The 234,633-nt window shown below is 39.3% G+C and overlaps 4 protein-coding genes and 1 long non-coding RNA gene across 6 annotated transcripts; 1 reads left to right on the top strand and 4 right to left on the bottom strand.

The window, feature by feature from the left end:
• The first annotated feature begins 28,555 nt into the window (after positions 1-28,555).
• Positions 28,556-216,881, top strand: LOC134794307 (chymotrypsin A-like). 2 transcript variants are annotated; one of them, XM_063766071.1, is made up of 4 exons: positions 28,556-28,729; positions 123,245-123,364; positions 125,691-125,816; positions 216,458-216,881. In XM_063766071.1, the coding sequence occupies exons 1-4, from the start codon at positions 28,670-28,672 to the stop codon at positions 216,560-216,562; spliced, it is 411 nt and encodes a 136-aa protein (XP_063622141.1). In that variant the 5' UTR covers positions 28,556-28,669; the 3' UTR covers positions 216,563-216,881. The 2 variants fall into 2 exon arrangements, 1 of the variants encoding a protein (XP_063622141.1); XR_010144656.1 differs by lacking the exons at positions 28,556-28,729; positions 123,245-123,364; positions 125,691-125,816 and adding an exon at positions 202,975-203,350.
• On the bottom strand, positions 37,672-41,042 carry LOC134794288 (glucose dehydrogenase [FAD, quinone]-like). The gene is made up of 3 exons (XM_063766046.1): positions 40,804-41,042; positions 40,079-40,209; positions 37,672-39,276 (listed from the first exon to the last, which is right to left on the bottom strand). The coding sequence occupies exons 1-3, from the start codon at positions 40,967-40,969 to the stop codon at positions 37,705-37,707; spliced, it is 1,869 nt and encodes a 622-aa protein (XP_063622116.1). The 5' UTR covers positions 40,970-41,042; the 3' UTR covers positions 37,672-37,704.
• On the bottom strand, positions 53,287-56,328 carry LOC134794274 (uncharacterized). Its single transcript, XR_010144654.1, has 2 exons — positions 55,540-56,328; positions 53,287-55,490 (listed from the first exon to the last, which is right to left on the bottom strand). It is a non-coding gene; the product is annotated as an uncharacterized LOC134794274 (long non-coding RNA).
• On the bottom strand, positions 88,876-90,604 carry LOC134794512 (acyl-CoA Delta(11) desaturase-like). The gene is made up of 3 exons (XM_063766324.1): positions 90,403-90,604; positions 89,962-90,298; positions 88,876-89,401 (listed from the first exon to the last, which is right to left on the bottom strand). Exons 1-3 carry the CDS (start codon positions 90,602-90,604, stop codon positions 88,876-88,878), a joined length of 1,065 nt encoding a protein of 354 aa, XP_063622394.1.
• Positions 210,049-213,322, bottom strand: LOC134794287 (glucose dehydrogenase [FAD, quinone]-like). Its single transcript, XM_063766044.1, has 3 exons — positions 213,138-213,322; positions 212,544-212,674; positions 210,049-211,776 (listed from the first exon to the last, which is right to left on the bottom strand). Exons 1-3 carry the CDS (start codon positions 213,301-213,303, stop codon positions 210,205-210,207), a joined length of 1,869 nt encoding a protein of 622 aa, XP_063622114.1. The 5' UTR covers positions 213,304-213,322; the 3' UTR covers positions 210,049-210,204.
• Positions 216,882-234,633: the final 17,752 nt, after the last annotated feature.

Raw genomic sequence — 234,633 nt, forward strand, 5'->3', positions numbered from 1 at the left:
CTCTTCTCAGCAATGAGACTAGCAATGAGATTTAGACTTTCGATGGCACTGCCGAAGATGGAAGATGCCGCCGAGGGCATAATAGTAAATGGACACGCTGTCAACAACATTAGGTATGCTGACGATACTATTATTTCTGCTGGCGGCAACCTTTGTAGACCTACAGAACTTGCTCGAACGGATGGATGTAGTAAGTGCGAAGTATGGCCTAACGATAAACATCAAAAAGACCAAAGTAATGACCTTAGATAGAATACAAAGGTCATTACCTTACTTGAAAGTCCGAAATGAAATTGTACAAAGGGTCCGCTCGTATAAATACCTAGGCTGTATTGTCAATGACCAGGGTGATCACAGCGTTGAGATCAAGTGCCGAATAGAGCAAGCTCGTAACACTTTCCTAAAAATAAATCATCTTCTCTGCAATCGGTCCCTCCGAATCTCTACCAGGGTGCGATTGGCACGGTGCTATGTATTTTCGGTTCTACTGTATGGTGCTGAGTCATGGACACTCACTAAAGCTATAAGTAAACGTCTAGAGGCGTTTGAGATGTGGGTGTACAGCAGAATACTGAAAATCTCATGGACGGATAGAGTAACTAATGACAGCGTGCTGCAGAGAGTGCAAAAGAAAAGAGAAATTTTGGATACTGTAAAGATTAGGAAACTGCAGTACTTTGGTCATATATTACGAAATGACAAATACCAGGTGGTATTACAGCTGATAATACAGGGGAAAATCCAGGGTAAACGAAAATGTGGAAGAAGACGAACCTCGTGGCTCAAAAACCTCAGGTGCTGGTTCAAGATGAGCACCAGATCGCTGTTTCGAGCTGCAGCGTCAAAAGTGAAAATAGCCCTAATGATAGCCAACCTCCGGCAGGAGACGGCACCATAAGAAGAAGAAGATGGCACTGCAACTCGGAGCGGTCTGTGTTGCCCCGCACATATGTCACCGAGGTTCCAACTTAGAAAAGTGTGTTTTTTTATCTTGAGTCAGACCAAAGTCAGACCAAGACGAGTCTGCAACGATTTTAATAGCACACGCAGTGCATGTGTTATTTAATAAGTCATAATTTCATAGAACTTTGTATTTTAAAATAACAGTTGCACTGCGTGTGCTATGAAAATCGTTGCAGACTTTTCTTGGTCTAACTCTAACTTAAACATTTAAACCAAAGACATCACATCTAGAATGCAAAATCTTCGTACCGTCCCCCGACGCGTCTTCATGACAGAATGTCATTATATCATTGATAGGTTACTTTCATACAATTAAGCCGTTTTGTTTGTGATTTATTTATAATAAAATGTTTAAATTATGTCCAGAGTGTTTGCTATACTCAGCTTAGTGAATATATTCATGCCGCTGGCAGTGTCAAAAGATATAAATGAGAATGATCCAAAAACGTCTACAAGTAAAAATGAAGATATCGTGTTTCGTATTGTTAACGGAGTACCTGCAAAATTAGGCGAGGTCCCTTACCAGGTAGACTTTAAAAACAACATTTACTATGATAATATACTCATTTATTACTTATATTTTCGTATACTGGATACATTTATTTGAACAATTTAAATCTTTCAGAAGTATCTTATAAAATAAATGAACTAAAACTAAACCTAACAAAAAAATAAATATCCCTAAAACCTACCTTCTAAGCCTAGGCCCCTCGGCAAGGTGCCCATCGCGCAGGCAGCATTCCCGCGATGTATAGCGATGGCAATCCTTTGCGCGAGAAAGCTGCCTGCGCGAGAGTCCCCTGTTGCCTCCCTTAACCGCTTACCAAGCTCCTTAAGGAGCCCACGCGCTCCTCTACCCCACGGTCCGAGTGTCTTGACGCCACAAGCTACGAACTCGTAGTTGGCGCCGAGACAGCTGTATTTATTAGGCCTTAGCTCGCTCTCGGGCGTCCGCCGCTGCACGCTGCCCCGGCATTTCTGCTGGTTGCTTGAATGTAGGACGCTGCCAACGTGTCGGCGCAGGTAGCGTCCCACACCAGCGCGCGGCCCATTCTCTATGGGATTAACGACATCCCGTCCGGGCGCTTGCCATCGTCTTGCGCGATCCGGGGCTCCAGAGCTGCGGGGACGCCGGCACTGACAGGAGCCCTTCTAAGGATGTCGTTGAGGGCAGCGTGGCGAGACAGGCGGCCGGCGCCCGTATACTTATATTTACATATTGCGGTTTTATAAAATAATACTAACTGTATTATGTCTCAAATACTCTGTATTTTAATACTTATAATATTATAACACCTAATTTTAAAAGAGTTTTCTGTCTCTTTTCTTTACGAAAAATATAATTTATCTGACCGTGGAGGCCAGATGTCCTACGGTGAACCACGTTCGACGTGTTGCCTCTCTGTCGCACTTGTAAATTCATACGTAAGTGTGACAGGGAGGCAACACGTCGAACAGTCAACATCAAATAGATAGTGAATTAGTGACGGCCAAAGTGGCTATAGTATTTTATACAATCGTGATATAATAGAGAGTTTTTCAGTCGAGTACCGTGTTTAGGCAACGAAGCTTGCTGAGTTGCCTAAGTAAGGTACGAGATTGAAAAGCTTGATTATATCACTATTGTATACAATACTTTTTCTACTAGTCAACAAAAATAATACTTTAAACTAGTAGAATCATGCAAACAAACCAAACCAAAAGTATACAGCTAAGATTCGCGAGCAGCCGTGATACCTTCATACTGGTACGCGACCCGGCCGCCGCGCCCCGCGCCCTACGGCGGCGGGCTGGTCAACGACACCTTCTCGTAACTCATGGGGCCCTGGTACTTGATCCGCGGTAAATCCAATTTTTAGACAGTTGTTTTCTCGATTTTGGCCACCGTAGCCTATGGAGACTAACAAGCAACACTAAGTGGTTTTCGTAGTCTTTGGATGTTGCTATATTAAGGGTGTCACATGCGCGTTTCTGACTTATGAACCAATTGTTTCTACTATACAACCTAAAATAATTAATTTGAGCTATGGTTTTGTTTCGTCCTCTTGATCGTGGCGAGCTGTGATTGGTCAATTTCATTATAGTTGACTAAACTGTATCCATATGAATTTTATAGTTGAGTTGGGAGCCCATACATTAAAAATACCCAATTGCAGTTTGGTGTAAGAAATCTTAATTCATGAATTACAGTCGACTAGTAGAAAAAATATATTTTAACACACCTTTAATACCATAAAAAAATATGTATCCCGAGCGGAAAGAGCGAGCGAAGTGTCTCCGTTTCTTATTCATTTATTCGGTTTTATGCTTCCGTAAAATGTGTTCATACATCCAAAGCTGGTAGAGTTAGACCAAGATAAGTCTCCAACGATTTTGATAGCATTCGCAGTGCAAGTGTTATTTAAGTACGTCATAATTTCATAGAAGTTTGACGTTTAAAGTAAAACTTGCACTGCGTGTGCTATCAGTTCTATCACTATCAAATTCGTTGAAGACTTGGACTAACTCTGTTTTAATGTGTTCTCAGAGATATAGTCAACTATTGTATATTAACAATATTTTGAGCACTTCCCTGTTTTTAGGGTTCCGTACCCAAAGGGTAAAACCCTATTACTAGGACTCCACTGTCCGTCTGTCTGTCCGTCTGTCCGTCTGTCTGTCACCAGGCTGTATCTCATGAACGGTGATAGCTAGACAGTTCAATAGTTAAATTTTCACAGATGAATCAGATGATGTATTTTCTGTTGCCGCTATAATAACAAATACTAAAAAGTACGGAACCCTCGGTGGGCGATCCGACTCGCACTTGTCCGGTTTTTTTTTTCAAGTTTTTAAACGTAGGTACCTTTATTTTGACGTACCCACTATGCTCCACATTTTGGGGTGACTGCTACACGAGTATAGTTATATAATACCTTCCATGAAAGTCTCTTAAATGTTGACAATGACGTAAGCCCAAAGACCGCCGAAAGAAATGGTCGTGAAATTTGCTCGGTAGGTACCTGAACGCCTTGAATTCAACTAAACAACTATTTAATTAACATAAGTGCCGATACTACTACTGACAATGACGGCTGTATTTTGAAGGTATCGCTGAAAGCACCCACCAGAAATAAGTATTACACGAGCTTTTGCGGCGGTTCTGTGATCGCGGAGAACAAGGTTATGTCAGCAGCACACTGTGTAACAAGTGATGGAAACGCTTGCGAAAGAATGCTTAAGAAGTAAGTTGATATAAGTATGCAGTATACCAAAAAGCTCGCCACTAGACCAGCACCACCTCAATTAGTAGGAGATACGTTATAAGGAATATCTACCCTTGTATGTAATTTATTTGTGATAAGAAACAAATGGTATATAATATTCACATTGACACATTGCAAATAGGTAGGATGCGTCCTATATAGGATAGGACGAGTCCCGGCGAAGAATTACTAGGAGAGCCGACCTCAAATGATGGGATTAAGGCTAGGAAGGAGAAAAAGATTTATTTTTATTTCTTATCACAAATAAAAAACAGGTGAGGGTAGATATTCCTTATAACGTATCTTAGACATAATCTTATTCTTTTTAGGAAATTTCATACTATTACACTATCTTACCGGATTCGGAACAGCATTGCCTCGCCTCGGTACAAGCTAAGCGGTGCACTTACCGCGCGGTTGTAGTGGAAGCAGTTATGAAGTTGACCCAAAAAAAATTATTAAGCTATGAGCTTCATCACATATGATCTTTGAGTAATTCTAAGCATTTCTAGCCTGGGAGGCAATAAGAAGCGTGCGTCTAGTCGGGGGGAGCGGGGTACAAAGATGGCCGCCACCCGACATCTTTAAAAAAAATCTATTCTGGTCCTGGTGGCTACTAGGGCAAGTTTGGTATCATTTTCGTATAAACCGAAGACGTAGAATTTATTCCTGATATTTGTTTTTTTCAGTTTCATAGTAATTTTACAAGAAAAACGTAAAAAGGTGAAAATATTGATTGGAGATTTTTGCTTTGAGAGCTAATAAGTTTTGTATAGTGACCAAAAATATCAAACAAAAAATACTATAATAAAGCGCAATTCATGCAGATTCTAAATATATACACGTTTAATAATATCCTACTGCAACAAGATGGTGAAAAAAATATTAAATGACCGCAGCGCGGGTAGTTGGGACTCTCGCTAGGCGGAGTTTATCTTACAAAATGGTCGAGTACGAGGTACGAGTACCTGCTTATGCTTACTTTATTAAATTTTACGATGCCGAATACTTTCTGTATATTTAATGTCCGCAGTTTCCGGTACACAGACATCATTCTGTGCACTTTAATTTTCTTTTTATGCAGTTGCAACGATTATTGAAACCTGTCTTGCACCTGCAACGAGTGAGCTCCAGGCACACACTTGCTACATCGGGTAAATCTGACCAAACAGGAGTCCATTCACTGTCTTCCATTCTCCAACCTCAAGAAGAAGGACTCTGAAGTTTTTGGAGAGGCACTAATGCTTGTTCCCAGACATGGACTCCTTGATATACGAGGGTCAAACTGAAAATTCTTAGAAAATCAAAAACTGAGCACACTTAGCAACTTATTCGTTTTATTATATCTTTTCAAAATAGTGTCCATCCACGTCAATACATCTCTGCATCCGATGGAACCACTGAGAAAAGCACTTTACCCACTCGTCTTTAGGGGTCTCTTCGACGGCCTTTTGATACGCAGCCACTGCTTCCTGGGCGTCAATAAAACGTTTCCCTCAAAGATTTTCTTTTATTTTAGGAAATAAATAAAAATCGCAAGGTGCGAGGTCGGGGCTATATGGCGGGTGACCTAGTAATTCCACGTCTGACGTCTCTAAATAGTCGATCGTTCGCCTGGCGGTGTGCGACGAGGAGTTGTCGTGGTGAAGGAGGATCCTACTGCGAGGTCGTTTCTCCCGAACTTTTTCCAAGACAAGTGGCAAACAATTGTTAGTATACCACTCTGCAGTAACTGTTTTTCGATCCTCTAAAACAATTGTCGCGTAGTGACCGGTCCTCCCGAAGAACGAGGCCGCCATCTTTTTTCCCACGCTTCGACCTCTCTTCACTTTAGTTGGTAACTCCTCGGAAGGAAACACCCACTGAGCAGATTGTCTTTTGGTTTCGGGATCATAATAGTAAATCCAGCTTTCGTCACCCGTAAGTATGTCGAACACAGCATTTGAGTCACCTCCGTTAAATCTTTGAATCATTTCAAGGCACCAATCAACACGACGGATTTTTTGGGCCTGGGTCAAATCATGAGGTATCCACCGGGCACAGAGCTTCCTGACCGCTAAATGTTCATGGAGGATTTTGTGCACTTGACTCATACTGATGCCTAAACTTGCCCAAATCTGCTGATAGATCACTCTTTTGTCAGTCTCTATGATACGCCGCACAACACTGATATTATCTTCAGTCGTCGCCGTAGAAGGCCGGCCCTCACGCAGATCATCGGTGAGATTAGTGCGACCACGTTTAAACTCATTAAACCCGTTGTAAATAGTGGCACGAGATGGGGCTTCATCGTGAAAAGCCAATCGAAGTCCATTATAACTTTCTTGTTGACTTAAATGACATCGAAAGTCATAAAAAATCATTGCACGAAAATTTTCTCGCGTTAAATTCATGCTTACGTGACACAGACAATTTCCAATTTGCCGCCAAATCGTAAAACAAATGACAGATGAATAAAATACATACTCAATAATATTGGCAAAGAGTTCCATTTTCAAAATTTAAACTTATTTTTTTATTATATTGTTTACAAGTGGCCAGTTCTAAACACTTTCAGTGTCGCCTACGTATTGCCCGAAGTGTGTGCTGGCGAAGAGCGGCTTCCGTTGGAGGGATATTTTCTAGCTGTCTGTCCCTCTTCGTAAATAAATATTTTCTGCACTCGTTGACTGTCTGCAAGGGCTTGAGCTGAAAAATAAAATCATGGAGTCATTCTTACGTCATTCGCTACAAAATAGATTGTAACTATTTCATATAAAATAGGTACACTGAATTCGTATCAAACTAGTTTATACTTACCGGTCGTACATTGTTATAATAAATTTCTGAATAAAAGTGTCCGTTTCTCCTAATTTTGCGTCCAACAATGCCTTGAATCCGCAAGTTGCATCAGGATAGGCATTCCAGGCATCAAATGCACTCACTAACGTCAACACAGCCACACAGTGGCTGTGTTGACGTTAAGCATATCCCAAATCCCAAATCCATATACCTACCTTAACCCCAATCAAAGCCTACGTATCAACATCTACACATTGCGATTGAAGAGTATTACGAGATTATGAGCCTCTAAATAAACCTACTGATGAAAAGCATGAAACATGGACCATTGTCCTTGGTGAAGTCAGATCAAGCACACATACATAGTTGGAGCACTCAAAGTCGCTGGTCCTGGACTTCCCCTGGCGGAATATCACACACGGAATTGACTACTTATATAATAATTTTTTCATCTGAAAAAACTATAAACAGTAGTATTAACTTTATTAAAATAGCTTTAAACTTTGTTGTCATTCAAGACACATTGAGACATTTTCTACTGTAACAGAACAATAGTTTTATCGGTAAGTATGTAATAGGTACCTAGTGATAATAAATTATTATTATCACACACAACACAAACACAAAACACATATTAATTATAATATGTGTTTTGTGTCACCTTGTCAGAAATAAAATTGGAACATAACAGACATCACAAAAATAACTTGCTATTTTTGATTAATGAAAAAGTATCACACAACACATAAATAGTATTGTATTATAATTAATAAATATGGGAATCTTACACACACCAACCTAGTTCCACAGTTAGATCAATAGGGCTCGTAATGTGGCTATATCTATCGAATTATAAATAGTCGTCTAGTAGGTACCCATAATACAACTCTATTATGAACCTTATAGAAAAAATACAACACAGTGACATTAAACAACGAATGACATTCTTAACCACACCGTTATAAGCGTTCTGTACCAGCTGTAGTGGCTTTAAGCTTAAAACGACATTTTTCACTTAAGCACGCCAAGTGTCGCTATGGTAAACTAAGCTAGCAAATTGACACTACACAGATAATGACGATCGACCTGCTAAAACTTCTGTCAGCTTCTTAAAATCACAATGTCACTTAAAGTAAAATAACAGTACGTTTTTATTTTTAGTCAGCGTTATGGCTTTGAGTTTTAAGCAAAACCGTCATTATAGGTATAATGTCACTTTACTTATTTGAAAACGTCAAAAAATTCACAGATTTCGTGCCTCACACGACTATCGAGCACATTGGAAATGAATCTACGGAATTCGAAAAAATATTGTCGCTGGGCAACGAGAAAGTCTGGATAAGGAAAAAGTTACAAAATAAAACTACAACGTTGAATGATAATTATTTTATTCTTAGACTAACACAAGTATCCTGGACATAACGCATGTGAACAAACAAATTGCAAAATTTCCACACGCGTATCCAAGTTTGAATAATTGTCGCCGTGGCGCATAAGTATAGGTACATATTTCATTTTTCGATTAATAAGCAGGATATATTAATGTTCAAAGTACAAGAAAATTATTACACGGCAAATCCGTAGTCAACTCGAGAAGTGGTGATCGGCAGCGGCCCATTTGCTGCAAGCTATGAAATTTTCTTGACAGCAGTTTGACGCGACGAGAGATGACCATAACAGCGTTTGTCTATGTTGCACCAAACCTGAGTTCCTACCTAATAGGTACTACCAGGGTTCAGCATCAGCTATCTTGGGTAATGCTCTACCATGTGCTCATCATGACGAATCGGGTGTCCAAAACAGCGTGTGCCTATGTTACACCAAACCTGAGTTCCGCTAGGTACAACCAGGGTTCAGCATCAGCTCTGTCTTGGGTACTACTGTCCTAAGTGCTCATCAAGACGAGTCGGATGACCAAAACAGCGTGTGCCTATGTTGCAACAAACCTGAGTTCCTTTAGGTACAGCCAGGGTTCAGCATCAGCTCTATCTTGGGTACTACTCTCCTAAGTGCTCATCGAGACGAGTCCGATGACCAAAACAGCGTGTGCTTATGTTGTATTAAATCCGAGCTCCACTAGGTACTGCCAGGGTTCAGCATCAGCTATCTGCTAGCAGCCGCCAGCAACATGCTGAGGTGAGACCATTTCGTGGCACTTTTTCTTTTTTATGTTTCTCTGTATAAGTTTTATTTTGTGTTTCTCCCTCTCCCTCTCCCCTCTCCCTCTCCCTCTCCCTCTCCCTCTCCCTCTCCCTCTCCCTCTCCCTCTCCCTCTCCTCTCCCTCTCCCTCTCCTCTCCCCTCTCCCTCTCCCTCTCCCTCTCCCTCTCCCTCTCCCTCTCCCTCTCCCTCTCCCTCTCCCTCTCCCTCTCCCTCTCCCTCTCCCTCCCTCTCCCTCTCCCTCTCCCTCTCCCTCTCCCTCTCCCTCTCCCTCTCCCTCTCCCTCTCCCTCTCCCTCTCCCTCTCCCTCTCCCTCTCCCTCTCCCTCTCCCTCTCCCTCTCCCTCTCCCTCTCCCTCTCCCTCTCCCTCTCCCTCTCCCTCTCCCTCTCCCTCTCCCTCTCCCTCTCCCCTCTCCCTCTCCCTCTCCCTCTCCCTCTCTCTCCCTCTCCCTCTCCCTCTCCCTCTCCCTCTCCCTCTCCCTCTCCCTCTCCCTCTCCCTCTCCCTCTCCCTCTCCCTCTCCCTCTCCCTCTCCCTCTCCCTCTCCCTCTCCCTCTCCCTCTCCCTCTCCCTCTCCCTCTCCCTCTCCCTCTACCTCTGCCTCTATCTATATTTCTATTTCCACCACCACAAGAATGCATAGATTGTCGAATAGTGCGTTATCTACGCCCGTCTCAAACAGGATAGATAGATTTAGACCAAGAAAAATCTGCAGCGATTTTGAAAGCCCACGCAGTGCAAGTGTTATTCTGCCGTCATAATCCCGATAATTCACAACAAACACCGATAACGAACTGTGCGAAACATGAAGTCATAAATGTCCTGTGAAAAATGTCGTTCTGACTTTTTAGTTTAAGGTTAGGCTACAGGGCAAACCCTTAACCCGATCGTCTTTGTTTTAGGCTCAAATTGTAGCTGACTAAATTGTCCAGAGCCGTTTTTCTCAAATTTTTGATATCATTCTTCGTTTCCAAATTATCGAGCACCAAAATCAAAAATTCGGAAAGAATTGAATTTTATTTTCACTATTTCGACCATAACTTTTTTTGTTTTTTACTTTCTCGAATAATTATTTTTGCACCTTACAGCTCTCGTGATTATGCGTCTTTTGAGCCTATTTTTTAATATCATATCTTCACAACTTTCCGAGATATAAGGGGATCGCACTTTTTCGTGAAATCGGACCGTATACTGGAGCGAACGAAAAGACATTTCCAATGTCAACATTTCCAATGTCAAAATCAAAAGTACAAGTGTCCTTAAAGGGAAAAGTACGATATTGCTTTAAATTGAGTTTTGATTTTGATACCATATTATAAGTTCAAAGTGACATAGTACGTATAGATACACAATTTCTTATGTAAATTGACGTATTTACCATTGAATCTCATAGAAAACTGTCACTAAGCAAAAAAATACAATTTACTTGCCTTTAATGACATTGTTCCTATGAGACAGGCACCTATTCCCTCTATTCGACATAACGACATTAGCACCCTCTGGCGGTTCTAATAGAGCTAGGGCGATAGGTGTCTTCGTATTGCGTGCGTTACGATCATACGAGCTAGATGGCGTTAGTAACTCAAAAACCCCTTTTTTTGGATAATGACGTTATGTTTCTCAAGGAGCGATATACAAACTATATATCACTGAATTCAGCATAAAATGGGTTATTTGACTGTATACCAATGAATTCTATTCTATTTATGTGAATTTTGCTAGACTTGTTCTAATCATATTACCAATTTTTTTCTACTTTCATGTAAAAATACGTATAATTAGGAAATAAAACAATTTATTGTAGAAAAAGCAGTCTTTATGACAAAACAATACATTTAACACGATTCACACAGGTTTTTTCGCTTTTTATCAGTGCGTATTCCGTTTGAATGTTCGCGGCTCGACGACGGTCGGCGCGTAATGGGCGAGGTGGGGCAGGAACATCACGTCATTTCTAACAAACTTTGTTTTACGCGGGATTCGACCGTTAGGGAATACCATCCTTGTTTATTGACGAATGCATCTTGCAAGAGTGAGCAAGCAAGGCATAGTTTTAACGGTTTTATTTTAGGCGCGAAATGCAGCGTCGCACAGATGCCGCGAGACGGTCTCTGCCAATTACGGGCTTGTTATGACCGAACCTTCTCGCGGCCTCTGCCACGCCGAGGCATATTTAAAAAAATGGCCGCGCCATTTGTCCTACCGTTCAACCGGAGGTGCTGCCACCCGAAGGGTTATGGTTTTTGCCTGTACCCATGTGGATCCACAACTCATCTAATTCCGGCAGCTTTTGAATACACGAGACTGCTACGACCATCATATGTACATCATCATATGTAGTACAAATCATAACTTTTGTTGTATGTCCTCGGACAGCGTCAGCATCATGATTCTAGTATCGGCCTCTTCGTGGTTAAATGGCTCAATCATTCTTCTGTCTCGACTGAATTTACTCAAAACTGAATCTACTCAAAACCAGTCTTATATTCCCTGCCACTCTAATTGCCAATACACTCGGTATGTGTTTGTCATGCCCTTAGTAATGAAAACGTGTAAATTTCCGCAGTAAATGTATACTAACATTCTAACATATTACAGGACCAAAAAGAGCTGAAGTACTGCCAATTTTCCATGCCTTAACAGGATGCGACACGGTGTCTTCTTTTAATGGGAGAGGTAAAAAAGAGTGCCTTTGATGCATGTAATGCCTCCCCTGAAGCAACTTGCGGATTCAAGGCATTGTTTAACGGAAAATTGGCAGAAGTGGACACTTTTATTCAGAATTTTATTAATAACAATGTACGACCGGTACGTATAAACTAGTTTGATACAATTCAGCGTACCTATTTTAATATAACATAGTTACAATTTATTTTGTAGCGAATGACATAAGAATGACTCCAAGATTTTATTTTTTTGCTCAAGCCCTTGTACAACAGTCAACGAATGCAGAAAATATCAAATTACTAAGATAGACGTCACACACAGTTAGAAAATATCCCTCCAACGGAAGCCGCTCTTCGCCAACACACACTTCGGGCAATATATCAAGGAGTCCATATCTGGGAACAAGCATTAGTGCCTCTCCAAAAGCTTCCGAGTCCTTCTTCTTAAGGCTGGAGAATGGAAGACACCTGTTTGGTCAGATTTACCCGATGCCGCAAGTGTGCCTGGAACTCACTCGTTGCAGGTGCAAAAATCGTTGTAACTGCATTAAAACAAAATTAAAGTGCACAGAGTTATGTCCGTGTACCGGAAACTGCGGACATTAAATTGTTTTATAAAAATATATGGAAAGAATTTTATTTTGGCATCATAAATTTTAACACTTTAAACTCTCGCGTTTTGTACACATATTTAATTATACAAACAGCTGAAGCGTCGGAATTTAAGGTAAAAACAATAAAATTATATCGTGGTAGACCCGTTCGTGTAATTAAATATCATAAAATTTAACAATGTAAGCATAAGCACATAGGTAGGTACTCGTACTCGACCATTTTTTATAATATAAACGCCGTCTGGCGCGCGTCCAGCTACCCGCGCTGTGGTTATTTAATATATTTTTTCACCATCTTTTTGTATTAGAACATTATTAAAAGTGTTAAGAAGTGCATTATATTTTTAGAATTTGCATGGATGGCGCTTTATTATAGTATTTTTTGTATGATATTTGTGGTCACTGTATAAAAGTTATTAGCTCTCAAAGCAAAAATCCCCAACCAAAATTTTCATTTTTTACGTTTTTCTTGTAAAATTACTATGAAACTGAAAAAAACAAATATCAGCAATGAATTCTACGTCTTCGATTTATACGAAAATTATACCAAACTTGCCCTAGTAGCCACCAGGACCAGAATAGTTTTTTTTTTAAGATGTCGGGTGGCGGCCATCTTTATACCCCGCTCTCCCCGACTAGACGCACGCTTCTTATTGCCTCCCAGGCTAGAAATGCTTAGAATTACTCAAAGATCATATGTGATGAAGCTCATAGCTTAATAAAAAAATTTTGGGTCATGTATGGGAGCGATGCATAACTGCTTCCACTAGACGCCGTCAGCGGCGATGCGGGAACGGCAATTTAGCGCGCTGTCGATGTCGGTCGCGCAGCCGCAGCTAGGGTTGACAACTTTTTTTTGGTGGAATAAAATATTTTCCAGAATAAGGCATCAAAAATATAGTACATTTCAAAAAAATATAGTACTTTTAGATAAAATACTAAACATGAGTGTAATATACGTTTAATCGGAAATATAGTATTTTAGCGTACTATATATTTTTCCAAAAGTAGGTATATAGTACAAAGAGCCAAAATATAGTACAATACTATATAATATAGTACGGTTGGCAACCCTAGCCGCAGCCCGCAAGCATGATGACAATTAGCTCTAGCCTACGGGCGTTTCATGCCACTGCGCCGCACCTGCGAGTAAAAAGACGGACAAGTGCACAAGCCAATCATCCGTTTTTTTCATGCCATATCGGACCATGAAAACTCGGACTGCCGGACAGTAAAATTCATTGTAGTGCACAATCGCCCTACGTCTGGCAAGGCGTTTTTAAGTCAGTTCTGTTACTTGCTTACAATGTGGTTGACGTCTAAGTGACTAGTCTGCTGCGAACTTTTTGGTACCCATGCTCCAACCTATAAAGTACCTATCTGATCTCTGAAGCATTGATGGCATCTTTACTTGACGCGGCGTAGTGTAAAGTTCAAATTCAAAGTTTTATTCTATACTTACTCAAAACTGAAAAGTTCATACATATTTTAAAATTTATTAATGTTTCCAAATGTAAAATATTATTTACAAGCTTGATCCAGTTATATTATTACTAGCTTTTGCCGGCGACTTTGTCTGCGTGGAATTAGTGACAGCAGCTAAAGTAGGTATAACGCCTGGATAATGCTAATAGCAATCATTCAATTCGCGCATTGCTTACTTCAATTATTAGGCAATTCATTAACTCTTTTTCAATTCATTCAACACTTTTGCCTTTATAATATTAGTATGGATTATGTATACTAGAACCGTAACCAACTAAACAATAACAGCATGCATCACTTTAAAGAAAAAACCATCAGATTTGTGAGTCGATCACAAACATAATCCCAAGACATATTAAATTTTCTAATTAATTTTAATACTTACCTACACTGTAAACTCCAACGTCACTCGATATTCGATATAATGATTCACTCCCTATAACGTCGACATTAGTTTGCTAGCTGCTTTACTTTATATTAATTTCTCTCTAAACTCTCTATAGCGTCAAAAAACGCCCGGTCCCTTGAGTGTAGCTATAGGGCTTAGACTGTATATAATTTATCGGTACAGGTATAAAATGAAAAGCTTAATGAAGTTGTATGTCGTGGCGGGGACCCTACGGAACAAAGCACAATACCAAGCTGACAAGGATGGTACTGAGCAGTGGAGAAGAATGACAAGCGCCCATGTACCCCGTGGTTACTGGTTTCCTAAGAACGACATAACCATGATAGTAAGTGGCTAAATTATGATGATAAAATAACTATGATTAAATTATCATAATTCTTTTATCATCTTAAAATAAGTTTGATCATTTGATCAAAACAAAATGTCCATTCTATTTTGTAGTAAATGTCATCAATCATCTTTCGCTAGCCCTTGTCCGATTTATTTCCAAGCCTCTCTGCCACCCGGTTCGCATTCTTTTGTGAATGTATATTGTTTGAATGAGAGTAAATTGTTGAAGAGACTAGATATTTCTAGTCTTCTAGTCTCTTATGTGTGTTATGTATGAAAGCACAATAGATGGACTTGTGTTTTCGAACTAACTCTCCCATCTATTTGTTATTATTAGTAACAAATTGATGAACTAACTCTCCCATCTATTTGTTACTTAACAGTAGTTCGAAAACACAAGTCCATCTATTGTGCTTTCATTTGAAACATTAGTGTTTTTTATGACTTCTGCAAGGTAATTAATTGTATCTCTACCGTACACATTTAATAAGGTCAGGTACAAGCGAGTTGAAGGCTTTGCTACATGAAGCAGATTTTTGTTAATGTTAAATGAGTAAAGATGTAATACATGTACTAGTTATCAGTTACAAAACTCAGCTATCTTCTGCTACAAAATCACCGCGCTACTTTTGAGATACCTATCTAGGCCATTAGGCCTATAATACTATGGTATCATAGGTAACTCAAAGCAATATATTGCTTCGCGTTTATTCTGTAGGTGTATGTGGATATCCATGTTATTAAGCAATAGGTTATAGGTTATAAATATTTTTAAACAATTTAATTTTAGTAATCCACAAAAGTAGGCTAAGTTAATAAGTTATAAGAAAATTTAGTCATTGTAAACTTATTTACAGTTTTTTAATAATATTCAAATTCGTTTTTTGTACTAAGAGTTGAAGCGCTAAAAAGCAGCTTACGTGATGATTTATTTTCACAGACATGGAATTTCTGAATATTAGTAATATATAATTAAATGCACTAGCATTTTTTGGCATCGTCTTGGGTCGTCCCATTCGTTTTTTGCCAAGTTCTTAAATTAGTCCTATTCTGCTTTCGTCACTCATTCTACATTCGTCACTATCGTCGGTGGTCGTTCTCATCTTTGGTCATATTTGTTGTTTGCCTTTTTCTTATTCCGGCTTATTCCGGTGTTCGTCATTATCTTCTTAGGCCATATTCGATCTTAGTCTATCTCGTTTTTAGTCTCATTCATTATTAGTCAATTTTTTTTCGCCACGTTCGTTGTCGGTCCCATTTGGTTATTGACAAGTTCTTAATTTGTCTTATTCTGTATTCTATCATATTCTACATTAGTCACTTTCGCTGGTAGTCTTTGTCATCTTTGGCCATATTTGACGATTGTCTTTTTAATTTTTCATATTTTTATTGAAAAATTCCACATGTGTTTAATTAGTGCTTTAATAAGGTATACATGACATAGTATAAACATAACATAGTTCATAGTTCTTCAGGTTCTCAACCAGTACAGCCTTCACGGGCCAATTTTTTACAGTTTTACTTTTGACATTTTTACTTTGCGAGTTGACAAACTTACCAATAAGGTTGACAGCAGTTACCAAAGCTTTTATCAGTCTGAATCTATTTAAGTAGCCATACTGTCGTGCCCTGGTCTATGACCAGGCACGGCACGATGGAGTAAGCCCCGTGTCTCCGTTTTGGACTGATCTCCCCTACATGTGTATTGTGTAGGGTACTTTCAATTAATGTTTTAAGTAAAAAGATCATTGTTTATGGAAACAAAACAAAAAAACAAGACGAAGAGTGAATGGGACGAATATCGAATGGGACGAATATCGAACGGGACCAATATTGAACGGGACTAATAAAGAATGTGTCCAAATTTCAAAAGACCCTAAATAAGAAAAATACGAAATTAGGATAAGACCAATGACGATAGGATGAATAACGAATAAGACACAAAAATAAATTGACTAACATCGAACATGCCCAAAGAAGATGATGACAATACCGGAATAAGCCGAAATAAGAAAAAGGCAAACAACCAAATATAACCAAATATGAAAAAGACCACCGATGAACTTGACGAATGTAGAATGCGTGACGAAAGCAGAATAGGACTAATTTAAGAACTTGACAAAAAACGAATGGGACGACCCAAGACGATACCCATTTTTTCTTCTGAACCGGTCAAAGACAGTCAAAGTGTTGTGAACGTGGTGATTGGCCGATTGTCAACCAATCAGTCTGAAAAATATTGTTCGCCTGTTTTACCTACCTACTGGCCTTCTTATATTGCAATGAAAACTATTTTCAAAAATAAGAACTGAGTTGTTTTTAAAACCTTTTGAGTTTTTTTTTTAAACCGAAATAAACGTCATATTCTAAGAAAAAGTAACCAAGGCCTCCAGTGCCCAGGGCTTGAATCTAACCAGCGTCCTCTGTTGCGGCAGGTTCCTAAGCCCCTCAGCCACCCGGGTCATGGCGGCATGAGTCGAGGTTTTCTAAGTATACCTATGCAATTTCCTGAGGGCTTATGGCGCTCCCTAAGCACTCAGGAATTATAGGCAATTATATGAATATTATGCAACCGGAGCGCTGGACCAAACTAGCTACAGACTGGGTCCCACAGAATGGATCTCGGGGCAGAGGAAGACCAAAACGGAGATGGCGGGACGACCTTGACACATTTTGTAAAGAATGGCTGGAGTGTGCATCGGATAGGTCCAAATGGCCGAAAAGAGGGGAGGCCTTTGCCTAGCTGTGGGACACTCCTTTAGGCTAATAAAAAAATACATAGTATTCCTACTTGAAAAAAAAAAGTTAAAATGATTTCAGGAAATTACTTGAATTGGTTTTTTATAGTTTTTGTTTTTACAGTTTACAGCAACTCCGTTTGTATTTAACAAATATGTACAGCCTCTGCCCCTTGCCTCGCATGATATTGATTACGGATCTATGGAGTGCCTTGCATCAGGCTGGGGAAGAATAAATGATAGAGTAAGTTTAATGTTTAGCAATACCTAGTCATTTAATTCGATTAAAGTGATAAGGTAGAACGGCTCTGTCAATGATATCAAAAATGTGTATACGAAAATGTGATGGAAGTTCGAGTGTGGTTTTCAAAAAGCCATCTTTCTCATCATCACCTTTAAACGGTTTCACGTTTTTAAAATGACGACGCCATTTGTAAAATGCCGAAGGCAAGTTATAAACGGTCCGCATTTTGTAAAATTAACCTTATGACATTACTAGCGCCGTTTGTAATTTGCCTCGGCATTTTGGTCGAATGAGTTCTTTAATTTACCACGCGTGGCGCTGCACGTCAAAACTATGAAAAACGTTGGGATGTCCATCAAATTTGGAGTTCTTGGATAGTCCCACCGCACTGTTTCTTTTCAAAAAACATTTCCCTCACAACTTAACTAGACGGAGCCCTGCTTCGCGGGCTCCTATTTCTGGGCGATTTTCCCTTCGGGCATCTGAAGCTACCTAACGAACCTAACCTGCATATCTACCTATTGATTTAGTGTGAAGTCCGTGAAAACATTACACTTTAGGAAAAAAAACGTAGGTAGGTAGGTAAACTAAGTTCAGGTTCGTTCGGTAGTTTCAGCCCAACTAGCAAATTATGTCGTAAGAAAGGCAGCATTACGTTTCTCTTTCAGCTATGTGGTCGAGAGATAAATCTGTAAAAGGTCGAATGAAGGATCTGAGGACGTTCTCTCGACGCGTTTTGGGCGCAGTTCTTGCTGCTTTTTAGTTAAAAAAATATCGTAAGAGTGTCGTATGAATAGCCAAATAGTTGAAAGATGGTCATCAGAATTGCTTTCATTCGACTTATTTATAGCAGCGCGGTTGCAATCACTCTACTTATACAGAGTAATAAGAGCAAAAAAATCAAACTGGAGATTCCTTGGAGTACCCAAAGTTACCGCCAAGTGGTCCCGGTGTTTCAAAGTTCATAATTTAGGAGAAATTTTAATTTAAAGTCATGTTTAGCAAGCAATGGATTTTCACATTGCGTTACGGTCGCTAAACTGTCGTAAGATGTCATGGTAATGGGACGTCTTGGTACGCGCCTTTTATGTAGTACGATTTATTTTAAAAATGAATACAGAGTAAAGTAATTAAGACTTTGCCACAATAACTTCTATGTCTGATTATAAATTATGAACATGATATATTGTAACAATCAAAAGCCACATTCTACCATATGAGGTCAATTCAATTATGTAACTATTTTTCTTTACAGGAACCCTCAGAAATATTATTGTATGCTAAACTACGCCTGATACCTAGTTCCCATTGTTCACGTATACATAAAAAAAAAATGGGCAAGTTCATATGCACTGAGTCTGCTGTAACGAATGTTTTACAGGTAAGTACATTTCAATATATTTACCTAGGTGTCCTAGGTATAGACAGGTACATTTTCACAGTCAGCCAGCAGTCTTTGAAGAATCTTGTCTCCTTTTAGATAGCATAGTATTTGTTAAATTAGTAATTATGTAACACCTAAACATAAACACCGGCTCAGCAATGCCCTCGCAAACACAATATAAATATTAACTTCACTTCGACAACAGCAGTCGTACAACCCGCGGCCATCGTACCATAGACAGTGACAGTAATCCATATCATTTCTAGATCTATTATTTGACGTATCTTAAAGTTAGAATCGGGCCGTATGTACATTTTACAAAACAAAGGGACCCCTTGTTTGACATAAAGTTTTAAGTCATAATGTAGGGGAGGGGGGCCCAAAGCGAGCACCTTAAGAGGAACTGCGAAAAAAGTATGAAGAAAATATCAGTAACACTTAACTCTGAATGCTGTTTAAAGCTGAATTTATCGTAGTTTAATTATACATACTTCAATATACTGCAAAGTTTAGGAAAACTAATAAAAATAACGAATTACGAAAACTTTACTTTTGCTCGCTTTGCCCGAGGCGAATACAGGTTTTGGGCAAAGCGAGCACCAAGGGGGCAAAATGAGCACACTTAATTCATGCAATACCCATACAATATTTATTTGGAGATAAGGACAGAAACCACGTCGATCACATCAATAAAACTCTAATGATTTGATATAGACTTTAATCAGAGTCAAAACGTAAGAAATTTAACAATAAATGGTACGTCTTACCAAACATACAACATAGGTACTTTAAATTGTCACAGCGTCGACAAAAATTTTTCTTCTTCTTAAAAACATAAAATTTTCATCAAACAAACATTTATTTTATCTTATATCTCTTGACATGAGTCACAGTAAAATGATTCAATACCAATATAAGTTGTCCAGTTTTCAAGTGCCTACAAGCCCTACAACTTGCAGTATGTGGGCATATGCTCACTTTGCCCTGCCCGCTTTGCCTTTTCGATCAAATCCACATTGTACTCAAACCTAACGTTCAAATTAATATTTCGCGCACATTCATGAATATTTTACCTAAACAAAAAGCTAAATAACTGTCAATCCATACTACAATTAACGTTTTTCAACAACGATCTCACAAATCCACAAAACACTCGATACATACCTTGTATTTTTTAATATCTGAACTTATCAAATCGTAATTTTGGTCACTATGACGCGCACGGTCACTAACAGTGGCGGTGGCCAATTGTGGCAGACAGAGCATATGCTCGCTTTGGGCCTTCTCCCCTATTGTTTGTCAAATTATCATTAGTCATAATTCTGAAACCGTTTACTTTTCAGGATTTTCTTAAGGTTGTCCTATAAATAGATTACGTTAGGTTAGATTTGTTTTATGGCAATCCTGAACAATTACGCGTTTCTGAGAAAATCAAATGATGACTAACGAAAATGCGGACGTTATGACTTAGGGGAAGGTCGGGTAAAGCGAACACCCCAGGCAAAGCGAATTCGGACTCTCAATCCTAAACTATTCAACTTTGTCGCACCACGCGCCTATATGATGTTCAGGATCCTTCGCTCTATGAGCGGCAAGCGTCACAGGGAGCAGTCGCTGCGAGCGTCGTCGGTGACGAGTCAAAATGTGTTTTTAGTGCAAAATATTCGATTTTGAAAGATAAGTACATTGTATGTTAATTTGTCATAGTAATTATCTCGAATTGTAATTCAAGATGCTTCTATTGCTTAATAAAGTATTTTCCTTTTACAACGCATTTCTTTTAAAATAATCCAACGGTTATTTTTTTTAAATTCTTAATTTCATCAACTGACTGAATGGGCAAAGTGGATCGGGCAAAGCGGATAGCGTGTTCACTTTGAATTTATTAGGTAATTTTTTTTATGATAATATTTTGTTACAGATGGTATATAAATATCAAAAAAAGATCGATCATGGCGCCTGGCTAACAGACGTCATGGAAATGGCTATCAAAACGTGGATTCGCTGTTAAAATATCTTCAGAGATGCCGTGAAGACTTATGCTTATGAAATTAGTGAAAATATATTAAAAGTTACTTGTGACAGCTTTTTGTAATTAATATTATTATATTATTGAAATGATCTTATGTTGATTAATTTTCACTTAGTTATTAAGTTCACTAAGATTTTATGAGTGATATTTGCTTTGCCCGATGGCCTGTTTCACTTTGCCCGGCACCCTGGGCAAAGCGAATAAAATATATTTTTTTACGTTTTGTTCAAAATTGCAGCAATTATTAAACATTGGAGGCTAGTGTTGTTTTAAATTAAAAGTTTATTAAATAAAGACTTATTATTGACACTTTTTTCATTTCTTCCTTGTTAAATTTTTCTGTTATGTCAAGTCAAAGGTGTTCACTATACCCGGACTTCCCCTAAAACTTTTATGGGAAACAATAGAGATCCACTTTTTTCTCTATGGTTTAGTTGACCTTTCATTCTTAATCCAGGGTGATTCAGGAGGACCACTAGTATGCAGAGGTACGGGAGACCTAAACGACAAAGGCCAGGGAGTAATCGTCGGGGTGGTGAGCGGTGCCTCGAAGCGAAGGTTCCAGCATAATTACAACACATTCTTCACAAGGGTCTCCAGTCACAGGAGATTCATGAGTGGAAACGAAGCAACGTTAACCACGTCTGTGTTGTATATTGTTTTATTGTCGCAAATTATACCTATCGAACTTTAATTGACATTCTCCTTATTTGATTTTCCAATACCTAAAGTACCTATGTTACTATTCGAAGGCCGAAAAAATATGTGACACGCTCTCATGGCTCTACAAATAAGATAGTGTCAGATATTATTGCAGGTGACTGTACCTACAGTCAGACCAGAATATTAACAGTAGCTCAGACTAATAACGCATGCCTTATAAAACAAATCAAAATAATAATGCCTTATAAATCTATGAACAGTAGTACCTACGTGACCATTTACCATGACATAAATATGTGATAAATATACTCGGGATAAGTATATTGTCACTTATGTTATGTGCCACGATATTAATGTAGAAAAAAAGTTTTGCTGTAAGTACCTTCTACCAAGCACAAGTAAGTATTTGATTAAAAGTTCTTACATTCAACTTGGGAGCTTGGGATGGATCACATCTGTCAGCAAGTGACACGTCCGTGCATTTCCAAATTCTTAAGAGACCAAGAGCACACAAAGAGCGGTCTAAGGTCTGGGATGCTGCGTTCCGTATTCATAGTATGTAGTAGGAAACTATAACACAGTGAACACAGGTAACCATAGAAGGTAGCATCCTATAGAAGTGGTGTGCGCGTGCCTCCGTGAGGGACAAAACATACGCAATGCGACAATATTAAAAACACCTTTTAACATTCCTGACAATATACCAAAAACAATCGACGTAATTCGGTCGGGTTATTTGTTGCCCACCATAACCTTATAAGTCTTATAACCCATACTAAATTAATGGTGGGGAACAAACAAAAAGTGAGACTGTGACAAGGACAAGCAATAGTACCGCTCTCTCTGCTACTCCTACTGAAAGTTCTATAAGTGTATCTCGTTCGGTCATTTGGCCCCTCCCCCGTTTCATCTCTATATTATTGTACCTATATGCAGGTAACGCACACAGGAGGCACAGTATAATAAATAGTACTAGGAGGTGTTCACACCGCGGCGGCCAGGGAGAATGCCGGCGTGCTATAAATAAAATACTTAGAAAAGTGTGTTTTTTTTACCTACTAGTCAACCAAAGACATCACATCTTCTAGAATATAAAATCTTCATAGTGTCACCCGACGTGTCTTCATGTCAGAATGTCATGAGATCATTTGAGGTTATTTTCATACCATCACATGTTTTATTTTTAAACTATTTTATAAAAAAATGTTTAAATTATGTTCAGAGTGTTAACTACAATAAGCTTAGTTTGTATATTCATGCCGCTGGCAGTGTCAGAATACAAAAATAAACAAAATACAGAAACGTCTACAAGTAAAAATGAAGATATCGTGTTTCGTATTGTTAATGGAAAACCTGCGAAATTAGGCACGATCCCTTACCAGGTAATAGAGACTTTAGAAACAACATTCACTAATTGTAAGATATTCTGCCCTTATATATATAAGAATTATCCAATAGCATAGTGCTATTATACTATTGCGGTTTTATAGAACAATACTCAGAATGATCTCAGATGATTTTTTCGGCTCGGGTCCTAATCTGTTGAACAAAAGCCTTTCGGCGCGATTCGGGAAATGAATTAGAGATTCACTAGATATAAAATAGTAAAGATGTATACAAAACAGCTCGAATAGTCAATCGGAGCGGATGCAGGGGCGCGCTTGGACACGCAGCGTTTAGAGGGGCGCGCTCAGGCGCGCGACATTTGGAAGGGCGCGCTCAGGCGCGCGACGTTCGAAAGGGCGCGCGACGTCTGGAACGGCGTGCTCAGGCGCGCGACGTTTGGAAGGGTGCGCTCAGGCGCGCGACGTCTGGAAGGGCGCGCTCAGGCAGGTCAGGTATCTTTACTATTTCATATCTAGTGAATCTCTAATTCATTTCCTGAATCGCACCGTTTGTTTCTTATATACAGAACCGTCAGCTTCCGTCTTCACGGCACGTGTTAAAGCAAGAATGAAATGTCGTCAAAATAACCGGACAAGTGCGAGTCGGACTCGCCCACCGTAACCGAGGGTTCCGTACTTTTTTGTATTTTTTGTTATAGCGGCAACAGAAATAAATCAGGAGTGAAAATTTCAAAATTTCAACTGTCTAGCTATCACGGTTCATGAGATACAGCCTGATGACAGACTGACAGACGGACCGACAGACAGACGAACCGACAGATAGACGGACAGTGGAGTCTTAGTAATATTAGGGGTCCCGTTTTTACCCTTTGGGTACGGAACTCTAAAAAGCAACTATCGTGATAGTATTAAGGTTCAAATTTATGTAACAGCTCATTTGGGGGGCAATAACGGCAGGTTTTTTTTGGAAATAACAAAACGTATATACTCGTATAATCTGTGAGCTGGGGGCCTACCGCGAATGCCGAAGCTCGCAAATTGCGAGCATCTTTCTCTTTTACTCCAGTTAAGGCGTAATTAGAGTGACTGCGAAAGATGCCTGCAATTTGCGAACTCCTGTGTTCGCGATAGGCCCTCTGTTTCATGAATTGTAACAATATCACATCAGTAGGATGGCAAAAATTGTTTTTTAACGTGCTTGGTCCCGTTTAATTATGACGGGGTTGCTCGCAGTAGCCGGAGTAGTACTCACTACTGGTAATTTTTATTCACTACTGCAATTTTGTTCAACAGATTAAGGGCCACTTACACTGCATTATTAACTTGAGTTTCTATTATATTATATTTTTCATTTTTAGTTTTAAGTTATCATTATAGGTAGTATAATTTTAGTTAGTTCCATAGCTTTTGCCATCGACTTTGACCGCGTCTAATTATTTTTGTTCGTGATAAAAACTCTTTTAGACCTAACAATAATGTCTGTCAGCCCGATTCGAACAATGCTTATAAGATATCACACCGATATGATACCTACTTAATCTGTCATGTCAGTGTCAAAAGTGACGTTTTTAGGGTTCCGTGCCTCAAAAGGAAAAAACGGAACCCTTATAGGATCACTCGTGCGTCTGTCTGTCTGTCCGTCTGTCACAGCCTATTTCCTCGGAAACTATATACTGGACCAATTAAGTTGAAATTTGGTACACATATGTAAATTAGTGACCCAAAGATGGACATGTTTTTTTTATAATTTTAAAATACATAGATTCGAAGTTATTTAAGAAAATAGCCAAAAAATTACCATTCCCCCTCCCCCCTTTATCTCCGAAACTACTGGGTCTAAAATTTTGAAACAAAAATACACAAAATAGTTCTTTACCTATAGATGACAGGAAAACCTATTAGAAATGTGCAGTCAAGCGTGAGTCGGACTTATGTACGGAACCCTAGAAGCGCGAGTCCGACTCGCACTTGGCCGGTTTTTTGGTTGAAGAAATGTCAATTAGACACTGACAGATCAGTATCGTATCGGTGTGTCATCTTATAAGCATTGTTCGAATCAGGCCGTGCTTATAAGATGTCACATCGATATCTGTCAGTGTCAAAAGTGACGTTTTTGGTTGAAGACCACCACACCGCCACCGCCACCGCGGCCACCGCAAAACGCAAAGTGGACGCGTTCAGATTATTGCTAAGGCCGTGTTGTACGGTTTCGTTCGTGACCCACAAATGGTCTCGCCGGAAGACAAGCGCCGACTTTAGGGTTAGCATTATGCTGAGGCCAGACCATTTCGTGGTAAACTAACTTCATGTTTTAAATATACTTTTTTTGTAATAGGTTTGTATGAAATTTAGTTTTAGTTTGCCATAAATAAATGAAATTATTCTTATTCTGAGAAAAGGGTATTATACTGTATTTAAAATAAATTATTTAACACCATGCATGAAATAAAGCACCATATAATTATTATAAAAACACAGATAGGAGTTATTTTTAAGCACAAGTTCTATTTAATAAATCGGATTGAAATATAAAAAGTAGGCGAGTTGACCGTGACGTCACTATGTAATGTTTCATGATGATGATCCTTCCGGCCGATTTCGACCATGGCGACCACTTCGACTCCTAGTTAGCTCGGCGCTTGTGCGCCCGAATATGGCTGACATAGCCGAACTTGGAGGTGAACCTCCGCGCACATTGAGGGCACGTGAGAACACCAGCCACATAGTGGTAGTGAATGGAAGCAAGCTGGCGCGCTTTCAGGTCATCGCGTTGAGCGTCGAGGTCAACTTTACGTTGCTCCTCGAAACCGTGCACTTTGGCATGGACCAGCCTGCGCCACTCAGGACGTTGTGCTGCCAAACCTTCCCACTGAGAGGGCTCGATGTCGCATCTTTTCATGTGTCGTTTCTGAACATCTTTGTATCGGAGGAGTTGTCCGCCAAGTTTCCGCTTACCTTCCTCTACTTCAGAAAAAAAGATGCGCTTCGCTACTCTCTCCTCCGCCATACGCGATACGTGACCGCACCACCGAAGCTGTCGACGCATTAGGTAAGCCTCTATTCCACCGACCTTGGCTCGTCGCAGAACTTCGGTATTTCGCACTCGGTCAGACCATTTGATGTTCATGATCTTACGCAAGCATTTGAGGTGGAACCGGTCTAAGGTACGAATGTGATGACGGTACACGCACCACGTCTCGGAAGAGTATAAAAGGTTTGGCAGCACAATCGCCATGTACACAGAAATTTTGGTGGCCAGTTTTAGGTCATGCGAGCAGAAGACCTTGGAACACACTTTCCCAAACGCTGCAGCTGCATCGCCGATCCTGCTGTTGATCTCAGCGTCAAGGTCACACTTCGATGTTACAGTGCTCCCCAGATAACGGAATTTGTTGACCTGCTTCAGCACGTCCGTCTCCGTCTTTTTGACACTAATTTTGAGGCCGAACTTGCAGCAGGCTTGGTGAATGTTTCATATAAATTCCATATTAGCAAATCGTTTTGACAGTTCTAAAAAAGTAACTGATTTGACTAGTAGGAAAATACCCTAATGTCCTTTTTGACACTGACAGATTAGTATCAATAGACTAGGAATCCTCTAGACGGAGTTTAGAGCAATTATTTCATGAAACCGATGCTTCCAAAAATACGGGGGTGCGGGGGACGAGGTGAGCGAGGTCCCGTGCCGTGATTGGTCCGTTCAAAGACACGGACGTCACACAAAGACACTTTCGACTCGAAAATGGAGTAAAACTACCGTATGCGTGGCAGAGAGGGTAGAACTACTATGCTCAGTCTGGAGGATGTGTGACATCTTATAAGCATTGTTAATCAGGCCGTGTATTTTCAAGGTATCGCTGAAAATGCCCATCGGTAACGGCCAATACATCAACTTTTGCGGCGGTTCTGTGATAGCGGAAAACAAGGTTCTGACAGCGGCGCATTGTTTAACAACCAAAGGAAATATTTGCAAAAAACTTTGTAGGATGTAAGAATTTATATAACATTGGAACATACCAAAAAGCTCGACACCAGACTATCGCTGCCTCGATATGGAATATTACGCAAAACTCTGCGTAGAGGGCGTCACTAGGCCAATCACATGCCCTACCGTGAAACACGACAATCGAAAGTTCGGTTTCTGCCTCTATCACTCTTGCCTAGGTATTCGATCGATAGAGAGGCAGATAAAGAAATTTCGTTTCGCAGTAGGCCACCTGTAAACAAACCGCCTTGATGCATCAATGTCATAGTGAAAACTTATCAACTGCTTAAGGCCTAGTATGTTTAAGTTACTCTGTGGTTTACTAAACAAATTAGTGCTGCACTCTGGCGGCAGAATATTGCAATAATACTCCCTATTATATTCTTATTCTTTTTAGGAACTAAATATTATCTAAAGTTACTAATTAACGCTCATTTAACGCCTATCGGCATCGGAACATCGACTCGCCTCAGCACAAGCTTGAATGAAACGCCATCGTTTTACCGCCCGCGGTTTCCAAGTGGCGCTGCTGCTGTCACATAATGTCATGCTCTCTAGCAATCCCACATTGCATTTTGGCATTTCATTCCAATTTCTTTCCCTGAGGATTTACCACACAATTGGTAGCTAATTTGTACTTAATTGAAATATATATATACCTCTTTAGTTTGGAATTGCATATAAGCCAAATTTAATAAAGTTAGGGTTTCTGAGAGATTCCCTCTAGCAACCTCTACCAAATTCCAGCATAGGTATTTACTGTCCTGGCAAGTGAGAGGCTGGAAAAGTTAGTACTTGTGATATTATTCTTAAATATTGTCTAGTTATTATACCTGGCATTGCATTCGTTATCGCTCCGTAGCGGACGAAACGCAACTGTCACTGTCACACTAGTATCACTCTTCCCCACTAGTGAGAGAGATGACTACGATACGCTACGAAACGTTAACAATTGGCACGTTGGCTACGCGCCCTATAGTCTTACCGCGAATTTAACATTGACATATTCGCTAGCGTGTGCGTAACTTACTTTCTATGCATCTTGCTCCTACTGGCATATTAGTTAGCGGATATGTAAGTTTGACACTGATAAGGCAGTCGTGGTAAGGCTACTGATACCTACTTGACAGGAAACTTTCAAATCAACACTAAATCGGCACAAAATTAAATTGTGTTAGTTGTATTGTGGTACCAAACCAAACTAATATATACTTACTTAAAAGTAATATTTGGGAGACGGAGCTTTACTCGGAAAACATATAAAAACTCAAAAATGCGCGTTTTCCCAGAGATAATTATGTAAGACTTATCGCCTCCGAAAACCCCCATATAGCAAATTTCGTCGAAATCGTTAGAGCGGTTTCCGAGATCCCCGATATAAATATATAGGTACCTCTAAAAAACAAGAATTGCTCGTAGGTATAAAGGTATTAGAATATATTGATAAAAATACTCGTGAAAATAAATAAAATCATGAGCACAATAATCAGAATAACCGTAAAACACATTATTTATTGGTACAGATATGAAATAAAAAGCTTAGTGAATTTGTATGTCGTGGCTGGGACCCTACGGAACCTTGGAAGATACCAAAGAGACGAGGAAGGTACTGAGCAGTGGAGAAAAATGCCAAAAGTCAGCATACCCAGTCATTACTGGTTTCCTGAAAACGACATATGCGTAGCGGTAAGTCGCTAAATTATCATCAATGTCATTGCGATCGATTCACGAAAGCTGGTGCGAGATTTGACAGAATTTCAATGAAAATAGCTGTTACTCAGTAGAAATCTCGCGCCAGCTTTCGTGAATCGACCTGTACTTTTACGTAATATTGCTAAAAAGTATTACAACTAATTGCAACCAACAAAGTTGATTTTGTAATAAAAATAAAAACGAATATACTTACTGTTTTCTTTGATTCCCTGGCAGATTTATAACCATTTAACCACATTAGTTTAGTCAAATACCCGCCGTATTATAGTATCATATTCCTAGTAAGATATTACTATCTTACTAGGAATATGATAATAATACGTATTATACGGCATATAACTATATCCCTAGGGACATAATTATACCTCCGCCGCACCGCTGCACTCCTACCTACAATTATTTCACTAAACATAATCCAGTAATATAACTATATCACTAAACTTAATCCAGTAATATAACTATATCACTAAACCAAAGCCGTATTATAGTTATATACCTAGTAAGATAGTAATGAATCGCTTTCATATAACTATGTTACGTCATATAATTATATCCCTAGGGTTATAACTATATAACGGCTTTATCTATCTTACTGCGACATATATATTGCAGTCAAAAGTGTGAACTGGTCAAAAGAACTTTTAACCGACAAAAACAGGCAAAACTGCTTTTGACTGAGCATGTTGGTCAAAAGTAGTTTTACCTGAAAATCATACCTATTTCTGGCAGCAGTTTCGTTTTTAGGGCGTAGCAAAAAAAAATAACCCTAACCTACCTATCTCTGGGTACAGTTTCGTTTTTAGAATGTAGCAAAAACAAAATAACCCTAACCTACCTATCTTTGGTTACAGTTTCGTTTTTAGAACGTAGCAAAAAAAAATAACCCTAACCTACCTATTTCTGGGAGTACTTTTGACTGATAGTAACAGTCACAATTACTATTAACCAATGATTTTCAGGTGAAACTACTTTTGACCAACATGCTCAGTCAAAAGCAGTTTTGCCTGTTTTTGTCGGTTAAAAGTTCTTTTGACCAGTTCACACTTTTGACTGCGACATATATAAGGTGCTAACAAATTAGTCACGGATATTTTTACAGCTGATAGTACTCGGTTCTCGGAGTACATTTAAGTATGAAACATCATTGGTTTTGTTATGTTTTTTTGGAGAAAACTAGGAAACAAATTTGCTACGTTAAAACACCCTGTTAATTAGATAATTAAATGAGACCTCTTTAGACATTCTAAAACCTCTTTAAGCTAACATTTCCCACCGAATCATAACGACATTTAAGAAAAACAACTTTTGACGTGACATGACAGACAGTGTTAAACATCTTGACAGGTACATAACAGGGCTGATTATTTAAAAAAATAATTATAATTTTTTTATTTGTTCGGTAAATGAAAACAAAAAAATTATATACAAAGCTTCCTTAATTACAGTTAAAAGTTAATTGTTTTAATGTAATGTATCATCTCTTAAAATATCCGTGACTAATTTGTTAGCGCCTTATATACTTATGTATATATTATATTAGTATTGTTATGTATGCTAGTATGTACTGTATGTATTTTTAACTGACTTCCAAATCTCAAAGAAGGAGGTTATCAATTCGGTTGTATGTTTTTTTTTTACAAGCTTTTATTTAGTTTCACCTGACCGTTGTCTGTCGGTCTGTAATCAAATCTAGCAAGTTAAATTTGATCCAGTTCCCGGTTTCCGATTGAGCTGAAATTTTGTATACATACCTACGTAAGTCGGGTGACAATGCAATATTATGGTGTCATCGAGCTGATCTGATGATGGAGACCGGAGGTGGCCATAGGAACTCTGTGATAAAACAACGAAACATAATTGTGTTTGGGGTTTTTAGAATTGTCTCGATGAGTATTAGTTGCCTGTGGAAAGAAAAGTACAGTCGGCGATAAAAGCTTGTACCAAAAATGAAATTTTTGCCAAAATTATTATTTTATTTATTTTTTTATGTTTGTTACTCCATATCTCCGTCATTACTGGACCGATTTTGAAAATTATTTTTTTGATTGTATGTATATGCATACAGATTGGTCCCGTTTTTGTCAAAACCCAGTTCTGATGATGGGATCCGTGAGAAATCGAGGGAACTCCTCAAATCTTAAAGGCATACATATAGTGATTTTTGGGTTTATATCAACAAATCAAGCATATACATCCAAAAAAGTGACATTTGATGAAGTGGAACTGCTGATGATGATCAGAACGGAACTCTTCAACGACGCATAGTTCACGTTTGGCGATTTGTACTCTTCGTTATGTTTATTAAGCAAGTTAAGTTTTTAAGACACTATTTTGTCAAGCTCGAGTTCTGATGATGGGATCCATGAGGAATCGAGGAAACTCCTCAAATCTTAAAGGCATGCGTATAGAGATTTTTGTATTTACATCAGAAAATCAAGCATTTTCATTAAAAACTGTCGCATTTGATGAAGTGGAACTGCTGATGATGACCAGAACAGAACTCTTCAACGATGCATAGTACACGTTTGGTGGTTTCGAATTTCGATTTTGACTTGGACTGGGATCCGGACTCGGACCCGGAACGGGACTCATACCCGGACCCGGACCTGGACTCGGACCCGGATTCGGACCCAGACTCGGACCCGGACTCGGTCTCGGACTCGGACCCGGACTCGGGCCCGGACTTGGACTCGGACCCAGGCTCGGACCCGGACTCGGACCCGGATTCGGACCCGGACTCGGACCCGGACTGGACCCGGACTCGGACCCAGACTCGGACCCGGACCTTGACCCCGAAAACCACTATGATACCTTAACTAAATAAACCACTATGATTACCTACCATAAAATGTAGGTATAAAGTATGATGATGCCAATCTTACTAGCCCCTCCCACTCAAACCCCCGTACACCGCACCGCATGCGCCGTTAAGTGGGTTAGGTTAGGTTTGAACTGCGATCCTCACAGAACCGAACAAGGGTTAGGTTAGGTTAGAACTGCGAGCCTTACAGAAACGAAATGCTACTTGAAAAGTGGGTTTGATTACGTTCGAACTGCGATCCTCACAGAACCGAACTGCTATCAGAGAAGTGGGTTAGGTTAGGCTAGAACTACGACCCTTACAGAAGCGAAATGCTAGTAGACAAGTGAGTGGTTTTACCTTCTTTTCTACATAGTGCACAATCTACAATAATTTTTCACCCGCCCCCATAGAACACATGACGGCACTCCAAATTCGCGCCGTGGTCAGCCCGGCAACGTCGGAAATGGTATGGCAACGTCGCAAATGTATCTGTACACGACATTTGTGACACACACATACGTAAAATTGATGAAAAGTTAACTATGATTTTTGCATGATTTCTGTATGAAACATTGTTTTCCTATTAATTTCGCGCAAACGAATATTCGAAAGTAGATAAATGCGGAAATATTTATGTACTAATAGTGTGTAGTTACTTAATGAACACGGATTGAATTTTGTATGAAAATCGAACCACCTTAACCGACAGGATAGTTTTTATTCCTAAATTAACACACAAAAGCGATATAACCGCTATATAATTATATAGTTACGAGTATTAGTTGTGGTATCAGTGACATTAACCTGCCGCAAAATCTCATACACCTGGCAGTTTTAGCCAGGTGGACGATATGCAGGTGATGGGGAAAATGGCAGTTATATCGTGAATACACAAAATGTATTAGCTTGATGAACTCCATACTTAGGGATATAAAACTAAACTATTGATTACGTTACATATCTTAATAGTAATGCGATAGGTTACACAATTAGCAAGATATCGACGCCAGGATAAAGAGTACTTACCCATTACAAACTCCAATTTCCGATACTTTGTCGTTTGTGTTTTATTTGCGAAGCCCAATAACCACGTCTTCGTCCTACCAGGTGATAGCTGATGAGTGACGGCTTCGCCTCATGCGTAGTGAGACGGGATAGGTGCGGTGGGGGTTATACAATCATCGTGAACGTGACGCGCCAGGTGAATGTTAAGAATTGCGTTGGACAAACTTTGAAGCCGAATAACTTAAAATATAAGTATAATATTGTTATGCGATAGTAATACTTTAAAAGTAAAGGATATATGTTAATAAAATGCGGTAATGACGTTAAATTAAGTTAATAATTTGTGTGGTTTTCATAGCTCGGAACATCAGTACCTCGCGTTGGGACACGGCAGGTTAACGGATAAACGTAGTTACAATATTTTTTTTGTAATCAATTTTTATTAAATCTTTTTCAAAGTATTAGGCCTCTGTGTAAAAAGTCTCTCTAAATATGTGTTAAAATTTTATATATATAAATACATAATGAAAAAAAAGTTCTAACATAAACCTATTTACAGGTGGCGGTGCCAACTTTTTGAGAAATGACCTGTTAGAAATTGAGTCTTCTGTACCTAGTACTATTATTTATTCTGTGGTACTGCCAGGGTTCTGGGTCATTTTGGTGAACCGCACGCCGACGTTGTAATTGGCGTGCAGTCGGCGTGCAGTTTCCATACAAGTTGCAGTCGGGTTGTAGTCCGCCTAAATGCTTATCTTTATTTATAATTTTGGCAGTTCCAAGCAATAGTAACACTAAAACTGTTTCTCGAACTAAAAATACCCGATTTAAGTTTGCTAACACAACATGACTGATCAGTTCATCGGCGTCACAGAACAGAACATACGAGTAAATTGACCTCCGCAGTGAATATGCAGCAAGATTGACTGTTTTAAGATGGGTCAGAATCCAAATTTTAACCCTTTTTAGGGTTCCGTAGCCAAAAACGGAACCCTTATAGATTCGTCATGTCTGTCTGTCTGTCTGTCTGTCTGTCTGTCCGTCCGTATGTCACAGCCACTTTTTTCCGAAACTATAGGAACTATACTGTTGAAACTTGGTAAGTGGATGTATTCTGTGAACCGCATTAAGATTTTCACACACAAATAGAAAAAAGACAATAAATTTTGGGGGCTCCCCATACTTAGAACTGAAACTCAAATTTTTTTTTTTCATCAAACCCATGCGTGTCTATGGATAGGTCTTTAAAAATGATATTGAGGTTTCTAATATCATTTTTTTCTAAACTGAATAGTTTGCGTGAGAGACACTTCCAAAGTGGTAAAATGTGTCCCCCCCCCCCCCCCCCTGTAACTTCTAAAATAAGAGAATGATAAAACTTAAAAAAATATATGATGTACATTACTGTGCAAACTTCCACCGAAAATTGGTTTGAACGAGATCTAGTGAGTAGTTTTTTTAATACATCATAAATCCTAAACCGCAATTTTATTGTTTTTGCTGCTATGGAACCCTTCATGGGCGAGTCCGACTCGCACTTGGCCGCTTTTTGTATTCATCGTTGTTAACACATAGTACATTAGCACGAATTTTAATTCATAATTTTTCTAACAGATGGCGCTAGTAGTAATACAAAGTGTTATTCTTTTATTTTATTTTTTTAGGTTTATAAAATGATATTTTTATGTTTGATAACACATCTAGACATGAATTTAAATTACTATGTTAAATTTCAAACCTATCAGTGCGATAGTTTTTCCGTAAAGTGTACCACAAGAATGCATAGTTTGTCGAATAGTGATAGGGCTCGCTTCGCTCGCCCTAATTAAAGTAAACCTTACACCTTACAGATAGTCTGCATCATCTGCTTATAAATGTATTTACAGTTTACAGATGTACCATTTGTTTTTAACGATTATGTAAAGCCCCTGCCCCTTGCCTCGCGTAAGACGGATTATGGATCTATGGACTGTGTTGCATCAGGCTGGGGAAAGATAAATAGTCAAGTAAGTTTAATATTTGACAATTTAGTCAACTGCTAAGCTAAGATAAAACCTATCATAACATTACTTACTTGTAATTTGTGCACTGAAATGTGATCGAAGTTATAATTATCTTTATCTTATTTAGAGGAACTGGGTTGGGTTGGGTCGGGGTCACCACTTTAGAGGTTGGGTTGGGTGAGTAAAGACACCGTTGGCTGGCAATCTTAGACTAATTTATTCCATTATAACTAAGCGTTTTATACATCATTGTTATCTTGACATCACATCTCTAATCTGCGGCGATACATACATTATCTTAACTGGTTCAGCGCGTGCTCCAACCTATACTAAGTTATCGACACGCGCTGTTTATATTTTACTGACCGCCATATCTTATCTTATTAGTCTTTGATAATGAGGTCATAATGAGGTCTTGGGTTCTGTTTAATTTGTGAAATTTCTCAGCTGAAAGCAGGAACTACATAGATCAAATAGATAATAAATACAACTAGTTCCGCCCGCTACACTCAAGATACCTGAAAAAAGTCACTAGGATAGGCCAATTGAAAAGTAATATATTATGCATTAGAAAATTCGAATCTTATGTACAGTATAAAATTATGGGGAGCTACTTACAATGATTAAAACATTTTTAGAAAAAAAACTACTTCAAAAAGGATTAAATAAAATATTATCATAATTTAAGTATGTATTATATTATAATATGCGTTATCTTATCAACTGATACATTTCATGTATGGTATGTTTAGAGATGGTGCTAAGCCAAATAGTTACAATACTGGTCAATAATACTCCCAAGACCTAATGGACAGCTTTCTTTCTTTCTTATTGAACCTCATCTGGGTTGAATATCGGTACGATAGTGTTTTGACGCCTTTCATATTTGGCTTGGCACCGACCTCAAACGGGTCTCTATTGCTTCCCAAATAGTTTTAAGTCATAATGTATTGTTTGTCCGAATTTTCGTTAGTCATAATTGGTTTTTCTCAGAAACGCGTAACTTTTCAAGATTGTCATAAAACAAACCTAACCTAACCTAACCTATCTATAGAATAACCTTACGAAAATCCTGAAAAGTTAACGGTTTCAGTTTTATGACTAACGATGATATGACAAACATATTATAGATTTAAAACTTAATGGGAAACAAATGGATCCCACCTCAAACATTTAGTTGGTAGCGGATATAAACGGGATACTAATTTATTTTATTCTTTATGGAGTCCGGGTTCATTTGTTTAATTTTATTTCATTATTTTCTTGATATAATTCTTCTTCAAAATTCATGTTTATTTAATTCTGAAAATATTTACTGCCATGTATTTTATTTTACTAAGTAGGTACCTACACTTTTTTATTATTTTATAGTTAAGTTTTTTTATATATGTATGTGTCTAGATTAAAGTTAATTCAGACACAATGTAATATTGTTTTTGAAATAAATACCTAAATGAATGAACCCACAACCTTTTAACAGACAATGATAAATTGTGGATATGGTATCGTAACAATAAAAAGTCACATTCTGCCATATGAGATGAGGTCATATTCAAAATGTGAGTTGCTTAACTTCAAACTCGGGTAAATCCATCTGTCCGATTATGCGATTTTGGTATTAAGAAAAGGTAATAGGGTAGATATTTGCTGAGAGGGTCGAATGGATTTGCCCGAGTTTGAAGTTAAGCGACACATATGTTAAAGTATTTTTTTACAGGCTTATTCAGACATATTATTGTGGGCTTATCTACGGCTGATACCTAGTGCCCAGTGTTCACGCATACATAAATCAAGCATGGGCAAGTTCATATGCACTAAATCTGACGTAACGGAAACATTAGAGGTAAGAACATTTCAATACATACATGCACTATGCATTTTCAATAAAAAATATGGAATTTTCTATTATTACTGAGTTTCTTAATGTACACCACTCACATGATTGATATTTTTCAGTGAACTCTATTATTATGATAAAATAAGGGTGACAGCGTGCAACTACAGTTGCATTAAAGCATGTGAGTGGTTATTGATGCGATCCAGTAAAAAATTGTGAAATATACCTAACATTTTTTTAATTTAACGGAGAGGGCCAGAAAAATACATTTTATTATCTGACGAAATACTTATTTGCCAGGGCTATCCACGGCCTGGCCGGCAAGCGGCAAGGGATACGGCTTGAAAGTTCCTGCTTTGCGTAACATTACATAAATCGTCGTATTAAAACAATGAAAGGTAATAAAATAAACACACATTGGAACTCTGTTGTGAAAATTAAGTGTATTAAATTGAAAATGCACTGCTCGTAGTACGCGATTCAAGAACAAAATAAGGGCATTTTCAAGCATGATTGCTATAAGTACCTCGTTGTAAAATGTTAAATTAAAACAGAATGAAAATCCTGCTTTACATAAAAATCATGAAATACGAATCCGCTCGCCGCTCCCGGTGTGCGAGCGGGTTATCGACATGTACGCGTGCATAGCGCTATAGCACCCTTATCATATTACTTTTTGGTAACCGGGTTTTTTAACCTAATTAGACCCCGCTGAATCCGAATTTGTCGGTTGCTTGATCGAAATCTTGTCCAGAAGTGAGATATTTGACATTAAAAGTCCCTTTTTTTAGTTTTTCGTAAATAACTCTAACGGTGGCGCATAGCAAAAAATGTTCTATTATATAAGTAATCTGCATAACATTGCCTACAAGAAAGATTCAATACAATTTTTCGCTAGGATCAATATTCAAAGAGATACTATAGCAGGAAATTTAATTATAATCACTTCTAAGGTCCCTTTTTTAGGTTTTCGTAAATAACTCATAAACGGTGGCCAATATCAAACAATATTGTTAAACAATAATACTCTACACAAAATTTTGAACACATAAGATTCAGCACACTTTTCGCAGGGATCAATATTTAAGAAGATAATAAAGAGGGAAAGTTAATTATAATAAATTCTAAGTTTCCTTGTTTTTATTTATTCGTTAATAATTTGAAAAGTATGACTCATAGCAAAAAAAATCTTATACATAAATAATAAACATAAAATTTTCTACAAGAAACATGTAGAACACTTTTCGCACTGGCGTTGTTGACCTTTTAATATTTACCAAGGTACAGAGGTATGGGTAATTTACTTGAAATTCCAAAACTGCTTTATCATATCGGAACATTTTTCGCCAATCATGATTGTAGCAGCGTTTGTATTCGCTCTAACGATTCGCGGCATTATACTAGCATCCGCCACTCTGAGATTCTGAATTCCATGGACTCTTAACTCAGGACTGACGACTGATGTGGCGTCCTCATATGGGCCCATTTTCACTGTTCCAACGGGATGGTACAACGTTGTAGTCAAGTGCCGCGCGAGACAATCAAAGTATTTTGTACTCCTGAAGGCAAAATTTTTGCAACCGGGCAAAGGCACGTAAGCAAGGGATGCATTCAAAGCCTGCAATGTCGGTGTTTCTGCTATCTCTGATACAAATTTCATGCTTGTCACAATGGTTTGCATGTCATATGGGTCGTCGAAATAATTTGAGTATATTAATGGTTTATCATGAGGATCAGCACTTCGTAGTTTTAGCATACCGACTGAGTTTGGCTTTAGCAATACAGACCAAAACATAAGCACGGGATATTCTTCGTTTAATTTATTGATTATATTTAACGTGGACTCATCGAATTCATGAATTTTAAATATATCTAACACCTCATAATATTTAGGAGGAAGAACGAGGTGATGAAATTGGATATTGGGCAGCGTGTCATTTAAATCAAAAATATTTACATAAGAAATTACTTCCGTTGGTCCAAGATTGGAGAAGAAACCAGTTTGTTTGGTTAAGTACTCAGTCATCGAAATGCTGTAATCATCTTTGCCAACTTGAGGCATGTCTATTTTGAGGGTAATGAAGTTGGAGACAACTAAATGGTCCTGCAAATGAAATCCTACTGGCAAGTTTTGAACTGCTGGTATACCTAATTCCTCTAAATGTTCTTTCGGACCTATTCCAGATAACATTAACAACTGAGGTGTATTGATCGAACCAGCCGAAATTATAATTTCTCTTCGCGTAAAAATATTATATGTTTCTCCTTCTTGTTGGATTTCAATTCCTATAGCTTCGTTAGTATCTGCATTGAAAATTATTTTAGAGACCAATGTTTTCTTCATTACGTACAAATTACTTCTTTCTTTGGCTGGTGTCAGGAATGCCCGCGCTGTACTCTGACGACGTCCTTTATACGCAGTAGCTAATGTCTTCAAAGCCCCAACGGTATCCTTTCCAGACAGATCATACACAGTCGGTACTCCCATTTCATTATATGCGTTTAAAATAACATCACTAAAAGCATCTGATTCTGAATGTCTTGCTATGTTAAGAAGTCCATCTTCATTGTGAAATTTGTCTTTTTCTTCAAGTGATATATCGTCGTCGTGCAACGCCTCACTTTTTTTGAACAATGGCAATACATCTTCATAACTCCAGCCATCATTCCCCATGTCTCTCCATTCGTTGAAGTCTTCTCTGTGCCCACGGACATAAAACATGGCATTTATGCTGCTGCTTCCTCCCAAAGCCTTCCCTCTTGGCCAGTAACACTGGTTATTTTGGGAACTAAGGCAATAACTTTGTGATGGCTCTGTCCTATATTCCCAATCATTTTTCGAGTGAAATGTGTTAAAGAAGGCACTAATCAGCTAAAACATACAATAATTAAATGTTGAGAAGTTTCATTGTAAATATTTAATGTAAGTAATGTAACCTACGTCTATGTATATTATTTTTCACCACACCAACAGAACTGGTAAAGGATCTCTTGATTGTTCAAAAACTGATATCAAAGTTGTATTTTATTCACTTGTGAGGCAAAGAGGATATGTCTCGTCTTGGCACGGCCGTGCCCCCAGTTTATGTAAATAGTTTGTAAATAATGTATAGTTTATTATAGGTTAAAACAGAACATAATTTGCATGCCTAGATTATTGGCGAAATGTGCTGAACTCGCAAAATTGCATGTTAACACCAAATTTCTGTACCTACCACATTTCTAGCAAATAAATTTCTATTTCTATTTATTTCTATTTTTAAATTAATCAAATGCATATTTTGAGTTGTTTTCTTGTGTTCGCTATTTGAATTGACTTTTAAATCATGATTTTGAACGATAATTATTTACCTAATAACATTCATTTGGATTTGATTTGGTTTGTTTTTGTTTGATATCTTACAGGTAGGTAGGTAATATTTTCTTCGGGTTGGTGTGGTGAAAAATTTTGTGTTTCACTCGGGGGCAAATTTTGTTTAACCCTCGTGCTTTGAAACCCTCACAATACGCTCATGATTCCATTTTCCGAACCACTCGTTACGCTCGTGGTTCAATTTTGGAATCTTTCGCGTGCTCGGGTATCAATATTAGCACGAGCGGTTAAACAACAACTTGGCCCCCTTGTAAAACATATAACTATTAATAATATGCGGACAGTTTCTTTAATAAACTACCTCGGTATCTAAAGTGGGGTCATCGCCTGCTTCTACTAAAAGTATTCTCCAGTCTGGATTTTCGGATAGTCTACTGGCTATAACAGAACCTGCCGAACCAGCCCCAACTATAATAAAATCAAATGTTGGATCTGAAACAATCATATTATATTTATTATTAATTTTAGATCTATAAATATGTTGAAATGTATTTGTTTTTGTATTTCGTGGTTTTATATTTTAAATATATAAAATGGTTTTATGAAAAACTAAAATACAACTGTTATACATGCATAAACAAGATGAAGAACATTATTCAAATTCTATTAACGGCTAAGTGCACCGACATAGTTTGATTTACAAACTGGAAATATCAATCGTTCAAAATGTGTCACCAAATATTTTGCACTAAAATCACTCTTTCATAGCGCTACAGACGTTGTCTTTCAGTTAGTATTAAATGGTTCTTTTTATCACCGCGGTTATCCTATTACATATGTATATCATAAAATATACCTACTTATACTAAGTATTACAAATAAATATCCGAGTTTCCAAATTTACGTGTCCCTTATACTCGTACAAGTATAGGTACTTTCTTTTCAATAACAAAGTGAGCAGTTTTACACTTTAAACTCTCGCGTTTTGTACACATATTTAATTACCGCGGTCTACCGCGATATAATTTCATTGTTTATATCGCGGTAGACCCGTTTTTGCAATTAAATAAAATGAGCAGTTGTTACCTGGTAGTACTTCCTCGGATCGGTCAGGCGGCCATTGCTGAGGAGTTGTCAGAGCACAATGTGCAGCGATCACAGTGTTTACGACGGATACAAACGTAAAACCACTGCTTTGTACGACTTCTGAAGCGAGCGCTGGCAGAGTTTCATTGCAGGGCCACAAATCCATAACCACAGAAAAAAATCTATGATGCCCACTACAGTGCTCAACCGATCTTCAAATGATGATGCGTGCTTTATTAGCCGTTGTTAAATAAAGATGTCGTTAAATTGACCGTACCTAATGATATAATCTGGGCGCATTTCGTAGATAAGGGTGTATTATCTTATCTATTGTACTAACAATAATGAACACAATTTTTGAAAAAAACAAAGGATGATTTAATGCGACAAAAAATATCCTTACTATGACTACATATCGACTACGGCCGTCTATTCGTCCTCGTAGGACGAATAGACGGCCTCAACCTCAACATTATATGTATATTTTAGTAAAACATTGAATTTTTTTATAACGCTAAAATTAAATGAAAAAATGCCTTTCTAATAATTAAATTGTTAAATCTTTCAATGATTCAAAAACAATGACACCCTCGATCCCCGGCACGCACAGCCATCTCGCTCACACTTACGCTCACTGAAAGTGACAGAAGAACCTGAACCCACGGGGCCTTAAGTAATCATGTAATTGATTGTAACTAGCTTCATTAAAACCCATTCGCCGTGGAGTTCGCAAATTATCGACTAACATAATAAGGTAAATACCACGGTATTGTGAATGAGCACGCTCTAAGTTACATGATTTGATTTTTAGGGTCCTGTACTTACCTCAAAAGTAAAAAACGGAACCCTTATATGATCACTTTGTTGTCCGTCTGTCTGTCTGTCTGACAAGACCCTTTATCTCGGGAACGCGTTGAGGTATCGATACCTCGATACCTACATTCCCTTGAAGCTGTGAAAAAAAATGTAACTTTACGTAAAAAAAGATACGGCCGTTTATGCCACAAAAAAACGTACCTATATTTCGACACTTTCAAGGGAATCAAAATGTATAGGGTACTTTCTGTTGACCTAGAACTATGACATTTGGCAAGTAATATCGTCTTATGCTACAATAGAAGTACAGGGGAAAACTGAAAACTATACATGTGTAATTATAATTGTATAGGTACTTATTTTTTGAAAATATTACAATAAATTGCTTTTTAGGTAGATATTAAAATCAAGCTAGTGAAATACCTGAGGGCCTACCGGCGAACCACATCCGACGTGTTGCCTCGCTGTCACACTTACGTACGAATTTACAAGTGCGACAGACAGGACACACGTCCAACGAAATTCACAAATTGCGGGGATCTTTCTCTTTTACTACAATGAAGGCGTAATAAGAGTGACAGAAAAAGATGCCCGCAATTTGCGAACTTTGATTTTCGCGGTTATAGCCCAAACCTGTAATTCCACAATTGTAAAATGTTTCCACGAATAGAATTGTCATTATATCAGTTAAGTAGATAGATACCCAACTAAATACAAAGGGGTAGATAATACGTTTAGTTTAGTTGACCGTTTGATGCAGGGTGATTCTGGAGGACCACTGGTATGCAAAGATACCGGAGACCCAAACGACAGAGGCTACGGAGTAATTGTCGGGGTGGCGTGCGGGTACGCGACCCGACGTAACCGTCACGACAGCTTCTTCACGAGGGTCACCAGTTACTTGAAATTCCTCAGTGGAAACGAAGCAACGATAACCACGCCTGTGTTTTGTATTGTTTTATGGTCGCAAATTATATCGAACTTTAATTGACATTTTATTTTGATTTTCTAACTAAACAACTGCTAGATATATGCAATATGCATAGAGTACAGTGAAACGAGAATATTGTCACTACTCCATTTTCTATGACAAATATCTAATATATAATATATGTGATAATAAAAATAAAGCGAAAAGTAGGAAATTCACGATTGTTTTTAATCGACTCGAGTTTTGAACTAATCGCACTTGTATCGTCCGTGTAGGTATGGTTATTTAAATTTTCGGCATAGGCATAGATACGTAAAGAGCGGTGGTTGCTGAGTGGATATGACGCCCAACTTTCAATCCGGAGGTCGCGGGTTCAAATCCTGGCTCGTACCAATGAGTTTTTCGGAACTTATGTACGAAATATCATTTGATATTTACCACTAACTTTTCGGTGAAGGAAAAACATCGTGAGGAAACCTGCATACATCTGCGAAGAAATTCAAAGGTGTATGTGAAGTCCCCAATCCGCATTGGGCTTAGGGTTGCCAGATCGAAAGGCGCTATTATCGGGAAAAAATATAAATTTTTCGGGATTTTGTGACTTAAGTCGGGAAAAAAAAACATTCAAATTAAAGTAATTGTATTAAAAACACCGATATTTTAGATTATTGGCACTACGAACTGACAGCGGCCGGCGCCCAGTTCGGAACTTGAAATTGTTGTTTTATAACGTGAAGCTGTTTTTCGGGACACTTTTCGCTTTGTCGGGAATCGGGAATACATGCTAAAAATCGGGAGAATGCCGCCAAATCCCGACCATCCGACAACCCTAATTGGGCTAGTGTGGGGACTATAGCCCAAGCCCTCTCGCACATGAGAGGAGGCCTGTGCCCAGCCGTGGGACGTATAAAGGCTGAATTATTATATTATTATTATATATAAGTACGTAAAGTGCTAATTAAAGTGTAGAGTAAAATAAGATATACGAAACTTGTTACAGTAAGGAACAAATTGTTATTGAATAAATTTGTCTTTTATTTTATTTTACAGCTTAAATAAATAATTAAATAAGTGTTACATATATTTTTTTTGTGAAAATACAAGAACTAAACAATAACAATGTTAATCTATCTAATACCTTTAATCGTGCAATTCTTGTTTATTTATTTATATATATTTTCGGGGATCTCGGAAACGGCTCTAACGATTTCGATGAAATTTGGTATATGGGGGTTTTCGGGGGCGATAGATCGATCTAGCTAGGTGTTATCTCTGGGAAAACGCGCATTTTCGAGTTTTTATATGGTCTCCGAGCAAAGCTCGGTCTCCCAGATATTGATTACTTAATTTTTGTATGGAAAGCGAACCACCTTAATTACAGTCAATGACCTTTTATTAATAAAAGGCCATTGACTGTGATTAAGGGCAGTCAGTGATCTTTTATGAATAAAAGGTCATTGACTGTAATGAATCTTTTTATTTGTCACAAGTAGGTTATCTAATCGCACAGAAATACCTGGTGCCATGGATTAGAGTGACGATTTTGGATATCATTTTAATGATACCTACACCTAAGTGTTTTTAATGACGTGTTTTATGATGACCGGTCTGGCCTAGTGGGTAGTGACCCTGCCTGTGAAGCCGATGGTCCTGGGTTCCCAGTAAGGGCATTTATTTGTGTGATGACACAAATATTTGTTCCTGAGTCATGGTTGTTTTCTATGTATTTATATATATATCGTTGTCTGAATACCCACAGCACAAGCCTTCTTGAGCTTACTGTGGGACTTGGTCAATATGTGTAAGAATGTCCTTTAATATTTATTTATTTATTATTTATTCAAACAAAATTGGGAAACGTTGACCACTGGCATTTTATAAAAGTCTGTACAGCGATAAGTCCGCCTGTTGTTACCTACACCGTTAAACTCCAATGTATTTTCTGTATCTTTTGTTTTGTAGTGTGCAATAAAATATTTTATTATTATTATTAATGTATGTCTTTCCCATCACGGAACAATGGTGTTCCGGACCTTTGGGAGGCGTGCGCGGAGCCGTAGCCAACACGTAGAGGCCCTTTTGACACTTTAATGAAATGTAAGGGGTACACCGAGCGGATGCTGCCCTTACCCGTGTCATGGGACGCACGCAGAGGCAGCACCCGCCAGGGTGTAAGGGCTATTGAGAGTTGGTGGTATCTAAAATGAACTAGGTTATTGGGTGAAAGCGATGGACTAAGTACTGAGCTATGGGGTAAAAAACCGGACGCCTGCCTAATAAAACGGTATGCAATTTTATTTCCGGCAGACGGTGACTCGCCCTCACAAGATGGGCCCCCACAAAAAGCGACATCTAGGATGGCTCAAGGGCAACACCGGTGTGAGCGGCTCAGGGGTGTCGAGAGGTGTGCGCCGCTTTCTACCCAGTGGCTGTTAACAGCCACTGTGCCAACTCGCGTCTTATGCATATTTCACTTCCACCCCTGCAGCTTATAGCTGTAACGACTCCACTCTGGCCGGCCGGCTAAGGCAAGCCAGAGGCAGAGAATCCTGTCCCACCCACCCTCCTTGCGGGTAACAGAACTCCCCAGGAGCACTCGGGTACGTGAGGTCGCTAATCCCCAACAGCTCGCCACAAGCTGCCCTGCGTTGACTGATTGCACTGGTAAAACCAGCGGGCGATGGGGTCGTCACATCCCTACGCCTATTATCCCTTTTTATTATTATTATTATTCTCTTTATTTATTTCTCATCTTAAGTTAGGTTATTTTATAATATGAATATAAAAGTAAAATATAAAAACACTTACAAAACAATAAAAATGAATATAAACACATTATAAAAAACCTAACCTAGGGTGCCGCCAGCAGCGGGGCAAGGCCCAAGCTACCGGTGGTCAGGGCTGCAGAGAGAGGAACCGGCGGACTATCCGCGCCGTGTCCAAGATCACCGCCTTCTGCATCTGACCCTTGATCCAACCACCTAGCGAGAGTCTCTCAAGGTGTTGGTCGAGACTCTTCGCTATTAGACCGTTTACTGAAACGACTATCGGGACAATGATCGTCGAATCAACATCCCACATGGCGGTTATCTCGTGAGCCAAGTCTAGGTACTTACTGGACTTGTCCTTCTCGGCCTTCACGAGATTCTCATCATGGGGGATGGTGATGTCAACGAGCACGGCCCGACGTTGCGATCGATCTATTATCACAATATCAGGCTTAGGGATTCAGGATATATTTCCGATAGTTGTTCGTCATCATCACTTCGTCCGCAATTGCACAGGCAAAACCCTCAGTTTCTCCGAAGAGGTCCCCGAATCGTAACCAGTTCACATCGGGTCCCGTGAGGGCCTTGTAGAACCGCCCGTGTAGCACCTTACTCTCCCATGCCGCCTTGCGATCCGCAGTACTTAGTACCACAGGTTTGCGCCAGTTCTCGTTTGCCAAGGAAAGCGGCGTGAGGTTCCTATCTACTGCCACCACATCACGATGCATCCCACACTCGTTGTTAAGGAAATAATTCCTGAGATTGTACACCTTGCGGTTGTGGAGATCCTTGGCGTTTAGGAAGCCTAGGCCTCCACACTTCCGTGGGATGTACAATCTCATAACTGACGAGCGTGGGTGTAGCATGCGATGTGCGGTGAGCAGTGATCGGACCCTCCGATCCAGGGCGTCCAGCTCGGTCTGAGTCCACCTTAGTATGCCAAAGGAGTATGTGAGTAGGGGCATTACCCAGGTGTTGAAGGCGCGCACTTTGTTGCCTCCTGACAAAAGACTGTTAAGGACTTTTGTGAGCCGACTGAAAAAGCGCTCCTTCACCGACCGTCTAATACCCTCGTCCTCAATACCCAACGACTGTGACATACCAAGGTATTTATAGGTTTCTGATTCAGAGATAGATCTGAAAGACATTGTCTCAGAAAGTTGTAAATTTGTTGAATTTACAACCCTCCCCCACTGTACATGCATAACCGCACATTTATCAACACCAAACTCCATGTGGATGGCACTACTGAAGATTTCGGTGGTTTTCAGTAGCTCCAACAAGTCTTGGCTATTTGGTGCAAATAATTTGAGGTCATCCATGTACAGAAGGTGAGAAATGACTTCACCCTCTCTCCGAATCCGGCAACCTAGTCCCAAATCCTTCAGCAGGGTGCTGATTGGATTCAAAGCTAGGCAGAACCACAGGGGACTCAGACTGTCGCCCTGAAAGATTCCTCGCTCAATCCTTATAAAATCCTGCGGGCCAGAGCGGTCACCCCCGCCTCCTGGTTGACGAAGGACTGTGGTCCACTGCCTCATACACGCGCTTAGGAAGGCTCTCAAAGCTGCATCAACTTTATACAACTCTAAGACCCTCCCCAACCATGAATGAGGCACCGAATCATAGGCCTTCTTGTAGTCAATCCAAGCGGCTGAGAGGGCACGCTTGTTCCGCTGGATTTGTTGGCAAATGGTCATGTCTATGAGGAGGAGCTCTTTAGTACCACGGGACCCAACCCTACATCCATTTTGAGCGGAAACCAGAATATTGTTTGCGACAATGTGCGCGTTGATTTTTGCTCTCAAAATGGATGTAAGGAGCTTGTAGAGTGTAGGCAAGCATGTGATGGGTCTGTAGTTCTTCGCTTCCGTGGTACTACCGGACTTATAGAGCAGGAAGGTGACACCAGTTGTTAAGGAAGGTGGTAGAGAACCAAGCTCGAGGGCTTGTTGAAATTGTACTGCCAAGCGCGAGTGAGAGCATCGGAACCACTTTAGCCAGAAGTTGTGCAATCCATCCGGCCCAGGACTTTTCCAGTTCTGGGCCGTGCGGATGGCACAACTGACGTCATCGGGGCTGATGGTGACTGCCCCCATAGGTTCGATGGACTCGCACTCACGCTCGACAACACTCATCCAACCCCCCTCGGTGTGTCCGACAGGCACCGACCAGATGCTACGCCAGAAGTCGGTCATGGCAGTAGCATCCGGCGGCTGCGTGTCGGGCGCACGAAGGTTGGCTTCCTCCCACTTTCGGTACACCTTCCTTTGGTCACTTTGAAAAAGGCGATTCTGCTGAAATCGACCCACACGCTCTCTGTAGCGGCGAATACGGTTTGCCCATGCATAGACTTTCTGCTTTAGAAAGTCGATGCGCTCTGTGACATTGGCCATGTAGTCGCGGGGCCTGATATCCGTCCCCGCGAACGCCTGGTTCACAAAGCGCATTACTCGGGGGCTATTGTTGCCCCCCCTGAAGCAGATCAGTTTTGCGATGAGAGTCCTAAACGAGCCGATACGTCGCTCGATCCGCGCTTGCCATGCAGGGACACCTCCGGCGGTCCTAGGTGCACGTTCAGTGTCCGGGAACTTGACGCGAGCAACACGGCACGCCGCGATGGCTCCGCAGTACATGATCGAGTGCGTATCATCTAAATCTTTACTAGTCCGCAAATGTGGTTCTAGTAAAGCGTTTAGGGCTCCCATTAGCGCTAGATTGCGTCTATTCATAGGCAGACGTGGTAATCGGGGCCTAGAGTTGGTTGTGACGCGATACTGCGTAATCGCCTCTTCCAAAGTCCTCCTCAGTTGCTCATTAGCAGTTGTACTCACATTCTGACTCGCGAAGTCCCCCTCGTAGGTATAGAAATCAACCCGCGGCGCCCCCGGTGCCAGGTCGGGTGCGGGCACCGGATCCGGCGACGTGGCGGGCAGATCTCGCACCGAGGTGGAGTCCGCGCGAGCAGAGAGAGCCTCCTGGCGAAGCCGATCAAGTGTCGCGTCATCCAAGCGTTTTAGCTGCTGAATGACGCGCACCTGATCCGATAATCGCTGCTCCGACACGTTGATGTTAGGTTCAAGAGCCTGAAACAGAGGCAGTATTCTCGAACGATAGGCGGATAGCTGTGTTCCCCCCTCTGTAGCCCCATAATAGGCGCGCATGACATTCTCGTTCATGTTTCGAGTCCATCTCATGCTTCGCACTATACCACCGGCAGCGGGAGCCGTGGGCGGGGCAGGATGTCCCGCAGGCCCCAAGCGTGCCGGCAGCGGTGGCCGCCCTCGTCGCGCAGGTGGTCGTGGCGGCGGTGGCGGCGGCCCGCTCTCGTCACTGGACCCGCCTGTGTCAGGCGCCGTTGCGAACTCGTCGCCTGACGACGTTGTGGACGAGGAACTGGACGGAGCGGGTGGGGGTGGTGGTCGTGCGTTGTTGGTCAACTCCACTGCTCGTCTTTGACTTCTCGTAATCATTCTTTTCAAACGTTATTTATCGTTTTGCCGTAATCTTGTGTTGACCGTTTTGTTAAACAAATGTCATATTATTATTATTCTCTTTATTTATTTTTCGTCTTAAGTTAGGTTTTTATAATATGAATATAAAAGTAAAATATAAAAACACTTACAAAACTGGGCTCTCAACTGAAACAGCAATACTTCGACTTATTAGCATTTTATATTCTGTACTAGTTTATATTATATAGTATTATTCCAAGCTTAACAACGTAACGGCTTAATAAAACAATATGGCTAATACAGTGTACCAACGTACGATGATTGTAATATTAGTTCTAATGACAGTGCGTAGGGCTGATATATGTTATCTGTGACTCTTAGCTTTGGCCTGTAAACTTGTGAAGTATGGCGACTAAATGAGAAACTTGCTTTGTAAAACGAATATTAATTATAAACCTGTCAAGAAGAACATCGTCTTTATATTTGAAAGCAGCATAATAATCCCCAGAACAAGGCTCACAGGGTGGGCTTTCAATTCAGAAGCCGGGATATGTTGGAGCAGCTTGCTTTGAAACCGACGCCCGCTAGTTGGAAAAGACGCTATTTCTATAAATTGGGAGCCAGTGGTCTGATAATTCCAATTATTTTCATCTGTTTTCACCGTGTTTTGGCAGTCAGAGAAGTGATTATTCACTAACAAATCTGGGAGTTGGAGAAAGTGATATCCGTTTAAGGAAAACTAACCTATTTGAACAAACTTTACACTACTTACTGACGTCCACATAATAAAAGAATAAGATAACATAGCGTGTTTTGTGTCGTGAATGTACTAACAAGAGCATGTTTCATGTGTTTATCTTTTGTTCGTGTGCGTAATTTCTTTTTTTTTGTTATTGAAATGCTTACAGTAACTCCAATAGCTGTAATAGTACCAAGCGATTAATAGTATGTGTTTGGCTTCTCGTGAGCATATTGATTGTGAATGGAAATCAGTTTTAAGGAAATTCTGGTACATAATTGTTACTTTTGAATTTCACTCTGAATTACTGGTTGTAATTATCATGTTATGTGTATGTGGATTTGTTTTCATATTGTCAGTTTAAACAGTAAAAGTGAAAAATGGGAAGATTCCATGGTTGTAGTAGAAAGTGTGACAGAAAAAGTAAGGAAAAGTCAAGTGCAAGGCAAGGCAGTACTATATCAAATATCAGTATGCACCATAATATAGACAAGTGAGTAGTAGGTCTCTGGATAAGGATTGTTGTAATAGTCATTCATCTCATTCACATAGATGGTAGCGAGGCCTGCCATCAGATATTTTCACACGGCATAGAAAATTATTATCATGATAAAATGGCATTAGGTAATAAGTGAGATAAAAATAAGAATAAGTATAAATTTTATTATCAATAAAAACACACAACAGAATATGTCAGGGGACTCCAGGTCTCCACACAAGGCTACGCCTGTATCGAGGGGAACCAGTTACAGTTAAAATTATTGAACTAGTTACACAATAAAGTTACAATTACAAATAACAAACTTAAAGAGAAGCACGAAGCTGCTATGTGATATGCAATAAACGATTTCAATTTCACTTAAATACAAGTAAGAGAAAATATACAATCTTATTGCAAGGTATGGAAACTAAACTTAAAGTATTTTAACTACAATATCTTCTGTCTCGGCATAAGTAAGTGAATGTAAAAATTTAAATAAGAGTATTTTAGCTTCTATAATGGTAAATATTTAAGGTTGCAGTGTTTAAGCAAAGCGTTGTAAGTAGTCACTCTGACTCTTTCCCCAAAAAGTTTCCCAAAGGCGGAACGGACTTCTGGAATTGGTAAGTTAAAGATGCGTTTATTAATTAAAGAACTATAGCAAGGCAACAATTTTGAGAATTTGTGTGTGTGTAAAGAGATTTTCATTAAAAATAGCTGACATACAGTTAAGACCTTGGCTTCGGCGTAGAGATCTATGGTTGGAAATCAAAAGGGTTTTTTTAAGCATCAATTTTAAAACAGAGTGTTGAGCCCTTTCAATTTCCAGCATAGAGGTCTTTTGCCGCACTTCCCCAAACTGTGAACTGTGATGCAGTAGCTAATCACAGACCGACAGAGCGCGGTGTAAACTAATTTAAGCACAGAATCATCGGCAGTGTTACGAAGCTTTTTAAAAATAAATATGGATTTTCTTATTCTAGCAGAGAGTTTGTGAATGTGGTTTTTGAAATTCAGTTTTTCATCTACTAATAGACCAAGATATTTTATTACATCAGTATTCTGTATTGAATCACAGTTACAGGAGTTGGAAATAGGGTAGTCTGTGCATGAATGGAATTTTATAATGGGGTAAAAAGTAAGCACTTAAATGTCAAAACAGAAAGGAAACTTCCTACAAAACCGAAGTTTGACAGCGTTTCAGGGTCGAATCATGCCGTCCCTTTCTAATATATGGCACTATCCCTTTCGGCTATTTAGGGTTGTCAAAAATCAAGTGATTATCTTATCTGTGGTCGTGCACGCAAAAGGAAGTCAAGTGGTGCCAACCCTAATAATTGCTCGGAGCAATGCTGAGCCGAGCGGAGCCGAGTTTGACCGAAGTCAGGAGTTTCGCACCCCTGCTTTGGTTCAGAAATCACAAGTTTCGGCAAGTTTATACCACAAATATCACGGGATTCACTATAATAACACTTGTGCATAAAGTTTGTTTGATAATAATTCACTGACGTTGATATTTCTTGATCGAAACATTGTAGTTTTTTTTATATCAAAGTAAAAATGCGAGACGTAATTTTGGATGATGGCGGTAGCAGAGCCACCTAGCGAAAAAAAGATATTCAGTAAAAAGGCTGGTTCAGGTAACATATATAAAAAAAAAATAGGTAATAATTTCAAGTAAATTTATATTAGCAGGGTACAATACCAGGCATAAGTTGATTTTGAAAGCCTGAGCTACCAAGCATCCTGAGAGAAAGAGAGAGATAACTGATGTTTGAAATTTACTCATGGACCCGGTCAGTCCATGTCACCTTAATAACTTTATTGTGGGGTTTATGCAATTTGTTAGTTAATCATGTAGGTAGGAAAGTAGTGACCATAGAAGTAGACAATGTCAGAATGATAATTTAAGTTTTATTTATTACTGTAGTATGTTATAGAATGTCGTTAAAATTATTGATGACTTATGTTTGTATGAAATTAGTAAAAATGTTTTCCTGTTCAAGTCCTGTAATGTTTATGTATAGACTGCAGTGTTGTACACGGTTACCCCTGATGGATTATGTACAACAGGGATGTTTCCTGTACTTAAAATAAATTATTTCAAACCGTGCATGAAATAAAGCACCAGATAATTATTAGAAAAACATAGATAACAGCTATTTTTAAACACAATTTGTATTTCATAAATCGGATTGAAATATAAAAAGTAGGTGAGTTTACCGTGACGTCATTATATTTGTTTTCATATAAATTCCATATTAAAAAAATCGTTTTGACAGTTCTAAAAAAAGAAGCTGATTTGACTAGTAGGAATGTAGCCTATTCATTGGGCTCACAAGCTATTGCAGGCACTTTAGTGGCAGTCAGTTAGCGCCTTATGAAAGTAAATTATACTCTACAAATTATTAAAACACTGACTGTTGTGTACTCTATGTGTATGTGTCCTTTAGGATGATTTAGGAATATATAAACTTTGCTAGACCCTTAAAGTAATAAATGGTTGAATTGCCATTTGCAGCACAGTTAGTAAATATGATTTCATACCTAGAGTTGCGCAATGATATAATTTTATGTCCGGTACAAGTTGATGTAGAACTTAATAGAGAGGGTACTAAACTAATAAACAAGGTGTTAAGGCTTAAAATATTTCTTTTGTGGGAGATAAGTATACTAGTATACATACATAGTGATTCAGAGTGAAAGCAGAGGGTAAATATGTTTACTATCACAACAATTGATATATGTTAATAATTATTTTTTTTTATTATTTATTATTTTTATTTTTATTTGATACACTAGCAGCTCTTAGAGCTGATGCGTGTATATCGAAGCACTTGTATTTTATTTTGCACTTTTTAAAGTTCTAAAATGTGTATCCAGTCTATTTTTAAAAGTGTTGACCGACGGTGCACTAACAACAGTTTCTGGTAGAGAGTTCCACACATTTACCACACGATTCGGCAAGAAGTGTTTTCTAGGGTTACTAGCACACGGAGGTTTGACAAGTTTTTTAGAGTGTCCTCTCAACCTTACATTCTGACTCGATGTGTATAGGTCTTTAATATTTGGAACATTGTAGTGACCGGACAAGATTTTGTAAGTCTCAATAAGATCGCCTCGCTTCCTTCTGTCCTCCAATGTTGTAAGACCTAATTCTTGAAGCCGTTCTTCATATGGTATGTCTTTCAATGAAGCAACCATTTTAGTTGCTCTTCGCTGAACTTTTTCCAGTAATGTGATATCCTTTTTAAAGTAGGGGGACCATATCTGAAAAGCATACTCAAGTAAAGGACGAAGATATGACTTGTATATTCTAATAAATAGTTCCTTAGTAATAACATGGAATGCTTTCCGGATCATATACAGCATAGAATTTGCTCTCTTGGTGATTTTGGTGATATGTGTGTCCCATTTCAAGTTATGTGAAACAGTGATGCCCAGGTCTCTTTGACTAGCTACAGCTTGTAGGGGAACAGAGTCAATGTGGTAATTTAGTTTAGGGTTTGTTTTCCCTATGTGTAGAACTGTGCACTTGTCAGCATTTAGTGATATGAGCCAGTCTTTAGTCCACTGAATTATGCGATCTAAATCACTTTGGATAATATTATGAGTTACTAATGGATTACCCATAACTTTGGTATCATCAGCAAATATTGACAGTTCCGAATGTACTACACTCTTCAGATCTGTTATAAATATGCCAAACAGGATTGGTCCAAGGACTGATCCCTGAGGAACACCACTATAGACGTTGTGTGCATTCGATAGAGTTTTCCCTACTCTTACTTTAAATATCCTGTGGGTTAGAAAGTCCGATATCCATTCAAGGAGCTGACCACGAATTCCAAAGTGCTCCAATTTAGCAATAAGCCTTCGAATAGGTACACGATCAAATGCCTTTTCGTAGTCTAGGTATATGACGTCCGTAGGCTGACGATTGTCCCAGTCACGTGTCCACTTCTCAAGACACACAAGAAGATTCGTCACTGTGGATCTTTTCGGTATGAAGCCATGCTGCTCATTGATAATTACATTCTCCCTACTTATGAAATTTCGCAATTCAGTGACTATAATTTTTTCCATAGTTTTGCAGACTATACTTGTGAGGCTGATTGGACGATAGTTAGCAGCAACAAACTTATCACCTTTTTTATATATGGGAGTGACATGTGCTTCCTTCCAGTCTCGAGGTAGGGTTCCATTCTTGAGGGATAAATTCATTATAAAAGCCAGGTCATGGACAAGCACGCTACTGCACTTTTTAAGAAAAACAGAGGGAAGAGTATCCGGGCCCATTGAGGTGGAGTCGCTAAATGCTGCTAACGTTTTTGCCACGTTCTCAGGAGTGAAGCATACTGATTCGATTGAATTTTCTACACGAGGCATCTGAACGTCCGGAATGTTCGTGTGTGCTGGTTCACAAACAAAGGATTTCTCAAATTGATGAGCAAAAAGTTCGGCGACATTTTTCTGATCGTTCGTGATATCCCCCTTCTCATCTCTCAGTGAAGGAGGTACGGATACCTCAGAGGATAGCTGCTTACGAATGTAACTATAAAACGATTTTGGACCGCAGTTCACTATTCCTCTTTCAAATTCAGCTCTTAATTTTCTGACTAGTGTCACCAGTTTATTATTTTCAGTTCTATATGCTTTATATGATTTTTCACAGCCATTTGATTTATACTCTTTCCAAAGTTTTAATTTATTTTCTACCTTTTCTAGTACTTGTTTTGTTATCCATGGTTTATTTACATTTAACTTTTTATTTTTAGTTGTCAATGGTACATGGGTCTCGATAGCAGTGTGTGATTTCGTCTTAAATAGTTTCCAAGCTTCATCAATGTTAACGGTGTCTGTGAAATCGGTTGTGTTTGTTGAAATGGTGTTCATAATTTCCTGAAAATCAGCTTTAAAAAAGTTTCTTCTTACTTCTTGCGTACAGGTACTTCTGTTTGATTTTAGCTCAGTCTGTAATGTTGCTAGGAGTACTAGGTGGTCGCTTTTTCCTATGTTAGGGTAGTATTGTACTTTAGTACAAAGGTTTTCTTCGTTGCACATAATTAGGTCAAGTAAAGATTCCTCACTATTCCGCTTCCTTGTTATTTCAGTCACTAGTTGGTTTAGGTTACTGTTTACAAACATATCGAGAAAGCTAGCATGAAGTGTGTTGTACTTATCGGTATCAACGTCATCCAACGGCCACTTGAGGTCAGGCAAGTTAAAATCACCCATTATTATCAGGGGGTTGGGATCCATAGCAGCTTTATTAATTGTTTCAAATAATATTCTATCAGTATCTTCAAACGTGTAATGTGTTGGGCGATATATTCCTGCAATTGTAATTGTATAACTTTCATATTTCAAGTTTAGCCACAATGCCTCGACCTGGGGGTGAGAGTTATAAATCGGGTGCGGGATTACTTGTATAGGTCTGCCGTAAAGCGTATGAGATATGTATATAGCGACTCCTCCCCAGCCCGTTCCTTTAATTCTGTCATGTCTGTATAAAGCATATCCTTTAATATCTACTAAACTATCACCTATCGATGGTTTTAAGTGTGTTTCAGTAATGATGATACAAGTTGGTTTCAATCTGTTAACTTCTATAATAAGCAAATCTCGTTTAGCCGTTAGGGATGCCAAGTTCGTGTATAAGAATGTAAATTCTAATATCCCAGTATCGTTAGTTATAACTTTTTTGAACTAACAATCTTTGGGGAATTATTCACATATTTCAAAGTCAAGTCGGTTTCACCACTATCGATTCTGCGTTGTAATTCTTCACGCAACTTTTTCAAATAGTCCCGCTGATATGGTGTTTGATCATTTTTGGCGGACACGTTACTCGGAAGCTTACTGTTATTTTTCAAAACCTTAAGGGCAGCTCTTTTATTGGTGAAAACGACTTTGAGTGGGCGAGCCACGGCGTCAGCTCTGGGTTTGCCTAGACGGATTACGGCCACCGGCACCTCTGCCTCCGGCACGCCTGAGAGAGCTGCTTGGACCTGCGATAAATCATGTGCAACACGTACCTCCTTGTCCCGGGCGACGTCGCCAGTCTGTCGCGAACACTCACCAATACCAAACATAATAACGTTCGCACTGCGTTTTTTCCTCTCTGCTAACTCTGCCAAAATGCACTCCATGCTTGAACCTTCACTTTGTTTGCTTTTCAGGGCCTCAATTTCAGTTTTCAGCTGGGTCACCATATTCCTTAAAGCTGGCAACTGCCGTACCCCTAGTTCACAGTCAGGACACAAATATTTAAGTGTAGGAGATTGTAGCACTACAACTCTCAACTCCGTGGCTAACAACCCACTACATTTAACACATATAATGTTAAAGATGTTATTAAATAAAAGATAATGATGATATATGTGAAAAGTAAGCTTGAGTCAGTCATTAACTATAGGAACTAAAAGACCGAAATAGTTCTTTTGACCGAGAGCAGAGCACTCTCTGTAGTGAATGAGCAGGCACAAGCCTAGTGAAAAGGTGTGATCATGATCAATTTGAGGTTTATTAATCATAATTTAAAATAAAGTAGTATTCATAGCTGTTGCAAAATTGAAATGCTTAGCAAACTAATATTTGTGATAATAACTTGGAATTTGGAATACAAGAGAGTCAAGAGACTTAAAAACTTAAATTATGCATGTGACTGTTTAAAATATTACCTATTTATCTTTGTGTTGAAATTGTGATGAGATCACTACAAGAGTAACAGTAATATGAATATAATGAAATTCTGAAAGATATATTCAATTCAATACAACTGGTTATGAAGTGAAACAGAGAAACTTATATTATTAAGAGATAGTTAAGTACCTGACCAGTGAAGATGTTCCCTAATATTTATTTATTTTATATATAGGTACTTATCCATGATCATTTAAAAAAAAAGTGAGTTAGAGAATTTTGTGACCTTAAAGAGAAGTACTTATTGTATAATAATTTGTAACAACAGGAGTAATTATAAGAGCGAATTTTTAAAGAATAATACATTTTGTGACCTTAAAGAGAAAACGTATTGTATAATAATTTGTAACACAAGAGTAATTATTATAAGAGCGAATTTTTAAAGAATAATACATTTTGTGACCTTAATGAGAAAACGTATTGTATAATAATTTGTAACACAAGAGTAATTATTATAAGAGCGAATTTTTAAAGAATAATACATTTTGTGACCTTAAAGAGAAAACGTATTGTATAATAATTTGTAACACAAGAGTAATTATTATAAGAGCGAATTTTTAAAGAATAATACATTTTGTGACCTTAATGAGAAAACGTATTGTATAATAATTTGTAACACAAGAGTAATTATAAGAGCGAATTTATAAAGAATAATACATTTTGTGACGTTAAAAAAAAAAGGGTATTGTATAATAATTTGTAACACAGGAGTTATAAGAGCGAATTTATAAAGAATAATATAGCAATTTGGTAATATGTCAAACAATAAAGAGTGATTCAGTATAAAAGACATGCAATTATTAAATTTGAGTGAGCTATATATATGGTACATACATTAACAGTGAGGCATTGCAGGTGGAGAGCTGCAATGATGTAGTAAATGAATAATAGTGAATCAATGATATGTAAATCCATTTATTTTTGTATTCAATGAGTAACAGTGAGGCAATGGTATGTATTATGTACCTATTGATATAGTAAATGAGTAACAGTGAAAGCAATAACATATTAGTCCATGTATTGATGTAACGAGTGACAGTGAGTTAATGATATATGTGAATCCATGTATTTTTGTATAAAATGAGTAACAGTGAGTAACTGACATGAGTCCATGTATTGATATAGTAAATGAGTAACTGAGTCAATGACATGTAAGTCCATGTATTGATCTATTAAGTGAGTATCAGTGAGACAATGACATGTTAGTCCATGTATTGATGTAACAAATAACAGTGAGTCAATGATAAATGTGAATCCATGTATTTTGTATTAAATGAGTAACAGTGAGTCTATGTAATGATGCATTAAGTGATTAACAGTGAATGACATGTGAATCCATATAATGATGTATTAAGTATCAGTAAGTCAATGACTAGTGAACCCATGTAATGATGTATTATATGAGTAACAGTGAGTCCTTGTAATGATGTATTGATTTAAAGTGAGTCAATGACATGTGAGTCCATTTATTAAGTATCAGTGAGTCAATGACAAGTGAACCCATGTATTGATGTATTCAGTGAGTAACAGTGAGTCCATGTAATGATGCATTAAGTGATTTAAAGTGAGTCAATGACATGTGAATCCATGTATTAAGTATCAGTGAGTCATTAACATGTGAACCCATGTATCGATGTATTAAATGAGTAACAGTGAGTCAATGGCATGTGCATTTGAATCCATGTACCTATTGATGTCGTTTATAAGTAACAGTGAGTCAATAACATGTGAATGTATGTATTGATGTAACAGTGAGTCAATGACATGTAAAAGCATGCATTGATGTAGTTTGTAAGAAACAGTGAGTCAATAACATGTGAAGGCATGTATTGATGTAGTTTATAAGAGTGAGTCGTTGCAGGCATTTGAGGAATGCCTGTAGTGATATAGTTCATAAGTTGAGTAATATTGATTCTATTGTTCTGGTGTGCATTAAGTATGTATAATGTGGATTACTTATGTTTAACTCTTTAAAACGCAGAGACGCGTTGTACTTCAGGATTGGCCGAATATTAGCATTTTATATTCTGTACTAGTTTATATTATATAGTATTATTCCAAGCTTAACAACGTAACGGCTTAATAAAACAATATGGCTAATACAGTGTACCAACGTACGATGATTGTAATATTAGTTCTAATGACAGTGCGTAGGGCTGATATATGTTATCTGTGACTCTTAGCTTTGGCCTGTAAACTTGTGAAGTATGGCGACTAAATGAGAAACTTGCTTTGTAAAACGAATATTAATTATAAACCTGTCAAGAAGAACATCGTCTTTATATTTGAAAGCAGCATAATAATCCCCAGAACAAGGCTCACAGGGTGGGCTTTCAGACTAAAGCATACCGTTCAGTATTATGTGACTAGAAACACTCCCATTTACGCCTGTTTTTTGGACCTGTCGAAGGCATTCGACCTCGTGTCGTATGATGTACTGTGGGCAAAGATGAATAGTAGAACCAGCATACCTAAAGAAATTATAAAATTGTTTCGCTTTTGGTACACAAATCAAACGAATATGGTTAGGTGGGCTGGTTCTCTTTCTGAGGAGTATGGGCTGGAATGCGGGGTGAGGCAGGGGGGGCTGTCCTCTCCTCGACTTTTCAACCTATATGTAAACGACCTTCTCGAGGAGCTCAGCAGTGCCGGCGTAGGCTGTTCTATAGATGGAAAGTTCGTTAATAATATCAGTTACGCCGACGATATGGTGCTGCTGTGTCCCTCGGTAAGGGCTCTTCAGATGTTAGTGGATATCTGTGAGGGGTACGCGGCGGCCCATGGACTAAGGTACAATGTTAAGAAAAGTGAACTTCTCGTTTTCAAGGCTGGAACTAGAAAACTGAGAGCAGTGCCACCAGTAAAACTGCTTGGAGTCCCCTTGAAAAAGGTCACCGAGTTTATGTACCTTGGTCACTGGGTTACCGAGAGCCTCTCCGATGACGCGGACATCGAACGTGAACGAAGGGCTATGGCGATGAGAGCTAATATGTTGGTTCGTAGGTTTGCTAGGTGCTCACGTGACGTAAAAATCACATTGTTTAAAGCGTATTGCCAGACCTTTTACACCTGCAGCCTGTGGACCAACTACACTCGAAAAACCATCAATAGTCTAAGAGTCCAGTACAATAACGCCCTCAGGATGCTGTTGGGGCTGCCTCGCTGGTGCAGTGTGTCGCGCATGTTTCTAGAGGCTAACACGGATGGCTTTAATACGATACTGCGGAAACGTGTTGCCTCCCTGATGCGCAGAGTGCGAGAGAGTACCAATAGCCTCCTGAGTGCTGTTATTGAAAAGTGTGAGTGCCCTGTTATGAGGCATTGGAACTATTTGCATACAGGCGACAGACCTCTCATTTTTAATGTAAAATAATTAGGAATTTAATTGTTTAATTTTGATTTTAATTTTAATTTTGATATATTATTATTACATGTTAATTAGTTTTGTGTCGTGGATATTATAATAATTATTAATTATTTTAATGTATGTTTAGTATGTAGGCACTAACTCTTAAATGTAAGTACTTGTAATACTAACAATTTTATGGACCTATGCAGTCTGAAATAAATATATTGAATTGAAAACGATAAAAAATACATATAAACACAATCGCCGTGTGCCTGCTATACGGCCACAATTCAAAAATTTAAATTTTCTGGATTATTGCAGATTCGTATTCAAAATTGTTCAATTTACGACCTTATTTCGAGAGCCATAGCATAAAAGGTCTTTAAGAGCCTTTTTCTCACAAGTGGCCTTATGGATTTGACCATAAATTGTCAGACGATTCCCTGCAATACAGCCACTTGCCAGTCTGCCGCCTCCTGCTCCCGCGGCGTTCGCACGTGAACCTGACGGCCCTTTTGAGTTGTGGCTATATAGCACACGTTTTAAATGAAGCTTTTGAGTTGCGTCCTAGAAAATAATAATTAGATAATGTTGCTGATTATAAGCTAGTTACACATATTATCGCGTACAGTGATCTTGTTCCTATCAAAGTTGATAAAATAAAGGGATTTTAACTAATTTGGTGTTTTTATTTATATTTGCATGGTAACCTTTATCCGGGTTAAAACCGGGATACGTGGAAAGGGGGGGGGAGGCCTTTGCCCAGCAGTGGGACACTCTAGGCTCATATAAATAAATAATAATAAATAACCTTTATCCAATAATTTTGTGTTTAAATTTGGCCGCATCCCAAAATCTTTAAAAAACGTGTCTGCAATACGGCCACAACTCTAAATACCTGTCTTTCGGGCCTTGTGTCTTAAAAAATATACATTTGTTTTTGTAGGCGACAAACCCGCCGCCGCATCAAATTAGCCACAGCAACTACGATGACGTCCACCGTCACGTCACCGGACCGGTTAGCCGGCGACGGGCCCGGGGGCCGGTCCGCGGGGGGACAGGCAGAAGCAAAAATAACGGCTCGCGAAACGCACATATATCGCGTCGCGTCAAAATAAATTAAAATTATTTTGTAATGTATTGCAATTAAAATAGTGTTACAGTCCGCTATCGTTTCATTCAGCAGTCTAGATCTCCTGGGTTCACTAAATACCTACTACGAACTAGGCACTAGACGCAACATATGGTCCTAAACTCGCCGAAGAAGAGAAGCGACCCAGTTCATTTCAAGAAGTCGACCGACGACGAGAGCGCAGTTCTTCGATCATCAGTATCACCATCCGTCCATCTTCAGTGTCTTCGGGCTAGCCGCTTAAGCTGCAAAGTCGCATCGTCAAGCAACGGCAAACCTATCACATCTACGACGGACTTAAGTATCGCGAAGGACACCTAGCGAACTCCCTATACGAGCCAAGAAGTAATCAATTACGGACCTAGTGCAGAAAATCATCTAAAGTGAGACCTAAGTGCAATAGGAACAGGAGCCCGCAATCTACTGGACAGTAATCAGGAGAGCATAACTGTGAGGTCTTTCCAATTTTTATTCATTAATTAAACTCGGTTGTTTTCTTTTAAATTCACATTTCATAATCACAAGATAATTTTCAAAATAACATTGCTTACGAGAAGTACGTACAGTAGGTAGCGTAATTGTGTTGCTTAACATTGCTTCGATCTCAATAACATTACAACATAAATGTGGTATTATCTATGAAAAGGGACCTTATTGTCGATGGCGCTTACGACACTAACATCGATGAGCACAAAACGTAGTAGTTTAAAATTGGGGATTCTGGCCCAGTTTAGTTATTTTGATTTCCAATTTAGCAATTAAGTTTCTTTGATTACTGGAACATTCAATGTTGCTGTCTATCCAATGCGGAGGTCAATTTATGTTATGTGACGCTGATGAACTTATCAGTCATCGGGTTTAAAGGTCCCTTTGTAGTTTTTTATAAATAACTCGTAAACGGTGACCTGTAGCAAAAATGTTCTGATACATAAGTAATCTGCGTAAAATTGTCTACATTAAATATTCTATACACTTTTTCGCTAGGATCAGTATTTAAAAAAATATTTAGGGTAAAATGTTAAATATGATCAATTGTTAATATTTTTTGTAAATAACTCGTAAACGGTGGCCTGTACCAAAAAATGTTCTGATACATAAGTAATCTACTTAAAATCTACTCACACCAGAGGATGCTGAAGACCGGACGCTTAGCTAAAACGCTAGGTTGAAGGAGAAGAAGATTGATCCTAGCGAAAAAGTGTATAGAATATTTAAGGCGCTCTTATACTCGAGTTTTACGTTTTCAAGGGGGTGAAGCAGACGAGTGGTAGAACGGGCAGGCGGGCGCCCCGCGCGGCACACCGCACCATTCCCGCGCAGCACGTCTACGTCCTTATTCTGACGACATCGGTATTCTGAATCGTCAGTTCCGGGATTTTTAGTTCGGCAATTAATATTGAAAAAGATTTATTAGTAAATTCGAATTTTGATGAGTACTTAATGAAATTAAAAACCGGACAAGCGCGAGTCGGACTCGCCCACTGAGCCCACCGAGGGTTCCGTACTTTTTAGTATTTGTTGTTATAGCGGCAACAGAAATACATCATCTGTGAAAATTTCAACTGTCTAGCTATCACGGTTCGTGAGATACAGCCTGCTGACAGACGGACGGACGAACGGACGGACAGCGGAGTCTTACTAATAGGGTTCCGTTTTACCCTTTGGGTAGGGAACCCTAAAAATGGTAAGTAAGACGGTGAGGTCGGTGAGTGTACCTAAATAATTATTAATTATATGTATACAATATGAGTGTATACTTGACTGATCATGTTTTTGTAAAAATCGATTTCGACTGGCAAAACATATTAACCGGGCAACCGCCCAACTAGCAAAATAGTCGTATAAGAATTGATTTACTCAGCCTGTAATCGTATAACAGCCGAGTTACGGTTGTTGAAGCACCAATATATCGTATAATAGCGGTTAACTCGACTATTTAGCAATTTTCGCTAATTAGTGCTATAATCATGTCGTATAAACGTTTATAGCACTATCTTTTAGCACTTTTATTCCACCTTTTAATAAATGCTGAGTTAGCGCTACTAAATCACTTTTATTCAGCATAATTGTTCTATTAAAATCATATAACAGCTATAGATTAGCTAATTGTCTGAATAAGGCGCTTTAATACAACTGTTACTTAACTCTCTTCTCTGTTGCTATAAAAGCCTATTAAAAGCAATCAAATAACCATTTGGCAACAATGCTGCTGTAACAGCGCGCTTATATCATAATTCGGGTAATGGGGTTCAAACCGCTGTTATAGGAGCTGAAGTGTATTTACAGGTTTTATTCAAAATGTATTCAGCTTAGAGTACTTTTAAAGAGTTTTGAACTACATTAACAGCACAAGTCAGCCATGTTGACGTTTCAATATAGTCCGGTGGCCAACTGCATGAAACCCTACCTGACAAAAAAATAGAATAATCCTACTCTGTAGGGGTAGCTGACTTTTAGTAGCATCAACTGTTCTTGGTCGGCCGCGGCTTAATTTGGAAAATTTTGCGCTAATGGCAAAATAGTGGCACAAAAATTCATAAAAAAAAACCCCATCGTATAATAGAATGCAACTTGCATGGTAGGATAGCTGCCTTTGAGGACAGCAAAACAAAACTGGTCAGCTACATCCTGTGTTGGCAGGTTCTTGTGTCCGACCGAATTTGTGGTACCACGTGACAGCTACAATTTACCTCATCTTGGTACCACAAATTCGGTCGGACACAGGAACCTGCCAACACAGGATGTAGCTGACCACTTTTGTTTTTTTGATGAATATTTGTACCACTTTTTTGCCATTTGCGCAAAATTTGCCAAGTTAAGCCACGGCCGACCAATAGCAGTTGAAGCTGCTAAAAGTCAGCTACCCCTACAGAGTAGGATTTTTCAATTTTTTTATCAGGTAGGGTTTCATGCAGTCAGCCATCGGACTATAAATCCATAAACATGGCGACATCATGTGCTATAAATATAGCAGTAAACGCAGTTACTCGACTTATAGTCGAATTAATGAGATATAACAGAAACTAGATCGTGTAAGCAAATTTTTACTTATTTTTATTAATATTTTTTTATTGAAATTTAAGAAAATAGGCGGCCCATGAATATATATGAACCAGTGCCTTTGGTTTTATCAATAAAGTATTTTTCGCGCTGGGTTTTACTGTATTACGTGTACTTACAGACAGTAAAAACTTATGTACACAATCACGGTAAAAATAAATGTCATGGATGACAGCAGTAAAAAATACTTAAGTACCTTTTTGTTTTATTAGACACGTGAAGACGATTAGGCCTCAAACTTAATCAAATAATTGAAATATAATCGCTTACCTGAGATCGTTTTTAGCACATATTAGTTGAATAAAAGCATTTACTGCACTCTTACACATTTAAAATGCCGAGTAAAAGCAATCCGGCTACCTTTACGAAACATTTTTGCTGAGAAAAAGCAGTGCGGCTGCTTTTATAGAACACTTTTACTGAGTAATAGTAAATTGCTAATGTTTATACAACAAATAGTCGAGTAAAAGCACTATCGTTGCTATTAAAACACTAGAAGTGCTTTTATCCACTTTTACTCAACTCTTACAGCATCGATTTGCTTCTTATACAGCGCTTACTCGATTTTTATAACACTTTTAGTCTGTATAAGTGCGCCTTTTCGCGTTGAGTAAACGCTTACAGGACTTTTACTCGACTGTTTTTACACCGTTTATAGCACCAAAAAGCGAAAATAAAAACGTGCTCTCAACTTTTATAGCACATAGATTTGCTAGTTGGGCGGGTTTTTTACCTAATTAGACCCCGCTGAATCCGAAATTGCCGGTTGATTGATCGAATTCTTGACTGGAAGTGAGATAGTTGATATTAAAGGTCCCTTTTTTTTAGTTTTTCGTAAATAACTCTTAAACGGTGGCGCATAGCAAAAATTTTCTTAAACATAAGTAATCTGCATAAAATTGCCTACAAGAAAGATTCCGTACAATTGTTCGCTAGGATCAATATTCAAAGAGATATTAAGGCGGGAAAGTTAATTATAATCAATTTTTGAAGGTCTCCTTTTTTTAGTTTTTCGTAAATAACTCGTAAACGGTGGCCAATATAAAAATGTTAAACGTTAATAATCGACACAACATTTTCAATAAAAAAAGATTTAGTACATTTTTAGCAGGGATCAATATTTAAAAAGATAATAAAGAGGGAAAGTTAATTATAATAAATTCTAAGGTTCCTTGTTTTTATTTTTTCGTTAATAATTTGAAAAGTATGACTCATAGCAAAAACAAATTTTACACAAATAATAAACATAAAATTTCCTACAAGAAACATGTAGAACACTTTTCGCTAGGATCAATATTTAAAAAGACAAAACATCCGGTAAGTCAATTATAATCAATTTTAAAGTCCCTTTTTAGTTTTTTGTAAATAACTCGTAAACGGTGTCCCATAGCACAATAGGTTTTTATGAATAAATAATCTCCATAAAATTTTCTGCAAAAAACATCTGAACACTTTTCTCTAGGATCCATATTTAAAACGATATTAAAGGAAGAAAGTTAATCACATTCAGTTCACAGGTCGTTTTTTTTCGTAAGTAACTCGTAAACGGTTGCAACGGGGGCAGTTGTAAAAAATATTATACGTAAATATTGAACATAAAATTGTCCACAAAAAAGGTTTTGTACACTTTTTCGCTACGATCAATATTTAATGAGGTATTAAAGGGGGTAAGTTAATTATATGAGCAGGCGCCGATAGGCGTCACACCGGCTTGCTACAATGATGTCATCGCGGAATGTCAACAACGCACTCTGCGTAGCAAAAATATAATAATAGTAGGTATTGAAGAAGTTGACCCTACGATCGACGACAAGGACGCCCACGAACGACAAGAAATCAACAAAGTCATTCGAGAAATATCCGCCGACTGTCCTGAACCCCAACAAATCTTCCGTCTCGGGAAATATACTCAAAATAAAAACCGACCAATAAAGGCCTGTTTCTCATCAGAGGGACCAGTAAAATACATACTTAGAAACAGAAACAAGACTAAAAACGTAAAAATATATTCGGACCAAACACCTTACCAAAGAGAAATTCTGAAGAACACAAAACAAGAAATGGACTTAAGAAGTTCGAACGGAGAGAAAAATTTGGGCATCAAATACGTAAAAGGAATGCCAACGATTGTTCAGTTGCAGACAAAAAACTAAATCCCAACGGCGTAGACGATTCGAAAAGTCAAATTACATATCAAATTTCAAATATATACTCCCAAATAGAAGTAACGAGCAAGTCAATCAAATGTTTCTACACAAACATCCGAAGCATTGTGAAGCCAGGTAAACTTGATGAACTTAAATGTATCCTGAGCTCGTTTGAAACGATTATACATATTGTTGCTTTAACAGAAACATGGATTAAGGACGACGACGAAGCTAAAAGGCTGCAAATACCAGGATATGCTCACTATTACAACTTTAGACACAATACCAGAGGAGGAGGAGTATCTATTTTCGTACATGAAACCCTGAAGCACCATCTAATTGAAGAACGCAGTATACACGACAACCATTTTGTATGGATACACATTGAAAAGTTTTCCCTAGATATTGGAACGGTATATAAACCAGAACGTACAAACTCTGCTGAGTTCATCGAAGAATACTCCAGACAACTACAAGGACGCCAGAGAGTGTTGATTTTTGGAGACTTCAACTACGATCTACTTAAACCAAACTCATCTACAAAGCAATACACACAGACTCTTAAAGAAAAAGACATAAAAATACTAAATAGAATCGACCCAACATATTGTACTCGCCAAACATCAACAACGAGAACGATCTTAGATCACGTATGCTCTAACTTAAAACAAAATAAATTTCATATAGCCATTATAGACTCACAACTGGCCGACCATAAACAAATATATTGTGAAATCAAGAATTATCAGCCACCGCTAAGGAATAAAGTCGAATATACTGCAATAGATTATGATCAATTCTACAAAAACCTTGATACATACAATAAGGAGAATGACGTATATGAACATTTTGAGAAGAAACTACAAAAGTGTTTAACGGAATGTAAAATATTAAAGTTTAAAATTATAAATCCACCGAAGCAAGAGTGGATAAATAAAGAATTGGTAAACGATATAGACAAAAGAAATGAACTTTGGCGAAACTACAAAAATGACCCACAAAACGAACAACTAAAGGAAGAGCTCGAGCGACAGAAGAACCTGGTAACAGAAAATATACATAATGCAAAGAAGACCTACTACTTTAGAAGCTTTAAGGAATGCGTATACAAACCTCGGAAGATGTGGAGCCTAATAAGCGAGCTTTCACATAATAAAAGAAAGGAAACTGCACCACCAGCCAAATTGCTATTGGACTCAAAGGTCATTACAGACACAGCAGAAATGTGCGAGCAGTTCAATGTATATTTTTCTACGATCGGATCATCACTTGCTAATAAAATTCCAGTAGTTAATCAGAACCCTGTTCAGACTCGTGCAGTTTCTCAAACAAATCACAATGAAAACCTTAATCAGCTAGAGCTAGCCACTACAGACGAAATAAGCAAAATCATAACAAGTCTAAAAGCAAATACCAGTTCTGGCTACGATGGTATTACAGCGAAACTGATAAAATCCGTGAAGCCAATAATAACAGACAAACTCACGAAGTGTATAAATAAAAATTTGGAACAAGGCATTTTTCCCGACACCTTAAAGACAGCGAAAGTAACACCGATTTTTAAATCAGGTTGCAAAACCGACCCCGGAAATTACCGCCCTATCTCAGTACTCCCTATGATCTCTAAAGTCTATGAAAAAGTTATCTACGCTCGTCTTAACAAATTTCTTACGTCAAAAAATATTATATCTCCACATCAATATGGTTTCAGATCAAAATCAAACACGCTCTCAGCTACAATCGACTTAGTTACCACAATTAAAACAAAGATTGACCAAAGGCAAATTACCGTAGGCGTCTTCATTGACCTCAAAAAGGCCTTCGACACGGTCTGCCATGAAAAACTCCTAAACAAACTTCATAATATAGGGATCATAGGAAAAGCACATGAAATATTAAAATCTTATCTGTTAAACCGCCAACAAGTAGTTAAAATTGACAAACATCAAAGCAGTCCTAGGCTAATAACATATGGCGTACCGCAAGGATCTATTTTAGGGCCACTCCTATTTCTTCTATACATAAATGACATCCAAGACATAGGGCTAAAAGGTAAATTGACTTTATACGCCGATGATACCAGTCTTTTTTACTATGGACATGACATGGAATATATAATGATAGAAGTGCAAAGGGATTTAGATCTTCTCAATACATGGCTTCAACATAACTTGCTTACCATGAACGTTGCAAAAACAAATTATGTAATTTTTACAGCGAAAAATAAAAATATCAATAATTACACCCCTCCTTCACTAAACAATGAACTTATAAATAATAAAACAGACGAAAAATATCTTGGCTTAATAATCAACAGTCAATTAACATGGAGGCCACATATTGAGAAGATAAAATCAAAACTCACCTCCCTAACTGGTGCAGTCCGCTCTATTGCGCGGTGTCTCCCACAAAAGGTAAAATACTTAATATACAATTCCTTAATCAAGCCACATATTGATTACTTAATCGAAGTATGGGGGACAGCAGCCAAAACCAATCTATCCAAAATACAAATAGCCCAAAATAAACTGATAAAAGCCCTGTTTAACTATAATTCCCGAACCCCTACTAAAAAAAATTACAAAACTCTTAAAATTATGAATATTACCCAGTCATCTATCTACTATACATGCTTACTAGTCCGTAAAATACTCCAAAAAGACATACACTCACAGATAAATTTCACAAAAAAACACACAGTACAAAAAATGAAATTACGAAATGCGGATCATTTAATATTGCAGACCCCGCGGACAAATTATGGAAAAAAAACCATCATCTATGAAGGGGCGCAAATATACAACAAGCTACCGAGAGATATCAAAGAGTCTAAAACTATAACTACATTCAAAAAACACCTAAAATTCCATATATTCAATAATCTACAATCTGTAAAATAATAATAAGCTAATAAATTGTTATACTAAGTATAATAATTAAATTAGTTAAAATAAAAATTTCAAATAAAATAAATTACTTAGATATTAATAAATTGGAAAAATAAAACCAATAATAATCCATTGATTAATCGATAAATAATTATACAATTTAATATAAAAATCTCCTTATAATTAGTGTGGTAAATAGAGATAATAATAGATGAATAAAAATGAAAAAATAAAAATCATAAAACTTTTAATAAAATTATAAACAGCAAATAAAATCAAAACGGAATAATAACTAAAAAGACTATAATATTACCTTTTAACTGAAATATTTTACCACATCTGTAGTGTGCACAGCTATGCCGCATCCATCCATGCCGCGTTACATTATAACTCGTGAACATTCATACTAGTTTCGTTATCTACGCTGCAACGCATCTGAACAGGACGGTCGAAATAACTTGTTCTCTAAGCCGCTGGTAATTAATACATGTTACAAACGATTTCTACCCACTTTACCATGCATTACAAAAATTATAGTATGTATAAAATATTGTTTACATTTAAATTAATTAGTGCACGCTAGCCTAAAAAAAAGTGTTGTTTTATAAGTGTATCTCATGTAAGTGAATTTTGTAAATTCTTAATGAGATAATAAATGTCTTAAACCATATAATCAATTTCCAGGTCCCTATTTTAAGTTTTTCGTAAATGACTCGTAAACGGTGGCCCATAGCAAAATAGGTTCTTAATGTTAACTAACCCCCCTTGGCTAAAAAGTGGCCTCCATGTTTAAAATTCATTTGTTTACGTAAGATGTCCGTCTTTGGGTCACGAATTTACATGTGTGTACCAAATTTCAACTTAATTGGTCCAGTACTTTTGAAGAAAATGGGCTGTGACAGACGGACAGACAGACAGACAGTCGCACGAGTGATCCTATAAGGGTTCCGCTTTTTCCTTTTGAGGTACGGGACCCTAAAAACTAAAAAAAGTGACATGTGAATTGATTGTAATGAACTTTCTTCCTTTAATATCGTTTTAAATATTGATCCTAGAGAAAAGTGTTCAGATGTTTTTTGCAGGAAATTTTATGTAGATTATTTATTCATAAAACCTATTTTGCTATGGGACACCGTTTACGAGTTATTTACAAAAAACTAAAAAGGGACTTTAAAATTGATTGTAATTAACTTACCGGCTGCTTTGTCTTTTTAAATATTGATCCTAGCGAAAAGTGTTCTACATGTTTCTTGTAGGAAATTTTATGTTTATTATTTATGTGTGATCAACAGGATAAAGACCGGTAGTGATCACCGAATCGTAAGAGGCACACTGAATATCAATATTAAACTTGAAAGGTCCAGCCTGATGAAGTCTACGCTCCGACCTACTCGAGCCCATGTTCAAAACCCCGAAAGCTTTCAACTCGAGCTCTCTAACCGCTTTGCTTGCCTAGAGAACTTGGCTTCAGTGGACGAAATCAACGACGGGCTAGTGGAAACTGTCCACACAGTAGGGTCTAAGTTTTTTAGACCCCGCCGTAAAGATAGACCTCAGAAATTGACCGAGCAAACCTTAAACCTCATGGCTGAACGACGCTCGCTACAGTTGCAGTCTCCCGATGACGCGGAGTCATATAGGCAGCTCAATAGACGTATATCTAAGTCCTTGCGACATGATCTGCGTCTCTTTAATACTAACCGTATTAAAGAGACTATTGAGCGAAACCAAGGCTCCAAAGTGTTCGCAAAGGACAAAGCAACGCAAGCAAAGCAAGGGTCTATTGGGCAAAGCCAGCTGACAAAGCTGAAACGGGAAGATGGCAGCATAGCGTCGAGCAAAGCGGAGGTTTTAGGTGAGATCGAGAGGTTCTATGGACAGTTATACACTTCGATCGCAAAGCCCGTTGACAGCTTGGTAGGAGGTCCAAGAGCCAAGCTGTCCCGACATTATACCGAAGATATCCCGGACATCAGTCTGTACGAGATTAGGATGGCCCTGAAGCAGCTTAAGAACAACAAGGCGCCGGGCAAAGACGAAATCACTTCAGAGCTTCTGAGAGCGGGTGGAACACCGGTACTTAAAGTCCTCCAGAAGCTCTTTAATTCCGCCTTGTCCGAGGGCATAACGCCTGAAACATGGAATAGAGGCGAGGTGGTGTTGTTCTTCAAAAAAGGTGATAACAACCTATTGAAGAACTACAGACCCATCACGCTTCTGAGCCATGTCTATAAGCTGTTTTCAAGGGTCATCACGAACCGTCTCGAACACAGACTTGATGACTTCCAGCCTCCCGAACAAGCCGGTTTCCGAAAAGGCTATAGTACCATAGACCACATCCATACGCTGCTGCAAGTTATACAGAAGACCGAAGAGTATAACTTGCCATTATGCTTAGCGTTTGTGGACTATGAGAAAGCCTTCGATTCGGTGGAAACATGGGCGGTGCTTGTCTCTTCAGCGATGCCATATTGACTATCGGTACATCGAAGTGTTGAAGTGTTTGTATAATAACGCCACCATGTCGGTCCGAGTACAGGAGCAGAGCACGAGGGCGATTCCATTGCAAAGAGGCGTAAGGCAGGGAGACGTTATCTCTCCGAAACTGTTTACTGCCGTAATGGAAGACGCCTTCAAGCTCCTGGAATGGGAAGGACTTGGCATCAACATCAACGGCGAATACATCACTCACCTTCGGTTTACCGACGATATCGTAGTCATGGCAAAGTCGATGGAGGAACTCAGCATGATGCTCGATGACCTCAACCAAGTTTCACAACGGGTGGGCTTGAAAATGAACATGGACAAGACGAAACTTATGTCAAATGCCAATGTTGTGCCCATCCCAGTCTCTGTTGGGAACTCGGTACTCGAAGTTGTTGACTCGTACATCTACCTAGGACAAGTAGTCCAATTAGGTAGGTCCAACTTCGAGAAAGAGGTCAACCGCCGAATCCAACTCGGTTGGGCAGCGTTCGGGAAACTACGTAATGTCTTTTCGTCCGACATACCTCAGTGCCTCAAGACGAAAGTCTTTAATCAATGTGTGTTACCAGTGATGACTTACGGCTCCGAAACGTGGTCTTTCACTACCGGCCTCATCTCAAAACTCAAAGTCGCTCAACGAGCTATGGAGAGGGCTATGCTCGGAGTTTCTCTACGTGATCGAATCAGAAATTAAGAGATCCGTAGACGAACTAAAGTCACCGACATAGCCCACCGGATTAGCAAGCTGAAGTGGCAATGGGCAGGCCACATTGCACGCAGAGAAGATGGCCGATGGGGTCGAAATGTGCTCGAGTAGAGACCACGGACTAGCAAGCGCAGCGTAGGACGTCCACCCACAAGATGGACAGACGATCTTGTTAAGGTCGCCGGAAGACGCTGGATGCGGGTCGCTTCCAACCGGCACGTATGGAGGTCCAAGGGGGAGGCCTATGTTCAGCAGTGGACGTCTTATGGCTGAGATGATGATGATGATGATGATTTATGTGTAAGATTTGTTTTTGCTATGAGTCATACTTTTCAAATTATTAACGAAAAAATAAAAACAAGGAACCTTAGAATTTATTATAATTAACTTTCCCTCTTTATTATCTTTTTAAATATTGATCCCTGCTATAAAATTTACTGAATCTTTTTTATTGAAAATTTTGTGTAGATTATTAGTTAATTTTTTTTTATATTGGCCACCGTTTACGAGTTATTTACGAAAAACTAAAAAAAGGGACCTTTAATATTACATATCTCACTTCCAGTCAAGAATTCGATCAAGCAACCGGCTTGTCTCAGCGGGGTCTAATTAGGTTAATAAACCCGGTTGCCAAAAAGTAATATGTTTTGCCAATAGAAATCGATTTTTACAAAAATGTGACCAGTCTAAATTATTCAATTTGATTAATTTTATAGCCTTTTAAAATATGTTTACACAATTTATCAATCGTGACTGAATTCCGGATTGGTTAGATGGGTGTGTGCCTTTGCTGCCCAACTTGTTATAAAATGACAATATGACGGACGAATGTCTGAAATGTCACCGTATTTAAGAATTATTTTGATTTTCTTCGTAAGTATGTTGAAAAACATTGTGTGTATAACATATTTGCATATTTATACTGTGATTACCCATTTTATGAAACGTCCGCTAAACTAGCACAGGTCCGACGCTGACAGTGGTCACGGGCGTACTGGCGTGAGGAATAGGCGCAAGGTATTGCCGCGTAGGGTGTAATTTAGTAGGCAAAATGTTGAATTCATCAAATGATGAATGAAAAAATTAACGTATCGATAAAAGGACAAGCAATAATGAAGATTTACTTAAAAGCTATCGACTGAAGTAAGTTTCATATACATTTTCGTCCTAGTACTTCTAACATAAGGAAATAAAGACAGTGTTAGGCATGTTTTCAACTTAAGATTCTATCGAGAAAATAATGAGCCGTCGTGTTTCTGACAAGCAATAACGTAGTTCAAGGACTTATACATACTAGAAAATAATGCATGAAATCCTTGTAAAAGTCTGTAAATATGGTGGTGGTAATCAAAGAAACTTAATTGCTAAATTGGAAATCAAAATAACCAAAATGGGCCAGAATCACCAATTTTAAACTACTACGTTTAGTGCTCATCGATGTTAGTGTCGTAAGCGCCATCGACAATAAGGTCCCTTTTCATAGATAATACCACAAATAGCATTTTAATTATTTCATTCATTGTCAATTCATTAATACTTGCACCATATGTAATAGAGTCTTTACTAAAATAAAGTTACATATTTACTTATTATTTAACAAAATATACAACTAAACCTATTACAAATTAAAACTTATACCTAAACACACTCGATCAATTAATAAATTAACTCTAAATTAAACTAAATTAAAACTAAGCTACATAAAGCCACAACCGAGAACTCAATCAAACAACCCGTCCCGTGCCCTTCCAGATGCAAAGGTGCCCATCACGCTCGCCGCGTTGCCACGCTGGACCGCGATAGACAGCCTCTGCATCAGGAATGACCCGGAACGAGGGTCATGATTCATTAATAAGTAACAATTTCGCTTCAATCATAATTTGAAGTAAATACAATCAATACATTGAAATCGCGTGATATTAATAATTTACACATATAATTAAACATAATAATTTATACATACATAAAATCATATACATATTCAACGAAATCTTATTGTTTACAATTCTTAGTTTTAGTCGTAAATACACGTAATAGCATACACTAAACAATAAGATAACGTTTGCTTCATTTGTATTTCGCCATAAGTAAAATCAGCAAAACAGTAATCCAATTTGCTTACGAATCCGATTCATTCACATATTATTATCATAGTTAATATTCATATTGCAAAGTCATTGAACATTCCACAAAATATTCCATATCTATTTTCATAGTCAATAGGTGGGTATACCTACAATAATTATTGCATAGTAAAGTTGAAACCCTGATGAAAATTTTTAGCAATAGCACAAGTTGTGTCGGACATTAAAAAGTATCAGCGCCTACAAAAAAGTGCACCGCAAAAGTTACATTGTTATTTTTGCCTTGCTATAAAATATCATCAGGATCGTCAAATATTGCCTAAAATTAAATTGTAAATTGTTGCTGTTAGTTTTTCAGCAGGGTAGTGCTTGGCGCTTATAGTACTTAGCAGATTGTGTCATTTAATTCTTATAACTGCATAATGACTACCGAGGTCAGATGCAAAGAATTAATAAAGAAGCGCGCTTCAATTAAGGCTAAGCTTACACAGTTTATAGCTTATTTAAATACTGCGAAAACTTGTGAACAACTAAGTGATTCGCAGTTAGTGGAATTAGACATGCGTATTAAAAAACTTGATGATTCGTACAACTCTTTTGATACTTACCAGAGCGAATTGGAGATGCTGACTGAGGATCCTGCCGAGCAATATAGTGAACGCGAGCTGTTCGAGCGGTCTTACTACAAAGAGATTGCCGCCGCTCGGGAGCTGGTGGACAGGCATCGCAGCCAGCGCGCCAAGGAGGTTCAATCCGAGGTAGGCTCCAATGAATGCCCAACAGTAGTGTCTTATAAGCACAACAATGTAAGGTTGCCAAAAATTAATTTACCGCACTTCAGCGGTGGTTATCAGAATTGGCTGGAGTTTAAAGACATTTATGTTTCCTTAATTCATTCTGAGACAAGTATCGACAATATTAACAAGTTTCACTACCTACGCGCCTCTCTTCATGGAAGCGCGGCTTTGGTAATTAGGAGCTTGGACTTTAAGGGGGATAACTACGATGCCGCTTGGAAACTCCTTTGCGAACGATACGACAACAAACAGTTGCTTGTCAATAATCATGTGCAGGCACTTTTTAATATTGATCAGGTACATAAAGAGTCAAGTATAGCCTTACGACAGATTGTTGACAACACTAAAAATAATTTAAATGCCTTAGCAACTTTAGACCAGCCCGTACAACATTGGGATACATTAATTATCCACATAATGGCAGCCAAATTAGACGGAGTTACAAGTAGGGAATGGGAAGAACATAGGAATCAGTTGACAAACCCTCCTGCACTTAGCGATTATACAACGTTTCTTACCAATAGGTGCAATCTTTTGGAAACTTTAGAAGAAGCCAAGCATAACAGGGTTAGGACGGACACGTCTGTCAACAATAAACCAAAAAGCCTTCTGGCTTCAGCAAGTAACGTTAATAAACCTAAAACATATAACGTAACTTGCCCTTTATGTAATAAAGCTCATTACGTCTTCAATTGCGAAAATTTCAGGGCATTGCCAGTAGAACAACGCGTGCTTAAGGCAAAGGAATTTAAGGTATGCCTAAATTGCTTACGTCCCGGTCATAACGACAGTAAGTGTAAACTTAGTCACTGCAAGTATTGCAAGACCAAGCATAACACACTTCTTCACGTCCATACGGAACCTAAGACCGCGTCAGAACACTTAGCCTTTTCCGCGAATGCCCACAATATTGATGAATCCGAGCATGTCTTGCTTTCAACAGCCCTAGTCAAGGTGCGCGATAGTGAGGGAAAATTGCACAGCGCTAGGGTCTTATTAGATAATGCCAGTACATCTAATTACATAACTAGGGCTTTATCTAAGAAACTGAAACTGCCGATTCAAAGAGTCAACACTACAGTGTCCATGCTTGAGAAGCATGAATCAAATATCACCCAATCATGCTCTCTTAAATTGGAGTCATATGATGGGGGTTATAGCACTGACATAAAGTGCAGCATATTGTCCGACATTACGTCACCAATACCTTATACATACATTGACGCAACGGACGTACCCATACCTTCGGGAATTTGCCTCGCCGATCCTTCATACGCTGAACCCGCTGACATTGATATTCTTCTTGGGGCTAAAATCTTTTGGAGAGTTCTCGGCACCAATCGTATTATCTTAGGCAAAGATGATGATCCCTTCCTCGTTGAGACAAGGCTGGGTTGGCTCTTAGTAGGCGCCATAGATCAACCAGCCCCTTTCAAACCAGTTTGCTTGTTCTTGACTGACAAACAAACTGACACAACTCTTACGAAATTCTGGGAACTTGATACCATATCCCCGAAACATGACTTCACATCGGACGAAAACACATGTGAAGAACTCTTTAATAAAACTACTAAGAGAGATAAAGACGGGCGTTTTGTGGTTACCGTTCCTCTTAAGGAATCTCCCGATGCTTTAGGAGACTCGTTCGGAATGGCCAAGCGTAGGTTTTTATCGCTCGAACGCAGGTTAGATAGGGACTCCTTATTAAAGGAGCGCTATGTAAATTTTATGGAGGAATATAAGGCTTTGGGTCACATGAGTGAAACTTTGCCTTGCAGTTAATTACCGTCGTATTATTTGCCCCACCACGCCGTGTTAAGAGAGTCTAGCACGACTACTAAGCTTCGTGTGGTATTTGACGCTTCAGCTGCCACTACATCAGGAAAATCCTTTAACGACATCCAGTTAATAAAACCTAGGGTTCAGGAAGACTTATTTTCCATTTTACTACGGTTTCGTCAACATAAATATGTAGTGTCAGCTGACATCGAGAAAATGTATCGGCAAATTCTTGTGGACGACGAACAACGTCAACTTCAGTTGATCTTATGGAGGGCAGACCCTTCAAAGCCGCTTAACATTTATTCCCTTAATACCGTGACTTACGGGACGTCATCAGCCCCGTTTCTAAGTACACGGTGCCTCTTACAGCTATCACAAGAGTCCAGTGACAAGCAAACGAAGGAAGCGATCGCCAGGGATTTTTATGTAGACGACTTCCTATCTGGCTCTCATTCTATAGATGATATTGTGGCACTATGTCGTAATGTAATAGATACGCTGGAAAATGCTCAATTCCACTTGCGTAAGTGGCAGTCTAATAATAAAGAGATTCTTAAAGCCGTTGGTGAGGATTCATGTCTGAAAGAATGTGTGGATCTCAGCGAGAACGAGCTGTCTAAAACATTAGGCTTTAATTGGAGATGCGCTCAAGACAGTCTTACATTTCGCATAGACATCTCGTTACCAAAAGTAGTCACTAAAAGACACATTCTTTCAGTGATAGCCCAAATTTTTGACCCTTTAGGATTAGTAACGCCTTGCATCGTGCAGGCGAAAATAATCATGCAGAAACTTTGGGTAAACCAGTGTTCTTGGGATGATCCGCTTACAGGAGACATCCTTACATCCTGGGAAGACTTTGTAAAAACTCTGCCTTATCTTAATAATATCCATATCCCTCGCTGGGTCTTGTGCAATACCCCTACGGTTGTTGATTTCTACGTCTTCACTGATGCGTCGAAGAAAGCATACGGAGCTTGCCTGTACGTCCGCTCCGTGGCCGGGGATGGCTCAGTGAATGTTCACCTACTGGCATCTAAAAGTAAAGTCGCGCCAATTAAAGTCACAACTATTCCGCGTCTTGAGCTTTGCGGGGCCTTATTAGGCGCAAGATTGTGCACAAAGGTTCTTGGGTCACTTACTCAGAAACTAGACCATTGCGTATTTTGGTGTGACTCGATGATAGTCATGGGTTGGCTATCATCTTCTCCTTGTTCATTACGTCCTTTTGTTAAAAACCGGATATCAGAGATCCAGGAAAGCTCCAAAGCCGCTTCTTGGCGCTACGTGCCTTCAAAGGAGAATCCTGCAGATCTGGTGTCTCGAGGTTTAGGTGCCGACCTGATAATGAACTCTTCCTTGTGGTGGTCGGGACCATCCTTCTTGAAACAGGACATGGCCTACTGGCCGACTGCCCCAAAGTCTGGTAACCAGTCTCCACTGCCCGAGATGTTACCAGCCAAAGCATTTGTCGCATGTCCCGCGCCTGATAACTCTAATAACCCAATAGAATATTTAATTAAAAACAAATCATCTTATTCAAATCTGCAACGGGTAATAGCGTATATTCTTAGATTCATCCACAATTGTAAAAAAGAGAATACTAAGACAACCGGTGCTCTTACCTTAGTTGAGCTAGAATCGGCTTCAGTTCTACTTCTTCGCAGGTCCCAACAATACTCCTTTCCTGAGGAGTACGAACTTCTTAAAACAGGTAAACCATTGCCAAAGAAAAGCCGTCTTAGTTCGCTATCGCCATTCTTTGATTCAGGGCTTATTAGAGTCGGGGGTCGACTTGTTAACTCATTCTATGACTATGGCATAAAGCATCCTATAGTCATCTGTAGTAAGCATCATCTTGCAAGGATGCTTTTTAAAATGTTCCACTTACGTCTACTTCACGCGCCTCCTCAACTACTTCTAGCGACTATAAAACTTAACTACTGGCCGCTCGGAGGGAGAAGCTTGGCAAAACAGGTTGTCCATACTTGTCTCAAATGTGTTCGTTTGAAGGGTGAAACAGTGCAACCAATAATGGGTAACCTGCCGAAAGAAAGATTGCACCTTGAATATCCGTTCCTTGAAACAGGCACCGATTACGCCGGTCCAATTCTTATAGCTGACCGCAAAGGTAGGGGGTGTAGGCTCGTAAAGGCCTACATTTGTATATTTGTGTGTTTAGCATCCAAGGCACTTCATTTGGAGCTTGTTTCGGATTTAACCAAGGAGGCTTTTATGGCAGCTCTTAACCGATTTATTGGTCGTCGTGGCAAGCCAAAGGCAATCTTCTCAGATAACGGCACGACCTTTGTTGGTACCTTCAATGAGCTCTCAAACCTCTTATTAAAACAAGACTTTGCGGCAGATATGGCCGACGCGCAAATCAATTTCTCTTTCATCCCAGCATACACACCTCACTTCGGAGGAATCTGGGAGTCTGCCGTGAAGTCCGTAAAGTACCACCTGCGACGAACCCTAGGTCTTACACATCTCACTTACGAATTATTGGCTACGTGCTTAGTAAAGATCGAAGCGATTTTAAACTCACGTTCTCTTACGCCACTTTCTAATGATCCATCTGACCTATCCTTTTTAAGTCCATCTCACTTCTTAATTGGAAGGCCTCTCACGTCTTTGCCTTACCCTCAGCTCACCAACCTAAAGATTACCTCTCTTCAAAGGTACCAGCGCATCGAGTTCCTTAAACAGCACTTCTGGAACAGGTTCTCCACTGAGTATATTTCTGGCCTGCAACAGAGAACCAAATGGCAGAGCTCAAGGGGCAAGCTCGACGTCGGAACCATGGTAGTAATCAAGGACAAAGAATCTACCGCCGCTTATGTGGCTGCTCGACCGCATCGTCCAAGTGCTGCCTGGCAGAGATGGCATCGCAAGAGTAGCCGACATAAAGACGAAAAAAGGAGTCATTCGTCGGGCTTTCAACACAATTTGTCCTCTACCCATCCAAGATCTTGAAGACCCAAGCTCTTCAACGCCGGGAGTATATGTAGGCGACAAACCCGCCGCCGCATCAAATTAGCCACAGCAACTACGATGACGTCCACCGTCACGTCACCGGACCGGTTAGCCGGCGACGGGCCCGGGGGCCGGTCCGCGGGGGGACAGGCAGAAGCAAAAATAACGGCTCGCGAAACGCACATATATCGCGTCGCGTCAAAATAAATTAAGATTATTTTGTAATGTATTGCAATTAAAATAGTGTTACAGTCCGCTATCGTTTCATTCAGCAGTCTAGATCTCCTGGGTTCACTAAATACCTACTACGAACTAGGCACTAGACGCAACAGTTTTAAAAAGTGGCGTGGTCATAAGGAGGGTTATATCATTCCGAGTAAAAAAAGTTAAATTTTAAATTCATAGACCTAAAACTAAAGGAGTAAGATCCTATTAAACACCCTGAACTATACTCTCACAACTTTGAGACGCGATTTCTCGAAAAAACGGTTTTTTGAGATGTGGCAGTATAGCAGGCACACGGCGAATTATAAAAAACCTAACCTAGGGTGCCGCCAGCAGCGGGGCAAGGCCCAAGCTACCGGTGGTCAGGGCTGCAGAGAGAGGAACCGGCGGACTATCCGCGCCGTGTCCAAGATCACCGCCTTCTGCATCTGACCCTTGATCCAACCTCCTAGCGAGAGTCTCTCAAGATGTTGGTCGAGACTCTTCGCTATTAGACCGTTCACTGAAACGACTATCGGGACAATGATCGTCGAATCAACATCCCACATGGCGGTTATCTCGTGAGCCAAGTCTAGGTACTTACTGGACTTGTCCTTCTCGGCCTTCACGAGATTCTCATCATGGGGGATGGTGATGTCAACGAGCACGGCCCGACGTTGCGATCGATCTATTATCACAATGTCAGGCTTATTGGCTACAATAGTCCTGTCTGTGATGATAGATCGATCCCAATAGAGCGTGGCATGACCATTCTCGAGAACAGGCACAGGTAAGTACTTGTAGTACGGTACTTCGCGGTCCACAAGGTCATATAGAAGAGCAAGTTGCTGGTGAATAATTCTGGCTACGAGATTATGTTTGAATGAATGAATGAATGAATGAATGAATGATCGTTTATTTGCATTAAACAAGCGTGTATATACATAGGTGTTCAATATTTCATTACAGAACGATTCTTGTTTTGCCATGGCTGGCGTACAAATATTACTACTTACTAACTAGCTAAACTAACTATGTACAAGTAAACCTAAACTTACACACTACGATTATTCATGCAGTTCTGTACCTACATAATACATTTTTAAATACATTGTGATAACATTAAATTAATAATTAAAATTAAATTACAATTTACAATTGATTATATACTCATCTACAGAATAATAACAATTCGCAATTAAATGGTTAAACAATGTTTTTTTAAATGTCTGTAAGTGCAATAGGCCTGATGACAAATTTTGAAAACCCTTTTAATATCGTCGGTACACTTGTATTAGTTCCGAAAAACACTATATTTCAGTTATACTCATAAGATTTAACATAGATAATTGCATTTTATTATAGCTAGTTTAAACTTCGCGCGAAAACGCCTCGCATGCCATTTGTGACGTCATCATTTAGTTGGTGGTAGGGTGGTAGATATTGTTTACATACTTACAGTTACGAATTTCCCTTGAATCCGAATGATATTGTTAATTCAGCACCATATATTACGATTAGGGATGATAAATACATTACAACAATTTATCACAATAACTCATTTTACACAAAAACTCTCACACGGTTGCAGTTTAAGATGAATTATTTAGATACATGTAAATTTTGAGTGAAAATCACCGAACGCCGGTTTTACTTTTTAATTTTTTCTAGTTACGACAGCCAACATGGCAATGATAGTTCCATTCAGCCAAATAATTAAAAATGTTTGTTGTTGAAATATCGTATTATTTAGCATTTTATTTAAGTAATAACAAATAGATATCTACTTTATATCGTGTAATAATATTTTTTGGACGTAATAAATGTTTAGTGGCGAAATAACATTTTTTTGCACCTTTCGAACTCTTTGGTGCCCACGTATATATTTCGGTCAATGAGGTTGTCTATGTTGCTCTAAGAAATATGTTATGGATTGATGACGTCACTGTTTGGCGTTTCAGTAAAAATGGCCGATTGGAGAATTTTGCACTTTTATTTTATTGAATATATTAATAATCCTTCAGTTTATACTGAGATTGGGCCAATTTTTAGAATCATATTAACATATATGTTTCGTTGAAACCATTATTTCCATGATTCTTTGTTACTTGCAACAGGCCTATTCTTTAAATTCATCAGAAAGGATATTAAATAATTTGATAGCCATACAGTAGACGTTTTGACATTGGAAATGTCTTTTCGTTCGCTCCAGTATACGGTCCGATTTCACGAAAAAGTGCGATCCCCTTATATCTCGGAAAGTTGTGAAGATATGATATTAAAAAATAGGCTCAAAAGACGCATAATCACGAGAGCTGTAAGGTGCAAAAATAATTATTCGAGAAAGTCAAAAACAAAAAAAGTTATGGTCGAAATAGTGAAAATAAAATTCAATTTTTTCCGAATTTTTGATTTTGGTGCTCGATAATTTGGAAACGAAGAATGATATCAAAAATTTGAGAAAAACGGCTCTGGACAATTTAGTCAGCTACAATTTGAGCCTAAAACAAAGACGATCGGGTTAAGGGTTTGCCCTGTAGCCTAACCTTAAAATAGTCAAAAAGTCAGAACGACATTTTTCACAGGACATTTATGACTTTGTTTCGCAGAGTTCGTTATCGGTGTTTGTTGCGAATTATCGGGATTATGACGGCAGAATAACACTTGCACTGCGTGGGCTTTCAAAACCGCTGCAGATTTTTCTTGGTCTAACTCTATCTATCCTGTTTGAGACGGGCGTAGATAAGGCACTATTCGACAATCTATTATGCATTCTTGTGGTGGTGGAAATAGAGATAGAGGCAGAGGCAGAGGCAGAGGCAGAGGCAGAGGCAGAGGCAGAGGCAGAGGCAGAGGCAGAGGAAGAGGGAGAGGCAGAGGGAGAGGGAGAGGGAGAGGGAGAGGGAGAGGGAGAGGGAGAGGGAGAGGGAGAGGGAGAGGTAGAGGGAGAGGGAGAGGGAGAGGGAGAGGGAGAGGGAGAGGGAGAGGGAGAGGGAGAGGGAGAGGGAGAGGGAGAGGGAGAGGGAGAGGGAGAGGGAGAGGGAGAGGGAGAGGGAGAGGGAGAGGGAGAGGGAGAGGGAGAGGGAGAGGGAGAGGGAGAGGGAGAGGGAGAGGGAGAGGGAGAGGGAGAGGGAGAGGGAGAGGGAGAGGGAGAGGGAGAGGGAGAGGGAGAGGGAGAGGGAGAGGGAGAGGGAGAGGGAGAGGGAGAGGGAGAGGGAGAGGGAGAGGGAGAGGGAGAGGGAGAGGGAGAGGGAGAGGGAGAGGGAGAGGGAGAGGGAGAGGGAGAGGGAGAGGGAGAGGGAGAGGGAGAGGGAGAGGGAGAGGGAGAGGGAGAGGGAGAGGGAGAGGGAGAGGGAGAGGGAGAGGGAGAGGGAGAGGGAGAGGGAGAGGGAGAGGGAGAGGGAGAGGGAGAGGGAGAGGGAGAGGGAGAGGGAGAGGGAGAGGGAGAGGGAGAGGGAGAGGGAGAGGGAGAGGGAGAGGGAGAGGGAGAGGGAGAGGGAGAGGGAGAGGGAGAGGGAGAGGGAGAGGGAGAGGGAGAGGGAGAGGGAGAGGGAGAGGGAGAGGGAGAGGGAGAGGGAGAGGGAGAGGGAGAGGGAGAGGCTGTTTTGGACACCCGATTCGTCATGATGAGCATTACCCAAGATAGCTGATGCTGCAACATAGACAAACGCTGTTATGGTCATCTCTCGTCGCGTCAAACTGCTGTCAAGAAAATTTCATATCTTGCAGAAATTGGGCCGCTGCCGATCACCACTTCTCGAGTTGACTACGGATTTGCCGTGTAATAATTTTCTTGTACTTTGAACATTAATATATCCTGCTTATTCATCGAAAAATGAAATATGTACCTATACTTATGCGCCACGGCGACAATTATTCAAACTTGGATACGCGTGTGGAAATTTTGCAATTTGTTTGTTCACATGCGTTATGTCCAGGATACTTGTGTTAGTCTAAGAATAAAATAATTATCATTCAACGTTGTAGTTTTATTTTGTAACTTTTTCCTTATCCAGACTTTCTCGTCGCTCAGCGACAATATTTTTTCGAATTCCGTAGATTCATTTCCAATGTGCTCGATAGTCGTGTGAGGCACGAAATCTGTGAATTTTTTCTAGATAGCGCTAGTTTAGTTATAGGTAAAAGCAATTTATTTCTATGTGTCCCTCTCTTGGAGTTGGTTGTATAATTTTCAAAAAGTGACATATTCTTCTTAACAAAAATACATATTTAAAAAATATAGAGTGACGGAAGAGGCAGTATATGTTTGGATTGGAACAGAGGTTTACAGGGTGCTAAAAAGTCAGCTCCACATAGATTTCGGATACATTTCTTTTGTAGTTTAAATATAATATCTGCATCTACTGAGTTACCCCAAAGTATGAGCCCATATCGTAATATGGATGCCACATAACCATGGTACGCAGAAAGAGCTGCTTCTTCCGAGACTACATTTCGCACCCGATTTAAAACGTATACAAATCGGTCAAGCCGTAAACGCAAGTCATCAATATTATGACTTTTCCAATTACAGAAACAGTCTAAGGTGATGCCTAAGAATTTAGCTGATTCTACTTCTTCAATTTTAGTATTATCATATGTTACCTTCAAATTCATAGTCTTACTTTTACATGTTAAAAATTGAATAACTTTAGTTTTGTTTAAATTAATGTTTAGGTTATTGTTTTCTAGCCAGCTTATTATGTCTCTCAATGCATCGTTTATATCATGGTTAAAGGTCATAATGTCTTTACACTTTATGAGTAGGGTAGTATCGTCGGCGAATAGGATACATTCATGTTTTGTAGCATTGGGTTTGTGCAAGTACTCGCCGTTAGCAAGATGAGAACAACCGGAAATGATACGCCTGAGTGACTCTCCGGGACGGCGGCATGCCCGACAAATGTCGACCGTACCGTCCTTCAGGATATATTTCCGATAGTTTTTCGTCATCATCGTCTTCGTCCGCAATTGCACAGGCAAAACCCTCGGTTTCTCCGAAGAGGTCCCCGAATCGTAACCAGTTCACCGACGCGAGCAGGTCCACATCGGGTCCCGTGAGGGCCTTGTAGAACCGCCCGTGTAGCACCTTAATCTCCCATGCCGCCTTGCGATCCGCAGTACTTAGTACCACAGGTTTGCGCCAGTTCTCGTTTGCCAAGGAGAGCGGCGTGAGGTTCCTGTCTACTGCCACCACATCACGATGCATCCCACACTTGTTGTTAAGGAAATAATTCCTGAGATTGTACACCTCGCGGTTGTGGAGATCCTTGGCGTTTAGGAAGCCTCGGCCTCCACACTTCCGTGGGATGTACAATCTCATAATCGAGTACGTAAATCGTATAAGATAATAAAAACGTAAAATATCTACAAAGGGAAAGGATGAGCTGAACAACTTAGTTCATGATTCACATTAGGTATATGTACGTCATTTAGAGTAAACAACACAGCACGTAATACACGTAATAATCCAAACACGATAAATTAGAACTTAAATCAAGATGAATTTATCACGAGAAAATTGGAAGCCAAACCAAGCAAAACAATTAAGATTGGAGACATGAAAACGTGACACAGCAGGTGAAGGCGCGTGAGATTTTGAAAATAGAGAGGAGACTGGACTTCTTTGACGTTTCATCGTTAGACATAAGCTCTCACTTAACGCCAGTCACGTCCCTGATAGTGTGACGATGGGTCTTGCTCAAAACGTCGTAATTTCGAGCAATACCGTAATGCTAGGGCGCCAGCTCGGTAGCGATACAGTACGAGCGTGGGTGTAGCATGCGATGTGTGGTGAGCAGTGACCGGACCCTCCGATCCAGGGCGCCCAGCTCGGTCTGAGTCCACCTTAGTATGCCAAAGGAGTATGTGAGTAGGGGCATTACCCAGGCGTTGAAGGCGTGCACTTTGTTGCCTCCTGACAAAAGACTGTTAAGGACTTTTGTGAGCCGACTGAAAAAGCGCTCCTTCACCGACCGTCTAATACCCTCGTCCTCAATACCCAACGACTGTGACATGCCAAGGTATTTATAGGTTTCTGATTCAGAGATAGATCTGAAAGACATTGTCTCAGAGAGTTGTAAATTGGTTGAATTTACAACCCTCCCCCGCTGTACATGCATAACCGCACATTTATCGACACCAAACTCCATGTTGATGGTACTACTGAAACCTTCGGTGGTTTTCAGTAGCTCCGACAAGTCTTGGCTATTTGGTGCAAATAATTTGAGGTCATCCATGTACAGAAGGTGAGAAATGATTTCGCCCTCTCTCCGAAGCCGGCAACCTAGTCCCAAATCCTTCAGCAGGGTACTGAGGGGATTGAGAGCTAGGCAGAACCATAGGGGACTCAGACTGTCGCCCTGAAATATTCCTCGCTCAATCCTTATAAAATCCTGCGGGTCAGGGGGGTCATCCCCGCCTCCTGGTTGACGAAGGACTGTGGTCCACTGCCTCATACACGCGCTTAGGAAGGCTCTCAAAGCTGCATCAACTTTATACAACTCTAACACCCTCCCCAACCATGAATGAGGCACCGAATCATAGGCCTTCTTGTAGTCAATCCAAGCGGCTGAGAGGGCCCCCTTGTTCCGCCGGATTTGTTGGCAGATGGTCATGTCTATGAGGAGGAGCTCTTTAGTACCACGGGACCCAACCCTACATCCATTTTGAGCAGAAGCCAGAATATTGTTTGCGACAATGTGCGCGTTGATTTTTGCTCTCAAAATGGATGCTTGTAGAGTGTAGGCAAGCATGTGATGGGTCTGTAGTTTTTCGCTTCCGTGGTACTACCGGACTTATAGAGCAGGTAGGTGACACCAGTTGTTAAGGAAGGTGGGAGAGAACCAATTATTATTATTATGTACTGACACTGTTTCAAAATACATACTACGTATTCAACATACAACAATACAATAACATACTTCAACTTTTGAATGTACCGATATAGATGTCGCAGGCATTGTAAGAATCCGCCGATTACAAACGGCGTTGTCATTTTACTAAAGTTTCGCCGTTTGCAAATTGCCGAAGGCAAATTGTTAGAGTCGCACCAAACAAAGTCTGTAGCGGATTTGATAGCCCACGCAGTGTAAGTGTTATGTATACGTCATAATTTCATAGAAGTTTGACGTTTAAAATGACACTTGCACTGCGTGGGCTATCAAAATCGCTGCAGACTTTTTACGGTCTGACTATAGTGCGCTCAATAGCGTCAACGTCAAACGTTGTGGGTTTCGCTAGGGTGACCATGGTTTACAAAAAAAAACTTAAACGTATTCAATCATTTATTCCAAAAATTAATTTAACTAAAACTTACATTTCAAACTTCTGCACATCAAAACTATGAATAACGCTGGGGTGTCCACCAAATCAAATCTGCAGTTCTTGGATGCATCCCATCCCCCATCCCGTCCCGTCGCACTGTTTATTTTCAAAAAACATTTCCTTCACAACTTAACTAGACGGAGTCCCGCGGGGCTCCTAATTCTGGGCGGTTTGCCCTTCGGGCATCTGAAGCTACCTAACGAACCTAACCTACCTAAGTACCTACCTATTGATTTGTGTGACGTCCGTGAAAACAATACACTTTCAGGAAAAAAGCGTAGGTAGGTAGGTAGGTTAGGTAGCTTCAGATGCCCGAAGGGCAAACCGCCCAGAATTAGGAGCCCTGCGAAGCGGGGCTCCGTCTAGTTTATTGTTAATCTGAATGGCAATGTCAGTCAAAGACGTTACATATGTGCCTACTGATGGAGTACCGACCCTGAGGTTTAGGTACCCTAAATGGAAATAAAAAATATACTTGGTCGATATTTGTCATTTTGTTGTCAATATTTTGACACCACACTTTGGCAAGTCTAAATCTTACTTGAGATTTAAAATGACTAGTGCGAAGTCTAAGGTCAAGCTGAAGCGGTTAGTGCTCAAACATAAAACAAATAATTTGTTTAAGTAGCTAAATGAGAAGGCCGAACTGACGTGTTAAACGTATATCTGTTAATCTTGAAATAACAGAGATACGCCTAACCAACGCAAATATAATTTAGGCACTATGCTTAACATAATACTTGAATAAAAATTCTAAATAAATTGGTAAATAATTTATTAAAGTTACTGCGTAGCGTAACTAACTGTCCCCTGATAACTCAGTTAAAAAACATGGAAATGCCGGGACGTGCCCCTAGCCAGCGCTGTGTTCCATCCAAATTGAATATAAGAACTTCGCTTTGCTGGCTCGTTCGAAAATGTGTGCAGTACGGAACCCTTGGGACGCGAGTTCGACTCGCACTTGACCGGTTTTTTTCTGAAAACTCCCTAATTCAAGCTTCCATTCATGATCTTAACGGAGTTTTAAAAAAACACGGCCTATTCGTAACTTCTGTCTTGTAATTTTACTTTGATTCTAATAAAATAAAACACAGCATATATTGCATTAAGTTGTTATTAAAGAAGAGACTTTATACTTCATTCCCCACTTTCCATTGTATCGTATTGTTTCAAACTTGTGATACAATTTAAACTATAAATTTATTACAAAAATGTAGCTCTTCCAACGTTTTGCAAACTTTATTTCTTATTTTTACATGTCTCATTCACTTCCTTGTTAGGAAAGATAATGTCGACTGCTTTAATTTCTTCTTGAGTCATATGTTCATCGCCCCACCCCCACAAATTGGTACCATCACCAGTTCTTTTAGCTCTGAGGTCTATGGCTTTAGTTGACACGGTCTTCATCTCAGACGCCCAGCCCAGCCAAGCGAAAAAATCAATAAATTTCGTTGTCAAGTTCAAAGCATTGTTGCCTAATTCTGCAGTGCGGTAATCCCAAGGAAAAACGTGGTGGTAATTATGAAAACCCTCCCCAACGGCTAATATCGATACAAGTATATTCTGGCGCGGTAATATGTTGTTGTCATAAGGTTTTTGTCCGTAGAAATGTGCAGCACTGTTGACCAAAAATGTGATGTTCAGGCAGACTGTGTAGCGAAGAATTGTAAGATGCCAGGCGTTGTTCAGTGATTCCCCCCAGAAGTACATCGGAATCAGTGTAGGCAGCCCGAAGCACAAGCTACCAAAAATAGGTAGAGCATACCTGTAACAAATTAGAAATACTTTCATCAAAATCATAGAACACGCGTGTTATGGCGAAATCTTGGTAACTTGCAGCAAGTCAAATATTTTGATTCCTCTAATATAAATATATACCTAATCCTACTTAATATTATCAATGCGAATACAACTGTCTGTCTGAAAATAAGATTTTATTTAGAGTTTTTATCCCGTAAATCACCCATTAAGGTGCAGTGGTCCAGCAGAGTTTTTGAAAAATTGTATCGCCTTTATAGATCGGTGCGGTTGAGAATACATATTTATTCTGACGACCGGTCTGGCCTAGTGGATAGTGACCCTGCCTGCAAAGCCGATGGTCCTGGGTTCGAATCCCAGTAAGGGCATTTATTAGTGTGATGAAAACTAATATTTGTTCCTGAGTCATGGGTGTTTTCTATGTATATAAGTATGGATTTATCTATATAAGTATGTATATCGTCGCCTAGCACCCATAGTACAAGCTTTGCTTAGTTTGGGGCTAGGTTGATCTGTAAGATGTCCCCTAATATTTATTATTTATTTATTATTCTAACTAATACTCACTTATTTTGGAACATAAGCACTGGATTGCTGTAAACGTCAGACATGTCGATGGTCTTCCCCTTCGACAAAACCTCTGGATGCTTCTTCACCATTAGCCAACCAATATGTGAGAAGAAGAAACCTCTCTTCGCGTTATGAGGGTCAGCATCTGTGTCACTGTACTTGTGATGGACTCTGTGGTCCCTGATCCAGGGCACGGCTGACTTTTGGGACGCCACAGAGTTCATTATGATGAGGAGGATTTCCAAAGCCCGATTGGCCTTATAAGTTTTGTGGGACCAGAGCCTGTGGACGCCAGCCGTAATGCCGATCTCACCGACAATACACAGAATTATAGCTAAAATAGAAAAATACAATTAAGAAAATCGGAGCGGTAGTATTCAGCGCAATCCAGAGAATAATGGTAGTTTTTGGATCCGCGTATCGCGGACGAAGACTCACCCAACAAAATTGTACCCCATTTTGCTGAAGTAAGACATAAATATAAGCCGTATAGGGCAGCTATATGAAGATAGCTGAATGACAGTACATTTCGGTACAGTATTTCATAATCCCTTGGCTTTTGGATTGGTACATCTTGCTGCGGTGAAGACTTTACATCTCTATTTTTAGTCACGCCAGTTACATTTGGACCATCAACCATGACGCCTTGTCTTTGTTTCTGTAAAAAAAAACCACGGTTAATGTGTCGTACCTATATGAGTTCATCCTACGATCACAAAGTCCAGTAAAAAATCCCGCCATGAAAATACAATATTTTCGAGTAACTAGTCAGTCCGACTTGCTTTGCACGGACTTGGTAAGCGACAGAATATCGAGGTGCCAAATTCCTATGAACATGACGTTTATAGTGGTATTTCCACACTTTGTCGCTGCAGTCAGTTAGCTACGAATCTATGGCTAGGCAACACCCCACGCCCCATAAAATAACTACAAGCAGCACGACCATATCATTCTGCTGAAACCGTAATCCAAATGACAATCGTTTACTATAGTTAGACCGTAAAAAGTCTGCAGCGATTTTGATAGCTCACGCAGTGCAAGTGTCATATTAAACGTCAAACTTCTATGAAATTATGACGTATTAATAACACTTATACTGCGTCGGCTATCAAATCTGCTGCAGACTTTTATTGGTGTGACTATACAAGACATATTGTTGTCTGCGTGGCTGCATTCTAAATAGCGAGAGCTATTACTAATACTTCGCTATCGTGAGTTGGATCCATAGGAAATCAATCAAACAATCTAAGGAAATTCTCAAGTGTTTTGGGCTCGGTTTACGATACGCACATCGACGGCGACGTGAGCATGTAACGTGACGTGACACACCATAAATAAGTCACAGACTATCGTCAGCACAAGAAATGTTAGAACCAATATTTGACAGTAATGAATTCAACCTTCCGTTTTCCGGCTCCAAACACTAGTTGTAGGAGCAATTGGTCGAATACTATGGCACAAGTCTGCAAAGCCACACTTCCCTAGGATCATTACCTGCCCCAACAAATCTGTAATATGCACCTACTAGACACATCACATATAGCTTCTATCCGACAAAGAGCAACCGGCCGCCCGTATTTCTAGCGAGGACCAATTGACACACAAAAATGATACAACATAGAAAAAAAAACATTGGATAAATAGGTACGGGTCCCAATAGCAGCCCCCTCTGTACATAGTAACTTAATAACTTACCAGCAGTAGGTATTAACAGACGCGAGACGCACTTAGTTTGATAAACTTTGACTATACACTTAAAACTTGGCTTGCTGAGCGGCCTTTTTATAGTATCGAAGAATTTCCAACTTCGTAATAATTGTGAAAATGTAATGTATTTTGTAATATTTAAATATTTAATTTTGAAATTATTAATTTAAATATTTAAATATTTAATTGCCATTTTTACAATTTTGAAAGTTGATATTTTAGTTTATACGATATTTTTTTACAAAATGACACTTAAATTACATACCTAATTACCTATAATTATACAAGGAACAATCACGTGAACTTCCAAACATTTGATGAATGAAACAAAACTAAAACAACAATGAAGGTATAACCTACAAATAACAAAGTCTTCATTTCATATTTGTATTTTACCCAAAAATATCGAATCGTCTTCATACAATTATGGTTCCGTTGTTCATGACTTATTTTACAAGTAAAAAGTTTATTAAAAACAAAGGATACCTAGATGGACCGGATTTTTATAGGTATATTAGCCCTGTAAAAAGGTATCAAAACAATGTCTACTGCCCACAGTGTGGGATTATTCCTCAATTTTGCGAAACTCTGTTTAATTGTTTAATTTGTCTGCCATATCAAATGGTAGCGAACATTGAAACTCCCGTAGTTCTATGTATCATAGTTTTGGATATTTTCGAAAAATAGAGAAACATCCATAGAAGTCCATAGAAACCTGAAAACTGTAATTTCTCACATTTCATGCCTGTTTTTAAAAAAACATTCTTACATTGAAAAAAAAAAGAAAAAATTAATAATTAAAATTGAAATTGATGACTCTACAGGACGGTATCACCAATTTTCACACAATTCAAAAAATATTTTTTCTCGACAATCCCACAAGGGTCGCATTTTATTTTAAAACTAACGAATAGTATATAAGAACCACTACTACTTAAAAAAAATTTAATGAAAATATTGCAGGATTCGCGAGATATGAATTTTCAAATTAGGTTAGGGTTGCCACTTTTCAAGTATATACGATTTCAAGTTTAATTACGAAGTGTTATTTTCTTTTTGCAAATTAAAGTATTGTACTTCATTTGATTTCCTGTAGGCTATCTACTTGTACGCTGGTAGCTATGAAGATGAGTCCGCCAATTGGTCGTTGGTCATGGGCATAGGTACCGTTTAACTGAGACTTTCCTGTTCGGCCGTAATAAGCATGTAGACATTAGACATTCGGTTGCGTCCGCTTTGAGTGCAACGCACATGATTTAGGAAACATAAGATAAGTCCTCCGAACGATTGTGTCAGCATAATCTGTTAAATATCTGATGAAGGATATCATGTGGCATTGGGAAGGGGTCCACCCTCGTTAAGAAATTGGTGGAACACAATGCCAGTATATGATATCTGGAGGAGTGAGGGTGAGGCGTCACAATACACAAAATTCTAATGCACGATTGGCAAATCATTGAGATGACTCCTTTGCCAATAGGAATGCTGTCCGAGCAAGCCGGTGAATCCAGAAACAAATTTTGGCGGTATGATCGTGAGCACCACTCTCGAAAGGTAGACCGAAAAACAACAATTTTAGATCTTTTTCGGCGTGCTCTCGAATCTTCGGACCCTTATATTTCGGATTTGTCTCTAAAAGACCGACGTATAAATCTAGTCATAGTTATAGGTAATATTCAATATTTCTATGCCTATTCAGGCAGGATGTGCTGTTTAAAAATTGTTTATACATCTTTATTGTACCGCATTCAAGAAATAAATAAATGATTATGATTATGGTAATAAACAAAAACGTCTACCTATACCAGATAAAGTTGTGACACTTTTAAAGCCTACTGAGCCACATACTGCAATAACGCCCGAAACCAATGAAGACGAGAGTTTGTCACTCACAGTTGACGAACGTCTTTATTATTCAGATGAAGATTAGACGTAGAATTAAGTATAAACTAATCCCACATACCTTAGCACACCTAAAGGAATCATGGCAGTTAAGTAAGCGGAACAGAAACTTCACTTTTCATATTATTTGTGACAACCCTATTTCCATAGAAATGTAACAAAAACATAGAAACGCTATAAATCCTAAATCCTACATGATAAAATTGTGAAATTTTGAGATAAGATAGATACACTCCTCATACGTCCATTAGAGCTAAAATAAAATGCGACCGTCAATAAACCATGAAATAAAATATATATGTAAAAAAACAAGAACATTTATTATCTTCGGAATTATTGATTTTACAGTCCTGTATTTTTTTGACGTTGCTAAATATTGTTCCCTTAAGTCACAGGAAAAATATTGGGGCGGTATCCTTTTAATTTACCGAAACTTTTTTGACCAAATTTCGTTTCCCAACCAAATTTTACCAACTGCACGTTTGTCAACTCAATCTTTCCCATATAAACATTTCGACTACCGTAGGCTCAAAGGGTGTAAGGGACAAAATGGCGAAAATGAGTTATGAATGCAGTTGTACTCAGTTTTTTTTTCTCTATCGAATGGTATATTCAACGTCTCGATAACTTGAAAAAATTGTCCGTTAAGCCCTATGAAAAATCAATGCTTAAACACAATTTTCCAACGCATTTTGCCGTATCTGCCAATTCAAAAAAATGTTGTGATACATTTTGGCTTAACTCCCAACTTTGTGTACGATACGCCCTTTTGCATCGGAAATTTTATTAAATCTGTGCTAATTTTTTGTCCGTTACGCCTATTTGCAGTAGATTTTTGGGTGCTCAATGTACGTTACGCCCACAACTAGAGGATATTTATACGAGTGTTAAAGAATTCAATGTAAGAGATACGCCAACATACTACCTATGTATAATTTCGAGTTTATAATTGTTGCTTATTTGTGTTTAAGTGGGATGACCTAGTACTTTTCTAGTCAATTTTTTTATTAAAAAGTACTTGCATTACCTGCTCATGTGCTCATTAATGCTTTATTTGTAGGATTACTCAAATTTGACAATTTAAACTGAACTAGTGGGTACTTTTTACATCAGTTTTATGAAATAATAAAACATGACTATATTCAAATTATAATTATGGCGATTACTTAAGGTTAAGGTTTTACATGTGACTGGACCATTTGCAATTTTGATTTAGACGTAACATAACATTAATACTTTTTTGTTTAAACCCTAATTTATAGGATTAACCTTATGAAAGTTACTTTCGTGACGTTTCGATTTAAATCCATAGAAGTACGTAGGCCTGGTTATATGTCTATTGTTATTATTTTTGCTTGTATGTAAATTCAATGTTGACGTGTAAAAGTGTCCTTGTGGCCTATTTTCTGAATAAATGTTGAAGTTAGAAGTTTGCTACCTACTCTGATGTTATTTCATAAATAATCGCATATTCATTAAGTTTTACTGGACAGACATGCGAAATGTCAAAACTACTATTGTACCTAATAGTAGTATAGTATGTAATAGTAAAATTTATAATGAAATTAAGATTACAAACAGAAATAACGCATACATACTTTCTATAGTAAAAGTAATAGTTATAAATTGTTTTGATATACATAAATAGATATAGATGGTAGGACAGCAGTGATTCTGTTGAAGTAATATAAACAAATAAACAACATTAGTTTTGTGGCTAAAAAAACAACCTTTTACACGTTTAAGTATCCAAAATAACAAAAATGGGGAAAAATCTTAACAGTGAATACACCTCTATAAGTTTTTGAAAAAAAAAATGTAAATTATAGTACTTCCTTAGAATAATTTTTTCCTTAAATGCAAGTTGCCAAAATTGCACCGAAATTGGTGGATTTACGCCAAATCGTACTAAAACAGTTTAATTTTTTGTACATTACGCCCTTTTTCTAATAAGATAAACCATAAAAAAGAAGCGTAAGGGCCGCCCTTCTTAAAAACAGTCGTGTTTTTTGGCGTAACGGACATGCTATTTTCGTAAATAAGCATTGTATTATAAGTTCAAGCAATCAGTTTAAAAGAGCTCAAAAAGTTAAGAATAAGCCATATACAAGCATCAGTTTATTCAAACAAACAAAAAAGTTATGATTTTTTTTCTCAAAACAAAACAGTTTTTTGGCTCTCCTGAAAAATCGCGTTTTATCCGTTAAGCCCTTTGAGCCTACAGTAGTCGATTTGACAAACTTAAAATCCGACTAATGATCATTTCGCAAACTGTTACTTTACAACTTTTATAAGACCAACTGTTTTTTCCCAAATGTTTTACTTAGACTATAACTGTTCGCTCAAATTTATTTTTGTCAAATAAATCACTGGACAAAATTATTTTGTCCAAAAATATCTTTACTTAAAAAATGTTTGTTCAAATAAATGTATTGCAAAACCACTACTTGACAAATTAAGTATGTCTATCCAAAACATTATGTTATTAAAAATGTGTTACGGCTAGGTTAGGTAAAGTGGTTGCTTAGTTTGGTTTGGTAAACTAAACAGCCCGAAAGCTCCCAAAAAAAAAACACTACAGTATTACCTATATTTTTACCTAGATAGGTTCGTTAGTTACCTTGTGTCCCTCAGAGCAGAAAATAGAAGCCCCGCGAAGCGGGGCTTCGTCGACCGGTTGCCGGGTCTTACTTGTTTTAAAAAAAGGGATTGTTATATGCCACATTTTTTTTTATCAATTAAGTCATACTTTTGAATATGTTGCCTAAACCACACGAAAGCTACCAAGAGGGGGCACAGGGGGCGAAGCCCCCCGCATTGAAAAAACACTACAGTATTACCTATATTTTTACCTAAATAGGTTCGTTAGTTACCTTGTGTCCCTCAGAGCAGAAAAGTTTGAAAAAATAGAAAGCACGTTTTGTTTTGGTTTTTGTATTGTTTGGTAAGTACTCATTTTGAGTAATAAAAATTTGTTCAAATAAAAATTGGCAATTTCTTTTTTTGATGTCAATTACATTTGTCATGTTTTGTTATGGTTTTTGTATTTTTTTTGGCAACTAATAATTTCGAGTAATTAAAATTTGGTAAAATAAATGTTGCCAAAGTTAGGAAATGTCAAAATATTTTTTTGCATATCGTTCTCTTGGTTATATGAATAGTTGGCTTTTATATTTTTGGGGTAAATTGTTTGGGATATGAAAATCTGGCAAAAATATTTCGGTAATCGATTAGTAACCCTATTGGGGCTTTATTGACATTACTTAGAGAAAATAAAAATATAAACATGTTTTGATGACGTCATTGATTTAATCTTTAACATTTTTTGTCTTAATAAGTTATCATGATAGACGACTGGGAGTTTCCGTATTTATGGCTTTCTTATAGAATGAAGCAACGATTAAAACCATAAAAACATGGTGAACAAAATTGAGGAAAAAATTCCACACTGTGCTGCCTAATCCTCAATTTTCTCTTTAAATATCCAAGTCAATCATCCTCCGTTTATCTAAAATGAAAAGTAATAGTGTGAAACCATATTCAATCATTTTAAATTATCTGTTTGTCACAAAATACAGCCATCAAAATTCCTGAACAAATAAAAATGGCTACTTGTGTATTTAATTTGATTAATGATTACGGTACCCCATAAACAGAACATTGTTCTAATACTTCCAATACGCCTAACAACATGTAAGTAATAATAAAATAAGAACAATTTTAATATTCATGTTTTCATTGTCAAGAAATGAAAAAAATACCTGCAATGAAAAAAAATCCTACATAGTATATATATGCAGCTGTTTTCTGGAAAACCAGGTAGGTGCTTACGTATCAACATCAACACGTTTCGTGTGATGTCTTGATGAGTCATGTATGAAAAACCAACAAGTGATCTTTTGATCTGTTGAAAAAGGTACTTACGTAACAGTCTCTTATCTTTAGGGGTCTTGAAATTGATTATTTTGTTTTCAATTCAGTTGTTGATGTTGTGTCATTTCTCAAGGAATTTAGAAAATTATTTTTGAAGTGATAACTTCTTTAGCGGCGCTGTGCACTTTTTGTGATGGGGAAAAAATGTTAAACTCGCGACAGGTCACGTGACCGTAAGATTCGTAAGACGTAAGACGGACACGTGACCTGATTGAAAAACTGTTACAATGTCATTGAGTTTTCACTTCTGCCGGCACTCCCGGAGTGCAACCCGTTGTTTTTTTGATTGAAAGTATACCCATACAGATTGGTCCGATTTTGTCAAAATCCAGTTCTGATTATAAGATCCGTTGAGGGAACTGAAAGTTTAGATCACAATTAGCCTCATGCGTGACTTTTTTTTAATCATTATTTATGTCGTTTGAACACCGGAAAAAATAAAAATACTTTTATAAACCTTCCTTTAATATTATTAAAAAATAGTTCAAATGTTGAAAACTTTTGAGCGGTTGAAACTTGAAACACTCATAATTTTTGGCGCGAATTTGACAGAACTGATGACGTCGGTCGTGAACGCAACTGACGTTTGCCACTTAGTGGCGATTCAGGTCATAATGCCATCTCTTTCACTCTTGGTTGGTCTTAAGAGGCCATCAACGTGCACACTAGCGCCACTGCTAAATAATCGTGATTATTTAAATTTAACGAAAGATATTTAAAAAATGGGGCCGCTACGTACTGTATTTTGTTTGTATTTAATTTTAGATAAGATTTAGTGGCGCTAGTGTGCACGTTGATGTTGACAATGTTGAGATTAACAATTTGTTGAAACGAGTGACGTCACGTGACGTTTCGACTAATGGCGTTGCGTTTCGCTCAATAGCTTTTCGCGGGCAAATTTTTGTATTTTTATTTATTATTTTAAGCAATTAAATGATAATTTAATAACGGGAATGCATCTGTAACATGATATAACGGCAACAAACATCCGAATAACAAATATTTCGGTCAAATATAAACTTCATGCCTAAGGCTAATTGTGCTGTTGATAAAAAATACTAACAAAAAAGTTCAATTTCAGCAGATTCTGACATCCCTCAGTAGGTACCTATTCCTATGACACCAGTAAAAAATTGTGGATGAATATAGAGATGCCCCGAATAGTGGTTTTGGCCGAATACCGAATATTCGGCCCCTCTCTCGGCCGAAGCACCGAATATTCGGTACCAATGACATGCGAACATTTTGAGTCACAATTATTATGAAAATTGTTCGCCAACAAAGCACAACGTTTGCTAAGATTTATTTTTTGTTGAACAAAATTAATTAATGTAGTTAGAGTCAATCAGACCCATGATAAAAATAAAATATTTTGTTATCAATAAATGTTGAAAAAAGGGTCTTCGTATTTAACTTGAAACGCAAGAATATATTTTAAATATTGAATATATACCTAGTTTTTGGTAATTTTTATTGTGTAATTTTTCTTTTTAGGTAGGTGCAGCAGATATTCGGTATTCGGCCGAATAGTAGGCAACATTCGGCCGAATACCGAATATTCGGCAAAGTGGCCGAATAGGCCGAATACCGAATAGTTGCCGAATATTCGTGGCATCTCTACTCATGATTTTTATACCATCACCTATACCCGTGAGGGTCCAAATCGCCATAAAAAAGGGCTTTGGGAGAATAAGCCTGAGTGATCCTCTCCTTATAAAAAAATTGTACACGTCATGAAACAGTTAAAGAAGGCATTCAAATAAAGAATGACGGCCTAATTACTACAGTTTTCTTGATTCTAAAAACTTTCAGTTTGCCCCTACGAGTAGTACCTATAATATGAGATGAGAGGCCAACAATATACCGAATGAAGAAATCCCAAGTCAGTCCGTACGGCAAATGATGATGATGGAAATTCCTTTTGCAGAGTTGGTCCGTTTCACTCACAGATTGATTTAGGAAGGGAGGCCAATCAAAATTTGGATGCAAACTTGATTTAAGGCAGGGTGCCCCCAAAAACTTCTGGAAAAAAAAGTTTAGCAATGTGGTCAAATTTGGTATCATTCTCACGTAAATCAAGGAAGCTTAATTCATTTCTGTTATTAAATTTATTCCTTTTCATATAAAATAAAAAAAACCTTCAAAATTTTAATACGACGTTTCTTTTTTCGAATAAACGCTTAGAGGATACAAAAACTGGAGAGGCCTTTCAGTAAGTAAGTAAGTAAGTAAGTAAATACACTTTATTGCACCACAAAGAAAAAAAAATACAAAACCAGATTTACAGTGTAAATAAAGGTAGCAACAGGCGGTCTTATCGCTGTAAGCGATCTCTTCCAGACAACCTTGGGGTAGCAGGATATAAAGAATAGAAAACTTTTAAAACAGGTAGTGCACGAAATAAATTACAGGAATAAGAAGATTACACATTCGATCATATACAATTATATAAAAATAAATATGTACCAATAGGTACAACCAAATAGTTTAATATATATCACATACATATATAAATATATAGAAAAATACAAACAATATATATATATATATATTGTTTGAAGAGTTTTAGCACACCTAATGTCTAACGGCAGACTGTTCCACAGACGAACAGCTCGAAACGTAAAGGAGTGTTTATAAAATTTCGTAGAAGAAGGAGGGGGAACAAGTTGATATTTCCGTGAAGGCCTGACGGAGGAGAGATAACTAAAACGTTCTTTAAGGTATGAAGGAGTAGCGGGGTTGAAAAGAATGCTATAGAGAAGATATGAGAATTACGTCGAAGACGTATAGGGAGCCACTTGAGCTGGGCACGAAAGTTGGAAATATGGTCAAATTTACGCAGGCCAAATATAAATCTGATACAAAGATTTTGAAGGCGTTCAAGTTTACTAAGCTGGTCTTCAGTAAGATCCAGATAACAGGCGTCGGCATAATCTAATATAGGCATAAGAAGCGATTGTGATAGCGCAATTTTGGTGGCGAAAGGCAAAAAATTACGTAGTCGGCGAAGTGCACCCATTGATGCAAACATCCTCCTGCTTACCTCGCTAATCTGAGGGATCCAAGATAAAGTGCAGTCTATTATGATCCCGAGATTTTTTACCTGTTTAGCGAATGGAATGTGGACACCATCAAATGTAATGGAAGGTAGCACAGAAAAATCAATCCTAGGAATAAGTTTAGAGCTACCTACAATTATCGTTTGGGTTTTAGTTGGGTTAACTAAAAGTCCGTAACGCCTACTCCAATCCGAAATGTTACCCAAGTCACGATTTACGGAGTTGATAATCATAGGTAGATCGCTAATGGTGCCTTGAGAGTAAATTTGTAGGTCATCGGCATAAAGGTGGTATGAGGAAGAAAGATTACTAGTAATTGAGTTTATAAAAATAGAAAAAAGAAGAGGAGACAACACGCCACCCTGCGGAACGCCGGCCAGCGTGCTGCACCACGAAGAACAGAGAGAATCAACTTTTATGCGTTGCCGACGACCTTTTAAATAACTTCTAAACCAATCAATCACCGCAGGAGATATATTAAAAGAGTGCAGGATTCCGAGCAAAACGTCAAAATCAACCGTGTTGAAAGCGTTACTAAAATCCAACAGCGATAACACGGTGACCTTTCTGTTGTCCATTCCTGCTCGGATGTCGTCGGTAATTTTTACGAGTGCGGTAGCCGTACCATGGCCCGTTCGGAAACCGGACTGGAAAGGATTCAAGAGCTCATGTCTATTTAAGAAAGATGTTAACTGATGATGTATAGGGCGCTTAAGGACTTTGGAAAGGAAAGGGAGGATAGAAATTGGGCGATAGTCAGAGAAAGAGGAAGGATTTGACTTTTTAGGAAGGGGAATGACGTCAGCGTCTTTCCAAAGTGAAGGAAAAATATTACAGGAAATTGAGTGGTTCAGGATGTGGGTAATAACAGGGACCAGGACATCAAGGAGAGGTAAGATCATGTTACGGCTAACGCTATCCACCCCGACGGCATTGGATGAAATATTTAAAATATTCTTCTTAACATCACTGTCGGTGAATTGAGTAAAAGAGAAGGATGGGTGATCAGGAGTTGGGATGTTAGAAAGATAGTTGAGAGTGTCAGATTTAGCTGGTCCAGAAAAAGTGGCAGAAGTAGAAAAGTGGTGATTTAAGCGATCAATGTCAATATTAGTGTTAATGGAATCTTGTGCAGATTTCCCTACTCCTAACGACCTGAGAAATCTCCAGACTTTAGCAGGATCACCATTCTTAACAGACCTGTGGATGTGACTCCTCTGGGCATCACGACACACGGTACTGCACCTATTACGCAATGTATGATACCTGCTTTTGTTTTTGTCAGTCGGGTTGCCTTTATATTTAGATTTGGCCGAATTTTTCTTGGATATGAGTGACTTAATCTCCTTAGTCAGCCAGGGAGCAGGAACATGTTTGATTTTAATGGGACGTATCGGAGCATGAATATCGTAGATCTGCGTAAGAAGAGAATTGAAAAGAGATACTTTTTCATCTACGGTATCCGCCTCCAATATCGCATTCCAATCAATTAAGAGAGCATCTTCGCGAAGCTTATCAACATTCATCCGACCAAAACTGCGCTGAAGAAGAACCTTGGGAGACACCTTAGGGGGACGGATTTTATATGAAAGAAACAGAAGATGATGATAGGAAAAGGCATCCGCAGAGTACTGATTATATTTAGCAACATGATCAGTAGAGGAGACCAGAGTAAGATCTAGGAGCGATGGAGAACAATTTGGGAAGTGATGTGTAGGTTCAGAAGGTAAAATGGTCATGTTGCAAGCATCGACAATAGATTTTAGAGAGTTTGAGCGAAAATCATTTTTGAGTAAGCATGTATTAAAATCGCCCATAATAATATGGTGATTGTAAGATGGTAGAAGATCTTCAAGAAGCTTTTCGAAACAGTTAAAGTAGTTAACTCGAAGAGAGGGAGAATAGAAGACGCCAAGAAGGAGTTTTGAGTGAGAGAAGCTCAGCTCAAGAAACAAGTACTCTGCGGTGTCAGAAGAAAGTGGTTGAGGCGACATGGTAAGAATAGAGAAAGGAATATGAGAACGGATATATATTGCAACCCCTCCACCTCCGCGACACGCACGATCATTCCGTACCAAGCGGTAGCCTGGCAAGGAATAAGATGTAGAGGGTAAGCAGGGTTTGAACCAAGATTCCGATACGAGAATAGCGTCAATTTTACTAGATTCGAAAGTCATCAAAAAGTCAGTAAAGTGAGCGGGAATGCTTTGCGCGTTTATATGGACTATATTGAGGTTTTTGGGAACGTCAGAAAGTTGTCTGTCAAGTACGTCATGCAAAGGGGGAGGGAGGCTGTGAAAACTCTCACCATCCAAATCGGAAGAAAAGGAAAGAAAATCATCACTATCACTATTAATGCTTATATTACTTGAATGTGACATAGCCTTTGTGTATAAATATATAATAATAAATATAAAAATATATAAATTAAATAAGAGTAAAAAATAATAATACTAAAACAAAAAATAAACTATAAACTATTAAATTGTTCAGTAAACTGACTACCCGCCAGCAGTATGAAACACGGAATAATTAAACATCTTAAACGACAATGAAGTAGTTATAAATAAACAATAATTTTGACGTAAAACGAAACGCTTCTGTTAAACGGCAACATTGCATAACGTCATCTGTCATCATGTCATGTAATTGTCAAAAAATTACAACAAGCAGTGTTATCCGGCTAAACTAAATATACAATAATATCAGTACAGAAATAGCAAACTAAAAGAAGGTAGAAATACACAGCAAAACAATACAGTCAAGAAAAGAGCATTGAATTGAAATGAACTTAAAAATACTGACATAACAAGACTTGCAAGAAAGAAACATGATACAGTAATCAGGCTCGAGGCTTTATAGCGGCTTGCCGTTTCACCTTTCCGGCTCGTTGACTCGCAGTAGTCGCAGCAGCTTGACCTAGGGCACCTACATCACTTGCCTTGGGAGCCGGTTCCGCCGACGCCGCGACCTGTACACGGTCGAGATCTGCACGACCAGACACGCAGCTGCGTTTACCATAACTTAACTAACTAACTAACAGTAACTTACCCTTCTGCCACAAAGTTTTCACAATGAGCAAGAAGCCACGTAAATAAAATGTCACAATCATTAATGGTCATTAACAAAATCGCATCGCAAGAGATCACTGATGACCGCTTTTAAGTCAAAACTTTGCTTCAAAAATTGGATTATGTTCATCTGCACCCATGTATGAGTCAAAAGGAGCAGGCTCTGCAAAAGGAAATTCCATCATCATCATTACCAAACGAAGAAAAGCACCTTGGAGGGTGCCTGAACGTGTTTCTCGTAATGAGAAGCCACCCCGCGCCGAAAAAGGATTCACACAGGCGTCGAAGGAGAGGAAGCCGCGCAAGGCGCCTCGCAAGAGTCAGTGTGGCACTGCGGAGCTATATATTGCTTCTGGCCTGAGAGTTCCCACGCCGAATACAGCGCTATATGTATCGCGCCTGCACGTTTCCGCCACGGCTGACGATGTGGTGGAATATGTTCGCAAGAAGACCCGTTACGAGCTGAAAGTGTTTCAGCTGCGATCGCGCCATTACGTGCACTCCAGCTCTTTGAAAGTTAGTATAGAAAACCCCATTAAATCAGTTTAAAATTTAGTGCGTAATTTAGCGTGTAACAGCAACACTCTTCACTGTCCATCAGTGGACCTTATGCCTTTTGTAATAAGGTATACGAACTGTCAGTTAACAGTGTGGGCGATGGTACTCTCGGCAGTCTCGGCTGCCCGGCGGTTTGTCCCGCTCGGTATTTTGCTACGATTGGGGCGTTGGCGACCCGACATCGGTAGTGATAACTACCCAAAGTCCTGACAGTCAGGCTACCAGTAGTCAGATATAGTACATTGTAGGAGAGGACGGAAAACCGCTTAAAGATTGACGAGTGCGTTTGAGGGCCAACACGTTAGTGGAGGCCCTCAAATAATACGAGTCCATCTTTAGCGTTTCCGGCCGAGGCATTACATAGTGCTTTTCACGACTACTTCGTGGAAATAAGAAAACATTTGCATAAGTACTAGCCCGCGTTTTCTCTGGTAGCAAATTACTAGCCACTGCATGTGCTGTCTCTTGAATTTCGGTAGGCGTCAGTGTAAGAAAATCATTTTCTTCACTAGAAGAACTCATTTTTATAGCGAGCGTAGATATGTTTCTTGTATTTCTTAGTCAAACACGTTTTTACTTTTTTTATCACTTTTAAGAGGCGTTTTTCTGTTATTTGCTTCAAACCGGCTCTAAACTTGAAGCGTTTTTGCTAAAAGAAACCACAAACAGCTACAAAAGTAAAAATACGCCTTAAGCGTGAACTGAATGGATAATTGTTAAAAAAAATGAACTGAATGGTTTTGACATTTCTTTTTTTTTAAACAAGAAATTGGTCCTATAAATAAGAAAAAAAAGCCTTTTATTTCCTTTCATTATACATAAAGTTTGTTAATATAATTTTGTAAATTTAATTTGTAGGAACCCGTTAGGCGAAGGCCTATAAATAACCTAACTTTATTTTTGAAGGAAGTTGCGCCAAAAAAGACCTTTTCTCCTCAGCAGCTCGAACAAGGGTACTTTGCTTCTTAAAAATAGTGAGCAAAATGCGATTTTGCTCACTGAGTGAGACAAAATGACATTCAAGTGACCTTTATAATCAAATGTCATTTCAACATGCGGGGTCTAATACAAGTTCGAAATACTTGGGTTCTATTATCTCTGTCCCTTTCATACTGTTAGCAAAAAGAAACAGACGAAAAAAAGTTCAAACGACATTCAACGGTATATTGACTGTTTATAATAGACCCCCGAAAAACTTCAGAACGCATCGTTCCAAACCACGTACGAGCTCCGTACGAGTATGAATTCTTATTAATTATTTAATTCAAATAAAGTATAAGATTTGATAAAAATACTATATTTTATGTATTTTATTGTACAATTAAAATAATGAACTCAAAAAATACACAGATTATCTCGCAAAATTAATTATTTACTTTTAAGAATTTCTACTATAGTTGACAAATAGTACCTATCCGCAATTCGGACCGTATCTTACAAAGTTATTTTTTTTACAAAAAAAAAGTTGTCGGTTGAAGTGTCAGTTATGTTCGTTATTTCCATATTATTTTACTGAAATTTATTATTACGTTTTGTTTTTGTGTTCGATTGCGGTAATTAAACTTAATTGTTTGTATATCTTAAGAAAACGAGTGCATAGGTACCTATTAAGTGACGAAGAAGGATTACATTTTTCAAGTTTTCTAATAGGTATGTTCTCACTGCTAAGGTGTGAAAAATTTTGTGTACTACACGAGATCAAAGTTATTTACATCTCGTGCGCTTTTGAGTCACTTACTACGCTCAAGATTCTAAATTAGATTCACTCGCTACGCTCGTGAATCTATTATAGAATCTTTCGCTTGCACGGGACTCAAAATAAGCACTCGAAGAAATATCAAACTTTGATCTCTTGTTGTACAAATAACTATTTATTGATTTTTATGTTTTAAATGATACTCATTGCTGTAGCGAACCGTCAACAATGACAGATGATGATAACAATGAAACATTGTAAGTAGTAGTGGTGGTTCAGGTGCTACAGCTATTGCGTACTTTCCAGCTTGGTTTTAGACCATCTATTGCCACGTTTCCGAACAGTGGCGTGAAAAATATTATACGTGCTATAAGTACTGTAGCTGTTGTATAGAATTATAGATGATTGATGGATTGTTGTAGTTGTAGCGCGGGGGAAGCGCGTTCGGCTGTCATTCGGTTACAAACCTTATACCGTGCCGTTTATGCTTAAAATCGATTAGCTCAACGAGCTTACGAGCTGTGACCGAGACACGAGACGAACCACGAGCCGAGCCATGAGGCGAGAGTGTACATTAGTTCGACGAGCTGACGAGCTCGATCCGAGACCGAGGCGAGCCGCAAGCCGAGCCACGAGCCGCGAATGTAAATCGGCTAAAAAGAGAACGCTTTCGTGAAGATCTACGAAAGTTAAGGAATGAAGATAGAAAATATACTATTTTTTCTCAAGAAAGGTTATAAAACTGTTGTTTCTTCTTATCGGTCATTAATTTACTTTTCCATTGGTTGATTATTAAAATTATAGTTATGACATGTTTTCATAAACTTACACATTTTACGAAAATTATTGATTAGAATAAGAAAACTTACAAATTGTGATTTTTGCTAGTGTCGATTTTCATCATTTTGTTCTGTTCTAAGTTGTGTTTATACTGAATTATACAAAATTGATTCTTAATTTTCAGTTTCATACAAGTATTTCATTATTTAACAAAAAATATAAATGAAGCCTAATCGTCGAACCGCCGCATTTCAAAACGCCCCTGTTTTTGAAAACGGCTAGCCGTAATGTAATACGGCGGATTATACGATCTGACTACGACACATACATCACGTTCTTTTATTCCACTAATACATCGTGTAACGTTTTGGATGTGACGTAGGTATGCCGGTTGGTTAATAAAGCGCAATATAATTAAGAATATTCAAACGATCAGACCGCTAAATAGCGGTCTGATCGTTTGAATATTCTTAATTATAACTATTTGATATCATACAACACAACGAAACGAATCTAACGAAATTCATAAATATTTAGTCAATAACTGGCTCCTTACCTTCAGTTTATTCAGTTCGTTGTGGAAAACAAATTTCTGCACAGCGTGACGCACAACCTACACCTTGCTTTTTTCGAGCCCATTTGCCTTGTAAAACCTAAACACCGGGTAATTATAGGATCATAATGTTACGATCATGTAAAAATACGTATGGTATTAGTAGATTTTTGCTACTAAGTTAGTAAAAACTCCGTGACGTTGGTGGAAATTTCCACTACGTCGATATTGAAGGACAACAATAAATTAAACTTTTGTGCATATTTTTACTTTAGGTGCTAAAAAATAAGGTTTTACTTTTAAATAGATTTTGGCTGATACTATCTTATCACACAACAACCAGGCGGCGTAGCACGGTCGCGTTTTTATCCCTTGTCGCCATGCCTGTCACGTTCTAACAAGTATGTAAGTGCGAAAGGGACGCGCATAGTGATAGTCGATAAAAATGGAACCGTGCTGCGCCCGCAGGTTCGGGCCTAGAAGGAGGCAGATATATAATATTTGGATCCAAAGTATGCAAAGTGTGCATGGGACACTCAAAAATCATCTCCCTTTCTTCAGTTTTCGTACATTTTCTTCACATTAAAGTACCATTTAATCAGTGTTTTACCATAAATAGTCAGATAATAAATCACTTTACAATTTTTGCATACATGTAGTACACTTTAAAACAGTATTTGACGGTAAAAAATACCAAAGTCGTGGGACAGTGATATTTGACCCAAATATTTTTTTCCGAAAACGCCCACATAGGTAGGGGAACAGTTATAACGACACAATACAGACCGGTTTTTGTAGCCACGTTTGTGCAAATTTTGCGTGATCTGAATCTAGCATAGACGAACTCTACCAAAGACTACTAAGAAAAGTGTGTTTTTTTTTTATCTAGAGTCAGACCAAAGTCAGACCAAGACGAGTCTGCAAGGATTTTAATAGCACACGCAGTGCATGTGTTATTTAATAAGTCATAATTTCATAGAACTTTGAATTTTAAAATAACAGTTGCACTGCGTGTGCTATGAAAATCGTTGCAGACTTTTCTTGGTCTAACCTAACTTAAACATTTAAATTTTAAACCAAAGACATCTAGAATACAAAATCTTCGTACCGTCCCCCGACGCGTCTTCATGACAGAATGTCATTATATCATTGATAGGTTACTTTCATACAATTATGCAGTTTTATTTATGAATTATTTTATAATAAAATGTTTAAATTATGTCCAAAGTGTTGGCTATACTTAGCTTAGTGAATATATTCATGCCGCTGGCAGTGTCAAAAGATATAAATGAGAATGATCCAGAAACGTCTACAAGTAAAAATGAAGATATCGTGTTTCGTATTGTTAACGGAGTACCTGCAAAATTAGGCGAGGTCCCTTACCAGGTAGACTTTAAAAACAACATTTACTATGATAATATACTCATTTATTACTTATATTTTCGTATACTAGATACATTTATTTGAACAATTTAAATCTTTCAGAAGTATCTTATAAAATAAATTAACTAAAACTAAACCTAACAAAAAAAAAATATCCCTAAAACCTACCTTCTAAGCCTAGGCCCCTCGGCAAGGCGCCCATCGCGCAGGCAGCATTCCCGCGCTGTATAGCGATGGCAATCCTTTGCGCGAGAAAGCTGCCTGCGCGAGAGTCCCCTGTTGCCTCCCTTAACCGCTTACCAAGCTCCTTAAGGAGCCCACGCGCTCCTCTACCCCACGGTCCGAGTGTCTTGACGCCAAAAGCTACGAACTCGTAGTTGGCGCCGAGACAGCTGTATTTATTAGGCCTTAGCTCGCTCTCGGGCGTCCGCCGCTGCCCCGGCATTTCTGCTGGTTGCTTGAATGTAGGACGCTGCCAACGTGCAGGTAGCGTCCCACACCAGCGCGCGGCCTATTCTCCATGGGATTAACAAAATCCCGTCCGGGCGCTTGCCATCGTCTTGCGCGATCCGGGGCTCCAGAGCTGCGGGGACGCGGTTGAGGGCAGCGTGGCGAGACAGGCGGCCGGCGCCCGTATACTTATATTTACATATTGCGGTTTTATAAAATTAATAATTATCTAGTCGGTTACTAAGTTCTGTTACAAGGTTTCCAACTCATTAAATATAAAATAAAGCTTAAAATTTAAAAAAATAGGCACAATTTGATAGCTTATTTTTGTAACGATCAAAACATGATATAAGTATAATAATATAAACTTCAGTTGGAGAATTCATGGGAATCCTTGGAAAGCTCCAGATTACGTGAAGGCGTAAACACGCGGTCAATTTATGAAAATTATACTTTACAGAAGTGTGTCTAATGCAATCTTGCAACTTTGCCAGAAGATTCAATTGCTTATTTTAATGAGACCTCTAAGTTACCGTAAATTTTGTGATGACCGTTTATTTTTTTACCAGTTTATACCCTAAGATATTCCCCTCCAAACATTGTATATTTTTCAGTTTCGCACGAAAACGTATAGATTTAGACAATTGTGCAGGAGGCAGGCTTGGAAAACTCTGTAGACTATGTGTTTAATCAAAGAAACCCAAGTAAACTATATGTTAAATTAAAGATGAATAATCAAGCTATCGAATTGTGCAAAGCTGATACATTCTTAATATGAATAAATAGCATGTAAAAACGACACGAACAGGGAGCGTACTTTTGACGGTTTTTTTTACGCCATTTTTCCGAGTTATATAAGGAATTCTGCAAAACCAGAACAACTATGTTTATTAGGTTGTATTGTAAGCTTATCATTAATAAATTAAGCTTTACAATATTGTATACACGAATAATTAAAAATCGCTACCTATTTCCTTTTATTCCGTGAAAATTCTGGTAACGGAACTTAGTAACCAACTTAGTATTTTTACAAGCTTTTATTTAGTTTCACCTGACCGTTGTCTGTCTGTAATCAAATCTTGCAAGTTAAATTTGATCCACTTCCCGGTTTCCGAATGAGCTGAAATTTTGCATGCATGTATAAATCGGATGACAATGCAATATTATGGTACCATCGAGCTGATCTGATGATGGAGAAAGGAGGTAGCCATAGGGACTCTGTGATGAAACAACACAACCTAATTGTGTTAGGGGTTTTTAGAATTGTCTCGATGAGTATTAGTTGTCTGTCGTAAGAAAAGTACAGTCAGCGATAAAAGTTTGTACCAAAAATGAAATTTTTGCCAAAAACTTATTAATACTTATAACTAACACCTAATTTTAAAGAGTTTTCTGTCTCTTATCCTTACGAAAAATATAATTTATCTGACCGTGGAGGCCAGAGGTCCTACCGCAAACCACGTTCGACGTGTTGCCTCTCTGTTGCACTTGTAAATTCATACGTAAGTGTGACAGGGAAGCAACACATCGAACGTGGTTCCCGGTAGGATCTCTGGCGTAGTACAGTCAACATCAAATAGTGAATTAGTGACGGTCAAAGTGGCCAAATATATTTGAACACACCTTTAATACCATAAAAAATATGTATTCCGAGCGGAAAGAGCGAGCGAAGTGTCTCCGTTTCTTATTCATTTATTCGGTTTTATGCTTCCGTAAAATGTGTTCATACATCCAAAGTTGGTAGAGTTAGACCAAGTTAAGTCTCCAACGATTTTGATAGCATTCGCAGTGCAAGTGTTATTTAAGTAAGTTTGGGTTCCGTACCCAAAGGGTAAAACCCTATTACTAAGACTCCACTATCCGTCTGTCTGTCCGTCTGTCCGTCTGTCAGTCACAAGGCTGTATCTCATGCAAAGCCCGGACGACGGGAGCAAAAATGCACTTTTCACTAGTGCTTAATTAAATATCGACTATTCTATCGACATCCATACGAACAATTTATGAATCAGAAATTTATTGATCAAACATATTATCTTACATGTCAGGTTGTTACACAATATTACATCAGGTACCTTGGTAAGCTTATTATACAGGGTGGCTCATTTAGATCGGTCAGTATGGGATAATCTGAAACTATAAGACATACGACGATCTCTTCTTAGGAACCATGTCATCGATTTTAGTAATAAGAAAAAAGAAAAACTTCATTCATATATTTAAAAAAAATGTGTACTCAGCTCGGGAATCGAACCAGGACGTTTTGAAAAATAAACCTAACCTAACACTATTTCTATTTAGATATCGATTGTGTAGGTCTTAAGCAGGAAATGTTACTATGAAACATGATATCTGAAATGATGGATAAAATGCATTGTTTTCATATCTTTTAATTTATTTTAGTAAGTTTTCGAAATGACCACCATTTTTTTCAATACTGAGTACATATTTTTTTAAATGTATGAATGCAGTTTTTCTTATTACTAAAATCGATGACATGGTTCCTAAGAAGAGATCGTCGTACATATGTCTTATAGTTCCAGATTTTCCCATACTGATCCATCTAAATGGGCCACCCTGTATAATAAGCTTACCTAGGTACCTGATGTAATATTGTGTAACAACCTGACATGTAAGATAATAAGTTTGATCAATAAATTACTGATTCAAAAATTCTTCGTATGGATGTCGATAGAATAGTCGATATTTAATAGCACTAGTGAAAAGTGCATTTTTGCCGCCGTCGTCCGGGCTTTGCATGACTGGGTCATGAACGGTGATAGCCAGACAGTTGAAATTTTCACAGATGATGTATTTTCTGTTGCCGCTATAATAACAAATACTAAAAAGTACGGAACCCTCGGTGGGCGATCCGACTCGCACTTGTCCGGTTTTTTTTTTCAAGTTTTTAAACGTAGGTACCTTTATTTTGACGTACCCACTATGCTCCACATTTTGGGGTGACTGCTACACGAGTATAGTTATATAATACCTTCCATGAAAGTCTCTTAAATGTTGACAATGACGTAAGCCCAAAGACCGCCGAAAGAAATGGTCGTGGAATTTGCTCGGTAGGTACCTGAACGCCCTGAATTCAACTAAACAACTATTTAATTAACATAAGTGCCGATACTACTACTGACAACGACGGCTGTATTTTGAAGGTATCGCTGAAAGCACCCATCAGAAATAAGTATTACAAGAGCTTTTGCGGCGGTTCTGTGATCGCGGAGAACAAGGTTATGTCAGCAGCACACTGTGTAACAGGAAAGGGAAACGTTTGCGAAAAAATGCTTAAGAAGTAAGTTGATATAAGTATGCACTGCCGTGTCACGCCAAACTCCGTTAACTCGAGTTACATGAGTTACGGATAACCAGTCTAAATCGTCTTAAAAACCATTAAATATATATCTTCTAAAAGAAAATTTTGAAAATCTTCATTATTTACTGAGAAAAGCATATGGCTAACTCATGTAACTTCATTTTGTTGCCGATGGCGTCAGGCACAACTCAGTTAACTTGAGTTGTATGGCTGACACAACCAAAATATCAACATTGTTTCTTAAGTTACCGGAGTTAGGCATGACTGGCCGAGCGCTTGATTTATACGACAACAATATTGGTATAGTAAAACGTGTCACGTTTTATCACGCGTATGTCATGTAACTTGACTTACATGACTTCGTGTGACCACTATAGTATGGAAGAGTTGGATCATGCGAAATCATTTAATTCGAATAAAATGAAAACTATTCAATAATGCGAAAAAAAAATTAAAGGGCCTAATCTGTGACCATATTTCCTACATATAGATTAGAAAAAAATAAAAAAATACGACGAACCGTCAACGATAACAGCATTTGAATCTTTAAAACTTTAAACGTAATTATCTCGAAACTCAACTTTTAAAGTTACATGAGATGCGCGTAACACGGCAGTGCAGTATACCAAAAAGCTCGCCACTAGACCAGCACCACCTCAATTATTAGGAGATACGTTATAAGGAAAATCTACCCTTGTATGTAATTTATTTGTGATAATGATAAGAAACAAATGGTAGATAATATTCACATTGACACATTGCAAATAGGTAGGATGCGTCCTATATAGGATAGGACGAGCCCCGGCGAAGAATTACTAGGAGAGCCGACCTCAAATGATGTGATTAAGGCTAGGAAGGAGAAAAAGATTTATTTTTATTTCTTATCACAAATAAAAAAAAGGTGAGGGTAGATATTCCTTATAACGTATCTTAGACATAATCTCATTCTTTTTAGGAAATTTCATACTACTACCGCTATCTTACCGGCTTCCGAGCAGCATTGCCTCGCCTCGGTACAAGCTAAGGGCTTGTGCACCAAATCACGTACAATGTTTAAAGGCCCCAGTACAGAATGGGCCATCGCCGGCCACTCCAAGGGACGCAGCCATGCGGTAGAATGAGATAGCAATATCACTTGCTCCCTCTACCGCATAAATGCGTCCCTTGGAGTGGCCGGCGATGGCCCATTGTGTACTGGTGCCTTTATATTAGGATGCCGTCCATTTGGATGAATCCATTGTAACGGCATCCAATTGGAAGGCTCGTCAGTGGCCTGCTTAAGCGGTGCACTTACCGCGCGGTTGCGCGACGCCGTCAGCGGCGATGCGGGAACGGCAATTTAGCGCGCTGTCGGTCGCGCAGCCGCAAACGTGATGATAATTAGCTGTAGCCTACGTCTGGCAAGGCGTTTTTAAGCCAGTTCTGTTACTTGCTTACAATGTGGTTGACGTTTAAGTGACTAGTCTGCTGCGAACTTTTTGGTACCCATGCTCCAACCTATAAAGTACCTATCTGATCTCTGAAGTATTAATGGCATCTTTACTTGACGCGGCGTAGTGTAAAGTTCAAAGTTTTATTCTATACTTACTCAAAACTGAAAAGTTCATACATATTTTATAATTTATGTTTCCAAATGTAAAATATTATCTACAAGCTTGATCCATTTATATTATTACTAACTTTGGCCGGCGACTTTGTCTGCGTGGAATTAGTGACAGCAGCTAAAGTAGGTATAGCGCCTGGATAATGCTAATAGCAATCATTCAATTCGCGCATTGCTTACTTCAATTATTAGGCAATTCATTAACTCTCTTCAGGGATGATTTCCGACAAAAAATCCTATGTCATTCCCCGGGACTCAAATTATCTCTTTACCAAATTTCAACTAAATCGGTTCAGCGGCTTAACGGTGAAGAGGTAACAGACAGACAGACACACTTTCGCCTTTATAATATTAGTACGGATTATGTATACTAGAACTAAACAATAACAGCATGCATCACTTTAAAGAAAAAACCATCAGATTTGTGAGTCGATCACAAACATAATCCCAAGACATATTAAATTTTCGAACGAGCGAGCGAAGCGAACGAAGTTCTTACATTCGACTTGGGACACGCGGCTGGCTAGGGGCACGCCCCGGCATTTCGATGTTTTTAAGCTGAACTATCAGAGGATAGTTTGATACTCAAGAACTTAAGTAAATTTGTTCTAATTTAAATGAAATTGGGTAAACGTGTAGTTGAGGGCATTATATTTTAGTCATTAAATTATGAGCAGGCTCGATCAAGGGGTTATTGAGCTAGAAGAGCTTAGAAGGCTAAAAAGCTATTTGTGAGGGGTCTTGCTATTCTGGTCATCTTTTTGCAAGAAAGTGTGGTCGAGTTTGGTATCAAATGAAAGTGCTCGGCTTGCACTTTTATAATATCGTTTTTAAATTTACCATTTTGAAATAATTAGCAAGATAAAAATAAACATAATATAGGTATTTGACATTTGACAGGAAATATTTCGGGTTACCACAGATACAGTATCAGTTAAGGGCTCCACAGACCTTGTAATATACCACGCGATTTTTGATCCATTGCCACCTATATTGAAACATAAAATAGTAGAAATTAAATAAAATGGAACTCTAAAATTTCCATACTATAGTCGGTCAACCAACTTTGTCAGTAGAAAAAGGTGCGATATTCAAATTTTCTATGGGACGATAACCCTTGTGTGTAAGCATTTTACGTCAAAAATGTGACAGCTACGTAGAAAGTGGCGGCCTCATTTATTAACCGACTTCCAAATCTCAAAAGGAGGAGATTAGATTGTGATTTTTTTAAATATTTGTTACTCCATATCTCCGTCATTACTGGACCGATTTAGAAAATTTTTTTTTGATTGTATGTTTATGCATACAGATTGGTCCCGTTTTTGTCAAAACCCAGTTCTGATGATGGGATCCATGAGGAATCGAGGGAACTCCTCAAATCTTAAAGGCATACATATAGTGATTTATGTGTTTTATCAACAAATCAAGCACATACATTCAAAAAAGTGACATTTGCTTATCATGAATAGTGGTACAAAACAAAATGAAATGCCGTTCGATTTTAAATCTTGCTAGTAAAAGATAGAATATTAAATGCAATAGCATTTCATTTTGAGTTGTGCCACTATTCATGATAATCAAATTTTGATGAAGTGGAACTGCTGATGATGATCAGAACGGAACTCTTCAACGAAGCATAGTTCACGTTTGGCGATTTGTCCTCTTCGTTATGTTTGTTAAGCAAGTTAAGTTTTTAAGCCACATTTTTGTCAAGCTCGAGTTCTGATGATAGGATCCACGAGTAATCGAGGGAACTCCTCAAATCTTAAAGGCATGCGTATAGAGATTTTTGTATTTTCATCAGAAAATCAAGCATTTTCATTACCTACTAGAAAAGTGGGTGGTTTTACCTCCTTTTCTACATAGTGCAACATTTATGTACAATAATCTTTCACCGGCCCTATAGAAGTCATGTTTTTTTCTTGAAAATTATTTTCTACCATTTTATGTCGAACTATACGAGTAAGTAGGTGCAACAAAGTCAGTCGCTCTATATATTTTTTGGCAAACCGCGAGTTCTCAGTTCGGGGCGAACTACTAGTATAATTAATTTTTCTCAAACATGCAATGAAATATTGATGTTATGTTCCTTATAATAGGCTGCGAAGTATGACGTTTCAGGTGCGGCTAGGACAAAAGGTCGTTAATGGAATTTCATACACATCTTGCAGACCTAGGCCGGCAAAGTCCTCTTTTTTAATTTTCATTTCACAGATATTTGTGACACAGCATCGTGGCATTCATCCAGTAAAAAAAAACTAGAGGCAGTATTTGCTTTATGGTTCGTAATGACACTCTGCCACTACGCCTATAAAAAAAAACAAAAAACAATGTTTGCTATAATCTGCAGTTTTATTTGTATAAAATCAACATGAACTTAATAAATAATACATTCTATAATTTTATAATTTTAAATTATAAATTTAACTACACAAATAAAAACATTTAAAATATTTCATCTAAACGTTAGCGGTAAAAAGGTCTACTCAAACACGCGTAGTTATATTTTTTAAATTGTTATGGAGGCAAAGTTGAAAAATATTCATTCTGTTTTATTGGATTTATGGTGCGTTGTTGATTTTTTGACTTTAATATGAGTTTCGACGAAATAATGAAATTAATATTAATTGTAATCGTAGGTGTTGGAATTGGCAGCGTAAGCTGAATTGATTTTAATAACTTACTGCCTCTACCGCCAAGTCAAAGACGAAGTATGTATATGGTTGCTTATGGCAATTTTATTATTTGAGAAACTAAGAAAAATGGCTTACAGTTTATTAGAAACAGTTTTGTGGCATATTTTAAATGAATGTAACTACAAATTCGTCAACACTATGGAAATTATACTTATTTACTCCATGCATAAAGCAACGATGTATGTGAAACATGATATCAACATGAAAGACTATGTAAACTTATGTGACGAAAACGACACTCAGACGGATACAAGGCGAAAAAATCAAAGATACATGAAAATATACGGGTAGTAAAAATACACGACTCGTGTAAAACATACGCGTGATAATGATATAGGTACGTGTTGGTTATATTTTGGGTGTAGTTTACTTTTAGTTTTTTCTATAAATAAAACTTGGGTTTCGTGGATTTTTTATTTTATTTATTTAATTGCATGTTTGAGAAAAGCACTATACATACCTCGGCGGGAAATGGGGTTGCCCGCGCTCAGACCTATTCGGCCTCGCTTCGCTCGGCCGTCTATATGTCTTCGGCCGGCAACCCCTTTCGTCCCGGCCTCTGTAGTAATGTACTATTAATACCTACACTGTAAACTCCAACGTCACTCGATATTCGATATAATGATTCACTCCCTATAACGTCGACATTAGTTTGCTAAGCTGCTTTACTTTATATTAATTTATCTCTAAACTCTCTATAGCGTCAAAAAACGCCCGGTCCCTTGAGTGTAGCTATAGAGCTTACACTGTATATAATTTATCGGTACAGGTATAAAATGAAAAGCTTAATGAAGTTGTATGTCGTGGCGGGGACCCTACGGAACAAAGCACAATACCAAGCTGACAAGGATGGTACTGAGCAGTGGAGAAGAATGACAAGCGCCCATGTACCCCGTGGTTACTGGTTTCCTAAGAACGACATAACCATGATAGTAAGTGGCTAAATTATGATGATAAAATAACTATGATTAAATGATCATAATTCTTTTATCATCTTAATATAACTTTGATCATTTGATCAAAATAAAATGTCCATTCTATTTTGTAGTAAATGTCATCAATCGTCTTTCGCTAGCCCTAGTCCGATTTATTTCCAAGCCTCTCTGCCACCCGGTTCGCATTCTTTTGTGAATGTATATTGTTTGAATGCGAGTAAATTGTTGAAGAGACTAGATATTTCTAGTCTTCTAGTCTCTTATGTATGTTATGTATGAAAGCACAATAGATGGACTTGTGTTTTCGAACTAACTCTCCCATCTATTTGTTACTTATTAGTAGTTCGAAAACACAAGTCCATCTATTGTGCTTTCATTTGAAACATTAGTGTTTTTTATGACTTCTGCAAGGTAACTAATTGTATGTCTACCGTACACATTTAATAAGGTCAGGTACAAGCGAATTGAAGGTTTTGCTGCATGAAGCAGATTTTTGTTAATGTTAAATGAGTAAAGATGTAATACATGTACTAGTTATCAGTTTCAAAACTCAGCTATCTTCTGCTACAAAATCACCGCGCTACTTTTGAGATACCTATATAGATAGGCCATTAGGCCTATAATACTATGGTATCATAGGTAACTCAAAGCAATATATTGCTTCGCGTTTATTCTGTAGGTGTATGTGGATATCCATGTTATTAAACAATAGGTTATAGGTTATAAATATTTTTAAACAATTTAATTTTAGTAATTCACAAAAGTAGGCTAAGTTAATAAGTTATAAGAAAATTTAGTCATTGTAAACTTCGCTTATTTACAGTTTTTTAATAATATTCAAATTCGTTTTTTGTATTAAGAGTTCAAGCGCTAAAAAGCAGCTTACGTGATGATTTCACAGACATGTAATTTCTGAATATTAGTAATATATAATTAAATGCACTATCATTTTTTGGTATCGTCTTGGGTCGTCCCATTCGTTTTTTGCCAAGTTCTTAAATTAGTCCTATTCTGCTTTCGTCGCTCATTCTACATTCGTCAGTATCGGCGGTGGTCGTTCTCATCTTTAGTCATATTTGTTGTTTGCCTTTTTCTTATTCCGGCTTATTCCGGTGTTCGTCATTATCTTCTTAGGCCATATTCGATCTTAGTCTATCTCGTTTTCAGTCTCATTCATTATTCGTCAATTTTTTTTCGCCACGTTCGTTGCCGGTCCCATTTGGTTATTGACAAGTTCTTAATTTGTCTTATTCTGTATTCTATCATATTCTTCATTAGTCACTTTCACTGGTAGTCTTTGTCATCTTTGGCCATATTTGACGATTGTCTTTTTAATTTTTCTTATTTTTATTTAAAAATTACACGTCATGTGTTTAATTAGTGCTTTAATAAGGACCACATGATATAGTATAAACATAACATAGTCATAGTTCTTCAGGTTCCCAACCAGTACAGCCTTCACGGGCCAATTTCTTACAGTTTTACTTTAGACATTTTTACTTTGCGAGTTGACAAACTTACCAAGAAGGTTGACAGCAATTACCAAAGCTTTTATCAGTCTGAATCTATCTAAGTAGCCTGCCGTGCCCTGGTCTATGACCAGGCAGTGCACGATGGAGTAAGCCCCGTGTCTCCGTTTTGGACTGATCTCCCCTACATGTGTATTATTGTTTAGTGTACTTTCAATTAATATTTTAAGTAAAAAGATCATTGTTTATGGAAACAAAACAAAAAACAAGACGAAGAGTGAATGGGACGAATATCGAATGGGACGAATATCGAACGGGACCAATAAGGAATGTGTCCAAATTTCAAAAGAGCCTAAATAAGAAAAATACGAAATTAGAATAAGACCAAATACGATAGGACGAATCTATATAGGTATATAAAACAAAGTCGTGTTTGTTCCAGCACCCATAACCCGAGAACGGCTGGACCGATTTTCATGATTTTTGATTTGATTTGTTGGATTAGTCTCGGCCCAGAACAGCAGAATAACTGTTAAAACCATTGAAAAAATTGACGAAAACAAAATAATGAAAGAAAAATCATTCCCATACAAAATTTTCCTAGGTATCTTACCTGTCAAACATTTGATGTTCATCCCGTCGATACGGTAAACTCTTACCTCAAATTAAATAACGTATTTAAAAAAAGGGTTCCGAACCGACAAGATATATCCACAATATTAGGTTTACGCCGTATTTGAGATTTTAAAATTGTAAAATAGTGACAGTAATGGCAACGGATTGACATATTTATATTTATGCATGCACTATTAGTGATGAGGCTAACCATAAGGTTACATCACGTTTACGTTTGTCAAATGTAGCGATTATAAACGAATTAGTCGAATCGATTTTAAGGCCGATTTTTGCAACTTTGTATTATTTGTTTGTATTATTAAATAACCTTTTTTCACATCGAATTTCATTTTATTGTCATTTGGTTTTTGTTTTAATTGTATCGTTTTTTTTAGTCGATTTTCATCAATTTACGGAAATGTAATGACTTGACCACAGATGATTATTAATCGAATAACTTTTTATTCGATTAATCGAATAAAGAAGTTAATCGTCAAATTTAATCGTCGATTAAATTATTCACGATTAATTTAGTCGACCTAACATACGATTGAAATTTAATTAATCTGAATATTAATCGGCTAAATTTTCGATTAAATCTCGATTGAAAGTTGACAGGGGGTCATTTTTGTACGTAAAAAAAAAGATGGGAGCCAAACACTTTGTCATAAAAGTCATCATGGGTATCGTTTTATAGGTTTTAGGGATTGCCGGTTTCGAAAATGATAACTGTTTTAGAATCCAAGATGTCGACCGTGCGCTTTGTCATAAAAGTCGTCATGGATGTCGTTTTATAGGTTTCAGGGAGTGCCGGTTTTGTAAATGATGACTGTTTTGGAATCCAAGATGTCTGCCGTGCACTTTGTCATAAAAGTCATCATGGGTGTCGTTTTATAGGTATTAGGTAGTGCCGATTACGAAAATAATGACTATTTTGGAATCCGAGATGTCTACCGTGCACTTGATCATAAAAGTCGTCATGGATGTCGTTTTATAGGTTTTAGGGAGTGCAGAATTCGAAAATGATGACTGTTTTGGAATCCAAATATGTCTGACGTGCAGTTTGATATAAAAGTCATCATGGGTGTCGTTTTATAGGTATTAGGGAGTGCCGGTTTCGAAAATGATGACCGTTTTGGAATCCAAGATGTCTGCCGTGGACTTTGTCATAAAAGTCATCATGGTTGTCGTTTTATAGGTTTACGAGAGTGCCGGTTTCGAAAATAATGACTATTTTGGAATCCGAGATGTCTGCCGTGCACTTTGCCATAAAAGTCGTCATGGGTGTAGTTTTATAGGTTTTAGGGAGTGCCGGTTTCGAAAATAATGACTCTTTTGGAATCCAAGATGTCTGCCGTGCACTTTGACATAAAAGTCGTCATGGATGTCGTTTTATAGGTTTTAGGGACTGCAGAATTCGAAAATGATGACTGTTTTGGAATCCAAGATATCTGCCGTGCACTTTGTCATAAAAGTCATCATGGGTGTCGTTTTGTAGGTTTTAGGGAGTGCCGGTTTCGAAAATAATGACTCTTTTGGAATCCAAGATGTCTGTCGTGCACTTTGACATAAAAGTCATCATGGATGTCGTTTTATAGGTTTTAGGGACTGCAGAATTCGAAAATGATGCCGTGCTCTTTGTCATAAAAGTCATCATGGGTGTCGTTTTGTAGGTTTTAGGGAGTACCGGTTTCGAAAATAATGACTATTTTGGAATCCAAGATGTCTGCCGTGCACTTTGTCATGAAAGTCGTCATGGGTGTCGTTTTATAGGTTTCAGGGAGTGCAGAATTCGAAAATGATGATTATTTTGGAATCAAAGATGTGTGTAATGATAATTTGAAAACTTCGCGTTATATTCCACAAGCTTATTTGAATGCAAGACATTGACATATTTTAGTATAATGTTGCCTGTTTCGTACAAGTCATATAATAGTGAACCGATACAACAGATATTTAGGCACGTATACGTATTTGTTGATATAATGGCTGTAATACAATGATCGTATAATCCGTATTTAACGTGCAAAAAAAAACAAATGCATACATGTACCTAGAGTCAGACCAAGAATAGTCTGCAGCGGATTTGATAGCCCTCGCAGTGCAAGTGTTATTTTAAACGTCAAACTTCTATGAAATTGTGACGTATAAATGACACTTGCACTGCGTGGGCTATCAAATCCGCTGCAGACTTTTTATGGACCAACTAGGTGAAGTTCACCGGGTCAGCTAGTAACGAATAAGACAAAAAAAGAAATTGACTAACATCGAACATGCCCAAAGAACATGATGACAATACCGGAATAAGCCGAAATAAGAAAAAGGCAAACAACCAAATATAACCAAATATGAAAAAGACCACCGATGAACTTGACGAATGTAGAATGCGTGACGAAAGCAGAATAGGACTAATTTAAGAACTTGACAAAAAACGAATGGGACGACCCAAGACGATACCCATTTTTAGGGTTCCGTACCCAAAGGGTAAGGGACCCTATTACTAAGACTTCGCTGTCCGTCTGTCACCAGGCTGTATCTCACGAACCGTGATAGCTAGACAGTTGAAATTTTCACAGATGATGTATTTCTGTTGCCGCTATAACAACAAATACTAAAAACAGAATAAAATAAAGATTTAAATGGGGCTCCCATACAACAAACGTGATTTTTGACCAAAGTTAAGCAACGTCGGGAGTGGTCAGTACTTGGATGGGTGACCGTTTTTTTTGCTTTTTTTTTGTTTTTTTTTTTTGCATTATGGTACGGAACCCTTCTTGCGCGAGTCCGACTCGCACTTGCCCGGTTTTTCTTCTGAACCGGTCAAAGACAGTCAAAGTGTTGTGAACGTGGTGATTGGCCGATTGTCAACCAATCAGCGCAAAGAAAGCAATTAAAGCCGTCTGAAAAATATTGTTCTCCTGATACCTACTGACCTTCTTATATTGCAATTAAAACTATTTTCAAAAATAAGAACCTAGAATGTCTACATCATCAGCTTTTGAGTTTTTTTTAAACCGAAATAAACGTCATATTCTAAGAAAAAGTGACCAAGGCCTCCAGTGCCCAGGGCTTGAATCGAACCAGGTCCTCCGTTGCGGCAGGTTACTAACCCCCTCGGCCACCCGGGTCATGGCGGCATGGGTCGAGTTTTTCTAAGTACATAGTACATAAGTACATATATGCAATTTCCTGAGGGCTTATGGCGCTCCCTAAGCACTCAGGAATTACAGGCAATTATATGAATATTATGCAACCGGAGCGCTGGACCAAACTAGCTACAGACTGGGTCCCACAGGATGGATCTCGGGGCAGAGGAAGACCAAAACGGAGATGGCGGGACGACGTTGACACATTTTGTAAAGAATGGCTGGAGTGTGCATCGGATAGGACCAAATGGCAGGAAAGAGGGGAGGCCTTTGCCTAGCCGTAGGACACTCCTATAGGCTAATAAAAAAATAAAAAATATAAATACATAGTGTTTCTACTTGAAAAAATAAATAAAATGATTTCAGAAAATTACTTGAAATGGTTTTTTATAGTTCTTTTTACAGTTTACAGCAACTCCGTTTGTATTTAACGGATATGTAAAGACTATGCCCCTTGCCTCGCGTGATATGGACTACGGATCTATGGAGTGCCTTGCATCAGGCTGGGGAAGAATAAATGATAGAGTAAGTTTAATGTTTAGCAATACCTAGTCATTTAATTCGATTAAAGTGATTAAGGTAGAACGGCACTGTCAATGATATCAAAAATGTGTACACGAAAATGTGATGGAAGTTTGAGTGTATGGTTTTCAAAAAGCCATCTTTCTCTCGCAGTTGTGCTGAAACAGTTTAATTTAATGTCTTGGACTTGTACTAGTCAGATACTTGTACCTATTGATCGCACATTGTAACTTATTGGCTTGCCCATCGCTGAAAATTGGATTATTATGACATGGATCTCATTTTATTTGAAATATCTGGGAGACCGAGCTTTGCTCGGAAAACATATAAAAACTCCAAAATACGCCTTTTCCCAGAGATATCACCTAGCTAGATCGATTTATCGCCCCCGAAAATCCCCATATAGCACATCGAAATCGTTAGAGCCGTTTCCGAGAGTTTAGAAACATTGGTCGTTTAAAGGTATTAGATATGTATAAACTTCTTTTTACTTTATATATATGTCGCAGGCATTTTGTAAGAATCCGCCGTTTACAAACGGCGTAGTCAATTTACAAACGCTTTCACGATTGTAAAATGACGACGCCGTTTGTAAAATGCCGAAGGCAAATTATAAACGGTCCGCATTTTGTAAAATACCTTTTTAATACAGTTGCTCAAAAAGTTTTTTAAATTTAATTCTGAGTTCTGACCGTATTTGATACGTCCACACCAAAGAGTTTGGATGTTCCAAAACTTGATATATATTTATTTTGCCATTGGACATTTATTACGTACGTAAAAGTATTGTTACACGATATAAAGTAAATATTTATTTGTTAATTATATAAATAAAACGTTAGAAAATACGATATTTCACTAAAAAAACTTTTTTATTATTTGGCTGAATGGAACTATCATTGCCACGTTGGCTGTCGTTAACAGAAAAAAATAAAAATTAAAAAGTAAAACCGGCGCCCGCCATTTTCACTTGAAATTTAGTTGTATCATAATAATTATCTTAAATTGCAAGTGTAAAAGTGTTTTTGTATTAAATGAGTTAATGTGATTAATTGAGGCAATGTAAATCAACACTGAACGTAGTTTACAGTGATGAATAATATATAATATACAATATCATTCAAGTTCAAGGGAAAATTCGTAAATGTAAGTGTAATACTCATGTTACCAATATTTGTTTTACTGTGATTTTTTCGCAAATGTATTAAAAAACGTCGTTCAATGTACGTGTGAAAGTGTTATTATTTACGAGTCCCGAGATGTCTTTTATGAGCCGTAGGCGAAATACTTTTCACACTTTCACTTGCATTGAAATGTACTATATGACATTACTAGCGCCGTTTGTAATTTGCCGCGGCATTTTGGTCGAATTAGTTCTTTAATTTACCACGCGTGGCGCTGCACGTCAAAACTATGAAAAACGCTGGGGTGTCCATCAAATCTGGATTTCTTGGATAGTCCCAACACACTGTTTCTTTTCAAAAAACATTTCCCTCACAAATTACCTAACTAGACGGAGCCCCGCGAAGCCCCCTGTTTCTGGGCGGTTTGCCCTTCGGGCATCTGAAGGTACCTAACGAATCTACCTATTGATTTAGTGTGACGTCCGTGAAAACATTACACTTTAGGGAAAAATCGTAGGTAGGTAGGTAAGTTCAAGTTCGTTAGGTAGCTTCAGCCCAACTAGCAAATTATGTCGTAAGAAAGGCAGCATGTTACGTTTCTCTTTCAGCTATGTGGTCGAGAGATAGATCTGTAAAAGGTCGAAAGAAGGATCGTTCTCTCGACGCGTTTTGGGCGGACTTCTATTTGCTTTTTAGTTAAAAAAATATCGTAAGAGTGTCGTATGAATAGCCAAATAGTTGAAAGATGGTCATCAGAATCGCTTTCATTCGACTTATTTATCGTAAGATAGCAGCGCCGTTGCAATCACTCTACTTATACAGAGTGTGCCCCGTAATAAGAGCAAAAAAATCAAACTGAAGATTCCTTGGAGTACCCAAAGTTACCGCCAAGTGGTCCCGATGGTTCAAAATTCTTAATTTAGGAGAAATTTTAATTTAAAGTCATGTTTAGCAAGCAATGGATTTTCACATTGCGTTACGGTCGCTAAACTGTCGTAAGATGTCATGGTAACAGGACGTCTTGGTACGCGCCTTTCATGTAGTACAATTTATTTTAAAAATGAATACAGAGAAAAGTAATTAAGACTTTGCCACAATAACTTCTATGTCTGATTATAAATTATGAACATGATATATTGTAACAATAAAAAGCCACATTCTACCATATGAGGTCAATTCAATTATGTCACTATTTTTCTTTACAGGAACCCTCAGAAATATTATTGTATGCTAAACTACGCCTGATACCTACTTCCCGTTGTTCACGTATACATAAAAAAAGAATGGGCAAGTTCATATGCACTGAATCTGCCGTAACGAATGTGCTACAGGTAAGAACCGTTCAATATATTTACCTAGGTGTCCTAGGTATAGGTACATTTTCACATTCAGCCAGCAGAGTTTTTGAAAAATCTTGTCTCTTTTTAGATAGTATAGTGTTGGTTAAATTAGTAATCATGTAACTATGTAACACCTAAACATAAACACCGGCTCGGCAATACCCTCACAAACACAATATAACTTCACTTCCAGAACAGCAGTCGTACAGCCTGGCAAAAAGAATACAAATGAAAAAGTAGTTGTTTCGCTTCTATTAAAACTAAAAATCTCTCAATCCTCGGTTAGCAAAGCTATGATGAAAAGGCAAAGTTGTAATATTTTATGGTACCTACGTATTAAAACCAAGCTAGCGAAATACCTAATCGTGTAATTTCACAACTGTTCTGTAAATAGTTTAGTTTAGTTTAGTTTATTTATTTCATAATGATAAATTACAGTATAAATTATTCTTACGCTAATCTATATGAATTTACATTATGATCGTCAATAATTTCGCATGCAAACATAATTATACAATGTCAACAATGATAATCAAATTACAAATTTATAATTTAAGTAAAAAGAAATTTGAGAACTATCGTCAAATTGAAAAAAACTCAATAAATAACAGCCAATACAACCATTTTCAGTCGCCGTTACGACACGGTGTAGACACATCTTGTGTCGACACCGTCTGTTTCGTTCACAATTCCAGTCGCAGAGTCGTCGCCGTGTCGACACAGTTACCAGAAATGGGGAAGGGTCGACACATACATATTAACACACAAAGTGTCGTCGCCGTGTGCACACATTGTTACCAGTTTGCGACTACTTTATCCCAAAATCATTCGTTCATTCGATCATATTGTTCCTGTCAAATGGAAACTGTCAGATGGAAAAATACTTAAATAAAAATAAGTGACATTAATACGCCATCTCTTAAACGGATTACAAGACGTAAGTATTTATTGTTTGCATTTATATTACAATAGGACTTAAATTACTATGGGGAATTAAACTGCTCGAGTGATTTGATAAACTAAGTGTAATATAATCAACGCGCCACCACATTGTTTTAGTTTAGCCGGCAATGAAATTATTTACTTCTCAGTGCCTGTGTTCATAACTATATTATTTGATGCATTTTTAGTACTTCGATGCGTATACTATACTTAAATAACAGAAATAACGCTTTACATACTACTAAACATGTTAATTATGATGTAAACATATGGTTTAAGGCTGAGAAATATTCCAGTCACAAAGTAGTCGCAATGTTTCGACTTTGTGTAGACTCTGTGTAGACACATGACACGCGCTGTCAAAAGTAGTAACAAAGTTACTGGATTAGCAAAATGGCTCCTTGTGTTCATTCGTTTTCAGATATTCTCAAAGTGTAAGAGCCAAGCCGTGGTCAGAGATGGGCATTAATCGATTAACTGTTTAATCGACTAATTAATGGAATAAAAAAAGTTAATCCTCAAATTTTAATCGCGATTAATTTAGTCGACCTAACATAGATTGAAATTGAATTAATCTGAATATTAATCGAATAAATTATCCATTAAATCTCGATTGAAAGTTGACAGGGGGTCATTTTTGTACGTAAAAATAATAGAAATGTCTTGCGTGCAGATGGTAGCCAGGTGGTAGGTAGGTATTTATAGGTTTTAGGGAGTGCCGGTTTCGAAAATGATGACCATTTTGGAATCCAAGATGGCGGCTACGCATTTTATCACAAAAGTCGACATTGATGTCCTTTATAGGTTTTAGGTAGGGAATGCAATAACCGGCCAAACTTCATAACCGATTTCGGTTACGGTTATGCCCGAAAAATAACCGAATATCGGTTATAATCGGTTACGGTTATTTTCGACAAAAAATTATAAATTTGCTATGAAGTAATTAAAAAATTACGAAAATAAAAGTACATTATTAGGGAATGTGAGTATAAGTCTTCGTTTTTTAATAAAACACACCAAATACAGTAAAAGTAAAATATGACCTTGGACGTGATACAATATTCAATAAAAATATTTCATGAATAAGGGAAGTAAATTTGGTATATTTAAAATATTAAAGTCCACGAATGACAAAAATTATAGTCACAGGCGTCACAGCCAAAAAAGGCAGGATTTTGTAGTCATTAGATGATAAAAACATACAATTTAAGTCATAAATAAATAACCGAAAATAACCGTAACCGGTTAGTCGAGTTTCCAATATTCGGTTATGAAATTTTGGCAAAATATTCGGTTATAACCGAATATTTCGGTTACGGTTATAACCGATTTGCATTCCCTAGTTTTAGGGTGTGCAGAATTCGAAAATGATGACCATTTTGGAAACCAAGATGTCTACCGTACACTTTGTCATAAAAGTCGTCATGGATCTCGATTTATAGGTTTTAGGGAGTGGAGAATTCGAAAATGATGACCGTTTTGGAATCCAAGATGTCTGCCGTGCACGTTGGTCATGGTCATCATTATCGAATTCTGCACTTCCTAACACCTTTAAATCAACATCCATGACGGCTTATATGATAAAGTGCACGGCAGACATCTTGGAATCCAAAATGGTCATCATTTTCGATTTTTCCGCTCCCTAAAACCTATACATCGACATCCGTGACGACGCAAGTTATCTTTATTTTATTCAGATCTTAGACCAATTGCTACAGAATACAAAGGACAAAAAAAGAAGCAAGGAGGTAATGAAACAAGCAAAAATTTCTCGACGCAATTGGGTGATTCTTATATTGTGTCCAATTTTTTTTGTCATAAAAGTTTTTATTTTTCACATATAACTCTCACAGTTCCGTGACATTTCGACCTTGTAATTTTTTAAATGTTTTTGTTTATCTATGAGGATCTCACTAGAATAATATAATCAAGGTATGTTTATGTTTGATGATTGAAATAGTAACTCAAAACAATTATATTTGTGTCTTATATTCCTGCCGAAGACTTTTATTTTTCCTTTTCTTTCTACACAAGTTAGGCCAAGTAATAAGAATTTAGGGCTCTCAATTTTATTTTGACTTCTACATCAGTAAAGCTACGAGGCCATGTTTGGTATCGTTTTCGTATTAATTCGCAGTACCAAATTTAGTTATGGTATCACATTGACACCATTCCGAAGTAAAAACATATAAACTTATTAAAATACTTTCTTTTAAACTCCTCTTCACGCTTAAACTGCTGAACAGATTTAATTTAAATTTGGTACACAGATATTTTGAGTCCCGAGACAGGACATAATAAGTTATCTCAAAAATCATCCTTTAAAGGTGTGAAATGTGGTATAGGGGGGAATTCGGAATTGAATTCTTGAAGTTAATACTGTTTAAGTTTACGTTTGAAGTCATGTTTTTTATCATTTTCAACTAAATCAAAGATGTAGACCATCCCAAATTTCATATAAATCGGTTCAGCGGTTATTGATTTACCGTACAAATTTCCACGCCACTTTTCACACCTTCAAAAGATGATTTTTGTTATAAGAACTATCCTATGTCCTGTTCCGGGACGCAAACTATGTATTTCTATACCAAATTTCAACAAAATCGGTTCAGCGGTTAAGCGTAAGCGGTTAAGAGGAGTTTAATAAAAACCGGCCAAGTGCGTGTCGGACTCGCGTATTAAGGGTTCCGTACATTAAGTCCGACTCGCGCTTGACTGCACATTTCTAATAGGTTTTCCTGTCATCTATAGGTAAAGAACTATTTTGTGTATTTTTTTCAAAATTGAAGACCTAGTAGTTTCGGGGGATGGTCATTTTTTGGGTATAAAATTGATAAATTAAACGAAAATTAACGGGAATCTAGTAAAGATTGCTTTAATTTTCTATAAAAAGGACTCGTAAAATACATGGGTCACGGAGTACAAGAATATGAAGTGACATTGACATAAGAATCGTCAAGTGCGAGACGGATTCAAATAAGGCGCGATATTCGAAATTAGAATGACATTTAACACTCCCTTTGAATTCGAGCCTCTTAAAATAACATAACAATAGCATGTAGCTGCTTGACAAAAGTACAACATAAGAACAATTTCAAAGAAATAACAATCATATAGATCCAAGTGAACACATTCCAAGTTTGAATTTAAGAGAATTGAATTTATCTTTTGACAAAGCTTTGGTAAGAATATCAGCATATTGATTTTCACTTGTAACAAATTCTAAAGAGATGATTTTTTGCTGATACTTTTCCTTAATAAAGAAGTATTTCACCTCAATATGTTTACATCTTTTATGAAAGTTCACATTTTTAATCACACTTATGGCACTTTGATTATCTAAGTGAAGGCACAAAGTGTCTTGTTGATATTCACCAATGTCGGTGAGAAATTGTTTGATCCACATTGCTTCCTTAGTAGCTGCGCATGCAGCCATAAATTCGGCCTCGGTTGTCGATAGTGCCACGGTTTGCTGTCTTTGACTAGACCAAGTTATTGCTGCTCCACTCTTTAGGAAAACATAACCGGTCACAGAACGACGTGAGTCTGGGTCATTGGCATAGTCAGCATCACTGTAACCAGTCACTTCTGAAGACTGATTAGTGTTTTTGTAATATAAACCATAGTCTTTTGTTTCTTTTAAATATTTGAAAATTCTTTTCACTGCATTCCAATGTGTTTGGTTGTAACAATTAAGAAATCGACTCACCAGGTTGACAGCAAACGTTATATCGGGTCGACTCACAGTTGCCAGGTGTATGAGAGATCCCACTGCTTCTCTGTATGGCAGATTCCTCTCAGGCTCTTCTTCTCCCCTCTGCAACTTCATGTGAGGATCGACAGGAACACTGTTGGGATTAGCATCATGCATATTAAATTTATTCAACATTTGCTCTATGTATTTTGTTTGGTGAATAAATATATAGTCACTAGACCTTTCAATTTGCATCCCAACAAAATTGCTAGGCTTATCCATAACTTTAATTTGAAATACTTTATTCAGTTCCTCAGTTACTGTTTTTAAAGCTAATTCATCAGTTGAGAATAATAGTCCATCATCAACATATAGACATAGGTAACATTTCTTCTTATGGACTTGACCAATATAAACACATTGATCAGCTTTACTACTGACAAAGCCAAACTTTTTCAACACCGAATCAAATTTGCTGTTCCAACATCGTGGCGCTTGCTTTAAACCATATAATGATTTGTTAAGTTTACATACCATATTTTCTCCATGAGGAAGTCCTTCTGGTGGGGCCATGTATATGGTCTCTTCAAGCTCGCCATAGAGAAAAGCTGTCTTGACATCTAGTTGGACCATCTTGAGATTTTGTTGAACGGCCAGAGAGAGTAATAACCGAATTGAATCATACCTTACAGTTGGTGCGAAGGTTTCTTGGTAATCAATACCTGCTGTCTGTGTAAATCCTTTAGCGCACAGGCGTGATTTGTAGCGCTGACCAGTTGGTTCTTCTTTGATGCGGAACACCCATTTGCATCCTATTACTTTGGCATTTGGGGGTTTTTCTACCAATGACCAGGTATTGTGTTCATTATGAGCATCTAATTCTTCTTTTATAGATTTTCTCCACTTTTCTGCAGCAGTTGATTTAATTGCTTGTTTATATGTTTCAGGAACATTTTCCATAGGTTCTTCGTCATAGCACAGGTAAGTATATTCTTCTGACTTTTTAGTACCCATATTCTTTCTAGGTCTCAGCTCCATCTTATTGACTGCAGTTGTATCCAGAGTTGTGTCAGGTACATAATCACTGTCTGAGGTAGACCTGTTTTCACATACTGTATCATATGAGCTGTCTAGACTTGTGACATCTGTGTCACTGACACTTTCATTTGCTTCCTCCTGGGTATTATCATTTTCTGCCAGGTCACTTGAAGATAGTTCTACAGGAACATAATCTCTTTTCACAGTAGATTCTAGAAATACAGCATCTCTGCTCTTTATTACTGTAGTGGTCTCAGGTACTATAAATCGGTAGCCCTTAGTATGATCACAATATCCAATGAAGATCATCTTGTGTGCTTTGGGGTCCCATTTCTTACGTTTCTCCTTGGGCAGGTGGACCATAGCTTCACAGCCAAATATGCGCATGTGTTTCACATTCGGCTTTTGTCCAGACCACATTTCTTGAGGAGTTTTGAATGATAGAGACTTAGTTGGAGAGCGGTTGATCACATAAGCAGCAGTGTGTACTGCATCAGCCCAATATTTATTTGGTAGCTTGGCATTCTGAAGCATACATCTTGCTCGTTCCACAAGGCTTCTATTCATCCTCTCTGATAAGCCGTTGCTTTCGGGGCTATAAGGTGTGGTTGTCTGGTGTATGATACCTGCACCTTTTAAGTAGTCAGAGAATTTCTTGTTAACATATTCGGTTCCACCATCGGTACGAATAACCTTGATCCTGGCATTGAGCTGGTTCTCAACTTCGTTTCTATATTCTTTAATTTTTTCTAGTGCATCTGACTTGTTCCTGAGAAAGTACACATACACTTTCTTTGAGAAGTCATCAATAAATGTAATAAAATACTTTGCTCCGCCAAGCGACTGAGTTTCCATAGGTCCACACAGGTCCGAGTGAACGACTTCAAGTATACTTTTAGCTTTGGGGCCTTCACTTTTAAAAGGTAGTCGGGTCTGTTTACCCTCTTGGCATGTTATGCATGTCAGATTTTCTGTTTTTGCTGAGAAAATTACATGATCAGTATTTTCTGTCATCTTCTTTAGACTCGGAAAGTTGAGATGTCCCATTCTCTGGTGCCACAAGTAAGTATCTTCTTGTTCTTCAACATCAGACATGCATGCATAGCCTTTACCAGGTATATCTAGCCGGTACATGTTGTTGACATGAGTGCCTGTTGCTACTATCTGACCTCTATTGTTTATAATAGCGCACCCATCATTATCAAAACTTACTTTTCCACCAGTTTTTGCGATCTCACTTACTGACAGGAGATTGTTAGCAAGATCAGGAGAATACAGCACATTGGTAAAGAGCACCTTGTTTTCTTTACCTTTATCATCACATGTGTCTAAACTTACTTGCCCTGCACCATGCACGGATAACACTTCTTTGTTAGCAACCTTTATATTGTTTATCGGAGGGGCTACTACATTCTGTAGCAAATTTCTGTGCTTCGTAAGATGATAGCCTGCTCCTGAGTCTACATACCACACATCATCTTGACTTGATGTAGCTATAAACACTGCAGCATATGATGCACTACTTGGCTTATGACGCTGTGTATCCTTTGGCTTTTCCTTGCATTCTGGGCTTTTATGGCCATATTTGTTACAGGAATAGCATCTTGGCCCTTTAGACTGCTTCTTGTGGCTTCTGTGCAACTTCTTGCTAGCGACAAATACTGAAGGTGAAGAATCAGTCTCGATACATCTGACATCTTGCAATAATTTTGCTTTTACAGAATCTGAGGTTATTTTCACGCCAGAGCTTTCAATAGCTATGATCATAGGCTGGTATGACTCAGGTAGACCAGAGAGTAGCAATGTTCCGAGCCATTCATCGTCCACCTTGAAGCCTATGTTCCGGAGCTTATGGGCAGTATTCATTATTTTGCTCACATATTCTTCTACATTTTGACATTCAGTTAACGAGGTATTACAGAGATCACGCAGTAAGCCGACTTTGCGTGTCAGCCCAGAGTCGTCGAACACTTTTGACAAGTTCTCCCACACTTCTTTGGCGGTGCCGGCCTCTTGAATATGTACGTAGTTTGTAGGATCGACTAAAAGAATTATCTTTGATTTTGCTTTTGTGTCTCGTTTTGTATCTGTTTTAGCGTCTGCAGTCGGTTCAACACAATCCCACAACTCTTCGTGTTGAAGGTAAGTTTTTACCGCAAATCGCCATGTAGCATAATTATCACGGCCGGTTAGTTTTTCAATTAATGCCATTTGATTATTTGATCCCATTTTTTCAAACACTTTTTACAATCTTTTTACGAAGAAACAATTGCAAATCACGTTTTTTTTCCTGTCAAATCAATGTACACATTTTTACACTTTTTGCACTGAGAGTTTCGCACTGCCTTCTTTTCTAGGCTTTACTGGGCACTTAACCTGATAAATTAAACGAAAATTAACGGGAATCTAGTAAAGATTGCTTTAATTTTCTATAAAAAGGACTCGTAAAATACATGGGTCACGGAGTACAAGAATATGAAGTGACATTGACATAAGAATCGTCAAGTGCGAGACGGATTCAAATAAGGCGCGATATTCGAAATTAGAATGACATTTAACAAAAATTAATTTGTTTACGTTACATGTCCGTCTTTGGGTCCCTAATTTACATATATGTACCAAATTTCAACTTAATTGGTCCAGTTATCCAGTAGTTTCCGAGAAAATAGGCTGTGACAGACGGACAGACATACAGACGCACGAGTGATCCTATAGGGTTCCGTTTTTTCCTTTTGAAGTACGGAACCCTAATAAGATTTTTTTTTAATTTTGTGGAATGGTGTCAATGTGATACCATAAATGGATTCAGCACCCCAGATTTATACGAAAACGATACCAAACACGGCCTAATAGCACCTTCACTGATGTAGATATATCATAAAAGGTTGACGGGTGTTGGGTGTTTATATGGTTTTGGTCGATTATTATCATTTGCATCGCCCATGATGACTTACTAGAATTACGAGCACACGAGACACTAATAGTAGTTTGACAAACCTTGGTTTTCAAGAGGTATTTTATATTGACATTTGCTGTCACAAATTTGCTGTCAGATTTAGTCGCAAACCGCACGCAAAGTGCACACAATGTGTCGACACCTTGTTACGGAAAAGTGTACACACGGCGACGGCACTTAGTTTCGAAACAATTCTAGACACATTGTGTGCACTCTGTTACGACACATCTGACATTTAGTTACCACTTTGATGATTCTGCGACCGGAATGGTTATATGGGAGAATACATGTCTAATATCTCATAATGATCGTCATACTAAAACTAAGAGCGGTATTCATAGGTAATAAGTTCAGAACGAATGTCAAATAAAATCAATTTTACATAAGCTAAGTATAATGTCAAATAGTTATTTCAATTTTAATTCCATGTATTCGTCCACTGAATATAATGGGTTATTCAATAAAAAGTTCCTCAGTTGACGTTCAAATGCTTCGTCAGATATTTCAGTTCTTAATTCGGCGGGTAGACGTTCGTAATAAGTTGGGCCCATTACTCGCGGATTTTTACATGAAAGTGCCATGCGACGCGAATAGTTTCCACGAATAGAATTGACCTTCAAGACCTTTATTAGGTACGTTTAGTCATAGAAAAATATAGTAAGAATAAAGTGCTCACTCCATACATCAGTTATGGTACCAAACTGACTATTATTATTATTATTTTTTTGACGAATTGGGAATGCGTTTATGCACGGTGTGTGGGACTCCTTTCCTTTCCTTTCCTTTCCCCTCTCCTGGCAAGAGAGGGGGGAGAATTTGGCCCTGCCCACTAAACCCACTCCGGCGTTTCACCCTCTCTGCCGTTCGTGAGGGCGCACTGGGATCGACTGGGATGACATTCCACCACGGCGCCCTCCGTCAGCCCCGGCTTATCGCCAGGGCCCCCCTCACAATGGGGGAGGATCAGAAACGCTTGATCCCCCCTTCCTCCGACGAGGTGTATGGGGCCGTGCAATGCGGGTACGGTACCCGCTGACCCTACTGGGGCTCGAGGCGAGCATACGCTCTTTGCCTTCGACCCTGCCGTCTACGTCGGAGAGGAAGCGCGTCAGCAGCCGCTTCTCGCACCCTCTCCGCCTCCTCCTTCTGTGACATGGTTTCTTCGCAGAAGGAGGCCACCGCTTCCCATTTCCTCTCGCTACCCAGCATCGCCGCTATTATGCTGCGTAGCGAGAGGTTCGCTACCCCCGTGGCCGCCCCGAGGGCAGCTCTTTCAACGGCCCAGCGATTGCACTCTTCTAGAGTGTGCTGGGCCGTGTCGTCCGCCGCTCCACATTCGTGGCACTGAGGCCCCGGCTCCCTCTGTATCTTGTGCAGGTAGTGTCCGAAACAGCCGTGTCCGGACACCACCTGCGTTACCCTTTACCCTGTATGTCAGGGCCCCCTTGCTCCGGTCCACCCACTCGTCCATTACCGAGAGAATAGCCCCTATGGTTCGGGTTCCATAGCGGCTATCCTCCAAGGCATCCCTCCATCGTTCTCGTAGGCGCTCCGCGGCTGCCCGCGACACCCTCTCTGCCTCCTCCGCGTCTGGGGGCTCCCCACGCCCCCTCGCTTCCGCCCTCCACCGGTACCTCTCCGCTAGCACCCCCGCGTCCAGCTCCCAAGGCGGGGTGCCGGCAAGAAGGCATGTCGCTGCGTGAGAAGTGGTGCGGTAGGCCCTCACCATCCTCTGGGCCACCACCCTCTGTGGCCGACGGAGCAATGCCCTCGTGCATCTCGTCAGTCGTCCGGCCCAAATTGGCGCCCCGTAGAGCGCCATGCTCCCGACGACCCCCGCATACAGCCGCCTACACGGCGCATTCGGCCCCCCCAAAATGCCCCGCCAGTAGGCGGCCCAGAGCCGAGGCAGCACCCACGAGTCGAGGAGCCAGTCGTGCAAATTGCTCCTCGAATGTCCACTAATCCACTTTCTGTCCAGGACAAGGCCCAAGTACTTGATGTGGGCCTTGACCTGGACAGATTCACCCCCCACCCTCACTGCGGTGCCCGCCGGCAGCCGCCCCCACCCCCTCGTTCCTTCGAGGACCATGGCCTCGGTCTTCGGCAGGGGACTGCGACACACAGTGACCATGCGGGGAAACTGCACCCCCCGGATCACCCAGTCGTAACCGATGTTCCACAGGAGTGGACCCAAGACTGACCCCTGTGGAACCCCGCACGTCATGGCCCTCACGCTCCGGACACCCTTCTGCTCATAGAGCACTACCCGCGCCGTCAAGTAGTGCTCTATAACACGCCTCAGATAATGAGGCACTCCATGGTAACGGAGTGCCTCCCCAATGACCGTGTAAGGGAGGGACCCGAACGCGTTGGCGATGTCCAGTGACACCGCCACCACTCCCTCCTTCTGGCCTGCCGCAAGTACCCCGAAATTCCTCAACGCGGCCACTGCGTCTATAGTAGACCGCCCCCTTCGGAACCCGAACTGGCTGTCATGTAAGTTCGGGCCCGTATCTACTAGGTGCCGCTGAATACGGGAGGCCAGGATTCGCTCGAAGAGCTTCCCGATCTCATCCAGCAGCACGATCGGTCGGTAGCCAGCGGGGGAGTCTGGTGGGCGCCCCTCCTTACGTAGCAGGCACAGTCGCCCCTCCTTCCAGCATCTCGGAAAGCACCCCTCCTCGAGGCAGTCGTCCAGGAGGGATTTGAGGCAGTTCCCGAGATGCTTAAGTGCCAGGATGAGTACTTTTCCTGGCACTCCGTCCGGTCCCGCTGCTTTGCGCGTGGCCCTGACGCGGTCCATGGCCCACTCAATCTCGTCATCCGTGATGGGGACGACTACAAGCGGTTCCGCCGAGTCCGCTGCTGGGGGGGCCATCACCGGTGGGACGAAGTCTGGCGCCTCCGGAAACAGGCCCTCAACCACTCTCCGGAGGAGTTCTGGCTCCATGGAGTCCATGGGTGGGGCGCTCTGCAATTTGTTGCGCACCATTCTGTACGGGCGCCCTCATGGGTCCCTATTGAGGGTTGCCAAGAACTCCTCCCATCCCTCGTTCTTCGCCTTCCTAATGGCTTGCTGGAGGGCCCTTTTCTTTTCCGCCATCGCGGTGCGGAGGAGCTCCTCCTCTTCGGCGGTGTGCCTCCTTCTCCTGCACCGTGTGTAGGCCCGCCGGGCGTTATTGAAGGCCGTGCGGAGGGCAGCGATCTCCGGGGTCCACCAGTAGACTTGTTTCTTGCCACGGGCAGGCCGGGCCTGAGGCATGGAAGCGTCACAAACCGTCTCCAGGGACCTTCTGAAGCGAACGGCCCTCTCGTCGACACCTCTTGGGGCCACCTGGGGAGCGTTCCACGCCTCGATGATGGCGGCCTCTTCCGCCATTTCTCTGTCGAGGCGGGCCAACGACCATCTTGGGAACCCTCCCTTCCCGGCCTGTCGGCCATTAGGCCTGGGCGGCGCGGCCCTCTGCAGTGGGGAAACCCTCATGCGGATATATAAATGATCCGAAAGGGTCTCTTCGTCTTCTAAAACTCGCCACTTGGCAACACGCGCTGCCAGGTCGGGGGTCGCGAAGGATAGGTCAACTATAGACCCCCCAATCCAGCGGACGCACGTCTGCGCGTTGCCGCGGTTGAGGAGGACCAAGCCCGCCGCCGCCGACCAAACTTCAACCTCGGCCCCTCTGGGTTCAGTGTTTGGAGACCCCCATGCTCGGCTTTTGGCGTTGAAGTCCCCCAAGACCAGGATCGGCGCCTGGCCGGCCCTTCTCACTACCCCGTCCAGATCCTCCAGGAAGCGTTGGAAGGCATTCAGTGGCAGGTTGGGGGAGAAGTACACCCCGACTACTATAATACCCCCCCATTTAGCCGCCACGAATCCGTCCCCTCTCTCCATACCCATGAGGATATCCCCCGACGCCGGAGCCACCAACGCCACCCGGCCGTCCCTAGACCCTACCCAGTTAGGCCGGGGAGGGACAGTGTAGGGCTCCGCCACCACAGCCAGCGCGGCGCCCCACTCCGCCAGGTTCTGCATGAGCAGGTCTTGGGCGGGAACGGAGTGGTTAATGTTGCACTGTAACACCTCCCATGGACCTTGTTGCGGGTGTGCTGGCATTAATGGTCCATGGGCTGTCCCTCAATAACCTGTTCCGTCCGGGGGAGGCTTGGGTCAACGGCCGGTCTGGCCTTCCCCGGAGCCCGATTCTCACTGCGGGCTTCCACCCCCCTTACCTTAGGGGGGTTGCAGGAGAAACCGCCCATCCTGTGCCCCGCTGGCAATTTCGCCTGGTGGCAGACTGCGCAGAAGGCCTCTGCTTGGCATTTCACTCCTCGGTGCCCCAGCTTGCTGCAGCGGAAGCACAGATCACGTCGCTCTACCGAGGAGGGGCACGTACCCCTAGTGTGTCCGATGCCCAGGCACTTAAAGCACCTGAGCACCTTAGGTTCAAGACCTTCGATTCGGGCGGACGACAACCCTATTGTCGCCCTACCCGCCGACGCAGCGGCGCTCGCCGCTTCTATAGGGCACTGTACAAGGGCGGAGCCAGCGCCGCTGTAGCCGATGCGGATGTCCCCGACCCGGACATTCGCATGCGAGCAACTCCCTTTGGCCGCAATCGCCCTCGCCACTGCTTCCGGTGTGGCAGCTTCGTCGAGACCGGAGACTCGGAGACGCGCCATCTTGACGGGTCTGTAGACCCGAGCCACGTCTCCTATGGCTGCCTCCAGGCGCACCTTCAGAGCGTCGGCGGTGCGGCCATTGTCTGCTCCCGCCACCTCCAAAATGCGGGCCCCGTCCGCCGTCTTCCGCACGTTAATATGCTCGAGGCCAATCTCCTCGAAAGGCTTGAGTGGCTCTCAGCATTACGGAGGCGTACGACTCCTTTGCCTCTGGCTTAAGAGCCACTACTACCGCCGCGGTTTTCGGCACCGCCAGTCTTTTGGGTGCCGGGGCTCACGGCGGCTTGGCCGCTCGTGTCGCCGAAGCGGCAGGAGGGGTGGCCTTCTTTTTCTCTCCCCGCTTCACCACTTGCGTCCATTCCCCTTACGTGGGGGGCGTCTGTGTGGGGGCTGCGGGCACCGGCTTCGTCCAAGCCGCAGTCTTCTTGGTCCGCGGAGTAGGCGCAGGTCTCGCAGGGGGCATGAGTGTGGCCTCCGTCGCCGCAACTTGTCTGCCACTGCCTCCCGACTGCCCCTCAGTTGTGGGCTGGGTTGGTCCGGAGCGGGAGGCTGCGGGCCCTCTGCCCTTCTTCTGTCTGCCGCTAACGACGGGCGGAGAATTGGCTCCTGGCCCTCCTGCAGCCTGGAATTCACCTTTCCTCCGATGGGGTCAAACAACTCCCTCTCTAGCTTCTCCCTGAAGGAGTCAAAAAGCTTCTCCATCTCGACCCTTAGGCGGTCCACTTGTAGTGTGCACCATATATGACACGCACACTCTCTCACGTGTACCCTATATATACCCTAGCATAAGTATCGTATATCAGAATAAACCTATACTCCTGAGATAGTGTTTGTCTTTACGTCCCACCTCACATGGCGATCCTGCCAGTGCGGCCTTGCGCTGCACTGGCGGCGCCTCGCGCCAGCCGGTACTTTAATAAATTAAATGGAGAATTCAGTGCCTTATGAACATTGACGAAACTTTTATGCACGGGACAATAACTAGTGAATAAACAATGCAACAATTGAACAGTGGAAGTTTGTTGTGAATATCGACGACTTTAAAGGTGAAAAATAAAATGTGTTGGTCAATTATTAAAAGGAACTCTTCATGGACTTACTAAGTAATATTAATATACTACGTTTCAACACCAACGATTAAAACGTAAAAGGAAATCTTACTGAAACAACAAGAGAAACTAGGATCGTGTTGCTGCCGGGAGCTGTTGGTGTCCTTGGACGAGGGTACCCAATGTACCCGTTGGATCAACGTTGGATGGGAACTGAGGACGTCGTCATCAACAGGCAACAGGGACACGATGGTGAAATTATATTGACCTTTTAGACAATATTTCGTAAAATCATATTTTTTTGTAGGAGTAGTAATTTAGATTAAAATGTTTCCTGTATTAATATTTGTGCCTTGAATAGACATACACACCTATATGTAATTTCAAGTAAATTTTCGGTTTGATTTATAAGTCTTAAATCATTAGTTAATCCAGCGCTGGATACGGAAGTAAATCAGTAAACAGGTATATTGAATAAAATATGAATCGATTATTTGTGTATTTTAAGATTGTAACAATATATGTAGTATGTAAGATGTGAAGCCGCTTGATGACGAAACACTAATATGGTTAAAAGGTTAGTATATAATTCTTTTTTATTTCTCAATGTAATTTTTTCGATTAAATCAAGTCACATATTTTTCATATTTTGTTGATCAGTATTCTTTTTAAATTTCAAATTTATTTTAATCCAATTTCATTCAGTGTAACATAAGGTTTTGTTTTAAAATTATTCCCAATACATTGCACAAGTCCAGTATTCCCAAATACTTAGAAATAATTTCATCATAACTTGCAAATAAGGTAGGTATACATCGGTCACGATGTCACCACGATTGGTATGCGCCGTCTGTAATTACAGCTCAAATTTCACATAAACATTTGTATCACTGTGCACTTAATAAGATCATTTAAATTGTAAGTACAACAATAGTCCATGATAATTAAAACTACATATCCCACTTTTAACCATATACTAGATTTTATGACTTAGGTATAGGTAATTAAAGACTTTTAGTTAGTATTTAAGATGTTTTTTTTTATTTGATTAAGCTCTTTATTATGTACCGGACTTGACAATTTTATAAACACGGATCTGACATATTAAACAAATTAGATATTACTATATAGGCTTTATTGAATGTAGTTACTGGTGCATACAAACTTAATATACATAACTAGAAAAAAAAAACATAATTAAATAACTAACCTACAAAACTTAAAAACTAAATCTAAAAATAAATAAAACTAAACTTAAAATAAAAAAATTACAAAATATCCCCCTGCGGAATGGTGCCGTAGATGCTGGCAGCATTTCCTCGCTGTATCGCAATACTTATTCTTTGTGCGAGGAAGCTGCCAGATCTACGGTCACCAGTGGCGTCAGCTATCCTTTTTGATAGTTCCTTAAAAAGGGTAGACGCGTTCGGACCCCACGGGCCAAGGGTCTCGACACCAAAAGGTACGAAATCGTATTCGGGGCCGAGACCCCTATATTTGGTCTTTTTTAATTTTTCGGCCGCCTCTGCTGCCGCGCCGGCTTTTGAAGTAGTGCCGTGGAGATGAGACGGGGCTAGGGTGTCCACACAGGTGGCGTCCCACACCAGCACCCGACCCATCTTCCACGGAATTAGTGACATTCCGTCTGGTCTCTTACCATCGTCTCTTACAATACCAGGAGGCTCGAGAAGGACCGGTACGTTGACGCTGGTAAGAGACCGGCGGAGAATATCGTTAAGCGCGGCGTGTCTAGAGAAGCGGCCGGCGCTCCTTTGGCAGGAGAGCCCGTGGTGTCCGAAGGCGTCGACGTCAGTGCCGCAGGGGCACCTATGTGGAGCACAGACCCGGACGCCGAGTCGCAGGCAGGCCGCAACGCGCAGAGTGTGCGGCTCCAGGAAAGTGCCGGTATGCACCGATGGGAAGGCGTGCAGCCAGGCGCCGGACTCCCTGGAACCGGCTGCTAGCAGTCTGGCGCGTGCAGAACCTGTACTGCGGCTTAAAAGATAGTCATAAGTAATTTTGCATTGTATGTCGTCCCAGGCCCTTTGCGAATTTAGATTTTCGGGAAAATCCTTACCCGGGCAGGCGATGGACCAGGCGTTTTTAGACTCCGTTAAGCCAGTAATCTCATAGTTTGGAGGACAGGCCCTCAGGATTTTACCTATGAGAGTTGCTGAACTATGAACGGAAGATAAAAACGCCGGTGTAGAAACACTTGAAATTTTGCGGATCCCTAATCCACCGTGGCGAATGGGAAGGGATGCCTGGGTCCATGACTCTTCGCTAAACTGCAGGTTCAAAATTGATTCCAAATTAGTTTTTATCAAGTCGTCCAAAGGGGTTAATAAATTTAGAAATTTTGTAAAAGGGCAGCAGCGAAGTACATACATTAATTTTGGTACAAAAAGGCAGAATTTGATAATAGTTAAAGCGAAATGCGGACTAATTTCGAGAAGACGACTTTCATAAGTTTGAAATTTAGAGGTAGTATCGCATGTGAATTTTGAGTAGGATTCTTCAAAGATAGGAGACCCAAGGAGGCAGAGAGAGTCTTTGTCTGTTATTTTGATGTTTGGTGTAAGCAGATCAAATTTTGGTTTTATATCCGAAAAATTTAAAGAGGTATTGTTAATAAAAAGTTCACACTTGCTATAGTTTAATTCTAGACCAATTGTTTCAAATTTTGATTTTATAGTTGAGAGATCTGACAGTACTGATTCGAGGTCGCCTCCCAGGGTTCCGTCGTCTAAGTACCAGACGTTAAATTTTGATTTTAAATTTTGAATAATTGGGTTAATAGCCAAACTGAATATTGCCGGCCCGAGAGGATCACCTTGCTGACAACCGACTTCAGAAGATAAAACATTTTCACGGTAGATCAAATTTGTAGGGTCAGCATAACAATGCAAGAGATAGTTGTACATATATTTCGGGAATGTTGTTCTTTATTTCTGTCAGCAAGGTGTCCCTGTTTACTGAGTTAAAGGCGTTCCGAACATCAATTTTGACCAGCACATCACAGGGTGAATTTGAGAGGTAAGTACGTAAGGCGTGGACGGCTGCCTCACAACCTCCTTTTATGCCGAAACCGAGCTGAACAGGTTCGAAAAGTGGTTTTAATTTGGAAATGATATACCTGACTGCAATTTTGGAGGCGAGACGTCTTATAGTAGAACCAACGGCAATCGGTCGCACCCCTCCGTCCTTTTTGGTGAGTGCGATGAGATTTGCCCCGTATAGGATCGGGACTATTTCTGGGTTCACGTTGCCTGTGTACATGAGGTTGATCAGTTTAGTAAGGGAGTCGACGAGACGCTCGCCAGCGTCGCCCACGGAATGGGAAGTGAGGTCTTTTAAATGTTGGGGTGAGAGTCCGTCTAAGCCTGCAGCAGAACCGATTTTGAATGACAAGATACCTATAATTACGTCTCTGTTTTTTATTTGTAGGCAGGCCTGGTTTGCCGTTGGTGGGTCCAAAAAGTGCGGGGTGGTGGGACCTGGGGGATGTTTTGTCTGTAGGGCCAAAAGAGTGTCGGGGGTATCCGGCGATAGCACGTCGTTAGAGAAAAGGAGGCGGGCGGCACCTTTAAGGTCGCCGTCGCTTATTTTGTTTTCTATGTGTTTCTTTCGGTCGTACATTATATTTGTCTTATTTTTATATGTGGGCGGCGGTGGATTGTTAATGCAGTTGTTTTTTATTTTTTGGGTCAGGCATATGCTCGGGTCATCATCTTGGGCGTGCAGGGTGTGGTAGGGAAAAAGAAGGAGGTTGTACCAGTCTGCGGTAGTATTGTTTTCGGTGCATTTGTTTATGAGATGAGAAAGATGTGACGCGACAGTTATTCTAGCTCCGCGAGGTATTCTTTTGACTATGGAGACATTGTTTTTAAGATGGCTGAGGTGAAGATGAAATGGAGTGGTAGGTTGGGCGGCTGCGAGGAAGGGAGGCGGATTAATTTGGCTGTTGTCTATTGGAGGGATATTTTGTGTGAGACAAGGTCTGTGGACTTTTGTTGTATGTATATTAAGCCCTTTAGTGCTCTTAAAAGACTTTTGGCATAACTGACATATGTACGACGTGCTATTGCCGGCAGGTTGCGTCGCGGGCTGCATTCACACTTAATATATAGAATATTGAACAAAAAGCTACTTATAAACAAAAATTACTTATAGATAAAGTAGAATAAAGTATGAAACTTACAGAAATATATAAAGGATGTAAAAAAATAATCGTAAATTAAGGTAACACAATTGTCCTGTAAGATCTCCTGGGGTTGTGGGGTAAGGGCACCGGTCAGTCTGTGGCGAATTAATCCTTTGCAAAACTTCCAGGTCTATTATGCGTAGCAATGTGATTACGGTGTATCGGAAGGGCACAGCACAGTTTATAGAATAAGCGCGAAGAGAAACATGTATTAAAGATATATCTTGTTTATAAACATTTTGTTGACAACCATCTGTCATGGCGGCACAGCAACGCAGAGGCGTAGGTATTATGTGCGCTCGGGCTGCGGTCCCGGCGCGGAGGTTTCGCCGCGGATTGCCTATTGCGGTATAATCTCGGTAGGGCTAGGTGCTGAAACAAGAATAGTCACAAATATGCTGGAACATAGTAAATTTCCAGGAGTACTTTTTAGGATCGTGTTTATCCGTTGACAAGCGCTTTTTTTTTATATATTTTTTTTATTTTTATTTTTTTTACTATATAGGTAAATATAATTATGGCTATGACATTTTAAAATTTAAAATGGTATGTACTGCAAGCAACGAAATTGTATTGAGTTAGTTGGAATTTAGTACGTTTAGGTAAAGATTTAATGTTGTATTTTAAGGGTTGAATTTTAAGGTTCGTAAAAATGTTTGTAACTGTGTGTCTATTAACTGAAATAAATGTCATATACTAAGAAAAAGTGACCAAGGCCTCCAGTGCCCCAGGCTGGAATCGAACCAGCGTCCTCTGCTATCGCGGCAGGTGCCTGAACCACTCGGCCACCGGGCCACAGCGACATTAGTCAAATTTTCCAAGTATATGCACTTCCTACTGAAGGCTTGTGGCGCCCCCTGGCCATCTCTAAGGTAGAACAGTATGGTTCGAACCTTCTATCTGGATCATTCTCATGATGATACCGAGCTAGCGAGAGAGATGGCGCTGCCAATCAATACTATGAAACCAACATACCTTCACACACAAGCCTTCAGTAGGAAGTGCATATACTTGGAAAATTTGACTAATGTCGCTGTGGCCCGGTGGCCGAGTGGTTCAGGCACCTGCCGCGATAGCAGAGGACGCTGGTTCGATTCCAGCCTGGGGCACTGGAGGCCTTGGTCACTTTTTCTTAGTATATGACATTTATTTCAGTTTATAATTTATATAGTAGTGTTTCTACTTGATAAAAACAAATTAAAATATTTTCTGAAAAATAATTTAATTTGTTCAAATACTTCATAGTATTGATTGGCAGCGCCATCTCTCTCGCTAGCTCGGTATCATCATGAGAATGATCCAGATAGAAGGTTCGAACCATACTGTTCTACCTTAGAGATGGCCAGGGGGCGCCACAAGCCTTCAGTAGGAAGTGCATATACTTGGAAAATTTGACTAATGTCGCTGTGGCCCGGTGGCCGAGTGGTTCAGGCACCTGCCGCGATAGCAGAGGACGCTGGTTCGATTCCAGCCTGGGGCACTGGAGGCCTTGGTCACTTTTTCTTAGTATATGACATTTATTTCAGTTTATAATTTATATAGTAGTGTTTCTACTTGATAAAAACAAATTAAAATATTTTCTGAAAAATAATTTAATTTGTTCAAATACTTCATAGTGTGTGTCTATTGTTGTGTAAGTTATAGAAATGCGGAGTCAGATTAGTGATGTTTTTAATTAAGGATTATTTTGATTTTAAGACAATTTTTTTTTATGTAATTTAATGTGTATTGGAGTTGACATATAATATGGACTTGACGGATTTAGGATCAAAGTGAAATTAAATGATGACAATATTGATAAATGAGGATAAGAGGATGGTAAAAAAAATATGTATAAAAAAAACAGGATTGTGATCGTTTATATTGAAAAGTTTTATTAGTTGGTAGAGGTATGCTCAGGGTTGTTTTAAAGTTGGATTTTATGGCTTGTGGTTTTAAAATGTGTTAGGGACTGTAAATTTATGTAAAGAATTATAATGGAATAGTTTTGAGAGGTATAGTTTGATATGTGTAGAGGGAATTGGTTGCATAATTGGATCGTGTTTTATTTAAGCAGTGCTTGGGAAGGCTGATATATATAAGTTTTTCAAAGAACAATTAGCCTGATCAACTAAGAGTTGCTGAAAATCTTATATGTTGAAGTTTACATGGTGTTGTGTTATGTGATTGGTTTTTGAATGTTTTTGTATGAGAGGAAAATATATAAGAAAATAAATATGCCTATCGCATCTTCGGTGGCCCGAGAGGCGGCCTTGAGCGATACGGTATAGCAAGGGTACGCCAGGATACAAGGCATCAGGCACGGAATCCTTGGATGTCTAACCATGATTCGGTCGAGTATCAATCATGGAGACTCCTTGGACACATGGAAGGTTATGATGTAAGGAAGTGTTAAAAGAACTGCCTGAATGTGAATATGAATATATGTATGTGTGCGCGCGTAATAAATAAATTTCCTTGTATCCTGAGCAAATAAATAAATGTGTATTAAGGCGAGGTATGCCCGAGGAAAATTTTCAGATTCTGTCAAATTACCCCATTTCACACACAAGCACACTTCACGCACACTACCTCACTTTACTGGGACAGGTCAGTGACCCATCCTGTTTTTTTTAAGATGCAAATGAGAGTATTTTAAGTTTCGTGTTAACCACTAGCCTCCTTTGAGGAAGAGAAACTCTAAAAAAGTTCCATTGAAAGAAGGAAGAGAAACAATATATTTTATCTTACTCTCCTTGTCTGTTCATGTCATATGTGACGTATTTAAATGTAAATTAACTAAAATCGAATTCATTAGATACGCGTACTAAATAAACCGAATAAATACAGAAGTCGTCAGATGAAAAACGTTATTTAGGTACTACTCTATTCAATAGGGCTTTCGATAAGGCGCAAAATTAATTCAATGACAATTTCAATGAAATCATATGTGTATTCCGATGATGTTATTATTATATAACTTACTTACGTTAGCTTAGCTTCAATCTGTATATATTTAGTTGTAGTACCTAGCTAATAAGAAAATTTTGCATGCTTTTTCAAGTGAAATGTAGGGGAGAGCGGGGACAAACGTAACGGCGGGTGGAAAGGAAAGTAACTATTGCTCTGTAAGTTTATCTAATAGTCAAAACACCACTCCGCTGCTATTAGGTGATAGACAGTGGCGCCCCATTCACTTGCATTCAGTCGAAACGGGCGCCACGTGCTATTAGGTTGTGTGAGAAAACGCAACGTGATTTTTCTAATCAAAAGTACGTTTTTCGACTTTTAGTTATTTGATGTTTACGTTGTATTAAAATACATACATTTTCTGAATAATTGCATATCCCCTAGAGTGGCATTGTCCGGCTCCCGGTCTCTATGGTGGCGGGGAGCCGGGAGACGGACAGACATAACAAGCCGTTGAATGGCGGCGCCTCAGATTTAACGGTGGGTTGAAGTTGAGTGGCGCGGCCATTTTGGAAAAATATACGTCAAGTGGCGGGGCCTCCAGGGTGGTCATCGCGAATTTGGCGCGTGTTAGAAATATGACTGTTTCTCAAAAAATATGTATGAATGATATATATTACCTATGTATTATTGAATTCAGCATAAAGTGGTTTATTTGATTGTATACCAATGAATTACATTCTATTTTATGTGAATTATGCTGGACTTGATCAAATCTCATATTATTACCAAATTTTTTCTACTTTCATGTATAAAAATACGTATAATTAGGAAATAAAACAATTGATTGTAGAAAAAGCAGTTTTTATGACAAAACAATACATTTAATATGATTCACACGACAGTTCTAACAAACTTTATTTTACGCGGGAATTCGACCGTTAAGGAATACCATCCTTAATAATTGTTTATTGACGAATGTATCTTGCAAGAGTGAGCAAGCAAGGCATAGGGTTAACGGTTTTATTTTAGGCGCGAAATACGATGTCGCACAGAGGCCGGGAGACGGTCTCTGCTACTCACGGGCTTGTTATGACGGAACCGTCTCCCGGTTCGCCGCCAATTAGGGAAGTGTCCGGCTCCCGGCCTCTGCCAAGCAGGGGCATATTTAAAAAAATGGCCGCGTCATTTTTCCTACCCTTCAACCGGAGGCCCTGCCACCCGAAGGGATATTGATTATTGATTCGATTGATTGCAATTTATTTTCTCGAACACGTTCCGTTTCAAAGATATCTTTCATGTTTTCAGAAAAATGCGGTCGGGTACAAAAGTAACAAAGCCGTATAGGTACAAAAGTAACATTTACATCCCATACAATATATACCTATTGAATCGAATATGGGGTCACATGCTTAATGCGTCAATGATGATTTAAACGATGTATGCCATATTTATGAGTGAAGAAACTCTGAACCTGAATTATCTGAGTATGAAACATGTTTATAACAGAATAATTGATCTCATCACTTGAAATAAAAACAATTTCTAACGAGGACTTAATATTGATTTGTTTTCTTAAAATGCTAATGTTTATGTAGTTAAAATGCAAATATTAAAGTGTGTGATCAATAATAATTTACATAGTTATATAGTACTTTTTTGATTTGATATGTCATATTATATTAATTACAGCCCACTGTGTCTTGTTACTTTTGACTCACATGTGTTACTTTCTGCACGCCAACGGGGTCATAAGTAACAACAGATGATTTTTTAGTCACTCTAGTACTTACATACAAAAAACACAATTATAAGGTTAATCAAGATGTTAATTTACAGAACATGCAATGAAGTTATATATGACTACATTAATTTCATCAAAATAATAACGGTTAGCCAGAAACTAAGGTCAAAGTACAAAGTGTTGCGTTTCTCCCCGCTCTCCCCTACGCATCCAAAATTACTGTCCACCTATGTTCATCACTACATTTTTGCAAATAAACATATCGTTATCTTTATCAATAAATAAAGTCCTGGCAGGGTGGAAATTTAATTTAGGCGGATTGTTTTTCTCTGCATCTGACTGTACAGCTACGCCAAATTTTTGGTAAACTTACGGTTATATATTCAGAATCTGAATCTGTGTAGTTATATAGTACGAAAATACTTAAGATATATGGACATTCCTCTGGTCCTTGAACTACGTCCAAAAGAGAGGTATGGCCACTGTGAATTACATCTCGCTTTGTGTGGTAGGACACAGCACAGCAGATGTAATTCCAGATCTAGAGCAGAGCTCAACCTTACAGAAATCTGCAGCCAAATAACACTAGATCCTACTCATAGTATTGTTCCTGCCGGTGAGTATGCTTGCCAGTTATCAACGAGGGTGCGGAGGGTTAGGCACGGCAACGCGCATGTACCTAACACCTCTGGAGTTGCAGGCTATATCAATAGGCTACGGAGACTGCTTACCATCAGACGGGTCGTATGCTTGTTTGTCATCGACGAGGTATAAAAAATAAAATTATATAAGTATGCACAGAATATAATTGAACTAAAAACTTTGTTTTATTTTATAGTAAATTTGGATAACAATCGATACATAGACAATCCCAGTAAACCAGTCCGCAGCCTGTAAGCCTCGTAGGCAAGTATATCTCGGCCTCACGAGCCGCAAAAACTCACTAGGACTGAGGCTAGACCATAGTCGTTTATTTATTCTTGATTTCATGAAGGTTTGCAGAACAGCACGTAACCGCATTATATATCTGGGCGGACCTCACAGCAACAAAATAGGTGTACCGCTTCAAGATTTTCAAGTAGTACACGAAATATTTACATATCGTTCCGTATTAATAGGTAATATTTGAAGATCAAAAGTTCTCTAACATAAATACAAGATCACAAAATTGTCATCACAATCAGTTCATTGACGTTGACGTACAGAAGTCACATGGGTACGTTTTTAAAATTACGCAATATTAGGTAATACCAGCATAATGAAAATTAACTCCAATCAGTAAGTATGAGTCTTCAAACTTTTTTCATTTTAAGCGGGGTTTCAAGGAGCAAATTACTTAAATGATTTTAGAACCGTATTGTTTTAAGATAGTTTACTGCGTTTTTCAATAATTATCCCCCGTAAACAACAACAAATCAAATTTAAGATGAGACTCGAGCTCTATGTGATGATAATTAATTTACCCTATTTTTGTAAATACAATTTGTCTACTGGTATACTTTTTCGTATACGTATATGATTTAGTGTCAAAATAATTGCAAAACACAACTGTCAGTTTAGTGCGCCCCGCGATAGGACCGCCTTCGTTCAAGCCCAGCGGGCATCTGATCAAAGAAGTTGCGTGCACGGGACCGCTGATATCATGTTTTTGAACTTATTTATTTAATGTTAAAATAAAAAAAAAAGTAATCGCGGAATTCGCTCAAGCATAAAATTGCGCGTTATTAGAAGCAGTTTTCATATTTTTATCTTTTGTGCACAAATTGTTACGAATGTTTGAAGTCCGTTTTAGACCTATGTTCGTGATCGTTTTCTATCGAGCAAAAGTCAAAAACTTAGGATTCGAATCGCGGAAGTCACTAGAAAAAGCCCTCAAGATTGCTAATTGAATGTATGGCAGCCGTATTGTGAACCAAAAAAGAGCTACGGCTTTTTAAAAACTTCGTTTTCTGAACCCACTGCACCTTAAGGTCGGCCGACCACAAAAGTAAATGCGTTGTGTACCCTTGCCGCAAGTGATGCACACAGGATGCACACTTTTAGTTAAAATAATATAATAAATAAAGTGAAATTTAACAATAATGACGTCTTAAAACCGGAATAATTAAGAAACTACTTGCAAGTATGTAACAATAACTATGGATTTGAGAATATGATGTAATTGATGTATTAAAATATGATAAATACGGAATGTAATAAATAACAACTAGGTACCTAGGATTGACTTAATTATAATTATACACGTGTGTCTTAAATAGACAAGAAATTTTTTTTTACTATAGTGATAATGTTCAAATAATGTGTTTTTTTTTATAAATCTTTGTATTTTTAATTTTTATTATAACTGCGTAATGTATCTACTTTGTAATTTTGTTTCGTCATCAAAGCGTGCTGCAATTGTGTTTATACTTTGATTATTAATTTGTCAATTATTTTATAATTATGTTATTATTCTGCTTTGTTTTACGACTAAGGTATTTTTTTTTGTTATTTTTTTTTTTGTTCAACCAATCTAAAAATTTAAATGAAAAAAGGTTACCTACAATAAATATTGATTGTTCTTAGATTTTATATCTTGTTTTTTGCGTTTTTTTTCATAGATTGTAAAACAGTGTAACTATTTCCTCTTTTCATACTATTACTAGATATATGAAAAAAGATTATTTTGTAAACTTATAATCTTTTTTTTCTTTGCTGGCGTCTGGTTCCTGAGGATACTGTTGGGGAGGGTGAGCGTGAATCCCTCCCTCCTCCCCCCATGTAGCTCTTTTCCCGCTCCTTTCCTGACCCATCACCGGAATTTTTCTTATTGTTTTCCTCACTTGAGTGAGATTTCCCCCCACTATCATCCATATTTTCTTCCCCTGTACCAGTCCCCTCTCGATTATTCTCCTTTTTATCTTTTTTCTCCTTCTTTTGCCTGCTTCTAGGTCTACTCCGGGTCCCTGTATTTGTTGAGGTTTCTGACACCTCGGCGTCTGATGGAGGCGCCGTCGACCCCGTTGTAGCCTCTTTAGATTTCTTAGGGGCCGATCCACGAGTGAGCCGTCTCCCAGAATTCCGCGGCGGCGAACCACCACCCCTCAGTCTCAAAGTGCCCAAATTATCATTTGAGCACTCTGCCGCGTTCACGTAAGGGTCATTGGTGTTGGAGTGCGACATCGGGTTGCAGTCCTTCACCTTCCATTCGACACAGTCCTGATTACATATCGCAGCAGAGTCCGTTTTCATTGAGCCAAGGTTGTGTTCATGAAGACCGGCACCCTGCCGGCCTACGAGACGATTGTTGCCCACCCCTGCATACGGAGGGCAGCCGCCCACCGAAGTGAGCGGACGGGCTTCCTCCTTTCGGTGACCCGCCAGGGGATTATTTTCGCAATCGACCTTCATGTTTCCTAATACGATGACTCCACATCGTCGTCTCTTTTTTTTTTCGGGGGTGAGCTCCCCCGCACGCTAGGCACTGGACTCCCTCCAGCCACGCATCCCATCGGCACGGTCCGCTCACCTTGGGATTGGGAATTTATTATAGTGGTTGTCTCCACGCAGCGCTTCTCTCAGTGAGAAGCGACCCCGGCCCGCTCAGTGCGGGTTACGGGTTGCCCGACGGGTGGTCGAAACCCACAGCGGCCACATTACCGTGACCGCCAGACCCGCCGCGCCGTGCAAATGCACCACCTCCAAGACGGCTGCTTCACCTGACACCTCAGATTAGCTGAGGCATATCGGGAGCAGCCAACCACAACAAACACGGCACTAAAGCCAACGCAGGAGAAGACTCAACTGCCATGCCCACACTGTGACTGGTAGTTGGCAGAGGGAGAATAGCGAACGCGCAACTGAGCGGCTATCCTTCCCCTCCCAGGGTGCACCACGAGGAGGTCTACCAATCCCGACATCTAGCATCGAATAGCGGAATTATCAGTACCGCTACTCGATACTAGATGTCTCTCGTGTGGCGACTCACGAAAATTGTGTTGAACTACAATTTACAACTAATATTAGAAGCAGAAGGAGTTGAAAATAGAGTTCCGGTTAATCCGGTTATAATATTAGCTGAAAATTGTTGAGCATTAGACTTTTCGGTCGCCGCAACATCTATTGTCATGTAGCAGTACTGATATGAATAGTCGTTTTGGTAGGTACCAAGACTGGTGTATGGAGTGAGCACTCTATCTGCCGGATTCGAACTTAAAGATACGTCAATTAATAAATCTGCCGGCGTATTATGGATGGCTTTATCCATCTTTATCCACGTGATAAAATAACTGTCACTTTTTAACACCGTGGGATAGAAAGTGACGGACACCGTTTTATCATGCTGTCACGTAGACAAGAATGACCATCATATCCGTACTGGAAACGATATGGATTAGATGTGTCAGTATCAAAAGTGACGTATTTGTTTGTAGAAACGTCACATTTGACACTGACATATCTAATCCATATCGTTTCTATCTTTCTATTTTGACGTATCTTAAAGTTAGAATCGGGCCTTATGTACTTTTTTCAAAACAAAGGGACCCCTTGTTTGACATAAAGTTTTAAGTCATAATGTATTGTTTGCCAAATTATCGGTAGTCATAATTCTGTAACCGTTAACTTTTCAGGATTTTCGTTAGGTTATTCTATAAATAGATTAGGTTAGGTTAGATTTATTTTATAGCAATCCTGAAAAGTTACGCTTTTCTGAGAAAAACAAATTATGACTAACGAAAATGCGGACAATCCATACATTATGACTTAAAACTTTTATGGGAAACAATAGAGACCCACTTTTTTTAGTTGACCTTTCATTCTTAATCCAGGGTGATTCAGGAGGACCGCTAGTATGCAGAGGTACGGGAGACCTGAATGACAAGGATAAAAAGGGAGTAATCGTCGGGGTGGTGAGCGGTTCCTCGAAGCGAAGGTACTCGAGTACTATCAACACATTCTTCACAAGGGTCTCCAGTCACAGGAGATTCATGAGTAGAAACGAAGCAACGTTAACCACGTCTGTGTTGTATATTGTTTTATTGTCGCAAATTATACCTATCGAACTTTAATTGACATTCTCCTTATTTGATTTTCCAATACCTAAAGTACCTATGTTACTATTCGAAGGCCGAAAAAATATGTGACACGCTCTCATGGCTCTACAAATAAGATAGTGTAAGATATTATTGCAAGTAACTGTTCAGTCAAACCAGAATATTAACAGTAGCTCAGACTAATAACGCATGCCTTATAAAACAAATCAAAATAATATTCATCATATATATAAAATTGAAAAACCAGAACGGGATAAAAAACGAGGGAAGAAGAGAGATGGCGCCTTACAAATTTCTAAAAAAGCTTTTGACACGTTTCTCGAATACGACGCACGTATGATAAGAAAAAACTGTTCCAATCTATTATCTAAATATGAGAATAGACTAGAGCCATAGAATAAAGAAGTAACGAAGAAAAGTAACGCAGTACATTGCTACACGGCTTACGTAAATCGCGTTATCTTCGCCGGTACCTCGAATGTCTTCGCGTTATTTTTAGATGGCGTTGTTATCAATAAATAATAGTGACATCTAGTGAGGTAGCAATGAATTACACCTTCAAGTAACCATATCTAAGAATTGATTTAATATTTTGACGCCTGCGCCACTTCAGTTTTGGTCGAGAGGTTTGAGTATTTGACTTGCAATTCTGAGTACTCGGGTTCGAGACCCAGCTCCGGTGGCACTTTTTTTATTTTATTTTACATTATCCGAAAAATTTTAATCAAAAATATTTTTTTTTAATGTATCATACAATTCATGAAGTAAACATTGTTACATCCATAAATGTCTCTGAAGAAACCCCTACATATTAAAAATTATAAAAAAATCAAAAACATCCTACATGTAAAAAACATAATTAGTAAAAATATCTTTGTATTTAATAGTGTCCGACCGAAGGTTCGGTTTCGGTTTCGGTTTCGGCCAGTTTCGGCCAAAAAATCATGTTTCGGCTGTAGTTTCGGTTTCGGCCAAAAAACGGCCGAACCTTTCGGCCGGGCCGAAACTTACGAAATGGTACTTCGGACAAAGACCAAAAGTTGGGGAATAAGTAGGACAACAATATTAATACAGTATACCTACATATACTGATTCATGTATAGGTACAGAAATTAATTGGTTTATTATAAAACACAATTCGACTAATGAGAGCGCCACTGGACGGTCGACGCAGTCTTAAGAGGCTGTCAATACCTATAACGCATACACTGTCTAATTGTATCGGAGTGAATGAGATAGCACTGTCGCACGTAGCCGTTGGCCGAGTATCAGCTCGGCCCGAGTCGAACGATGTCTTTTTCGCTCTTATTCAGTCATTTTTCTATCTACCTCTAATGGCAAATTTTAAGAGAGGCTAAAGGCTACGCTCAACTAGTGCCGCAAAGTTGATTTTCTCAATAGTTAATATTTTGCGAAGCTGAACAGCTGAATATTGATTAAAACGAAGAAAAAACCCTTAAAAGTGTCCCCAGTACAGTTTTTCATACAAATGCTCGACCTTAGCCTCACTTTTTACCTCAATTTACCATTGGTTTGTGTTCCACAATACATGTCCTCTACTTAGCTTAGCCTTTGGCCTCGCTGCGCCATGCTCGGCCTGCGGTCTCGCTTTTTAATATAATGGACATTGGTTGGAGTCTGTGCTTAACTACTTATCCTGAAGCCTGAAGCACGGCTTTGACTTCGCATGAAAGTTCGCCTCACTGGGGCACTTCGGACTTTTAGGCCCAGGTGAAGATCGGTACCTGGCCTTGCGATATTGTTAACAAAAAATCTCGCGCTCGCTGCGCTCGCGTTTTTGGTTGGGTTTTTGGTTGACCCTGTATCTACATGTTAGCTTGACTGGTGAAAGTGGTGAATGAATAGAGTTAGACCAAGGAAATTCTGCAATGATTTTGATAGCATATGCAGTGCTACTAGTGCAAATGTTATTTATACGTCATAATTTCATAGAAGTTTTGACGTTTAAAGTAGCACTTGCACGGCATGTGTTATCAAAATCGTTGCAGAATTATCTTGGTCTAACTCCAGTAATTTTCTTAAAAAACTGCTTAAGTAACATCAATTTCAAGGACATTGGGTGTTGACAGCCCCATAATATGTGTGTAAAAGCGGTTTTATGACATTTTTCAACTATTTTAACAAGTCTACAAAAGTTTCGGTTTCGGTTTCGGCCGAAACTAGAGCCAAAGCCGAACATTCGGTTTCGGTTTCGGTTTCGGCAAAAAAACATGTTTCGGTCGGACACTAGTATTTAACGCCATGTATTTATTATGTGAGAGTGTTTGTTTTACAGTGTAATGTATAGTGGCAGATACCATGGTATCTGCCACTATACATTGCATTTTGTATCTCAATGAGATACAAAAGACATACCTACAATACTCGAAAGTATGTTTTCCCGAAATGAAAGCAATAATAATCTTATGTTGATTTGTGCTCATATATCATATCAAAACAAGAAGTCCTTGGACCTAGAATATACTTACCGATAGGTATGTAATATGTTTCTCTCAAATAGTTAATATTAGTTGTTCCTGATTTATAGATTTTTCTTAGTGATGCAACGAATAATACTTATTATAAATAGAATCTAGATATTTACCTATCATTGAGATACAAACTTAAAATTGCAGTTGTCCCCTGGACACCAACCTCATTTTCCTTCACTTTAGTTTCGAAAAAAACTCCCTTACTTTAGTTGGGTTTTGTATGAAATATTTGACACAACCTAATTTATGTTTTGAATGCGTTGAATTAAAATTTTTAACTCCCCTCTTGGCGCTAACGTCAGAAACTAGAATACCTACTCGTAACGCTATGGCTTTTCATGTAAAACTTTATTTAGGCTTATTCTGTTTATTTCATATTTTTACAGCCTACGCCAACACACTTACAAGAAATTAAAATTTTAAATTACAAATAATACTTTTTAAACTACAAACACAACCCCCTTGTCAGTAAATAAACGCCTACATTTTTAAAATTTGCTGCCTTTTTCTATTGACAATGTTGGTGTACCAGAGTATAAATATGTAGCTTTCCAACAGAGAAGGGTCCTTATGGTTCATGTACAATAAGGACCTTTTTATCATAATTTCAGTTGGAATTTCAGATGGAAAGGACCTTATTGTACTTGAACCATAAGGACCCTTCTGTGATGGAAAGCCACATATTACAAATTATAGTTACAGCAAATAGGATCCTGTTGTCAACTATCATTGAACACAGAACACAGTTGTGGCAATTCAGCAAATATAATGAAGGTGGGTAGACAAAAATAAAGCATGGATCGAAATAAGGATAAAATTTATTAATGGGTATTAATAACTAATTAAAAATTCTTCATTGCATCGAACTGCATCCATTGAAGCAGGAATTGACAATTTCATGTTTCTCCTCTTATTCCATATAAATAATACTTTGTCACTTCATTTTTTCAGATATAATACATTGTTGTTGTTGATTGTTCAATGGCAACCCGGAGGTGTGTAGGGCCTCCACGACATCCTTCCACGCTTTTCTGTCTTGAGCATCCATCTTGGCCTCGTTCCGGCTCAGTCAGATATAATACATTGACCAGTAGTAACTCTATCCATTGGTTAGCAGGCGTATGATGTTTAACGACATGTTTCCCCTTCTAAATTTAAAACATATTTACGATCGTTCGCTTTTCGGGTGATAGGAGCTAGAATGGGAGCACCTGAAATCAAAAAAATAATTTGTTGCATACAAAAACATCTTAAAGATACAATTCTGACCAGGGACCGAATACCAGTATATTTTTCATACAAATTAACGGGTATTCAATTTCAGTATCACGGTTGTTTATGTATATTTTTGATTCCTGATGCTATTCACTATATTTTTGCATTTAATTTAGCTATCTTATCAATCACTATCCTTACCTAAATACTATTCTAAACTATAAAAAAAATACTGTGAATGCTATGTGATATTTTATTATTAGTTATACCGGATACCGATAACGGTCCCTGATTTTTACTACATTTTTGCAGGGAAAGCAAGCATTCATCATAAAAATCATTATTTTTTCAAAATAAAGTCCATAACTTGAGTGTTTATAACTACATCTGTATTTTCTAAAATTGTTACTTTTCAAAAAAATTCAAACAACCTTACATTAAGACCTTTCTGTTGGTAAAACTAGATTATATTAACAACTTACATAGATTCAGTAAAATGTTACTGAGGATTATCTTACATGATTTGAAATTAAGAACTGGAAAACTTATAGTTACAGAATAATTATACTTTTATTACCAATAACTGAGCAACCAATAGATTACATAACCAATAAATTCCGTTCACTAAAGTCACGGAAGAAAGAATGAGCGCGCCGCGCTCTGACGGGAAACGGCATGTGCCTGGATTAGTATGGAAACCTATGTCGCCAAAACGCTGTCACAAAAATTGGCCATATTTTTCTTATTTCGAAAAGGATTATGAGCCCTCGCCCATCTCAATAATTTGAACTTTACAGTAAAGAAAATTATGTCGAAAATGCACTACGATTTTTATTTTTGTAAATTGACATTTATGCTCTATTGCTTTTACACTTGCATGGCTTTTCCAAGAGTGAATGCGATAGGATAAAATATTCGACTATGAGGTTGACACATGCGATAGGGATGTGCATGATTCGGTGTGATATCGATAAACGCTTATTAAAGATTAGTGTACACGTAAACTACTCAGGTTTTTTATACATATGTATTACTATATTTTCTGGCGACGATTAGGTACCTACTTACTTTTTAATAAAAAAATGCTCGTATTGAAAGTAATCAAGCCACCAACCACGCATATAACTGTAAGCGAGTATATAATAAAAACTGTTACTCCTTAGCACACCCCGCGTGATGTCCGCGTCCTCAGTTACGTGCTACATGTCGCGCAACCATCATCTTCCTTCTTCCTAGCGTTGTTCCGGCTATTTGCCACGGCCCGTGAGCCGGCCCGCGTCAGGCTCGGAGCCAGGGGTCTGCTTGGAAACTTATCACAAGAATTGGCTTATGCACTCTTTTGTACAAAAGAGACTGTCATCTGACCGTCCAACTCCGAGAGGAGACTTTACAGCCGTATTCGAACAATGAGATACGTCAAATACTAAATATTGAAACGATATGGGTCAAACAAGTGTCAAAAGTCTAGTCAAAGGTCGAATGTGAAGACCGCTTTAAGATTTGTCCAAGAGTGTGGAGCGAGCTTTAGACTGGCCAGCAAATACCCGGCAGTAAAATTATGTGACAGCTTAAAACTGACACCTTACCGACTCGTATTTAATATACAAAATTGACAAATATGTATCCATGGATGCAATACTATAAGAAAAACTTTAAATCAAATTATCCATTGAATAGCAATAAATAAATAAGAACATATTTTGTACATAATATAAAATGTGCATAAGCGACGACTTTTTCGATATGATCATCCAGAGGCAAATTAAAAATAAATTATTAAGAACATGTATGAACATAAACAAAATCGAACTGTGTATTTATACGAACATCCATGGTATAATAATATACTCCGCCTGGTACTCTATTCCGAGATTCGCGTATGACCTAACTGACACGGGCCTACGTCATCATGCTGTTTACAGGTTCTCAAACTTTAAAATGTGGGAGAATTTTAACCAACGGTGAAAATTATTTTAACGGCATTAATTTTAAGTTATTCATGTAGAAACATAGTAAAATAAAACAAATCTAATGTATTAAATTAAACCTTATTTATCTATACAAGACAAACGTTTAAAAAACTAATTCACAGTTACACATTAATTACCAAGCTTACGACGTGAAAAGTTTGGAAAACACTGCGACTGCTGACACTGAGCGAGAAGGAAATAACAATTAACACGCGTTCGACAAGGATGACGGTCAGGGCATGAAGTTATCTAGATCCGAATTGTCAAATGTGACAGCGCTATCCTGTGTTGCTAGTAATGTAAACAGAATTACCCGAACGTCTGAAATTTCTTTCGTGAATCGGAAGATATTGCTAACGAATAATTAAAAATGACGTGTTATTCTAAAATTTAAGATAAAATACATTATAAATGAAAATTATAAAATTATAAAGAAATATTTTAACTTATTAACCATAGCTATAATGTACCCATGTAACATGTTATGTTGAAATAAAGTGGCAATGTTATTGTGACGTAGGCCCGTGTCACTCTGGGAATAGAAGACCACGTTTTATTAGACCATGCGAACATCGACATCGATAACATTTTTGATATGGTCCTCGCACTGTGGCTGAATAGCGCACCCGTACATGACTTTGACGCTAAGTAGATATCAACCTTATCTCATTTACATAAATTTGATTTTTGCACTAAACAATCCAAAAATCCTTGCGGAAACCGAAAATGTAAAAAATATTGAAATATTACTTGAAATAATACTTACCGATGATATGAAATGCCTCCATATCTAACATTTATTGTTCGGCTAGCGTTTTTACACTCCAAAATGGAGCAGCGCGGCATATTTGTAATTATTTCTAATTTTTCCTGGAATCGTTTTCACATCTGACATCTCAAAAGCGCCATACTGAATTGATACACGACTGACAATAGTCTGTGGTGAAACTGAGTACAATAAGGCTTAATCATGCCACATGCTATAGATGTACGTTTCACTTCTATTACTTCTTTGTTTTGTGACTAAAGTAAAACCAGCCATGAGTGATTTGCTTCATTATTTTCGACAGTAAATAATTGGTAAATAATGTCAAAGCACCACTCAAGTTTACATACCTAACCGTGTTCACGGTCGTTAGTTCGGGATTGACAAGAGGTTAAAATAAAAAGTTATATGTATAGAGCGTTGAATATGTTAAAATGTTTCAGTAGTTTACATTAAATAACCTTTAATAAACTTACCTGATGCATATTATTAATCCATTTGAAGGCAATATTCATCATTGATTGGCAAACCGTTGACACCCTCTCCTCAGGTTTGTTTGACCTGCTTTAGTTTAATTCTGATGTTACTTCAGGAATCCACAGGAATTCAGTACCTATTGTGAACTACATTTCGAATAATATCAAATACCGACCCGAACTAAATTTAACACATGAAATTAAAAAAGTTCATAATGATGTTATAAACAGAGTGGCTACCGCGAAAACCGAAATTCGCAAATTGCGGGGATCTTACTCTTTTACTCCAATGAAGGCGTAATTAGAGTGACAGAGAAAAATGCCCGCAATTGACGATTTTCGGTATTGGCGGTAGCCCTACAGACGCTACGCGGTAGGCGGCCGTCGACGCCATGGTCCTGTCCTGAGGGCCTACCGCGACCCACGTACAACATGTTGCCTCCCTGTCACACTTAAGTACGAATTTACAGCGACAGAGAGGCAACACGTCGAACGTGGTTCGCGGTAGGCCCTCTGACAGTTTATATTTAGTGTTGCCATTGATTTTTTTAGTCTCCCTAAATATATCTGTCATGTCATTATTGTTTCTGCTTCTTAATTGCACATGTTAATGGATCAAATAAAAAAATAATGTCCAAAAATACTTTTTAAATATAAATCAACTATAATGTTTGAGTTTTAAAATACATGGCTAAAATTTCCAGTCGTTTTTTAAGAAGCAGCATTATAACATTTATAACAACACCCCGAAGTAGGGTACTGTTTTAATAGAATTACAACCCGTACTTGGTACAGTTTCTATTTACGCAGTTGGCTCCCTAGTGAACATAATTTGTAATTTAAATACATGCGTCCATTCTAGCAACAGCCTAAAAACTAAGCATATTTTTTGTAGAAGATTTTATTATAAATACATTAATACGTTGTTATTATTTATATTAGCTAAGATATACTTAATTTATTTTACCGTGGTCATAATAAGAATTTGAAATGAAACGTTATGCGAACACAATCTTGATAATAAATTTGTGTGTATCTGAACCACGCGGCGTTGCCAAATCGCAATGACCGCCAAACCACTGACTAGACAACGTCGCATCCTGTCGTTGCATTGTGTACCTACTCATTATTCGAGTTAGTGTAGTGTCAGGTTGCCATTTCAATGAAACAAAAAATAAATAAAAATATTCCTTTAGTCTAGTTTATGTTCTAGTCTAGTTTTGTATAATTAATGAGTAGAGCTAAATCATTTGTTCAAAATACTGTAATGGTTGATTTAAATAACTAAAATTCTTCAATTATGCAGAGTCTATGCGAAAGCCCTACGACTCTTCTCCTTGCACACAGGCTCTAGTACCTAATGAAATGTTCAAATAGACTTTCCAGATTTGAAATTTGTAATGTAGGCAACATAAGCTGAGAAATTTAAACAATCCCATCCACATAAAATTAATTGTCGCCGTTGTGATTTTCAAGCGTGGATAAACGGTGTCAAGTCATTTATTGGATGTTGTATGTGTTTTGGAAACTGTAAAAAAGAAGTTTGAAGTATAAAAATGTAGTTTTTTTAGCAATATTTATTTTTAATCGGAATCCGTTCCTGTATATAAATTTTAGGTTTCTCTTTTTTTTCGTCAATATGGCAACTTTGTTTAGCATACACTGGCACGCACTGGTGTGCACCTTGCGCACGCGCCATCTACCGGAATACGACGTTCGTTATTTAGTCATTTAACTTACAAAAAAAGGTTCCATCAATTCAAGCCGATTCAAGTAGCCGACTGGTAAAAATTGCCTTAAATGATTTTCCAATTTTAGGTGTTATAATGTGATAATTTTGTACGATTAAGTTTCATATTTATAAATGTAACGAATTGGGTTATTTAACCCTTCGAGTGGCATTGTCCTCCTCGAGGTCTCTACGGTAAGTGGCAGAGGCCGCGAGACGGACAGACATAACAAGCCGGTTGAGTGGCGCAGCCATTTTGGAAAAATATACGTCAAGTGGCGGGGCCTCAACGGGTGATCATCGCGAATTTGGCGCGTGTTAGAAATATAACCGTTTCCCAAAAAAAATCTATGAATGATATATACAAACTATATATCACTGAATTCAGCATAAAATGGGTTATTTGATTGTATACCAATGAATTCGATTCTATTTATGTGAATTATGCTAGACTTGTTCTAATCTCATATTACCAATTTTTTTCTACTTTCATGTAAAAATACGTATAGTTACGAAATAAAACAATTGATTGTAGAAAAAGCAGTCTTTATGACAAAACAATACATTTAACACGATTCACACAGTTTATTTCACTTTTTATCAGCGCGTATTCCGTTTGAATGTTCGCGGCTCGACGACGGTTGGCGCGTAATGGGCGAGGTGGGGCAGGAACATCACGTCATTTCTAACAAACTTTGTTTTACGCGGGAATTCGACCGTTTTCGAATACCATCCTTGTTTATTGGCGAATGTATCTTGCAAGAGTGAGCAAGCAAGGCATAACGCTTTTAGGATGCTGTTGGGGCTGCCGCGCTATTGCAGCGCTAGCGGTATGTTCGCGGAGGCGCGCACCGACGGCTTCCACGCCATCATGCGCAAGCGGGTGGCGTCGCTGATGCGGCGCGTACGCGGCAGCGCCAACAGTCTCCTAGCCACTGTAGCAGACAGGATAGATGGCGCTTTCTGGGAGTACTGGAGTAGCGTACATGTTTATAGAAGTTAAATAAAGCACATAACATAGATAGTCACTAACATAGGTTAAGAGTAATAATAATAAGCTACTAATATATTATGGAAATTTAATTTCTGAAATAAATAATTATTTAATTTAATTTTAATTTAATTTATAGTTTTAACGGTTTTATTTTAGGCGCGAAATGCAGCGTCGCACAGAGGCCGCGAGACGGTCTCTGCCAATTACGGGCTTGTTATGACCGAACCTTCTCGCGGCCTCTGCCACGCCGAGGCATATTTAAAAAAATGGCCGCGCCATTTGTCCTACCGTTCAACCGGAGGTGCTGCCACCCGAAGGGTTAAGTGAAAAAATGTGGCGAATTCATCAATATTATTTTTCATGAGTGTATAGTAATGCCATCTATGCTTTGGTTAGTCAAACATGTGAGTGTGACTATGGAGTTCCTTCTCTTTCTTTACTTATTACTTTATGCTAGAGCATAAAAACTATCGCTTTCGATGCGTATTTAATTTAAAATAAGCAAAATAAATTTTCATAACAATCTTCATTTTACGATGATCGCCCATTTTCGGCAACTCTCGGTTGGTTTCGTTTCGGTAGTTCAAGTAACCTAAATTATGTTTGTTATGTTGGTATGCAGTTATTTCGGCGTTTTTTTACTCGAAGTAAAATAAAAATTGCTGCTAATGTCAACCTTAGTCTATGCCCATACGAGTGACTTATGTTATGTCATATTTATGACTTTTCATATTAGTATTAACATATTACTAATTTGCATTTTGTTGTTTTAAATTTCTTTTCGAGTATAGTATATTATTCAGATTGACTTTTACGGCTTCGGCAACCATTGCCATTCGTCCGGGGAACGACCGAGAAGGGCCAAAAATACAAAGTTGATAGCAAGTTAATATGGGCTTCACCATCAGTTCAAGGGATGACGTTAGAGATATGTATAATCAATTCGGGAACTGTTTTCTCCCGTAATACGATACGACTCGACCAGGTAAGATTTTTCTTCTTGCTGAACAGTCACCGTCAGATATATCGGAGCGGCTGAGGTATTCACAAATATCTGAACAATGTTAATTATAATGTAGTTAAAGTGCATATGTCCAGATATTTTTGAGCGACCTTGGTGGCTCCGATATATATGTAATGGCGACTACACATTCATGAAGCAAATGTACAGTCAGTATCAAATAGATAGTGAGGGTTGGCATTTGAATCACGCATTACAGGGGGGGAGGGGGAAGGGTGGCATTTTATAGGGGTTGGTCACCCCTTTCAAATGACACCCGATTTGTGTCTAGGAGACGCGTAGTTTTTTTTTATACGTGTTTGAAGTTACGAAATACAGTGGTCAAAAACGAAATACAGTGCCAGAGTCACCGTTAGGTACGACGACGAGCGAAGCGAGGAGTGTTAGGTATCTTGCGTTCACAACACACCCGACGCTGTCAAAAAAGAAATACAGTGGTCAAAAACATGTATACGGACAAAGTGCTCAAAAACATGTATACGGACAAAGTGCTCTAAAAATATGTACTTATTACCTATATACGAAATTTTCTTAAGTCCAAATTGGTGAGTGAACATAACCTCAAAAAATAAAAAATAAATTTTCGTGGTAACTATTGATTTCCTAACTTTGAGGAGGAGTCGGGGCCGGGGGGGGGGGGGGTCCTACCACATTCGTCTTAAGGTGTAAATTAATCTTATGAACGTTTTTGCTGACTGGACTGGGCTTATAAAAATAATTAATATTATTGAAACAAGTTTTAAATAAATACCTACGTAGATGAAAAAATACAATCTTGCCTTTTATCAAATCACATCATTGAGAAATTTGCGAATTAAGTTATCCAAATAACAGTTACAAATAAGAAGTCCCTATCACAGTTATGAACCCTGGCAGGGTTGAATACATAATAATGTCGGTATTTAACTAAACTTAAGACAAACTCTTTATTTCATTTACGCGGGCGGAGCCGCGGGCCCGTCTAGTGCCTTATAAGTCTCTGAACAGTAGTACCTACGTGGCCATTTACCATGACATAATTTATGTCACATAAATATATGATAAATATACTCGGGATAGGTATAAAGTCACTTATGTGCCACGATTTTAATGTAGAAAAAAAGTTTTGCTGTAAGTACCTTCTACCAAGCACAAGTAAGTATTTGATTAAAAGTTCTTACATTCAACTTGGGAGCTTGGGATGGATCACATCTGTCAGCAAGTGACACGTCCGTGCATTTCCAAATTCTTAAGAGCCCAAGAGCACACAGAGAGCGGTCTAAGGTCTGGGATGCTGCGTTCCGTATTCATAGTATGTAGTAGAAAACTATAACACAGTGAACACAGGTAACCATAGAAGGTAGCATCCTATAGAAGTGGTGTGCGCGTGCCTCCGTGAGGGACAAAACATACGCAATGCGACAATATTAAAAACACCTTTTAACATTCCTGACAATATACCAAAAACAATCGACGTAATTCGGTCGGGTTATTTGTTGCCCACCATAACCCATACTAAATTTATGGTGGGGAACAAACAAAAAGTGAGACTGTGACAAGGACAAGCAATAGTACCGCTTTCTCTGCTACTCCTACTGAAAGTTCTATAAGTGTATCTCGTTCGGTCATTTGGCCCCTCCCCCGTTTCATCTCTATATTATTGTACCTCTATGCAGGTAACGCACACAGGAGGTGTTCACACCGCGGCGGCCAGGCCCCAATTTCATCACGGTGACAGGTGCGACAATTGTAAAACATCACCGTTGCTGACGTCACAGGCATCCATGGGCTACGGTTACCGCTTACCATCGGGCGGGCCGTATTCCTGTTTGCCACCATCATTGTATTATTAAAAAAAACTTTATTAAGTATATCGGAAAAAAACTGATATTTCTCTTGCTAAGTTTATGACAATTGTCACAAGAAACAGGACCATTGTCACGAAATTCCGACATATAACTCATTTCCTGTCAAGATTCACCGACATTTCTACAAATATGTCGACTAGAAAAAATAATTCTTGTTTCACAACATAATTGTACAGTAAAGGGCCATAAAGTTTGCACATCGGAATTTCGGCTTCGTAGAGCGTTGTCTCTTTCATTCTCGTTGCCTCCAATATTCTCTTTCTAAATACCGATGTGCAAACTTTATGGCCCTTTACTGTAATACATACAATTGTAGCAAAATGCCTGTCATGTTTGTAAGTATTTCTATAGAAAATATTTTATAAAATTGTAATATGTCACCTGTCGCTTGACAATTGTCGCTCGACATATGTCACTGACAATTGTAGCCGTGGTGAAATTAGGGCCAGGGAGAATGCCGGCGTGCTATAAATAAAATACTTGGAAAAGTGTGCAGCGGATTTGATAGCCCACGCAGTGTAAGTGTTATTTATACGTCATAATTTCATAGTAGTTTGACGTTTAAAATGACACTTGCACTGCGTGGGCAATCAAAATCGCTGCAGACTTTTGACGGTCTAACTTACACCTACTAGTCAACTAGGGCTCGCGGTCGAGTCCGTGTTTCGTTTACACGTTTCGAATACCAGTTTCCGAATAACACGTACACGGTTTTCTGGCCCGTTCCGCACGTGTAATTAAGAAACGTGTAATTAAGATCCGTCTCCACGGATAAACGGGTATTCGAAGAAACGGATCTTATTTACCCGTGGCTCCGGACACGTCCTTGACGAGTAGCGAGGGAACGAACCGGCGCGGCGTACTTAAGAGTCAGATTAGTAGACAAAAGATTCATGACGAGTTTCCGTCATATTTAACCTTATTCCGTGGTTCATAGAGTCGAATTTACAGAACCCTTTTTGACCAGGTAGTTTTTGCTTGCAATGTTGCAAATACGAGTAGAAAATTAGAAATACAATAGGTATACCTATGCTAGTTATCAAAATAGTATTTTATATAAGATTTCAAATACTAATACTTTATGGTTTATTAATATAACTTGATAGCAATAAATTTAAAGTGCTTAAAAAAATAAAAGCAATAAAGAGTATAAAGACTTTACGTTAAAATCTGGCCATGCATGATCTGGTAGGTGGTGGTAGGTAAGTATACAATATTCTTACCAATTGCATATTTTTAAACAGTTCTTATATTTTTAATAATTTGTATTCTGTATATTGTATGTGTGAGTTTTTACGAATATATTCTGTCAATAAGAAATGTATATTTTTAATCTAATTATTTTTTAAGTTACGTAAGCCAGACATCTTAGTATTATTATAGTAAACCACGTAAAAATTAATAAATACAGTGTAAACTCTATATAACGACACTGAAGGGACTGCGGATTTTTCGACGTTAAGTATAGAGAGTGGTTGTTAAATGGAGTGAAATAAAAAGGTCATCTTACTATTCTAAATATTCTAATGAATCTGTTTATAATATACTTAGGACACATTTTGCACAAGAAGAACATTCATTTCACACAAATAACTACGCCTATTAATTTATAACGTGTAACATCTTGTCAAAAGTCTAGTGCCCGAGGTAAACATGTGCAAGTTGATCATACAAAAACAAAAGACAAATTTTCTTAGAATCTCCGGTACGTCAGTCGAAGTAAACACGTGCTAGATAATAAAACAACAAAACAGCAAACAAGAAAACGTACACAGCTGCAGTTTATATCAATTTCGGCAACTTAGAAAGTATTTCTTAATGATGTATTATGCCGTATTGTTGTCGTTAAATAGAGTGAGCGTGACGCTATATAGAGTGTATTACTGTATAGAAAACAAGGTAAACCAACCAAAGTCAAGCAATTTCGACATTTTAAGGAGTTTGTCGTTAAATCGAGTGACGTTATAAAGAGTTTACACTGTACTCATGTGTATCTGCCAATAAGTAATGTATTTACAACTTTTAATATAATTTAGTATGAATTTATGAAAAGTAAGACTTTTCTTAAATTCATTATCTTATTATCATATAAAATGAACTTTAAGACTGTACTAATAAATATTATTTACAATTGTAGCAACAAAACAACAAAACGATTTTAAATTAAAGTAACTTGGAAAGACTGTATTTTACGAATTGGCCGACTAAGCGGCGAACTGGAGTCATACCTACTTACCTAAACACAATATCTTAAAAGTTATATTTATTTCGTGTTCATTTGCTTCGATACATTTGCTTCTTTAATTTTAGCCGCTGCATTTGTTACAATTTCATATATGTGTAGACAGGTTCTCCTTATTACACCAACATAAAGCTTAACTTAAGCATGGTTTGGGACGCTACTTGTCTTCGGCGATATCAGACAAAAGGGTATTGGAAAACAACACGTTCTAATGAATGTAACACCACCGGCCGGCATTTATTACCTGAGCACTAGTGTGAAAGTGACCCCAGTCAGCATGAATGATTACCAATTTTGAGATCTATCTTAATGTATTTAGCAATATAATTGCAAGGTAACCAAGGTAGCATAGGTTTTTAAGGTTCTCGCGTGAAATCCTGCGTTTCAAATGCCGCTGTACTTTTTTTGCTTCGTTGGTAGATTAGTTAACAGTTAGGTAATTGATAAAAATAACAAATAACCACAAAGTAGTAGTAGGTAGTATTTGTCTGCATACCTATTCTTCGCGAAACTATATAACTTACACCATTATATATAAAATGTGTTTCTTTGATTGAAATGTAATATGTAATGAAATTAACTTAAAAGCAATAATAGTAAAAAAAAATGGCCAAGTGCGAGTCCGACTCGCACACGAAGGGTTCCGTACCATTATCTATAAAAACGGTCACCCATCCAAGTACTTAAGTCCCAGAGCCCCACTTAAGTCTTTATTTTATTCTGTTTTTAGTATTTGTTGTTATAGCGGCAACGGAAATACATCATCTGTGAAAATTTCAGCTGTCTAGCTATCACAGATCACGAGATACAGCCTGGTGACAGACGGACGGACGGACGGACGGACGGACAGCGGAGTCTTAGTAATAGGGTCCCGTTTTACCCTTTGGGTACGGAACCCTAATTAAGGTTCTAAACTAGGGACGAGTAAGTTCAAAATTAAAAATAGTAGACTATATAGAATAGGGACACCTACTTCCATTCATATACAGAGTCATTTTTGGACCGTTAGCCATATTGTGCGAGGTGATTAGGTAGGTCATACTGAACAACTTTTTCTATGGGACCAACCTCGAAATCCCAAAAAAAATTTGGCCTTCCCATAGAAAACGTCGACATCCACTCGACCAAAATGTATGAAACAGCCAAAAAAAATTTTGTGATTTCGGAGTTGGTGCCATACAAAAAGTTGTTCAGTATGGCCTACCTAATCACCTCGCACAGTATGGCATACGGTCCAAAAATGACCCTGTATTGTATAGTTGGTTAAATATGTTATATTAACACATGTGTTAAAACTGTTATAAATAATTTAAAAAAAAATTCGTACGCTAAACGAGTTCATCTGAAGTCAACATTCAATACTAGACCTTGCATACCCAGAGCTAGAGCATTGATTAGCTCAAACTGTTTCGGATCCGTTCGGGCCGGTCTTAAGTACCCGTGTAAACGGAGATACGTATCTGAGAAACGTTTCTTGGGAACGGTTCTTGGATACGTATCCGGATCTCGGCGGTTCCGTGTAAACCGTGTTCTTAGCACCGCCGGTCTTAAGAACACGGGTATTCGCTTCGGCGTGTAACACGGATACCGGGAGCCCTATAGTCAACCAAAGACATCAAATATAAAATCTACATTCTGTCACCCGACGTGTCTTCATGTCAGAATGTCATGAGATCATTAACAAAATGTTTAAATTATGTTCAGAGTGTTAACTACAATAAGCTTAGCTTGTATATTCATGCCGCTGGCAGTGTCAGAATATAAAAATAACGAAAATACAGAAACGTCTACAAGTAAAAATGAAGATATAGTGTTTCGTATTGTTAATGGAAAACCTGCGAAATTAGGCACGATCCCCAATGACCTTTTATTTATGTAGACGTGTGACGTTCATAGTTGACAAAATTAAAAATTGATCCACCGATTTTGACAGCTTGACAGGTTGGCGTCACCCATACGCCTAACTAAATATATAGACCGGGAGATAGTGACACATTTTACTGGGTCATTTGTACCAGTATGGCGGTTCGTCAGGGGTCTAAGCATGTAATGAAGGAAAGAAAAATGATGGTCATAGCGCTGGTACCGGCGGCCCAATCGCGTGGGCGTTAGTCGAACGTGTCGGATAAAATACGAGTGTCGAACGATTTGTTCCACAAAAATCCTCGTATTTTCCGATAGTCCATAAAAAAGAAGTAGGCGGTAGCGTAATGCCATACTTCTCCGGTGTGACTTACAGCCCGCTATACTGAGGCGAACACATTAATTAAAAAAAAACAATTCAACCATTTGTGCCAAGCTAATTTTTGCACAGGTGATCATCGTCGAGCAGCCATTCATGGACATCACCATGCCATACTCTTCGGACGGTTCCAAATGGCCGCCATACCGCCGCAAGGGAGTTATTTTTTTTTTTTGTTAAACGATTTGTACCAGTATTGCATTTAAATTTTTGGAAAGTATTTGATAAAATGTGACGTCCCACGGTCAAAGGTACCTTATGGCGGGTATGGAGTTATGCATACTCCAGTAATCTACAATAAATAAGCTATCGATAACACAAAAGATCAACCTTCTAGGTTGCGTAGTTACAGAGATATGATTTTTTGAAAATAATGTTGTGAAATTAGCAACTTTACGATAGAGAAGTTTTAAGTTTAGCCGCCTAAAAAACTATGTTCCTGAAGTAAGTTACATAGTTGACTACAAATAATAATACCTTATATATCTGAGATTAAAAAAATATTGCGACTTGTTCTGTAATGCAAATAGAAACTTTTGATATCGACTGATTTATGTGTATACTAACCAATCTCTTGAAAATAAAGTTTTATTTCATTTTCACGATTGATTGCAATGAGCTCTCAAGATTTAAATTTTATCTATTAGAAAACGACACTGACAGACAGTTTAAGCAAAAAACAATACCGATTTAGAGGTGAAAATGTATTTTCTGACTTTTTCATATAAAATCACAAAATTGAATATTTTTACTTTTAATGTGACACACAATCAATTTTTCTGAGCACATATGAAAGAAATTCTGTCATTCAAATGAAATAAATCCTAAAACCCCAACTAAATACTATATTTAACCCTTTATGCCACTTTAAACTTACATAACAATAACAGTATTTGCTCCATACATTTACGAAAAGGTACCTTATGGAAATAAATCTAATAATACATCACTACAAAATATCAATCATATCACAGTTTATCTTTTATGAATAGAAAATATTAATTTACATTAAACTGCCCCAAATTTAATTAGTTCTTCGTCATAATAATCTTAAAAAAGACCAATAATTTGTATGTAATGAAAAGGTACCTTGTGATTAAGTTACATGATGAGGCATGATGATGATGGAACAGTTAGGATAAACTAATAATATTTTGGGGTTAAGATGGTATAAATCGTCTATTTCTTATCAATAATATATTTCGGTTGCTATTGAAGATAAGCGGCATTGAGGTTCAATGACCTCAGATATTCCATAAGGTAATGCGTCGGGTATTGGCATTTTTCAGCAAACCAATGGCTGATTTACTGCATGCGACCAAACCAAATGAAGATTATTCTAGTTAAGAAAGACTTGACGAGAGTAACTTTGGTATAATAGCAGGCTACTTGGATTTGTGATGTCGGTCGATATGTACGGTTATAATATTTGCGAGGCGCCCCAACCAGAACTGAAATTATCAAATTAGTTTTGCAGAATGCTAATACAGTTCTCTACCAAACTTCTTTTCCCGTATTGACTAGTTTTTTTGGGAATTTTCAATCTTTTTTCCATAAGGTACCTTTTCTACTAAACTCTGAGACGACATTACTAGGCTTATAACTAACTTATAACAAAAATAAAAACAGGTAAACAAACGTTACGCATTAAGGTTTCAGATCACACAATAAAAAAAAATTGAGCATTTTTTCACCTCTTTACAAAACATTTCATATCTCCGAAACTAGAAACCCTCATAAGGTACCTTTTCCCGTGGAACGTCACAAATGTGACCGTAATTATAATTGCCATACTTATAGTAGGGGGATAAAGTGCTGCCATACTTGAAAAACTTATTTAATCGACACGTTTCAAAAATACGACTATGTATACGTAAAATAATTTTTTACAGCATGGCATCATCATATTCTGTTTGTTTGGATACAATTGTACCTAAAAAAATATATTTCAGATTATAACTACGGGGCGGACGACTGTGAGACTTAAGCCAAGACTTAAAACAAAAAACAATTTTTTGACGATTTGTACCAGTATGGCATTTGGATTTTTGGAAATTATATGATGCAATGTGACCATTATTATATTTGCCATACTTCTAATAGGGGGAAAAAGGGGCACCATACTTGAAATAAAAAAAAAATATTGTACACATTTGCCACCTCCTACAGGTATGGCATTATGAGATTTCCATTTATGATCACACAGAAAGTCTTGAAAAAAATGACAAGATGGTACAAATCGTTTAGCAATAAAAAAAAAATTAACTCCTTTGCGGCGGTATGGCGGCCATTTGGAACCATCCGAAAAGTATGGCATGGTGATGTCCATGAATGGCTGCTCGACGATGATCACCTGTGCAAAAATTAGCTTGGCACAAATGGTTGAATTGTTTTTTTTTAATTAATGTGTTCGCCTCAGTATAGCGGGCTGTATATGGACTATCGAATAATACGAGGATTTTTGTGGAACAAATCGTTCGACACTCGTATTTTATCCGACACGTTCGACTAACGCCCACGCGATTGGGCCGCCGGTACCAGCGCTATGACCATCATTTTTATTTCGTTCTTTACGTACTTAGACCCCTGATGAACCGCCATACTGGTACAAATGACCCAGTAAAATGTGTCACTATCTCCCGGTCTAATAGGTTCCGGAACCTATATTTAATGGCTCACAATCGTGCGCCTGGTACCATATCTACCTCAATTTACTTACATCTATGACGATCCCTTACCAGGTAATAGAGACTTTAGAAACAACATTAACTAATTGTAAGATATTCTGCCCTTATATATATAAGAATTATCCAATAGCATAGTGCTATTATACTATTGCGGTTTTATAGAACAATACTCAGAATGATCTCAAATGAATTTTTCGGCTCGGGTCCTAATTTGTTGAACAAAAACCTTTCGGCGCGTTTTGGGAAATGAATTAGAGATTCACTAGATATGAAACAGAAAAGATATATACAAAACAGCTCGAATAGTCAATCGGAGCGGATGCAGGGACGCGTCCGGACACGCAGCGTTTACGGCCTGGCCACGACATTGGTCTAAAGCCCCCTCCAGACTATGCGCGTGAATCGCGGGCGAAGCCGCGAACGCGAGTGTGGAGTCGATTTCGCAGGTCTGCGTTCAAGACTCCACACTCGCGTTCGCGGCTTTGCGCCGCGATTCGCGCACGAGTGTGGAGGAGGCTTAAGGCGACTGGCGGGGCGTCTGGCGGCGCGGCAAACGCGAGCGACCGCCAGGCATGCCACGTACTTTCAGTAGCGGCGGCAGCGACTAGGAGCGGCTGGGACGTTGACGTATTTAAAAACATGTTTTTTTTTCAAAAGTGGCACTTCAGTGCCTAGAATATATGTAATTGTTTGTCAATGGGCTAAATACAGGACGACAAATTTATTTTCTCAAAAATGGACGGCAAAGTCGACTTTGCCGTTTAAAAAATAGGTTGCGAAGCGCGTAGTTTATGGTCAGTCAAAAATTAAAAAGTTAAAAACATTGCAGTCTCGATTTTGGGACTGCAATGTTGCATACAAATTCCATTATTTGTCGAGTTCCAAACTTTTTAAAAGTTGAAATGGCCATATCAAATGAAGGCACAGGCCCATTAAACAGCCAAACAGATGATTAGTACCGCGACTATTTAGCTGTCTCAAATAGGTTGGCGCATTTTCGGCAGAAAAATACACTTCTATTTTTTTATTAAAAAAATAAATGGGCGGCAAAGCTAATTTTTTCAATTGTTTCTACTTTTTTCTGTGAAAATATATACGTAAGAAAGTTGCTTTTGTAAAATATTTCTATGATATTTATATTTCTTGCACCATTTTTGAGAAAAGCACTATATATGACTCGGCTGGAAGGCTACTTGCTGGCTTCGGATTCAATTAAACGGACTCCCAAGGTCGTCCGTTTAAAACGAATCCTCAGCCTGCAAGTAGCTACTTCCGAGCCTCGACAATAATGTACTATTACATCTAGTTTAGTATTTTATGTATTGTTATAGAAAGCACCCAGAAAAAAAACGAGTACACAAGAATGAGTGTGGAGACGTCACAACATACTTAAATACGCGAAAGTACATTTAAAATTTCAATAATAAACGCTTCCGTGTACATGTCGCTCGAAAAAAAAAACAAAATGTTTTGTTCCGCATCGCACCGCTCGATCCGTCTCGCCGCCTAGGCCGGTCGCGCCGCTCTAAAGTCGTGGCATCGCCCGCGGTGCCCGATACAAATGTTTGAGTTGCGCGCCGCCCCGCTCGCCGCCGCCGCCGGTCGCCCGGTGCACGCCGCGCGCGTTGCCGCTCGGCGACGATCGATCCTCGTCTTCCACAAGCGTCTGCATTTACGACGCTGGGGTGGCCTTTTCTGACTTTTAGTCACTGAGGCGGTGTCTTCCGCTCGGCGACAAGGCTCGTGGCATGCATTATGCGTCGCCGGGTTATTGTTTTTGCGACTTACCGCCAGTCGCCGCCGCCGATCGTCTTAGACCAATGTCGTGGCCAGGCCGTTAGAGGGACGCGCTCAGGCGCGCGACATTTGGAAGGGCGTGCTCAGGCGCGCGACGTTCGGAAGGGCGCGCGACGTCTGGAAGGGCGTGCTCAGGCGCGCGACTAGGGTTTGCAATCCGGATCCGAAATGTATGAAATTATCCGGATCTGGATCCGGATTCGCGGATATTCCCATACATTTCAGATCCGTCGTGCAAACCCTACGCGCGACGTTTGGAAGAGCGCGCTCAGGCGCGCGACGTTCTGAAGGGCGCGCGACGTCTGGAAGGACGTGCTCAGGCGCGCGACGTTTGGAAGGGCGCGCTCAGGCGCGCGACGTCTGGAAGGGCGCGCTACGTCCAGAACGTGCGTGCTATTATCTTTACTATTTCATATCTAGTGAATTTCTAATTCATTTCCCGGATCGCACCGTTTGTTTCTTATATACAGAACTGTCAGCTTCCGTCTTCACGGCACGTGTTAAAGCAAGAATGAAATGTCGTCAAAATAACCGGACAAGGGCGAGTCGGACTCGCCCACCGTAACCGAGGGTTCCGTACTTTTTAGTATTTTTAGGGTTCCGTAACTCAAAAGGAAAAAACGGAACCCTTATAGGATCACTCGTGCGTCTGTCTGTCCGTCCGTCTGTCACAGCCTATTTGCTCCAAAACTACTGGACTAATTAAGTTGAAATTTGGTGTACATATGGAAGCTTGTGACCCAAAGACGGACATGTAATAAAAACAAATGAATTTTTAGCATAGGGGGCACTTTTAGGGGGAATATGAGAAAATTAAAAAACAAAATTTGGCAAACCATATCGTGTTACATATTAAATGAAAGGGCTTATTTTGAGGATCTAAAATATATTTTTTTTATAATTTTGTCTGAAATAGTTTAGAAGTTATTTAAGAAAATAGGCAAAAAAATACCATCCCCCCCCCCCTTATCTCCGATACTACTAGGTTTAGAATTTTGAAAAAAATACACATAATAGTTCTTCACCTCTAGATGACAGGAAAACCTATTAGAAATCTACAGTCAAGCGTGAGTCGGACTTAAGAAAAAAAAAGGCGGTTGGGCTGTTTTAGGGACACAGCCGTAATGGTTTACGTGAAACGTGCTGTGGACAGCTTTTGAGAAGGCCGAAGGCCGAGCTACGCGTAGGGCCGAAGGCCCGAAGCGTCCCCCAGAGGCTTTTTGAAACGCACGGCCGCAGGCCGAGTTGCGGGAGGTTAGTGCTCAAACACAGAACAATTATAGTACAAGTGTCTGAATGCGAAGGTAGGCCCTGAAGGCCCGGAGCCTCCGACATGTGCATGCTTCCTGCAAAGGAGATCGTCAATTTTGTTCTATATTTTGCTAAGCGATTGGGCCCGCTCCATGAAATCAGACGCACTACTTACATGTACATACTTACCTAATATAATTATGAAACGAATCGTTATAATTTCTAGATTATTAAGGTGAAAACAGATCAGAATCACTATATAAAGGGAATTTTGATAATTCTTGTGATAAAAACTAGAAGATCAACCTGAGTAAAAGGTTTAGGTACATAATTAATTTTAAATAACTAGTGTACAAGTTATTTAAGAAAATAGGCAAAAATTACCAGATAAAGGAGAGGGCTTTAGTTCCGAAACTGCTGGGCGTATATTTTGGAAAACGCGATAAATAGTTCTTTTACCCAAAGATTACTGGAAAAACGTAATATAAGAAGTCTGCAGTTAAGCATGAGCCGGACTTAAGAATAAAAATTGCGGATAAGCTCTATCAGGGCCACAACCGCAATTGTTTACGTGAAACGTGGTGTGGACAGCTAGTGCGAAGGTCTAGGCCAAGCTCTGCGTTGGGCCGAAGGCCTGAAGCATCCGAGAGAGGTGCACCAAACACCAAAGTTCGCAAATTGAGGGGATATTTCTTTTTCACTCCAATGAAACCGTAATTAGAGTGACAGAGAGAATGCCCACAATTTGCGAACTTCGATTTTCGCGGTTATAGCCCTGTTACCTTGAAATAACAGAGATACCTACGCCTAACCAATGTAAAAAATAAAAAATAAATAATAATTGCGTAGCTAACTATCCTCTGATAGCTCAGTTAAAAAACACGGAAAAGCCGGGGCGTGCCCCTAGCCAGCCGTGTGTGGAACAATTGAATGAACAGTTGAATGTACCTACTTAAGAACTTCGCTTTGCTCGCTGGTTTGAAAATGTGTGCAGTACGGAACCCTTGGGACGCGGGTTCGACTCGCACTTGACCGGCTTTTTTTGTTATAGCTGCAACAGAAATAAATCAGGTGTGGAAATTTCAACTGTCTAGAACGGTTCATGAGATACAGCCTGATGAGATACAGCCTGATGACAGACTGACAGACGGACCGACAGACAGACGAACCGACAGACAGACGGACAGTGGAGTCTTAGTAATATTATGGTCCCGTTTTTACCCTTTGGGTACGGAACTCTAAAAAGCAACTATCGTGATAGTATTAAGGTTCAAATTTATGTAACAGCTCATTTGGGGGACAATAACGGCAGGTTTTTTTTGGAAATAACAAAACGTATATACTCGTATAATCTATGAGCTGGGGGCCTACCGCGAATGCCGAAGCTCGCAAATTGCGGGCATCTTTCTCTTTTACTCCAGTTAAGGCGTAATTAGAGTGACTGCGAAAGATGCCTGCAATTTGCGAACTCCGGTGTTCGCGATAGGCCCTCTGTTTCATGAATTGTAACCATATCACATCAGCAGGATGGCAAATTTGTTTTTTAACGTGCTTGGTCCCGTTTAATTATGACGGGGTTGCTCGCAGTAGCCGGAGTAGTACTCACTACTGGTAATTTTTATTCACTGCTGCAATTTTGTTCAACAGATTAAGGGCCACTTGCACTGCATTATCAACTTGAATATCTATTATATATAGCAGGAGATCTAAGGTCCACCACCTTGCATTTTGGAGACAAAGCAAACCGCTTGGAACAGGTGTTCCTGGGGGTGATCTGAGCTGATTAAGCCCGGTTGCCGAGAGGTTCCCCCCAGCAGGTGGGCAGGGGAGGGGGGGTAAAAGTGCCTCCGGCGCGCCTCACTCTAAGCTTTATATCTGCATACATCTCGCAACTATATCAAGTTTGGAGTCTTTTTCGTGTAATTCGAGGATGAAGAATTCAGTTCTGTGACTAAATTCTCACTCACCCATACAAAAAAATCAAGAAATTCAAAATTAAAAAAAAAACATTTAATTTTTTTTTTCGTAAATCCTCTAAAAAAATTAAACTATGAGGATTTACTCTAGAAAAAAAATACCTGTGAATAGCCCAGTTATCCTACTATACAGAATAGTAAACTTGTCAAACAATTTTTTTCATAACTCTGTTAAAAAAAATGTTTTGTGTCGCGCGGCGTACCTGCATTGTAAGAGCGGTATGCAACGTTTAGGATTTTTAAGTATGTTTAGATGATTTTTGATAAGTTGTTATTCTTCTGGTTGTAAATTACATTAATAAATTACTTCTGGAAGTGATATATATACAAATATATATTAAATATATAAATAAAGATGTTGGTAAAACTTTCGCCAACAGAGTTAAGTATTATAAATGTGATAAAATTAACATTATTATTTGCATGTCTTTTCCATATCTCGGGACCATGGGGTCCCGGACCTTTGGGAGGCGTACGTGGGGACGAAGCCAACAGCGCAGAGGCCCTTTAAGGCACGTTAATCTAAAAGCAAGGGATACATGTGGTGGATACTATCCCCGAACGCACAATGTGATACATCCGGAGATGGTCCCCGCCAGGTGCAAAGACTATTACAGTGCAGCACTTTTGTGCTGCGATGGGAACTAAGGTCATGGGCTATAGATTTGAAAGTTGGATGGACTGGATAATGGGCTATGGGAGAGACTAGCGGACACCTGCCGTGACAATCAGTCTCAAAATTGTAAATGACAGGTGGTGACTCGCCAACTCATTGAGTGGGCCCCGCAATGGCCGCACGCACAGTGCGACAACAGGGCAACACTTTGGAGTGGCTGTGAGGTTGTCGAGAGGTGAGTCTGCGGTAGCCAGATCCCGGTAATCCGTTCAGCAGGCCGCCGGCGTTATGACATTTTACACTTCCAACCTGGAGCATAGGTCCCGCTCTTGCGACTCCATTCTGGTCGGCCAATCAAGGCAAGCACAGAGGCGAGGGCCAGATGACAGGGCCCTCTGGAATAGGGGTCCGCGGTGTCGTCACTCACCGTCAGCTCGCCACAAGCTGCCCCCGCGGGACATTATTATTATTATTGTGGTGTTGTGGGCCTTTGAGTGTCGCATTGACCAGCATTGATCTATTGTGACGGCCCTTTAAGTTCATTACTAATGCCCGTTGCATCCAGAAAGTTCCAGATTCTTTGGGCCGTAATGTTTTGTACCTCATAGGGTTGCACTACGTGTCGCCCTAGGTAGGTACTTCTTTTTGACATTAGTAGTCCACAAGAACAGAGAATGTGCATTGCAGTCTCCTCTGACTCCTGACAGAACCTGCATGTCGCATCTTGTTTCTTGCCAATTTGAAACATATATGTTTGTTCAACTTGCAGTGTCCAGTCAGTATTCTGGTCACCGCGCAGGTTTTGTGCCTTTTGAGTCTTAAAAGCTCCTTAGCAGTTTTGCTGTTGAACCCTTTGATCAGAGCTTTCGAGTGTTCTTGTCCTTTAACGAACTTCCACCAATCGATTGCTCTCGTTTTTTCTAAGTTGCTGAGCAGAGAATATGCATCTCGTTTTGTGCTTCCACAGAAGGGTTCTGAGCCGACCAGGGGTGTGTCTGCGCCCTTTCTAGCAAGTTCGTCCGCTTCTTCGTTTCCGTTAATGTCGGAGTGCCCTGGTACCCATCTAAGTGTAACTTTGTTGGAGTAAACCAGTGCATTTAGGTTTGTTTTACAGTTCTGGACTAGTTTTGAGTTTGACTCAAGGGATTCTAGTGCCAGCGGAACAGCCTGGCTGTCTGAGTTGATGTAGATAAGCGATGGTGTCTTAGGTTTCTATCCAGGTTGATCGCCGCACATTTGTTGACGGCGAAGACTTCTGCCTGGAAGATTGAGGCCAATGTGCCCATGCTGACGCTAGCTCTGAGCTTAGATCTCTCACCATAGATCCCACATCCTACATCATTGCCTTTCTTGGAAGCATCTGTATACCAGGTGTGGCTTCCCTCTTCGACGTACATTTGGTTGTTGATCCATTTGTCTCTAGGAGGTATTTCTACTGTGTACAGTTTGGTGAGATGACATTCGGTGTGAGCGTCATCAGTGGGCATGCTAAGGGCTCTATTCGCAAAAACCCAGGCCTTTAGATTGGTTAATGCCTGAGAGCGCCATTTTGGCCTGTTTAGCGTGCATATTCTGTAGACGCACTGCTTGGCCTCCTTTTGCACCTGCAAGTGGAGTGGTATGATGTCCAGCAGTGCATCCAGGGCCGCTCCCGGTGTCGAGGAATAGGCGCCTGTTACTGTTAAACAAGCCGTGCGTTGCAGTCTGTTTAGAGTGTCTATTGCTGTCTTTTGGCTGGTTTTGTTACACCAGACTGCGGAGGCTTAGGTGACAATTGGCCTCACTACCGCTGTGTATAACCACATAGCAATTTGGATCTTAAACCCCATCTTGCTCCTGCCATTCGACAGCATGACCACATGGCCATTTTCACTTTTTGTATAATGTTTCTCAGGTGAGGGTTCCAAGTTAACTTTTGGTCAAAGGTGACCCCTAGATACTTGACCTCTGCCGAGAACGGTATTATTTGCCAATTAAGTCTTGGTTTTGTGAGTTTATCGAGCTTCCGTTTCCTTGTGAATGGTTAAATGGCTATTACAGTCTTGCTCGGATTAATGGAGAAGTCATTTTCTCTACACCATTTGAATATTGTGTTTAGAGCTCCTTGCATTAGGTTGGATATTGTGTTGAGGCAAGGGCCTTTGACGATGACTACAAGGTCGTCGGCATATCCTTGTGTATCAAAGTCTTGGCCTGACATGATTGCAAGAAGTTGGTCCACTGCTAGGGTCCATAATAGTGGGGATAAAACGTCTCCTTGTAGGCACCCTTTAGTGGTATAAAATTCATGCTCTATATATAGTATTGATGGTCAGAGTGGCTACTCTGTTTGAGAGCATGCTATGTACCCATCTGGTGGTTTCGTCTACTCCCTTTGATTTCATACCATTGAGTATGGTCTCTGTGGGCGTATTGTCGAAAGCACCTTCAACATCAAGGAACGCACATAGAGCGGTTTGCTTTTCCTCTAGGGTTTTCTGCACCTTGTCAACCTGGTTGAAAATTATTTCGGCGACACGGCGGTTTTTGGCGCACGGCGCGATTTGGTCTATGTTTGGGGACAGATTATAGCCCCTCAGCAACAGCCACCATGCCCTGCTGACTGGGGCTGGTCCAAACAACAAGGTTATTGGGATCCCATATGGACAAGCCTACCTGCGGCGGCTGCTGCTTGTTTAGAGCTTATTCGTTGCCGCTGCAAAACAAAATGCGCAGGGAGGTGCAACTGCGTTAAAAAAAACCTAAAATGCACAGTCCCATGGGCATGTAATGGTAATTACGAACAATATAATATCTTATTTTAACCCGCATTTTTTGTGAAACATCTCCTATGTTAATTTTATCACATTTATAATACTTAACTCTATTAGCGAAAGTTTTCCCAACATCTTTATTTATATATTTAATTTATATTTGTATATATATCACGTCCAGAAGTAATTTATTAATGTAATCTACCACCAGAAGAATAACAACATATCAGAAATCATCTAAACATACTTAAAAATCCTAAACGTTGCATACCACTCTTACAATGCAAGTACGCCGCGCGACACAAAACATTTTTTTTAACAGAGTTATGAAAAAAAATGTTTGACAAGTTTACTATTCTGTATAGTAGGAGAACTGGGCTATTCACAGGTATTTTTTTTTCTAGAGCAAATCCTCATAGTATATATTTTGTAGAGGATTTTCGAAAAAAAAAATCTAAAGACTTTTTTTGAATTTTGATATTTTCGAATTTTTTGTATGGGTGAGTGAAAATTTAGTCACAGAAATGAATTCTTCATCCTCGAATTATACGAAAATGACACCAAACTTGATATAGTTGCGAGATGTATGCAGATATAAAGCTTAGAGTGAGGCGCGCCGGAGGCACTTTTACCCCCCCTCCCCTGCCCACCTACTGGGGGGAACCTCTTGGCAACCGGGCTTAATCAGCTCAGGTCACCCCCAGGAACACCTGTTCCAAGCGGTTTGCTTTGTCTCCAAAATGCAAGGTCCCCTTAGAAAACGGGACCTTAGATCTCCTGCTAATATTTCATTTTTAGTTTTTATGTTATCATTATAGGTAGTATAATTTTAGTTAGTTATACCATAGCTTTTGCCATCGACTTCGACCGCGTCTAATTATTTTTGTTCGTGATAAAAACTCTTTTTGTCCTAACAATAATGTCTGTCAGCCCGATTTGAACAATGCTTATAAGATATCACACCGATATGATACTTAATCTGTCATGTCAGTGTCAAAAGTGACGTTTTTAGGGTTCCGTGCCTCAAAAGGAAAAAACAGAACCCTTATAGGATCACTCGTGCGTCTGTCTGTCTGTCCGTCTGTCACAGCCTATTTTCTCGGAAACTATATACTGGACCAATTAAGTTGAAATTTGGTACACATATGTAAATTAGTGACCCAAAGATGGACATGTTTTTTTATAATATTAAAATACATAGGTTCGAAGTTATTTAAGAAAATAGCCAAAAAAATACCATTCCCCCCCCCCTTTATCTCCGAAACTACTGGATCTAAAATTTTGAATAAAATACTCAAAATAGTTCTTTACCTATAGATGACAGGAAAACCTATTAGAAATGTGCAGTCAAGCGTGAGTCGGACTTATGTACGGAACCCTAGAAACGCGAGTCCGACTCGCACTTGGCTGGTTTTTTGGTTGAAGAAATATCGTATCGGTGTGTCATCTTATAAGCATTGTTCGAATCAGGCCGTGCTTATAAGATGTCACACCGATATGATACTGATCTGTCAGTGTCAAAAGTGACGTTTTTGGTTGAAGACCACCACACCGCCACCGCCACCGCGGCCACCGCAAAGCGCAAAGTGGACGCGTTCAGATTATTGCTAAGGCCGTGTTGTACGGTTGCGTTCGTGGCCCACAAATAGTCTCGCCGGAAGACCAGCGCCGACTTTAGGGTTAGCATTATGCTGAGGCTGGACCATTTCGTGGTAAACTATATACTTCACGTTTTAAATATACTTTTTTTGTAATAAGTTTATATGAAATTTAGTTTTAGTTTGCCATAAATAAATGAAATTATTCATATTCTACGAAACTTCAATTTTGACACTGACAGATCAGTATCATATCGGTGTGTCATCTTATAAGGTCGTCCGCGCCGCGTGATGCCTGTTCAAACAGGGCGCGCGCGGATCGCGCTGGCCTCACGCTCTCAACACGCCCTCATCGCGCGCGCGAACGCGGCGCACCGCTGACGTCCGATCCGACTGATGTGACCTTGCGCGACGCGGCGGGCCGCCGCGTCCGCGCGGCGCAGCGCTGCGCACGCGCCGCGTGGACGCAAGGGGCCGCGCGGCTCGGGGCGCGACAGAAGCGGGGCGTCACTGAGGCGTGATACCGGCGGGACGCAGTCTGTTTGACGTCGGTAACCTGTTAGCATGTGCCGCGGTCGCGCGGCGCGGACGCGGCGCTGCGTCGCGCCGGCTGTTTGGCCAGACCTTAAAGGTAGGTATTATGTTTTTACTGTGTTATTGTGTTTTAGGCGAGAAACTATGATCATTATTTGTTAGTTATGCACGCGTACATAATTCGAACAAACAACTAACACAAACCGGCACTAAGAAAAAGATTCAAGTAATTACACACTCAAATGATAAAGGCACTGTACTTAGCTCGTGTTTAGATGTCCTAGGTCTTCTATTATCTGACGCTGTCTATTTCAAACTTCTCTCAATAACTTCTTCTTAATAAATTGTTCCATCCATGGACAAACTACGAACGTACTCTTACGAAAGTCAAACTACGAATGCCCTGAGGCCCCTGCGCTATTGCTTTTTGTCAACCTCTGCGTCCCGCGCCTGCGCAGAACAAACTGACGCCGCTTTTCTTCATCAAACGTTTACCTTATATGGAAATGCGTCCTAACCAAAGAGAATATAATCACTACGTTTTAAGAGACGGGACTTCCATACTAGCGACTTGATTGGTCTGTGTATATGTTTGGTTATCCAATCATTACCAACATGTACGACAAAGAACTGTCAAAGAACAATAGTACCAACATAACATACTTAAATAGTGTAGTATGCTACACGCTTGCGAATTTTATCGATATCGATAAATTGGGGAGGGTTGAAACATGGGCCCCTGTCAACAAATTTCGTACTCGAAATCAGGTTAGAATCGAGTCCACATTTAAGTCGTATGTTATATATAGTGTTCTTTGAGTGGACTAATACATGGTTGGACTTAAATGTGAACACGACTTTTATTTGTTAAAATAAAAATATGTAAAATGTTTTTTTTTTAATAATTTAATATAATTAATTTAAAATACATCCCGACGGTTCGACGGTCCACAGGTAACAGAGGAAAATGTGTGTTCACCTGATTAAATGTTTTTTTTTTTATATATTATATTCTTGAATAATAAAATTAAGTCTTCCTTTACAACTTATTTGACCCACTGCCTGCATCTGAAAACATTTAATAACTAGTGGCTCTGTGAGCTGTAGACCTCGCGAGCAGAGCTTGAAATAACATGGTGCTAAGAGCTTTAAATACACCGTGTTTTTTTTGATTTCCGTTAATTTCAAGGGTGCATTCCTGAGCTTAAATCAAGTAACTTTCTCAAAGACACCGATGTTCTAATTAAGTCCATTTCGGAGATAATCCATAATTTATTTTTTTACTATAAGGCCTCTACAAGCGTGTACACTTGCCTTAGGGCCGGCTTACATATTGATTAGTGTTTAGAATGAGTTCATACATTTGCTACTAAACTTAAGTACAATCTCGGTCGATTGATGTACGAAATGACATTGATATGTCACAGATTTTAATTGTTTGGTTGAGTTAAATGTAATGCCCGTGTTACAACAACGCTATATGCTACATTTAATTACTTTTTAAACAAAAAAAAAAACAAAAAAGAAAACAAAAAAAAAAATTTTTTTTTTTTTGAAAATTAACTATGCCATTTAGTTCTTATAAACGTACTTAACTATACCCCGAAGTTAACGGAATTCAATAAAAACACGGTGTATAGTAAATTAAAGAAAAACACGGTGTATAGTAAATTAAAGAAAAACAATACGAAATTTATGTGTAAAAAAATACAAAAAGTTATAATATCCAGCATACAATTACTGGGGATCGAACCCAGACCCCCTCTGTGCAAACAGAAAAAGCGAACGTTTACAAACTGAGCCAAATAGTTCTTAGATGCGTTGACGAAATTTAGCTACTCCTTCTCAAATTAAAATTAGTTAAAATTAAATATCTAAATACCGCCTAAACCAGCGATAATTTTTTTCTGCATTTTTTGCTATTAACTCTGTAAACATGTCTCAAAAAGAAAAAAGTCTTATGATATCGATACGACTATTTGTTTAGGCGCCAGGTATCACGACTCCGCCATTTTTAAAAATTTCCAAAAACCGGATTGACAAAAAAATTTTATTTAGTCATAAAATTCGGTCACAAAATTTCACGAGAATCGGTTAAGCATTGCGACCTGTAGAGGAGAACATCCGGACATACGAAAGCAAAATGCCCGAGTCAAAACGTAGACCTTCGCTTCGCTTCGGTCAATTAAAACAGACACACATACATTTTCTTATATTTTAGGTTAAAATCTTAAATAATAGGGAATATTGCGCAAAACTCTGCGTAGGGAGCGCCGCTAACACTATCCATCACTATCTGGGGGTCTACCGCGAAACAAGAAAATTTAAATTTCGTTATCTAACCTCTCTATCACTCTTGCATATTCGAGCGATAAAGAGGCAGATAACTAAATTTCGATTTTCGCGTTTACCAGTAGGCCCTTGTTAACAAACCGCCTTGATGCATCAATGTCATAAATCATAATTTATAGTCTGTGAAAATTTGTCAAAAAACAGTTTAAGGCAGAGTATGTATAAGTTAGTCTATGAATTTTCTAGAGTCGGTAGTGCTACACTCTGGCGGCAGAACATTGCAGTAATATCCCCTATTACTAGATTTCAAAAATATATAATATAATGTCCATTCCATTAATACACAGATGATAGATAATTTTCCACTAAAAATATTCGGAGAAATAATTATAGTCATGTTGTATGCAAGTTACCAGGAAATTCACTCATTTTATTTTATTAACTATTTACATTGATAAAAAAATTAGGCTGCAGTCGATATCGATACTTGTAGTACATCCCTAGTTCAAAATGAAAGTGGATATGAAATATCTAATTTTCGATGTGTTTATAGCCTGCTACACCAAAATAAGGCTAAAAGTATCTAAAGCAATACTTACCGGTCTTCATCTAATGGAAATTTCGCCATAAACTTCCTTTTTTGTGATTTTCGCGAGTGTATCAATTTCCACATATTTCGCACTGAAATAACTTAGTTTTCGGTGGCATTTAAACAAAAACTATAGACTCACTGTATGTTCTTATCACGTTTGACTGTTTTGGAAAATAACGAAGGCTTTTAAAAAAGAAATTGCAAGAAATACGTAAGTAAAATCTACGAACCGCCATGACAAGCAACAAAGCAATGTGGCTGACAGTTGACATGACAGATGAATAGCACTGACGTTTTATTTTGTTTTTTTGGCTATGGCTAGGTCACTAATAGTCCATACAAAACCTTTTTTTGTTCCTAGTTGCGTCAGCCTGGTCCTAACCAACGCTCGTGATTGGTTCAGTTGGTTATATGGTGCAATTGTCTGCGCGATCGAGTTTCGTCATGTTTTGTGTTATATTTTATTTAATTTTTAAAATAGTATTAATTTGATGATTTGACGAATAGTAGGTGATTTCTGTATCAGGAATTTATGCAACACGTAATTGATAATATGGAAGAACATAAATAAAACCATATTAATATTGTGTATATATGTAGGTATATATATATATATATATATATATATATATATATATATATATATATATATGTACATATATATTTGTACGGAACGGTCATATCGGACCGTCACAATATTTTATTTTGTTTTTATATTTTTACAACCGGCCAGCACAAAACGCTTAGCGCAAACGGGGTTTTATAGCAAACCGTAACACGTTTTTGGTTGAAGACCACCACACCACCACCGCGACCGCGGCCACCGCAAAGCGCAAAGTGGACGCGATCAGATTATTGCTAAGGCCGTGTTGTACGGTTGCGTTCGTGGCCCACAAATGGTCTGAGGCGGGACCATTTCGTGGTAAACTACATACCTACTTCATGTTTTAAATATACTTACTTTTTTTGTGATATGTTTGTACTACTCTAAGAAATGTAACTTTTGAGACTGAAAGATTAGTATCATATCGGTGTGTCATCTTATAAGCATTGTTCGAATCAGGCCGTGCTTATAAGATGTCACACCGATATGATACTGGTCTGTCAGTGTCAAAAGAGACGTTTTTGGTCGAAGACCACCAAACCACCACCGCCGCGGCCACCGCAAAGCGCAAAGTGGACGCGTTCAGATTGATAACTTAAGGCCGTGTTGTACGACTTGTACGGTTGCGTTCGTGGCCCACAAATGATCTCGCCGGAAGACCAACGCTGACTTTAGGGTTAGCATTATGCTGAGGCGGGACCATTTCGTGGTAAACTACATACTTCATGATTTAATTAAACTTTTTTAGGGTTCCGTACCCAAAGGGTAAAACGGGACCCTATTACTAAGACTCCGCTATCCGTCCGTCCGTCTATCACCAGGCTGTATCTCACGAACCGTGATAGCTAGATAGTTGAAATTTTCACAGATGATATATTTCTGTTGCCGCTATAACAACAAATACTAAAAAGTACGGAACCCTCGGTGGGCGAGTCCAACTCGCACTTTGTCCGGTTTTTTTTGTTGTCATACGTTGGTATGAAATTTAGTTTTAGTTTGCCATAAATAAATGAAATTATTCTTATTCTAAGAAATTAACCTTTTTGACACTGACAGATTAGTATCATATCGGTGTGACATCTTATGAGCATTGTTCGAATCAGAGGGGCTACCGTGAGAACCGAAATTCGCAGATTGCGGAGATCTTTCTCTTTTACTCCAATGAAGGCGTAATTAGAGTGACAGAGAAAAATGCCCGCAATTTGCGAAATTCGATTTTCGCGGTTATAGCCCAGGCCGTGTATTTTCAAGGTATCGCTGAAGTTGCCCATCGGTAACGGCCAATACATCAACTTTTGCGGCGGTTCTGTGATAGCGGAAAACAAGGTTCTGACAGCGGCGCATTGTTTAACAACCAAAGGAAATATTTGCAAAAAACTTTGTAGGATATAAGAATTGATATAACATTGGAACAAACCAAAAAGCTCGGCACCAGCTATCGCCGCCTCAATAGGGAATATTACGCAAAACTCTGCGTAGAGGGCGTCACTAGGCCAATCACATGCCCTACCGTGAAACATGACAATAGAAAGTTCGGTTTCTGCCTCTCTATCACTTGCCTATTCATCTGTCGGGAATTGTGGGCGTATCATACTATCGGCAGCACATCAGAACCTTCAATCGTGGATGACGAGGGCCTTCAATGAAATACGATGTTCAACTCACAATCTTTACTGCACAAGCCTCATTACAAATCACAGCACGCGTTACGTTTCTTATCTTAAGCAAACCAGTGGATTAGACCCAGGAGCCGCCACAGACGTCATCTTCTCCCGTTCGTTCTCATCGTGCTCCTTCTGAAGATTGATTGACAGCATAACTTCAATTGTTCTGGACTTCAATTGTTTTAAGAGCGCACTCTATGACGTCTTGGCGGAACTGCGTCGAACGCCACTCAAGTGTACGTAACACCCTAGTTTGCTCTATTTGTCAAGGTTTGCATGACAAAACGCCTCTTGAAGGCGATAGATGGCACATTTCAGCCATTCTCCGACACGGCCAACCTGACATTGTACGGGTCCCTCCGTACGTTATCCATCCCCCTTTATGATTTTCACTGGTAGACTAGAGCGAAGATGAGATCTTCTTCTCCGAAAAGAGACTGTAGAGCGCAGATCATCTGCACCACCACGGCATCCTGACATTGTATGCATCACTGCATACATCTGCGGACAGAATACAACAATCTGAGGTATCTAAGCTCATTGCTCGACCTACCTGACCAAAGTAAGTTCCTCCATAACTTTTGGATACTGACAGGCAACTCAACTCAACTCTTTCAATAACACGCACATAGATCATTGTTGTGAATGAACAAGTTCAGCATCAGTAGCATCACGATATTCAATCAGGCCATATTTCAACGGAAATGGGGTAGAGATACATTTCGAACAATTCATGAAGAGACTTAAAATGCAACAGCGTGAAAATAATATCACCATAATCCAAACAGCGTGAAAATAATATCACCATAAAGATACAATAAGAATAAGAATAGAATAAGAATAAGAATAAGAATAAGAATAAATTTATTATCAAAAGAACACATAACAGAGTATGGCAGGGGTCTCCGCACTAGGCTACGCCTGTATCGCGGGGAACCAGTTACAGTTTAAATAAGAGATCTTAGTTACACAATCAAGTCCAGTAATATCTTAGGTATGTTTTTGATATAATATAACAGACTTAAAATGAGAACTTATAACATACTTATAAGTAAGAAAAAGATATACATTTCTATGGCAAAACATGAAAAATAAACCTAAATTATTTTAACTAAAATATCTTCTGTCTCGGCATAGTTAAGTGATTGTAAAAAAATAAATAGGAGTTTCTTTGCTTCGACGATGGTGCAGTCTTTAAGGTTGCAGTGTTTAAGCATGGCGTTGTAAGTGGTTACTCGGATTCGTTCACCAAAACGTTTACCAAAAACGGAACGTACTTCTGGAATCGGTAAGTTAAAGACACGTTTTTTAATTAAAGAACTATAGCAATGTAATAATTTTGAGAATTTGTGAGTGTGTAAAGAAATTTTCATTAAAAATAATTGACGTACGGTTAAGACGTTTGCTTGAGCATAGAGATCAATGGTTGGAAATCGAAAGGGCTTTTTAAGTATCACTTTTAAAACAGAACGTTGAGCCCTTTCAATTTCTAGCATAAAAGTCTTTGCTGCACTTCCCCAAACTGTGATGCAATAGCTAATTACAGACTGACAGAGCGCGGTGTAAACCATTTTAAGTATAGAATAATCGGCAGAGTTACGTAGCTTTTTGAAAATATAAATGGACTTTCTTATTCTGGCAGAGAGTTTATGTATGTGGTTTTTAAAGTTCAGTTTTTCATCAACTAAAAGACCAAGATATTTTATAACATCAGTATTCTGAATGGAATCGCAGTTACATGAGTTAGAAGTAGGGTAGTCTGTGCATGAATGGATTTTTATAATAGGAGGAAGGAGTGGTTTAGATAGGGCGGTTTTATAGAAACAAAGGAATTTAGTTTTTTTGCAGTTCAGGGTTAGAAGGTTGGAACGGAACCAGTCAGATGCAATTTTCATACCCTTTTCTGTAGTAGCGATTGTGTTCTTCCAGCATGTGTCATTAAAAAGTATAACGGTATCGTCTGCGTAACAGAGAATTTCAGACTTAGGAATTGTTAAATTTAGAACTTCATTCATGTAAACCGTAAAAAGGGTGGGACCAAGAATACTTCCTTGCGGAACACCGAATTTAATATTTTCTGTCGAACTAGTAAAGGAACCTACTCTGACAAGTTGCCTTCTCCCTGTCAAGTAACTTTCGAACCACGACAGCGGGATACCGTGTATCCCTAGATTTTGTAGTTTGCGGAGCAAGATCGGTATCGACACGGTATCAAAGGCTTTAGCCAGATCCAAAAAGACGCCAATACATTTTAGATTTTTGTCTAAATATGATGAGATTAGGTTGACGAGAGTTGATGTGGCATCTTCCGTGGATTTATTCCGCCTAAACCCGAACTGTCTATCCGATAAGAGGTTGTAGCTCTCAAGATACTTGACTAGGCGAGTGTTAACTATTTTTTCTAAAATTTTTGAGAATGCGCTGAGCAGCGATATCGGTCTGTAATTACTGGGAATTGTTTTTGGGCCTTCTTTGTGTATAGGAGTAACGGATGCTATTTTCCATTGGTCCGGAAAACAACCAGAACCAAGGCTTAGGTTGTAGATATGGGTTAGTGGCACAATAATATAATTTTTAACACACTTTAATAGCTGGTTTGTAATCCCGTCGAGTGCACTGTCGACTTTTAGTTGCATGATAATAGCTTCAACTTCATTAAAATCAGTAGGTTGCATAAAGAAGGACTTGTCCGTGCAAGCGCTTAGTTTAATATTATTGGCTAGGCCTTCTTCTGACTTTCCGGATTGTGACATAATTTTATTAGCTAGGTTTTGACCCACGGATGCGAAAAATCTATTACAGTTATTTAGAGACTGCTCGGGATGAGTTTCAGTTGTAGATATGAGTTCTGTAGGTATAGTGTTTTTTTTGTTGATGTTACATATAGTTTTAACAACTTTCCACAGTTTCTTCGTGTTATGATTATTGGTAGAAAGCTCTTGTTTTTCGTGTTGTTCTTTGAGTTTTTTAAGGAGATTATTGCAGAAGTTTTTGTAGCGGATATAGGTTAGCTGAAGCACTGCATCATGAGGATATTGTTTTGATTTTAAATGTAGCTTATCACGATGTTTAGCACAGCGGAGGAGTCCTGGCGTCATCCAGGGTTTAAGCGTGAATTTGGACCGGGGAATCTTTACTTGCTTCGAGTTAATTTCTACAGCCTGCTGGATAGTGGTCATAAACGTGCTAGTTGCGACATTCAGATCAGATTCACCTAACACTTCGGTCCAATCTGTTGTTGAAAGCTCCTGAGCGATGCCTTCGTAATCAACTGTTTTAGTTCTATCTGGTTTTGCGTTTAGTGACAATTTTGAAGAGATTTCGATAGCGGCTGCTTTGTGATCAGTAATGTTAAGCTCACACACCAGACCAGTTACTGAGCGATGCGTTCTTACGAACACATGATCCAGGCATGCTCGTTCACGCGTAGGTAAAGTTATTGCGGGTGCGAGGCCATGTTCAGCGAGAAGACAAAGGTATTCTGTTGCGTTAGCGTGCTGAGTATGAGAAGGGAGTATGTCAATATTTATATCACCTGTAATAATTAAATGAGTTACTTGTTTGAGTGTATCCAGAGTGTGTTCTAGGTCAAAAAGGAAATTTGATGTACATTTAAAGGATGGAGATCTGTAAAAACCAAGAATAGTGGCCTGATTTGGAATCTCTACCAATAGACAGCAAGCTTCATTAAAACGGGGTTCTGAAACAGTCACGCTAAAATGGTCCCTAACATACACTGTGACTCCGCCGTTTTGATTTATATTATGTGTGGTATGAAACGAGGAATATCCTGGGATTCGATCTATAATTGCAGACTCTTGTAGTCTACACTCAGTTAAAACTAAAACATCAAATTCAACCTGCGTTCGATATAGATTAAGGAGGAATAAGTCAAAGTTTTTATTGATACTCCTAATATTATAGGTTAAGACTTTAAAATTTCGTTTTTGATTGAAAATAGTTTTACAGAAGTCCGGGCTTTGAATTTCATAACAAGGTATATTGATTACAGAGTCTAAATCTTCTGCAATTTCGGCGCTATTCATAATCGAAAAGGAGTAAATTGTCTGTCCATGTTGTAAGAAAAGATTTTTGGGTTATGAGTATTTTTACATTGGTTGCATAGCCTGGCTATATGGTATGAGTGGAAATGTGATATGTGACTATAGTGACTATGCATACTAATATATAAGTTACATACCTGCAACTTGTGCCAGCACATATTAAATAGTAACATGACTTTGCTGTGAATTGGATTAATGTAGTGTTGATATAAAATATGGTCGATATTAAATTTGAACTTGAGATTACTAGCAGGTAACAGACATATAACATTTAGGCTTACTGTGAAAGATCGTTCATATAGGACTAGATTAAAAACATTTAGCGTGATAATGATATGTTTTGTATGTGTTATGTATGACACAGAGTAAAAAATAGCAACAAACATACAACTAGTTAAAAAGTAAAGGCTTAATGTAACAATTCGTTTCCAAAAAAATATACTACTATAACAAAGTATTGCTCGAGACAGATATTTTTGAGATCCATAACAAAGTAAGCTTGTATTTCTATAAAAATCTAAATTATAATATTGTATGACATGTAAGAAAGTGGCATACGATGCCAAGAGGGTTAAACACTTTATAAAACCGCGATCAATTAGACAGCCCTTGAAACGGCTCGGCTTGACTGTTAGATGTAGGACCCTTGTACAGTTTTTCCAGCACTGCTTCCGATGAAATTCGTACTATTGAGCTAGTTTCGGTGCGACGCATGTAAATGGTACCGTTTGAGGTCCATGTGAATTTAAAGTTAAGCTGTGTTCCTGCGGCTCGGGCTTTGCTAAAAAGAATCCTGTTTGCCTTCGTGAGGTGTTCGTTTATGTACACGCGACGAGAATTTCCCGGAACTTCCAGCATATCGGTGGTGAGTCCGCGACGTACTCTGGCGGCGCGCAGGATCTGGTCGCGCGGGGCGCGCCGTGTCAGCGTCAGCACGACGGGTCGCGGCCGCTCGACGCCGCCCACTCCGCCGCCGCGGAGGCCCACACGCCGCACGTCGTCTACGTCACGAGGGTCCAGCTCGACACCCAACTTGGTGCAGATTGTGTTGACTACTTGTTGTAAGTTCTCGCTATTGTGTTCAGTGAGACCTGTAATTTCGACGTCCTTGAGGAGATGGCGCTGTTCCTTGTACTCTATTTCTTGGCGCAACTCGATCACTTCAGTGCGAAGATTTTTAACTTCTGATTTATAAGAGTCAAGCTCTTTCAGCTGGCTTTTCATTTCTGAGATTTCGTTTCGAAACGATGCCACATCCTCAGAGGTGTTGTTGAGCGAAGTAGTGAAAGCGTTCATCTCTCGTGTCATAGAGTCGAAGACGCGTTGAAGTTGTTCCAGGGCGATTGTGAATGAGGATAATACCTCTTTGGGGACAGACATTGAAGCCAAGTTCTGTGCCGAGTTTAAGAAATCTCTTGTAACGCTTTCATCGTCTGGTTTTGAGACGGCCGGCTCAGCTTGTTTTTGCGGCGGCGGCGGGCTATTTCGGGTTGGTGTTTTGTTGTTTATCGCATTTGTTTTGTTCGACTTGCAGTGTTGACATACGTATTTATTGTCATTCGTTTTAATTATCTTGCTCTCCTCTCGAGTTAGCTTTATGCAGTAAGAGTGATATTTTTTTGGGCACGTCGAACACGCCACGAAATCACCTTTCAGATGTTTCTTACAGTCTCCACACAGCATTTTTATATTTTGTATTGTAGAATAATCTTTCAAATAATATAGGCTCCCTCTGTTGACGAAGCAGAGAATTATTTAACAATGGTCAATGGCTGTGACTTCTTTGCATAAATCAGGCAAACTTGAGACTATACAAGTTAAACTTGGTTCTGGTAGATGGCGCTAAAATCAATATTTCAGTGGGTGTGGCTGGCGCGAAAGTAAAAACTATTTTTGACGTAACTTATTGTAGGTTATAATATGAATTGCACTGAAATTGTTTAAATAGCTTCACTTTTCACACTGACTGTAAGATTGTACGTGTCTGACGAGATTCCGGAATTGTTTTTCAAAGATATGAGGTAGAAACACGATCGAAATGTCACATAAACTTTGGTCAAAGCGGCACTAGTATTTAACAGTTTTTGATAAATATAACACAAAGTTCTTTAGGATAACACTTGTACACAGTGTTTGAGATATGTAGTATTACTGGAGCTAGAAGTTTCTGGTTAAAACTTTGTAAAATCATTTAATTAAGGATATAATGTGAGAGGTAACTTTTAATAGGTGGTGGCACTTAAAGCGCCACCTGGCGAAAAAAAAAACTAGCTTTTAAATGAACCTCACCCACAATCCCACTTCTGATGTCGGGAATTGTGGGCGTATCATACTATCGGCAGCACATCAGAACCTTCAATCGTGGATGACGAGGGCCTTCAATGAAATACGATGTTCAACTCACAATCTTTACTGCACAAGACTCATTACAAATCACAGCACGCGTTACGTTTCTTATCTTAAGCAAACCAGTGGATTAGACCCAGGAGCCGCCACAGACGTCATCTTCTCCCGTTCGTTCTCATCGTGCTCCTTCTGAAGATTGATTGACAGCATAACTTCAATTGTTCTGGACTTCAATTGTTTTAAGAGCGCACTCTATGACGTCTTGGCGGAACTGCGTCGAACGCCACTTAAGTGTACGTAACACCCTAGTTTGCTCTATTTGTCAAGGTTTGCATGACAAAACGCCTCTTGAAGGCGATAGATTTACTGCCATGTATTTTATTTGACTATGTGGGTCCTCTCTTTTATTATTTTAAGTTAAGTTTTTTTTTTATATATTTATAGAAAGAAAGAAAGACAATACATTTATTTATGACAAAAACATGTTGACAAATATACAATGTGTAACATTTAGAGCAAAATGCCATAAAAGGGGTGACCCTCAGCATGTAGCTGGCAAAGCCAGCGCTGTTCTTCCGTTGTGACCCAGGCGTACGCCGTTCGACGACGAGGCGGCTATGCTTTAATTGACTAAACTACTTAAAAACTATAACTATACCTAAAACATAAAATTGCATAAAAAAACTAAACTATTTATACACTGCAACATTGCGGCAATTGCCGTATCTACAACAGCCCTGCTACCAAAGGGACTACGCAAAATTTCAATACAAAATTAGGTACTTAGGCCGTAGCCTTTTGGTGAAATTCATGCTTTGTAAAATATTATGTTTGCGTTTTCATCATGTTACATATCGATAATGTGTACACAGTGGAACGGAATAGCGACTAACAAAAACATTTCGGTTGCTAAGAGTGTAATTTAGAATAGAATAAAATATAAATAATTTTATTCGTGAGCACAAACACAAAATAAAAACTTATACTGTACAGAGAAACATAAAAAAAGAGAAAGTGCCACGAAATGGTCTCACCTCAGCATGTTGCTGGCGACTTCCAGCGCTGATCTTCCGATAAGACCATCCGGTGAAACAATCACGACAGGTCTAATTTATGTCTAGATTAAAGTTATTTCAAACACAATGTAATATTGTTTTTGAAATAAACTAGTAGTTCGCCCCGAACTGAGAACTCGCACTTAACCAAAAAATACTAGTGGCTCTGTGAGCTGTAGACCTCGCGAGCAGAGTTTAAAACTGAATAAATGTATGGTTCCGTTGTTTTGAAGAATTTAGAGAATCTAATTTGACCATGAAAACTTAACTATCAATTGCTTACAAAATTCGGGAATTGGTTTAGATATGCGACCTGTAGAGTAGAACATATGGACATACGAAACAATTTTTGGCTAACAGGCCAATTCAAACTTACACTGATATCAGAAAGACATCTAACTGATGTCATTTAGTTATCGTGCATTTCACTCGTTCTTGTCCGTACATGTATTGGCGCAAGCGAGACGCACGATGACTACTAAATAACATGATAAAAATATCATCCCGATGTCAGTGTACGGTCGATGCCCCTTAAGTATACACGTCGCCATACTAATTGTATAGAAAAGTGGATAGAGTTAGAACAAGAAAAGTCTGCAGATATTTTGACAGCACACGCAGTGCCAATGTTATTTGTGCCAGTTTCAAAATCTCTGCAGACTTTTCTTGGTCTAACTCTACTTATGTTAGGAAACCAACATTACCTTTGAATTAACCTGTAAACTGCAACTAAGAAGCTTCGTGCGCGAGTGTGGCCCATAATTTCCGAAAATCATTTTTTCTTCGAGGCAATTACTCCGTTCTCATATTTTGCGTTGCCCATAATTTCCCGAAATCATTCATTCTCGGTAGCAATTACTCCGTTCCCATATTTTCCCAATGGTTTTCTTCCACAATCGCCTATTTTTAATATTTTTAAATTAATCTTTTCCTTATAGTTTTCGTTCTTTTAAATATCTTAGGATAATATTTTCTTGTTACTGTATGTTAATAGTGTAGTAATTATATTTGTTACTTGTAGGTATTTCACATACAACAAATATCAAAAACACTAAAATTAAAGCATAATCTAAAAAACTACAAGTAAAAAACCAAACGCTGTCAGCCAATAACTCTAACCTACCTATCTCTGGGAGCAGATTCGTTTTTAGGGTCATCAAAAAAAAATAACCCTAACCTACCTATCTCTGGGAGCAGTTTCGTTTTTAGGGTCATCAAAAAAAATAACCCTAACCTACCTATCTCTGGGAGCAGTTTCGTTTTTAGGGTCATCAAAAAAAATAACCCTAACCCACCTATTTGAAAAAAACCTGGTTATTTTTACCACTAGCATTAAAAAAAAGAGAAAATATGGAGATAGAGAATATTTAGTTAGTGAAAAAAAACCTACTGGTTATTTTAACTACTAGGATTAAAAAGAAAAGGGAATAAATTGAGAAAAGGAAAATTTAGTTTATGAAAAAATGTACACGAAAAATTAAATAAAGCGAAGAAATTCCACTGGGAAAAAATAAGAACGGAGTAATTGCCTCGAAGAAAAAATGATTTGCGGAAATTATGGGCCATTTTAGCGAGGCGATCCAAATTAAAAGGCTCAAAGTCTAACTAACATTATTGTTAGTTAGACTTTAAGCCCGGGAAAGCGCAACGTACGAGCAACCTACAGCAAGTTCCCTGAGCCCAAGGTCGACCACTACCCTAGGCAATGTTAACCCCTGCGATTTATGGATGGTGACCGCCCATGCTATAAACGTAAGTGGAAATTGACTCCTGGAACAGCCATGCCCTTGAACTAAAACCGCTAAAAAAATGTTCAAACAAAAACTCAAACGAATACGCTTACCTCGCGCTTCGCGCTCGCTTGATCAATCAGCAATACGATGTTTAAGTGCAAAAAATAAATAAAAAAATTTGCATTTACTGGGGATCGAACCGGGTTCCTATCCCATATCTTTGCTTGTAAGCGTCTTTCCAACTGCGCTATGATAGCATTTAGATGAGCTGACGAAATTTGGTTACTTATTCTCGAGTATGAATTTAAATATCTAATCTAAAGAGAATAAAGTGTATAGGGGACGTGCATGAACTATAGGGGGCAGCACAGGAGCCGTCAGATCTTTGGCGCGAAGCGTAGATGAGTAGTTTATGATTCCGATGTAGCCCACGAGATGGCAGAACCTACTATGCACAAGGAAACGTACTTACGAGAACGGTAGATGGTAGCACTTGCTTTGGCAATGTACATGTGCACATATGTTTCCGATTCAGGCCACAAGATGGCAGGCCCTCCAACGCGCACGGTCCCTATAGTGGGCGTGCGTGAACTATAGGGGGTAGCATAGGAGCCGTCAGATTTTTGGCGTGAGGCGTAAATGTGACGTTTATGCTTCCGATGTAGCCCACAAGATGACAGAACCTACTATGCATAAAGGAAACGTACCTACAAGAACGGTAGATGGTAGAAATTGTTTTGGCAATGTACATGTTTCCGATTCAGGCCACAAGATGGCAGACCCTCCAACGCGCACGGTCCCAATATGTAGTAGAGGGTTATTGTCATACTAAATTTTGTAGTCACAGTAAATTTACTGCCATCTTTCGATACAGGATTAAAATGAAAATAAAAAAAAAATATCAATAAATGTATATATGTATGGATAAATGATTTTTTTTATTTTTAGAACGCCATATGATTTTGACCCATGTTCTTTTACTGATATGAGTAAAAATTGTTAACCACCTAGACGAGCATAGGCCTAAGGTATGGCGCCGTATATTCAAGAATCAAATTTTCTTTAAAGCGCAAAAAGCCATCATCTCTTGCAAAAAATAAACGAATGCGCTTAGCCCGCGCTTGATAAATAAAAAATACGATATTTTTCATTTTTTTCAAAAATGAAAAAATAAAAAACAACAATTGATACGAAATTTAAGTATAAAAAAATACAAAAAGTTATGTAGCAGCATACAATTACTGGGGATGGAACCAGGGACCTCCCTATGCAAACAAAAAAGCGAACGTTTGCAAAATGCGCCATGATAGTTCTTACTAAAGCTGACGAAATTTAGCTACTGTAGCACCCGCAAACTCAACTTCGACCCAAAATGACCACGACGCGTAACGCAGGTAGCAGATCCCGCCGGCCCTTCCGCTAAGCGCCGGCGCCACGCAGTTTTTCTATAGTGCACTGGCCGCGCGTTCCAGTAATGCCGCCGCCACGCCACTTTTTCTCTACGATGCAATTGTCGCCCGCTCCAGATTCGCGCGCCAAACATCGGTTACACCCCCACCGCGAGGTGACGCCGAGCCCCGAGAGCGTCGCTTCACCCACGCGGTCAAGTAGTATAAAAGGTCGCCGGGTCACGACCCAAATCAGTTGACATCCCAGTCGGCTCCTAACTAGGACCTTGCTCTAGGCACGGCAGTCCCGAATCACACATTGCGTAAACCCTATATGGTCGCAATTCCGATTCACACGGCTGTCTACTAGACCAAGTCCTCCAAGCGAACTCCTTACTAATACGGAGCAAGCCCGTCCAGATCACACATTGCATAAACCCTCTACGGTCGCAATTCCGATCACACACGGTGTAACTCCTACCCTAGTAAGGCGTAAGCCCAGTGCGGAGTACGTCTCGTCACATCGTTAATTCGCCATACCCGTATCACCTATACGGTCGGTCGCCTACCTAAGTAAACGAACAGTTTGAATTCGCGTAGTGAACAGTGAACATACGTAACAAAGACAATTGTGCAGTGCTAGTGTCATTACGGACTTCATCATCGGTACTTTATAAGATAACTGTGTAACTATACTCTGTGGGTGTGCTCAATAAAATTCTTATTGGAAGATCTGTCTTGTTTCTGATTAGCCAGGCCTGAACCCATCACCATCTAATAAGAGTGCCAACTAGGTAGAAACCATCTAACTAGTCAGCGCTCACACGAGGGAACCTCACCATCACCACCTCGTGTTTTACACTACTCATTCTCAAGTAAAAACTAAATATCTAAACACCGCCGAAACCAGCGATACAAATTTTCTGAATTTTTGGCCATTTAATCTATAAACATATATCAAAAAGAAAAAACTCTTATGATATCGATACGACTATTTGTTTAGGCGACAGGTATCACGACTCCGCCATTTTTAAAAATTTCCAAAAACCGGATTGACAAAAAAATTTTATTTAGTCATAGAATCTGGTCACAAAATTTCATGAGAATCGGTTAAGAATTGCGACCTGTAGAGGAGAACATCCGGAAATACAAAACTAAATATCTAAATACCGCCTAAACCAGCGATATTTTTTTTCTGCATTTTTTGCTATTAACTCTGTAAACATGTCTCAAAAAGAAAAAACTCTTATGATATCGATACGACTATTTGTTTAGGCGCCAGGTATCACGACTCCGCCATTTTTAAAAATTTCCAAAAACCGGATTGACAAAAAAATTTTATTTAGTCATAAAATTCGGTCACAAAATTTCACGAGAATCGGTTAAGAATTGCGACCTGTAGAGGAGAACATCCGGACATACGAAAGCAAAATGCCCGAGTCAAAACGTAGACCTTCGCTTCGCTTCGGTCAATTATAGAGCGATTGACTTTGTTACACCTACTTAGGTATCGTATAGTGCGTCATGAAATAGTAAAAAATAAATGAGAGCACCACTTTCTACGTAACTGTCACATTTTTGACGTAAAATGCTTACACATGGCAACAATTTAGTATGGACATTTTTGAGTTCCATTTTATTCAATTTCTACTATTTCATGTCGCACTATAGGATGCAATGGATCAAAAATCGCCTGGATTTATTGCAAGGTCTGTGGAGCCCTTAACTGATAGATTTAAGCAAATAGTAGTATGTATAATATATAGGACAAAGAGAGCCCTCTCGTGGAACTTTGCATCCATTTTGAAGTGGCATCTGTAATACTTAACCAGAAATATCAACGTCAATATCAGGGGGGGGAGAGGCATAAATAGCGTCTAAGTATGTTGCGAACGTAAAAAACTTTGACTTTGAAGAAAGGCTTCAGGATATTTATTAATACACGAAAACAGATTAGATACTTTTACTTTACTGTTGATGTAAATAAATTACCTATCATACACGGCTGGAGTAACACACAATTGACCACGAAACACAATTACACGCAGCAGGTTGTGAATCTACCCGCCATAATTTTTATTTATCTGAATTATGTCGTAGTACAGACAATAAATGGGGTGTTTTAATAACAAAACTTCCGTGAGTGACCCGTATTAATATATTTAATAAATGGGGTGTTATAATATTTTGAGTTTTATTTGACAAAGTTGTTTTTTGTGACAATCGCCTCCATGGCAACGAGGTCCATAAATAATCTGTTCTGACAGATGTTTTTTTGTTTGATCCATGCCTTAGATACAAGACTTTTAAGACGTTCTGATGAATTAAGTGAAGCCATATTTAAAAAAAGTTTAGCGTTAAGTAATATAGATGTCGCTATTTTTTTCGAATAAAGTGCTTTATATACGACTGTCCCTTCCCTGGATTTAAGTCATCATAGAAATCATAGAGATTAAAATAAACTGTATCTGTGCTAAGCCGAAATATTTCCTGTCAAATGTCAAATACCTATATTATGTTTATATTATTTTATTTTTATCTTGCTAATTATTTCAAAAAGGTAAATTTAAAAACGATATTATAAAAGTGCAAACCGAGCACTTTCATTTGATACTAAATTCGACCATGTTTTTTGCAAATAAAATGACCAGAATAGCTAGGCCTCTCATAAACAGCTTTTTGGCCTTCTGAGCTCTTCTACCTCAATAATCCCTTAATCGAGCCTGCTCATAATTTAATCACTAAAATATAATGCCCTCAACTACACGTTTACCCAATTTCATTTGAATTAGAAAAAATTTACTTAAGTTCTTGAGTATCAAACTATCTTCTGACAGTTCAGCTTAAAAACATCGAAATGCCGGGACGTGCCGCTAGCCAGCCGCGTGATCCAAGTCGAATGTAAGAACTTCGCTTCGCTTCGCTTCGCTTCGCTCGCTCGTTCGATAAATGAATGAACCCACAACCTTTTAACAGACAATGATAAATTGTAAATGTTGTATATCGTAACAATAAAAAGTCACATTCTGCCATATGAGATGAGGTCATAGGTATTCAAAATGTGAGTCGCTTAACTTCAAGCTCGGGTAAATCTATCTGTCCGATTATGCGATTTTGGTATTAAGAAAAGGTAATAGGGTAGATATTTGCTGAGAGGGTCGCATGGATTTACCCGAGTTTGAAGTTAAGCGACACATATATTTTATAAAGTATTTTTTTACAGTCTTATTCATACATATTATTGTGGGCTTATCTACGGCTGATACCTAGTTCCCAGTGTTCACGCATACATACATCAAGCATGGGCAAGTTCATATGCGCTAAATCTGGCGTAACGGAAGTATTAGAGGTAAGAACATTTCAATACATACATCATGCACTGTTTATGCATTTTCAATAAAAAATATGGAAATTTCTATTATACCTTAGTTTCTTAATGTACATTAACGATGCGATCCAGTAAAAATTTGTGAAATATACTTACCTAACATTTTTTTAATTTAACGGAGAGGGCCAGAAAAATGCATTTTATTATCTGAATTCTAAATTAACGATTTATAGGGCTCTCACGAGTCACGAGGGACGCTGCATATCTGGGACAAGCTCGGTGGGTTCAGTACACAAATTATTTTCCTTCGCACAAGTTTGGTTGGTGGAAGTTGTTACTTTAGATACTGTTGTGGCGGTCTCATGTGCGTGATGTATATAGCGGCAACCTTATTTTATTCCTACCTACTCGTACTCGACTGGGTTAGGATAGAGGCCATTGAGTAAGAAATATGCTTATGCCTGAATGTGGCTGCAACAACCCATATAACCATTCCAGTCGCAGAATCACAAAGTGGTAACTAAATGTCAGATGTGTCGTAACAGAGTCCACACAATGTGTCTAGAATTGTTTCGAAACAAAGTGTCGTCGCCGTGTCTACACTTTTCCGTAACAAGGTGTCGACACATTTGTGTGCACTTTGCGTGCGGTTTGCGACTAAATCTGACAGCAAATTTGTGACAGCAAATGTCAATATAAAATACCTCTTGAAAACCAAGGTTTGTCAAACTACTATTAGTGTCTCGTGTGCTCGTAATTCTAGTAAGTCATCATGGGCAATGCAAATGATAATAATCGACCGAAACCATATAAACACCCAACACCCGTCAACCTTTTACAGAAAAGTTTTTAAAGAAATTCAATAAGCTACTTAGGTCAGGCAACGAATGCTCCAAAAGTTGTAGAGGGAAATGCTCGGAACACAATTTTTGACTCCGTAACTCGGTTTGACAAGTTAGGAGGTGAACATATCAAAAGTCCCCGGCCGTAGCCCTTGAGCGGGGGGGAGAGAGGGGGCTTTGAAGGTCCCATTTTCCCGTTTTTCGATTATATCTCGGAAACTATGCATCTCAGCGACATGGCCACTTATACAAAATGAAAGTTAATTTAATTTGTTACAAGTTTATTCAATCAATTTTTTCGATATGTTGAATAGTTTTTGAGATATCCGCTCTTGAAAGTTTATTTACGGCTCTCAATTTTATCTTGATATATCTATATCAGTGAAGGTGCTAGGCCGTGTTTGGTATCGTTTTCGTATAAATCTGGGGTGCTGAATCCATTTAAGATATCACATTGACACCATTCCACAAAATAAAAATAAATCTTTTTAGGGTTCCGTACCTCAAAAGGAAAAAACGGAACCCTTATAGGATCACTCGTGCGTCTGTATGTATGTCCGTCTGAATACACAAAATTGTTCTTTACCTATAGATGACAGGAAAACCTATTAGAAATGTGCAGTCAAACGCGAGTCGGACTTAATGTACGGAACCCTTAATACGCGAGTCCGACTCGCACTTGGCCGGTTTTTTTGAAACTCTTCTTGACGCTTAACCGCTGAACCGATTTCGTTGAAATTTGGTATAGAAATAGTTTGCGTCCCGGAACAGGACATAGGATAGATCTTATAACCAAAATCATCTTTTGAAGGTGTGAAAAGTGGCGTGGAAATTTGTACGGGAAATCAATAACCGCTGAACCGATTTATATGAAATTTGGGATGGTCTACATCTTTGATTTAGTTAAAAATGATGAAAAAACATGACTTCAAACCTAAACTTAAACAGTATTAACTTCAAGAAGTCAATTCTGAATTCCCCCCTACACCTCATTTCACACCTTTAAAGGATAATTTTTGAGATAACTTATTATATCCTGTCTCGGGACTCAAAATATATGTGTACCAAATTTAAATTAAAACTGTTCAGCAGTTTAAGCGTGAAGAGGAGTTTAAAAGAAAGTATTTTAATAAGTTTATATGTTTTTACTTCGGAATGGTGTCAATGTGATACCTTAACTAAATTTGGTACTGCGAATTTATACGAAAACGATACCAAACATGGCCTCGTAGCTTTACTGTTGTAGAAGTCAAAATAAAATTGAGAGCCCTAAATTCTTATTACTTGGCCAAACTTGTGTAGAAGGAAAAGGTAAAATAAAAGTCTTCGGCAGGAATATAAGACACAAATATTTTTTTTTTTTGCGTTACTATTTCATTCATCAAATATAAACATACCTTGAATGATTATACTATTCTAGTGAGATCCTCATAGATAAACAAAAACATTTACTTAAAAAATTACAAGGTCGAAATGTCACGGAACTTGTGAGAGTAATATGTGAAAAATAAAAACTTTTATGACAAAAAAAATCTGGACACAATTTAAGAATCACCCAATTGCGTCGAGGAATCATCTGTATTTTTGCTTGTTTCATTACCTCCTCGCTTCTTTTTTGTCCTTTGTATTCTGTAGCAATTTGTTAGATCTGAAAATAAAGATAACTTGCGTCGTCACGGATATCGATTTATAGGTTTTAGGGAGTGCAGAATTCGAAAACGATGATCATTTTATAATCCAAGATGGCGGCTACGTATTTTGTCATAAAAGTGGAATCCAACATAGTCATCATTTTCGAAATCTGCGCCCCCTAAAACCTATAAAACGATATCCATGACGACTTTTATGACATAGTGCATTGCCGCCATTTTGAAATTGAAAATGTTATCATTTTCGAAATCTGCGCCCCCTAAAACCTATAAAACGACATCCATGACGACTTTTATGACATAGTGCATGGCCGCCATCTTGGAATCCAAAATAGTCATCATTTTCGAAATCTGCGCCCCCTAAAACCTATAAAACGATATCCTTGACGACTTTTATGACATAGTGCAATGCCGCCATTTTTAAATTGAAAATGTTATCATTTTCGAAATCTGCGCCCCCCCAAAACCTATAAAACGACACCCATGACGACTTTTATGACATAGTGCATGGCCGCCATTTTGGATTCCAAAATGGTCATCATTTTCGAAATCTGCGCCCCCTAAAACCTATAAAACGACACCCATGACGACTTTTATGACATAGTGCATGGCCGCCATTTTGGAATCCAAAATGGTTATCATTTTCTAAATCTGCGCCCCCCAAAACCTATAAAACGACACCCATGACGACTTTTATGACATAGTGCATGGCCGCCATTTTGGATTTCAAAATGGTCATCATTTTCTAAATCGGGGCCCCCTAAAACCTATAAAACGACATCCATGACGACTTTTATGACATAGTGCATGGCCGCCATCTTGGAATCCAAAATGGTCATCATTTTCGAAATCTGCGCCCCCTAAAACCTATAAAACGACACCCATGACGACTTTTATGGCATAGTGCATGGCCGCCATTTTGGATTCCAAAATGGTCATCATTTTCAAAATTGGGGCCCCCTAAAACGTATAAAACGACATCCATGACGACTTTTATGACACAGTGCATGGCCGCCATTTCGGATTCCAAAATGGTCATTATTTTCGAAATCGGCACTCCCTAAAACCTATATATCGACACCCATCTCGACTTTTATGACAAAGTGTTTTGCTACCATCTGCATGCAAGACATTTCTATTATTTTTACGTACAAAAATGGCCCCCTGTCAACTTTCAATCGAGATTTAATCGATAATTTATTCGATTAATATTCAGATTAATTCAATTTCAATCTATGTTAGGTCGACTAAACTAATCGCGATTAAAATTTGAGAATTAACTTTTTTTATTCCATTAATTAGTCGAATAAACAGTTAATCGATTAATGCCCATCTCTGACCACGGCATTTTTACACTTTGAGAATATCTGAAAACAAATCAACACAAGGAGCCATTTTGCAAATCCAGTAACATACCAGTAACTTTGTTATTACTTTTGACAGCGCGTGTCAAGTGTCAACACAGAGTCGACACAAAGTCGAAACATTGCAACTACTTTGTGACTGCAATATTTCTCAGCCTTAAACCATATTTATACATCATAATTAACAAGTTTCGTAGTATGTAAAGCGTTATTTCTGTTATTTAAGTATAGTATACGCATCGAAGTACTAAAAATGCTTCAAATAATATAGTTATGAACACAGGCACTGAGAAGTAAACAATTTCATTTCCGACTAAACTAAAACAATGTGGTGGCGCGTTGATTATATTACACTTAGTTTATCAAATCACTCGAGCAGTTTAATTCCCCATAATAATTTAAGTCCTATTGTAATATAAATGCAAACAATATATAATTACGTCTTGTAATCCGTTTTAGAGATGGCGTATTAATGTCACTTATTTTTATTTAAGTATTTTTCCATCTGACAGTTTCCATTTGACAGGAACAAAATGAACGAATGAACGAATGATTTTGGCATAAAGTAGTCGCAAACCCGAAACAATGTGTGCACACGGCGACCACACTTTATGTCACTTTGTGTCATGTGTCGACCCTTCCCCATTTCTGGTAACTGTGTCGACACGGCGACGACTCTGCGACTGGAATTGTGACCGAAACAGACGGTGTCGACACAAGATGTGTCAACACCGCGTCGTAACGGCGACTGGAAATGGTTGTATGGGAAGGGAAAGAAGGGACCTCTTACGGAACCCACTGATCTCAATGTATACAACGAGTGTGAGGCATATTGGGCGATTGTAAAGGCGAGCAAAATACGGAAGAGAGTCGGCTCAAACAAACGAATCAAAATACAAAGCCCCGCAAAAGTCAAAGCGGTCACCGCTTAAAGGGTCTTAGCCCATCACAACATGTGCAGTTGCAATAAATGCAAAAAAAGGGTACGCGGCGCGGCTACTTTCACCACGCCGGGGCGCAAGCAATATAATAGAGATGCTGGTAGAGACTTCAAATAATACCAAACAATTGTTTTATAATATCGATACGAGTTGCAAACAAAGAGATACCAAGTATGACCGATAAGATAGGTACCGGAACGGGAAGAGGGTGTCATGGGTCTTTAGCCCTAACTACCAAATCACATTCAAATAACAGTCAATCCAAGTGACACTCTATTAAAATATTTTTCTCTATTTTTTATTGAATTCGTGTTTTTTAAATTAAAGTGATAGTGCAAGTTTCTTATGCTTAAAGTAAATTTGTATGTCGGTGTGCAATCTCGATGTGTTTTTGCGGTTTTCTTGTGCTAGAAGTATCTGTGTTGTGCAGTGCTAAAATCCAATTTTGTATGTCCTAGCGTGCCCTAGCGTGATTAAACTACTGTCGACATCTGATGCTGTAATTGTCTAAAATAATGTAAACAATTTAATAAGTTAATTGCTACGTTGAAAGTGTTGAGTGCGTGTGTATACTCTTTATTATTATTTTATATTAAGTTTATTGTGTCGAGTGCTATTAATGCATTCACTGCCAGTGGCCTAGGAACAAACTTGTATGACGGTGGACGCACATGTGAGTGGATCAACATGGCAGACGACAAAGGCGAATTCATCAAAGCAGCAAGAGAAATATATGAACTGGACGGAACCAGACGAAGAAGAACCATCACCTCGAATCGACGAGCAAACGGCACCTCAAGACGACATCGACCCTACTTGATACAAGATATCTCGAAGACCGAAGCGGAAACGACGCGCAGCAGTCACCAACGCTCTCCTTCGACGACATAAGCTACCCCTCCTACATTCCAATATTGGCTTGAGGCTGCATAGCCGGCTGATTCTATCCCTCTCCCATCCCAGAGCGTGTCACTCCTCACAAATTTCGTCCCCTGGTATGCCGGTTAGACCGGAGCGGGCATGTCCCCGGCTGGGTGTGGCGCAGTCTTGTCTTGTCTTGACGAAATACTTATTTGCCAGGACTATCCGTGACCTGGCCGCAAGGGATACGGCTTGAAAGTTCCTGCTTTGCGTAACATTACATAAATCGTCGTATTAAAACAATGAAAGGTAATAAAATAAAAATACATTGGAACTCTGTTGTGAAAACTAAGTGTAAACTGAAATAAATGTCATATACTAAGAAAAAGTGACCAAGGCCTCCAGTGCCCCAGGCTGGAATCGAACCAGCGTCCTCTGCTATCGCGGCAGGTGCCTGAACCACTCGGCCACCGGGCCACAGCGACATTAGTCAAATTTTCCAAGTATATGCACTTCCTACTGAAGGCTTGTGGCGCCCCCTTCAGTAGGCCACAAGCCTTCAGTAGGAAGTGCATATACTTGGAAAATTTGACTAATGTCGCTGTGGCCCGGTGGCCGAGTGGTTCAGGCACCTGCCGCGATAGCAGAGGACGCTGGTTCGATTCCAGCCTGGGGCACTGGAGGCCTTGGTCACTTTTTCTTAGTATATGACATTTATTTCAGTTTATAATTTATATAGTAGTGTTTCTACTTGTTAAAAACAAATTAAAATATTTTCTGAAAAATAATTTAATTTGTTCAAATACTTCATAGTATAAAACTAAGTGTATTAAATTGAAAATATAAAAATAGGACACTGCTCGTAGTACGAGATTCAAGAACAAAATGAGGGCATTTTCAAGCATGATTGCTATAAGTACCTCGTTGTAAAAAGTTAAATTAAAACAGAATGACAATCCTTCTTTACATGAAAATCACGAAATACATATGAAACACGAATCCGCTCGCCACTCCCGGTGTGCGAGCGGGTTATCGACATATACGCGTGCATAGCGCTATCACCCTCACATATTACCGCGTGCGGATCCACAATATCCACATCAATGTAATAAACGCGTAACTCTAATCTGTCTAAAGAGTTTTTTTATCCCTTCCTGAATTAAGTAACTAGCGTCGTTGAAATTTTAATATTTACCAAGGTACAAAGGTATGGGTAATTTACTTAAAATTCCAAAACTGCTTTATCATATCGGAACATTTTTCGCCAATCATGATTGTAGCAGCGTTTGTATTTGCTCTAACGATTCGCGGCATTATACTAGCATCGGCCACTCTGAGATTCTGAATTCCATGGACTCTTAACTCAGGACTGACGACTGATGTGGCGTCCTCATATGGGCCCATTTTCACTGTTCCAACGGGATGGTACAACGTTGTAGTCAAGTGGCGCGCGAGACAATCGAAGTATTTTGTACTCTTGAAAGCAAAATTTTCGCAACCGGGCAAAGGCACGTAAGCAAGGGATGCATTCAAAGCCTGCAATGTCGGTGTTTCAGCTATCTCTGATACAAATTTCATGCTTGCCACAATGGTTTGCATGTCATATGGGTCGTCGAAATAATTTGAGTATATTAATGGTTTATCTTGAGGAGCAGCACTTCGTAGTTTTAACATTCCGACTGAGTTTGGCTTTAGCAATACAGACCAAAACATAAGCACGGGATATTCTTCGTTTAATTTATTGATTATATTTAACGTGGACTCATCGAATTCGTGAATTTTAAATACATCAAACACCTCATAAAGTTTAGGAGGAAGAACGAGGTGATGAAATTGGATATTGGGCAGCGTGTCATTTAAATCAAAAATATTTACATAAGAAATTACTTCCGTTGGTCCAAGATAGGAGAAGTAACCAGTTTGTTTGGTTAAGTACTCAGTCATCCAAATGCTGAATTCATCTTTGCCAACTTGAGGCATGTCTATTTTGAGGGTAATGAAGTTGGAGACAACTAAATGGTCCTGCAAATGAAATCCTACTGGCAAGTTTTGAACTACTGGTATACTTAATTCCTCTAAATGTTCTTTCGGACCTATTCCAGATAACATTAACAATTGAGGTGTATTAATCGAACCGGCCGAAATTATAATTTCTCTTTGCGTAAAAATATTATATGTTTCTCCTTCTTGTTGAATTTCAATTCCTATAGCTTCGTTAGTATCTGCATTGAAAATGATTTTAGAGACCAGTGTTTTCTTCATTACGTACAAATTACTTCTTTCTTTGGCTGGTGTCAGGAATGCCCGCGCTGTACTCTGACGACGTCCTTTATACGCAGTAGCTAATGTCTTCAAAGCCCCGACGGTATCCTTTCCAGACAGATCATACACAGTCGGTACTCCCATTTCATTATATGCGTTTAAAAAAACATCACTATAAGCATGTGATCCTGAATGTCTTCCTATGTTAAGAAGTCCATCTTCATTGTGAAATTTGTCTTTTTCTTCAAGTGATATATCGTCGTCGTGCAATGCCTCACTTTTTTTGAACAATGACAATACATCTTCATAACTCCAGCCATCGTTCCCCATGTCTCTCCATTCGTTGAAGTCTTCTCTGTGCCCGCGGACATAAAACATGGCATTTATGCTGCTGCTTCCTCCCAAAGCCTTTCCTCTTGGCCAGTAACACTGGTTATTTTGGGAACTAAGGCAATAACTTTGTGATGGCTCTGTCCTATATTCCCAATCATTTTTCGAGTGAAATGTGTTAAAGAAGTCACCAATGAGCTAAAACATACAATAATTAAATGTTGAGAAGTTTCATTGTAAATACTTATTTAATGTAAGTAATGTAACCTCCACCCAGCAGCAGCACAGCGTAGGACGTCCACCCACAAGATGGACAGACGACCTTGTTAAGGCCGCCGGAAGTCGCTGGATGCGGGTCGCTTCCAACCGGTACGAATGGAGGTCCAAGGGGGAGGCCTATGTTCAGCAGTGGACGTCTTATGGCTGAGATGATGATGATGATGATGAATGTAACCTCCGTCTATGTATATTATTTTTCACCACACCAACTGGTAAAGGCTCTCTTGATTGTTCAAAAGCCGATAGCAAAGTTGCATTTTATTCACCTGTGAGGCAAAGTAATCAAATGAAAATTTTGAGTTTTTTTCTTTTGTTTGCTATTTGAATTGACTTTTAAATGATGATTTTGAACGATAATTATTTAATTACATTCATTTGGATTTGATTTGGTTTGTTTTTGTTTGATATCTTACAGGTAATATTTTCTTCGGGTTCGTGTGGTGAAAAATTTTGTGTTTCACTCGGGGGCAAATTTTGTTTAACCCTCGTACTTTGAAACCCTCACAACGCTCATGATTCCATTTTCCGAACCACAACTCGCAACGAGCGTAGCGAGTGGTTCAATTTTGGAATCTTTCGCTTGCTCGGGTATCAATACTAGCACGCGGTTAAACAACAACTTTGCCCCCTTGTAAAACATATAACTAGGTATTAATAGCACTCGGATAGTTTCTTTAATAAACTACCTCGGTATCCAAAGTGGGGTCATCGCCTGCTTCTACTAAAAGTATTCTCCAGTCTGGATTTTCGGATAGTCTACTGGCTATAACAGAACCTGCCGAACCAGCCCCAACTATAATAAAATCAAATGTTGGATCTGAAACAATCATAAGTATTAACGGCTAAGTGCAACGATATAGTTTGATTTACAAACTGGAAATATATTCATCAATCGGTCAAAATGTGTCACCAAATATTTTGCACTAAAATCAGCATACAGCGTTACAGACGTGGTCTTTAACAGTTAGACAGTATTAAATACCTAGTTCTCTTTATCACCACGGTTATCCTATTACATATCATAAAATAGATGTATACTAAATATTACAAACAAATATCCGAATTTCCAAATTCACGTGTCCCTTATACAAGTATACTTTCCTTTTAATAATGGCTCCTCTACACTACACGATGCGCCAGCGCCGGCCACTCCAAGGGACGCAGCCATGCGGTAGAATGAGATAGCAATATCACTTGCTCTAACGCATTAATGCGTCCCTTGGAGTGGCCGGCGGTGGCCCATCGTGTAGAGGAGCCATCACAAAATGAGCAGTTGTTACCTGCTAGTACTTCCTCGGATCGGTCAGGTGGCCATTGCTGAGGAGTTGTCAGAGCACAATGTGCAGCGATGACTGTGCTTACGACGGATGCAAACGTAAACCCACTGCTTTGTACAACTTCTGAAGCAAGCCATGGCAGGGTTTCATTGCAGGGCCACAAATCCATAACCACAGAAAAAAATCTCTGATGTATTGAGGTGTGCAATAAAGAGTATTTGTATTGTATTGTATGTCCAATACAGTGCTCGACCGATCTTCAAATGATGATGCGTGCTTTATTAGCCGTTGTTAAATAAAGATGTCGTTAAATTGACCGTACCTAATGATATAATCTGGGCGCATTTCGTAGATAAGGGTGTATTATCTTATCTACTGTACTAACAATAATGAACACAAGTTTTGGAAAAACAAAGGATGATTTAATGCGACAAAAAATATCCTTACTATGACTACATATCGTCTATTACGAGGACGAATAGACGGCCTCAACCTCAACATTATATGTATATTTTAGTAAAACATTATTTTTTTTACATCGCTAAAATTAAATGAAAAAATGCCTTTCTAATAATTAAATGTTGGAATTCGTTAAATCTTTCAATGATTTAAAAACATTGATATCCGCGATCCCCGGCACGCACAGCCATCTCGCTCACACTTACGCTCACTGACAGTGACAGAAGAACCTGAAGCCACGGGGCCTTAAGTGATCACGTAATTGATTGTAACTAGCTTCATTAAAAACCATTCGCCGTGGAGTTCGCAAATTATCGACTAACATAATAAGGTAAATACCACGGTATTGTGAATGAGCACGCTCTAAGTTACATGATTTGATTTTTAGGGTCCTGTACTTACCTCAAAAGTAAAAAACGGAACCCTTATATGATCACTTTGTTGTCCGTCTGTCTGTCTGTCTGTCTGACAAGACCCTTTATCTCGGGAACGCGTTGAGGTATCGATACCTCGATACCTACATTCCTTTGAAGCTGTGAAAAAATAATCTAACTTTACGTAAAAAAAAGATACGGCCGTTTATGCCGCAAAAAAACGTACCTATATTTCGACACTTTCAAGGGAATCAAAATGTATAGGGTACTTTCTGTTGACCTAGAACTATGAAATTTGGCAAGTAATATCGTCTGATGCTACAATAGAAGTACAGGGGAAAACTGAAAACTATACATGTGTAATTATAATTGTATAGGTACTTATTATTCGAAAATATTACAATAAATTGCTTTTATGTAGATATTAAAATCAAGCTAGTGAACCTGAGGGCCTACCGGCGAACCACGTCCGATGTGTTGCCTCGCTGTCACACTTACGTACGAATTTACAAGTGCGACAGACAGGACACAAGTCGACCGTAGTTCGCGGTAGTAGGGCTTGCAATATCGGACGGTTTCCAATTCTGGAACTAATTTTCGATATTGGGTCCCAATTCCGGAATTCCGGAACTGGTTCCGGAATTAGGGTTAATCATATTTCTATTCGATTTCTTAATAAAAAACAACAAAAAATGTTAAATTCTGATACTTTACGTTTATTAAAGACAGTATTGTTGTAGTGGAATTTCATTTGCAATATTATTAATCGAAAAATGTTAATAAATTGAGTAGTGCCGTCTTCGCATCTCTTATTTTAGCACCTTATTACTATGATCATTTTCATCAGCTTTTATTCACTTCAATGATGCGGCGTATTTATTTGGGGAAACTACGAATGCTGGCAAAACCATTTGATGTCTAAGTTTACGAAGATGAAGGTCCTGATAAGGTTCCGATCTCGGTAAGGGCATTTATTGTGTTAAGGTATAACGATTATTGATTCCTGGGTTAAGGGTGTTTTTTTATGTACATATTAAAGTACTTATTCGGCTATATCTATGTATATTTATGCATTGCCGCCCTATTTATTATTACTAGTGCCCAAACCCCAAGTCATTAGCGCTTCATTACAGCCAGGTGAGAAAAAGAAGCGTCAAGTAAAATACCTGATTGCTTTTTCTTATTAAGTGTAAAATAATAAAATCCGAAATCTGCCATTGAGGAAATTTATTTCTGAATTGATAATAAAATATCCAAATATGTATAAATTTTAATTCAATGGTTTCGCGTAGGTAGGATTTTGGGAAAGTAAATGTATGTATGGTAGGTATGGTGTCCTTAAACCACGTCCAAGACCACCGGTGGACGGGCAGCAGCGTCCCTCAAATTCCGGTGTACTCGACTGCGATCGCCAACCCGCCTGCCAAGCGTGGCGATTATGGCATTCACCCCCCAAAAAGGGGGAGGCCTATGTTCAGCAGTGGACGTCTTATGGCTGAGATGATGATGATGATGAAATGTATGGCTTTGCTTGAGCAAGTATCAAAAGTTAAAAAAATCGATGATTAAGTTAATGAGGCATGGCATGTTAATGTATGCTGCTAGACATCAGACTTTTGCCAGCCACGGCTAATACCACCAATAGTGTAGTTTCTTGGCAATTTTCAATAGTAAACGTACTAAAATTTAATAAAAGGATTTAAATCCAATTCCGGAATTTTCGATATTTAGTGGTCTCAATTCCGGAATTGTAATATCGGAAAATTTGTCCGAAATTCCGGAATTTCGAAATTCCGGAATTCCGGAATGCAAGCCCTACGCGGTAGGCCCTCAGACTACCGCGAAAACCGAAATTCGCAAATTGTAGGGATCTTTCTCTTTTACTAGCATGAAGTCGTAATAAGAGTGACAGAGAAAGATGCCTGCAATTTGCGAACTTCGATTTTCGCGGTTGCCCTAGCTGAACCTGTAATTCCAAAATTGTAAAATAATTAAATAAATTCAAAGTCGCTCAGCGAGCTATGGAAAGGGCTATGCTCGGAGTCTCTCTGAGGGATCGTATTCGAAATGAAGTCATCCGTCAGAGAACTAAAGTCGTCGACATAGCCCACCGGATTAGCAAGCTGAAGTGGCAGTGGGCCGGTCATATTAGCCGTAGAACCGATAACCGTTGGGGTAGGCGAGTTCTGGAGTGGAGACCGCGCATCGGCAAACGTAGTGTAGGACGCCCTCAGACTAGATGGAGCGATGACCTTCGCAAGGCGGCTGGCAAGAGCTGGATCAGAGTTGCCGCAAATCGTGCTCAATGGCGTGCAATAGGAGAGGCCTATGTCCAGCAGTGGACGAGAGTAGGCTGATGATGATGATGATGATGATGATGAAAATAATTCCACAAATAGAATTGTCTTTTAACAGTTAAGTAGATAGACAGTACCCAACTAAATACAAAGGGGTAGAGTGATAATACGTTTAGTTGACCGTTTGATGCAGGGTGATTCAGGAGGACCACTGGTATGCAAAGATACCGGAGACCCGAACGACAGAGGCTACGGAGTAATTGTCGGGGTGGCGTGCGGGTTACGCGACCCGACGTAACCGTCACGACAGCTTCTTCACGAGGGTCACCAGTTACTTGAGATTCCTCAGTGGAAACGAAGCAACGATAACCACGCCTGTGTTTTGTATTGTTCTACTCTCGCAAATTATATATGTAATTATAATATGAAAGAATTACTGTTTATTTATTTCTTTCCAACTTGTTTGTTTTATTGCCACTGTTCATTATTTAAATGCTGTGTACTTTCCGTGATTCACTCGTCCATGGCCCCGCCGGAAGACCAGCGTTGGCCCATCCAGGCTAACACCATGCCGAGTCGGGACCATTTCGTGGCTATAATATTACTTGTTATGTTAATGTAATGATATGTGTTGTAATGTTAAGTGTAAGTTTTATTTTTGTACCTCTTTTTTTACTTTTTTTTATCTGTTACCCATTTCTTTATGCCACGAATAAACTATTTTTATTTCTATCAAACTTTAATTGACATTTTATTTTGATTTTCTAACTAAACAACTGCTAGATATATGCATAGAGTACAGTGAAACCAGAATATTGTCACTATTGTGACCTTAGCCATTGGACAAACCCTGAAATCCCACGTACGGTTACTTCTCAGAAATGCTCTAACGGTAATATGTGACGTTCCACCGGAAAAGGTACCTTATGAGGGTTTCTAGTTTCGGAGATATGAAATGTTTTGTAAAGAGGTGAAAAAATGCTCAATTTTTTTTTATTGTGTGATCTGAAACCTTAATGCGTAACGTTTGTTTACCTGTTTTTATTTTTGTTATAAGTTAGTTATAAGCCTAGTAATGTCGTCTCAGAGTTTAGTAGAAAAGGTACCTTATGGAAAAAAGATTGAAAATTCCCTATAAAACTAGTCAATACGGGAAAAGAAGTTTGGTAGAGAACTGTATTAGCATTCTGCAAAACTAATTTGATAATTTCCGTTCTGGTTGGGGCGCCTCGCAAATATTATAACCGTACATAGACCGACATCACAAATCCAAGTAGCCTGCTATTATACCAAAGTTACTCTCGTCAAGTCTTTCTTAACTAGAATAATCTTCATTTGGTTTGGTCGCATGCAGTAAATCAGCCATTGGTTTGCTGAAAAATGCCAATACCCGACGCATTACCTTATGGAATATCCGAGGTTATTGAACCTCAATGCCGCTTATCTTCAATAGCAACCGAAATATATTATTGATAAGAAATAGACGATTTATACCATCTTGACCCCAAAATATTATTAGTTTATCCTAAAGCCGACCACTGACTAACAGGCGGCCAGACGATATCGGCCTGTCAGTTAGAACAAAAATTTGACAGTTCCGAACAACTGACCGGCCGATATCGTCCGGCGGACTGTTAGTCAGTGGTCGGCTTTACTGTTCCATCATCATTATGCCTCATCATGTAACTTAATCACAAGGTACCTTTTCATTACATACAAATTATTGGTCTTTTTAAGATTATTATGACGAAGAACTAATTAAATTTGGGGCAGTTTAATGTAAATTAATATTTTCTATTCATAAAAGATAAACTGTAATATGATTGATATTTTGTAGTGATGTATTATTAGATTTATTTCCATAAGGTACCTTTTCGTAAATGTATGGAGCAAATACTGTTATTGTTATGTAAGTTTAAAGTGGCATAAGGGGTTAAATATAGTATTTAGTTGGGGTTTTAGGATTTATTTCATTTGAATGACAGAATTTCTTTCATATGTGCTCAGAAAAATTGATTGTGTGTCACATTAAAAGTAAAAATATTCAATTTTGTGATTTTATAGGAAAAAGTCAGAAAATACATTTTCACCTCTAAATTGGGATTTGGTTTTTGCTTAAACTGTCTGTCAGTGTCGTTTTCTAATAGATAAAATTTAAATCTTGAGAGCTCATTGCAATCAATCGTGAAAATGAAATAAAACTTTATTTTCAAGAGATTGGTTAGTATACACATAAATCAGTCGATATCAAAAGTTTCTATTTCCATTACAGAACAAGTCGCAATATTTTTTTAATCTCAGATATATAAGGTATTATTATTTGTACTCAACTATGTAACTTACTTCAGGAACATAGTTTTTTAGGCGGCTAAACTTAAAACTTCTCTATCGTAAAGTTGCTCATTTCACAACATTATTTTCAAAAAATCATATCTCTGTAACTACGCAACCTAGAAGGTTGATCTTTTGTGTTATCGATAGCTTATTTATTGTAGATTACTGGGGTATGCATAACTCCATACCCGCCATAAGGTACCTTTGACCGTGGGACGTCACAATATTTTTTTAATTAGAACAAAAGATAAAAAAAAAATCACAAAAGTTATTTCCAATAATCGACAACAAAAAGAAACATACTGTATTAATCATTGGCAGTGATTTTGACAATTTGTTTGAATTTGTGCGGCAATGATGACATTTGTCAAAAGTCAGAATCTTATTAATGTCATAAATGAAAAAGATAATCAAAACGGTCGAAGAAGGTTTCATTATATTAATTACCTCAGGAGCTACTAACACATACGTAATTTGTTAATTTCTTCGTAACCGCTACACCGATTGTTATGATACTTTGTATACTGGTTCTAAATACCGTAATGCATATGTACATTTCGGCATTGCCCAATGGCTAGGGACACCCTGTATATGTGATAATAGTACCTAGGTATTACGATACAAGTGCTAAAAAGTAGGAAATTCACAACGAGTGGCAATAAATTAAAACACGACCGAAGCGATTGTTTTTAAGGCGCTCTTATACTCGAGTTTTACGTTTTCAAGGGGGTGAAGCAGACGCGTGGTAGAACGGGCAGGCGGGCGCCCCGCGCGGCGCACCGCACCATTCCCGCGCGGCACGTCTACGTCCTTATTCTGACGACATCGGTATTCTGAATTGTCAGTTCCGGGATTTTTAGTTCGTCAATTAATATTGAATAAGATTTATTAGTAAATTCGAATTTTGATGAGTACTTAATGAAATTAAAAACCGGACAAGCGCGAGTCGGACTCGCCCACCGAGCCCACCGAGGGTTCCGTACTTTTTAGTATTTGTTGTTATAGCGGCAACAGATATACATCATCTGTGAAAATTTCAACTGTCTAGCTATCACGGTTCGTGAGATACAGCCTGGTGACAGACGGACGGACAAACGGACGGACAGCGGAGTCTTACTAATAGGGTTCCGTTTTACCCTTTGGGTAGGGAACCCTAAAAATGGTAGGTAAGACGGTGAGTGTACCTAAATAATTATTAATTATATACAATATGAGTGTATACTCGACTGATCATGTTTTTGTAAAAATCGATTTCTACTGGCAAAACATATTACTTTTTGGCAACCGGGTTTTTTAACCTAATTAGACCCCGCTGAATCCGAATTTGCCGGTTGCTTGATCGAATTTTTGACTGGAAGTGAGATATTTGATATTAAAGGTCCCTTTTTTTAGTTTTTCGTAAATAACTCGTAAACGGTGGCCAATATAAAAAAAAATAACTAATAATCTACACAAAATTTTCAATAAAAAAAGATTCAGTACATTTTTAGCAGGGATCAATATTTAAAAAGATAATAAAGAGGGAAAGTTAATTATAATAAATTCTAAGGTTCCTTGTTTTTATTTTTTCGTTAATAATTTGAAAAGTATGACTCAGCAAATACAAATTTTACACAAATAATAAACATAAAATTTCCTACAAGAAACATGTAGAACACTTTTCGCTAGGATCAATATTTAAAAAGACAAAGCATCCGGTAAGTCAATTATAATCAATTTTAAAATCCCTTTTTAGTTTTTTGTAAATAACTCGTAAACGGTGTCCCATAGCAAAATAGGTTTTTATAAATAAATAATCTCCATAAAATTTTCTGCGAAAAACATCTGAACACTCTTCTCTAGGATCAATATTTAAAACGATATTAAAGGAAGAAAGTTAATCACAATCCGTGTAGTAGGTCGCTTTTTTTTCGTAAATAACTCGTAAACGGTGCCCCCGTTGCAAAAAAATATTATACAAAAATATTGAACATAAAATTGTCCACAAAAAAGGTTTTGTACACTTTTTCGCTACGATCAATATTTAATGAGGTATTAAAGGGGGTAAGTTAATTATAATCAATTTCCAGGTCCCTATTTTAAGTTTTTCGTAAATGACTCGTAAACGGTGGCCCATAGCAAAATAGGTTCTTAATGTTAATTAACCCCCTTGGCTAAAAAGTGGCCTCCATGTTTAAAATTCATTTGTTTACGTAAGATGTCCGTCTTTGGGTCACGAATTTACATGTGTGTACCAAATTTCAACTTAATTGGTCCAGTACTTTTGAAGAAAATGGGCTGTGACAGACGGACAGACAGATAGACAGTTGCACGAGTGATCCTATAAGGGTTCCGTTTTTTTCCTTTTGAGGTACGGGACCCTAAAAACTAAAAAAAGTGACATGTGAATTGATTGTAATGAACTTTCTTCCTTTAATATGGTTTTAAATATTGATCCTAGAGAAAAGTGTTCAGATGTTTTTTGCATGAAATTTTATGTAGATTATTTATTAATAAAAACCTATTTTGCTATGAGACACCGTTTACGAGTTATTTACGAAAAACTAAAAAAAGGGACCTTTAATATCAAATATCTCACTTCCAGTCAAGAATTCGATCAAGCAACCGGCAAATTCGGATTCAGCGGGGTCTAATTAGGTTAAAAAACCCGGTTGCCAAAAAGTAATATGTTTAGCCAGAAGAAATCGATTTTTACAAAAATGTGACCAGTCTAAATTATTCAATTTGATTAATTTTATAGCCTTTTAAAATATGTTTACACAATTTATCAATCGTGACTGAATTCCGGATTGGTTAGATGGGTGTGTGCCTTTGCTGCCCAACTTGTTATAAAATGACAATATGACGGACGAATGTCTGAAATGTCACCGTATTTAAGAATTATTTTGCTTTTCTTCGTAAGTATGTTGAAAAACATTGTGTGTATAACATATTTGCATATTTATACTGTGATTACCCATTTTATGAAACGTCCGCTAAACTAGCACAGGTCCGACGCTGACAGTGGTCACGGGCGTACTGGCGTGAGGAATAGGCGCAAGGTATTGCCGCGTAGGGTGTAATTTAGTAGGCAAAATGTTGAATTCATCAAATGATGAATGAAAAAATTAACGTATCGATTAAAGGACAAGCAATAATGAAGATTTACTTAAAAGCTATCGACTGAAGTAAGTTTCATATACATTTTCGTCCTAGTACTTCTAACATAAGGAAATAAAGACAGTGTTAGGCATGTTTTCAACTTAAGATTCTATCGAGAAAATAATGAGCCTTCGTGTTTCTGACAAGCAATAACGTAGTTCAAGGACTGAAGTTATACATACTAGAAAATAATGCATGAAATCCTTGTAAAAGTCTGTAAATATGGTGACAAAAAAGTGCATTTTACTACACACCGCGCCTTAATCGACTCTAGTTTTGAACTAATCGCACTTGTATCGTCCGTGTAGGCAAAGACATATGTAACTTCGTATAAGATGAATACCTAAAGTCTAAGGAAAAAACGTGCCTCGGAAATCAAGAAAAAGTCATTCTCGGATAGATGGCACACACACCTTTGGCCTATGCTCGGCTAGATGGCGTGACGACACCGTTTCATATTTAACAATTTTAACACATAGATATCAGTGAATGATCATGGGTCAAAATAATATACAAATAATAAAATCATTTATCCATATACATACATTTTTTGATAATTTTATACGTTTTCATTTTGAGTTTTAATCGTGTGTCGATAGATGGCAGTAAATTTACTGTGACTACAAAATTTACTATGACAGGACCCCTCTATACTATCTATTCTCTTTGGTGTAGGTATGGTTATTTAAATTTTCGGCATAGGCACGTAAAGAGCGGTGGTGGCCGAGTGGGTATATCCGACTTTCAGTCCGGAGGTCGCGGGTTCAAATCCGGGCTCATACCAATGAGTTTTTCGGAACTTATGTATGAAATATCATTTAATATTTACCACTAGCTTTTCGGTGAAGGAAAAACATCGTGAGGAAACCTGCATACATCTGCGAAGAAATTCAATGGTGTATGTGAAGTCCCCAATCCGCATTGGGCTAGCGTGGGGACTATAGCCCAAGCCCTCTCGCGCATGAGAGGCCTGTGCCCAGCAGTGGGACGTATAAAGGCTGAATTATTATATTATTATTATATATATACGTAAAGTGCTAATTAAAGTGAAGTGTAAAATAAGTTTTACGAAACTTGTTACAGTAAGGAAGAAATAGTTATTGAATAAATTTGTCTTTATTTTATTTTACAGCTTGAATAATAGGTTAAATAAATAATTAAATAGGTGTTACATATATTTTTTTGTGAAAATACAAGAACTAAACAATAACAATGTTAATCTATCTAATACCTTTAATCGTGCTGTTAGCGACGCTGCGACAAGACGCGGATAATTGTAAATTAGATTAAGATCAAATTCGATTAAGACTGTATTCTCAATAAAGATTTATTTGATAGGTAGGGAAAACCGCGATTAGATTGTCAGTAGTCATAATCATAAGTATTCAAAATATCCGTTATTTAAGTCGTAGGTTCGTAATAAGTTTTAGGTCATACAGTAAGTTAGGAAAAACAAAGTTAAACCTATTTCCCAATTCCCAAGTAATCACTATAAACTTGGTAAAATAATGTAGGCTCTGTCATTGGTTAACCAAAGAAAGGCGGACCAAGACAAGGAAGTCTCAATATGAAAGGGACAGACTGACCGCTTCTCATTGGTCGGCCAAATTCGAGCTCAACGCTCCGATACAGCGTAATTTTCACTTAGAAACATACACGTTACATTAATTAATTCGTAACCTGTTAAAATTACATCATAACAATATTTGTAGATATTATAGGTCGTTAGCCTAGTCACCTAGTTAGATAAGAATCATAAGGCAGTCACAGGTAGACAAAGGCCTGCGAGTCGGCAAAGGGCCATAAACCATCCATTGTATTCATTTCGGCCGCTTTCCTATCTATTGTAAACCAAGTCGTAAGGACTAGTGAACTTGTTATCGTTTGTTTTTATAACTAATGAACGTAGTTAACTATTTGTAATAGTTTTAAGTCAGTAATTAATCAGATGTATGTAATATGAGTCGCAGAACGATAGCGAGATAATAAAAATTCACCCGAAAATGACCGTATGACGTAATCGACCAATCACAGGCTGATTAATTCCGCGAATTAAGACATGATTTTATCTCCCTATCGTAGGTGACTCTCTTTCTTGATTTTTCGTATAAAAGTAAGACGGAACCGCTTCGGATCGTACAGTACACCAGGAGCAGCCGAAAAGGAAAAACCAAAAGGAAAAAAACCAAAGGAAGAAAACCAAGGAAGACCTGAGGGATCCGAAGCTGTACCGCCTAATCGTTGTAGGAGTATTTTTATATTTGTACCGCGTAAATAAAAGTCAGTTTTTTTAAATCGTGTAGTTTATTCCTTAACGCGAGGCGGTTGAAGATATTCGTCGAGGGCTTCGCACATGGGCATCTAGTAGGCTGGGGCGACTGCGGTTTCGAGCGAGGCGCCAGTAGACCAGTTACCTTCTCCAACTGCTATCGTCGGCTATATTGGGCGTTGAGAGTTCAATATTTTCTGGTCCTTCGAGCCGGATCTACTGTCAGCGCACCGGGACGTCGTGCTCAAGTCTACAGTTGCTGCGAAGAAACGTCACAAATGACCGATAAAATGGTCGGTACGCGTTCGCGAAAGGCTGCGTCGATGCAGAGCGACGAAGATAGGCGGCGTTACCTAGCGGAGGGCGCGGCGGCGGCTCAGAGGGCTGCCCGCGCGGACGCCGAGAGGTCAGAGGGCGCCGAAGCGGCGCGCCCCCTCCTCACCCCTGTAACGTCGTCCGACGCGCTCAGCGAGCGTCCGCGCGCCGCTAGCGCCGAGCCGTTTGGCGTAGCGGCCGCACCACAGCACTCCCTCAGGGCGGACGACTTCACGAGGCCACCGGGGTCTCCCTCGCAAGTAAATACACTGCTGTGGAGCAGAGAGCTCCGCAAGCGGTTACGACGACTTGCGAGGCCCACACCGTTACCACTGCGACGGGCGAGAACGAAACTTAAGGACGTCGCAGCTGCGCAGCAGGGAGGCACTATGGAGTCGAGCACTCCGTATGCACCTGCCCCTACTCAGTCCGTGCACTCATGCGCTAGTATGGTCATCGAGGCAAGGCTATCTCAAGTGGAGCTTGAGGCGAGCGAACGTCTAGCAGAAATTCAGCGAAAAGAGTTGCGGATCGAAGCCGACTTAATAAAGAAGAGGCTAGAGGCGCAGAAATCACAGATTATAGCGGAAGGAAGCACGGGCGCAGTCTCAGATGCGGGTGACGTCGAGCCACAACAGAAACGAATCCTGAAGTGGATGGACGACTCTCAGGATGACAAGACTATAACCGAGCCAGCTAAGAAGAGGTTAGCCAACGAGCCACCACCGGACTACGAGACTCCTAGACGGCCTCTGCGGGACGAGCGACATATGCGACGCCGCTCACCGAGCCGCGAGGAACGTCAACGGCGATCGGAATCGCCACCGGAGGAGCCCCGTACGCCGCACACGGCGCGTACGCAACACACGCAGGAAGGCACAGTTGCGGAGTCTATGCTGCATTTGTTCGAGAAGATGCAGTTGGCGGCTCGTCCGGCACCTAAAGATATCTTCGAGCTACCTCACTTCTACGGAGATGTGAGCGAATGGCGAAGCTTTTACAATACCTACATCGAGACATCGAAGCGCTACAAGTTCACCGACTACGAGAACGTTGCAAGACTGCGTATGGCTTTACGCGGGGACGCTAAGATGTGCGTGTCACATGTCCTGTCTACAGCTACTCGTCCAGACATGGTTATACGTATTTTGAAGAAGCAGTTTGGCCGAAGCGAGGTGCTTTTGGATAAAGCAATCGAGGACCTACGAAGGCTGCCACCGTTGGGGCCGAGCGCGAACGACCTCAATACGTTTGCGATCAAGATTATGAACGTCGTATCTACTATCATGGACATAGATAGAAGACACTACGCCGACAATCCGATGCTGATACGGGAAGTAACCGATCGATTATCGCCTCATCTACGAAGCAGATGGTGCGACTACGCCAACAGACATCGCGATACCGACGACCCCGAGATCCTGCAGTTGGCTGATTTTCTGATGGAAGAGAGCGAGCTAGAGATGTCATTCTGTCACGCGCGCGCACCAGCGAAGCGCGCGCAGGGACCGATGACAGCACCGTACGCGCGCGCGCCTGGCGCTAGACTGAACGCGCCCGATGGATGGATAATCTTGCGATACCTCGAAGGAGGTATGCGTGGCCGCGCCCGCCTTCCGGCTGTGACGGCTGATTCGGGTCGCTCCCCACCTCGTGGGGAGGTCAAACGTCATCATTTTGGGGATGACAGTGCTTCTGTTGTGAGGTGGGTTTCTGTGCGTCCATGTTGCTGGCAGACGCGCTGGTGCTGCAGGAGATGGAGCTGTGGTGGTCGTCCAAGGTCGTGCGGGCGGTTAAGCCCGCTACGGCGATGGTGTCTGTAGATGTAGTCGTGCGGGTGGTGTGTCCCGCTCCGGCTGAGGTGCTAGAGGTGTAGGGTCATGGGCGAGCGGCGCATCTTGTCCGAACGGCGATGGTGTCTGCAGTTGTAGAGTAGTAGCGTCCATAGTCGTGCGGGTGGTGTGGCCCGCTACGGCGATGGTGTCTGAAGTTGTGGGCGCCATCGGGATGGGACGTCGTGAGTCCGCTGCGTCGATGGTGCTTTGTTGCTGGAGCCTGTGTTGCCAAGATGGTAAGCGTGACACACACGACTTCGTGGCATGGCACGAAGTATACGTGCGGTCACGACGGCGGCGCGGTGCGAACTCGAGTCGAGTCATGTCATTAATCGTCCGACTATGTCGAACGCGCCCGCGCCGCGCTATCCCATCCCCACTCCAGCTCCGGCCGCAAATCGATGCAGCGGAGGGCAGAAGGCGACGTATGCGGCTCGACAAATCACAGCGAAGAGCACGTGTTTGTACTGCGGTGGCAATCACATTACTACAGATTGTCGCAAGCTGGCCGCACAGAGTATAGGCGCTAGATGGGAATGGGCAAGACTCAATCGTATATGCTTCAGATGTATGGATGCGAAACATTTGAAGTCGCAATGCAACGCGAAAGGGTGCGGCGTGACAGGCTGCCCGCACACGCATCACCGTTTGCTGCACACCGAGCCTACACAGGCGAACAACAGCAGTGGGGCTACAATAGCGGTAGCTCAGTCGACGCATCGAGCGGTCGCCTCACCGAGAGTGACGTCATCGTTTGCGGCAGCGGCCGAAACGGAGTCGCGGCCTACAGAACGAGAGGACAACGATCCGCGCGTCTACGTGTCGTCAACCCCAAACTTCAACGTGCTACTGAAGGTGCTGCCTGTAACAGTCACGGGGCCGAAGGGTACGGCTCAAATATTCGCTTTCCTCGACGATGGGTCAACGCTTTCCATGATAGATCAAGACGTCGCAGATGAAATCGGAGCAGTAGGCGAAGACGAACCTCTCTGTCTACGTGGGATAAGAAACCTGAAGCACACATCTATCACGCAAACTGTAAAGGCGCAAGTGGGACCGCTGCGAGGAGGCACCGTGCACGAGATCGTCATGAAGACCGTAGAAGGACTTGGCATACGATCGCAATCACTCAACAAGGCCGAATTGATGAAGCACAAACACTTAGAAGATTTGGGCGACGAATGCTACGTGGGTACAGGAGTACCGCAGATGCTGATTGGAGGCGATTTCTGCCACCTGAAGACTCCCATCGAGATCAGGCAGGGCGGAGAGGACGAGCCTTGCGCAATGAAGACACCCTTGGGTTGGGTATTTTTTGGGCGAATGCCGCGCATCATTCGCACGATCGAGCAAACCGTACTTCATTGCCGCACAGAGGACGACGAATTAATCGATCAAGTTAAGAAGCATTGGTCGATCGAAGCGTTAGGAGTAACGAATAAAGAAAACGTCAGTCCGAGCGATCAGCGAGCCATCGACATTTTCAACGCTACGGTACGCAAGACTGCAGGGGGCCGGTACGAGGTCGGTCAACTGTGGGCGTCGGACAACGTGAAGCTACCACCGAGTTACGTAATGGCGCGGTCGAGGCTACACAACTTGGAGATGAAAATGCGGCGCAACAAGGACTTCGCTGAAGACTACGAAGCCCAAATTCAGAAGTTACTACAGAAAGGATACGCGGAACGTATCATGGAGCCGCCGCAGACCGACCGAACCTGGTTTTTGCCGCACTTTAATGTATTTAATTTAAATAAAGGCAAAGGAAGAGCCGTTTTTGACTGCGCGGCAAAAAGTCAAGGAAATAGTCTGAATGACTATATTTTATCGGGGCCAGACCTACTACGAAGCCTATTAGGAATTTTGCTACGATTCCGCGAATGGAATTTCGCGGTGGTCGCGGACATACAAGAAATGTTCCTGCAAATTCAAATGCGAGAAGAAGATCAACAGAGCCAACTCTTCCTGTGGCGCGGCACTAGAAGAGATATGGAGCCCCAGGTGTACAAACTAAACAGAGTTTGTTTTGGCAACGTGTCATCGCCTTTCCTCGCGCATTCGGTGCGTAATAGGAACGCGCTCGACAACCAGGACAAATATCCGGACGCGGTCTACGACATCCACAATAACCATTATATGGACGATTACGTGGCATCGTACGAGACCGAGGATGAGCTGCTACGAGTATCACAACAAGTGCGAGACTCGCACGCGGAGGGCAGTTTTCATCTACGAGGCTACGCGAGCAACAGTACGCGAATGCTGGCAAGCGTCGAGCACTCACTACACGCAGCGCAAGGACCGACGCATCTGGGCGAAGGTCAACCTACAGTTCTAGGCATGACGTGGGACCCTAGGACGGACACTCTGGGCTACAACACGAAAATTCTGCGAGTTCCCGAGGCTGTGAAGACGCAAGAACGGCCGCCGACAAAAAGGGAACTTCTCAGCGCGATAATGTCCATATACGACCCCATGGGACTTATCGCTCACTACGTCATCAGCGCTAAAATGATATTTCAGCGAGTTTGGATAAAAGGCACTACGTGGGATGCACCGCTACCAGACAAAGAAGCTGAAGACTTTTTTCAGTGGCAGAACGCACTGAAACACGTAGCGGCGCTACGCATACCTAGAAGGTATGAGTCACCGGGCGGAGCTACGAGATACACGCTACACGTTTTTACCGACGCGTCAACTGAAGCCTATTGCGCCGTGGCGTATTGGCGTATCGAGAACAAAGAAGATGTACGAGTCAGCCTAGCAGCGGGCAAAAGTAGAGTTTGCCCCCTGAAAGTATTGTCAGTACCACGACTAGAGCTCACAGCCGCAGTAATCGGAGTTCGACTGGCCGAGACGATTAAAAAGGAGCAACGATACAACGTCGAGAAAATTATCTACTGGACGGATTCTCGAGTATTGCTAGGATGGATCAAGGACGACGCAAGAAACTACAAGCCGTTCGTGTCACACCGTTTGGCTGAAATAGCTGAAAAATCGGACCGGCGGGCGTGGATGTACAGACCACGCTACGAGAGGGAAGCCGGCGAGGAAAATAACCGCTCACGACGAATGGTACAAAGGACCGTCATTTCTTCACAGACCAGAAGTGGAGTGGCCGAGTCAAGAAATAGGCAGACCGACTGAAGACCTTCCTGAAAGGAAAAGCGGAGTCACAGTAGAGACTACGTTATCTACTACTACGTCAAAGGCAGATCCGTCGAGCGTGCTACCTGACATACGACGCTTCAGTAATTACGATAGGCTAATGAATTCGACGGCCTACGTTCTACTTTTCATAGATAAGATGAAAAATAAGAACAAGACGCTGCAGCTGCAAGTGAACCATATAAAGCGAGCCGAGCATATGTGGCTACAGAATAGCCAACGAAGAAGTTTCCCAGACGAGCTGCGCACTCTAAGCGCAGGACGCGATTTGGACAAGAAATCGCGAATATACGATCTAGCACCCGAGCTGTGCGACGACGGCGTGCTGCGAATGAAGACGAGGTTAGGAAACGCTCCAGTGTTGTACACATCGGTACGACCCGTAATATTGGACGGCAAGGACTCATTTACCAGACTAATGGTCCAACGCGCACACAGGCGAATGGCGCACATTCATAACGAGGCAGTGGTAAATCAGCTACGACAAAATTACTGGATATTACAACTGCGACCTACCGTGAAAGCTGTAGCGCGAGACTGCGCGCTGTGTAAGCTACGTCGAGCTTCACCGCGAGCGCAGCCCCTTGGCGATCTACCACCCGAGCGGCTACAGGCTTACCAGAGGCCATTCACCTACACCGCGCAAGACTACCTCGGGCCTATGTACGTGACCATAGGACGACGACGAGAGAAACGCTGGGTGTGTCTGTACACATGCCTAGTAACTCGGGCTATTCACCTCGAAACTGTACATAGCCTGTCTACGGATAGCGCTCTACTGGCGCTAAGGCGCTTCGCCGCACGAAGAGGATGGCCGAGCGTTATGTATAGCGATAACGCAACCTGCTTCAAGGCGGCATCGAACGAGCTACGTGAGGCCTACAGGCAATGGCTTCCGCAATTGCAACACTACGGCGTGCAGCGACGAATGGATTGGAAATTCATTCCCCCCGGCAACCCATCTGCAGGCGGAGCCTGGGAGCGGATGGTACGCACCGTGAAGACAGCGATGCTCTATACCTTCAACACTAGAGCACCGAAAACCGAAGTGTTCGAGACTCTACTGGCAGAGATCGAGAATATCGTTAACAGAAGACCGTTAACACACGTGAACGTCGACCCAGAGAGCGAAGAAAGTCTCACACCTGCGCACTTTCTTCTACTTCATAACGCTAACTTACCTATGATTGGCGCTTACGAAGAAAACGACAAGCGACAATGGAGGGCTGCCCAGGCGCTAGCAGACCACTTCTGGCGGCGCTGGACCAAGGAGTACTTTCCACTGCTGGCACCACGCAAATCATCCGACGACGGAGGGCGACAGATCCAGCCGGGAGATGTTGTCATCATTTCTGAGCCCAACGGACCACGCAGCGTGTGGCCCAAAGGAGTCGTCGAGACCGTCTATCATGGACCCGACGGGAGGGTTCGCTCGCAGACGTCAAAACGAGGCACGGGACGCTACGCAGGCCGAGCTGCAAGCTGGCGGTCATCGCGTCGCAACCCATGCACCAGGAGTCTTCGACTGCGGGGACAAAATGTTAGCGACGCTGCGACAAGACGCGGATAATTGTAAATTAGATTAAGATCAAATTCGATTAAGACTGTATTCTCAATAAAGATTTATTTGATAGGTAGGGAAAACCGCGATTAGATTGTCAGTAGTCATAAGTATTCAAAATATCCGTTATTTAAGTCGTAGGTTCGTAATAAGTTTTAAGTCATACAGTAAGTTAGGAAAAACAAAGTTAAACCTATTTCCCAATTCCCAAGTAATCACTATAAACTTGGTAAAATAATGTAGGCTCTGTCATTGGTTAACCAAAGAAAGGCGGACCAAGACAAGGAAGTCTCAATATGAAAGGGACAGACTGACCGCTTCTCATTGGTCGGCCAAATTCGAGCTCAACGCTCCGATACAGCGTAATTTTCACTTAGAAACATACACGTTTCATTAATTAATTCGTAACCTGTTAAAATTACATCATAACAATATTTGTAGATATTATAGGTCGTTAGCCTAGTCACCTAGTTAGATAAGAATCATAAGGCAGTCACAGGTAGACAAAGGCCTGCGAGTCGGCAAAGGGCCATAAACCATCCATTGTATTCATTTCGGCCGCTTTCCTATCTATTGTAAACCAAGTCGTAAGGACTAGTGAACTTGTTATCGTTTGTTTTTATAACTAATGAACGTAGTTAACTATTTGTAATAGTTTTAAGTCAGTAATTAATCAGATGTATTGTGACACGGCACTTTGTATGGTAAGTTCAGTTTAACGTTTTTAGGATTGTCTCGAATATAGGGTAGTTTTGTTCTATGGCAAGGAAGTCTTTGATGTAGCAACAATATACATGACGGGCATTCAGCCAATAGGAAACAAATTGAAGCTAATGGTGTTGCTACTTCAAATTAAATCCTAAATTTATGGAATAATATTAATAAATATTTAAATCAAAAACTTAATTTATAAATACAAAATAGGTTGAAATATATTCAAATAATTGAATATGATTTATTTCTTTGGGTTATACTTGCATATAAAATTATTCCATGAATTTCATTAGTTACTGTTATTTTGATTGTGTCATCCCAGGGACAGAATGGTTTGAGATCATTTCCTGGCTGGTTTTCGCCCTGGATGGGCATCTTTTATACATAGAACAGTGAAGCGAAGTACATCATGCTCTGGTAGCATCGATCAGAGGCTTGGTTATGCAGTAGCCGCTGCATCCATGAGCTAGGGAGCTCATGCTGTTGTTATTTTGCCACAAACAGTAAGTAGAATATGATAATATATGGATGTCCTCAGGTGCAACTCCTTGTTGAATCTTTGTTTGACCATTTCGCTTTGTTTCCAGTCTGCTGGTAAAACAATGTGGTGGGAGGGAGTATCAGAGCTGCGAGATGAGTCCACTCTAGGAATTTCCAGCTGGTGAGAAACTTAGATCATATAATGTCTCTTAGGTTAGCAGAGCACATGCTTCTAGTTATTAATCTTGAATTGTTTCTTTCAGCTGACTGGGTTTTTCGTTTTTATGTTACTACGGATGTGAAATCAGTTCGCATAACAGAGTATGGAAGTCTGTCCATATTCCTAAAACTTCAAGTGTGTCGGGTGAGCAGTTCGCCATAAGAATTTCGCTCTTCTGCTGGATGGAGATGACGTCACATTCAAACTGAGACCTTAGTCCTTCGGTGTTGCTCTGCGGTGTCGGGTCAGATTCCCGCTGCTGCAAATCGGCTCCGGCACAGCGGAGGATGACACGTCGGGCTTGAACTGGTGGTACAGTGTTATGAGGTTGGTGTACGCTTTCCTTCCATCCTAGAAGCATTTTCCAAATTTAAAGTTAAAGAATTTAGTAGAATCATATGTGATGGCAAATGATAATTTAGGGACTAACAAATTTAGATAGGTCTGCTTGTAAATCATTTTAGAACCATTTCTGGCACGACCCAGCTCTGTCGTCTGACATTATTAAAAATAAGGTGCTTATGCTAGCTTAATGATTTACATGTAGAATAACTGCCCGTGTTCGAATTAGTAATAAATGATGTGTCACAAAAACTAACTTTCATTCATGTCCTTTATTGCCCTGAATAGTTGATGGAAATAAGTTTAGCACCTGCTTGAGCTTTTGGTAAGATTTAGTTTTTATTTAATTTAGTAACTTTAATTGTCCGTGAGTTTCCTCAGGGAAAGCCCACAGCCGGGCTAGGAATATTTACGTGTCAATTTGGCGCCCACAGATTCCGTCTTAAAGCCCTATTTCCATCATAAATCAGTTTGTATCACTGCCATCACATATAGAAAAAAAAAGTTTTAGTAGTACTTACGTTTAGGTAAAATTTTGAGCTTGTGCTTTGCTTGTGTACGCTCTGACAACGTTAAGTATAGGCTTTAGCTGTTTCACTTTGAGTTTTGCCTAAATTATTGCACGATATTCAGTAATTTTGTAAAAACTTAGAAGTAAATGCTCGAATTATCAGTTAGTTACATTTGTGCTGACGTTTTGTCAGGAAGTAAAGTGTCAAACTTTATGTACCATTTGGCTACTTTTAATGCATGAGATTTAGACTTAAGAGGCTGTAACTTAAGTTATTTTACATATTTTCTGAGTATTAAAAAAAATAATGTGTAATTCTAGTGCATAATTTAGTACTCATGCACTATTTTATTGTAGCTGAGCTTTTATGAGTATTGCAATTGAATTGAGTTGACACTTTGTTAAGGTGAAGTTCGGAAAGCTTTTAAGCTCGTGCAGAAATTGCTTTAAAAATTGAGAAGCTTTGTATGAATAAGTTCAGACATTTTGACTCGAAAGTTTTTTAATAACAGTAAACATATATAGGACAGGTTATTTTTACACACAAATAAACTAATTCAAAAATAATTGTTATATTTTTATTAGAAAGTATAAAAAAAAAACAAATGGTGAAATTTTGACATTTATGAACACACACTTTTACTTGGTTTTTGAACGATTTTTTAAATTGTGAACAATTTTGGTTTTGCATTCACTGTTTTATTTTGGGTCAGAAAATTTAGTTCAATAAAGACAAGGAAATATACATACACAGATAAAAGGTAAAACATAGTAAAACACATTGATATAACATTGTTTAATATAATTGTCAGACTACAATAGTGTCAGTTGGATTGTAAATCTTTTGCCATCATATTTGTTTATTTTTTGAGTTAAACTTATTATACAATGGCCACTTCTGTGCAATTTCACTCTTTGCTGCGCGATGAATTGATTTATGAAGTAAAGATCAGGTCAGAGACACCACACTCAACAGTTGAGGGTCTTAGGAAACAGTTGAGGAATTTGGTAGGTGAGTGTCGGCCAGATGAGATTTTGGATACAGATTTGAACCCGGAGTCAGAATTGAAAATCATTTCAGATAAGTTAAATGATTTGTCATCCTTAGTAGCTAAGTTTGTTCAGTTGAAGGATAGATACTCCGGGAACAGGTCGAAGGCTTTGGGTAGTCATTTGTACTTCAGGCTTCTGCGGGTTCAGGTGGATGAAGATCCGGGGAAGTTGGCTCAGAAGATTGAATTCACAAACAGGCTTGACGCTTTGTTAGCACAGTTGGACAGTGTAGGGCAGGCAGGCAGCAGCTCTAGCGACAGTATGGCAGCAGTGACTCAGGTTTCACAGGCAGTCCCTACTAGGGAGCTGCAAGTTCACTGCTCCGGAGACAAGAATGTGGCTAAATGGGGGGTCAAGTTTAATGGTAACACAGATCCGAGGTCTTTCCTAGAGCGTGTCGATGAACTCAAGTTGGCTTATGGTGTG

The sequence above is a fragment of the Cydia splendana genome, chromosome 10 (genome assembly GCF_910591565.1).
Source record: "Cydia splendana chromosome 10, ilCydSple1.2, whole genome shotgun sequence".
NCBI classification, from domain to species: Eukaryota; Metazoa; Arthropoda; class Insecta; order Lepidoptera; family Tortricidae; genus Cydia; species Cydia splendana.

What these genes read in the sequence shown, in the direction of transcription:
- LOC134794307 (XM_063766071.1), top strand. Translation starts at nt 28,670, where the DNA reads ATGCCAAAAGTCAGCATACCCAGTCATTACTGGTTTCCTGAAAACGAC. An exon ending in GGGGAAGAATAAATGATAGA is followed by an intron (nt 123,365 to 125,690) that starts GTAAGTTTAATG and finishes TTTTCTTTACAG; the next exon opens with GAACCCTCAGAAATATTATT. An exon ending in CCGTAACGAATGTGCTACAG is followed by an intron (nt 125,817 to 216,457) that starts GTAAGAACCGTT and finishes CGTTTGATGCAG; the next exon opens with GGTGATTCAGGAGGACCACT.
- LOC134794288 (XM_063766046.1), bottom strand. Translation starts at nt 40,969, where the DNA reads ATGGATTTGTGGCCCTGCAATGAAACTCTGCCAGCGCTCGCTTCAGAA. An exon ending in ATCCGAGGAAGTACTACCAG is followed by an intron (nt 40,210 to 40,803) that starts GTAACAACTGCT and finishes TGATTGTTTCAG; the next exon opens with ATCCAACATTTGATTTTATT. An exon ending in ACCCCACTTTAGATACCGAG is followed by an intron (nt 39,277 to 40,078) that starts GTAGTTTATTAA and finishes TGTATGTTTTAG; the next exon opens with CTGATTAGTGCCTTCTTTAA.
- LOC134794512 (XM_063766324.1), bottom strand. Translation starts at nt 90,604, where the DNA reads ATGGTTGATGGTCCAAATGTAACTGGCGTGACTAAAAATAGAGATGTA. An exon ending in ATGGGGTACAATTTTGTTGG is followed by an intron (nt 90,299 to 90,402) that starts GTGAGTCTTCGT and finishes TTTCTATTTTAG; the next exon opens with CTATAATTCTGTGTATTGTC. An exon ending in GTGCTTATGTTCCAAAATAA is followed by an intron (nt 89,402 to 89,961) that starts GTGAGTATTAGT and finishes AATTTGTTACAG; the next exon opens with GTATGCTCTACCTATTTTTG.
- LOC134794287 (XM_063766044.1), bottom strand. Translation starts at nt 213,303, where the DNA reads ATGGATTTGTGGCCCTGCAATGAAACCCTGCCATGGCTTGCTTCAGAA. An exon ending in ATCCGAGGAAGTACTAGCAG is followed by an intron (nt 212,675 to 213,137) that starts GTAACAACTGCT and finishes TGATTGTTTCAG; the next exon opens with ATCCAACATTTGATTTTATT. An exon ending in ACCCCACTTTGGATACCGAG is followed by an intron (nt 211,777 to 212,543) that starts GTAGTTTATTAA and finishes TGTATGTTTTAG; the next exon opens with CTCATTGGTGACTTCTTTAA.